The sequence below is a fragment of the Hypanus sabinus genome, chromosome 29 (assembly GCF_030144855.1).
Source record: "Hypanus sabinus isolate sHypSab1 chromosome 29, sHypSab1.hap1, whole genome shotgun sequence".
Lineage (NCBI taxonomy): Eukaryota > Metazoa > Chordata > Chondrichthyes > Myliobatiformes > Dasyatidae > Hypanus > Hypanus sabinus.
This window is the reverse complement of record NC_082734.1, coordinates 22,746,420-22,997,698: the sequence shown is the minus strand read 5'-3', so window position 1 is coordinate 22,997,698 and position 251,279 is coordinate 22,746,420. Positions and strand designations below refer to the sequence as shown.

The following is a 251,279-nucleotide window of genomic DNA, read 5'->3' as shown; positions in this document are numbered from 1 at the left end:
ATGAGGGACCTCGACACCTTCATTGCAAAATAAAGAGGACTTTCTACACTTACACAAATGGGCAAGTCAGAACTTGCCCTAATGCCACGTCCACAGAAGACAGCTCCGAGGATTTATCAGGTCCTCGGCACCGGGCATGGAAGAGCTGGAGCTGGCCGGCAGTCCATTGTAAAGTACTGCTGACCGAGGCATGCTGTCAACAACAAACTGAATTCTCCTCTTCAGTGGTATTTGTGAAATGATTTAGTGGGTCAGGGGTCTGTGCCTGTTGGTATTCCTGGCATTGCTGGGTGAGTGGCTTGTTCAGGCTTTGGCAAGGCGACAGTAACAACGATTCGAACTTTTCACCCCCCCCGCCCCACCTCAGCCAGCGATGGCGAGCCTCAAACATTCTGCATACGTCAGATGCCCGCCTTACTCCTTTGCATTGACAGCTTCAGCTCATAGAAATGAACGAGGGGCTGTGTCAGACTCTAAAATTATTCAGAAGAAGATACCTTCACGTCCCCCAAGGCACTATGACATCTTCCGTGAGCTCTGCACGACCGACCTGAAAAACATTAAGCAGGGCAACATGAACACACTTTGGAAAAGTCACAGCGAAAGCCTCCGACTTGTGTTCGGCACAGATCTCATGGGTCAGAGTACTTGTTTCCTTTGCATCCTTAGTCACATCGCAATGCCGTGGGACATAGGAACGCTGGCGTTGTTTGACAGCTTCTAGACCCAACCCGTATAGAAACTCTTTCCCGGTGGGCAGGTCTGTGGCCCCAGTAGGAAGAGGGTACAGGCAGGAGTCAGGCCTTCCGAAACCTGAAGAGGCCTGAATGGCTGTCGCACATTCTCCTAATGAGCCAGCTCCACAGTCCAGAGACATTCGAAATGCCAAGCCACCCACTGTGGAATAGAAATTAATATTGACTGCAATAGCTAGCTTTCATAGCGGTGCCCGTGAAATATCCAGAGCATCCGAAATCCTGGAATGGGTCACTGATGGCCGAGAGACAGAGAGAGAAGGAAACAGCAGAGAAAGAGAGGAGAGAAATGGGTAAATAAAAGAAAGAAACGTAATGGTTTTTAGATTCTGTGTTTTTTGCCGGGTCCTTTCCATTTTGTTGGGCAAGGGGAAAAGCTTTGGGGGGGGGGGTTGATGATCTTGTTGGGTTCTGTGCAGGGGGTCAAAGTTCAAGGTAAAATCTATTATCAGAGTACATACACGTCACCATATACAACCCTGAGGTTCTTTTCCCTGCGGGCAGACTCAGCAGATCTATGGAACCGTAACTGTAAACAGGATCGATGAACAACAAACTGTGCAAATGCCAATATAGATAAATAACGGGCATGGACTAACAAGATAAAGAGTCCTTAAAGTGAGATCATTGGTTGTTGGAACCCCAGAAATAGAATGAGAGTTGTTATCCCCTCTTGCTCAGGTTGAGGGGTAGTAACTGCTCTCGGACCTGGTGGTGTGAGGCTCTTGTACCTCGAGGGCAGCGGTGAGAAAGGAGCATGGCCTGGGTGGTGAGGATCTTTAATGAAGGCTGCTGCTCTCCTGCGACGGTGTTTCACATGGATGTGCTCAGCGGTTGCGAGGGCGTAACCCGTGATGTACTGGGACGAATCCACCACCTTTTGTAGGGATTTCCTTTCAAAGGCCGTGGTGTTCCCATTTCAGACTATAATGCAGCCAGTCATTACACTTACCACCGCACATCTGTAGAGGTTTATCGAGGTTTTTGATGACATGCCAGATCTCCACGGAGTCCTCAGTAAGTAGAGCCACTGTCGTGCTTTCTTTGCAATTACACGTATATGGTAGGTCAATGTTCTTGCTTCAAGGGGAGGGGAGTTTGGGGGTTGATGTTCTTGTTCTGTTTTGCACGGGGGAGGGGAGTTTGGAGGTTGATATTTTTATTTTGTATTGTACAGGGGAGGGGATTTGGTGTTCAATGTTCTTGTTCCGTTTTGTACAGGGGAGGGGGTTCCAGTGGGAGTTAATGTTCGGGAAACCATTTTTGTGCGGGGGTGAAAGAGTTTGATGTTTCTCTCTGAACTACTTTCATGCTCTTTCTTTGTTCCGTGGCTATCTGGAGAAGACGAATCTCAGAGTTGTATATTTTGTTAAGAAATGAACCTTTGAATCTTTGAAAAAAGAGAGAGAAAAAAGAGAAAGAAAGATTAGCATTATTTGTCATGCAAGTATATCAAAACAGTCAGAACTAGTTTTCAGCATAAAGACTGACCACAAGGTGAGATTTTTATAGTTTTTATTATTTTTACTTTGGAGATACAGCACAGTAACAGGCCCTTCCAGCCCGACGAGCCTGCACCGCACATTTACAGCCACGTGATCAATTAACCTACCAATCCGCAAGCCTTTAGAATGTGGGAGGAAACCAGAGCACCTGGAGGAAACCCACACGGTCTCAAGGAGAACGTACGAACTCCTTATAGACAGAGACAGGAACTGAACCCCAATCACTGATGCTACCCGCCACGCTACCACGACGCTCCAACGAAAGAAATGCTCTTTCTTTGTTCTTCACGGAGCAATAAAGTCATAGAGCATTACAGCAGAGAACCAGGCCCTGTGGCCCATTTACCCCATACTAGCCCAGTCCTTGCGCTCTCTCTCTCTCTCTCTCTCTTCTCCTTACTTACAGTATAGTGAGTTGATTACTGTTAGTTCCATGTTAAGAGTATCTAGTAAATTGCTGCAGCCGTAAGATTTGCATCTCATTCGTCTCATTCGTGTAAGCAGCAAGATGGTTAGCACAACGCTTTACCACAATAGCGACTGGGATTCAATTCAACCCACTGTCTCGCCATGAGCACGAGTTTCCATCTGCCGCTTCTGTTTCCTACTACACTCCAATGATGGACAGACTCTCGTAGAGATAACTTGCAAGAACAATGCCCGGTGAAAGAAAATAGGAACTGCAAATTCAAAGCAGTGACAAGTTATTGCAAAAATTAATCGTATCTAAAAATTATTTCTTTATTTAATTACAGTAAAAACAATTTTCGGGCATAGATTAATAGTCCAACTATTCACTACTTCATTGCTTTTCCATCTTTCGATGAGATGGATGGGCTTGGCAGGGTGAGATCTGCTTCTCAACATCAGGCTGAATATCACTCAGAAGGAGTCTCAGATCCCCACGTTCAGTAATTTGCCATCTGCTTTGTTGCTTTGAAAGAAGCTGGGAAACTGCACTGAAAACACCTTCCACTAAATATGATGCCGGAAGGCACTGAAGACCACCTTGACCTTTCCCCACAGTGTAGGATAGCATTCGGCGATCTCTTCCTGCAACCAGATGTCTTCATATCATTTTTGAATCTCAGCTTCAGCACAACGTCATTTTGGAGTGAGGTTAGTTCTTCCTCCATCCTTCCCATTAATTCCTCATTACCAGTGTTCAGTTATTACCCAATCTGGAATTTGGATCGAGAGAAGATCCTGAAATCTCTCTGGCACAGTATACATGAAGAATACTCTCTTTGAACCCAGAGAGGCTCGGAAACTGGAAAAGCCTGCACTTAAGTAGGGTAGCAGATAGAAATGTGGAGATGATTGATTTGGATTTGATAAGATTCATATCATTTCCTTACAATCGAAGATTGATTTAATTATATTTTGTGAATAATTCTAACAAATAAGCAATCTCGTGCCTAATATTGATTGTTGATTACAGAATGAAGCATTCAAGTCTTCAAGTATGTTATCATAGTTTCAAACAGCACATAAATGCATCTCACGCAGTTTCATTTTGAGAGCCATCTGACTTCAGTGTGCAACAGCAATTATTCAAACTGTTCATCATTCTCAAGACAAAGCTCTCAAAATACTTGAGAAATGAGAATATGGGTATTGATTTTATTTACCGCTGTGATAAAAGTATTTATGCAGCCAATCACTTGTTTTTTTGTGTGAAAAATTGTTGTCCGTGAATTACTCAGTGAATATGTTAGGAACAGCTTTTTGTTAAGAGAGTAATAACCCCACAGTGGTGTCCTGTCACTGATGCTGCCTCATCTCAGATTCCGATTCAGATTCAGTTTATTTGTCATTTAGAAACCACAAATGCAATGCAGTTAAAAATGAGACAACGTTCCCCCAGAATGTTATCACAAAAGCACATGACAAACAGACTACACCAGAAAATCCACATTACGTTTGGCAATCCCCGATCCAGAGTCCGGAGAGGCTGCTGCGGAAAGGAACTCCAATTCCACCAGACAAAACAAGACCAAAAACTAAAGCCACAAGACCTGCACAAAACCACATAATTAAAACATATAGTTACAACAGTGCAAACAATAGTATAATTGATAAAAAACAGACCATGGGCTCAGTAAAAATAGTCCAAAGATGATAAAAGACTATAAGTTTGAAAGAAACCACCACACAGTTTTCACAAGTTCTCAGGGTCCCAATAGTCTCATCATCCCACGCAGGCAGCAGAAAGGAATACCCCCGCTATGGACTTCCACGGTGCTGTCGGACTCAGCCTCGCAGACGCAGCACACAGTGAAAGCTCCATCAAACCCAGCCTTGCAGACACAGCACACAGTGAAAGCGTCCCGACCGCATCGGACTCCGAGACCGTCGAACCTCCGAGCCTCCGGTCATCCCCTCCGACACAGCTTCTCCGAACACCATCCTGTGCCGAGCGCACAACGACGCCCCTGCCGCCGGCCACCAGCAACGCGACCTCGAGGACTGGGGGCCTGTTGTTCTCAGCAGAGACCCGGACCTCACAGCAGCAGCAGCAATGAAGAGGGCCTTCCTGGAGATTTCCAGATTCTCCATCTGTTTCACAAGCAGAATGCTGGTGAGCAGAATGCCCTGCTCTTTAAAAAATTGATCAACAGCCCAAAGTATTGACTTCCATTTCATATCCGTTTCTAGTCCCCTTGCAAATAACAGCTCCTGAAGCAAACTAAACTAAGAAGCAAAGTTTTGTTGCCTGTTAAAGTTGGCTCATACAACTGCAGATCAAATTCTGTTGTACTAAGTACATTGAAAAATGGGTCTTCCACATTCTCAGACATTTTATCTATTCGTCTTTGAACAGAGTTGCCACTGAGCAGAATTGCATTAATGATTTACTCTGGTGACTTATACAAAACTGTACTCAGAACCCCCCCCCCCCCCCCTTACTACTGGCAGAAACAGTCGTTCTTCAATCATATGAGGCTTTCCAGATTTAGCAATGAGCAAGGAAATGTTGTATGAAGGACACAAACCATCACTGTTTTGTTGTGAAACGCTGGCAAACACGTTTTGAAGTGTTTCCTCTTTCTGAAAGAGTTCACAAAGTTACTACAAATAAGCCAAGTTCTTTAAAAACGCAAAATTCTGGCAGAACTCAGCAGGCCAGACAGCATCTATGGGAGGAGGTAGTGACTCTGGGTTAGCGTGTGGTCCAAAAGTTTCAGGGCCAAAGAAATAGTAGGTTGGGAGCAGAGAGAGAGGCTCTCGCTGAACTCCAGTTGGAGAAATGATCTGAACTTCTTCAGCGTAGCATCACTGGAAGCGGCTTCTCAGTAGTGAATTCAAAGGCGACACGAGTGAATCTGCAGATGCTAGAAATAACTACCTCCTTCCATAGATGCTGTCTGGCCTGCTGAGTTCTGCCAGCATTTTGTGTTTTTATTTATTCCCAGCACCTGCAGATTCACTCGTGAAGCCAAGTTCTTAGTTGCTTTATGAGAGTGTATTCTCTTCAAATGTTCAAGGAGCCTTCAAATACAGTCAGGACCATTCAAAAGAGCAGACCCACTAAATGCCATACCCTAATTGCATCACTGCGTGATTGGAGTATAGGAATCGTACTGGCTAACCATGTACTATGGCAGTGAATGGCAATAGTTCATGGGCCAGGCCCGGAAATACCACAACCTCCTCAGTTCAGATTTCTCATGATACTCCAAACAGAGAAGTGCCATGTTGCTTCTCAACAACTATGGTGCGCTTCGAGCAAAGTCTAAGAGAATGGTGGGTGATTATGTAATCATTGTAATCTACTATGGGGCACTGAAGATCAAATGCTTCTAATAAGTAATTCATTTCTTAAATTTCGCCTGTAATTCCTCTGCTGCCTCGCTATCAAGTGACTGCCCACCGCCCCCAGGGGGGTGATCTTGCCCACTTTGGGAACCACTGAGTCAGTAGGGTTAATTGGTCACATGGGTGTAATTGGGTGGTGCAGGTTCACTGGGCCGGATAGGCTTGTTACATAGAACACAGAACACCACGGCCCATGATGATGTGCCCGCTTTTTAACCTACTCTAAACAGCCTCAGACATAGCCCTCCATATTTCTATCATCCACCGAATACACTGATGAGGGAGAGTCCGTCATTGTGCCCGACGCCAGCCCCCTAGGCCTGAGTCGATGTCGTAGTAGAGGTATTGAAGAGTTTCTTAAATGTCCCCAATGTATCAGCCTGGCAGAGCGTGCTGTATCGCTGAAGAGGAAATGAAGAAGATTAACGCTCTCCCACTGTCCAGCGAGTCCGTGTCGATTACAGATTTGCAGCTGAGGGAAAGCTGCCATAACCAAGATGCTCAGAAGATAAAACAAGCCCACACAGGGTGAATGTAAGGACCCCAGACCTCCAACCTCCATCACAGCCGAGAGGCCCGCTGCAAGATCCAAGCTTGTTTGTTTCCGCTATTACTCTGCAGGTTAAAAAACACAATATACAAAGTTCAAATTAAAGTACGTATATGTAGCCGTATTCAATCCTGAAATTCACTTTCTTGCTGGCATTCTCAATAAATCCATAATAGAATAAGTGAAAGACTACGCTACCATTGGGCATTCAACAACAAACTGTGCGAGTGCAAAAAGAATGAAGTAATAAATCAATAAGCAATAAATATCGAGAACGTCAGATGAAGAGTCCTTGAAAGTGAGTCCATAGGTCGTGGGAATATTTCAGTTGATGGGCAAGTGAAGTTGAGTGAAGTTACCTACCTTGGTTCAGGAGCCTGATGGTTGAGGGGTAGTAACTGTTCCTGAACTGGTGCTGTGAGTCCTGAGGCTCCTGTACCTCCTCCCCGATGGCAGCAGCAAGAAGAGAGCATGTCCTGGGTGGTATGGGTCCCTGATGATTGACGCTGCTTTCCTGAGACAACGCTTCCTGTAAACGTGCTCAGTTGTGGGGAGGGCTTTAACCAGGAAGGACTAAGCCACATCCACTACCTCTTGTTCCAATCAACGGCACTGGTGTGTCCATCCCAGGCTGTGACGCAGCCAGTCAATTCAGTAAGAGCAATAAATTTAAATACATAAGATTAGCTTATATACATAGATTACCTGTGTACATGAAATGACACTAGGTACAGGAGTGTGTGTACATAAGGTGGCTGGCAGGAAATGATGACGTAGTGGTGGTGGGGAGCGTAGTGGCTGGAGACGTTGATCAGCCTAATGGCTTGAACAAAGTAACTGTTTCGAGTCTGGTGGTCCTGGCATGGATAGTGCATCGCCTCTTCCCTGATGGGAGCAGGACAAACAGTCCATAAGCAGTGTGGGTGGGATCCCTCATGATAGTGCTAGCCTTTTGCCAGCATCTTTCTGTATACACTGGTATATTCTTAATGGCCAGTACAATGATGTTGGTGATACCTTGAGCAGCTTTCATCACCTGTTGTAGGACCAATAGACAATGCCTCATTTACTGGCATTGTAAAGCATTTAACTGGACCCCATTAGCTTACAAGTTCATCCCAGTTACATTGTATGCCAGACACGACTGCAAAATGACAGTTATCACTTCCTAAATCATTGGATCAGTAAAGAAACACCCAGTGGTATTAGGGACCTCCTATACACTTGCTCGTTAGAATCAGAATCAGAACTCTGATCGGCCAATCACGTGGCAGAAACTCAATGCATAAAAGCATGAAGTCATGGTCAAGAGGTTCAGTTTTTGTTCAGACCAAACATCAGAATGGGGGGGAAATGTGATCTAAGTCACCTTGACTGTGGAATGCTTGTTGGTGCCAGACGGGGTGGTTTGAGTATCTCAGAAACTGCTGATCTCCTGGGATTTTCATGCACAACAGTCTCTAGAGTTTACAGAGAATGGAGCAAAAAAAAATGTCCGGTGAGTTACGTGAAAATGCCTTGTTAATGAGAGAGGCAAAAGAAGGACGGCCAGGCTGATTCAGGCCGACAGGAAGGTGACAGTAACTCAAGTAACCACACAGTACACCACTGAGGTGCAGAAGAGCATCTCTGTACACACAACATGTTGAACCTTGAGGTGGATGGGCTACAATACCACAAGACCACAAACATACACTCAGTGGCCACTTTATTAGGAACAGGCTGTACTTAATAAACTGGCCACTGAGTGCAGTTGCCGCATTGGGAATTGTCAACTAGATTTTACATTTTATAAATCAATCCTCATTTGTACCAGTCGCTTGTGCTTCTCCTATTTCTGCTTAGGTTGAGCTAAGGGTCAGAGGTTTGGCAGCAGACCCGTTTTAATCCACCATTTGCAGAAAACCCTTATTGGACCAGAAGAACATGTCAACTAATTAGTTTTGTGGCTATCTGCTCAGTTCACCCTGAGGCAGTGATCAAGCCCCAGACATACAGAGCAAGCAGAGGCAAACCAGTTCCTGACAGCTTAGGAGGCATTTTGTAATAAGTTAATGTATGATTGTCACTGTGTTCTCAGTGATGGAGCTCGTGTCTGTCGCAGAAACAGATTTGACCTCAGATCTTATGAGGTTGCTACTACCAACGGGCAGGAGGCACAGGAACTTCAGGACCCACAACACCAGGTTCAGGAATAGTTATTACCCTACAACCAGCATGAACTGACATGGGTAATTTATTCAGTTCAACTCCAAACTGATTCCAGAACTTACTGTTGACCGTTCGACAACGGAACTAGGTTAGGAAATTTGCTACACAATTCATAATTAATCGAAGTTAGCACTTTATTGTCTCTGTAACTACATTCACCCTGGTCAACAGCATAGAGCATGAATTCTACTGTTTCCTCGGTACCAATACTCACTTGTCCAGTTTATAACACCGAAATAGGGGATCTCCGCTGGCCAAATGACCGATCCTTTCTTCACCCAGTCCCTGGCATGGGGGTTCTTCCTTGCAATTGTGGGTCTCTTGAGAGAGTTATCGCTGATATCACACTCAAAGTGTCAACTTTTATACCTGTTCCTTACCAACTCAAATATTGCATTCCAGTATCATTGGCTGCAGGGCATCTGATTGCCCTTTAACATCTTTTTATTGGCTTTGCTCCAGGCCAGCATCCATTTTTTTCCTTCTTCCCAGCAAGTGTGTGGTGTGTGGTCAAGTGGTTAAGGCATTGGACTAGTGATCTGAAGGCCGTGAGTTCGAGCCCCAGCCGAGGCAGTGTTTTGTGTCCTTGAGCAAGGCACTTAACCACACACTGCTCCAGTCCACCCAGCTGAAAATGGGTACTGGCAAAATGCCGGGGGTTAACCTCGCGATTGACTGGCGTCCTATCTGGTGGGGAGTTTTGTACTCTCAGTCGCTTCACGCCATGGAAACCGACATAAGCGCCGGCCTGATGAGCCTATAAGGCTCAGGACAGACTTTAACTTAACTTTAATTTCCCGGCAAGTGACAGGTCTTTGTTCTCTTCAGCTCAAATCACTCCAGGGAGGCACCAACCCCAAATTTCACAAACCTGCATGTTAAATTATATCAAAGAACACCTCACAAATAACCTCTTATTTGGAACCGATCTCCAGTCGAGCAGTTGACCTGAAACATCATTGTGTCTCCTTTAAAATACTGCTGTTCCATAAAGTGGCAGCCTCCATCTTCAAGCATGTGGCAGGAACACAGACAACTGATCTGACGGCTTCCTCTGTTCTTGACCTGTTCGAGTTCAACGTCTTCCTTCATATTTTAAATCCACCATGGTCAACAGTACAGGCTCCCTTTCAAAGACACTTTGTACCTCATGTTTGTGGAGTTAAATTATTTTTTATTTGCAAAATTTCTCTTGCACGTTGGTTGTTTGTCTGTCTTTGTTTATGTTTTGGGTTTTTTTTTGTAAATTCTATTGTATTTCTTTTTTTTCCCTGCATATGCCTACAAGAAAATAATTCTCTAGGCGGTATATAGTGACATGTTCACACCTTGATAAAAGATTTGCTTTCAACTTTGAATAGTGAGACACAATGAAAAGCATTGCCCCAGGAAAGCAGCATCCATCATCAGGGACCCCCACCACCCAGGTCACGCTCTCTTCTCACTGCTGCCATCAGGAAGGAGGTACAGGAGCCTGATGCCCCTCGTCATCAAGTTCAGGAACAGTTATTACCCTACAACCATCAGGCTCCTGAACCAGCGTGGATAACTTCACTCAGCACAACACTGAACTGGTTCCACAATCTATAGATGCACTTTCAAGGGCTCTACAACTCATTTTCACGGGATTACTTATTTATTTTTTAAAATTAATTGCATGATTTGCCTTCTTCACAACGGTTGTTTTCTAGTTTTTCTTTATGTGTGTCTTTTTAATAGGCTCTATTCTTTGTTTTCCTGCAAAGAGCCTGGAAGAAAATTCATCTCATGGTAGCACATGGTGCCATATACTGAGTGGCTACTCAGTACACCTGCTTGTTCAAGTCAAGTCAAGTCACTTTTATTGTCATTTCGACCATAACTGCTGGTACAGTACATAGTAAAAACGAGACTATGTTTTTCAGGACCATGGTGTTACATGACACAGTACAAAAACTAGACTGAACTACTTAAAAAAAAAACACAGAGAAAGCTACACTAGACTACAGACGTACCCTGGACTGCATAAAGTGCACAAAACAGTACAGGCATTATGATAAATAATAAACAGGACAATAGGGCAGTAAGGTGTCAGTCCAGGCTCTGGGTATTGAGGAGTCTGATAGCTTGGGGGAAGAAACTGTTACATAGTCTGGTCGTGAGAGCCTGAATGCTTTGGTGCCTTTTCCCAGACGGCAGGAAGGAGAAGAGTTTGTATGAGGGGTGGGTGGTGTCCTTCATAATGCTTCTTGCTTTGCGGATGCAGCATATGGTGTAAATGTCCATGATGGTGGGAAGAGAGACCCCGATGATCTTCTCAGCTGACCTCGCTATCCGCTGCAGGGTCTTGCGATCCGAGATGGTGCAATTTCCAAACCAGGCAGTGATGCAGCTGCTCAGGATGCTGTCAATACAACCCCTGTAGGATGTGATGAGGATGGGGGGGGGGTGGTGGGAGATGGACTTTCCTCAGCCTTCGCAGAGAGTAGAGACGCTGCTGGGCTTTCTTTGCTGTGGAGCTGGTGTTAGTGCAATTAACTAATGTGGCAGCAACTCAATGCATAAAAGCATGCAGATATGGTCAAGAGGTTCAGTTGTTCAGACCAAACATCAGAATGGGGAAGAAATGTGACCTCAGTAACTTTGATCGTGGACTGATTGTTGGTGCCAGATTGGGTGGTTTGAGTATCTCAGAAACTGCTGAGATTCTCTTGCACAATAGTCTCTAGAATTTATAGGGAATGGTGCAAGAAACAAAAGAACATCCAGTGAGTGGCAGTTCTGTGGGCACAAATGCCTCGTTAATGAGAGAGGTCAGAGGAGAATGGTCACACTAGTTCAAGCTGACAGGAAGGCGACAGTAACTCAAATACTGACACATTACAACAATGGTGTGCAGAAGAGCATCTCTGAAAGCACAACACATTGAACCTCGAAGTGGACGGGCTACAGCTGTGGAAGTCCATGAACATACACACAGTTGCCACTTTATCAGGGACAAGAGTCACCCAGTAAAGTAGCCATGGAGTGCTTATGTATTTTGCTAATAAACCTTCTCTTGACTTTTGCCAGTTTAGCGGCTGAGGAGTAGAAGGAGATGGTAGCCTTGAGTGCTCTCAAGTTGCTCTTCACAATAACTTCAGCTGGAGGCAGAAGGCGCTGCAATTGCTGGAATCGGGAGCAAGATGCTGGAGGAACTCAGTAGGTCAGGCGGCATCTGTGGAGCAAAATGGACAGTCGATGATTCAGTTTGAAACCTCTCCGGTCTAGGTGAAAGGGTCGCAACCTGAAAAGTCAACTATTTCCCTCTGCAAATGCCATCTGACTAACTGAGTTCCTCTAGTAGTTTGTTTTCTGTTCTAACTTTGTAAACATAAATTTGCCGCGTCAAATAACGACAGCAGAAAAGATCATTACTTATCTTTTCACCAGTTTATTTCTTCGAGCTCAGCCGGCGACTGAACTTGGTCCTGAAATCAGGGGAGAAGCATCTCATCCCTCCGGAGGTTCAGTAAGTTGACTGTTTGCTTCCAGGACTATTGCAATTTATAAGGCCACCGATACAAAAGAACAATCAGTTTGAAAAACATTCCAGCCGTCAATGGATTATTGGTATAAAAGAACAATCTGTTTGATAGAAACTCCAGCCATTTTAATTTTAGGAAAAGGAATGCCCTACCTGATTTGTTGGAGCCAAAACTTAATTACAAAGATAAGAACATCCACCAATTTATGCTTTAATTAAGAAAGGGATGTCCTGTCTAATTTCCATCGGGTACCATCTTTTGTCGAAACCAAAAGGTGTGACGACATCTTATGTGGATCTGTGTGAACTTTAACCCCTATCTTGCTCCAAAGAAGCAGCTGTGAGATATTATTCAAACACACTGCAGTCACCCACAAAATACACAGACATAATTGGTACTTCAGATTCAGATTCAGTTTATTTGTCACTTAGAAACCACAAATGCAACGCAGTTAAGAAATGAGACAACGTTCCTCCAGAATGATATCACAAAAGCACATGACAAAACAGACTACACCAGAAAATCCACATAACGTTTGGCAATCCCCGATCCAGAGTCCGGAGAGGCTGCTGCGTATTAATATCGCGCTACCGTCTTAGTGCATTCCCCAAAAAAGGAGCTCCAAGACCACCAGACAAAACAAGACCAAAAACTAAAGCTACGAGACCTGCACAAAACCACATAATTACAACATATAGTTACAACAGTGCAAACAATAGTATAATTGATAAAAAATAAGACCATGGACACAGAAAAAATAGTCCAAAGATGTTAAAGGACTATAAGTTAAAAACTTAACCCATTATTTACAGGAACCTGAGAATCCCCCAATATCCTTAAACTTGATCACCTTCAGACACCTGCCATGACTCAGTCAAGTCCCTTCAAATGGAATGTCGAGAGTTCGATCCCCCCTCCAGACTGGAATCCCTAACCTAGACAGGCACCTTAATCCATTCCCGCTGGGATAGTGTTGTTAGATATGCTGGTCTACAGCCTAGAAACTAAATCGCTGGCAAGAGGTACAGAAGCCTGAAGACCCACAGTACCAAGTTCAGGAACAGCTAGTTCCTTTCAACCATTCGATTCTCAAAGCAACCTGCACAACCCTAGTCACTACATTTTAGCAACACTAAAATTGAGCTCTTCGATCACTTGGCCCTACAATGGATTTTGGGATTTTTCTAATTGTTTTCTTCCTTGTAAAATGCGGTATAATTTATGTTCTTCTCGTGAATGTTGTGTCTCTGGTGTTGTGCCTGAAATGCTCCTGCACTGCACCTGTGCAGGTGACAATAAACCCCTGGCTAGGTGCAAAGGAACCCGTGGTACGGCTTGAAAGCATCATTCCACATTGCGCCGTTGGATCAGATGGCGTTGATCAGATTTACACCTCGGACCCTTAGCATTAACGGAGCGGTCTGCGAACAGCAGGTTGGGAACCCCTGATACAGAGGCTTATCGGAAGTCGAGAATGAGGCATGAAAGTCGGTGGTTACGGCTGTTTTATTAAACGGCAGAAGATCAAGGAACAGACAAAGGTCTTAGAGGTTCCAGCATCTGTCGCCCTGGCGTCTCCAATGGTAAACGAAACACTAGAAGGAAGAACAAGTACAGGTGCCCCCCGCTTTACGAATGTTCACTTTATGCCACTTTGCTTTTACAAAAGACCTACATTAGTAAGCTGTTTTCGCATTACAAGAAGGATTTTCGCTTTTAAGAAACGTTTTCCCATATAAATTAATGGTTCTTCGCTATACCCCATTTCAGTTTTACCGAACGCTCTACCTTGGTAAGGGGGGGGGGGGTGACACCTGTACTAAGAGCACATAGAACATAGAATGTAGAAACATACACATATAGAAGCATAGTACAGGCCATTCGGCCCATAATACTGTGCTGACCTTTTAACCTACTCTTAAAATCGATTTCACCTTTCCCTCCTACATAACACTTTTCTTCCATCCATGTGCCTATTCAAGAGTCTCTTAAATATCCCTGATGTATCTGCCTCCACCACAATGTTTTGTGTCAGCAGTATAACATAAATTACAAAAGTAAATGGAGCAAATAAATCGACAAGATGGTTTTCATGGGTCCGTGGACCCTTCAGAAATCTGACAGCAGAGGGGAAGAAGCTGTTCCTGAATCGTTGAGTTCGAGTGTGTGTCCCCAGGCTCGTGTACCTCCTCCCTGACGGCAGAGGGGAAGAAGCTGTTCCTGAATCGTCGAGTGTGTGTCCCCAGGCTCGTGTACCTCCTCCCTGACGGCAGAGGGGAAGAAGCTGTTCCTGAATCGTTGAGTGTGTGTCCCCAGGCTCGTGTACCTCCTCCCTGATGGCAGAGGGGAAGAAGCTGTTCCTGAATCGTCGAGTTCGAGTGTGTGTCCCCAGGCTCGTGTACCTCCTCCCTGATGGTAGCAATGGGACAGCAGCATGCCCCGACTGGCGAGGGTTCTTAATGTTACATGCCACCTCCCTGAGGCTCCACCTGTTGAAGATGTTCTCGATAGCGGGGAGGACTGTGTCTGCAAGATGATTATTTGTCATATCTCAGCCCCTCTGTCAACATTAAGAATTTATTTGCAAAGCGCACAAAATGCTGGAGGAACTCAGCAGGATCTACGGAGCGGAATAAATAGTCAACATCTCGGGCCAAGGCCCTGCATTAGGATTCGAATTTCCAGCGTTTTCTGAATTTCTCGTGTTTAAGAAATTATTTGACCGTGTGATCATGAATCCTAATGATGGGCCTCGGCCCGAAACGTTGACTGTTTACACCCCTCCATAGATGCTGCCTGACCTGCCGAGTTTCTCCGGCGTTTAGTGTGTTTTGCCCTGGATTTGCAGCATGTCTCCTGTGTTTATTATTTGAACCTCGATGAGGGCTACATTGCTCCTGGGGCTTATTGGAGACCAGTGTCCTGCCTCACAGAGAGTACCAGAACAATACAGCAAAGAAATAGGCCCTTTGGCCCATTTGTGTTTTTTTTATATACGGTATTTCTGTTTTTGCACATTTTAATCTATTCAATATACATAATTGATTATTATGTTTTTTATCTTATTATTTTTTCTCTGCTAGATTACACATTGCACTGAACTGCTGCTGCTAAGTTAACAAATTTCACGTCGCATGCCGGTGATAATAAACCCGATTCTGATTCTGATTCAAACAGTTATTTTGCCTTCTTCCATCAACCTGCACCTCCATACCCCTCCCATCCTTGTACTTATCCAAACTTCTCTTAGATGTTGAAATTAACCCCCCCCCCAATCCACTACTTCCACTGGCGCTTGCTCACAACCCTCTGAGTGAAGAAGTTCCCTCTCACGTTCGCCTTAATCATTTCACCCTTGATCCTTGACCTCTAGACCTCGCCTCACCAAACCACAGTGGGGAAAGCCTGCTCATATTCACTCTTTCTCTACCCCAGGGCGCTATAGAAATGCAAACAGTTAGTAAGAGGGGGAGAGAGGCGCGGACTGCCTCATAATTAACAGGGCGCACCACCGAAGTGAATCTGAGACCATCGGCTGGGAAGGCCACTAAATGAGAAACATGGCAACTATTATATTTAGTTGCTCAAAAGCTAAATATCAAATCATTTTCCCACATCAATCATTTAGTCAACGAAATTAATCCACCCTAATTAAAACTTCACACAGAGGAGGTGAAGGTCGGGCATTAAGGGGGGCTGGATTCATTCGGGAATGTGCTTCATGTCTCTTCACTCACCGGAGGCAGCAGCTCAGAGTGGCGTCTTCTCTTCCCTGAACAGCAACGTGAACCACCCGCCCACGGCGTGAAGTCTGCCATCTTAAAAGTAGTAGCTACCTTTCAGTCAAAGAGGACGTAAGATCATCCCTAATCCTCTTAACTCTGGTGTTAAATCCCCCTGCTAGGAGGGCTGTTGGGAACGACAGGCTGCGCTGTCTCCTGATTCCTGTGTTTTTTTTTAAAATGTTTTATCTTTACAGCTACCACGCGGCGGCTGCGAAAGGAGCTTAAGGACGAGCCAATTAAATTCTGCACTGGAAATGTTACATGCTCAAGGTAGTAGCGAGTCCTGAACTTTCAGGAGCAGTTTGACGGTGTGAACTTGCCACCAGCCCTGTAAGTGCACCATTGTTATGGGAGTTCATAACTGTAATGGCGATATTTCACTGCAAATGCGTCGGATGTGTGAAATCGGCGAGACTACTTCGTCCAGCACCTTCGCTCCATCCGACACACCAGGCGGGATCTCGCCAGTCCCCCACTTTAATTCCATGAACAAGGGAAATTCTGCAGATGCTGGAAATCCACAGCGATACCACACCAATGCGGGGGGATCTCAGCAGGCCGCGCTAACATGCCTGTCCACAGCTTCCTCCAGTACCAGGCTGAAGCCAGATGCAGATTAGAGGAACAGCATCCTAAGACCATAAGACATGAAAACAGTATTACAGCCATTTGGCCCATCAAGTTTGTTCCGCCATTCGATCATAGCTGATCAACCCCATTCACCTGTCTTCTCCCCGTAACTTTTGACACTTTTACTAATCAAGAAACTATCAACTTTTGCTTAAATATACCCAATCATCTTTGCCTTAAATATAACCAGTGACTCAGCCTCAAATCCCACAAATTCATCTCTCTCTATCTAAAGAAATTCCTCAGCACCTCATATTCTGCCTTGATAATCTCCAACCCAGCAGCACAAGCATCATTTTCTCTAACTTCAGTAACCACTCTCCTCTGTGCCCTTTTTTCCCTTATCACACTGGTCCCACCACCCCACCTCCTTCCCTCACTCCCCCATCTTTCCATCACCCACACACTACTCCCTCCGGATCCCCTCCCCACTCTCCTCCCTTTCTTCCATGGCCCACCTTCCTCTCCTATCAGATTCCATCTTCTTCAGCCCTGTATCACTTCCACCAATCACCTGCCAGCTTCTGACGTCATTCCCACCCTTCCCTCTCCCTCACTTACCTATCACGCCCTCACCTGGATCCAGCTATCACCTGTAGGCTCCTGCTCCACACCTGCCCCCTCCCAACCTCTTTATACCAGCTATTTCCCCTCTAGGTTTCTGTTTCAGGTGATGATCAGCTTTTATTTGTAACACGTACAGTGAAATGCATTATTTGCATCAACGGCCAACATAGTTCGAGGATTGTGCTGGGGCATGTTTCCCATGGCAAGTGTCGCCATGTTTCCAGCATCAACATAGCACACGCACAATTTACGAACCCTAACTGGTGCATCTTAGGAATGTGGGCCACAGGGAAAATGTACAAATTCCTTACAGACAGCGGCAGGATTTGAACCCTGATTAGTGGCACTGCAAAGCATTATGCTAACCACTACACTACACTAATGGTTAGCATTACGCTAACCACTACACTCGCCCACAGGTTGAGTCCTGACTCGTTGACTGTCCATTTCCCTCCACGGATGCTGCCTGGCCCACTGAGTTCCTCCACTTCATTTATTGTGTGAAATTTTCTGTCGTAAAAATCTCAGCTGAGGGATAAGTCCCACGGAGCTGGGCTTTGATGCAATTTAGATTCAGGTTAATTTATTTATCACACGTGCTGTACACTGAAACATAGAGGGAAATTCAGTCACTTCCCTTAACAACCAACACAACCGAAGGCTGTACTGAGGGCAGCCTGCAAGGACTGCTGGGAATTTCCAGTCAAGATGGCGCTGAGCTGTGATATCTAGCGAGTTTGTGGCTCGGACTTAGTTGCTTTCTGGTTTTGAGGTCAGTGCAAGGAGCTGGGGTTTAGGTTAGGGTTTAGGGATAGGAATGAGGGGAGTTAAAGGTCAGGGGCAGCAGCCGGTGTTTCTGTCAAGATGGCACGAGCTGTGATGCCCACCATCGTCATGGCTCTGAGTTAGTTGTTTTTTGTGGGTTAGGGATGGTTTAAGGGGTATTGTAGGGAGTTAAGTGACAGGGATGAGGGATGTTAGGAGTTAGAGGCAGTATATGAAGATAATGCAGGTTGCAGTGCTCCGCAGTAGAAGTTCCAGTGATCCCTGTGGAAGTCCATGTGGGCAGGAGGCACAAGGCCCGAAATGTCAACAATTCCTTCCTTATCCCCCACAGAGGCCGTTCGACCCTCGGAATTCCTCCAGCAGATTGCTTTTTGCTTCAGATTCCAGAAAAAGTAAAGTTCAAAGTAAATTTATTATTGAAGTACATGTAATATCCTGGTTAAGGTTTCTACTGCGACGCTGTAGGTATTTCATTTTAGCAGTTTTCTGCAAAAGCAGTTTGTCCTGCTGGTGGAATGCTTTGGCTTCAGCTAAAGAAGAGAAGCCCTGCTGTTCAACTCGGGAATGTTGTGCCAGCCAGTCAGGATGGTGGGATCTGGAGAAAGTTCTAGAGAGAGTGGGGCACGAGGGAAGATGCTGCATAATGCCACCGTAAGGAGAGACCCCCGCTGCAAGAAGTGCTTTATGCAGATGAATAGCTTGAAGGAGGAAGGACAACACGGCTAAGCCGGTTTGCTCAAAGTGGTCTTCGAGAGGACTTTGAAAATGTGGCGGGTGTTCTCATGCAGACTGTGGGTCCAATGCATGAGTAAGAGATACACCCCCCTGAACACCCAGTTTCGGAAGAAATGAGCTCCAATGTTTATGAGCACATTGGACTGGTTTAACTGTAGCGGGCCCTTTTATTTTTTTTTATTCTCTTCTTTCTCTTAGCAACTGTTCGATAAAGCTGAAATTAGCAAATATACTTTCCATATAATTTTATGCGGTATACGATCTGCTATTTCTTGCCGACCAATAACTGTGCACGTGCAGTATTTGCATGGCATTCTCTCAAATCGCGGTTTCTTTAATCGGAACATCACAACTTTCCTGTTTGGTTGAGCCCCAAATCATACGGACCCTCGACGTATATTGTTTATGAAAGGTGGCCTTCTCACATGGCTTCAGCAGAGCCAGCCAATGAACCGAATTTATATATGAGCCAGGTGAGACGTAAATGCTCTTACGAAGGGTGATTGATAAGTTTGTGGCCTAAGGTAGAAGGAGTCAATTTTAGAAAACTTAGCACATTTATTTTTCAACATAGTCCCCTCCTACATTTACACACTTAGTCCAGCGGTCGTGGAGCATACGGATCTTGGACCTCAAGAAAGTGTCCACAGATGGGGTGATTGATAAGTTTGTGGCCTAAAGTAGAAGGAGATGAGTTATACAGCTCTCGTTACATGCACATGCAAGTCAACTCTTTGAGTGATTATGCAGAAAGTTTGAAGTTAACAACTCATCAGTTAATAAGGATTTATTTAACGTCAATTATTTACCTTTAATAGAACAGGTCAAACAATCGCTTACTAAATGATCCTCACTGTCTATATCACTGATTGGTCGAATTAATGCTATTAAGATTATTTTACCTAAACTTTTATATCTTTTCCAAGCAGTACCAATCTTTATTCCCAAATCCTTTTTTGATACTAAATTTCATCTTATATATGGCAGAATAAAAATCCTAGGTTAAGTAAAATATACTTGCAGAAATCCAAAAAGAACGGTGGCCTGGCACTGCCAAATTTAAGATTTTATTATTGGGCAATTAATATTTGATATTTAATATTTTGGACACAAGATGTGGATATTAATGTCAGTCCATAATGGGTTAACCTTGAATGTAATTCTGCACAAGGATTTTCATTGGTTTCCATCTTAGGGACTTCGTTTCCCCTTGTTCTTTCTAAACTGAATAAACAAATGGCTAATCCAATAATTAAACATACATTACGAATATGGTTTCAGTTTTGTAAATTTTTTGGCTCGAATAAACGTATTTTATCAAGTCCTACTATATCTCATTTTTTCTTTCAACCCTCTGTCATGGATCAAGCCTTTTTGGTTTGGAAAACGAAGGGTAAAATATGTTTTCGTGATTTATTTTTGGATAACTGTTTCATGTCTTCTGAACAGTTGTCTAACAAATATAATTTGCCCAGATCCCATTTTTTTTAGATATTTACAGATCAGAGATTCTTTGAATACACTGTTACTTACTTTTCCAATTTCATATCCAACTGCTATCACGGAAAAAAATTTTAAGCTTAAACCCTTATCAAAGGGTTTAATAGCAATCATTTATGATATGATTATGAAATTACAGTCAGATATCTCCAATAAAATTAAAAATGAATGGGAGAAGGAACCTCAACTTTCTCTACCTGTAGAGAAATGGGAGAAAATTTTTTCAATTAGTTAATTTTTCTTGTATTTGTGCTAAACATACGTTGATTCAATTTAAAGTGGTGCATAGGACTCATATGTCTAAAGATAAATTAGCTCGTTTTTACTCTCATATAAATCCGATCTGCAATAGATGTCATTCTGAGGTAGCCTCCTTGACTCATATCTTTCAGTCTTGCCTTCTTTTGGGAAAATATTGGAAAGATATTTTTGATACATTCTCTACAACCTCACCCTATCACCAATGATTGATCTGCCCTCTTCAGCTCAGCAGATGATTGCATTTGCTGCTTTAATGGCTAGAAGATTTATTTTATTGAATTGGAAACGGATGAATTCTCCAACTACTTCTCAATGGCTTTCCCAAACCATATCCTGTTTAAGCTTAGAAAAAATTAGAAGTGGTACCTTTGACCCCTCGGTTAAATTTGAAGAAACTTGGAGGCCACTTATCCAATACTTCCATAGAATGTAATCTGACCTTTCCCGATTCCTTTATATTATTTATTAATTTGAGTAGAGGAGCGGAGTTGATGACATTAATGATTTTATTCAATATAATAGAATAGCCCAGCATTGTTTGGTTTAATTCACCTTGCTTTTGTTTTTTCAATTTGGGGCTTTTTCCCCCATCTTTTTATTTCCTTGTATCTTGTCTATATTCAGAGTTTGGGAGGTCAATTATATTGGTGATACCTATAGTTTCTACTCACGTGAATTAATTGCCAACAATGTAATCCCACTCCCTTTGTACGATATGACCACTATGTATTTGTCTAGAAAAATTCAATAAAAAGATTGAAAATGAAAGAAAGAACTCATCAATCACCCCTCGTATTATATGCAACTAAACCAGAGGGTGGTGAATCTGGGGAATTGATTGCCACAGATGACTGTGGAGGCCAAGTTGTTGAGCATATTTAAAGTGGAGGTAGACAGGTTATTGATTAGTCAGGGTATCAAAGGTTACGGGGAGAAGGAAGGAGAATGGGGTTAAGAGGGATAATAAATCAGTCATGACTGAATGACAGAGCAGAGTCAAAGGGTCAAATGGCGTAAGTCTGGTCCCATGTATTATGCTTGTAAGTAGGAGAAAGACAGAAGGCAGGTAGGAAGTCTCCGCTGAACATCGACGACTCCTCGGTAGCGATCGCTAAGAGCACCAAATTTCTTGGTGTTCACCTGGCAGAGAATCTCACCTGGTCCCTCAACACCAGCTCCACGGTAAAGAAAGCCCAGCAGCGTCTCTACTTTCTGCGATGGCTGAGGAAAGTCCTCATCACATTCTACAGGGGTTGTACCGAGAGCATCCTGAGCAGCTGCATCACTGCCTGTTGTGGGAATTGCACCATCTCACATCGCAAGACCCTGCAGTGGATAGTGAGGTCAGCTGAGAAGATCATCGGGGTCTCTCTTACCACTGTTACAGAGATTTACAGAGATTTACACCACGCGTTGCATCCGCAAAGCAAATAGCGTTATGAAGGACCCCATGCACCCCTCATACAAACTCTTCTCCCTCCTGTCGTCTGGAAAAAGGCACCGAAGCATTCAGGCTCTTACAACCAGACTATGTAACAGTTTCTTCCCCCAAGCCATCAGACTCCTCAATACCCAGAGCCTGGACTGGCATCTTACTGCCCTATTGTCTTGTTTATTATTTATTGTAACACCTGCATTGTTTTGTGCACTTTATGCAGTCCTGGGTAGGTCTGTAGTCTAGTGTAGATTTTTTTCTGTGTTTTTTTTACGTAGTTCAGTCTAGTTTTTGTGCTGTGTCATGTGGCTCCATGGTCCTGAAAAATGTCTTGTTTTTACCGTGTACCGTACCAGCAGTTATGGTCGAAATGACAATAAAAAGTGACTTGACTTGAATGGTGAGTGCTGAGGCGAGGGTAGGGCCAACAACGGCGAGGCTAACAACTGGACAACAAGTGAGAACCAGAGTGGCTGTTCTGTGCGCTTGTGCACGTTTGCCAAGGAGGCCATTAGCGGAAGCAATTTGAGGTGGCAGAACCAGAAGCAGCGTCTAAGTGCAATTTGTCTCAAGGCAAACAGGGACTGTATAAGAAATAAACGTGGTGACAAGGCTTACTGTTCTCCAGCTGTCAGCTACAATCAAGCACGCCTCTTGACTTGCTAATCAGACAGACTAGCCAGTTTCATCACTCTCTCTTCATTAATCTAATGATGTGGCTCGGGTTCACACCAGCCCAGTCTCTGCTTTCCGCTCGCTGTATTATCGAACCCTCACAGGAGACTAATGGAGAGGGTTCAAAGGAGGTTCACAGGAATGAAAAGGTTAATGTGCTAGGAGCGTTTGACTGCTCTAGGCCTGCAATCACTGGACTTTAGAAGAATGGCGGGGTGGGGGAGGGATCTCACTGAAACCTATCGAATATCGGAAGACCAATTTCAAGTAAATGTGGAGAGGGGGTTCCCAACCACTTTTATGCCACGGAACCCTACCATTAACCATCAGTCTAAGATGGGGACTCCGCCTCAGAATACAAGGACAACCCTACAGAACAGAGATGAGAAGGAATTTCTCAGCCAAAAGATGGTGAATCTGCAGAATTTATTGCCACAGATGGCTGTGGGTGCCATGTATACTTGTGTAAAGTGGAGGTTAATGGGTTCTTGGTTAGAAAGGGAAGCAAGGGTTACGGGGAGAAAGCAGGAGGGGTACAGTTTGTCAGTCCTTGTGTGTGGTTTTTCATTGATCCTATTGCATTTCTTTGTTCTACTATGAATTCCTCCAAGGAAATGAATCTCAGAGTAGTATAGAGTGATGTATACTGTATGTACTTTAATAATAAATTTACATTGAACTTTGAACTTATATCAGCCATGATGGAATGGTGGAGCAGTATCAATTTCACCAACCTGCCTCCCAGCTCTTTACTTCATCCCTCCCCCTTTCATGTTTCACCTATCACCTTGTGCTTCTCTCTCTCTCCTCCTGGTAACTCTTCTCAGTTTTCTTTATTCCAGTCCTCCAAGGAGCCTCGGCCTGAAATGTCGACTGTTGATTCTTTCCCATGGACGCTGCCTGGCCTGCTGAGTTCCTCCAGCATTTTGTGTGTGTTGCCCGGATTTCCAGCATCTTCAGGTTTTCCCTTGTTTGTCAATGGACCCAATGGCCTACTTCTGCTCCTATCTTGTGGTCCAATAACACTTTGGCCCAAATCCAGCCAAAGTCCATTTCCAGGATCATAAAATCTGTAAACTATAGGCAATGTAAAAATGGAAACACCAGAAACACATTAAAATCAATGAAAGACTGCACCCGACAGGAGGGACAAACAATGTGCAAATATAAAAAGAAATAATAATAATAAATAAATAAGCAATAAATAGAAGATGAAGAGTCCTTGAAAGTGAGTCCATAAGTTGTGGAAATAGTTCAGCGATGGAGCCAGTGAAGTTGATTGAAGTTATCCTCTTTGGTTTAAGAGCCTGATGGTTAATAACTGTTCCTGAACATGTTCATATGGGTCCTGAGGCTCCTGAACCTTCTTCCTGATGGCAGCAGCGAGAAAACATGGTGTGGGTGGCAAGAGTCTTTGATAATGGATGCTGCTTTCCTGCGACAGAGCTCTGTAACTGTGATCAGTGGTGGGGTGAGCTTTACTTGTAGTGGACATGGCTGTGTTGCAGGTCTTTCCATACCAGACCAGAATGCAATCAGTCAATATACTCTCCACCACATATCCATAGGTTTGCCAAAGTTTTAGATGACATGCCAAGTCTTCAGACTTCAGACTTCCACGCCCGACTGGCCTGCTGGGGAACGTACAATCTCTGAAAAATAAAACTGAAGCCCTCAGAACAAGATTGCTGTGCCAGGAGGTCATCAGGAACTGCTGCGTACCTTGCTTCACAGAAACATGGCTATCCTGCACCATTTCGGACACAACGTTGCAGCCCAGTGGCTCCACCATTCTCGGCGAAAACAGAACAGACCGGTCTGTTCTGTTTTTAAGTAAAGGAGGTGGAGTATGCTTCATGGTCATCTTATCGTGGTGCACGAATGTGGTGGTCCTGTCTCAGTCCTGGTCGCCCGACCTGGAGCATCTAGCAGCCAAATCTCATCCATTTCATCTGCTGAGGGAGTTCTATGCCATCATCCTTGTAGCTATGTATATTCCACCTCAGTCCGGTGTCAGGCAGGCTCTGGAGGAACTCAGCAACATAATCAGCAGGAATGAAACAGCCTTCCCTCTCATTGTGGGAGGTTTCAACCAGGACAGCTTGAAGAAGTCTTGGATCACCTACATATCACCTGGGGAAACAGAGGAGCCAGCACACTTGGCCACTGTTCTATCACCATCAAAAACGCCTACCGTGCCACCCCATGCCCACGCTTTCGGAAGTCCGATCACCTGGCTGTACTACTCCCAGTGCATAGGCAGAGACTACAGACCACAGCACCAGTGGTGTGGCCAAAGGAGGCAGAAGAGGCTTACAGGACTGATTTGAGTCGGTGGACTGGACAACATTCAGGAACTCATCTCTGACTCTGAACAAATACACCACAGTTATCACCAACTTCACCAGAACCTCTGTGAATGAGTGTGTGCCTTCAGGAACATTCCACATACACCCAAATCAAAAGTCATAGATGAACCAGGAGAGTCTGCTGGCGTCCAAGACCGGTAATCCAGAACTGACACGAAGTCCAGTTATGGCCCAAGGAAGGCTAGCTGAAGGGTGAGAAAACACAGGATTGAAAAAAGCGGCAGAACATTGCAAACTCAACGGGCTCCATCATGGGCACTCGTCTCTCCAGCATCCAGGACACCATCAAAGGGCGAAGCCTCAAAAAAGGTGGCATCCAGCATCACCCAGGACATGCCCTCTTCTCACTGCTACCATCAAAATCAGTACAGGAGCCTGAAGGCCCCCACTCACCGTTTCAGGAACAACTTCTTCCCCTCCGCCATGAATGGACCCACAAACACTTCCTCAGCACTTACGTCCGTCTCCTGTTTCACTACTCATTTGATTTTTGGTAATATACATATTATTGTAATTCATATTTTTTATTACTATGTATTGCAAAGCACTGCTGCCACAAAACAAAAGATTTCACAACATACGCTGGTGATATTAAACCTGATTCTGATTCACACTAGCTTAAGAAGCCTTTATAATGGCCACTAATAAACCAGCAACTCACGTCATCTCAAACTACAGCATAGGAACAGGCCTCTGGTCACACAATGTTATGCTGAACCGAGGTCAGTGGCCACTTTATCAGGTATTAGAGTGTACCTAATGAAGTGGCCACAGGAGTGGAACCCGGTGTGGCCTTCTGCAGCTGTAACCCACCCGTCCTTCTGCACGCCACTGTTGTAATGCACGGTTACTGTCGCCCTCCTGTCAGCTTGATCCAGTCTGGCCGTTTCCCCCAACGCACCCCACCCACCCACCACCCTGACCCCTCTAAGAAGATCATCGGGGTCTCTCTTCCCGCCATCACGGACGTTTACACTACACGCTGCATCTGCAAAGCAAACAGCATTATGAAGGACCCCACGCACCCCTCATACAATCTCTTCTCCCTCCTGCCGTCTGGGAAAAGGCTCCGAAGCATTTGGGCTCTCACGACCAGACTGTGTAACAGTTTCTTCCCCCTAGCTATCAGACTCCTCAATACCCAGAGACTGGAGTGACACCAACTTACTGCCCTCTTGTCTTGTTTATTATTTATTGTAATGCCTGCACTATTTTGTGAACTTTATGCAGTCCTGGGTAGGTCTGTAGTCGAGTGTAGGTTTTTTCTGTGTTTTTTAATGTAGTTCAGTCTAGTTTCTGTCCTGAAAAATGTCATCTCATTTTTACTGTGTACTGTACCAGCAGCTATGGTCGAAATGACAATTAAAAAGTGACTTGATTAACAGGGTGTTTTCGCCACACTCTGCAAGGTTTTTGTTTCTCATGCCATTCACTGTAAACTCTACGGACTGTTATCCATAAAAATCTCAGGATATCAGCAGTTTCTGAGATACTCAAACCACCCCATCTGGCACCAACAACCAGTCAAAGTCACTTAGATCACATTTCTTCCCCCAACCTGATGTTTGGTCTGAACAACTGAACCTCTCACTAATGTCTGCATGCTTTTATGTAGCAAATTGCTGCCACATGATAGGTCGATCAGATATTTGCAGTAACAAGCAGGTGTGGAGATATGTCTAATAATGTGGCTACAGAGTGTAATTTAGCTATGACGCCTAATTAAAACTAATCCTTTCTGTCTGCACTTGGTCTAGATCCCTCCACTCGGCACATTTATGTGCCTATGTAACAGCCTTGTAAACACCTATTTTGTATCTGTTTCCACCAGCACCCCTGGCAACACACCGTGGGCTCTCACCACTCTGTGCCGCACACATCTCTTTTAAACTTCCTAATCACAAGAGGCTCAGCAGATGCTGGAAATCCAGAGCGACACACACAAGATGCCGGAGGAATGTCAGGGAACATCTAATAGCTGATGTTTCAGGCTGAAGCCTTTCATCAGGACTGGAAAGGAAAGGGGGAGAAGCCAGAATGAAAATGTGGGGGAGGGGGGGAAGGAATACAAGCTGGCAGGTGATAGGTGGGGGACAAAGCAAGCAGCTAAGAGGGGATAGGTGAAGCGCTGAAGAAGCGATGTGATAGGAGGGGAGAGCGGACGGTGGGAGATAGAAAAGGAGGAGGGACACCAGAGGGAAGGGATAGGCAGTTGAGGAGAAGAGGTAAGAGGAGAGCCAGAATGGGGAATGGTAAAAAAAAATGGGGAGGGGGAAATGATCAGGCGTTAGACAAATCGATGTTCATGCCATCAGGTTGAAGGCTACCCAGGTGGAAAATGACGTGCTGCTCCTCCAATCTAAAAGTTGTCTCATCCTAGCAGTAGAGGAGGCCATGGAATGGGAATGGGACCTGCCCCTCTCAGCTTAAATCTATGCCCTCTAGTCTTAGACTTTTCAAACCTGAGGAATCTCATTAGATTGTTGCAGAATCCGGCATGTGGGGAACCCCATATCCAACAGTATTCAGATTTTACCTCTATCCCTGGCCACCAAACCACCAGCACCATCTTTCCCCTGCTGAACCCCATTATAGTCACCTGCTTGGTGATCTGATATTGTTATCAACACATTTACGTAGAAACCCTCTCCCTCTCGCTCGCTGCTTCCAAAGGAAGGTGCAGGAATGTTGGGTCTTGGGCAAGGCTTGATTGGTGCGGTTTGTGGATTGGAATCATTTTTAGAAGACTCTGCAGTTCATGTTATACATGTTACTCCTTTTTTAAAATTGCCATTCTGCACCATTTTGACCGGGGTGGACTGGCTCTGTGGCTGCAGTTGATGATTGACACAGTGCTAAATTAAACTGAACCGAGCTGAGCATTCCTAGTCTGTTTCAAAGACTCTGCGGTTTGATGTTTAATATTCTGTGCGTTATTCACTCGTTTTTTGCTGATTGCACAATTTGTTCTGTTTTTTCGCGCTTTGGTTTTTTGATATTTTCTTTGAACGGGTTCCACGGTGTTTCTTTGTTTCATGGCCGTCTGTGGGAAGACGAATCTCAGGGCTGCATACTGATGATAAATGTATTTCAATCTTTGAAAAGCTTATCTTGTATACTGTTTATTTAGAAATTACAATTATAAATGCAGCATTTAGAATGAAGGGATGCATGCAGACTCTATAGGAGTTGTGACTTCTGGTTCTAATCACCTAACTTCCCAAGGCGGGGAAAAGGTTCACTGCTGGCCACAAACACAACAGCTGCACAGGTGTTCTATCTTTAATATCATATTGAATTTTAATTATATCTTTGCAGTATCATCTATCCACCGATTTAATCCATCCATCCATCCATCCATCCATCTATCCATCCATCCATCCATCCACCTAGCCATCCATCTATCCGTCCACACGTCCATCTATCTATCCATCCATCCATCCATCTATCCATCCATCCATCTATCCATCCATCCATCTATCTAATTCATCTATCCATTCATCTATCCATCCATCTATCCGTTCATCTATCCATCCATCCATCCATCCATCCATCTATCCATCCATCCATCCATCCATCTATCCATCCATCCATTTATCCATCCATCTATCTAATTCATCTATCCATTCATCTATCCATCCATCTATCCATTCATCTATCCATCCATCCATCCATCTATCCATCCATCCATTTATCCATCCATCTATCTAATTCATCTATCCATTCATCTATCCATCCATCTATCCATTCATCTTTCCATCCATCCATCCAACTATCCATCAATCCATCCATCCATCTATCTATTCATCCATCCATCTATCCATCCATCTACCTAATCTATCCATCCATCCATCCATCCATCCATCTATCTATTCATCCATCGTTCTATCCATCCATCTACCTAATCTATCCATCCATCTATCCATACATCCATCCATCCATCTATCCATCCATCCATCCATCCATCTAGCTATCCATCTATCCATCCATCCATCCATCCATCCATCCATTCATCTATCCATCCATCCATCTAATCATCCATCTATCCATCCATCTAACCATCCATTTATCTATCCATCCATCCTTCCATCTATCCACCCATCCATCCATCTAGCAATCCATCCATCTATCCATCCATCCATCCAACTATCCATCCATCTATCCATCCATCCATCTATCCATCCATTTATCCATCCATCTATCCATCCATCCATCCATCCATCCATCCATCCATCCATCCATTCATCTATCCATCCATCCATCCATTTATCTACCCATCTATCCATCCATCCATCTATCCATCTATCCATTTATCCATCCATTCCTATCCATCCATTTATCCATCCATCCATCTACCTATCCATCTATCCATCCATTTATCCATCCATCTATCCATTCATCCATCCATCTACCCATCCAGCTATCCATCCATCCATCTACCTAATCTATCCATCCATCCATCTATCCATTCATTCATCCATCTATCCATCCATCCATCTATCCATCCATCCATCCATCCATCCATCTATCTGCCCATCTATCCATCTACCTAATCTACCCATCTATTCATTGCAAAGTAGACCCTCCTGGTCCTTTGAGGTATGCTGCCCATGCAATCCCACAGCCCTGATTTTACCCTAACCTAACTCTGGGACAATTTACAATGACCAATGAACCTACCCTGTGCATCTTTGGACTAAGGGAGGAAACCAATGCATCCACAGAAAAACCCACCATTCAACAGGGAGGAGATACAGAGACCCCTAACAAAACGGCATCAGAATTGAACTCCAAACTCCAGAACACCCGGAGCTGTAACAGTGTCACACAAGTACTTCTTGCATCTCTTCAACCCTGAAAGTGTCTGAAATATTAGTCTTGTTCAATGTTGAAGAGATGTCCTTTTCAAAGAGATGCAAGAAATATCATGCCATTATTTCAAAGATCCAGGTGCTCTCAAATTGGCAAATACCTGTCCTTTAAATCACCATAACTGAAACAGATCACCTGGCATTATGGAACATAGTTGTGCCAGACTTATAACCTACTCTATCATCCATGAGTCTCTTAAATCTCCCCAGTATATCTGCCTCTACCACCAACCTACAACTCCATGTTAAAAAAAAACTTAATTCTTCCATCCCCCTATATCTTCCTCTCATCACCTTAAAATTATGGCCCTCTTACTAGCCCTGGGAAAAGGTCTCTGACTGTCCACTCGATCTATGTTTCACCAACTTGTACACCTTTATCAAATAATCTCTTAACCTCCTTCACGTCAAAGAGAGAAGTCCTACATAGCTCACTCAGCCTAACTTCATAAGAGACGTTCTCTAATCCAGGTAAATCTCTTATGCACCCTCTCTAAAGCTTCCACAATGAGACAACCAAATCAGAATACTATATTCCATCTCATTCCCATTTATTGCCACTATTCCTTAATTATAAAACATTTCAAAAACTCTTAATAAAAACACAAAATGCTGGCAGAACTCAGCAGGCCAGACAGGGGAGGAGGTAGTGATGATGTTTTGGGCCGAAACGTCGTCACTACCTCCTCCCATAGATGCTGTCTGGCCTGCTGAGTTCTGCCAGCATTTTGTGTTTTTATTTATTTCCAGCATCTGCAGATTCACTCGAGTTGCCTCAAAAACTCTTAAGACAGCTATTAAGAATGGCAACACAAGAGATTCAGCAGTTGCTGGAATCCAGAGCAACAAACAAAATGCTGGATGAGCCCAGCAGGTCAGGCAATATCTGTGGAGGGAAATGACGGTCAACGTTTTGGTTTGAGAACCATCACCTAGACTGAAAGATAGAATATTGGTAAAGTTCAGATGAAGGGTCTCAACCCGAAATGTTGATCGTCCATTCCACTTCATAGATGCTGGCTGAGTTCCTCCAGCGCTTTTGTTTGCTCCCAGCTGATGCAGAAAGTTGTCCTGAGATTGTGATTGCAACCCTTTCTTTCTTTCTTACAACTTCCCAATCACCTCTGCTCTTTTGTTCTAATACAGATGAACTTTCTCACACGTGCTGCGATAAACAAAACATGCTGTGAAATGCGTTGTTTGCGTCATCGACCAACATGGTCCGATGGTGGGCCGAGGGGCAGCCCACAAGTGGGCAACATTGCACGCCCACAACCTGCTATCTCTAACCCGGAAGTCTTTGGAACGCGGGAGGAGCCAGAGTATCCACGCCACCACGGGAAGAACTTACAGACACCGGCAGGAGTGAACCCTGACTGCTGATGCTGGAAAGCGCTGCTCTAACTGTTTCACTACCATGTGTCTGGGCAGTTAGAAAAGTCACCGAACAAGCCCAAAAGTGAGTCAACTCTGTTCTGGTCTCCACATTCAGAGTTCAAAGTAAATTTCATATGAAAGCATGTCGCCCCATTGACATTTTCTTGCAGGCATTTACAGGAAGAGCAAGAAATACAATAGAATTAATGGAAAACTACGCATGAGCAAAGACTGATAACAATCATGTGCAGAATACAAATTATGCAAATTAAAATAAATAAACAGACAGACAGATTAATTAATTAATTAAGCCCAGAGTAACCAGAGTTACAGGGTTGTGGGACACCATGATATAGTTAGCTCACTTTCTCCTCTGTACCACGCACTCAACTACTCAAAGCCCTGCACACAGCTCCACAGGGCCCACTTCCACAATCCCACCCCCCCCCCCACCACTACCACACATCCCTTCCCTCTCCCCCTCACCCTCCCGTTCCCTCTCCCTGTCTCTCTCTCTCTCTCTCCCTCTCCCCCTCACCCTCACCTTCCCGCGCCCCCTCTCCCTCTCTCTCCCCTTCCCTCCCTGTCTCTCTCTCTCTCTCTCTCTCCCCCTCTCCCCCTCACCCTCTCCCTCCCCTCCCCCCTGTCTTTCTCTCTGTCTGTATCTCTCTCTCCCTCTCCCCTCCCCTCCCTCTCCCTCTCCCCCCACCCTCACCCTCCCACTCCCTCTCCCCTCTCCCTCCCCTCGCCCTGTCTTTCTCTCTGTCTGTCTCTCTCTCCCTCTCCCCTCCTCCTTCCTCTCCCTCTCCCCCTCCCCGTTCCCTCTTCCTCCCCTTCCCTCTCCGTCTCTCTCTGTCTCTCTCTCCCTTTCCCTCTCCCCTCCTCCTCCCTCTCCCTTTCCCTCTCCCTGTCTCTCTCTCTCCCTCTCCCCCTCACCCACTCCCTCTCCTTCTCTCCCTCCCCTTCCCTCTCTCTGTCTCTCTCTCTCTCTGTCCGTCTCTCCCTGTCTCTCTCTCACTCTCTCTCACTGGCACACTATCTCCTGACAGAGCACATCTAAATATAGGAAACGTTTTGCTGAAACTTGAGGATTGATGTCGGACAGAAATCAGTCATTACATAATGGGATTACTATTGGAAAGCTGTGCTTAATGATGTTACAGCAGATTGCAGGGCAAATATAGTGTGTAAAATAATTTCAGATACCTGCAGAATCCATTGAAGTCTCAAAATAATTGAGCTTAAGGCCAAAGAGTTGCATTACTCCCAGTAACCTAGATAACCTGTCAAATCAAGTTGGTGTTAAATGCCACCAAGTCCTTTCCACTCATTAGCTGCCAGCCCTTCATGATATAAAAGGGACATCTGCAATTAGCCTCAAACTAGGATCCAGATACTGAATGATAAGTAGTTTTCTGTAAGCTAAGGACAAATCCAACCCTCATTACTCTCCTCCAGATACTCAGGGAATAATATACAAGCTTGGGTAGGTTAAGGGGGTAATATGATGGGAAAAGGGCACTGGCTGGTGATACCTGTTCTACACACCCTGGTATTAGTCCCATCTGAAGGGTTAAGGGCTCAAGACCCACCCAGACTTTACCGCGCACAATTCTAAGCTTACAACCATTAACAAGCAGTAGTTAACAGCAGTCAGTTAATTTTCCAGCACGACCCTGGGGTGTGACCATGTTGTCCACGTTGATGTCAGGGACAGAAAAGCTCACCAATGCCTCTAATTCCTCAGGAAGCTGAAGAAATTCAGTGTGAACCTGTTGACCCTTAACAAAAAAATATAAATATTGAGGTAGTCAGGTGAATTCGACATTGGGTTTGCAAGAGAAGCCAGAGAGTGATGGTAGGTGGTTGCCCTCTCTGACTAGACACCTGTGACTAATGGAGTGCCACAGGCATCGGTTCAGGGATCATCTATATCAATGATCTGGGTGAGAATGTGGTCAATCGGATCAGCAAATTTGCAGATGATGCCAAAACTGGGGGTGTAGCAAACAGCGAGGAAGGCTATCAAAAGGCTGCAGCAGGATCTCGACCAACTGGGAGAATGGCAGATGAAGTTTAATGCACAGAAGGGTGTGGTGTTGCACTTTGGATGGACAAACCAGGTTAGGGTTTACACGGGCACTGCGGAGTCTGGTAGATAAGAGGGATCCGGGAACACAGATCCATAATCCCTTAAAATCACAGGTATACATCACAGGTATACAGGGCTTTAAAGAGAGCTTCTGGCACATTGGCCTCCATAAAGCAGATATTGAGTACAGGAGTCAGGATGTCATGGTGAAGTTGTGTAAGACTCGAGGATTAATATGGAATATCATGCATAGTATTGGTCACTTACCTAGAGGAAAGATATCAATAAGATTGAAAGAGTACAGAAAAAAATAACAAGGATGTTGCCACAACTTCAGGACCTGAATTATAAGTAAAGGTTGAATAGGTTAGAACTTTACTCACTGGAGTAAAGGAGAATGAGGAAGTTTTGATGGAGGTGAACAAAACTATGAGGGGTAAGGTAAATGCAAACAGGCGTTTTCTACTGAGGTTTGGTGAGACTAGAACTAGAGGTTAAGGGCAAAAGGTGAAATGTTTAATGTTTCACTCAGATGGTGCTGCAAGTGTGGATCTAGCTGTGAGCGGAAGGGATAGATGCGGGTTCAATTGTAACATTTAAGAGAAGTACGTGGATCGGAGAGATATGGAGTGCTGTGGGCCGATGGAACTAGGCAGAATAGTTTGGCATGGACTAAATGGACAGAGGGGCCTGTTTCTCTGCTGTCGTCCTCTAAGACCCTATGTTATTCTAAAGGTATAGAAACCAGAACTTTATGCAGATCTCACCGTGCCTACTCTTGAGGCATTATGTAAAGGCACATCAAAACCTCCCCGATATATCTGCAATAAAAGGACAACAATCCAATAGCCCGCTTACTTGACGTACCTCCTTGCTAACCTTGTGTTTCATGTACCAGAGCTTCCAGATCTTCTCAAACTACAACATTGACACCATGATACTGCAGCTAGATACTTCAGTGATCCCAAAGGAAATTAGTGTCACAGTAACATTACAAGTGCACAGATATACAAATATTAGAAGAGAAGTAGAAAGAATAAAAATAAGTTATCTCAACCAGTCCAACAGGAGGGGTCATCACTTCCCTGGCTATAGGTTGACTCATTATAGAGCCTAATGGCCGAGGGTAAGAATGACCTCATTTCATGCTCTTTGGAGCAGTGCAGTCGTCTTAGTCTATTACTAAAAGTGCTCCTCTGTTCAACCAAGGGGGCATGCAGAAGGTGAGAAACATTGTCCAGAAATGCCAGGATTTTCCGTAGGGTCCTTTGTTCTACCGCAGCCTCCAGTGTGTCCAGTTAGACTCCTATACAGAGCCAGCCTTTCTCACCAGTTTATTGAGCCTGTTGGCATCACCCGTGTTGACACCACCGCAGAGAAGATTGTACTAACAACAGACTGATGAATATGTGGTCTCAGTCTCCTCAGGAAGTAGAGGTGACTCTGGCCCTTCTTGTACACAGCTTCCGTGTTGGTGCTCCACTCAAGTTTGTCATCCAGGTGCCCCCCCAGGCACTTGTTGGTCCTCACCACATCCACGTCCTCAGCATCAATAGTTACAGTTGTTAGCGCAACATTATTAGACCTTGGGGCATCCTGGTGTTTGAAGTTCGATTCACCCCAAAATGTGTGAGTTAGAGGTCTGAATCAAAGCCCGGCCGATCAAGGGTCCAGATCGAAGTCCGAAGGCCGATTGTAAGTCCAGAAACTGAGGCCCAATAAGACCAAGGAACTGATTATTCACTTCAGGAGGAGGAAACCAGAGGTCCATGAGCCAGTCCTTATCAGAGGATCAGAGGTGGAGAGGGTAGGTAACTTTAAATCCCTGTATTTCAGAGGACCTGTCCTGGGCCCAGCATGAAATTGCAATTACAAAGAAAGCACAACAGCACCTCTACTTCCTTAGGAGACTGTGAAGATTCGGTATGACATCTAAAATTTTGACAAACTTCTCTTCATGTGTGGTGGAGAGATGTTGACTGGTTGCATCAAGCCTGGTATGGAAACACCAATGCCCTTGAACGGAAAATCCTATGGAATGTAATGGATACAGTCCAGCCAGTCATGGTTTAAGCCCTCACCACCATTGAGCACAGTTACATGGAGCATTGTTTCAGGAAAGCAGTATCCATCATAAAGGACCCCCATCACCCAGGACAGGGGTGGGCAAACTTTTTGACTTGTGGGCCACAAAGGGTTCTAAAATTTGACAGGGGGGCTGGACCAGGAGCAGATGGATGGAGTGTTTTGGTAATACACCTCATAAGAGAAAATAAAATATCATGGGATATGTAGAAAACCTGTGCTTTAATTTCAATTGAAAATGAACAAATACATTACAACAAAATATCTGTCTTTGAAGTCCCATGGTATTTAGCTATTTATTGAAATGACTTTTAAAACACTGAAAATTAAATGAATAAAATACAGCTTTATTTAATAGTAACAGTTTTTATTTTAAAGCACTGAAAATTCTGTTATCCTTCAAGATATTATCATCATCACTCTCTTCCTGACTGTCTTTATTTCAAAAACGGTAGGAGATGCAGGTCTACTTGTCCTGCTCCTTCTTATTCAATTGTCCCCTGTGCCAAAACTCAACAACGACCAGCACAATGACAGAACAGTGGCAGCGCGCCAGTATGCGGAGCGCGTTATTTGATCTGGAGTGCATTTTTTATTTTGAGAACGTACGTGCACCTGCGCACTACTCATGTCCATCACTTAACAGAAATGACATGTAACATGTAAGGTTTATTGAGAAAAATATTTTCAAATGCATTTTTTACATAACACAACGAAGAAACTTATTTTTAATTTCAGTGGGAACAGTGTTGTTGGTCTCCCTTTTTAGCCAGCGCATCAAAGTCTGGGTTTAGTTTTGTTGTGGCGATTCTCAGGATGGATCTGAGGTGTTGATCAGTTACCTTGGATCTGTGGCTGGCTTTGTTGATGTTCATGACGCTGAACGCCTGTTCACACAAATAGGTCGAGCCGAACAAAGAGTAAAGCGCAAATGTGGAGTAATACGCTGCACCTCAACAAAGGTCAATGTGTAGCGGTGTGCTACATGCAGCGCTAAAATTACGACACGGAGTTGGTAACTGCAGTCGAAGAAAAAAACTTTATTCGAAATCCCCAGCCTCACTTTTAAGCCTCCCTCAACCTGCCCCCCGTGGCACAGAGGCTCCAAAGCTCTGTGCTCGCGAATCCCCGCAGGCTATCTTCCTTAGCCGGAACGCTGGCTAATTGTGAGCCGGTTCAGATGTGCCAGGAAATGGGTCGCCACAAATGTATATAGAGTGCGTCATCTATTGGGAAAACGCCAGAATTGCGGGGAAAAAAACGTTAACAAGGTTTATTAATATAATTTCATCAAGTTCTGCGGGCTGGATTAAAAAGCTTAACGGGCCGCATATGGCCCGTGGGCCGTAGTTTGCCCATGCCTGACCCAGGACATGCTCTCTTCTTGCTGCTGCCATCAGGAAGGTACAGGAGCCTCAGGACTTGCACCAGATTCAGGAACAGTTACTCAACCATCAGGCTCTTGAACCAAAGGGGATGACTTCACTCACTCCAACACTGAACTGTTCCCATAGCCCATGGACTCACTTTCAAAGACTCTTCATCTCATGTTCTCGACATTTAATACTTTCTGTTTATTGTTATTTTTCTGTTTGTATTTGTACATTTTGTTGTCTCTTAAACACTGTTTGAACTCACTAAATGTACTTTGATAATAAATTTATTTTGAATGTTGAACTCTACGGACTTGTGGTTCTACGTTCACAAGGAAAATGAAGACAAATTCAAATTTGCATCCAAATGCAAATTACCATCAACATAGTGTTCCTAAGCATAACAAATACAAGCAGCGGCCACTTAATATCTACTCCTGTACCTAATAAAGTGGCCACTGAGTGTATGTTTGTGGCCTCCAGCAGCTGTCGCCCATCCACTTCAAGGTTCGATGTGTTGTGCGTTCCAGCATGTTCTTCTGCACACCACCGTTGTAACCGTGGTTTTTTGAGTCGCTGTCACCTCCCTGTCAACCTGAACCAGTCTGGCCATTCTCCTCTGACCTCTCTCATTAACAAGTGCCCACAGAATGCAGCCCACTGGATGCTTTTTTCGTTTTCGAACCATTCTCTGTAGACTCGAGAGACTGTTACATGCGAAAATCCCAGGAGATTGGCAGCTTCTGAGACATTCAAACCACCCCAACTGGCACCAACAATCAATCCACGGTCAAAGCCACTTAGACCACATTTCTTCCCCATTCTGATGTTTGATCTGAACATCTGAACCTCTTGACCTTGTCTGCATGCTTTTACATGTGGAGTTGCTGCCAGATGATTGGTTGGTCAGATATCTACATTAACGAGCAGGTGTACAGAAGTGGGGTAACTTCATGGAGATAGTGATGAGTAAATGGAACAAGCTGCCAGATGAAGTGGTTGAAGCGGCTAAGAAGCACTTGGATGTATATGTGGATGGGAGGGATATGAACCAAATGCAGCAACTTGGATCCAACTGAGTGGGCAAGATGGTCACCATTGGCTGAATGGGCCAAAGGGCCTGTATCACTCTCTGACCCTAGTAATATTAGGTAACGTACTGTTTGCTGAGTTATGGGAGCCTGAAGACACACAAAACATGTTTTAGGAACAGCTTCTTCCCCTTTGCCATCAGGTTTCATGAACCCATTAATGCTACCTCACTCTTTGAGCTGCTGATTTATTTATTAGTCCTCTTATTGTAAATTACAGTAATTATTTATCTACCGCTGCCACAAAAGCACAAATTTCATGACACATGTCAGTGCTAATAAGATGCCAAGTCATTGGGTATATTTAAAGCGGAGGTTGATAGGTTCATAATTAGTAAAGACATCAAAGGTTACAGGGAGAAGGCAGGAGAATGGGGATGAGAGGCATAATAAATAATCTGCCCAGCTCATGAACTCTCTGTCCCACTCCCATCAGGGAGGAGGCTACACCAGGACCACTGTACTTTAAAACAGTTACTTCCCCCAAGCTGAAGGACTGATCAACACCTGCACCCTTTAACCTGCCACACTGCTCCCCAACACCACTACTTTATTATTTCCAGCCAGAATCACCGTATGTACAGATAATCCTGTAGCCAGCATCAGCTTATGTACATACAGTCTATGTATAAAAGCTAATCTTCTGTATTTATATTTGTGTTCCTTATGCTCATTGTGACATTTTTTCATGCTGCGTCGTGTACTGAATAGTGCCAAAAAATATATCTTCAATCTTGAAATCAGCCATGATGGAATGGCAGGAAAGATTCAATGGGCCGAATGGCCTAATTCTGCTTTATGTTGGCTTTCAAGGCTTGTGTACGTGCATACATGGGTCCCTTATAATTTCAACTTCAAACCTCCAACGTTTAACAATGACTAGTTTTTTTTGTGTTTATCACTGAGCTTTGCCTGGAGTCCCTGGCACTAAAGCTCAATTCCTGGTGCATCAACTGCTCTCCATCTACTCCCATGAAGATTCTGTGTCAAAAGAGTATGCACAAAGAGATAGGGGCAGAATTAGGCCATTTGGCCCATCGTCTGTTCTGCCATTCAATCATGATTTACTTGTCCTCTCATCCCCATTCTCCTGGCTTCTCCCTGTAACCTTCAACACCCTTACTCATTAAGAACCTATTAATCTCCATGTTAATTATTCTTAATGACTTGCCTCCACAATTAATTCCACAGATTCACCACCCCAGGCTAAAAAAAGACCTCCTTATCTCTGCTAATATGAAGAATTGATACTGAGGCATTGGGCCTACTTCAGGGAATCAGCTCTAAGGACTCAATATCATTTGGAGTGTTGTTGCTTGCTCCTATTGTTTGCATGATTTGTGTTTTTTTTCTCTTTTTCTGCACATTGGGGGTTGGTCTTTTTTTTTAATTGGGTTCTTTCGGGTTTCTTACTTTTGTGGCTGCCTGTAAGCGGACAAATCTCACGGTTGCATAATTTATACATTCTTTGAAAATAAATGTACCTTGAATCTTGAATCTTTGAATGTAAAGGGACATCCTTCTATTCTGAGGCTGTATCCTCTGTTCCTAGACTCCCCCACCATTGGAAACACCTCCACATCCCACTCTATCGAAGGCTTTCAATGTTCATTAGGTTTCAATGAGATCCTTCCTTACCCCCTAAACTCCAGCAGGTACAGGCCCCAAAACCATCAAATGCTCCTCATGCATTAAACCTTTCATTCCCAGGTCACAGTGATCTCTGTTCCCTTCTCAGCTGATGTTCATTGCCACAATATTCTGCAGGGATGACCAGATCTTCCCAATCAGTTTTAGGGTTGTGCAAATCCATTTTTCTTCACACACCCAACACCAGAACTGGTGCCAGGCCAACCGTACTGTCAGAGAGACACAGCTTCAAGTTGAACTCTGATCCCAGAATTTGGCAGAACAGCCATTCTTTCCTTATTGTACGCAGATTACTTTTCCACCAAATTTATTTTTCCAAAGAATGTCCAATTATTTTTTTGAAAGTTACTACTGAATATGTTCCCTTTTGGGTCTTGTTTTCCAAGCAAAATAGTTTGCTGTGCTAAAGGAAACTTCCTCTTCTCCTCTCAAGTTCTTTCCTAATTATCTTAAATCTGTCGCCTTCAGTTTTCACCCTTTCAGTAGAAACAGTTTATTCTTAGTTACTCAAGAGCCATTATAATATTAAACATCCCAAATGTTTCAACAATTCAATGCAACACACACACACACACACACACACACACACACACACACACACACACACACACACACACACACAATATGGGACAAACTCAACAGGTCGGTACCATCTATGGAGGGGAATAAACAGACCTTATTTCAAGCCGAGACCCTTCATCAGCATGAACATTGATTTTCCTTACTTGTTTTTAAAGCTCTTTAAGGTCTGGGACCAAGAGTACATCACAGAATTTGTTTCATTTTATAATCCTGAAAGAGCCCTCAGGTCTTCTCCTGCTGGTCTCTTAAATTTAAACAATCCCCTTCAAAAGATAACCGGCAGGTCAGCTTTTTTGAACTACACTCCTAAACTCTGCAATTCAGTGCCTAAAACTATAAATGGTGCACTCAGCTGATACTACTAAACTCCTCCTCAAAATCTATTTATTTAATCTTGCTTTTAACTGACATCGTTTTACTTTTATTTTCAAGTTTGCACTTCATTCCATTGTAAAGTGCTTTGAACTGCACGAAAAGTGCATCAAGCAGTCGTAAATCAAGGCAACTGGACTCGCTGTGTTGTCTAGAAGAGGTTTTGCCAATCTTCCGAAAGGCTTCTTCAGTCTTCCAGTTTTCCAGTTTATAAACTCCGTGAGTTGTTTGCAATCCTAACTTCTTGACCCTGGCAGCTCTACAACAGTTCACACCTCCATTCATGCAAAGATAAGATGAATGACGCTCTCATTGCTATACCTTTAAACAACTCTCAGAGTTTATAAACTGGAAAGCTATCCACTCAGCCTCTTGGATGAGTGGTGAAACGTTTTCTAGATAGCACAAGTCCAGTTGCCTTGATTTACTACTGCTTGATATGCAATGACCTGGATGACTGAGAACCTTCACAGATGTGTATGAAAAGTGCTCTATAAGTAAGTTATTACTATTAACATGGCCCTTCACCTTATTTATCCACCTGTACTGCATTTTTTCTATCATTGTAACGCTATCTGACATATAAAACATATAAGATTATTAAGGGATTGGACACGCTAGAGGCAGGAAACATGTTCCCGATGTTGGGGGAGTCCAGAACCAGAGGCCACAGTTTAAGAATAAGGGGTAGGCCATTTAGAACGGAATTTAGGAAAAACTTTTTCACCCAGAGAGTTGTGGATCTATGGAATGCTCTGCCTCAGAAGGCAGTGGAGGCCAATTCTCTGGATGCTTTCAAGAAAGAGTTAGATAGAGCTCTTAAAGATAGCAGGGTCAAGGGATACGGGGAGAGGGCAGGAACGGGATACTGATTGTGCATGATCAGCCATGATCACATTGAATGGCGGTGCTGGCTCGAAGGGCTGAATGGCCTACTCCTGCACCTATTGTCTATTATCTACTGGATTCTATTTCCCTTTTCCTATTTGATGTACTGATGTATGGAGTGATCTGTATACACAGCATGCAGACAAAAGCTTTTCACTGTATCTCGGCACATTTAGCAAAAAGACAACTACCGTCCTTTCCATTCCCGAAGATAATACACGGATAGTGATTAGCTTTGTAATCACATGTGCTGCAAAACATACAGTGAAGTGCGTCATTGGCGTCACAACAAACACAGACTTAGGATGTGCTGTGCGCAGCCCACAAGTGCCACCATGTTTCTGGAGCTAACGTGGCATATCTGCAACTCACTCACCCTAACCTGCACAACTTTGGAAACTGATAGGAAATCGGAGCGCCTGAAAGAAGCCCATGTGGTCACAGGGAGAGCGGGAATTGAAACTGTATTGCTGGTGCTGTAATAGCATTATGCTAGCTCACTAAGCTACTCCGTTGCCCCTTCATTTCATTTAAATCTACTATTGAATGTGCTGGTGTGTGGCCAAATGGTTAAGGTGTTCATCTAGTGATCTGAAGGTCGCTAGTTCGAGCCTTGGCTGAGGCTGCATGTGTGTCCTTGAGCAAAGCACTTAACCACACATTGCTCTGCGATGACACCGATGCCAAGCTGTATGGGTCCCAATGCCCTTCACTTGGACAACATCAGTGGCGTGGAGAGGGGAGACTTGCAGTTGGGCAACTGCCGGTCTCCCATAAAAAAAACTTCCACAAAACTTGCACAAAGACTTTCCAAGGTGCAAATCCATGGTCTATCAGACTAACTGAGGCCTACACACTACCCACTGTTGAATAAAAAGATCATCAACCTTTGAATTCTAGGGGAGAAATTAGTTAAACAGAGGCAGAGTCACCATTTTCAGGAATCCTTACAGGCTCAGTCTCACTGTGTGCTTCAGACACACAGCATCCTTCATATCTGACCTCAGTGGGAAAATCACAAAGGTCTCTCCTACTGGACCTCAGGGTTGGATAATTGTTGGGAGAAGAGGAGAAGGTAGAACGATGAATTTCACAACACATATGTCAGTAATAATAAACCTGACAGGTCTAGAATACAAAAGCAAGGATGTAATGCTGACACTCTTTTTAAAGCACTGGTGAGGCCTCACTTATGCACAGCTTTGGGCCCCTTATTTAAGGAGATGGTGACGTTGGAAAGGGTTTGGAGAAGGTTCACGAGAATGATTCTGGGAAAGTAAGGCTTATCTCATGAGGAACGATTGATGGCTCTGGGCCTTTACTTGCTGGAATTTAGAAGAACAAGGGGGATCTCAATGAAACTTAGATAAAGTGGATGTGGAGAAGAGGTTTCCTATGGTGGGGATGTCTAGGACCACAGGGCACAACCTCAGAATAGAGGGACATCCATTTAGAACAGAAATGAGGAGGAATTTCTTTAGCCAGAGGGTGGTGAATCTGTGAAATTTGTTGCCAGATCATCGGGTGTATTTAAGGCAGTTATTGATATGTTCTTGATTAGTTAGGGCTTGAAAGGTTATGGGAAGAAGGGAGGAGAATGAGATTGAGAGGGATCAGTCATGTGAAATGGCAGAGCAGGCTTGGCCTAATTCTGCTCCTATGTCTTGTGGTTTTGTGAATCATATTTTGGGATGAGGGGGAATGTGCATGGAAAATTTAGATTCAGACCCATTTATTTATCACCTGTACATGAAACATACAGTGAAACCCCTTGTTTGCATTCACAACCAACACAACCTAAGGATGTGCTGGGGGAACTGCAATGTTGCTACACACTCTGGTGCCAACACACCACACCCACCATGCTCAGCAGGAAGGTGGCCTCAGCTCTGATGCCAGTGGATACCGAGGACAGACAAGCTTGCTCAAACACAGCAACGTCCTGTGCTATACCACAGAGGTGCCCAGTTGCTGAGGAACAGGATCCTTAATACCTTTAAAAGATGATAAGTCATAGGGTAATACAGCACAGAAAGACCATTCAGCCCATTTGACCCATGCCGACCTTCTGCCTCATCCCATCAACCTGCATCCGGACCCTAGCCTTACCCACTCGCCTATCCATACTTCTCATAAGTGCTGCAATTGGAAGTGTCTCTACCACACTGGTTGTATTTCCAACCACAGTCTATCAGCACAAGGCATGATCAAGGTTACCAGCAGCTCAAAGGGAATCCTGTCAGCAAAGTCACTTCCTAAGGAAAATTAAAATTTACGTCAGCTCTCCAAATGGTACTTTCTTTAGATGGCGAATTCTCTCGACATCGGAGAACCATTCAGTCAAGTTCCAGCCAGATGGAAAGGATGAAAGCTTTTGTACTCCTAAAAGCAGGACACACGATCTGGCCAGTAATTGCTAAGTATTTAGATGTGAACATCACCAGCAACCTGCCCCGATCCAACGAAACAGATACTACAGCCAAGAAAGCTCACCAGGGGCCTCTACATCCTCAGAAGGCTAAATATTGAAAACTCACTTTATGCATCATTTGAACATCAAATCGTCGCAATATATAGTGGAATGTGTCATTTGTGTTGAAGGCCAACACAATTCAGAAACATGCTGGGCTACAGGTGTCGTCACACATCTGGTGCCAAAATAGCATGCCACAACTCACGAATCCTAAACCATAAGTCTTTGGAATGTGCTAAGGCAATTTAAGAACGGGCTAAGAAAATCCGGACGTCCCTGTAGGCCCTCAGTAATATTTATTATTGTGTGGTGGAGGGTATATTGACTGGCTGCATCAAGGCTTGATATAAAAACACCAATGCCCTTGAATGGAAAACCCTACAAAAGTAGTGGATATGGCCCAGTCCATCACGGGTAAAGCGCTCCCCTTTGTTGAGCACATGTTGTAGGAAAGCAGCATCCATCATCAGGGACCCCCAGAACTCAGGTCATGCTCTCTTCTCACTGCTGCCATCAGGAAGGTGGTACAGGAGCCCCAGGTGCCACACCTCCAGGTGCAGGAACAGTTATTACCCCTCCAACATCAGGCAGCTTCACTTGCCCCATCACTGAACTGTTCCCACAACCTACGGGCTCACTTTTAAGGACTCTTCATCTCATGTTTTGGATATTTATTGCTTATTTATTTATTTTTCCTTCCCTTTTTGTATTTGCATAGTTTGCTGTCTTTTGCACACTGGTTGTCTGCTCTGTTGGTGTGGTCTTTCATTGAGTCTACGATGGTTATTGGATTTATTGAGTATGCCCATAAGTAACTAAACTTGAGGGGTGTATGTGGTGACATATGTACTTTGATGATAAATTTACTTCAAACCTTGATACGTAAATAGAGCAGCGAGATCTTGGAGTCTGAGATCATAACTCACTACACAGGTTGACCAGGTGATTAAGAAGGCATATGGCATGCTTACCTTTATTCGTCAAGGCTCTGAGTTCTAGAGACTGGAAGTTGCGTTATAGCTTTATGAAACTCTAGTTGGGCCACATCTGAAGTATTACACACAGCTCTGGTCGTCCTATTATAGGAACGATGTTGAGGTTTAGCAGTATGTTGCCTGGATTGGGGGCATGGGCTATAATGACAGGTTGGACAAACTTGGTTTGTTTTCTCTAGAGTGACAATGGCTGAGGGGAGATGGAAAGAGGTGTATAAGATTATAAGAGGTATTTTTTGAGGATTTGACTAAATACGTTGATGATGGTAGAGCAGTAGATGTAGTGTATATGGATTTCAGCAAGGCATTTGACAAGGTACCCCGTGCAAGTCTTATTGAGAAAGTAAGAAGGCATGGGATCCAAGGGGACCTTGCTTTGTGGATCCAGAATTGGTTTGCCCACGGAAGGCAAAGAATGGTTGTAGACAGGTCATATTCTGCATGGAGGTTGGTGACCAGTGGTGTGCCTCAGGGATCTGTTCTGGGACCTCTACTCTTCTTGACTTTTATAAATGACCTGTATGAAGAAGTGGAGGGATGGGTTAGTAAATTTGCTGATGACACATAGGTTGGAGGTGTTGTGGACAGTGTGAAGGGCTGTCAGAGTTACAGCAGGACGTTGATAGGATGCAAAAATGGGCTGAGAAGTGGCAGATGGAGTTCAACCCAGATAAGTGAGAGGTGGTTCATATTGGTATGACAAATATGATGACAGAATATAGTATTAATGGTAAGACTCTTGGCAGCGTGGAGGATCAGAGGGATCTTGGGGTCTGAGTCCATAGAACTCTCAAGGCTGCTGAGCCGGTTGACTCTGCGATTAAGAAAGCAAACGATGCATTGGCCTTCATCAATTGTGGGATTGTTTAGGAGCCGAGTGCTAATGTTGTAGCTAAATAGGACCCTGGTCAGAACCCATTTGGGGTTCTGTGCTCAGTTCTGGTCGCCTCACTATAGGAAGGGTGTGAAAGCCATAGAAAGGGTGCAGAGGAGATCTACAAGGATGTTGCCTGGATTGGGGAGCATACCTTATGAGAACAGGTTGAGTGAACTCGGCCTATTTTCCTCGGAGCGACGGAGGATGAGGGGTGACTTGATAGAGGTGTGCAAGATGATGAGATGCATTGATCATGTGGATAGTCGCTTTTTTCCTAGGGCTGAAATGGCTGTCATGAGAGGGCTTAGTTTTAAGGTGCTTGGAAGTAGGTACAAAAACATACAGGGGTAAGTTTTTTTACACAGAGTGGTGAGTGCATGGAATGGGCTGCCGGCGACGGAAGTGGAGGCAGATATGATAGTGTCTTTTAAGAGAATCCTGGACAGGTACATGGAGCTCAGAAAAATAGAGGGCTAACCATAGGTAATTTCTCAGGAAAGGTAATGTTCGGCACAGCTATGTGGACCGAAGGGCCTGTATTGTGGGGTAAGTTTTCTATGTTTCTATGTATAGATAGAGTAGACAGACAGTATCATTTTCTCTGGATTGAAATATCTAATGCCAGAGGACATGCACTTAAGGTGAGAGGGGGTAATTTTAAAGATGTTAGAGGCACCTTTTTTTTAAATATACACAGTGGTGGGTGTGTGGAATGCGCTGGCTGGGGTTGTGGTAGAGGCAGATACATTAGGGATTTTTAAGAGATGTTTAGATAGGCAGATGAATGTGAGGAAAATGGAGGAATGTGGATATTGTGTAAGTACAAGGGATTAGTTTAGTTGTTCATTTATTTGGTTTGGCAGAACACTGTGGGCAGGAAGGCCTGTTCCTGTGCTGCACTGTTGCATGTTCTCTGAAAGCTGCCAACATAATCGAGCCCCATGCAGCCTAGACAACCTCCTTTCTTCACCCTTCTAAGGGACAGAAGATACAAAAGTGTGAAAACGGGCACCACCAGGATCAAGGACAGCTTCTACCCTCTGCTCTAAGACTCTTGAAGGGATGTCTTGGACAATAAAGATGAACTCTTGGGGTCACAGTTTACTTCATTAAGACATTGCACATTATTATCAACCTGCACAGTGCCTGTAACGCCATGTTCTGCATTTCTTCATTGCAGTTCCCTTGTACCCCCTTGATGCAAGCACAAGAGATGCTGGAAATCCAGAATAATTCCACACAAAATGCCAGAGGAACTCAGCAGGTCAGGTAACATCTGTGAAGAAAAATAAGGAGTCAATGTTTCAGGCTCAGACCATTCAGCATAAGTCCTGTTGAATGGTCTCAGACTGAAACATCAAATCTTTATTCCTTTCCATGGATGCTGTCTGAGCTGCTGAGTTCCTCTAAAATTGTGTGTGCATGTTACTACCTTGACATATTTATTGTTTGAAATGACCTGCATGGATGGCATGCAAAGCAAGGGTTTTCCACAGTATCTCAGTACAGGTGACGTTAACAAGTCAATTACCAAAGGCCAATGACATGAACTTCATACACTCTCACTGTCACCAGAGTCACAGTTGTGAATAGTTTAACTGATTTCTCCCCTTCCTATTCCAATTCACACCCACACCAGAGCTGGTATCTATATTCTGAAGATGTGGAAGGGTTTGAGTCCAATTCTGATAACCAGCTTGTTCATACACGTCTCCAAAGGAATCTCAGAGCTTTGAGCTCACCCTAGTTATCGTACATTGTTCATAACAGATAGAAGATCTGTCTTCTAGAGAGACTAACAATATACAAATGTTTGTAGATTAATAATCACATCCTGTCAGCAATAAAACTCTAAGTCACAGGAGCAGAATTAGGCCATTTGGCCCATCAAGGCTGTTCCACCATTCTATCATGGCTGATTTATTACCCCTCTCGACCCCATTCTCCAGCCTTCTCCCTGATGGGAACTACCTGATGACACCTGCTCCTGGCTGAAGGCTACGGTTACCTCATAAGATATCTGGAGGATGCACCCTAACAGGTGATGTAACAAGTAATCTCTGGTTTTTACCAGTGGCTTCCAGGAAAGGCTGGTATGGCAACCGAGGAAGGTCCATGACACTGGAGAGACAGCTGACCTCCAGGAGAGGCTGGCATGGGCTCACAACCTTGTGGGCAGCACTCTCAGGAGGGCACCACTCAAGCTACGATTGAACACGGAGAGCAATACCCCCCCCCCGGGGTCTCCTGAGAGGGGGGTAGGATGAGAGACTCAACGGGACAGACATACCGGCAACGGTCAGGACAGGAAACACGACTACAAGGAAGCTAAAGCAAACAACACTGACCGGAGAGGAATTCATAGCAAGGTGTCATTGCGGGAAAGTCTGCAAAAACATCAGCAGGCTCAAGGTACACCAGGGCAGGTCTAGGTGTGGATCGATGGTGACCCAAGTGCAGCGCACTGTCTTAGTATCTGGCGAGACGAAGGAGGATGTCAGCCACGGAGCTGAAGATCTCTCCGCACTTGAGTCGCCTCAGCACCAAACAACAGACCAAGTGAGTTCCCCCTCGGCTACCCCAATCCATTCATCAAGGAAAGACAGGATCAAATGGCCTACATCGTCAGACAACGTCGCCTGGACGCAGTTCAATGATGATATAGACGGCATCCTGGAAGTTGCCTTAGCAGGCCCAGTACTTGGCGGTAAAGTCAAGATCTGGCTGTATCAATATGGCCTTCTGCCCAGGCTTCTCTGGCTCTTCACACTTCCCCATGACTGCCGTAAAGGGCATCGAGAGGAAAACCAACAAGCACCTGGGGAGATGGTTAGGAGATCCCCCAAGCTTCTCTTCGGTGGGCCTCTATATTCGATCCGGGCAGCTGCAGCTTCCCCTGACATCTGTTGTGGAGGGATATAAGGTGGCTAAATGCAGATCCTTATTAAGCTTGAGAGATTGCAATGATGACCTGGTAAAGCATGCAGGCGTTACAACCAGATCTGGGCACAAGTGGGCAGCCAATGTAGCAGTACAGCAGGCTGTGTGTTCTCTGCAGCTGCGAGATATCATCGGCAGCCCCCGCGTCGGGCGGCAAGGCCTCGGCACAGTTCACTTCCAGCAGTGGGGAAACATGAGCATCAGGAACAGGCGAGACATGGTACAGGCAGGAGTACGGATCCGTGAGGAAGAGAAGCAGATGTCAAAGGCAGTGGGACAAGTGTCCCAGGGTGCCTGGACAAAATGGGACCTGACCAAGCACAAGATCTCATGGGCAGAGTTATGGAGACTGGAGTCCTTCCATATTTCCTTCCTCTTATGATCGGTGTTTGAAACCCTTCCTTTGCCATTACATCTGTACACATGGGGGATGAGAGAGGACCTGAACTGTAAGCTCTGTAGTCAAAAGGGAACACTGGCTCATATACTGTCCGGGTGTAAAACAGCTCTAATTCAAGGACGGTATAGGTGGCACCATGATAAGGTGCTGCTGGCTCTTGCTGACACACTAGAGCGAGAGAGATGCAAAAAGAGGACGGCAGGCACAGATTTGAGGAAGGCCATCGCCTTCATCAAAGAGGGAGCCAGGCCTTTCGTAACCAAACAACCAAAGCCAAATCTGCTGCTAACGACCAGGTCCTGGGAGATGAGGGTCGATGTGGGAAGGAGGCTGCAGTTCCCGGAGGTGGTGCACACAACCCCCTGCCCGGACATTGTATTGTAGTCAACTGAAGACCGGAAAATAATTCTGGTTGAGCTGACGGTGCCAGGGGGATGGGAAGAGGCCCACGAGAGAAAGGCCTTGAAGTACCAGCCCTTAGTGCAGGAGTGCAAAGACAAGGGATGTCAGGCATGGTTGTTCCCTGTGGAGATTGGCTGCAGAGTTTTCCCAGCCAAATCAGCATGGCAGTTGTTATCAGCTCTGGGCCTGGACGAAAGGAGCAACTTGAATCCTCCAAGCAGCTTGTAGGGTGGGGGAAGAGGCAGAACAAGCCTCTTGTTGGATTTGGAGTAGGCAAGAGGAGTGAAGCTGGAAGCCAGGAGCAGACGGGCAGTGATTTGGCCACCACTGCCGGCCCACCAAATGGACAGTGTTGTGGTTAAGGGTCGAAACACTTCTGTGAAGGTTGGGAATCACCTGATGCCATCTGCTCCCGGCTGAAGGCTACAGTTACCTCATGAGGTATTTGGAGAAGGCACCCTAACAGGTGTATGTAACAAGTAACCTTTATTAATCAAGAACCTATCAATCTCCACTTCAAATATACCCAATGACTTGGCTTCCACAGCCGCCTGTAGTAATGAATTCCACAGATTTACCACTCTCTGGCTCCAGAAATTTCTCCTCAGCTCTGTTCTAAAGGGAGGTATTTGTTTTCTGAGACTGATTTCCATTAGTTCAACACACCAATCATCAGAGTTCATTTTACAAATACCCATTACGTTTCAATAGTGACAATACTGGGATTTTACTCTTTATATCTGAGAATCAACACAAGTGAGGATAGAGGCTCACCTTGAACCCATTATCTTACCCTGACCTTGTTTAAACTATAGTACTCTGGTGGCAGCTAGTGGCTGGTCCAGAACTCTACAATAAAGGATCACAGATGAGTGGCAAGTCACTTTATTTTAAATCAACAACAGTGCAGCTCAGCTATTCATACTTCACTCTGTTGCCGTGAGTTTTGAGTTGTCCAGATCACGAGAACGTCCAGCAAATAATGTGTATTTACAACATGCCACACTCCTCTGGGAAAACTTCGAACTTCCGATGCTTCCTCTCGCCTGCATTTGTCACCGCCCGCCTCCACCGGAGCCACCACCACCGCTCCCTCCGTTAGGATCCTGCGCTCCCGACATCATCAGGAAGATTACAATTGGCACGATGTACATCCACTGTGAAAAGGAGAGACAGAAAGCAGGTCATTTTCAGGCTTACCAGATTATGAAGAGGCATCATCTCCTTTCAGTGAGTGTGAGGAAGATCAGATCACTGAGGTAAAATAATGAGCACAGATCTGTCCGGGATTAGACCTGCAGCTAGAGAGAAATGTTGTGCCGGGATGCAGAGCTGGGCCGAGAAGTTGAACCTGGATAAGCGTGAAGTGATTCACTTTGGAAGGTCAAATTTGACGCAGAATGCTGGGTTACTGGCAGGATTCTTAGCAGTGTGGTGGAACAGAGGGTTCTTAAGAGTCCATGCCCATAGAGCCCTCAAAGTTGCTGAACAACTTGATAGGGTTGTTAAGAAGCCGTATGATGCGTTCACCTTCATTAGTCAGGGGATTAAGTTCAGGTGCTGCAAGGTGATGTTGCAACTCTGTGAAACACTTGGAATGCTGCACTCAGATCTGGTCATTATAGGAAGGATATGGAAGCTTTACAGAGTATGCTGAGGAGATTTACAAGGATGCTGCCTGGATTAGAAAATGTCTTATGAGGATAGGTTGAGCAAGCTAGGGCTTTGTTCTTTGGAGCGAGGAAGAATGAGTGGTGACTTGATAGAGGTGTACAAAATTATAACAGGCATACATAGATCAAGTTGATAGTAGTTGCCTTTTTCCCCAGGGTGAAAATTGCTAATACAAGGAGCACAATTTCAGACATCCCACCTCTCCCGGAAGTCTCCTGCAAATTGATAGCAGCTCCCTGACGCCCGGAAATTATATACAATACCCCAGAAATCTATTTTTTTGAGAGGGAGAGGGAGAGAGAGCGGGAGTAATTCTTTCATTAGCATAGCTAGCGTGATTTAAACTAGCTGGCTAGCTGCTAAGGAGCTACTCTATTGCAGACTTCTCACCTCCCCTGGGAGTCTCCCGCAAACTGATGGTGTTACCTCCCTGAAATGAGTTTTTGCAGGGTGGGATGTCTGACATTTTCAAAGTAACATACAAAATGGGGCAGGAACACAGTAGGTCAGGCATCATCTATGGAAATCTCTCAAATGATATTTGATTTCCATAGGTGTTGTGTGTGTCTGTGTCTGGATTGAGTATCTGCAGAATATCCTTAAAATTTCAAGATGACTAAAGGGCATCAGAAGTAAGTTATTTTTTTAAAAAAAAAGAATGGAGGGTATGTGGAAGATGTTGCCGGGGTGCAGGGGTGGTGATGGTAACGGATACATTAAGGATTTTTAAGAGACTCTTGGATGTTAGAAAAATAGAGGGCTATGTGGGAGTGAAGAATTAGATTGATCTCAGAGTAGGTTAAAAGGTCAGCACAATATTATGGAGCAAGTAGCCTTTACTGTGCTGTAACGTTCTGAAACCATGGCAGGAGAGAAAGCATGCACATCGTCAAAGTCCAACCTCATGATTAAGGAATCTGTACATCCAAAAGGATGTGATTTTGGAAAGAATTTGCATCCCATGCCCCCACCCCTTGATAATTGTAGGCATGGTATTTACTTATGGCTTAACAGGAAAGTGCTGTAGCTCGCAGTTATAAATGATTTTAAAATGGCTTCCCACCCACTCTACATGCTAACATCATCGTCCTCCCATTTCACAAGGACCAACGAGAACCCCAGCCACCCTGAAGAAGGAAGCCAGGCACATGTCCAGTTTCCATTCACACCAAGGAAATCTTCAAGAGGCAGTTCCTCAAGAAGGCAGCATCCAAAATCAGAATCAGATTTATTATCACTTACATATGTGTTGAAATTTGTTTTGTAGCAGCAGTGCAGAGCAATACATTAAAAAAAATTACTTCAGGTTGCAAAAGAAATATAATATTAAAAATTCACCATTCAGGATCCTCACCACCTGGGATAGGACCTCTTCTCATTCCTCCATTGGGGTGGAGATATAGGAGCCTGGAGGCCCACACTCAGTGATCCAGGAACAGCTGCTTCCCCTCCACCGTTAGATTTCTCACTGGTCTATAAATCCATAAACACCACTGCATTATTCCTTAACTTTAGCACTGTTTGCTTCTGTAATTTATGGTAATTTTATGTCTATACTACAGCTGCAAGACAAATATCACGTCATAGGTCAGTGATAATCTGATTCTGATGTACACTGCAGTAAAAAGGGGGAAAAATCTGCGGAGAAGCTGACATCTCGGAAGGAAGACTAATCTGCTTCCTATCTGGCAATGATCCTTCCAGTACATCTGGAGGTACAAGAGACAACAGATGCTGAAAATCCAAAGCAACACACAAGAAGATTGAGTCAGAGAGCATCTGTGGAGAGAAACTGACAGTTGACATTTCAGGTAGAAATACTTCATCAGGACTGGAAAGAGGGGAGACATAGTATAAAAAAGCTGTTGGGAGAGGGAGAAAGGAACAGCTGGCAAGTGATAGGTGGATCCAGGTAAGTGGAGAGAGGAGTGATAAACAGGTGGGGGGGGAGTGGAAATGATGCAAGTAGCTGTGAGGTGACAGATGGAAATGACAAAGGGCTGGAGAAGATGAAGGATAAGAGGTGACTTAATAGGAGGTGTAAAAGATATGAGGTATAGATTGAGTGGACACTTTACTAGGGCCAAAATGAGATGACATATCTTAAAAGATATTTGGAGGAAAGTAGGGGGGATTTCACACAGAATAGTGGTACATGGAACATGCTGCCAGGCATTATAGAACACGCAGAAACACTAGAGTCTCAAGTCAGACACATGCATAAACGAAAAATTAAGGCCTCGGTGGGAAGGAAGGGTTACATTGATCTTGGAGTAGGTAAAGAGAGCCTATACTCTGCTGTAGTGTTCTATGTGCATCCTAGTACTTGAATGTTCCATATTCTACAGATCTAATAGAAGAGACAAGTGGACCATGGAATAAAGAGATGCGAGAAGGGGATCCAATGGGAGAGATGTCCGGATGATTGGCGAGTTTTCTTCTCAAAGCATCATAACCCAATATGGCCAGGCATAGGAGTGACAAAGAACTGTATCCCCTCATTCCCCACAGACATCAGAAGCCCAAATGCTTCCAGAGACTGTCCCAACAAAGTTTAACATTATCCTCACTAAGTTTTCTCTGAGCAGGAACCCAGATAATTTCCTTCTCCTTTCTCTCGTTGTGAGCAACTGAAGAACCATCACAGATAAGTACTTACAACACAGATCCAAACATGAGTTGGTGATAAGGAAGGAAGGCAAGGTCAATGTAATTCATTTCGAGAGGACTAGAATATAAAAGCAAGTATGTAATGCTGAGGCTTTAGAAGGGATTGATCAGACTGCACTTTTGAGCCCCTAGCGAAGAAATGAGGTACTGGCATTGGACAGCGACTAGAAGTGGTTCATGAGAATGATCCTAAGAATGAAAGGGTTAATGTATAAAGGGTCTGGGCCTGCATTCAATGCAGTTTAGAAAATTAAGCATGTATCTCATGGAAAACTATCAGATATTGAAATGCCCAGAAAGGGTGGACATGGGGAGGATGTTTCCTATAATGGAGGAGTCTAGACCAGGAGGCATAGTCTCAGAATAGAAGAATGTCCCTTAAGAACAGAGATAAAGAGGAATTCAAAGCCAGAAGTTTGTGTAGGGAATGTTTTGCATCCAGTGATCATAACACCAATAGTTTCAAAGTAATTGTGGAAAAGGATAGGTCTGATTCTCTGGTTGAAATTCTAAGTTGGAGAAAGGCCAATTTTGATGGTATCAGAAAGCATCTGGCAAGTCTGGATTGGTACAGGTTGTTTTCTGGCCAGGGTGCACTTGGTAAGCAGGAGGCCTTCAAAAACAAAATTTTGAGAGTACAGAGTTTGTATGTTCCTGTCAAATTAAAAGGTAAAGGTAACAGGCTTAAGGAACCTTGGTTTCCAAGAGATATTGAGGCTCTGGTTAAGAAAAAAAAAGGTACATAGTAAGTATTGGCAGGCAGAAACAAATAAGGTACTTGAGGAGTATAAATAATGCAAGTGAATGCTTGACGGAAATCAGGTGAGCTAAAAGACATGAGGTTGCTCCAGCAGACAAGGTGAAGGAGAATCCGAAGGGTTTCTACAGATATGTTAAAGCAAAAAGATTGTAAGTGAAAAACTGGTCCCCTGGAAGGTCAGAGGTCATCTATGGGTAGAGCTAAAAGAGGGGGAGATCTTAAATTGATTTTTTTTGCATCTGATTTATTTGGGAAATGGACACAGAGTCTATCGATGCAAGGCAGTGCAGCAATGAGGTCATGGACTTTTTACAGAGGACATGTTTGCAAATTAGAGTGGATGAATCCCTGGGGCCTGATAATGTGTCCCTAAATGATCCAGAGTTCATACAGTTCCAATTCCAACTCCTTAACAGGATCTGAAAGAAGCTTCCGCTGGATGCACTTCTTGCAGGTGTAGTTATCAGGGACACTGGCTGATTTATCATCTCTCTCCCTGCTTTCCCACATCCCCCAAGAGGAGCATTCTGCTATCCTGTCTGGCATCCTCACTGCTCTAAATGTGCAATAATGAATAAAGAAAATCTAAATAACAGAAAAATTCTACCTAATGCCTAGCCCCTAAATTAAATTTTATGATTTGTAAGGGTGTCATAAAGGTTATGGGGAAAAGGCAGGAGAATAGGGTTATAAGGGATAATAAATGGGCCATGATGGAATGGCAGAACAGACTCAATGGGCCAAATGGCCCAAATCTGCTCCTAAGTCTTATGGGTCCCTGGACTTTACAGCTCACCGCTGTGCACTTCCACCCGATATTTCCAACCTTCAGCATTACCACAAACCTAGCTGATTCCTTGCAACATCATGAAAGCGATTAGCCAAATTTATTACTGAGGTTGACAATGGTAATCAGCTGTTTTATATCAGAGATGACATAGTCAATGACCTGAGGATGATGTTTCAAGTGTCAGTGGGATAATAAATACAATCCAGCATTAGTCAGGCTCATTTACCAGTTTTACTGGAGAAAGATTTCAAACCAGTGGTTTCACAGAGGCATTCAGGAGTGAGAGTACCGTAACTCTTTGTCAGACTCAGTTTCTTTTTAAAAAGTGACTTGATGACAAAGGCCTTCAAACAATTCACCATCACAAGAAGCCATTTGATTTCCCTTATACTCCATTGCTAATTTATTAGGTACACCCGCTCATTAAGAAAGGGGAGGAGGGAAGAGAAGAGAGCGATAGTTTTAGGGGACTCTATAGTTAGTGGGGCAGATAGGAGATTTTGTGGGGCAGATCGGGAGTCTCGGATGGTATGTTGCCTCCCTGGTGCCAGGGTCCGGGACATCTCAGATCGGGTGCAGGCTATTCTTGAGAGTGAGGGCATGAACCCAGATGTAGTGGTCCATGTAGGGACCAATGATGTAGGTAAGGTGAGTGAGGGGGTCCTGCTTAGAGAGTTCAGGGAGTTAGGAGTGAAGCTGAAAGGCAGGATCTCCAGGGTGACAATCTCGGGATTGCTACCTGTGCCACGTGCGAGTGAGGCGAAGAATAGAATGATTATGCACATTAATACGAGGCTGAGAGCATGGTGCAGGAAGGAAGGGTTCAGGTTTTTGGATAATTGGTCTTTGTTCCAGGGACATTGGGATCTGTTTCGAAGGGATGGTCTACATCTGAACCGGAGGGGTACTAACATTCTTGCAGGAGTATTTGCCAGTGCTGCTCGGGGGGGTTTAAACTAGATGAGCAGGGGGCAGGGATCCAGATCCAGAGGGTTGGTCAGAAGGTGCATGGGGTTAAATGTGTACAAGGTTTGGGTGATCTTGAGAAGGTCATCAAAATTCAGGGTGCAATTTGCCCGATGGAAGTTCAAGGAACTGGGTTAAGTACAGTAGACAGTGTTTTAAGCAAAGAGAGGAGGAATGGGCTAAGAATTCTATACTTGAATGCGCGTAGTGTCAGAAATAAGACAGATGAGCTTGAAGCTCAGATGAAAATGGGGAACTACGATATTGTTGGGATAACGGAGACATGGCTGCAAGGGGATCAGGCCTGGGAATTGAGTGTACCAGGGTATACATGCTATCGTAGAGACAGAAATATGGGAAGAGGGGGTGGGGTGGCCCTGTTGGTGAGGAATGAGATTCAGTCCTTAGCAAGAGGTGACTTGGGAACAGGGGAAGTAGAGTCTGTGTGGATTGAGCTGAGGAACAGTAAGGGTAAAAAGACCCTAATGGGTGTTGTGTACAGGCCCCCAAACAGTAGCGTGGATATTGGGTACAAGTTGATTAATGAGTTAACATTGGCATGTGCTAAAGGTAATGCAGTCGTTATGGGAGATTTCAACATGCAGGTGGACTGGGAGAATCAGGTAGGTGCTGGACCCCAGGATAGGGAGCTTGTGGAGTGTCTAAGGGATGTATTTTTGGAACAACTTGTGCTTGAGCCAACCAGGAACGAGGCTATTTTGGACTTGGTGATGTGTAATGAACAGGAATTGCTAAGTGATCTTGAAGTAAAGGAGCCATTAGGAAGTAGTGATCATAACATGATAAGTTTTTATCTACAATTTGAGAGGGATAGGGGAAGATCAGAGGTGTCAGTGTTGCAATTAAATAAAGGAAACTACGGAGCCATGAGGGATGAGCTGGCCAAAGTTAAATGGGCGGATGCCCTGGCAGGAAAGACAGTGGATCAGCAGTGGCAGATATTCTTGGGCATAATACAAAAGATGCAAAAGCAGTTCATTCCAATGAGAAGGAAGGATTCAAAGAGGGGGAAGGGGCCACAGTGGTTGACAAAGGAAGTCAGAGATTGTATAGCATTAAAGAAAAAGAAGTATGACAGGGCTAAAATGAATGGGAATACAGATGATTGGGAAAGTTTTAAGGAACAGCAGATCTTAACTAAAAAAGCAATACGGAGAGAAAAAAATCAGGTATGAGCTCAGTCTAGCCAGGAATATAAAAGGGGATAGCAAAAGCTTTTTTAGCTATGTGAAGAGAAAGAAGATAGTTAAGAACAATGTTGGCCCCTTGAAGAATGAATTGGGAGAAATTGTTATGGGAAACAGGGAAATAGCAACAGAATTTAATGCATACTTTAGATCTGTCTTCACCAGGGAGGACACAAGCAATCTCCCAGATGTATGGATGGGCCAGGGTCATAAGATATCAGAGGAATTGAGACAGATTGACATTAGGAAAGAAACTGTGTTGAGTAGACTGGTAGGACTGAAGGCTAATAAATCCCCGGGTCCAGATGGTCTGCATCCGAGGGTTCTAAAAGAGGTGGCTCAGGAAATTGCGGATGCATTGGTAATCATTTTCCAATGTTCCTTAGATTCAGGATCAGTTCCTGAAGATTGGAGGGTGGCTAATGTTGTCCCACTTTTCAGGAAGGGAGGGAAGGAGAAAACGGAGAACTATCACCCTGTTAGCCTAACGTCAGTCGTGGGGAAGATGCTTGAGTCCATTATTAAGGACGAAATAGTGGCACATCTAGATGGCAGAAATAGGATTAGGCTGAGCCAGCATGGATTTACCAAGGGCAAATCATGCTTGACTAATCTGTTGGAGTTTTTTGAGGGTGTAACAAGGATGTTAGACGAGGGTAAGCCAGTAGATGTTGTGTACCTAGATTTTCAGAAGGCATTCGATAAGGTGCCACATAGGAGATTGGTGAGTAAAATCAGAGCTCATGGCATTGGGGGCAGGGTTTCAACATGGATAGAAAACTGGTTGGCAGATAGAAAGCAAAGGGTAGCAGTGAATGGGTGTTTCTCAGACTGGCTGGAGGTGACTAGTGGGGTACCACAGGGCTCTGTATTGGGACCACAGCTCTTTACGATTTATGTCAATGATTTAGATGAGGGCATTGAAAACAATATCAGCAAGTTTGCTGACGATACTAAACTGGGTGGCAGTGTGACATGCGAAGAGGACGTTAGGAGAATACAGGGAGACTTGGATAGGCTGAGTGAGTGGGCAGATACTTGGCAGATGTCATTCAATGTGAATAAATTTGAAGTTATCCACTTTGGAAGCAGGAACAAGAGGGCAGAATATTGTCTGAACGGTGTAGAGTTAGGTAAGGGAGAAATGCAAAGAGACCTAGGAGTCCTAGTTCACCAGTCAATGAAGGTGAATGAGCAAGTGCAACAGGCAGTGAAGAGGGCAAATGGAATGTTGGCCTTTGTTACAAGGGGAATTGAATACAAGAGCAAGGATGTTCTTTTGAATTTGTACAGGGCCCTAGTGAGACCACACCTGGAATATTGTGTACAGTTTTGGTCTCCAGGTTTAAGGAAGGACATTCTGGCAATTGAGGAAGTACAGCGTAGATTCACTAGGTTGATTCCTGGGATGGCAGGGCTGTCTTACGCAGAGAGATTGGAGAGATTGGGCTTGTACACGCTGGAATTGAGGAGATTGAGAGGGGATCTGATTGAAACGTTTAAGATAATTAAAGGATTTGATAGGATTGAGGCAGGAAATATGTTCCAGATGTTGGGAGAGTCCAGTACCAGAGGGCATGGATTGAGAATAAGAGGTCAGTTATTTAAAACAGAGTTGAGGAAGAGCTTCTTCTCCCAGAGAGTTGTGGAGGTGTGGAATGCACTGCCTCGGAAGACGGTAGAGGCCAATTCTCTGGATGCTTTCAAGAAGGAGCTGGATAGATATCTGATGGATAGGGGAATCAAGGGATATGGGGACAAGGCAGGGACTGGGTATTGATAGTGAATGATCAGCCATGATCTCAGAATGGCGGTGCAGACTGGAGGGGCCGAATGGTCTACTTCTGCACCTATTGTCTATTAATGCAAATAGAATCAGCTAATCACGTGGCAACAACTCAATGCATGAAAACGTGCCAACAACGGTCAGGAGGTTCAGTTTTTATTCAGACAAAACATCAGAAGAGGGAAGATATGTGATCTGAGTGACTTTTGACTGTGGAATGATTGTTGGTGCCAAACAGCATGGTTGGAGTATCTCAGAAACTGCAGATCTCCCGGGATTTTCATGCACAGTGGTCTCTAGAGATTATAAAGAATAGTGTGAGAAACAAGAAAACATCCAGTGAGCAATAGTTCTGTGGGCAAAAACACTTTGAAGAATGGCCAGACTAGTCCAGGTTGACAGGAAGGCGACAGTAACTCGAGTTACCAAGCATTGTAACAGTGGTGTGCAGAACAGCATCTCTGAATGTACAACATGTCGAGCCTTGAAGTGGATGGACTACAGCAGCAGATCATAAACATGTACTCAGTGGCCACTTTGTTAAGTACCCCGGTATATAATAAAGTGGCTACTAAGTGTATAGCATTGACACAATCACCATGTGCTAGTGGAAAACTGAGTTTTTAAATGTACACAAAGAACATTTAAAATTATTACGTGCAAGATAAAAATGTTAGTTTAAAAGCACAGGAACATCGGAAAGATCCTGGTCCTCCACAAGTTTATGTTCTCAGCTTCCTATTCTACTCCCTGTATACTTATGACCACCTGGCCAAATTCTGCCAGAACTCCAGTTATAAATTTGTAGATGACAAAGAGTTTAGTGACATGGTGTCATGACAAAAACCTTTCGCTCAATGTCAACAAAACAATCGAGCAGGTCACTCACTTCAGAAGGTGGGTTGGGTGGTCAGTGTACATCATCAGTGCTGAGGTTCACAGGGTTGAGAGCTTCAAGTTCCTAGACGTAGACATCCCCATCATCCAACCACGTTGATGTCACAGCCAAGAAAGTTCACCAGCACCTCTACTTCCTCAGGAAGCTGAAGAAATTGAGCATATGACTGTTGCCATACCAAGATTTATTATCTCTTGTATGATATGAAAGACTCTTGGCCTCACAATCCACCCCTATATGATCGTGCACTTTGTTTACCTGCACAGAACTCTTTCAGTTGCTCTTACACTTGTGTTGCTATGGTTGTACTTTATTCTAACTCCATGCAGTTACTTGATCTGGGTAAACAGTATGCAAGACAGGTTTTTCAACACATCTAGGTACACGTGACAATAAATCAATTTCAATAGCACAGCTTGGTACGGTGACTCCCCTGGCTAAGACCACAGGAAATTGCAGAGAGTTGTGAACACAGACCAGACCACCATGAAAGGAGCACACCCCCCCCCCACCAACTACAGACTCTGATACAATTCCCGCTTCCTTGGGAAAGCAGCCAGCATAATCAAGGATTATCTCTTCTGCCCACTTCCATCAGGCAAAAGACACAAAAGCTTGAGTGTGCATATTACCGGGCTCAAGGACTGTTTCTATCCTGCTGTTGTTAGATTCTTGAGTGAACCTCTTGTACAATAAGGATGAACTCTTCATCTCTCATTCTACCTTGAATGGACAAGCCACCTTATTTGTCTCCCCGTTTTACACTTTCTGTTACTGCACTGTTTCTTTCACTTTCTTTGACTACCTTGATATATTTGTGTTTGGAATCATCTGTCTGGATGGCAAGCAAACAAAACCTTTTTGCTGTACCCTGGTACATGGGACAATAATAAACCAATTACCAAGCTTTTAATGGCAATATTTAGAAAATGCAAACACATCAAGAACACAACACTAACCAGTCTCCCAGTTCAAGCTAGCGCACTAGTTATGATTCTTGTGGCTTTAAGAAGAAGATTAGCTTTATTTGTCACATGTACATTGAATTGAAGCATACAGTGAAATATGTCATTTGTATCAAATTTAATCAGTGAGGATGGTGCTGGGCAGCCCACAAGTTTTGACAACTTCCAGCACCAACATACGGTAATGTGCAAAAAGTCTTAGGCATGTACAGTATATAGCTAGGGTGCCTAAGACCACTCAGTCCCGACGAAGGATCTTGGCACGAAACACCAACAGTTTACTCTTTTCCACAGGTGCTGCCTGACCTGCTGAGTTCCTCCAGCAGTTCGTGTGCGTTGTTCTGGATTTTCATCATCTGCAGGTTTTCTCGTGTTTGTGCTCAAGACTTTTGCACAGTACTGCATATTATATCTTTCCAGTTACATACAACCAACATTCCAACATTTAATACCACTGAGCTAATACAAAGTACTTTCATTTCCGTTTCCCAATCACCTTACTATTTTAATCAATATACAGTACTGGGTAAAAGTCTTAAGCGTGTGCGTGCGTGTGTGTGTGTGTAAAAAAGACATATGGACAGTACCGTAGCATAACCACAACTCACTGTACATCTGTGAACTTACTTACACTGGAGCTGCCATTACGCTACCACGTAGCACCAACATGCATTTTAAAATCACAAATCACAATCCCCAGAATAAATGCTTTCTGGCACATCCATGACACTTCACAAACAACAGAGCCCATTCCAAATTCTTGGAGGACTGATGATCTTCCTCAGCTTTCAAATCCCATCACCTTTTTGGTAATTTGAGGGAATAAGAACTCAAGACCATTCCCCCCCCCACCCCACCCCCAGGTCAAGGTGACCTCTATCATTGTCTTCTAGATTCTTTCACCCATTTCCAAAATGCAGTCAGTCAAGTGCCCATTGAGCCCCTTTATTTACAGCATTTTGATATCAGTCAGTCGTCAGTCACCTCCGGGCAAGGTCGATCAGTCGGAGGTCATTCAGTAGTCAACTAGTCCACAGCAAGGCTGCCTCCTAACCCTGTTCATCATTCCCACAGAGAAATGATCCACTTGACATAACCCTCAAAGCTTCATAACCCAGAATGGCCCATAAAGCTCTATAACCAACAACAGTAAAAATGAAAGGAACACAAGGCTGTATTAATCAAAATATTTTCATTCATCATCTCTCCTGAAGTGCCTTGGTGAGCATTTACCACGAGTGTTGACACTCTAGACAGCATCCTTCATCGGCTCCTCCCTGTTTTTAATTAAAATCCATATGGTATCTTTCAGCAAATAGAAGCCAATCAGCAAAGCTTTGTTAAATCCGTCAGGAAGAACAAAGGGTTAAGGGGTTATTATGTCAGGCAGTGGAAGGGTGACATACAGATCAGAACTTACTTGTACATAAACAGTCTTCTACATGGATCTACAGTTTTCTGACCCGGGGTGGCAGATTGCTGACAATCTTCGCTGGGATCGTCTCTGCAATCAGTGTGAGCTTTCCTTCAGGGAGAGGTGTGGGCATGGGGACTGGCTGCTAAACACTACACCGTGCTTAGACTGAACACATTTAAATAGCATCAGTTGTGTGTGTTTGTATTCAAAAAGCAATGATTTTTGTCACTGATAGTTGGCGAGAAATAAGCAGGAAGACAATTCAGAATGGTTTTGCTCACTGCAGTTTCAAGCATTCAGGCTTGGAGATGCCAGAAGCAGCCGGGAATGAATATTTCACTACTTCAAGTTAGGAATTACGAAGGTATTGACAATCATCTTGAATGATACGTGGAATATAAAGATTTGGAGGATGCAACTGTCTGAAGCATAGTATGAAGACAGTCCATTATCTGCACTAGGTGTCTGTGCTGATTTTGTTCATTGAAAGTCAATCAAAAGAACACAACAGATGAATTTCTCTGTCAATAACTATTAAGAATACAGTTTTATAGTACCGTAGAAGTATTGGTAGCATTATAATTGTTATTTCATTTAAAAACATAAATTGTTACTCAGATAAACAGAAGTTTGTCTATTTTATACCTTTTAACTATTTCCATGAAACTTCAGAAATGGGCCAAAATGTACCGGCCCCAATAAGTCCCAAAGAAACAGAATCCACTGTATATGGTGACATATACATAACTTGATAATAAGTTTACTTTGAACTCCCTGGTGGCCACTTCGGTGTCCGGCCCAAGTGCTACGTCATGCTGAGGTTCAACTGTTCACAAAGTTGCTGAGAATGAACCTAGCCTTGTTGGATGTTGCCACACTACTTGTGGAAAAAGTCCTGCAAACTATCACCTTTGCTCACAAGTCACTGAGGCAATGGTTAGCCAAGAACATCCTAAAGATACAGTGGGAAGACACAATGGGCCTTAGCTTTCTGTCTTAATTATTTGTGACAACGCTTCTGCACCGGATTTTGGCAACAAGCACCAAGACCTATCTGGTAGGCGAGAAGCACCTACCTGCTCCACAACTCCTGCACAATTGTAAACTCATTTGCAATGCGTATTGCCCTGGAGACAGCTGCAGTGTAACTCGGGCAAATGTTCATAACTTTGTGGACTGTGGATCTACCAAAAAAACCTCAGGAAAAGAATGTAAGGATCCTTGTCGAGAAGCATCGTGTTGGATTAGGGTGTTAACTTCCTTGTAATTCCCAATGCTTGCTTATAATTTTTATATGAACACCTATATACACATAATTGTTCAGTAAACTTTCTAGTAATTGTAGTATAGCTGACACCGTATTTTCTAGAAACTTTTTAGTTTTTCTGCAGCAGGTGCCACACAACCTGAACCAGGCTATTTCCCAGGTTAATTATAATCACTAGAATGTTTTATCTCTAGTCTGAGTATGAGACACCATGACTTCTTTTTCTTTGCTTTCTTTCCTTAGTTCATTTATTTTTTTGTACTTGTAACACTTCATAAAACTGCTGTAATCACCTAGTTTTATGCGTCATTCTTGGCTTCCGAATAACTGCTAAATATTATAACCATGTCCAACAATTCCAAGCAGCAATATAACAGAGGATTCACTGACCGATATGCCGTTCAAAAGAGTACACTGCTGAAAGGCCATCAACACAGTGAAAATATGCTGGTCTTCCAGTGCAGTGAGATGGCTACAAGTGAACTGGTACCTTCAGGCTGTAGGAATGCATGCTGAGGATTGAACAGTTCAGTGCAGCCAGCACGTCATAGGGAAGGACAGTACTCCAAATTCCTGCTGCCACTGGGGACCTAGCGGTTGGGTCCTATCTAACAGACCCACAAATATCTTAAGGCTACACCTTTCAGAGGACTTTAGTGTCACTGCCATGACATGCACAGAATATAACAGAATGGACAACAGTACAAATGTAAAGAAAGCTATGCAGTTATTTATTTTTTGTGTTTTTAAGAATAAATTTTATCTTTGAAAAAAAAATCAAGGATATCTTCAAGAGATGGTGCCTCAAGAAGGTTGCATCCATCATGAGGACCCTGTGTACATGCTCCCCGTGACCTCTGATTCCTGCCACATTCCTAAGACGTACAGGTTCGGGTTAGTAAGCTACAGGCATGTTATGTTATGTTGATGCCGAAAGCACAGCAACACTTGTACATTCTCGGACTATGTTGGTTGTTAACACAAATGACAAATTTCACCGTATCTTTCGATGTTTCAATGTACATGTGACAAATAAAGCAAATTCTTCTGTCTCTTTATATAGATCAGTTATAATAAATCTGACTCTGGAAAAAGGAATAGCAGAAATTATAGCTGATCAGTTCTTCTCCATATCTTTGTCCAAAGGCAGAGAATCCGATTGGAACATCCAAATGCAGAAAAATATGGACCAGAAATCAAACATAGCACCTCCAGTCTCCATGACCTAACAATACCCTTGGCACACCCAACCAGAGCTTATTTAAGTGCTTTTAAATTAAATGTTGTCAGAATCATCAGATCAGAACCAGCTCAACTGAAATCCAGCAAGCCTTGTGATACCAGATATTATTTCTCCCCAGTTTTAGTTTTGAATACCACTGTCATTTAAAATGAGCATTAATATTTAAACCCTAACCCTCAGCTCAAAGTGGCAGGGTCCATTGACACAGAATTTCCAATAAAGAAATCAAGAAACAGAATCAGGTTTATTATCACCAGCATGAGCCATGGAATTTATTAAATTAGCAGTAGCAGTTCAATGCAATACCTAGTATACAAAAAGAAAATAATAATAAATCAATTACAGTATACATACCAAAAAGATTAAAAATCGTGCAAAAACAAAAATAATATTTAAAAAGTGAGGTAGTGTTCATGAGTTCAATGTCCATTTAGGAATTGGATGGCAGAGGGAAAGAAGTTGTTCCTGAATCACTGAGTGTGTGCCTTCTGGCTTCTGTACCTCCTACCTGATGGCAACAGTGAGAAAAGGGCATGCCCTGGGTGCTGGGGGTCCTTAATAATGGACACTGCCTTTCTGAGTCACAAGGGATCATTTTCCCAATGCCACATACTAATACCCTAATCCTCAGGTTAGTTCTTCTTTTGTATTTCTAAAGAATAACAACATTTACAAGATATTTGTCTAAGTACATGGACAGAAGGGGTTTTAAGGGATGTGGGCTGTAAGTGGACAAACAGGTTTAAGATGGTGAGCACCACAGCTGGGCTAAGGGGTCCATTTACATGCAGTATTGGTTTATGACTGTAACACTATTCACAGCCTGAGATAGATCGCCTTAAAGTTAAACATTACAAATATTTAATTTGTAAAAAGTCCACACAATTGCAATTGCTTTCAGGAAGTTATTTTTAAATCAGCTCATCCCCGTTCAAACACCCGATTCGTGCAGATATGCAAAGGTCCAGGTGGCAACCATATTTCTCTGTGTGCAGCTGAGACATAACCACCAGAAACATGCCAAGTCAACTCCTGGTCTGCGGTGAATCTTACTGACTCCAGCAGAGACAGTATGATTAACCTTAGCTCCTGTCAGTACAAGTTTGAAATTACCAGTCAGGGCTCTACACAATTTCAAGAGCATAAGAGTGGGCTCCCCTTCCACAGCTGGGTACAGTCTCAATCAATGCCAGGGTGTCAAACAGTGATTCTCAATATTTCTTAGAGCTAAGTATTAGCTTTATTTGACACATGTACATTACAACATCAAAACATAAAATGTGTCATTTTGCATCAAAAATCACAGTTCGAGGATGTTCTGGGGCAACCCACAAATGTCGCTACAATTCTAAAGCCAATATAGCATGTCCACAGCTCAGTAACCCATACATCTTTGGAAAGCTGGTGGAAACAGGAACATCCAGAGGAAACCCATACGGTTACAGGGAGACCATACAAACTCCTTACAGGCAGAGGTGAGAATTGAACCCAACACTCTGGCACTGTTCGGTGTTTACTAACTGTTGTGCTACTGTATCGAACTATTTGATCACCTAGCCATTTAGTTGCTGCTATGTGCACTTGTAAAGGAATGGGGTGATAAAAATAAAATGCTTGCTTATCACTGTAACAGGCAGGTAGGGTAAGTCACAGCTTGAAACTCAAAAGAACCTGTCAATTTCTTGATTGCTCACAACAGCTCAAGCTGGAGAATGTTATGGAACAGAGGGTCCGAGGATTACAAGTGCACAGTTCACTGAAAGCAGCTTCACAGGTACCAAGAAAGGAAGACTTAAAGATTAGCTTTATTTGTCACATGTAGATGGAAACATACAGTGGAATGCTTTATTTGCATCAACGACCGACACAGTCCAAGGACACGCTGGGAGCAGTCTGCAACTGTCGCCGTGCTTCCGATGCCAATCCTGGCATTCCCACAACGCAGTAACCCCTAATCTGTACAGTGTCTTTGGAATGTGAGAGGAAACTTCAGCACCCTGAGGAAACCCACACAGTCACAGGAAGAACATACAAACTCCATACTGCGCAGCCAGGTAATAGAGAGGTGAAGGAGGCACTTGGCACGCTGGGCTTCATCAGTCAGGGCACTGAGTGAAGTTAGGGAGTTGTTGAGGCCACACTTGTACTCTGTGCAAGACTCAGGGGCTCCCAACCTTTTTTTTTGCCATGAACCCTTACCATTCACCAAGGGTCCATGGACCCCAGGTTGGGAAAAACTGGGCAAGTCAATGTCAAGTTTATTATCACATGCATGAGCAGCTGTAGGTACAGATGCAATGAAAAACTTCCTTGCTGCAGCATTCACAAAAAAAAAACATTAAGAGGTTGTTGTCATCCTGGAAAGATGCCATTAAACTAGAAGGGTGTTGTTTGGACTGAGTCACTGGGAGAGGACTTTCTTCCTGGCATGTAGGAAATTGAGAAGTGACCTGATAGCAATGTATGAACCAGAACAGAGTGAAGGCCCATGGTCTCTTTCCCAGAGAGGGGATGCTAAGATCAAGAGAGTACAGGTTTAAGATTAGAGGGGCAGCAGGGGCAGCTTCTTCACACTGAGATGCTATGTTCATTTAGTTGAAATGTTATGCACAATTCCCTCAGTGAATGTAAAAGATTCCATGTCACTGTTTGAACAGCAAGTAGTTCTGGTGTCACTCAAATAAAACAACCACAAACTATTATGAGACCATAAGATATAGGAACAGAATGGTTATCTGGCGGTTTCGAACATTACAGCATGCGGGACAATTCTTGGTGTACTTTGATCGTTATTTTCCTACACTAGTGGTTGCATCAAATAAAATGACTGTAAATGCTGTATTAGCTGTGAAGTGCATTGGGATTCCCTGAGATCATAAAAAGTGTTATACAAATCCAAGTTCTTTCTCAATAAACACGCCACAGTTTGCCCTGCCTGTGAACAAGAACTATGCAAGTGCAAAGAATGCCAATGATTTTTTTTTAAAACACATGCTCCTTGACAACATTTTTTTCTTCTAAACACTGAAGTTCAAAATAATAATAAAGGTTTCAGCCTCAAGTCATCCATGCCTTTCTTCAAGAGAGTAATGATGCTCGAATACTCCTGGCAATGTCAGCCAAGATCAAACTTTACTGTAGTGTTGCTGCATGTCGTTAGTTTTTATTCAGACCACTTATTTTTGATAGCTATTTTTCCTTCTACCCCCCCAGTGGCACCAATTATTGTTGGAAGTACAAACCCCATTTCCAGAAAAGTTGGGATATTTTCCAAAATGCAATAAAAACAAAAATCTGTGTTATGTTAATTCACGTGAACCTTTATTTAACTGACAAAAAAGTACAAAGAAAAGATTTTCAATAGTTTTACTGACCAACTTAATTGTATTTTGTAAAAATACACAAATTTAGAATTTGATGGCTGCAACACACTCAACAAAAGTTGGGACAGAGTTAAAATAAGATTGAAAAGTGCACAGAATATTCAAGTAACACCGGTTTGGAAGACTCCACATTAAGCAGGCTAATTGGTAGCAGGTCAGGTATCATGACTGGGTATAAAAGTAGCGTTCATCAAAGGCTCAGTCTTTGCAAGCAAGGATGGGTCGTGGTTCACCCCTTTGTGCCAAAATTCGTGAGAGAATTGTTAGTCAGTTCAAAAGGAACATTTCTCAACGCAAGATTGCAGAGAATTTAGGTCTTTTAACATCTACAGTACATAATGTTGTGAAAAGATTCAGAGAATTCAGAGACAAAGGGCAAGGTCGGAAACCACTGTTGAATGCGCGTGATTTTCGAGCCCTCAGGTGGCACTGCCTAAGAAACCGTCATGCTACTGTGACAATTATAGCCACCTGGGCTCGGGAGTACTTCGGAAAACCATTGTCACTTAACACAGTCCATCGCTGCATCCAGAAATGCAACTTGAAACTGTTTTACGCAAGGAGGAAGCCATACATTAACTCTATGCAGAAACTCTGGTGAGTTCTCTGGGCCCGAGCTCATCTCAAATGGACCGAAAGACTGTGGAACCGTGTGCTGTGGTCAGATGAGTCCACATTTCAGCTAGTTTTTTGGAAAAAGACGGGCATCGATTTCTCCGTGCCAAAGATGAAAATGGCCATCAGCGAAAGGTGCAAAAGCCAGCATCTGTGATGGTGTGGGGGTGCATCAGTGCCCACAGCATGGATGAGTTGGATGTATGTGAAGGTAACATTGACTGAGGCATATATTAGGATTTTAGAGAGACATTAGTTGCCATCAAGGCGACGTCTCTTCCCGGGACGTCCTTGCTTATTTCAGCAGGACAATGCCAGACCACATTCTGCATGGGCTACAACAGCGTGGCTTTGTAGACACAGAGTGTGTGTGCTTGACTGACCTGCTGCCAGTCCAGATCTATCTCCTATTGAAAATGTATGGCACATTCATGAAGAGGAGAATCAGACAACGGAGACCATGAACTGTAGAGCAGCTGAAGTCTTATATCAAGCAAGAATGGACAAAATTTCCAATTGCAAATCTACTACAATTAGTATCCTCAGTTCCAAAACGATTAAAAAGTGTTATTAAAAGGAAAGGTGATGTAACACAATGGTAAACATGCCTCTGACCCAATTTTTGTTGAGTGTGCTGCAGCCATCAAATTCAAAATTTGCGTATATTTACAAAATACAATTAAGTTCAGAAAACTATTGAAAATCTTTTCTTTGTACTTTTGTCAGTTAAATAAAGGTTCACGTGAATTAACATATCACAAACTTTTGTTTTTATTGCATTTTGGAAAATATCCCAACTTTTCTGGAAATAGGGTTTGTATATACTTCACGAGGGGCAGCTGCCTTCTCCCAGCTCTGTTAGAAAGCTGTTTGTCACATCGAGGGCTGACTATTCCACCTGAGAAGGAACGCTAAATTCTCAAGGGTCAGAAGCAGCAATGGAATTTCTCATTTCCCCATCCTGAACCCAAAGGGTGCAAAGGCGTGCTGTAGCATTCCCAAACGCTGCCCCAGCCGAAGTCCTTTAACTCTGCAAAGACAAGGCAGGCATGGGAGCGCAGCAGTTAGAGAAACTCTATCACAGAGCCAGCAACCCGGATTCACTTCTGTTGCTGCTTGTAAAGAGTTTTACATTGTCCCCATGACCGCATGGTATTCCTCCAGGTGCTCCAGTTTCCTCCCACATTTCAAAGAGTTGGTTAACTGGAGGTCATTGGGCAGAGGCTCAGGGACCCTCCCACCAGGTTTAGCAACATTAATTATTATCCTACAACCTATCCAATGCTCCTGAACTGGCAGGAACAACTTCATACACACAACTCGGAACTGATTTCACAAACTACAGACTCACTTTCAAGGACTCTACAGCTTATGTTCTTGGTATTACTTATATTTTTATTTCCACAGGTTGTCTAATATTACACATTGGTTGGTTGTCAATCTTCAATTATGTATAGATTTTGATAAATTCAATTGTATTATTTTACTTTCATGTAAATGCCTGCAAAAATACAATTCTCAAGGGAGTATATGGTGAAAGATGTGAATTTTGATGATAAATTAGCTCTGACTTGGACAAAGGTGTAATTGAGTGGTATAGGCTCATTGGGTCAGAAGGGCTTGCTACCGTGCCGTATCTCTGAATAAAATTAATTCATAAAATCAAGCACTCTAGCCTGGAAGTTCCACTACTGTATCTAGCTCTGAGCTACACAAGCCAATCAGGCAGCTCTGCTTTTATTTCTGGCCTAAAATTTTTTTCTTTTGAAAAGGTAAATTATGTCCTTCCAAGGAGAAATTTTAACTCAAATATTCAACAGGAGAGAAACGAGAGGAAAAAAAAAACATCAGGTGCCCTGCAGCTCCATGCCTATGGAGTGTACTGTCAAAAGCTTCTTGGGAATAGGTTAGATAAGAATTCTTAATCTTCCTAAACACCAGCCGGGTGAGCAAAGCCACAGATCATTCACTCTGAAATTTAAATAAATGCATTACTTTCCCCCAAGCTTGTTGATATCTAACCAGCAGGGCAACTACTTTCTCTTATGACAAAGGACAAAAGATAAGGTTGTTCACAGATAATAGGTAATATTCTACTGAATTAAGGACCCTCAGCAGAGGACATGCCCTCTTCTCACCACTAACATAAGACCACAGAAGTAGAATTAAGCAATTCCGCCCATTGAGTTCCCTCCATCAGTCTATCATGGCTAGCTGATTTATTATCCTCCTCAACCTCATTCTCCTGCCTTCTCCCCATAACATTTGATGCCCTTACCAATCAATCTCCAATAACCTGGCCTCCACAGCCACCTATGGCAATGAATCCCACAGATTTGCCACACTCTGGCTAGAGAAATTCCTCTTCCTCTCTACCATCAGAGGGCCTGAAGATGCACACTCAATGTTTTGGATAAAGCTTCATCCCCTCTGCCATCAGATTTCTGAATGGTCTATGAACCAATAAACATGACCTCACAATTCCCCTTTGTCACCATTTATTTATTTCACTTTTTCCACTGTAGTAACTTGTTACATTTTGCACTGGACTGCTGCCACAAGACAACAAAGTTCTCAATATGTGTCAGTGATAATACAACTCATTCTGACTTGGAGTGGACATGGACAGGATGTTTCTAACAGCGGGAGAATCTGTTGGATTCACCAGAAAGTGGTGAATCTGTGGAATTCACTGCCGCAGATGCTGTGGAGGCCAACTCACTGGGTGTACAACAGATCACAGTTAATTGGACCATCAATTAATCTGGGCAGCCACTTAATTGAGACAACTCTTTAAAAAAAAACAAATCGAAAAAACAGCTGAAATTCCTTTCACTTATTTGGAATACTACGCTACTTATTTGGGATAGGAGACTGTTACTGAACGTTTTCTAACAAACATCAGACGCTATGCTGCCATCAGACGCTACGCTGTGCTTTGAGTGAGCAGTTTTCAAATAGCATAACTTGGTAAATGTGTTCAAAAAGCAATGATTTTTGTGACTGATAGATGGCAAAAAATAAGCAGTAAGACAATTCAGAAACACGAGGAAATCTGCAGATGCTGGAAATCCAAGGCAACACACACAAAATGCTGGGAGAACTCAGCAGGTCAGGCAGCATCTATGGAGAGGAATAACCAGCCTATGTTTTGGGCTGAGACCCTTCATCAGGACTGGAACTGTTTTGCTCACTGAGGTTTTCAAGCATTAATTCTGGGAGATGCCAGAAACGGCCGGGAGTGAAAATGAAATGATTTCAGTACTTCCAACAAGCTAGGACTTATGAAGAATTTGAAGGTATTGACAATCTTGAATGTTTCAATGAAAATGAAGATTGAGGATGCAATCATCAAAAGCATTGTTTGAAGGCAGTCCATTATCTACCCTGGGTGTCGGCACTGATTTTATTCATTTACAATCAAAAGAACACTCTCTGTCGATAATTATTAGGAATGAATACACAGTTTTAAAGTATTTTTAGTAGTGTTCTAATTTATTTTGTGAGGTATAAGGGGTATTCCAGGAGGGGCAGGGCCTCTGGTGAAGTGGGTTGTCATGCTCATTCTGGGGCAGCTCACTCACCTTTGGCTCCAAGTAGCTACTTGCATGCGACAGCAGCCGCATCATGGTACACTACTTCGGCAAGGGGGCTGAAACAGTTGAGGGTAGCTGGCAGCCTCATACCCCGGTGAGATAGGAACATACTGTTCTAGCACGCAAAGTCAGCTCGGGCGGACTGGGCAGATGAGATCTACAGTGAGATCCAACAGCCAGGAAGGTGGTTCTGCAACGCTGTGTGAAGATGGCATGATAAAGCACAGAAGATCCACTACATCCAAGGAAGACTGCAGTTTGTGACAGTTGTTCGCACCACTGCACCTGGACTTCTGAGGTTGAGAGAGTGGAAGTACCCCAGTGCAACACTTCTTTCACTTTAAAAACTCTCCTGCACAGGTTTCCAATCATCGTCAGACACAATGCACATTATCATCAATTTATTCTGCATTTCATTTAAATACACCATTTGTAATAAGACGGTAGTTTATCTTTTTTTTTGGCTAATTGGGGCAGCCACTTAAATAGGCCAAAATGTATTTGTCCCAATGTGTCCCAATTAACCAGAACCCAAGCAGAGGTTGATAGGTTCATGTTTAGTAAAGGTATCAAAGATTGAAGCGTGCAGGCAGGAGAAAGGGGCTGAGAGGGAAGAGTAAATCAGCCATGATGGAATGGCAGAGCAGAATCAATGGGCTGAATGGCCTAATCCTGCTGCTATGTCTTGTATTTTTTTTTAAGAATCTGGCATTCTCAAGCTGGTGAAATCATCAATGGACATCCCTAAACATTCAGCTTGATTAGAAAAACTTGAATATAAAGCTAGCCTCTTTAAAAGGTGCCCGTGAGCTTGTCAAGATAATTGAAAGAAACCAAACAATTCAATATGGAAGGAAACTTGATACAATCCACAACTGTCTAATAATGAACACCAAAATGGTCAACTCCCAGTAGTCTAGAAAAACACTCAGTTGTACCAAAGCACTAAACATCATTGTCAAGATGATCTATCCTTCATTGTCTATACTTCTTGATGTCTGTACAAGATGTCCATATTCCTCAGTAAAGCACCCACCTTGGATATACTCCCTTCCCCCCTCTCCTATCAAGCATCTGGCTCTGATGCTGTCAGAAAGGACAGCTTCTATCCCGCTGTTGAATGGTTCCCTAGTATGGTAAGATGAACTCTCAACCTCACAAATTACCTAGTGATCTTGCACATTACTGTTCACCTGAACTGTACTTTTTCTGTAGATGTTACACTTCATTCTTAATTCTTGTTTTAATTTATTGTTTTACCTTTCTACCTCAATGTACTGTCTAATGGTCTCATCTGTATGAACAGTATGCAAGGGAAACTTTTCACTGTATCTCAGTACATGTGACAATCATAAACCAATTTCAGCTTCAGAATAGGCAACATATGCTGTACACCATGTCTCATTTCTTGAAGGAGAGAGAAACTGAATATAAAACAAAAATGTATATAATAATTATAGTATAAAAGATGGCACTGACCAGAGTTTATACTGGCTCAATACACGATCAATCCCAGAGCCCCACACTCCTTCCCCCTTACCTAACCTTTCAAACCCTCTCCTTTCAGTTACTTATCCAGATTGCTTCTGAGTGCTACTGTTGCATCCACCTTCACAACTACCTCCAGCTCCTAACCACCCACGGCATTAAAATTTGTCTTGTCATTTTTGGATTTTTATATAATTACCTTCCTTCCTAGTTCTTAATCTCTCTGCCAACATTAACAGTTTCACTTTATCTCCTCTTGTCTAAACTCATTATATTTATGCCTTAAAACATCTCCTTGTAACTTTTTCTGGAGAATTACAAAATAACCCCAAATTTTCTAGTCCATCCATGCAACCCTCAAATAATTTAGGTAAATCTTTTCTGCACTCCATCCAAAGCCTTTACGGCCCTGAAATGTGGCACTGAAAATGAGACACAATACTTCATTAGTGATTGATGAGTGTTTTCCACAGATTACTACAAGGAGTAAACATCATCAGGTTGAAGACTTTAATGAGATTAAAAAATTAACATGTTACAGCAACATTATTTTATTTACATTGATTTTTTCACTACAATATTAACTGGAAAAGTACTTTGAATGAAAATCACTTAAATGTCAGTGGAATTAAAGTTGATTTCATGTCTTTAAGCAACAAATTTCAACTCAATTATAATAGTCAATGCATCAAGATCATTTCCCTGTTTTTTGACTCAAACTCACAAGATGTGTTTCCCCACTTTCCACTTTCTATCCTCTTCTGGTGCCTGGTACCCCTAATTTTGTTAAATAACCCCCTCTTGCCTCTCATTTCTAAAGGGACATTTTTATAATCTGAGGCTGTGTACTCGGTTTCTGACACTCTCCCATTATTCTCCCATCCTCTCCACGTCCACTCTATCTAGGGTTTTCAATATTCATTCAGTTTCAGTGAGATCCCCTCATTCCTTAAACTCAAGCAAGTACAGGCCCAGAGCCATCAAATACTCCTCATACATTAACACTTAAAGTCCCGCAATCATTCTTGTAAACCTCCTTTGGACATTCTCCTATGCCAGCACTTCCTTTCTTAAGATATGGGGCCCAAACTGCTCACAATATTTCAAATATGATCTGACTAATCCCTTGAAAAGCCTCAACAGATTTGTGCCAGCTGCTCTCCCACCTGCCCTGCAGTGGCAGACAATTGAACTACAACGAGTATTCGTAATGGACTAAATAATCAGGAACACCAGTTACCTTTAAGGATATCTGAATACTGTCATGGTTCATCCTAAATCCAACCAACTGAGTAATGTCACCTTGAGCCAATGAAGGAAGGTATGCAAAGTTCATGTATTGGGCTAGCGTGTGCCACACTAGATGCAATTTGAAAAAGAAACTCATGTAAGTGCGCTAGTGTCAAACAAATGATTTAAAGTCAAATGATACTTGGGATTTTAACATTTCTATCATATAAAGTACAGAAATTATTGGCAAAGCAGAAAAGGAAATCAGCCACATCATCTGATAGAGGCTATGGATCCGAATGATCTCGTCCATCAGAGAGAGGACACTGAACACCTCTTGAGCTGGTTGCTTTAGATCAGAGGTATATCGAAAAAATTACTTGGCAAGCCCCACACCAGAAACTGTATGCTAGATGGACCTTGAACACTTAAACATACAAAAATTTGGACTATTACTTTCAGAAGACTAACCTCTTCAGCCTTATGGTGCAGAAACAAGTTTCCATGATGCACAGTTTGAACTTGGGATAAAGATTCTTGATTAGTAAGGGCATTAAAGGTTATGGGAAGGTGGCATCCTGGAGTTTCCAGGAGTTTCCAGGGCGCAGGCCTGGGCAGGGTTGTATGGGAGACCGGCAGTTGCCCAAGCTGCAGGCCTTCCCCTCTCCACGCCACCAATGTTGGCACTAGGACCCATGCAGCTTGGCACCGGTGACATTGCAGAGCAATGAGTTGTTAAGTGCCTTGCACAAGGACATAAACACACTGCCTCAGCTGAGGCTCGAACCAGTGACCTTCAGGTTACTAGTCTGATGCCTTGCCCACTAGGCCACGCGCCAACTATGGGAAGAAGGCACAAGAATATAGTTGAAAGGGATAATAAATTAGCCATGATGGTGCAGACTCGATGGGCTGAACGGTCTAATTCTGCTCCTTTGTTTTAAGGTCTATCTGCCTACATACCCCAGCAAGTAAGAAGATTTCTTAATGACAGGAGCTGACAAACAGCCACTGACTACAGACTGCAAGTGAGTGTCTAGACAGAAGCTGCTTTACATGTCACCTTTCTAAAAATAAACTTTTCTAGCCCCCCAGCTAAAGATTGCCGAGAATCAAAAGACAAGGTCCCAACATTTGGTGTAAGGGGAAATGATCATTTGGCCGTCATAAAAACGTGAACAGCACCTTCACTTGCCACTGCACACAATCTCCTGAAGACAACTGGGAACCACCATTACTTTGCAGACGTCATGCTTGCACTCCTAGTTCTCGAGGTGCTTTGATGGAATTTGTAACCATGAGAAAGATGGCCCCGCCCAGAATTAAATGCCACTGCATGAAAGAAAACAGAGAGAAAGACCAGCTCATCAAATTCACAAATACAAATGGCACAAAAGATCAGGCAACAGTGAAGCAACATCAACGTGTTGGTTTACAATAAGCAGCTTTTACAGATGGTCTTCTTCCTTCTCCACCTGCAGTGTGTACAAACTCAAGAACGTTTCAAGCTACTCCATTGTACGCTTTGCAGATCGCAATATTTCCAGAAATGCAGAAGACCTGTGTAAAACCCACTGCAAAAGTTACCCACATCATTGCGTACAGGCCTGCCCATTCTTGACCTTTCCAATAATTTCTTTCTTTGAGTTGCTAAAAATGTACAATCGGATACCTTGCACACTTGGATGGACCTCGGCAATTGCTGTCGGTAGACTGACTTACTCCCAGATGCACAGTTCAACCCACGAGTACTGCCACTGGATTCATCAAACTGTATTCAGGTAGATTCTCTAACCCACAGAGTATTAAGTTACTAACTATTCATTCGTAGATGTTGTTTTAAGAAGCGACTCTGCAGCACTACAGGGTTCTGCACAATATGCACAAACTGCAAAAGCTCTCTTGTTCAGGTAGTGAAATAAATTCCATTATCACTTTGCAAGTCATGAGATTCAATCACGAGTTAGACGTCTATTGATAATGTGTCATCACGGCACTAAGATGGGAATATAGCCAAGCTCAACCCCCAAAACCAGCTATGATAACTACAATTTCATCCTCAAGATTAACATCCTGCTCCAAAGTAGCAAGACAGGAATTCAGTAGGGAGCATCTTAAATATTCACGTAGCATCACTAGCTGTAACTTTTATGCTGCAGTACCTTATGAAGATAAATATCAACCATCCATTCATTTCCATTGACGCTGCCTGACCTGCTGAATTTCTCCAGCACTTTGCGTGTGTTGCTCTGGATTTCTAGCTTCTGCAAAATTCTTGTGCTTATTAATTATCCACTTTCTTTCCATATTATTCATACCTTCCAAAATATTTGGCAAAGTTTACTTTTATGGCTATCCCTCTTTTCCAATTATTGAATCATTTCAAAATATTACTTTCCCACTTAAAATTACAGGCACTCAGAGACAAACCCAAGCCAAAACCAGAATCCCTAGGGGTTATTATTTCAGATGATCTGTACTAGACCCAGCATGTAAGTGCAATTACGAATAAAGCACAGCAGTACCTCTACTTCCTTAAGAGGTAGAAGTGATTGGGCATGACATGTAAAACTTTGACAAACTTTATAGATGTGTAGTGGAGAATATAATGACTGGTTGTATCATAGCATGGTATGAAACACCAATGAGCGTGAATAGAAAATCCTACAAAAAGTAGTGGATATGGTACTGTATATCATGGGTAAAGCCCTCCCAACCACTGATCACATATACATGAAACAGTCTCAAGAAAGCAGCAAACATCATCAGGGACCCCACCACCCAGGACGTGGTCTCTTTGGGCTGCTGCCATCAGGAAGAAGGTACAAGAGCCTCAGGACTCACACCACCAGGTTGAGGAACAGTTACTACCCCTCAACCATCAGGCTCTTGAACCAAAGGGGATAACTTCAGTCAACTTCACTTGCCCCATCTTTGAAATGTTCTCACAACCAATGGACTCACTCTCAAGGACTCTCATCTCATGTTCTCGAAATTTATTGTTTATTTAATATTATTGTTTTTTTTCCTTTTTGCACTTGCAGTTTGTTGTCTTCTGCACTCTGGTTGAACACCCTTGTTGGGTGGTCTTTCATCGATTCTCTTATAGTTATTTTTCTATAGATTTGTTGAGTACACCCACAAGAAATGAATCTCAGGGCTATATATGGTGACATATTTGTACTTTGATAATAAAGGGTACTTTGAATATTGACAATTCCTTCCTCACCACTGATACTACTCGATCCTCCCTAGTTCCTCCAGAAGGTTGTTTGTTGCTTCTGAAATTCGGTAATGTACAGGAATAAATTTGGTAGAACCAAGTGGAGTCAAATAAGTAAAGCAGGGTTTATTTAACAGAACTGACAGGAAGTGTTAGAACATTTTGCAGACTGCTGCAAAGAAGTTATCATTTCAATTGCTGCCACTTGGAGTGGTTCAATTCAAAGCACTGGGCCATTTGTTACCATAATACACGGGCTTGAAAAAAGCTGCACAGGGTATAGACTCAGCTAGCTCAATCATGGGCACTAGCCTCGCCACCATTGAGGATATGTTCAAGAGGTGATACCTCAAGAAGGAGGCATTCATCATTAAAGGACTCTCGCCTTCTATGACATGCTCTCTTTTCAATGCTTACAGTACTGTACAAAAGTCTTAGGCACATAGACTTTTGCACAGTACTGTTTTGTCAATGTGAAGCAGAGAGCAAGTTTGTATATATGGCAGAAACAAAGACTGTTGGGAATGACAAGGGTGGAGTGCCTCTGGAGGGGCATGGGACAGATGGCAGAGAAAGAGTACCAGGGTGGAGAGTGTGGGGGTGGTGCGGGAGCACACACACCCAGCCCTGAGACACCAGACAAGGGTTTATTGATCATTATAAAATGTCTCTCAGGTGCTTCCCACTCCCTCCTTCTCCCTTCCCCTTTTCCCAACCATGATTCCACTCTCCCTGCCCCTTTCCCACTCTCAGTCCACAATAGAGACCCACATCAGAATCAGGTTTATCATCACATGTCATGAAATTTGTTTCTTTATTGTGGCGGCTGTACACTGCAATATATAAAATTACTACAGTACTGTGCAAAGTCTTAGGCACCATATACACCCAAGACTTTTGCACAGAACTCTGCATCAAGGAGGTGGTTTAGGAGCCTGAAGATACACACAAGCTTTGGGAATAGTTTCTTCTCCTCTGCCACCAGATTTCTGAATGAGCCCTGTACCCATGAACACCACCTCACATTATGCTCTGTTTTTGTACTACTAAAATTTATATATATATTTCTTATTGTGACTTATGGTAATATTTTTGTGTATTGCATTGTACTGCTGCCGCAAAACAGCAAATTTCACGACGTATGTCAGTGATAATAAGCCTTATTCTGATTCTGAGATGCTTGAAATGGTTCTTATATTATTTCTGGAGTTAATTTGGAATCTGTGAATTGATAATACCAATTCTTTGACTGGTCTACCCTAATCCTAATGACTGAAGATTCAGATTTCTGAAGGAATGGGATATCTACAAAGACAAAATACAAGAACACAGTCTCTATTTGGGGATCAACTCAAATGTCTCAAAAAATTACATCACACTGGCTTCCACGAGTTGAGAAAGAAAAGTGTCTGTTTCTAAATTACCTACTTGAGGCTCAGTAGAATACATTGTGGTAAAAGATATCTCAATAAAATTTAATTTTAAACAAGAGGCAAAGCAAAAAAAGCTTTGAAGTGCAGCCTATGCACAGGCTGAAGGCGTTAGTAGTGCCAGAGGAGGGCTCCTGCCAGAGAGGGATGAGCCTACAGCAACTTTACCAGTGAGGATGTTGAATTTCACTCACACTTATTGGTATGTTGTAGTAGCGAACTGCCTACAATTTTTTACTCCCTGCCCTGGGATTGGAGGACAGAAGTAAAAATATAGCAAATGTTAAACACAACAGATTCTACAGATGTTGGAAATCCAGAGCAACACACACAAAATGCTGATGGAACTCAGTAGGACAGGCAGCATCTATGGAAGGGAACAAACAGTTATGGTCAAACCATAAGAGTAGGAACAGAATTAGGCCATTTGACCTATCAAGTCTACTCCACCATTCCATCATGACTCATTGATTTTCCCTCTCAACCCCATTCTTCTGCCTTCTCCCCGTAACCTTTTACACCCCTTTAAGACCCTTGATCAGGACAGAATACATCAGATTTAGTAAATGTGATCTTTCTTCAATCCATAATCAAATAACAATAAGCTTTATATTAGCAGTCCAAGAATAGGAATGACTGTTGACTGGGGTGATCAGGGCAAGGTTCCTAGACACTTTCCTATTGGTTAACAAATTTCAGCTTATTTCAACATCTAAGTAAACAAAAAGCTCAGAGGTTACCATTAAACTTTGGTTGAAACATTGACAGCACCCCCTCAGATACACCTTAGCTTTAAAAAGTCTCTACAGAACCAATCTTTTATCTCAAGTAAAAAAATTATTTTTCTCCCAGTTCAAAGAGTCTGCACCATTCTCCAAGGAATCAAAGCAAGGTTTCTGGGTCCAAATAGTCCAGAATACCCAGGAGAAGATAACAGTTAGCATTCAAGTGGAAGGAGTCAACTTGACAACCAGAATGGGGTGTCAATCTCAGTCTATGCTGTTCCTTAGCAAGGACTCTGAGAAGTTAAGTGCTAAATAATCTCATCACTCTTGGGTGGGAGGATAGAGAGAAAAAAAAATCAGCCAGAGTACCCCAGTCCAAACCATTAACATGTCAACCAGCAATGGAACAGCATGCCTGGATGTAGAGCTAATACTCACTCAGCAGGAGCAAATGCACAAATGGGGTGACAGTAACACAGCATGAACAGACACCTTTAGAAGTGAACGGACAAGCAAAAATCATTCTCTCGACATCTAATATTTAATCAGAAAGATGACTGAAGAAAGCCTCCAATACAAAAACTCCAAAAGACTAGAGATTAAAACTGAATGTTATAAAAGTAAATAAAGCATGACAATATGATCAGAACTACAACAGTCTGAGGAGAAAACGATTCCTAAAACTTAATGAACTTCGCCACTGTGCTTTAACATGCTATTCCTACTCTTAAATCTATTACAGCTTGGAACATATTCTCAGCTGCTGTTTGTGCTCCATTTAATCCCACCACCAAGTGAATACATTAGTTTCTGGTGAGCAGGTCAGGTCACTTTCACTGCAGTAGTCAGCAATTTGAAACAATTCTCAACTCAGGGTACAGTGAAATCAATTAGCTTTCCCTGTTAACAACTCTTTAAAGACATTCTGCCATGAATTTGTTTATTTGTGTTGAAGGATTGTATTCATACAGCCTCCTTGGAATCCTTCACCATAACATCAGGATTCTGTTTCCCCTCTTGCAAAGTCTGGCAAATAAATAAAGTTTACAAACCATGAAGACCTATGCTGAGTGACAGTCAATACTTAAGGCTACAAATGGGGCATATTACTGACCAGGGTCCCTGCTCCTGGCCAGAACCAAATTATTCCTGTGGGTAAACATGCACTCATGAAGTACGGAGATTTGAATAGCCTGCTGATAATATGAGGCAGAAACTATTATAGAGGTATTCCCCTGCTTTAGTGAAAGGAAAAGAAAGAAAAGGGAAAAATGGCTGTGATATATGCATGCTTACCTATGCCAGGAATCAGACAATAGTTTGTTAAACACACACCTTTCACTTGGGTATTAAGCAACATTTAAAGAGACACAATACTCACATTCAATTCAATCCCAACTACCTGTGACCAGTTCTGTCTGAGCTCAGCGATGCTGGTTTGCTACAATTCTGGTCAGCTGCTTACATCTACAGCAATTGCAAGTCACTAACCCATTTCATAAAGCAAAACTTTTCTTTTTTACCCTGCACTCTAATTGGCAAATATCTAACTCCTAACACTATCAGAGCATAGAACTGTACAGATCCCTCAGCCAACAATGTTGTGCCGACCTTCTAACCTACTCCAAGGTCAATCTAACCTTCCCTCCCACATCACCTCTATTTTCTTTTCATTCATATGCCTATCCAAGTCTCTTAGAAGTCCCTGTTATTTACAGCGCCTTGAAAAAGTTTTCAGCCCCCACAACTATTTTCACATTTTACTGTCTCATTTTCTAAATGTTGAAAATTTAGGGGCTTTTGAGCTAATCCACCAAGTATTGTCCATACCAAATCAAAAGAAAAATTCCAAAACCTGCCAACAATTTGCTAAAAATTAAAAACCAACACTGAGAGGCACAAAAAGTGTGCAATTATTATGCTAATTTTCCTTAGGTGCAACATATGCTGTTACTTTACCAACTCACCCAATTTTTGATGTAGGAAATTAGAGGATCATGTTTTCAATTAATTGATACCCCCTCTGCCTGTAAATTCCAACAGTACGGTAGATTTGCAACAGACCAAACCCAATGAAAACAAAAGAGCATTCCAGACAAGACAGGGAAATATATAAGCACAAATCTAGGGAAGACCATCTCAAAGGCACTGAACATCCCTCAGAGCTCAGTGCAGTCCATCCTGAAAAAGTGGAAACAGTAGGAAATCATAGCCACACAGGCTGCCCCTCTAAACTTTAGTCACTGAAGAAGCTACTGCCACACCAACAATCACTCTGAGTATGCTGCAGAAATCAGTGGCTGCAACAGGAAATGAGGTTTATGGCTCACAATCTCTAAAGCCTTGCACAAAAATGGGTATTTATGGAAGTGTGGCAAGGAAGAAGCCCTGGCTAATAAAAAAAAGTATTTCCTTGTCCTTAAAAACTTTGCAGAGCGTCACTTAGAAAATACTGTAGAAGATGTGGAAGGTCTTGTGATCAGATATACTTTGAATGTACTTTGACCAGTTCTGCCCAGTTTTCCAGGGCTCACCGTCTGAGCTCAGCGATACTGGTTTGCCTCAGTTCTGGTCAGCTGCTTGCATCTACAGCAATTGCAAGTCACTAACAAGTGGAAATTTTTGGGCTCAACACTAAGCAGTACATGCGGCATAAATCTAATACTGCGCATTAGCCAAGTAACAACACCTCTACTGTAAGGTATGGTGGAGGCAGCATCATGCTGTGGGGATGCTTTCAGCAGCAGGGACTGACAACTGGTCAGGACTGATGGGAAGATGAATACTGCTAAATACAGAGAGATCTGAGATTTAAAAAACTTGCCAGCTTCTGCCAGAAAGCTTAAACTGGAAAGTTCTTCTTTCAGCAGGACAACAACTCAAAGCACACTGCCAGAGCAACCATGGAGTGGCTTCAAATGAAGAAAACTGATGTCCTTGAGTGGCCCAGTCAGAGTCCTGACCTTCACCTGATCGAAGATTGCTGTCCACCGCAGCTCCCCAACCAACCTGGCAAAACTCGACTAATTTTGCAAGGAGGAATGCTCCATCACGCTTAGTAGACTTATCCAATAAGCTGAGAGAGGTAGTTCAGCTAAGTACTTCACAAGGGGGAAATGAATACTTTTGAACTGCTGACATTTCAGTTTTTGAATTTTTAGTATTTCATACTTTAAAAATTTCCCTAGAGTTTGTGCTCTACTGTGAAAAAAAGGATTTCCCCTTACAGCATCTCCTAGGTAATATGACAATAATGCACTCGCACTAAACAGCTGAGATCACCAATTCCTCAAATCAGAATTTATATATACATTAACATTGTGCCACTGGACTTGATAGAGGACAAATATTCTTATTGAACCTCAGTGTTCAGAAGATCACAAGCTTGGTTAAGAATGTGCCAAAATCATTAGCAATCAATGCACTTGGCACTTCATACAATTATTACTTGGATCATTGTACAGTTAGACATATGGAACTAAAAAAGTACTAGATACTGGAAATCTAAAAAAAACAGGAAATACTTAAAATGTTTAGCAATCAGGCAGCATCTGTGTAGAGATTAAAGTTTAAAGCATTAATGTTTCATGTTGAAGGCCCTTCAACAGAACTGTTCTTAAGCATTATTCCAAAACTAGGGATGTGCGTTTAAGGTGAGAAAGAAAAAAAAATTAAAAGGGACCCGAGGAGCAACTTTTCCACACAAAGGATGGTGAGAACCTGGATTGAGCTGCCAGATGGAGTGGATACAGAAGTATTACTTTAGCAATTGGATAGGTACATTGAAGGGTGGGGGGGGGGGGCTGAGGAATATGGGCCAAACTAAGAAAAATGGGACAAGCTGGGGAGACAAGTAGATAAGGATTATTGGGTCAAAGGGCCTCTCTCCATGTTGTACCACTCTGTGACTCTATTAATCATTACTCTCTCCCTACAGATGCTGCCTGATCTTCTGAGTTTCCAGCAGATCCTGCTGTTAGATTTCCATTTGGATAACATACAGAGCTCACAGATCTATGGTTATCTAGTGACAACTGATAACATATGCCGGTGGGTGGAAAGCAGAGGGAATTCAGAATCAGATTCAACAGTGGTACTTACAGTATGCATGCTCCCACTCCAATAATCATAATCATCAATTCACAATTTAAAAGATTTTTTAAAGATTAGCTTTATTTGTCACAAATACATCAAAACAAATAGTGAAATGCATCATTTGTGTCACATCAATTCAGCAATGGTTGTGCTGGGAGCAGCCTGCAAGGTCATCACATTTCCACCACTAGCATCGTTGGCCCACAACCCTAACATCTTTGGAATGTGGGAGGAGACCCACATAGTCACAGGGAGAGTGCCCATAACTCTTTACAGACAGCAGCAGAAACTGAACCCTGATCTTACAGCTGGTGCTGTAAAGCATTATGCTAACCGCTACAAAAACTTTGCAAACCTATTTTCTCCCACCATTCAAAATATATTTTTAATCAACAAGGATCACGGAAAATTATACTTGAAGAAAGACTACTTGGGCAATGCATTAGAGAAATGCTGAAATACACAGAACCGCACTCCAGCATTGAAGAATCAGTATCAAAGTGGAACACTTTACAAACCAGAGAAGATCTGCAGATGCTGGAAATCCGAGCAACACACACAAAATTCTGTAGGAACTCAGTAGGCCAGGCAGGATCTATGGAAAAGAGTACAGTCGACGGCCCAAAACAATGACTGTACTCCTTTCCATAGATGCTGCCTGGCCTGCTGAGTTCCTCCATCATTTTATGTGTGGAACATTTTTCTATATGTTTCGAGTTTATTTTGTTTTTTATTTAAGGATATAGTATAGTAACAGACCCTTCTGGCCCTATGAGCCCACGACACCCAATTATATATGTGAGCAATTAACCTACTAACTCATACGCCTTTGGAATGTCGGAAGAAACTGGAGCACCTGGAGAAAACCCAAGCGGTCACAGGGAGAACATACACACTCCTGACAGACAGCAGCAGGAATTGAACCCAGGTCACTGCTGCTCTAATAGTATTAAGCTAACTGCAATGTACATGTGATAAATAAATCTGAATCTGAGCTGTGAAACAAGGCAAATAGAAAATCAAGGATTAAGAATCTACAATTAATATAAAGAAGCAAACCGAGTAATTGAATTTTTAAGTGCTACTACTAAAACCTCATTAATTTCAGATATTATTATCCAAATGGGGTTGTGGTCACTTCAACAAGAGCACCAATCCAGGAATAGGTCCAATTGCTAAAAGCAGCCAAGAGAAGAACTCCAGGTGGAGACAGATTTCCATCAAGCTTCTAGTTTCAGCCACCTGGATAAATGCCAACTCCAAGAGTCAGAAGAGGTTTCCAGCAGTAATGATAGAAGACGGGCCTATCTATCTACATCTGACTACATTACCAAAGAACTTACTTAGGGTGATTTTCACCACAATCAGCACTAAGTCCTGAAGAGAGGACTCAGCAAAATAAAAACTATTCAGTTTTCAATATTCTCTCCCACTCACATTGAGTCCATTCAGATTGTTGGACTGGCCTTCCTATTTTTATTCATAATTTACTTTCTTCCTTTTCCAGTTATCTCCTATTTTATCTGCCTATTGGAATTAATTACCTTATCACAAATGGCAATAACACCTTAAGAGATGCCTCAGTCATCGGAAGTGTTGTAGCAGCCTTCACAAGTTATAGGTATATATTATTTATTTGAGAGTTGGGATCAATGTGGGTAAAAGCTACCCCCCCACACACTTTTTCCTTTGCTATTTCTCTTATTTTCTGACTGATGTGTGTCAATTGCCCTTGGTTATAAAGATGTTGATTGGCTTTATTTGTCACATGCACATTGAAACATACAGTGAAATGCATTGTTTGAGTCAACCAATGACCAATACAGTCCAAGGATTGTGCTGGGGGGGGGTAGCCTGCAAGTACCACCACACTTGTAGCACCGACTCACTAACCCTAACCATCGGTCTTTTAGAATGAAAGAGGAAAGCAGAACTCTCAGAAGAAGCCCGCACAAACCCCTTACAGACAGCAGCAGGAATTGAACCCTGATCAGTGATTGCCAGCGTTATAAAGCGTTGCGCTAACCACTATGCTACCATGCTGCTCTTGGTTAGACTGAGAAAACAGATAGAATGCAACAACCCAACACAATTATTAGAATATTTATTCCTCACGTACATTGTACAAGTATTCAACCTTTGTAACTATTTGACTATGAGTAGAACCATAACCAAGTCCTTGCAAGTCAACAGCGAAAATCCAAAGCCCCATCAAACCTCAGCAATTCGTACTATATATGATACACTATAAAGTTATACAACCAATCATGGGACCAAGAGAAATGTTACCTTTTTTGTTTAAATATGCAATTGTAGTGTGTTTCAATAAAGTACTATGGGGTATATTTAGGAAGGAAAAAAGATACTGGCTTTTATTTCACCACCAGTTCATAGACCAATTGCTTGATCTGTGCATATATGAATGGTATCACACTCAAACCTTGTTAGATAATAAATATCAAGCATGAATATGTGGTTCTGTATAGGATATTAATTTGTAATATCATGCTACAATTTTGTTATAGAGGAAAGGTACAATAATTCTGAAAAATTAATGTATTTCATTTCACCACTATCTCTCTCTCTCTCACTCACACACACACACACACACACAAGTTTAACTTTTCTCTCTAAAGGAACAACTTACATATTTGGCGATGAATGACTTCTGCTCCTGTGGGTTTTTGGCTTTCTGAGCCTGTTCGTGCTCCAGCCGCTCAATAAACGCTGCCGTCTCTGGCCTACGACAGAAGATTCAGGATTTAAGATTGCTTATTGTAATTCTTCAGTGCACAAAGTACTCCAGATCTGATGCAGCATAATGAAACATAAGCGTACAGGATTAAGAAACAAAATTAAAGGACAATAAATGTAAAAAGGAATCTTAGAAACACAGTGTACAAGTACCTATATATACACACTGACTAATTGTATGTACATAGAATGACACTAGGTGATTTGTACGAAGTGGAGGAGAGGCGTGTGATGGGGTGGCATAATGGGTAGAGATGTTTTTGAGTCTTGGTGTGGATGCTGTACAAGCTTGGCAGTAAAACAATCTGATCTATTCTAATACGGCACAGTAGCGAAGTGGGTAGCATGACACTTTATGCCAGCTGTAAGACTGGGGTTCAATTCTCATTGCTGTCTGTAAGGAGTTTGTATGCTCTCTCTGCGATTATGTGGGTCTTCTCCAGGTGCTCTGGTTTGGTCCCAGATTCCAAAGAAGTATGGTTAGAGTCAGTGAGCCGTGGGCATGCCACGTTGGCACCAGAAGTGAGAGGGTACTTGCAGGTAGCCCCTCCTCACTGATTTGATTTCACTGTATGCTTCAAATGTACACATGACAAATAAAATTAACCTGAAATCTTTAATAACTTAAAGACTATGAACGATGATCATTTGAAAATGTGGCTAACAAAAGAACATTGTCATGGTGTCAAAAGATCATGCAGGTAGGCAGAGGGGTGGCTCTGTTGGTTAAAAGAACAGAAATTAAATCCTTTAGAAAGAGGTGAAAGAGGATTGAAAGATGTAGAATTCTTGTGGGTAGAGCTAAGAAACTGCACAGGTAACAAGACGACAATGGAGTAATATGCAGGCCCCCAAACAGTAGCCAGAAGGTGAGGTACAAATTAAAACAGGAGATAGAAAAGATATGTGAAAAGGGCAATGCTACAATAGTCATGAGGGATTTTAATATGCACTAGATTGGGAAGATCAGGTTGGTGCTTGATCCCAAGGGAAGGAATTTATAGAATGCCTATGAAATGGCTTATTCAAGCAGCGTGTGTTTCAGCCCATTAGGGGAATGGCAATTCTGGATTGGGTGCCATGTACAGAAGCACATTTTATTTGGGAACTTAAGATAAAGGAACCCTTAGGAGACAGTGACCAGTGACCCTGTAGTTTGAAAAGGCGAAGATAAAGTCAGATGTATCAGTATCTCAGTGGAGTAAAGGGAATTACAAAAGTATGAGAGGAGCTGGTCAAAGTTGATGGGAAGGGGACACTGGCAGGGATGACGGCACAGCAGCAATGGGTGGAGTTCCTGGGAGCAATTTGGAAGGCACAGGATAGATACAGCACAAAAATGGAGAAGTATTCAAAAGGGAGGATGAACACAACCATGGTTGACAAGGGAAGTCAAAGACAAGACAGCATAAAATTAGTGGGAAGTTAGAGGATTAGAAAGCTCTAAAGAACCAACAGAAGGCAACTGAATAAGCCATAAGGGGGACAGATGAAATGTCAAGGTAAATTAGCCAATAATATAGAAGATACAAAAAGTTTTTTCAGATATACTATATTAAGTGTAAGAGAGGTGCGAGTAGATATTGGACTGCTGGGAAATGACGCTGGAGAGAGAGTAATGCAGACAAAGGAATGGTCGTCAAACTTAGTAAGTATTTTGCATCACTCTTCACTTTGGAAGACACTAGCTGTATGCCAGACGTTCTAGAGTGTCAGAGTGCAGTTGCTATCACTGAGGAGGTGCTTGGAAAGCAGAGAAAATTGGAAATGTCACTCCACTCTTTAAGAAGGGAGGGAAGCAGGAGAAAGGAAATAGACCAAGTCAGCCTGATCTCAGTGGTTGGGAAGATTTTGTACTCCTTTATTAAGGATAAGGTTTCACAGTACTTGGAAGCACATTATAAAATAAGCCAAAGTTAGCATGAATTTCTTAAGGGAATTCTTGCCCGAGAGATCCGATAGATTTCTTTTGAGGAAATAACAGGCAGGATAGACAAAGGGAAGTCAGTGGTTGTTGTTTAAATGAATTTTCAGAAGGCCTTTGACAAAGTGCTGCACATGAGGCTGCTTAACAAGAGCCCATGGTATGACAGGAAGGATACTAGCATGGATAGAAGATTCACTGACTGGCAGAAGGCAATGAGTAGAAATAAAGTGGGCCTTTCCTGGTTGGCTGCAGGTGAATAGCAGTGTTCCACAGGAGTCTGTGTTTGGACTACTTCTATTCACGTTATATTTAAATGTGTTGCATGACACAATTAATGGCTTTGTGGCTAAGTTTGCAGATAACACGATGATAAGCGGAGAGGTAGGTGGTGTTGAGGAAGCAGGGAGTCTGCAGATGGGACTTAGACAGATTGGGAGAATGGATGAAGAAGTGGCAGATGGAATTGAGTCAGGAAGTGTATGCTTGCTCACTTGGGTAGAAAATTCAAAAATCAGAGATGCGAGGGACTTAGCAGCCCTTGTGCAAGATTCCCTAAAAGTTAACTTACAAGTTGGGCCGGGTGGTAAGGGAGGTAGGTACAATGTTAGCATTCTTTTTGAGGGGGCTCAAATATAAAAGCAATGATGTAATGCTGATGGTTTATAAAACACCGGTCAGACTGCACTTTGAGTATTATGAGCAGTTTTGGGCCCCTCATCTAAGAAAAGATGCGCTGGATTGGAGAGCATTCAGGTTCACGAGAGTTATTCTATGAGTTATTCTCCTTCAACTTGTAGACTTTAGCAATTCAACAGCATAGCCAAATAATTTAGAAGAATGAGAGGAGATCTCATTGAAACCATTGAATATTGAATAAAGCCTGGACAGAATGCACATTGAGAGGATTTTTCCTATAGTTGGGGGAGTCTAGGACTAGAAGGCACAGCCTCAGAATAAAAGGATATCCCTTTAGAATAGAGATGAGAAAGAATTTCTTTAGCTAGAGGGTGGTGAATGAATGTTTGATGCTTCTGGGCCTGCACCCTGGCAAGTTTAGAAGGAGGAGGACAGAAATCATTGAAATCTACCAAACTTTGGAAGGCAAAATAGAGTGGAGGTGGAGAGGATGTTTCCAATAGCGAGAGAGTCTTGGACCAGGGGTCACAGTCTTGGAATAGAAGAATGCCCCTTTAGAATAGGGATGAGGAGGAATTTCTTTAGCCTGAGGGTGGTGTATGTGCCACAGAGATTCATTGCCACAGAGCCAAGTCATTTGAAGCAGAGGCTGATAGGTTCTTGATTAGTAAGGGTGTCAAGAGGTTATAGGGAGAAGGTAGAAGAATGAGATTGAGAGGGAAAATAAATCAGTCATGACGGAATCAGTTATGGTGGATCAGACGCAATGGGCTGATTCACCTAATTCTGTTTCTATGTCTTATAGTCAAATAGTTTTTAAAATTCAATCAAGATTTCTGTATCTATCACCCTGAGCTTTAAACCCAAACCCCAGAACAAAGTTTTGTCTTTTTCAGCTCTGTATTGCTTCAAGTAATTATTTTAAATCTATGTCCCTAGTCTATAGATGGCTTTGCTAAGGACAATGTCCTTGCCATCTACTCCAAGCCCCTTAATAAATGCTATCTGCCTCAATTAAATATTCCTTTAGCTTCTTCCAAATCAAAAGCTAAGAAACAATCCAACTACCCGATCTTCTTTGTTGCTAAGGTTCTCCAAACCAGTTTCTCCAAAACTTAAGTATCATATTTCCTGTGATGAAGCAATCAATCAGCACACTGAATCCAGTGAAATCCTATCAGTCCCATTCCACCAACTATTCCTGTCACTTTATCCACTCTGGGATTAACATAGGATTAACATAAATGAGTGGTGGTAGGCCAAAGGACTTACTTCTATTCTCTCTGTAAAGGTACTACTTCATTAGGAGTTTCAGGAGACTTGGTATGTCGCCAAAGACTCTTGCAAATTTCTAAGGTGGAGAGTATTGACTGGTTGCATCACCGCCTAGTATGGAGCCTCCAATCCACAGCATCACAGGCTGCTGCAGAGGAACTCAACCAGTTCCATCACCAACACAACCCTCCCCAATACTGAGGATATCTCCATTGAGGATTCAAAGGTATTGCTTCAGGAAGGCAACAAATATCATTAAGGACCTTCACCCTCCTGGACATGATCTCTTCTCGTCATTAGTACAGGTAACTGAAGACCCACACTCAACATTTCAGGAAGTTTCTTCCCCTCCACCATCGTATTTCTGAATGATCCGTGACCATTACTTTGATATTCCTTCGATATTTGTAACTGAAAGTAATTTTTACATCTTATGCTGTAATACTGCTACAAAACAACAAATTTCATGACAAGGTGATTGGACAAAAGTATAAGAAAGATGCCAGAGGTAAAGTTATTACGCAGAGAGTGATGGGTGTTAGAAACACCCTACCAGGAGCTATAGTAGAGGCAGGTACATTAGGGGCACTTAAGAAACTTGAAGATAGGAACATGTTTGATAGAATAATGGAAGGCTATATGGGAAGGAAGGTTTGGGTTAGAGTAGGTTAAAAGGTGGAACTATATTGTGGTCTAAGGACCTGAACTGTGCTGCAGAGTACCATGTCCTATACATCAGTGGTAGTACACCTGATTCTGATCCTGACCACCCCAATTCTCATATCTAAATGGTCTTAGGAGAGACATTTAACATACCAGCATGCCTTGGGGTGTGGAAGGAAACCTGAGCACCTCAGGAAACTCATGGGGTAAACCCCAGACAGCAGCCTAAGTGAAAACTGAAACCAGGCTGCTGAAACTGTGTAAATTAACTTATCCGCTGTGGCGTTATACTCTCTCTATATCCTCTCTCGGACTAAGATGGTTGACTTTGGAAAAAAAATTCCTACTGGAGTTTAAACTTGGGGATATCATCCTGATTTACATGCCCTCCCCAGTCCAATTCATCGACGCTTAGCATGAGTGACATAACTGCAAAGCAGTTAGCGTAATGCTTTATAGCACTCGCTGCAAGATCAGGGTTGAATTCCCCCAACTGCCTGTAAGCACATTGGGTTTCTTCTGGATACTCTGCCTGTGAGTGAGTGCTTGCGTTTCCTCTGGGTACTCTGGTTTCCTCCCATCGTTCAGATGTACAGATTAAGGTTAGTGAGTTGTGGGCATGCTATGTAAGCACCAGAACCATGACAACACTTGTGGGCTGCCCAAGGCACAATCCTCGGACCGTGCTGGTTGTTGACACAAACAACACATTTTACAGTTCATTTCTGTGTTCGTGACGAATGAAGCTAATCTTTCTTTATACCTACTCACAGCCTCTCAATCAATTCACTTTTCCAAGAATATCCAAAATGCAACAGGAAGGAATTGTATATTTTTCGGATTCACCCCATAACGTTTTATCTGTGTAAGCAAGTTTAACTTGCTAACCCTGATCACTCTTAACTTCCATACTTTCCACTTTTAACCGCCAGACAACTTAGATATGGCACGGAAGTGGCCCTTCTGGCCCAATGAGCCACACTACCCAGCAACCAGTCATGGGACAATTTACAATGATCAATTAATCTACTAACCGGTACGTTTTTGGATTGTGGGATGAAACCGGAGCACTGGAAGGAAATTCACACATTCATGGGAAGATTATACAAACTTTCTTAAAGCAGACACCAGAATTGAACTCTGAACTTCAACGCCCATGCTCTAAGTGTTGTGCTAACCGCTACGCTACTGTGGTGTCCCTTACGCACTGCCTCTCAATCAATACTCTTTTCCAAAAACATCAAAATTGTACTAGAAAGGATTTGCACTTTTTCCAAATTCACCCCATGACATTTAATGTGTGAGCGAGTTCAACTTGCTAACCCTGATTACTCTTAACTTCCATATTATCAACTGTTAATCATCAGACGACTGAAGAATCCACTTTTTCAAGCAATTGATTTTAATCGATACAAGGAAAATAAGCACAAGAAGGCAAAACAAACAAAAGAATACTCACGCAGACGCAGGAACGGGTTGCATGAGGTGTACAGTTGTGTTAAATACTTCTAAATCCACATCTTCCACCTCCGCTCCATTGCAGGACCCGGGGACAGTTACTATGGAAACACCGATTATATTGCCAGACACATCTGTGTTAACAGTGATCACATCAGAGAGGTGAGACTCAACCAGAGAGCACTAAAGAAAGAAAATTAAAATGAAGACGAAGCATAAGCAACTGTGTACTGGAATAACAAAAACATCATGAAATGGTTTGTACAGAACATAAATCTTCCACAAAAGCACCTTACATGCGTCACCATGAGGCTGTATATTTGAAGTAAGACATTCAAAGACCACCTTGGGTCTTTTCAATACCTTTTAATGCTCATTCTTCTTGCTTCCACCCTCACCATAGATTCACTACTCGTCGTTTCGAAGCTTTTTGTTACCTCTATAAACAAAATGGCTGATCTCTGCAGAAATCTACACAGATGTCCTTAGTATCCACACAGTCACATATCTATAGGAACCAGAAGCCTTGGCCTATTCTGTTTTATTTCCCATACTCAGGTTTCTACAGTCGAGACTAACATACTACCGACCAGACAATGAAAGCTGAACCTCCTGGTGCATATGCCTTAGATCTATACCTATTGCTATGTCACCAAAGACTCGAACAATTTCTACAAATGTACAGTGGAGAACATTCTGACTGGCTGCATCACCACCTGGCACGGAGGCGCCAATGTACTGGATTAGAAAATGCTGCAGAGGGTTGTAGACTCAGCTCCATCACAGGCCACTCGCCTCCTCACTATCGAGGACATCTTCAATAGTAGTAGGCAGCCATTGATCCCAGGGGTTCACAGGTTTACGCCTTTGGTGGACTGTATCCTCTCCAGGTGGGAAGATTTGAAGAACCGGCTATTGCCCATGCAGCGGGTTCCCCGTTTCCACATCCAAGGGAAGGGCAAGCACCATTACAGCTTGGCACCAGTGTCATCGCAGAGGTTGCCAGAGTGAAGTTGTAAATGACATCAAGCTGCCTTAGGGACCCTGGCTCCGGATTCCTTCCTTGGAGTTTACCCCCAAAGCCTTTCCCACGGGTGGGCATGGCCGCAAGGCAGCGTCATCACTTCTCGTTACTACCAATAGGGAGGAAGTACATGAGATTGAAGACTCACACTATTTTGAAAGCAGCTTCTTTCCCTCTGTCATCATATTTCTGAACACTACCTCTTTTCCACTTTTTTTTGTAACATAGTAAGTTTTATGCATTACATTGCACTGCTGCTACAAAATTTCACAAAGCATTTCAGGAATAATAAACCTGATTCTGGTTTGGCCCTGTGAATCCCACATTGTCATCTGGATGAGCTAATTTTATAGATTACTCCATAACAATCACTACCGGGGACGGATGTTCCAGGTATCTCCAGGACTAACAAATACTCAAACACAAGGTCTATTTTTATCAGCTAAAATATTCCAGCCTTACCTTCCACAGTAAAGTAGCATAAAATGGCAGCCGGCAAACCGAAACAGAATCTAACTTGACTATCAGTTAGTAGCTACAAGGAAACCTGGTGCATGCCACTTCAAATCAAAGAGAGCATTTTAAAAACACTATTAACTGTGCACGAGGATGATTTATAGTGCTCATGCAACCATAAAAGAGTGAACAGGTCTCCTTACAGATTGTCTAAGGATGCATCCCTCAAAATATTATGAGAGCCACTAATTAACAATGTTGGAATAAATTAAGGCCCGATATGCTTGGTAGAAATATTAATGATATGTGCTAGTTTACTTTCCTAGTCTTGTGATATTTGCACATGATGAAAGGCAGAACCACACTGGAAATCTGAAGCCGAATCTTTGCAGAATCAGTGGAAAGAGCAGACGAGTTAATGATGCAAACCATCACCTTTTGTTATGAAGGTTTTGTTACGAGGGCACAAAGGTTATGAAGGCTTCACACCTAAAATATTAATCTAATGAGTCTCCCACAGAAATTTTCAAGTCAACTAAGTATATAAATCATTTTCTTTATGTAGTGTGCTGTTCCACAAGATGAGAAAGATAAAGAGAATAAATCACAGTCCTGTTCTTGCACTGTTTATAAAACATACTTAAATCCAAATATCAATTTTTTATCTAATTCATAGTTTACTTTAAATTAGCAGGAACATGAGATAATGTGCACATATTAAATAAACAAAGTAAATTTATTATCAAAGTACATATATGTCATCATGTGCTACCCTGAGATTCACTTACTTGCATGCATTTACAGGAAAATAAAGAAACTCAAGAGAATTTACCAAAAACTATACATAAACAAATACTGACAAACAACTAATTTTCAAAAGACAATTTCTGCAAATAAATAAAAAAGATAGAGAATATGTGTTATAAAGAGTCCTTGAAAATGAGTCAGTAGGCTGTGGAATCAGTCCAGTGTCGAGGTGAGTGAAGTTATCCACACTGGTTCAGGAGCCTGATGAATTTAGGGTAATACCTGGTGACATGGGAACTAAGGCTTCTGTACCACCTACCCGGTGGTAATTGTGAGAAGGGAAGTGCTGGAAGTCCTTGATGATGGATGCTGCTTTCTTGTGACAGACTGCGAAAAGAGGATTTCTTCTATCATTCAACACATATTGTAACTGATGAATATTAGTGCAATAGAAGTCAGATGCTGGGCTTTCGAGCACTATTTCCATGGCTTTTGAAGAACACCACAGAAAGCACTCAGCTATCTGATGTCAGTTAAAATGAGGATATCTAATCATGACAGTCAAGAGCTTTACAGTTCCTCATTGCCCACACGCCAGAGCTTCAGCCACTTGGCCGAAGTGCAGGCTTCAAGTGTAAATTGCTTTAAAAGTTCAGTAGAAACCTTATCTTGCATATAGATCAATTTATTACACAGCGCACTGAGAGCTTCAGCAATGGCAAGCGGCTCTTCAGGCCCAACAAGCCCACACCACCCAATTACACCTATGTGACAATTCATCTACTAATCCATAGGTTTTTGGAACCTGGAGGAAACCCATGTAATCTTAAATTCTCACCGCTGTCTGTACAGAGAGCAGTGGGAATTTAACCCAGGTTGCTGATGCTGTTGTAGTGTTATGCTAAACACGACGCTACTACTAATAACAGAATGCAGAAGAAAGTGTTACAGTTACAGCGAAAGCAAACTGAATGTGAACTATAAGGTGCAAAGTCATCTTATCCAACCACCTTGGACATTTCCATCCAAGCCCAGAGTTCACAAACATAAATACTTATTTTCCTGTAAATGCCTGCAAGAAAATGAATCTCAAGATAGGTTGTGACAATATAGACATACTTTGATAATATATTTACTTCAGACTTCTGAACTTCAATCCTGCACTTCAACCTTGCTTTCCTGAATTTACCCCAGATCTCTAGATGTTTAAAAATCTATTAAGCATAATCTAATATACCATATGTCAAAATGTCAGCACTGCAGAAAAAGAAAAATGGCAGCGGACCAATTACAGAACCGATTCCAAGATGCGAGTTATGCCAGGGACATATTTTCTCAAGAAATTAAAAGACCAGCAATCTGATCTTTGACAGAGAAGGTGACCACATCAGAAAAAGGCATCCAGTAAGGACTGCAAGGACAGCTCCAATATCTGGATTCAATATACAGTCCAACGTCTTCACTACTAATATAGCAGTGTGGAAATGATATATAGAAAGAAAATCCAAGATGCAGTCTGTGAAACATGTGGTAAGCTAAATATATCTGGACAGTAAACAGAACGGCAATTACATCACCCTAGAGGGGCAAGGGAGACATGCTGCTCTAGTCAAATAACATCTTTGGAAATTATGCCCCTATATATCAGATTTCAGAAACAATTCAGCTCTCATTGTATCACTAGAGCTCACGTATCCTTCAAGACAGAGCCAAAGAACATGGAAACAGGCCACTTGGCCCACCACATCTATGCTGACCAATAACCATAATAATCACATCGCCTTTGCACTTGACCTGCAGACTTCTATAATGGCACACATAGAATGTTGGAGATGTCAGCAGGTCAGGCAACATCTATAGAGGGGAATAAACAGTTGACGTATCAGGCCGAGATCTTTTTCACACGGTGCATGTGACAAGATATACAAGCAACAACAGATTACTTTTCTACCTTGCACGTCAATAACAGTGAGACCTTTCTTCCTGAAAGGCTAAATACCTTCTGAATGTAATTTGACACAATGAATCATGTTCAAACTTAATCATCATTCAACCCTAGATCAATAACCATGAAAACAGAGCCAAACAGAACAGCGTTTGTCCAGGGAATCAAGGAAAGTCTCTCCCCCCCCCCCTCTGAGGAACAGGCACCCTGTCTGGCTGCAGCTAAGGTGAAGCTGATTCTAGCCACGCAAAGCTCCAGGGCCAGACAAAACACCCATACGGGCGCTGAAGGATCGTGCATCCAAGCTAACAGTGGTCTCAACAGTCATCTTTAACATCTCTTTTCAACAAGTCCACTGTCCCTGCAGACTTCAAGGCAGGCACCATCACTCTAGTGCCCAAAGGACCCACGGTAACTGGCCTAAACGATTACAACCTGAAACACACAAAATGCTGGAAGAAATTAGAAATTAGAAATGCTAAAAGAAATTAGCAGATCAGGCAGCAACTATGGAAATGGATAAACAGTCAATGTTTTGGGCCGAGACCTTCATCAGGACTGGAAAGAAGGGGGAAGGTGAGGCCAAGTGGGTAGGGGAGAGTAAGATGCTGGGAGGTTACAGGTGGAAAAAGCAAAGAGCTGAAGAAGGCATCTGATAGGAAAGGAGAGTTAAGCATGGGAGAAAGGGGAGGAGGGGCACCGGGGAGGTGATAGGCAGGTGGAACCAGAATAGAAAAACAGAAAAGGAGGCAGTTCAAAGCATATTTATTATCAAAGAACATATATGTCACTATATACAACCCCAAAATTTATTTATTTGCAGGCATACACAGTAAGTCAAAGAGACAATTGAATCAATGAAAGACTGCACCCAACAGGATGGTCAAACATAATGAGCAAAAGACAACACTGTGCAAATACAGTGAACAATAGAGAAAAAGGGGGATAAAAAGATAGCTAAACAAGCAATAAATATCGAGAACATGAGATGAAGAATCCTTGAAAGTGAGCTCATAGGTTGCGGGAACAGCTCAGTGATGGGGCAAGTGAAGTTAACCCCTTTGGTTCAAGAGCCCGATGGTTGAAGGGTAATAACTGCTCCTGAACCTGGTAGTGTGAGACCTGAGGCTCCTGTACCTTCCTGATGGCAGCAATGAGAAGAGAATGTGATCTGGGTGTTCGGGGTCCTTGATAATGGATGCTGTTAACACTCTGTGTAGACGTGCTCAATGGTGGAGAAGGAGAATGGTGGAGCTGGAGAGATAAATTTCCGGAAGTTAGACAAATCAATGTTCATTCCATTAGGTTAGAGGCTACCCAGGATAGACTATGAGGAGTTGCTCTTCCAGCCTGAGTTTGACCTCATCATGGCAATAGAGGGGTCCATGGACAAACAAGTCAGAAAGGAAATAGGAATATAGCCTTCTAAACCTAAGCGAATCAAGGGCTCACCTGGACACTTCTTAACTGCTGTCAATGGCTCTGCTTCCACCAGTGTCTGGTAATGTGTTCCAGATACTCATCTGTCTCTGGTGAAGGCTTGCCCCATTATATCCGCTCTATATCACGTCCCCCTTTCCCTGAATGCCTTTAATTCCCCCTGATATAAAGGAAGGTTTACTGCAGTCTACTTACCTATACTCTTCAATCATGTCCCCTCTTAACCTCCTCCACGCCAGGGAAAACAGACACAGCATCTGCAGTCTCTCCTCAGAACTGAAAAGCTCCACCCCAGCAGACCACTTGCAAGTGGAACAAGTGCTACAACTGTCCCTAACCTGCTCCCTTACTACCATTCAGGGCCTCAAACAGTCCTTCCAGATGAGGCAACACTTCACCTGAGCGTTTTTTGGAGTCATCAATTGCATCCGGTGCTCCCAATGTGACCTCCTGTACACCGATTAGACCCAACATAGATTGGGAGACCACTACACCAAACACTTACGCTCCATCCGCCAGATACAGCAGGATCTCCCGGTGGCCACCCATTTTAATTCCACTCCCCATTCTGACATGTCAGTCCATGGCCTCATCTACTGTTGCAATGAGGCCACACTCAGGTTGAAGGAGCAACACCTTATATTCTGCCTGGGTTGCCTCCAACTTGATGACATGAACATTGATTTCTCAAGCTTCTGGAAATGACCCCCCCCCCCCTCGCTCCCCTCCCTCCATTCCCCATCGCCTTTTCTCTCTCCTACCGCATCTCCTTGCTTGTAGTCTCTGGTGCTCCACCCCCTTTTCTTACCTTCTCTCCTATTAAGTTCCCCCTTCTCCAGCCCTGTCTCTCTTTCACCAATCTACTTCCCAGTTCTTTACTTCAGCCCTCCCCTGTCACGGTTTCATCGATCACATGTTTCGTCCTGCCCCCCCCCCCCCCACACCTCCTACTCTGACTCATCTTTTTTCCTCCAGTCCTGAGGAAGGGTCTCGACCCGAAACATTGACTGTACTCCTCTCCATTGATGCTGCCTGGCTTGCCGAGTTCCCAGCATTTTGTGTGTGCAGCTTGGATTTCCAGCATCTGCAGATTTTCTCTTGTCTATATTCTCCCTCACAACTTCCTATAATTTGTGGCAACCAGAACTGCACACGATGCTCTAGTTGAGATCTGACTAATACCTAATGCAGAAGACACTCCAATTATTCATTTTGGAACCTTCAACTCTTTTCTAGAATCCATCATGAGGCACAGATACAACTCTCCAGTGTCCCATCCAAACTACTGCTCCTTAAAGGAACTCAAACCAGTTGTCAGCAGCATAGTCTAAAAGTGATCCATCCCAACAGAGCCAAGATCCTATCAGTTGATGCCGGCATAATTGCACTTTCCACAAGCAACCACTAGATAGCGATCACGAGTAGCACTGGAGACAGCTCCGGCAGAGATCTTTCTACCGAGTGAAACATGAAGAGGCAACCTTTATTAGCTTTATTTGTCACACGTATAGCAAAACATATAGCCTAAAGCATCAATTGCATCAAATCAGCAAGGATTGTACGGGGCAGCTTTCAAGTGTCACCATGCTTCCAGCACCAACAAAGCATGCTCACAACTCAATGACCCTAATCCAGGAGCTCCCAATTTTTTAATGCCAAGGACTCCTACCATTAACTGTAAGTTTTTGAAAGGTGGGAGGAAATGGGAGCACCTAGAAGAATCCCACACAGTCACGGCTAGAACATTCAAACTCCTTACAAACAGCAACAGGAACTGAACCCTAACCACTGATGTTGTCAATCATTGCACCAACAGCTACTGCACCGCTCTGTGGAAGACACAAGTCATCTGACAAGCCCGATTTACATACGGCACAATAATAGCGTTATCCTAACCGCTCTGCAACCGTACCGCCATTGTTGAAACAAGAGATTATCTACCTGCCACTACGTTGCTGGTTTACGCTGGGGGAATGGAGAGGAACCCAGGTTACAGATTCAGAGCATAAACATACAAAACTCTAAATGAAAAAATGCTGAACAGAATATCTGCAGAACTGAGGCTACATGCTTTAAAAGGAACTCAAAATGTATTTCAAGGGAAAAATAAAGCTATTAATTCATCTCCATTTTTGGTGTAAAGGACTTGCTCCATCACATAGATGTGCTCAATGGTGGGGAAGGCTGTACCCGTGATGGTCTGGGCCGTATCCACTACTTCTTGTTGGATTTGCCATTTCCATACCAGGCTGCGATGCAGCCCAGTCAATACACTCTCCGGGGTGTATGGGGTGTCAGGGAGGGGACCATATCACATCCTTTTCAGGCGGTTTGTCCACCTATGGTCCCCACCTGGCACTCAGCTCTCACCTGTGGCTCCCTGTAGCTGTTTGCATGCGACAGCGGCCACACCCCGTGCAACGGCTTCGACAAGCCGGCTAAACCAGGTGAGGGTAGCCAACAGGTCTCAAACCCTCGGTGAGATAGGGAGCTGTCTATCCCAGCATGTGAAGACAGACTCTGGCAGACTGAGAGGATGAGACCAATGGAAGGTCCAACAGTCAAGAAGGCAGTCTCTGCAAGCATCGTGGAATGCGTAGAGCACGACAAGACACGGAAGATATCCTGGTCATCCACTGCACCTAGTCCCATCTCCAGCCATCTCGACTCTCGTCTTGCCACTGGATCCAGATGGGAATTGGGAACTACACAACTCTCCCTCACTTAAATCCAAATCAAAGTGCTAGTCTCGACATCATCATCACCCTCTCAATGGTGTTAAGGTCTTCATCAATGACGAACGTATAATATATTCTCCACAACCCACCTATAGAAGTTTGTCAAAGCTCACAAGCAACAGAGAAAAGTTACCATAGTCAGACACCACTCTTTACCTACCATCTCAGCCACCAACTGATTTAGCTAAGGTACTGTTGTTTGTCCATTAACCACTCTAACATCTATATTAAATGTTTTTTGTGTATGCAGACATAGTACAACCTGTCATTCAGTCATAAAATCAAAGAACACCACAGTATAGAAACAGGCCCTTCAGTCCATCTAGGTCATGCTGAACTATTAATCTGTCTAGTCCCATTGACTTGCACCCAGCCAATAGCCCTCCATACCCTTCCCACCTATGTAACTCTCCAAGCTTCTTTTAAATGATGCAATCAAACCCACATCCACCAACTCCCCTGGCAGCTTGTTCCACACTGTGAGTGAAGAAGCTCCCCCCTCATGTTACCCTTAAACATTTCACCTTTCACTCCTAACCCAAGGCCTCTCAACCTCAGTGGAAAATAGCTGCTGGTATTTGCCTCATCTATACCCCTAATGATTTTGCATACGTCTAATTTCACTTCCTTCTCCTATGCTCTGGAGAATAAAGTCCTAACCTATTTAAGCTTTCCCTCAAAGGACTAGAATGATTGTGGCTGCCTTGAAGTCTGCAGGGACAGTGGATGGTTGCAAAGATATTAAAGATGACTGTTACAACCTCTGTTACGTTGGTCCTCAAGTCCTGGCAACTTTGTTGTAAATTTTCTTTGCACCCTTTCAATCTTATCGCTATCTTTCCTGTAGGTACGTAATCTGAGCTGGACACAGTACTGCAAATTAGGCCTCACCAAGATTTTTGATTTCTGTTGCCTGACCCTCCACTTGAATTTACTCACAAAGCCATACAGGATGATATAGCAGGTGCAAGCAAAGCTGCTCATTATCATCTTGGCAATACTCTTCATTTGCATTGAATTTTGTAAATTAGACCTTTAAAAATATAATTGCAGTTGCCAATTTACAAAACTCACCAATGTTTTCGTCTAATAATGATTCAAAAGGATATTTGTCATTAATCTATACTTCAGCAGGGACGGGAGGATAATAACACACACTTCTGGGCAAATTCAGCAGCATCTACGGAGGGGAATAAACAGTCAACATTTTGGGTCGATACACTTCACCAGGACTGGAATGGAAGGGGACAGAAGCCAAAATAAGAAGGGGGAGGGAGGGCAGTGGGGGAACAGTATAAACTAGCAGGTGAGAAGGAAGGTGGGTGGATGGGTAGGGGTTGATAATAAGTAAGAAGTTAGGTGGTGATAGGTGGAAAAGGTAAAGCACAGAGGAAGGAGGAATCTGATTCGGCATGGGGATGGGAACCGAAGTGATAGGATTGAGGATGGGGCAGTTGGTACACAAACAAGTGCAGCACGTAGTGTGACTGTGAAGAAGGACAGGCAGATGATAGGGCAAAATTGCAAACAGTGGGATGAGTTGGAGTGCAATACGGAAGCAAAATTGAAAAAGGTGATGAAAACAGGACTGAAGGTGTTATATTTAAATGCAGGTAGTACACAGAATAAAGTAGATGATCTTACAGTGCAGTTTGTGATTGACACATTTGAAATAGTGGGCATCACAGAGTTGTGGCTGAAATAAGATCATAGTTGGGAGCTTAACATCCAAAGATCAAAAGGACAGACAGGTAGGCAGAGGGGACGGGGAGTATCAAAAGGACGGGCAGGTAGGCAGAGGGGACGGGCAGTATCAAAAGGACAGGCAGGTAGGCAGAGGGGACGGGCAGTTCTGCTGGTAAAATGAAATCAAATTCTTAAGAGAGAGAGGTGACATAGAGTTGAAAGATGTAAAATCCTTTTGGGTAGAGTTAAGAAACTGCAATGGTAAAAAGACACCGATGAGATTTATATACTAGCCCCCAAACAATAGTCAGGCGCAGGGGTACACATTACAATGGGAAATAGAAAAGGCATCTAAAAAGAGCAATGTTACAATAGTCATGGGGAACTCATACAGGCCGGTAAATTGGGAAAATCAGGTTGGAGATGGATCCCAAGAGAGAGGTTTTGTAGAATTCCAACTAGATGTTTTTTTAGACAACCTTGTGTTTGAACCCACGAGGGAAAGGCAATTCTAGATTGGGTATTGTGTAATGAAATAGATTTGACTAAGAAGTCTAAGTTACAGGGACCCTTAGGAGGCAGTGATCATAAGAAAGAATTCACCACGTATTGAGATGGAGAAGCTAATGACAGATGTATCAGTATTACAGTGGAGTAAAGGGAATTATAGAGGCATGTGAGAAAAGCTGGCCAAAGTTGATCAGAAGAAGACATAAGCAGGGATGACGGCAAAACAGCAATGGCTGGAGTTTCTGGAAGCAATTCAAACAGCACAAGATAGATACATCCCAAAGAAATATTCCAAAAGGAAGAAAAAGCAACCATGGTTGGCAAGAGAAGTCAAAGACATCAGAAAAGCAAAAGAGAGGGCATATAATATAGCAAAAATTAATGGGAAATGAGAGAATTGAGAAGCTTTTAAAAACCAATAGTAGAAGGCAATTAAAAAGCCATAAAGAAAAAAGATGAAATATCAAGGTAAGCCAGCCAATGAAAGAGGACACCAAAAGTGTTTTTCAAATATATGAAGAGTAAAAGAGAGACCTTAAACTTGTTAGACCACTAGAAAATGATGATGGAGTATTAGCAATGGTAGATGAACTTTTATGTAAGACTTCACTATGGAAGACATCAGCAGTATTCTAGATATTCAAGAGTTTTGGGGGCAGAAGTGAGTGGAACTCTGTTATTAAAGAAAAGTGCTTTTGCAAAGCTGAAGGGTCTGAAAGTGGATAAGTTACCTGGACCAGATGGACTACAGACTAGAGTTCTGAAAGAGGTAGCTGAAGAGATTACAGAGGCATTAGTAGTGATCTTTCAAAAATCTCTAATTTCTGGAATGGTTCTGCAGGAGTAAAACATTGTAAATATCACTCCACTCTTCAAGAAGGCAGAAGAAGGGAAATTATGAGCAAGTTCCTCAGCTTCAGTGGTTGGGAAGATGGTGGAGTCCATTATTAAGGATGAGATTTTGCGGTACTTGGAGGGATATGATAAAAATAGGCTAAAATCCTATTCTGAATGATGGAATTGATTTTCTGGCCAAGTTTGCAGACGATACAAAGATAACTGGAGGGGTAGGTAGTATTGAGGAAGCAGGTAGGCTGCAGCAGGACAGACACATTAGGAAAATGGGCAAAGAATGGGCAGGTGGAATACATTGTAGGGAAGAGTATGATCAGACACTTTTGTAGAAGGAATAAAGGAATAGACTATTTTCTAAATGGAGAAAATTCAAATATCTGAGGTGTAGAGTGATTTGGGAGTCCTCATACAGGTTTCTCTAAAGGTTAATTTCCAGGTGGAGTTGGTGGTGAGGAAGGCAAATGTAACGTTGCCATTCATTTTGAAAGACTACAATACAAAAGCAAGGATGTAATATTGAGGCTTTAAGGCATTGGTTAGACCACATGTGAACAGTTTTGGGCCCCTAATCTAAGAAAAGATGTACCATCATTGGAGAGGGTTCGAAAGAGGTTCATGAGAATAATTCCAGGAATGAAAGAGTTAATGTATGAAGAGCGTTTAATTGCTCTGGGCCCCTGTACTCGCTGGGGGTATCTCACTGAAACCTATCAAACATTGAAAGGCCTAGATAGAGTTGATAGGCAGATGATGTTTATATAGTGGGGGAGTCTAGGACCAGAAGGCACAACCTCAGAATACAAGGGCACCCTTTTAGAACAGTGATGGGGAGGAATTCCTTTAGCCAGAGTGGTGAATCTGTGAAATCCACAATGGCGGCCAAGTCATTGGATATATTTAAAGTGAAGGTTGATAGGTCCTTGATTAGTTGGGGCACAAAAGGATATGGGGAGAAGGCATGAGAATGGGTTTGAGAGGGATAATAAATCAGCCACAATGGAATGGCAGAGCAGACTCAAATGGCTGAAGTATATACCTAGTTATGCTCTCATGCCTTATGATCTAGTGTCTTATGGACCATGGGAGAAAGGGAAGGAGGGAAACCAGAGGCAAGTGATATGCAGGTGGGGATAAGGGGTAAGATGGGAGCCAGAATGGGGAACAAAAAAAAACAGAGAAAGGAAGAGGGAGATATTACCAGAAGCTAGAGAAACAGGTGAGAATAACATTTGAGTGGGTAAAGATTAAAAATTCCTTGCATTGTTCATAAGTGGCATTTTCAATATACCTGAATTTTATAATCGGGTACACAGGGAAAGGTAAAGCTATACCTGGGCCAGAGAGAAAGGGAGAGAAAAATCAGCCTGAAAACCAGTGAAAACAGCTGCCCAGAAAACCCAACTGGAGACATAAATACAGTATTTCGATACCATTCCTTCTCTACAGTATGAGCGACCCGCAGTACCAGTTCACAATATTCATTTAATTCCCAATATGAAACAAAGTAATAATTTACATAATTAAACATTTTGGGCACTGTTCAGCCACCATTAAATGTCTACAGCATGAGAATAACATGTTTAATTTATGTTTTCTTGCAAATGCTGCTTTTCTGATTTTGTGTGCCTGTGTTGCTCCTCCAAGTTAGTTTTACATCGCACCTGTGTGTTTGAAATAAACCTGACTTTAACTTATCTGTTTGACATATATATGAAGATAACAATGAAATGACTAATGTGAAAACATATATAAAAGCTCATATACATGAGACTAAAGTTTAAAGATAAAAGATTAACTTTTTTGGCATATGTACATAGAAACATTAAAACATACAGTGAAAGGCATTGCCCACATCAAAAGTCTAGCCATGCTTCTGGTACCAACATAGCGTGCCCACAACTTACTAATCCTAACCCAAAAGTCTTTGGAATGTGGGAGAAAGCCCACATGGTGACAGGAAGTACGAGCAAACTCATCAACAGCCACAGGAACTGAACTCCGATCATTGGCACTGTAAAGCGGTATGCTAACCACTAGCTTAAATATAGTAAGATATCCAATAAGTTGACTAATATATAACCATACAAACATAATAAATAAGCAAATTTCAAATACAAAGCTACAGATGTTATATTGTGTCCACCTACCGCATCTCCACAGACCATTTGCATTGCGTCTTTAGCCTTGCCATTATGTTCTTTAAATAACCACATTACCTATCAAATTATGGACCAACTTTTTATTATCAATTATTTTCTCATGATTCTTCTCTCCTTTTGACTGTCCCTGTGACCTTTTAACTGTAGATATGTGCCTTAATCTGGACTGAGAAATGCTGTTAGTGATACTGTACATTGTCAGCAGTGCATAGGAATAAGCATTTTTTTTAAAATAAGGCCATTAGACATGGGAACAAATTAGGCCATTCATCCCTTCAAGTATGCTCCACCATTCCATCATGGCTGATGTATAATCCTTCTCAACTCCATTCTCTTGCCTCCTCCCCATAACCTTTACACCTTTACTAATCAAGAACCTATCAGCCTCTGCTTTAAATTTACCCCCTCCATTGCCATCTGTGGCAATGAATTCCAGATTCACTCTAGCTAATGAAACCATTTGCGTTGCATAATAAAACAAGCTGTAGGGATAGACAGGAGACAGAATAAACCACTGATGACACTACAATTCTTGGCGCCAATGGATTTTTTTGAAGTTGCATATTTAACATTTCTGATGTGTATTTTATATGGCCATGACTGTTTTATTGTGGCGCGTGGCCAAGTGGTTAAGGCGTTGGACTAGCGATCTGAAGGTTGTGAGTTCGAGCCCCAGCCGCGGCAGCATGTTGTGTCCTTGAGCAAGGCACTTAACCACATATTGCTCCAGTCCACCCAGCTGAAAATGGGTACTGGCAAAATGCTTGGGGGTTAACCTCGCGATAGACTGGCATCCTATCCGGGGTGGGGGGAGTCTTGTACTCTCAGTTGCTTCACACCACGGAAATTGGCATAAGCTCTGGCCTGATAAGCCTATATATTTCGGGACAGACTTTAACTTTAATGACTGTTTTACCTATTGGTTCAACAGCAAATAAGTGCTGAATGAAATTGACATGTCTTACATTTCATCAACAATAATTAGCTGGATCCAAATCAACCTCTAAGCTGATGTAAAAATTCTGCAGTTTGTTGCATATAGTATTGAAAATCTTTTTATCATATTTGGAAACTCTTACCAACAATTTCACGGATAAAAACTATGTAAAGACCTGAGTGCTCGCCAAAGTCAAAGTCCCATCTTCAAATCACTCGCCACTAAGGTTTAGTCCTATCTGTGAACCTTTTCAGTACCTGCCCCAAATCTCCAAATATGTGGCATCAAAACTGAAGAAGAATTCATGATAATGGAACAATGATGCGTCCTACTGTAGATTAGTGTGGATAACTTCACTTACCTCAACTCTGAAATGATTCTACAATCTACAGACTCACTTTCAGGAACTCTGTAAGCTCATGTTCTCAGTATTATTTATGTTTTCCACACTATTTCTCTTCTTTTACACACTGGCTGCTTGTCAGTTTTTGTGCACAGACAGGGCTTCATCAATTCTATTGTATTTCTTATTTTCCTATAAATGCCTGCAAGAAAATGAATCTTAGGATAGTATCTAGTGACATATACGTAGTTTGATCATACATTTACTTTGATTTTATCTCTCAAGTGCCATACAAATTGACTTTGAAGCCACTGATTGTTTCCATCTTGAAAGCCGCAAATTCTTGCCGTTACCTATTTTAAGTTTTAAAAAAGTTTCTGTCATATTTTGCCTGAAAATTTAAATCTATGCCTTCCTCCCCCATCCAAAACCATCTGCTAATGGAAACATCCTTGCATTTATACCACCAAAATTCCGAACTCTTGTCAATTCTCCTGCCAAGCCTCTTGCTCCAAGGAGAACAACAGCTTGCCCAACGTAATCTTACAGCAGAAATGCCTCATTGCTCGTCTAATAGACCCCTCTGCAGTGCCAGAGCAAACACATCCTTCTTAAAGTGCAGTTACTAGAAATGGGCACTTTGCACATAACCGTTGCCTTGCTTGAACTTCGCGGCTTTTGTATTCCTGTCTCTACTCACCAATCCCAGCATCTCCTTTGCTTCACTAGATCAATAGAGGAATACAATTTCTAAGAAACAGCACTCAATCATTCACTCCCCATAGACATGATCAAGGCAGAGATTAATAAATTATATGTTTGTGACAGACCATAAACAGATTCTTCAATATAATGGAAATCAAGGCATATAGTATTTGCATGTGAAAGTGGAATTGAAGTATAAGATCAGTCGAGGGGCTGAATGATCTACTCCCACTAATTCCTATAGTCCCACTAATTTCAGTCCTGGTTACCTCATTATGATAATAATAACCTATCTATAGAGAACTTTTCATATAGAGGATGTAATTCAAAGTACTCTACAATGGGATAAAGCACAAACATGAAAATAAAAGATAAAAAGAAGTTAGTTAAAATCAAGCTTAAATAAATAAGTTTTGAGCTGGCTTATGAAAGTGTCAACTGAGTCTGCGTCCCTTATTGTTTTAGGTACTGAATCCCACAGTTTAATTCAAAAAAGCTAACCTGCTAATTATCTTTTGAGGGAGATTGTTTAGATTTAGGAGACTGGCAGAAGCAGTTCTGAGTGCTCAAACAGTATTATAAAATGAAAGGGATCCTGTGATGTACATATAGAGCTTTAAAAAAAACATGCAAGAAAATGTTAAAATTAATTCTAAAAGATATTAGAAGCCAATGCAAAGTAGCTAGTACTGGAGTGATACGCTCCCCTCATCCTAGTTTTAGTTAAAAGTCTAGCAACGGTGTTCTTATAGGAAGGATGAGGGGCTTTAGAGAGGACACAGGGGAGATTTACCAAGATGCTGCCTGTATAAGGATGGGTTGAGTGAGCTAGGGCTTTTCTCTTTGCAATGAAGGAGGATGACAGGTGATTTACTTGAGGAGTACAATATAATAACAGGTTTTGAGTGGATAGCCAGAGACTTTTTCCCCAGGGCGAGAATGAGGCGATGCAATTTTAAGGTGGTTGGAGGAAAGCAAAGAGTGGATGTCAGAGGCAAGTTTCTTTTTGTTACACTGAAAGTAGTGAGTGCAATGTTCTGCCAGGGGTGATGGTAGTGGCAGATACAATATGGGCATTTAAGAAATTCTTAGGTAGGCACATGGATGAAAAATGGAGGAGGAAAGGGTTGCACTGATCTTAGAGTAGGTTAAAAGGTTGGCACAACATTGTGAGCCAAAGACCTGTATTGCATTGTGCTCTTTTCACTGTCCATTAATTCTCCAATTAAAAGAGATGGACAGATTTACCAATATTCTCAAACAAGTTCCGCAGAATTGCAAGAGACACAAGAGAAGCAGATGCTATAATCGGGAGCAACAAAAAATCTGCTGAAGGAACGGAACAAGTTGAGCAGCATCAGTACGGGGCAGAGGTTTGAGAAATTGAGGAAGTTTCAGGTCATACTTAGCAGATTTAAACTTAAAAGATTTTTTTTAAAGAAATTGTTAGATACTGAGCCTACTTTAGAACAGAGCTGATGGGAAATTTATTCAACCACTGGGAACACAGTGGAATTCATTGCCACAGACGGCAGTGGAGGTCAACTCATTGGGTATATTTAAAGCAGAGGGTGATAGGTTCCTGATCAGTAAGGGTGTCAAAGGTTATAGGGAGAAAGAAGGAGAGTGGGTTTGAGAGGGATAATAAATCTGTCAAATACCTAATTCTGCTTCCATGTCTTACAGTTTTACTGATGTGGTGCAATAAAATTTCACCATTGTTAAGTCAAGGGTACTACTACCTTGAACACAGCTCGAGGAGTCCAACCAGAAACTCACCATGTAAATCACAGTTTTCTGTGACCACATCCCATCTTTCCACTCTCGACGTTCTCTTTTTATTCTACCACTTTCCACCCTGACCCACACCAACTAAAATAACTTGTCAAGGATTGACACAAGATGTACACAACAGAATGACAGTTAGTCGAGTTTCTCCTTGTATTACAGTGCTTAAAGCAATGGATGATGAGAGCTTCACTGAACTGAATATTCACTGATTGTTAACGCAAATGGTGCTATTCACTGTATGTTCCGATGTACACGTGATAAATAATCTTGAATACTGATCTTGAAACTACCATGTACAATGGAAGTTGCTTCTGAAGTAAGATTTAGATGCCAGATCACAATACAACTAGACCAAAAGGTTTATTACAATGTTCTGAAATATTCTGCAAACACTCTTTGGGTGAATTTGTGGCTCATGTAATTTTATGGATGCCTACCACTCGAACAAAGGATGACACATAATCCAAGGTGGGGCTATCACTGCCTGGCTTCCTTGGGATTCTAATTCGATACAACCCGTCTGTACTAGCCATATCCTGTGGAATGAAAGACACACAAATGTTAAAAGATAAGAAGATTAGCTTTATTGTCACATGTATATCGAAATATACCAAATGCATTGTTTTGCGTCAAAGACCAACACAGTCTGAGATGTGCTGAGAGTTGCCATGCTTCCTGCAACAGCATAGCAAGCCTATAATTACTAACCCTAACCCATACATTTTTGGAATATGGGAGAAAGTCAGAGCACCCAGAGGAGACTCACATGCCACGAGGAGAATGCACAAACTCCCTACAGACAACGGAATGAAGTGAACCCCAATTTTACAGCTGACACTATAAGGTGTTATGCTAACTGCTACGCTACTGTGTAATCATTGGCAAATGATATGCAAGTTAAAAACTTGATTAATGAAAATACATTTGGGCTTGTTAGGGGGTACTTCTTCCACTGTTCTTGTAGTATGTCCCAATGCAGAGCCTTCCTGTTCTCAATACATCCCAAGTGCTCTTCCTCCACTATGGGCAGATTCCTAGGGGACATCAGAATCGTCTTCATGGAAGCTCCGAGCACATTTTTGAACCATTCCGCTTGCCCACTAATCTCCTCCCACTACAAGGTTCAGAACAGATGAGACTACAGAAGCTGGAATCAGGAGCAACAATTAATCTCCTGGAGAAAGTCAGTGGGTTGAGCAGCATCTGCAGAAGGAAATGTCGACGTTTCAGGATAAAGCCCTGCATCAGGACTGAGACTGGCAAGGGGTATAAAATCACAGAGAGGTAGTGCTAAAGTAGGGCTGTCCTTTACTTTCACAAACTCAAGACTTCCACAGGCCAAACTCAAGACAAAGAAGCAACAGCTCATATTCCATCTGGATAACCTCCAACCTGATGGCATAAGGACCAACTTCTCTATCTTCTGATAATTTCTTCCTGCTCCCTCTTTTTTTATTTCCTCTCACCCCTTCTCCTCAGCTCCCACTAGTTCTGCTCCTTCTTCCCTTTCTCCCATAGTCCATTCTCCTGTCCTACCAGATTCCTTCTTCTTCAGCCTTTACCTCTTCCACCCATTCCCTCACAGTTTCTCACTTCATCACCCCCTCCACCAACCCACCTTCTCCCTCACCTGGTCTCACCTATCACCTTATACTCCATCCCTTCTCCCCATCTTTTTAATCTGGCTTGTTCTCCCATCCTTTCCCGTCTTTATGCAAGGTCGTGGCCTGAAACGTTGAAAGTTTACTCCTCTCCATGGATTCTGCCTGACTTGCTGAGTTCCTCCAATATTTTGTATGCGGTGCTAAAACAGGTGATCTGTATCAGGAGTCTGGCTTTGGGCATGCAAATAACATGGCCAAGACAATGAGTTTAACTAGGACCTCATCACTGGTAAAGGACAATATCAAGGTTCACATGATTCCAGTGAAGTTGAGGATACACTAACATTATGCAAAACTATAATATGCTTACGTTATTCACTTGATCAAACCATCAATACCAACATCAAACCTACAAACATCTGCAACTTTGTGAACCTTAACTTGGAAGACCAAACGTATAATTACTGAAAAGCATAAAGCTTTGTAAATGTAAACAAAGATCACCTAGCCCTCAAATAAAATTCTAGACTGAGTATATGGAGCAAACAATCAATAAAGCACATTTGTCACATCCAGAAACCATATTTTGTATAATATACCCACAAAATTATGACCAGAGATAGAGAAGTTAACATGGATAACAAATTTATTTTCCATGCATCTTTATTGCTCTTTAAGAAAACAACAGAGTTCAATTCTGGCATCGTCTATAAGGAGCTTGTTATGGTTTCCTCATGAACATTGTGGGTTTCCTCCAGGTGCTCCAGTTTCTCTTAACAGTCCAAAGATCTACCCATTGGTAATTTGTCCTGTGATTATTCTAGGGTTAAATGGGCAGCACAGCTTGTTGGGCAGGAAGAGCCTGTTCTAGATTGTATTTCCAAATAAACAGAAAGATGCATATAACTCAATGATAATTACTCGCCTAACAATTTCTGGGCTCAGTTATACTACTTAATGTGCATAGTCACAACATGTTAATTTACTAACTAAAGATTATAGTAATGCTCAACACTATGGTAGCAATAAAAAAGCATTTAAAAGCTAATCACTAACTTGTAGGGAAAATAAAGAAAAGTTAAAGCTAAAGAAAATAAAATGCATATTTGCTAATTTTAAGCTATTTCTCTTCAAGAATCCAAGAACTTGTTATTACTTACTCTGAGTTTGATCCTTTCATCCTCTGTCAGTTGCATCTGGTTTAGAGTGAGGGCATTTTCACGGCCTGGTCTCCATAACAATGAACCCCTTTTTTTATATTGCACGCTGTCATCTACAATGAAAAAATAATTTTTTATTGCTCTGTGATAATTTATAAACAAAGAGTGTCTGAATTTATTAAGCATGACTTCAAAATATTGCTCTTGGATTCTGAACAGCAATGATAAAAAAAGTTGGCTGAAACTTTCCCCGTCCAATGACTGCTCTCACAACAGAGGGCAGTTCCCTCATCATAAACCACTAATGCAATCACACACAGTAATAAGAGCCCACTTTGAGTATCGAGTCCAAAAAGCAATTGTTCTTTCAAAAGCAATTTTGAAAAAAATTGCTCTTTCAAAAAGCAATTGTTAGCACCACTGCCTGTTCTTCCCACATTCTGGCAAATTATTTCCCATTCAAAGATAGAGATTAGCTTTAGGTGTCACAAGAACATTGAAACATAGTGAATTGTCTTTTTGTCACTGACCTACGCAGTCCAAGGGTGCCTGCAAAGTGCCGCCATGCTTCCAACACCAATAGCATGCTCACAACTTACAAACCCAGACAAACACGTTGGAAAGTGGGAGGAAACTAGAGCAGCCAGAGGAAACCCACTCGAGCACAGGGTTAATGTACAAACTCCTTACAGACAGCAGCCGGAATGGAGCCATGATCACAATCACTCTCACTGTAAAGCATTGTGCTAACTGCTATATTACCCCTACTAATACACATATTAATGCATTTCTTATCATGGCAACTACTGAATCTCCTCTATTAGATACAGTAGTGCTAGAAAAGTTTGTGAACCCCGTAGAATTTTCTCTATTTCTGCATGTATCATCTAAAATGCAATCAGATCTTCACATAAGTCTTAAAACTAGATAAAGAGAACCCAATTAAATAAATAACACAAAAAACATTGTACTTGCTCATTTATTTATTAAGAAAAATGATCCAATATTACCTGTTTTCATTGGGAAAAGTATGTGAACCTTTGCTTTCAGTAACTGGTGTGACCCCCTTGCACAGCAATAACTTCAACCAAACATTTCCAGTGACTGTTGATCAGACCTGCACATTGGCTTGGAGGAATTTTAGGCCATTCCTCCTTACAAAACCACTTCAACTCTGGGATGTTGCTGGACTTCCTTGCATGAACTGCTTGCTTGGGGTCCTTCCGCAACACTTGTACAGGATTAAGGCCAGGACTTTGACTCGGCCATTCCAAAACACAAATTTTCTTCTTTTTAAACCATTCCACCCGTTGATGATTTACTTGTCTTTCAGATCATTGTCCTGTTGCATTATCCAACTTCACTTAAGCTTCAGGTGACAGTCTGCTATACCCGGCATTCTTGATACAATTTTGAATTTATTGTTCCTTTAACGATTGCAAGCTGTCCAGGCCCTGAGGCAGCAAAGCAGCCCCAATCCATGATGCTCCTTCCACCGTGCTTCACACTTGGAATGAGGTTTTGGTGTTGGTGTACAGTGCCCTTTTTCCTCCAAAGTTCAACTCTTGTCTCATCTGTCCACAAAACATTGTCCCAGAACTGTTGCAAGATAGCCAGGTGGTCTTTTGCAAACTTGAGATATGCAGCAATATAGTTTTTTTGGAGAGCACAGGTTTCCTCCGTGGTGTGCTTCCATCAACACCATTCGTGTTCAGTGTTTTTCTTATAGTGGACAGAGACTTTAGCACGTTCTAGAGATTTCTGCAGGAGTTGTGCTGTTACCCTTGGGTTTGTTTTCACCTCCTGCAGCTTTACACATTGTGCTCTTGGTGTGATCTTTTTAGGATGCCCACTCTTGGGGAGAGTAGCAACAGTACTGTTTCCTCCCTCTGTAAACAATTTCCCTTACTGTGGACTGATGAACACTCAGGCCTTTGGAAATACTTTTGTAGCCTTTTCCAGCTTCATGCAACTCTGCAATTCTTCTTCTAAGGTCCTCTGAAAGTTGACTTGATCGAGGCATAGTTCACATAAACAGATCTTTCTTGAGAAGAGCAGGCTTTGTCAGTAACCTGACTTGATGTGTCCTTTTTTTAGGGCAGGACACCTCTACAACCCACACCTCCAATCTCATCTCATTGATCAGAACTTCTGACTCCAAATAGCTTATGTAGAAGGCATTACCCCATAGGTTCTCATACTCTTTCTAACAAATACATGTAATATTAAATCATTTTTCTCCATAAAAAATGAACAGGTATAATGTTTTTGTGTTATTCATTTAATAGGGTTCCCTTTATCTAGTTTTAGGGCTTACATGAAGATCTGATCACATTTTATTTCATAGTTAAGCAGAAATATAGAAAATTCTACAGCATTCCCAAACTTTCTAGCACCACTGTAATACTGCCCAAAACTAACCAAATGCAGAATTAATTTCTATTCTTCAGGCTGTGCTTCTTTCTTTCATCAATAACTTTAAGTCTGTGTTCCTTGCTACGTTTTCAGTCAAAGGAATGTTTAATGCAGCAGCTTTTAGTGTATGAAGCTGCCAGGAGATAAGGATATTTATTGATAGTTGTTTGGTTTATTGTTTTCAAATATACCAAGATACAGATATACCAAGATCTTATCCTGCATACTGTTCACACAGATCAGAGCATTACACAGTGCAGAGCTAAAATAAGGTAAAACAGTAACAACACAAAGTAAAAACTATCAAAAAAGTGCAGTGTAGTTAAACAATAAAGTACAAGATCATAAGGAGGTAGATTGTGAGGTCAAGAGTCCCTTGCATCATTCAAGAAGTCCATTCAAGAGGCTGATGACAGTGGGATAGCAGCTGCCCTTGAGCATGGTGGTATGTGCTTTCAGGGTTTTGTATCCTCTGGCCAATGGAAGAGGGGAGAAGAGTAAATGTCTGGAGTGAGCAGGGCACTTGATTATGCTGCCCGCTTCACTGAGGCAGCAACAAGTTTAGATAGAGCCATAGAGGCGACACACGTTTCCGAGATGTGCTGACCTATGTCCACAGTTTCTTGCAGACATGTGCAGTACAGTTGCCATACCAACTTGTTATTGATCCAGACAGAATGCTTTCTATGGTGTATTGATAAAAACTGGTAAGAGTAAACAGGGACATGGCAAATTTCTTTAGCCTCCAAGGTAGTAGACATGTTGGTGATAAACACAAGAGAGTCTGCAGAGGCTGGAAATCCAAAGCAACACACACAAAAAGCCAGAGGAGCTCATCAGGTCAGGCAGCATCAATGGAAATGAATAAACAGTCGACGTTTGGGGCCGAGACCCTTCTTTGCGACTGAGGAGGAAGGGGGAAGATGCCAGGTGGGTGTTAAGAAGGTGGGTTAAAAAGGTGGGTGAATAAAAAGGTGGAGGGATGGGGGAAGGAGACTAGCTGGAAGGAGTTCGGTGAAGCCAGGTGAGTGGGAAAGGTCAAAGGCTGGAGCTGGAGAAGAAGTTGGTAAGCTTCCTTGGCTGCAAAATCAATATGGTTGGAGCAGGAAGGGCCATTGGAGATGTTCACACCTAGGAACATGATGCTCTCAACCTCAATAGCATTCCATAGTATCCACTGTAATGACCTTAACCAAAAAGTGTAACTACCGTGACCCCATATTCATTACTGAAGGTCAATTCTCACCTGCGTTATAAACTTACCAAATTCAAATGAGTGTTCAAGCAGTATAGACACTCCTGCAATTTCAGAATCTACAACATCTCCAGGCTGAAAGAGAAGGAAAATAAATTTGTATGTATGCACTGGTGCAGCATTGTACGAGAGATCATTCTCCCACTGTGTGTTCGGACATACCATCAGGAGCCGTCAGACAGGTCAGAGTCAAAGTGGCCAAACAACTCCAGAGCACAGCTCCTAAAAATCCATGCATGATAAATTAAATCTGAGTGAAAGCAAAGTTCTAAAAAGCGATAGATAAGTGCCAGCAGGCATCAAATGGGCATTAATCCTACATTTTAACATTATGGGTAAAAAAAAATCTGCTAAACTCTGGGCTTCTCGAAATTGATTCATTCTGTTCCAGTTTTTCTTCAAGCACTGAGAATAGATACGCAGTCAGATTTTTTTTTTGAAAAAGACTATAGAAAAATACATGCAATCCAAACTATTTCATGTATTAATTACTTATTTTTATTTGGAAGAAGCTGGAGACTATGAAACACTATTTTGAGATTATAAGCACAAAAGATTTTGCAGATTGGAAGTTTGGTTGATCACTGAGCTTGGGAAAATGTTTACAGACATTTCGGCTCCAATCGAGAAGCCATTGTCAGTGCGCAGTTGGACCATCAGCTACGCACTAATAATGGCTTCTCAATTGGAGCCAAAAATTCTGCAAACATTTTGCCAAGCTTGGCGATTAACTAAACTTCCAAAGAGCCAACCTGAGTTTTCCAGCTCTGCAGAAAATGGAAATTCAGAGCAACACGCACAAGAAGTTGGAGGAACTCAATAAGTCAGGTAGCATCTACGTAGGGGAATAAACTGTCCAAGTTTCTGGCCAAGACCCATCATCGGGGCTGAAATGGAAGGGAGAAGAAGCCTCTGCCTGACCTGCTGAGTTCCTCCAGCATATTGCACGTTTTGCATTAAGTTGAGATCTTTGTTGTTAAGGAGAGAGAAAAAAATGATTAACAAACGATGTCTTTACAGCTACTGGTTACCAGTTCCACTCAATACCCACATTCAGTTACACTAACTCCAATAAAATGATTTATAAATGTGATTCCAAAGGGTTCACGAATTACAGAAATTTATACAACAGTTGAGCATTTGGCCTATCTTACTGATGTCAGCCATAAGTGGAGCGAAGCAGGCTATCTCAACTTCACAGGACAAAACAATAAAGCTGTTCAAATACTTAAATACAGTGAGGATTTCTTATTCAACTATCCTTTCAGCCAGATGCAACTACAGATCAAGTAGAAAGCTTTTTTTCTTCATTCTACCCTAAGCCTTCTACGAATTAAATTAAATCTATATTCCCTAGTTACTGATCATTGTCATAGAGATTTACAGCACAGAAACAGGCCCCTCAGTCCATCTAGTCCACTACAAGCTGTAATTCTGCCTCATCCCATCGACCTGCACCTGGACCATACGCCTCTCCATCCATGCACTTATCCAAACAACTGAAATCTGAAATCACATCCATATCCATCATTTCCACACTTGTGCCACCCTTTGAATGAAAACATTTCCCTTCAGGTTCCCCTTAAATATTTCAACTTTCACCCATAACCTATGACTTTTAGTTCTAGCACCCAATCTCAGAGGAAAAAGCCTGCTTGTGTTTACCTATTTATACCCATCATAAGGAAACAAAGTCATAAAGCCCCATCTCAACCTCTCACAGCTTTATGCAGCTCAATGAAATTTACTCTCAAAATCTCCCTCATTCAATAGAAACCCCAAGCTTGTGAATTTTCCCTCAATCGTAATTCGCCAGTCCTAGCACTAACACATCATTCCCACTGGTGTCCTACATGGCTTTAACATTCAACTGAAGGCTGAGACATAGGCTGAGATAGGGCAAATGTTTCAGAAGCCTTTGCAAACACCTTTTCTATATGAACCACCACCTTCAATGAACACAGACTCCTGCAGTTTGGCTGCTCGTCCAGAGATCACTGAAGTGGGCCTTACAGTCCACCTTCACCATGCCAACCAAGATGGCCATCTACAGTAACCCTACTGACAGCAATAGACTCAGGCCCTTCTACACTTTTCCTATTTAAATACACAGGTCTCCTTTAAATTTCTCCTCTCTCACCTTAAACCTGTGCCCTCTAGTCCTAGGTTCTCCTACCCTGCTATAAAGATGCTGACAATCTATCCCCTTCACAATTTTATAACCTTAGCCTCATATATTCCAGTAAATATAAGACCAGCCTATGCAAACTCTTATAAACATAACCCTCCATTCCTCCATTCCATTCCATTCCTGATGTATCTCTTTTGCACTCTCTATATTACTACCTCAATGTGGCAACCAGAACTGCTTGCAACACTCCAAATGCATTCTAAACAATGCTTTGTACAGCTGCAACACAAAGCCCCAACTCTGATACTCAATTCCTCAGTTTATGACAACATGCCTTCTTCACCACCCCATTCACCTGTTCAGTATTTTCAAGGAGCTATTGATTTGTACTGCAAGATGTCTCTGTGCATCAATGTTCCCAAGCTCCTGCCATTTATTGTTTGCCCTACCAGAATTTGCCTTCCAAAGTGAACTGCTTCACACATTCCATATTCCACCAGTCCACCCAACTTTCCAGCTGATCTGTGTCCCACTGCATCCTTAAGAAACCTTCTTTACTATCTACAACTCCACCAGTTTCCATGTCATCTGAAATTTACTCACCATATCCCCTATCTCACCCAAGTCACTTACGCATAATTACAAACAATAAAAGGTCCCAGTACCAAACCCTGTGATGTATCATTTGTTTTAAGATCGGCTATCAGAAAAGCTGTTCCAAAGTTATTGACCACCACCCATCACCTCCTATTAACCAACCAACTTCAGTTCCGTTTTGGCAATACGCCTCGGATCCCTCGTACATTAACTTTCTGGACCCGTCTATGATGCAGCCCCTGACCAAATGCCTTACCATGCAAACCACATTTACTGCTCTACCTTCAATCTTCAAAGTTAACTCCTCAAAAACTCAGATTTGTGAGACCAGATCTCCTCTGCACAAAACCATGCCCAACTCCTCCCAATCAGTCCCTGCCTTTCCAAGCCAACATGAATTCTGTTCTTAATATCCTATCTTTAATATATATTCCTTGGCCTAGTTTGAAGACCAAGCTATTATTTTAAAACCTATCCCCTTAATTCATTCATTATTTACAAGTTCGCTTTCTACCCAATGATCAAGCACACTGTCAATTTTAATACAATTACCAAATATTTAACCTACACCTCAAAAAATCACACCGTCCAGCTCCACTATGTCTCCTATTTAGTATTACACATTATTCTCTATAACAGAGCCAAATTTAATCCAGCTTGCCATTTTCTGCTAGTTTTCACTTTCCTGATCAATCTACCATTTGTCAAATTCATGGATCAAAGATATTTCCCTCATCAATCACCCTTGCTACTTCACAAAAGTTCAATCAAGCTAGAATTTTCCTTTAATAGATCCACGTCAATTGCCCTTGAGCATTAATTTGTCCTGATAAAGGATCTCAGATCTCAGCCTGAAACATTTGACTCTTTATTCCCCTCCATAAATACTGCCTGACTTGCTGAGTTCCTCCAGTATTTTGAGTCTATGTTGCTCAAGATCTACAGAATTTCGTATATCTACAATGATCCTTGGTTTTGATTTCTGCTAGTCTCCGGAATTATTTCAATAATTTACCTTTTGTGAATGTCAGCTTGTAGTTACTCAGTCTACCCTTTATTGAAACCACTTCAGTGTTGCAACCCCCTAGCAACATACCCACAATCGCTACACACACAGTAGTAACAAAGATGACTCTCTCTCCCCCAGTATTTCAGTTCGGAGCAAGAAGGCTGCGAGTGAACGGCTAGTTTATCGCAGCGAAGGGAGTTTTTTTACTACTCGGGGTAAAAGAGAGGTGACACTGCGCAGGTGCGTGACATCAGCCAGTACAGCGCGAAAGGTTTAAAAAGAAGACTGCCATATCCAGCAGGCAGCAGAGTGAGAGGGCTTTGGCTAAACGGGCTTAGGCGGTAACGGGATGAGGCAAGGTAGGTCTACCTGTGTTAATTGCAGAAAGGAAGTAGTATGTGTGTGAGGACAGTTTTCTGTGCTCAGTGTCAGGTGTGGGAGGTCCTGGAGTTTTCCAGCCTCCCAGATAGCCATATCTGCACCCGGTAAGTTAAGCTACAGCTCTTAAGGGACCGAGTTAGGGAACTGGAGATGCAGCTCAATGACCTTCATCTGGTCAGGGAGAGCGAGGAGGTGACAGAAAGGAGTTACAGGCTAGTGGTCACACCGGGGCCACGGGAGACAGACAAGTAAGTCACAGTCAGGAGGAGGAAGGGGAAGAGTCAGGTACTTGAGTACCCCTGTGGCTGTACCCCTTGACAATCAGTACTCCTGTTTGAGTACTGTTGGGGGCGACAGCCTACCTGGGGGAAGCAACAGCAGCCGTGCCTCTGGCACAGAGTCTGGCCCTGTGGCTCAAAAGGGTAGGGAAGGGATGAGGAAGGCAGTAGTGATAGATAGGGGGTCAGACAGGCGATTCTTAAGACGCAGGAAAGAAACTCAGATGCTAGTTTGCCTCCCAGGTGCCAAGGTCCGAGATGTTTCAGATCGCATCCAAGATATCCTGCGACGGGAGGGAGAACAGCCAGAGGTTGTGGTACATATTGGCCAATGACATAGGTAGGAAAAGGGAAGAGGTCCTGAAAACAGACTACAGGGAGTTAGGAAGGAAGTTGAGAAGCAGGACCGCAAAGGTAGTAATCTCGGGGTTACTGCCTATGCCACATGACAGTGAGAATAGGAATAGGATGAGGTGGAAGTAAATGCATGGCTACAGGATTGGAGCAGGGAGCAGGGATTCAGATTTCTGGATCATTGGGACCTCTTTTGGGGCAGGTGTGACCTGTACAAAAAGGACAGGTTGCACTTGAATCCTAGGGGGACCAATATCCTGGTGGGGAGATTTGCTAAGGCTACTGGGGAGAGCTTAAAGTAGAATTGTTGGGGGGTGGGAACCAAACAAAAGAGATTGGGGAAGAGGAGGTTGGCTCACAAATACAGAAAGCTTGTTGACAGCGCGAGAGGGAGGATAGGCAGGTGATAGAAAAGGGATGCACTCAGACCGAAGGTTTGAGATGTGCCTATTTTAACACAAGGAGTGCTGTGAACAAAGCAGATGAGCTTAGAGCGTAGATCAGTACTTGGAGATGTGATGTGGTGGCCATTACAGAGACTTGGATGGCTCAGGGACAGGAATGGTTACTTCAAGTACCGGGTTTTGGATGTTTCAGAAAGGACAGAGAGGGAGGCAAAAGAGGTGGGAGCGTGGCACTGTTGATCAGAGATAGTGTTCTGTATAGGTACATTCCAATGAGAGAGGGAAGTTATGGTAGGGTACAGGAACCATGGTGTACAAAGGATAGTCAAGAAGAAAAGAAAAGCTTACAAAAGGTTCAGAGAGCTAGGTAATGTTAGAGATCTAGAAGATTATAAGGTTAATAGGAAGGAACTAAGAAAGAAATTAGGAGAGCCAGAAGGGGCCATGAGAAGGCCTTGGCAGGCAGGATTAAGGAAAACCCCAAGGCATTCTACAAGTATGTGAAAAGCAAGAGGATAAGACGTGAAAGAATAGGACCTGTCAAGTGTGACAGTGGGGATGTGTGCATGGAACCGGAGGAAATAGCAGAGGTACTTCATGAATACTTTACTTCAGTATTCACTACGGAAAATGATCTTGATGATTTTAGTGATGACTTGTAGTAGACTGAAAAGCTTGAGCATGTAGATATTAAGAAAGAGGATGTACTGGAGCTTTTGGAAAGCATCAAGTTGGATAAGTTGCCGGGACCGGATGAGATGTACCCCAGGCTACTGAGGGAGGTGAGGGAAGAGATTGCTGAGCCTCTGGAGATGATCTTTGCAACATCAATGGGGACAGGAGAGGTTCCAGAGAATTGGAGGATTGCAGATGTTATTCCCTTATTCAAGAAAGGGATTAGAGATAGCCCAGGAAATTATAGACCAGTGAGTCTTACCTCAGTGGTTAGTAAGTTGATGGAGAAGATCCTGAGAAGCAGGATTTATGAACATTTGGAGAGATATAATGATTAGGAGTAGTCAGCATGGCTTAGTCAAGGGCAGGTCGTGCCTTATGAGCCTGATTGAATTTTTTGGGGATGTGACTAAACACATTGATGAAGGAAGAGCAGTAGATGTAGTGTATGTAGATTTCAGCAAGCATTTGATAAGGTACCCCGTGCAAGGCTTATTGAGAAAGTAAGGAGGCATGGGATCCAAGGGGACATTGCGCTGTGGATCCAGAACTGGCTTGCCCACAGAAGGCAAAGAGTGGTTGTAGACGGGTCATATTCTGCATGGAGGTCGGTCACCAGTTGGGTGCCTCAGGGATCTGTTTCTGGGACCCTTACTCTTCGTGATTTTTATAAATGACCTGGATAAGGAAGTGGAGGGATGGGTTAGTAAGATTGCTGATGACACAAAGGTTGGAGGTGTTGTGGATACTGTGGAGGGCTGTCAGAGGTTACAGCGGGACATTGATAGGATGCAAAACTGGGCTGAGAAGTGGCAGATGGAGTTCAACCCAGGTAAGTATGAAGTGGTTCATTTTGGTAAGTCAAATATGATGGCAGAATATACTGTTAATGGTAAGACTCTTGGCAGTGTGGAGGATCAAAGGGATCTTGGGGTCCGAGTCCATAGGACACTCAAAGCAGCTGCGCGGGTTTAGAGTACTGTGCTCAGTTCTGGTCACCTCATTACAGGAAGGATGTGGAAGCCATAGAAAGGGTGCAGAGGAGATTTACAAGGATGTTGCCTGGATTGGGGAGCATACCTTATGAGAATAGGTTGAGTGAACTCGGCCTTTTCTCCTTGGAGTGACAGAGGATGAGGTGTATAAGATGATGAAAGACATTGATCGTGTGGATAGTCAAAGGCTTTTTCCCAGGGCTGAGGATGCAGTTTTAAGGTGCTGGGGAGTAGATACAGAGGAGATGTCAGGGGTAAGTTTTTTACTCAGAGAGTGGTGAGTGCATGGAATGGTCTGCCTGCAACGGTGGTGGAGGCGGATACGATAGGATCTTTTAAGAGACTTTTAGATAGGTACATGGAGCTTAGTAAAATAGAGGGCTATAGGTAAGCCTGGTAATTTCTAAGGTAGGGACATGTTTAGCACAACATTGTGGGCCAAAGGGCCTGTATTGTGCTGTTGGTTTTCTATGTTTCTAAGTAAAGGATGATCAAGGGCAGAATTGATAAAAACTCTCTTGCCACACTTGCACAGTAATAATAGATATACTTTTCTCCTCTGAACATGGAAACTCATTGATAAGAAAATTAGGAGAGATGATCCACAGTGCCATGGGAATTGGGCAAAGCTTCAAACCCAGTTCATATCTCATTGACAGAACATGTTAAGTCACAACTTCAGAACAGCCGTAAAAAAAGAATTACATCAATTAATTACTCAGGAAATACAGTTATCATGCAGAAAATGTGACATTAAACCTATGGACTGAACCCCACCAGCAGCAATAACCAAGTAATAAACCACAAGAGATTTTGCAGATGCTGGAAATCCAGCACAATACACGTAAAATGTTAAAGGAACTCAGCAGGTCAGGCAGCAACTATGGAGAGTTATAAACTATTGATGTTTCGGGCTGAGATCCTTCATCACAACTGGAAAGGAAGACCGTTCATCTGTCTCAGCCTAAAACGTCAACAGTTCATTCCTCTCCATAGAACGACCAAGTTAGTTTGGTATAGTGCTTCTGGTTGAGGGATAAACTTTCCTAGGGCACTGAGAAAAATTCTCCAGCTGCTTCTCAAAATAACGTTAATGGATCTTGAAATCCATTCAATACAGGAAACCTTCCCTCAGATAGTGCATCACTCTCATTCTGTCCTGAAGTATCCAACTAGACTTTACACACAAGTCTATGGAGTTGAGCTTGAATCCATGACGTCCAGGCATAGACTGAAAGCAGCTGTCACCGAGATAAACCCTTTGCTGAATAAAAGGATTTAAAGATGGATCTCTAGCCAGAAGACAAACTGTAATCATTAACGCTATCAGTGATGCAGGATGTTAAGCACAAATGCCGTAGATTAGCTTTATAAAGATAAGATTTGAAGGTTAGCCTTATTTGTCATGCGTACATCGAAACGTACATAGAAATGTATCATTCATTTTTGTATCGACAGCCAAAACAATCCAAAGATTGTGCTGAGAGCAGTCCACAAGTGTCACCATCACAGCATGCCCACAAGTCAACAACTCTAACCTGAAGGTCTTCGGAATGTGGGAGGAGACTGGGACGCCAGGATGAAACCCACACGGTCACAGGGAGTATGTACAAACTCCTTACTAACAGCAGTGGGAATCAAACTTCAACTGGTGATCACTGGCATTGTAAAGCAATTACACTAACAGCTACGCTACCATGTCACCCCATGAAATAGTTTGCAGGTATTCTTTCAATAAACGCATTTGATCTGCCACTCAACCAATAAAGCATGATGGGAGAAAGTTACAGTGATCAATTAAAAAGATTGTAGAGGATATAAATTCAGCACCAATATTAAAATATAAAGCCCATGAGAAATTACCCCTATGGTGATTTACCACCATGTTAAAGCAGCCTTGTACCAAAAATGATTGCTCATTGTGAATCAAACAGTTTGCTCTTTATATTCAAAGCTACCTTCACTTTGAGAAAAATGTTTTTGGAATGAAGCGAAATTGGAAAAATTCTGCCCATTTCAAGATAGACCCAAATCTCAACAGTGCAAAGCAGCACTCGCTCAGAGAGATTATATCTGTCACTAATGCAGATTTATTGGATGATAGTACGCAGTATATCACAGGATGACTGCACAAAGTATGCTAAGACAGAAATGTGCAGTTTTTCTGGAAGCAAATGTAATACTTAATTTTATTTATGCCTTATTCTTAAGCGCTTTTTGTAATCTGTGACAAAATCATTTCAGATGGTTCTAATTACGTATTCTGCCTCAAAAATCACCATGCCTTGGATTACGATAATGAGAAGAAGAAAAACTGACATTCTCAAGGACTTATGAGGTTCACATACGGTTATTTTTAAGAGAAGAATCCGATGATCATATTGAAAGGTCAAGCAATGATTTGGGCTGCCTCAGCTCAGTACAATTGTTTCGATTTATTCATTTCTCACATCGTGGGATTTGCTGGCAAAGCTGGCATGTATTGTTCATTTCTAATTACCCTGGGGAAACTAGCGGCAAGCTACTTTTTAAACCATTGTCGTTTTTTCTTCTGAAGACACTCTCACAATTTGACATTAATTTTCATTTCCCCCACATCCGAACAGCAGGAGGAGAAATAACTATAATATTCAATAGTGCAAGCAGCCAATGGTCTTGTGAGGCTGAGGTTCAAGTGGCTGGCAGAAGAGATTTTGAAGAGTTTCTCCACACCTAGCAATCAGCACATTACGGAATCCAGCCTCCCCTTCAAAAAATTAAAGATTAGCTTAACCGTATATTGAAACATACAGTGAAATGTGTCATCTGCGTCAATCACCAACACAGTCCAAGGATTGCTCTGAGAGCAACATACAAGGGAGTCAGTCTACTTCAGCTTAATCAAAGACCCTTCACAGTTCAGACCATCTCTCATTCCCCTCTACCCTTCATGTAAGAGATATAACAGCCTGAAAGCATCTATCACCAGAATCAAGGACAGCTTCCATCCTGCTCTTCTAGTCTCATTGAACCCAAGTATGACAAGACAGACTCTTGACCTCAGTTAACCTCATCGTGACCCTTGCACCTTATTACCCGCACTGTACTTTCTCTGTAACTACAAAACTTAATTCTGCATTCTATTATGCTTGTCCTTGTATTACCTCAACGCACTGTTGTAATGAAATGATCTGTATGGACGGTTTGCAAGACAAGTTTTTCACTGCACCTCAAAACATGTGAATAATAAAACAATCAGCTAATTCTATATATACTTCAAGATAACATTCAGACTTTGAGTGAATCATCTACAAGAATCTACAAGATGATTCAAGCTGTGCTGTGCCCTAAGCCACAAATTATTCCAACCCAATGCTAATTAATAAACCAGCTTTGATCATTTTCTAATACCTCTTGAAGATTAAAATGCTTGTGTGAATAAAATATTACTGGCAGAGATACAAAAATTAGAAGATATCTATGAAGACAATAGATAGCTTCGATGTCAAACCATCAAATAGATACAAAATCCAGAAACAGATTGAGTAGTGTCTAACAGGCATTTTTTAAGCTTCCATGATATCCAAAAATTAGCACTCCTCTTTGTACAGTCACAGAAGAATAGGCTCAACCAGTCCATGTCAACCATGGTTGCCAGAGGCTATTTGAGGCACACTCCACTGGGAGCATTTTATAGGTAGTGGGAGCTTATCCCCATTACCACGCCCAGCTATAAAAACCTTAAGGAATTATGTATTTAAATATATAACAATAAAGGTATCCGAAGCCTGGACTGACACCTTGCCCTACTGTCCTGTTTATTATTTATTGTAATGCCTGCACTGTTTTTGTGCACTTTATGCAGTCCAGTGTAGGTCTGTAGTCTAGTGTAGCTTTCTCTGTATTTTTTTAATTACGTAGCTCAGTCTAGTTTTTTGTACTGTGTCATGTAACACCAAGGTCCTGAAAAACGTCGTCTCATTTTTACTATGCACTGTACCAGCAGTTATGGTCAAAATGACAGTAAAAGTTGACTTGAATTGACTTGATTATGAGCATAATTAGGCCATTTGAACCCATCAAGTCTGCTCCACATTTCATGGCTGATCCATTTTCCCTCTCAGGCCCAATCTCCTGCCTTCTTCCCGTATCCCTTCATGCCCTGATCAATCAAGAATTTATCAACCGCTACCTTAAATATACCCAATGACTTGACCTCCATAGCTGCCTGTGGCAATGAATTCCACAGATTCACAACTCTCTGGCTAAAGAAATTCTTCCTCATCTCCATTCTGAAAAGATGACCCTCTATTCTGAGCCTGTGTCCTCTAGTCTTAAGATACCCCGACCATCATAAGTAACATTCTCTCCACTTCTACTCTATAGAGATCTTTCAACATTCGATGGATTTCAATGAGATCCTCACTCATTCTTCTGAATTCCACTGCATAGTGATTCAGAGCCATCAAATGCTCCTTATACGACAAGTCTTTCAATGCCGAAATTATTTTTGTGAACCTGCTTTGAACCTTTCCAATGTCAGGGCATCCTTCCTTACATAAGGCGCACAAAACAGCTCATAATACTCCAAATGAGGCCTCACCAGTGCTTTATAAATCTTCAACATTTCATCCTTGTTTTTTTATAATCTAGTCCACTTAAAATGAATGCTAACATTGCATTTGCCTTCCTTACCACAGACTCAACCTGCAAATTAACCTTTAGGGATTCCTGCATAATGACTCCCAAATCCCTTTGCACCTCAGATTTTTGAATTTTCACCATTTAGAAAATAGTCTACTCTTTTATTTCTTCTACCAAAGTGCATGACTGTACAATTCCTGACACTGTATTCCATCTGCCATTTCTTTGCCCATTCTCCTAATCTAAGTCCTTCTGTAGCCTCTCTACTTCTTCAAGACTACTTGCCCCGCCACTTAACTTTGTATTATCCGCAAACTTGACCACAAAGTCACCAATTCCGTCACCCAAATCATTGACATATAACATAAAAAGAAGTGGTCCCGACACAGACCACCACTAGTCACCAACAGTAAACCAGAAAAGGGTCCCTTTATTCCCACTCTTTGCCTCCTGCCAATCAAGCAATGCTCTAGTCATATCTTTCCTATAATATCACGGGCTCTTAACTTGTTAAGCAGCCACATGTGTAGCACCTTGTCAAAGGCCTTCAGAAAATCTAAGTGCACAACATCCACCAATTCTACTTTGTCTATCCTATTTGTTATTTCTTCAAAGAATTCCAAAAGATTTGTCAGGCAAGATTTCCCCATAAGGAAACCATGCTGACTAGGGCCTGTTTTATCATGTGCCCCAAAACCACACTTTTAACAATTGACTCCAACATCTTCCCAACCACTGAGGTCAGAGTAACTATAATTTCCTCTCTTCTGCCTCTCTCCCTTCTTGAAGAGTGGAGTGACATTTGCAAATTTCCAGTCTCCCCCCACCCCCCGGAACCATGCCAGAATCGATTCTTGAAAGATCATTACTAATGCCTCCACAATATCTTCAGCCACCTCCTTCCAAACCCTAGGGTGTACACCATCTGATCCAGATGACTTATCTACCTTCAGATCTTTCAGTTTCCCAAACACCTTCACACACTTCTGCCCGACTCTCAAAACTTCCAGCATAATGCTAGTGTCTTCCACTGTGAAGACTGATGCAAAATACTTACTCAGTTTGTCTGCCATTTCGTTGCTCCCCCATTACTACGGTTCCAGTATTGTTATCCACTTTTCCAATGCCCACTCTCCTTTACACTTTATATATCTGAAGAAACTTTTGGTATCCTCTTTTCTATTACTGGCTAGCTTTCCTTCATATTCTATCTTTTCCTTTCCAATGACTTTTTCGTTGCCTTCTGTTGGTTTGTGAAAGTTTCCCAATCTTCTAACTTCCCACTAATTTTGCTCTATTATACACTCACTCTTTGGTTTTTTTGTTGGCTTTGACTTCTCGTCAGCCACACATGTGTCATCCTACCTTCAGGAAACTACTTTGGGATGTATACATCCTGTACCTTACGAACTGCTTCCAGAAATTCCAGCCATTGTTGCTCTGCTGTCATTCATGCTAGTGTTCCTTTCCAATCAATTTTGGCCAGCTCCTCTCATGCTTCTGTAATTCCCTTCGCCCCACTGTAATACTGATACATCTGACTTTAGCTTCTCCTCCTCAAATTGCAGGGTTAATTCTAACATATAATAATTACTGGCCCCAAGAGTTTCTTTACCTTAAACTTTCTTATCAAGTTGGGTTCATTGCACAACACCCAATCTAGAATAGCTGATCCCCTAGTGGGCTCAACCACGAGCTGCTCTAAAAAGCCATCTCATAGGCATTCCAGAAATCCAGCACCAACCCGATTTTCCCAGACTAACTGCATATTGAAATCCTCCATGACTATCGTAACATTGCCCCTTTTGACATGCATTTTCTATCTCCCATTGTAATTTGTAGACCACATCTTTACTACCGATTAGGGGGTCTGTATGTAACATCTCGATCTAGCGGTGAGTCTAATAACTACTGTAATTTCAAAGTAGTGATGAGCAAATATAAACTATATTTTGAGATATCTGTAACAACTGTAAGGTGGGATGAAAATATTTGTGATGTATATTAGTGACAAAGTCACAGGTACCGCTAATATTACTGTGGTTTTTCGCCTACATTCATAATTGAAGGAAATTATATATTTTTTTCCCATCCAAGATTGTGGACCCCCTGGAATCTATCCACGGACCTCCAAGAGATCAGTAACCTCAGATAAAAAAGCAATCTTGTAGGACAGTGAACTGAGGAATTAGAAAGGGATCTGTATTTAAATTTAAATGAGTATGGAATTAATATACCATAGATAATCAAGATGGCAGCAAGTTGCAATTCCTTTTAAATTTATGGCTCACACTTAGTAATTTTTAAGTTTGCAGGGATGGTTTTGGGAACAGGGCAGGAGATAGGGGTCAAGTAAGAGTTTAGGGACAAGGATGTAAGGGGTCAAAGGTCAGATTAGAGTTTTGTGACGTGGATGGGTGACAAAGGACATCCATGGACATCAGGTTGTCCCAGGACAGGACTGGATGATGGTATGAGCAGGAGGCATGAGAGCCTAGAGTTCAAGGTCCCGTCATCGGCTTGTCCAGGTCGCTAACAAAGATTGGTCAATCTGAAGTCCAGAAGTCAAAGCCCAATGGCTGAAGCCTGAGACCGAGGACCTGCCCTGAGGTTGGAGGACTGTCCTCTCTCCCACACACTTGTAAAGGGTCTTGTTTTGCTTTTGTTTTGTTGCTTGTTGTGTTCTACCTTGTGTTCTGTTTTGTTGCGCCAAGCGCTGTAGACATCAGCGTATGGCAACACATGCGGGCTGTCCCCAACACATCCTTAAGTTGTGTTGGCTGTTGACGCAAATGACGCATTTCACTGAATGTTTCAATATCCATGTGATAAATAAATGAATCTGAATCTGATGAATGATGGTTGACATTAACATGGTGGGCCACAGGACACATTTCTATGCTCTTTAACCCCATGACTAATAACAGTTTTTCCTTTAAAATTAGGAAATGCTCTTAGACATGAGGCACCAGCATGAAGCGACAGTCACCATCATACTGCAAATTCAGATAACCAAAGTCAATTCCCTGCTTTGAATTTTTATTTCATTTTGGTTCAACCAAACTGCCGTTACTTCAATTCAACATAACACTTACAGTATGTCCCAATAGCATTAAATGTTGTTTTTCATCTTCTGACTAGCAAGTCAATGATATCTGCAAAGACGAATGGGCTTGCAACTTGGCCTGAGATGAGAAAGTTTGAGATCGACTGCTTGACATTTACAACTTAAGCAATTAAAGAGCCATTTAATCAAACAGAGGTACAAATCAAGACTACGTCATTTTTAATGAAAGCAAATATAAAATAGATATAAAATATGACAAATGTGGTAGAGTTTCAAAATTCCAGTTCCAGTGACATGAAAGCAATCAAGCAGCCACTTTAACCAATACTCAAATCCTCTTCTCCCACTCCTATCTACTCCTGTCTGTTATTGACACGCAATTCAGACTTAATAACCAAGCAACTAAATCAAAAATCCAAAGATCAATGTTAAAAAATAACATGATGTGCTGATATACCATGTAAGTTATTAACTTTTGAACACTAGGAAGACTGGGAGAGCTTTAGCTTCATGAATAATTCAAGTATACTTGAACTCCCAGTTCTACCTGTTACAAAATCCAATACTATAAAGATATAAAGATTTTTTTTTAAATTATCTTCAATTGACACAGGTACATCAAAACTTTGAAACATACAGCGAAATGCATCATTTTGCATCAATCGCCAATGTAATCCGAGGATGTGCTGGGGGCTGCCCGCAAATGTCACCATGCTTCTGATAATGTAAAAGAGTTAACACTTCATTAAACAATAGCAGCCTGTTTTTTCTCAGAGAAACTGCTGATGATCAACAGATGTGCTAATTTTGTTATTCAATAATGAGCAATATTTCTTCTTGAAGGTAGCCAGCTAGGGTTTCAGGATGCTTATCTCCTTGTGCACTCATGTGTAGAGATTGAACCACTCCAGCCTGTTTGTGTATGTTCTGTCCATTTTGCCTATTCTGTAATTTGTCTTTTAGTACTGTCAAGCAATAGGTAAATCTGACTCCAGCTTGGTATGTGTGGTGGGGTATGTGAACGACTCTATCTCTTCTGTGAGGGGAATTGTGAGTTACAGTCACAGACTGTTCCTGTTTGAGCAACTAACTGAGTAAGCCCTGGGTGCTTTGAATAAAGAGTTTGTACCTATACGGTCTCTGAGTGACTTTATCTGGATTCGACTTCCAAATTTCCAGTACCAACATAGCACGCCCACAACTTACTAACCCTAACCCGTATGCCTTTGGAATGAGGGAGGAAATCGGAGCACCCAGAGGAAACCGATGTGGTCACAGGGAGAACATACAACCTCCTTACAAGCAACGGCGGGAACTGAACCCCGAACGGTGATGGTTGGCGCTAAAAAGCATTGTAGCAACTGCCACACTACCATGCTGTATGCCCACGGAGCTTTATTTTACATTACCCAAGTTTAATTTTAGTAACTTTCACTCAGAGTACAGTCCATAAGAGGTGATTTAGGCAACAAGTATACTTTGACTACACACGGTGTGTGCAGCACTTGCTGCTCATTGGTGTTGCATAAAGATTCAGAGGACAGCAAATAGTTATGGCACTGCAATAAAAACAGAAAATGCTCAAAACACTAAGCAGATTAGGTACCATGCATAACAGTAAACTCCAATAAAACATCAAGTTGAAGGTTAACTCTGATCCTTGCTGCATTAATATCAACCGTATTTCCAGTGATTTGTGTTTTTCTTTCACATTTCCAGGATCTACAATGTTCTATACGCACACATGCTGTTTCTACATGTAAACCATAAAACCATTAGTCATAGTAGCAGAATTGGACCATTTGGCCTATCATGTCTGCCCTACCATTTAATCATAGGGAATTTTTTTTAACCTCTTAACCCCATTCTCCTCCCTTCTCCCCTTAACCCAGAGCCATCAAACATGCCTCACACGTTAACCCTTTCATTCCCGGAATCATTTGCATGGACCTCCTCTGGATCCTTTCCAATTCCAGCACACAGTTGCTCTGACAAGGGGGTCCAAACCCTCCTCTAATTCAGGCTACCTAACAGGATAAGAAAGTGAAGTCTTAAAAACCTGAAAAAAATGACTATTTTAGTTGAATTGAAAGATGTAATCCCCAACTATTTTAACTTAATGTCTCATTTTTCTTTTTTAAATGTCCCCATTAGAAAATAGATAAACTACTTAAATCAAGAGTATGATCTTGCTGCTATGACACACGAATAACACTTAATCATAATGTGGAAGTCCCTGAATGACGAGATGCACTGAGCAAGGTCATTCCAATAATCTACAATTCTCAGGAGCTACGCTGCATATGAAAATCAATTGATTAAACAGAATTAAAGAACAAAATGAAATAGGGGATCTCCAATCCGTATAGCCTGCTCATGTCTATTTTCTTTAAAACACCAGAATTCTTCTCCTTAAACAATCACATTTTGAAGGTTATTACTGAACATCCTTCCAGTTAACTCAAGGCAATAATGAGTACTGTAATAATAAAGCCATAGATGGCAGTGTGAAGAGAACTCATCTTGCCTCTAGTTCATTTTCCATTTACAATTATTTTTTATCAACGTCCACAGATCCTGATCATTCTGTAAATGGAAATAATTTGCACTTATTCACCCTCTCAAAATATTTCAGGTTTTGGAATGTGAAATCAGCCCTTCACCTTTTTTTTTGATTTAAGAACAAGCCACACTGTTCTAATATTGCTCTGCTTCTTTGATATAAAACCACAAGACATAGGAGCAGAATTAGTCTGCTCAGCCATTCCATCACAGCTGATTTATTATCCCTCTCAAACTCATTCACCTGCCTTCTTCCTGTAACCTTTGACATCCTGACTAAGGGAGAACCTATCAACCTTCATCTATATATACCGAACGACTCGACCTCTACAGCTGTCCACGACAAGGAATTCCACAGATTCACCACCCTCTGACTAAAAAAATTCCTCATCTCTGTTCTAAATGGATGACCATTATGGGGCTGTGCCCTCTAGTCCTAGACTCCCCCACCACAGGAAATATCCTCTTTACATACGAGGGGTGATTGATATGTTAGTGGCCTAAGGTAGAAGGAGTCAATTTTAAAAAACCTAGCAGATTTATTTTTCAACATAGTCCCCTCCTACATTTACACACTTAGTCCAGCAGTTGTGGAGCGTACGGATCTTGGACCTCCAGAAAGTGTCCACAGATGTGTGATTGATAATTTTGTGGCCTAAAGTAAAAGGAGATGGGTTATACAGCTGTCGTTACATGCACGTGCAGTTCAACACTTTGAGTGGTTATGCAGAAAGTTTGAAGTTAATAACTCATCTCCTTCTACCTTAGGCCACGAATTTATCAATCACCTCGATGAGTTGTTAACTGATGAGTTCACTTGAGTGAGTACTGGCCCAGAGCCATCAAATGCTCCTCATACATTAACCCTTTCGTTCCCAGAATTGTTCTTGTGCACTCTCTCCAATTCTAGCACATCTTTTCTTAGATAAGGACCCAAAACTGATCACATTACTCCAAGTGCAGTCTGACCAATGCCTTATAAGCCTCATCCTTGTTCTTATAGTCTGGATTTCACACAGTGAATGCTAACACTGCAGTTGCCTTCCTCACCACTGACTCAACCTGCAAGTTAATTACAGGGAATCCTGGAAAAGGCCTTCCAAGACCCTTTGCACCTCTGATTGTTTAATTTTCTCCCCGTTTACAAAATAGTCTATGCCTTTATTCCTACTACCAAAGTGCATAACCATACACTTCCCTACTATATTCCATTTGTTATTTTTTGCCCTTTCTCCCCAAGCCCTTCTGCAGACTCCCTGCTTCCTCAATACCAGCTGCCCCTCCACCTATCTTTATACTGTCAGCAAACCTGGCCAAAAAGCCATCAATTCCCAGATCCAAATCACTGACATGTAATGTGAAAAGAAGCGGTCTCAACACCAATCCTGTTTAACACCACTAGTCACCAGCAGCCAACCAGGATAGGCCCCCCATTATACCCACTCTTTGCCTCCTGCCAGTCAGCAAATCTTCTATCCACACTAATATCTTTCCAGTAATACTATGGACTCTTGTCTTGTTAAGTAGTCTCATAAGCAGCACCTTGCCATTCCAGAATCTAGTGATTCTTGAAAGATAATTACTGATGCTTCCACAATCTCTTCAGCCACCTCTTTCAGAACCCTGGGGTGTAGTCCATCTGGCCCAGATGACTTACCTACTTTCAGACTCCCAAGCACCTTCTCTGTAGTAATAGCAATTACATTCACTTCTGCCCAACACTCTCGAATTTCTAGCATACTGCTAGTGTCTTCCATAGTGAGGACTGAACCCAAATACTTATTAAGTCCATCGGTCATTTCTTTGTCCCCCATTACTACCTCTCCAACATCACTTTCTAGTGGTCCAATATTCACTCTCACCTCTCTTTTATTCTTTAGATAGTTTTAAAATACTTCTGGTATGCTTTTTCATATTATTGGCTAGCTTACCTTTGTACTTAATCTTTTCTCTCCTTATGGCTTCTTTACCTGCCTTCTGTTGTTTATTTTAATTGTTTATTTCTGTTTCCCAAACCTCTACCTTCCCACTAATTTTTCTGATATATATGCCCACTCTTTTGCTTCTTTGTCAGACATTAAGTTATCCTACTTCAACTTTGGGATGTGTCTGTCCTGAGCCTTCCAAATTGCTCCCAGAAACTCCAGCCATTGCTGTTCTGCCATCAGCCCTACTAATGTCCCTTCCAATCAACTGTGGGCAGATTCTCTCTCATGTCTCTGTAACTACATTTACTCCACTGTGATACTGTTGCATCTAACTTTATCTTCTCCCTTTCAAACTGCAGGGTGAATTATATTATGATCACTGTCTTCTAAGTGTTCCTTTACTTAAGCTCCCTAATCAAATCTAGTTCAGTACACAACACCCAATCTAGAACTGCCTTTTCCATAGTGGGCTCAACCATTCTGTAGGCATTCTACAAATTCTCTCTTGGGATCCAGCATCAACCTGATTTCCCCAATCTACCTGCATATTGAAATCACCCATTACTATTGTAACATTGCTCTTTTTAAACTTGCCTTTCCTACCTCCTGTTGTAACTTACATCCTATATCCTGGCTGCTGTGCAAGTGTCGGTATATAATTCCAATGAGGTGCACTTTACACCTTGTAGTTTCTTAACTCTACCCACAAGGACTCTATATATTTCAATCCCATGTCACCTCTTTATAAGATTTGATTTAATTGTTTTTCAACCAATAGAGCCCCCCACACCTCCTCTGCCTTTCCATACAATGTGTACCCTTGGATGTTGAGCTCCCAACTATGATCCAGTAAATAAATATATCATTCTAGAAACTGCCCTCTCTCTTGATATCTTCACAAAGAATGGTACACTTCAATGGAGTTTTTTTTAAATTTAGAGACACAATAAAATAACAGCCACTTCTCGCCCAATGTGTCTATACTGACAAATTAACTTACAGACGCATGCACCTTTCAAATTTGGGAGGGAACTCAAGCACACGGAGGAAATATACATAGTCACAGTGAGAACATAGAAATGCCTTACAGACAGAGACAGGTGTGAACCCAGGGAGCTAGCGCTGTAAAAGTGTTAAGCTAATCACTATACCACTGCGCTGCTCTGATCAGGGAAGAATATTACAGCGGCGCTTACAGAGGACATTGTGGAGGGCTCATCTGGCAATGCAATATGAGAGGTCAGGAACAAGGAGACACAATCACTACAATGGGACTGTACTACAAGCCTCCCAAAAGTCTGTAATGATGAGAAACAGAGATGCAAGCAGATTATGGAAAGATGTAAAAGCAATACGACAATCACTATTTGTAACCTTAATATCCCTAATGTTGACTAGGCCTCTCCAGATGTCAGAACTTTGTTTTAAAACACAGGGAATTGGTAGTGCCTGAAGTGGTAAAAGCTGATACATTAGGGGCATTTAAGAGAATCTTAAATACACTCAGTGAATATTTCATCAGCTACCTCCTGTAACTAATAAAATAGCCACTGAGTGCAAGTTTGTGATCTCCTGCTGCTGTAGCCCATCCAGTTCAAGATTGAAGTGTTGTGCATTCAGAGACGCTCATCTGCACACCACTGTTGTGACACATGGTTATCTGAGTTACTGTCACCTTCCTGTTAACTTGAACCAGTCTGGTCATTTGCCTTCAACCTCTCTCACTAACAAGAAGTAATCACCCACAGAACTACCACTCACTTCATTTTTTTTTCATTTTTTGCACCATTCTCTTTTTAGAGAATCTTTTAATTTTTAATTCTGTGAAAATTCCAGGAGATCAGCATTTTCTGAGATACTCAAACCTCCCCATCTGGCAGCAACAATTACTGCACAAAGTCACTTAGATCACTTTTCTTCCCCATTCTGATGTTTGGTCTGAACAACAACAGAATCTCCTGACCATGTCTGAATGCTTTTATGCATCAAGTAGCTGCCACATGATTGGCTAATGAGATATTTCCATTAATGAGGTGTACAGGTGTAACTAATAAAGTGGCCACTGTGTGTAGGTACACCAATAAAAGAAAAAAATGGAGGGTCGTGGGCTGTGTAGGAGGAAAGGGTTAGATTGATCATGGATAGGTTAAAAGGTTGTCATGTGTTGATCGGCTCTGGATGTACTGTATTATTCTTTGTTCTGTGTTATGTCTAATTAACCTGAATACATTTTTTTAATGACAAAGATGTCTGATTAGGTCAGGGCAGTGGAAGTCATATCCGTGGACTTAAGATTTCAAAAACTTTCCCTCATCATGGGCTGATCCAAAAGATTAAGACATATGGGATCCACAGAGATTTGGTACACTGGATTCATAACTGGCTTGGCTACAGCGGACAGCATAGGTGGAAGGGTGTTCTTCTAACTCGAGCTCCAAGACCAGTGATGTTGCTCAATGACCTGTGTTGTTGACATACACCATATATAATATTTTGAACAAAAATGCAAATGGCTGATTAGTAAGTTTGTAGAGGACACAGAAATTAGCAGTGTTGTGAATGGTGCAGAGGGCTATTAAAGGACTCTGCAAGATACAGACCTGCTGGGAAAGTGGGCAGAGGACAACGGCAAACGTAATTTAATCTGGACAGTGCGAGTTGTTTCTCTTTGGCAGGTCAAATGTGAAAGTAGGTTTGCCATTGTACATATGACAATGAACTTGTTTTGACCCCGCACTGTACCCGGGACAGGGGCAGCCCCGCGCCTTCATCTGTAGCCTCTGCCTCATCTCCCGGCTGTCCCACTCCGCCCCGGCCTCGGTCCCTGAGCCTCCGCTCTCCCCCACCCCGCCTCGGTGCCCCCACGACCGGACCCTCCTCACTCACCCGCCGGGTGTTGCAGAGCCCGGCGCCCAGCAGCGCCAACAGCAAGAGACCGCCCCGGACAACCATCCGCTCCATCACAGGGCAACTACAGTCCCGCGGCATCACGGGATTCTGGCAGAGGGCATGACGGGACGCAGGAGGACCTTCTCCATGGGAGGTGACGTGTTCCGGCTCCCTTGTTTGAAATTCTTCCTGTCACCCCCAACTCTTAAGTCATGGTTATTGTATGCACAGATGCAATGAAAAACTTGCAGCAGCAGCAGTAACAAGAAAAATATAAAAATAAATTATTCATATTTTTTCCAAGAAGAAACTATTAAAAGAGAAAAGTCCATTTTAATGCAGCGTACAATTCCTCAGCACAGATTCACCCACAAGGGTGTGTGTAAGTATATATAGCTCCCTGCTTTACTCACTTTATACCTATGATCGTGTGGCTAAGTACAATTCCAACGTTGTATTCGAGTTTACTGATGGCACCACTTGTCATGTACTGAAATGGTAAGGTCAGTTAATGCAGTTTGACACTTGTCAAGAACGGTGATATGTGGGAACAGTACAGCACGTGGCATGAGGGAGCATGGAGGCGAGAATGGGAAAGAAAGACAAGTTCAGAGCATTAAGTGTTGAGTCATGATATACGCACTAGCCAATTAAATACCAAAATAGGTTGCAAATACTCAACACCATTGTCGTTGGCCCAATCAAAGGTGGTAACGATTGGGTATGTAGAAGGCAGATTGAAATTCTGGTTTAGTGGTGCCACAAAACAACTTCTCATTCAACATCAGCAAAACCAAAGAGCTGCCTACCGACAGGAGGTCGTTGAGCCATTTGTCATTAGGGGATCAGAGGTGTAGAGGATCAGTGGCTAAAATTCTTTGCCATTACCATATCAGAGGATCCGTTCTGGGGCCAGTAAATAAGAGCCATCACAAAAGCACAACAGCACTCTACTTTCCTAGAAGTTTGCATCTATAACTTTGACAAACTTCTAATGATGTACAGTGGGGAGTTTCCTAACTTGTTGCATCAGAACCTAGGTATAGAAAAGTCTACAGAAAGTGATGGATACAGCCCAGACAATCACAGGAAAGGATCTCTCCACCACTGAGCACATTAGCATGGGAGTACTGCCACAAGAAACCAACTTCCATTATCAAAGACCCCTCACATCTAGGCTATGCTCTCTTCTTTCTACTCCCAGCAGGAAGTCCTTATGTGAGTGCAAGAATGAACCTTCTCACAGGGACTGAAACAAGAATGGTTAGAATCCTGACGAAGGGTCTCGGCCCAAAACGTCAACAGCGCTTCTCCCTGTAGATGCTGCCTGGCCTGTTGTATTCCACCAGCATTTTGTGTGTGTGTTGTTGTTTGAATTTCCAGCATCTGCAGATTTCTTCGTGTTTGATGGTTAGAATCAGTTATTTATAATGTTTTAACAAATTAATAAAACAAAAAGGCATATAAAATTAGACAGGATAACAAATTATTCATGGTGGATGTTCCAAACACTCATTTTCTTTGGAGATAATGAGTTCTAACACTCTTGGTTTTTGACACACTGATTTGACTCTTTTAGTGGCTGACCCAGGGCAAGATGAGGAATTGCTATGTACTTGTTCTTGTAGAAATGTGGATCCAGAACAACATCCATGCTCTATCAATCTTCAGGCTATGCCACTCAGGGAATTGTGCTAATAATTCTTTTGTAGACTGTATGTGCCATGGTCGGCTGGTGGCGCAGTGACATCAGCGGCGGACTCCGGAACGGCAGTTCCTGGGTTCAAATCCAGTCAGGCCGTTCCTGAGTACTCTTTCCATCCGTGCTGGGTTGAGTGTTAAGCTCGCAACTCGACCATGTAAAAAAAAGGAAAATACTGCGAAATGTCTGTGTGAGGGGTGGCACGCCACACCGTCTTTCATTCTGTGCCTTGTAAGGCATGAAAATGCCTGACGCTGGCCTCTCAGGCCTGAGTCAATGTCATCATCGTATGTATGTATGCATGTGTGTGACCGTATATACTATGTTTTGCACCTTGGTCCCAGAGGAATATTTTTTTTTTAGCTGTATACATGTATAAGGTTGAACGACAATTGAACTAGAACTATAAGAATCAGTGTGTGGCACACAGGAGATTCAGCTTCTCACTGAACATCCTTACAAACTTCTACAGATGTACTGTTCAAAGTGCCCTGAATGGATACTTTTAATTATACATCTGATCTGGTATGGCAACTCAAAAGTAAGAAGCTGCAGAGAATGGTGGACCCAGCCCAGTACGTCACAGCCACCATCCGAGGCGGGGTGCGGGAGAGTGGAGGCTCAGGAACCAAGGCCGGGACGGAATGGGACAGCTGGGAGATGAGGCAGAGGCTACAGATGAAGGTGCGGGGCTGCCTCTGACCCGGGTACAGTCACAGTAGCATCTAGGTGAGGCAGCGATTCAGGAAGACAACATCTATCATTTCCGAGCCAGAGAATCAGCTTCCATTCCCATCACTGTCCGTAGGAAGTTTGTACCTATTCCCTGTGACTGCCTGGATTTCCTCCGGGTGCCCCAGTTTCCTCCCACATTCCAAAGGCGCCCAGGTTAGTTGGTCACATTGGGTGGCACTGTGTTACTGGGCTGGGAAGGCCCGTTACTGTGCTGTATCTCTAAATGAATAAATAAGATGCCCATTGTCCTGGCCGTGCCATCCTCCAACAATCAACTTAAAATTATGCCCCCCTTATATTAGTCATTCCCACCCAACTGAGCAGTCAGCTCATTCCAACAAAAATAAGAAAACAGTTCCGACCGGTACAATAGTATCCTTTAAGAAGCATTTGGATAGGAAACCTGGGAAGGGCAGAGCTTGAAGGGATGTGGGCCAAATGCAGGAAAATGGTATCCATGGTTGGCAAGGACTAGTCGGGCCGTGCTGCTCTGTGATAAGATGAGAAGGTGATAGGAGATATCAGTCATTTCCCAGGACAGAAATAGCTAATATCAGGGAGCAAAAATTTTAAGGTGTCGAGATGAAAGTATCCACCAAGAAGACCACAACCTTGTCCTCGGGTTTGGAGGCTTACATGCCTCAGTGACCCAGACAGCCATGTTGGCTGGAGTCGGGGCTTTGTGCTTTAGCTCTTGGTAGGGTCACCCACGCCAAACAGGTCAAAGGGCAGAGGCCAGACTAAGAGTGGCCCACTGGTCCTCCAGGTTTGGGGGTTCAGCTCAGGGCTAACAACCCTGACCAGTAAAACAAAATTGTTATGGAAACAGCAATGAAGAATCCTGCTACATCTGAGTGTGACGGTACTCCGGGGTCTCCACCCAGGGATTGCATGGCTGACAGTAGTGAAAACTGACACGATGAAGGAAGCCCTGAGCACCACCAGAGATGGAGGACCTTCATTGCTGCCTGAAACGCCAGCGGCATAACGGCCAGTAAATAAGGATGAAAGTACACAGGGAATGTCAGAGGCACTTTTTTATATATATACACAGAGAGTGGTGAGTGTGTGGAGGGTTGGTGGTACAGTCAGATACATTCAGAGCATTTAAGAAACTCTTAGAAGATAGAAAAATGGAGCACTATGTAGGAGAGAATGGTTAGAATGACCTTGGAGTTGTTTAAAAAGTCAGCACAACATTGTGGGCTGAAAGGCCTGTACTGTGCTGTTTCTACGGCCCTCTGACATTAATAGAATTGCTTCGCCACCGACCAGGTAAGATACGTGCTCAGAGACTGTATTTTCCAAAGACAGAAATAACCAAAAATGCCAGTGTGTAATTGTTTTATTTTCCCTGAAAATATATATGGGTGACATGAAACAGCGTTGTACGTTCATCGTTACACAGCTGAGAGTCGGCACATCCATCTCAAGGGGAAAAGGTTGCCGTCACTCCCACAATCCTTTGCTGTCACAAGAAGACCGTTGCCATGCATTGGAAAACTGAACTGAAGCTACCTGTGGGTCATAAGGTGAGAAGTCAGATCAGGTCAACTTGACAGAACACTGTAATTGTTAAGAACTGGAATGTAGTAGAATGAGGGAAGATTTGATAGGGTAAATGCAAGCAGACTTTTTCCACTGAGGTTGGTTGGGACTAAACTAGAGGTCATAGGTTAAGAGTGAAAAGTGAACTATTTAAGGGGAACATATGGGGGAACTTCTTCACTCAGAGGGTGGTAAGATTGTGGAACAAGCTGCCAATGGAAGTGGGTTAGATTTAAGAGAAGTTTGGAGAGGTACATAGATGGGAGGGGTATGGAGGGCTATGGTCCAGGTGCGAGTCAATGGGACTAGGCAGAACAACAGTTCAGTACAGGTTAGATGGGGTGGATGGAGAAATTTGATAGGAGAGGAGAGAGGACCATGGGAGAAAGGGAATGAGGAAGGACGCAAGAGAGAGGTAATGGGCAGGTCCAGAGAAGCAAAGGGGAAAGAAGGGAGCCAGGATAGGAAATAAAAAAATGCAGTTATATAGGACCCTTACCATTGTAAAAATCCCGAAGTGCTTGATAGACAATTAATCAGATAAAAGTAGCCATCGATTCAAAGACGGAAATATTAGGACAATTGACAAGAAAGTGGATATCAAGGAATGCTTTGGAAGAAGAAATGGACGGCTGGAGGCATTTTAGGAGGGAATACCAGATCTTAGAGCTTGGATGGGTGAAGGGGCGGTGGGCAACAGTGAGACAAAGGGGGTCTGTGCATTAGCATAACAATCTACAGCGCCAGCTTTAAGTCAGGGGTTCAATTCACACCACTGTCTGTAAGGGGTTTGTATACTCTCCCCATGACTGCGTGGGTTTCCTACTGATGCTCCACATTCCAAAGACATACAGGTTAGGTGCGGTCGTGCTACGTTGATACCGGAAGCGTGGAGACACTTGCAGGCTGCCCCCAGCACATCCTCAACCCAGTTGGCACGTTCCACTCTACGTTTTCACGTACGTGTGACAAATAATGCTGATTGTTCTTTAAATATGGGTAGGTAAATGGGACTGGTTTAGAGAGGCATCTTGGTCAGAATGGATGAGTTGGGCCAAAGTGTTGTATGACTCCTACTGCCCTATATCACAAAAAAGAGTAAGGAAAATGTGATTGGGTGAACAAGGGACGGTTCATAAAATCTTCACTTACCAAGCCATTGCAATGCATAGAAAGCACCTTACTGGGGAGCTGTAAGAGAATTAGAATAGAAAACACCAATATTAGAAGTGTTTTTGGTCATTGTGAACCTCTTCTGTCCTATTCCAAGAGCACAGTACAGCCATTATCAAATTGTTACCCATTCAAACATGTAGCCAACCAGAGATTATCAACAGACTCGGTCATCGTCAAGTCAAGTCGCTTCTGGTCCTTCAAAGATATCACTTAGACTAGGGCTTTATCAAAGAGCAACTTTATTCACCATACCCATTTACATGTGTTAGGAATTTGCTGTGGTGTACTGATCAGAGCAGGACATGCAACAAAAAGCAACATTTAACAATAACAATAAATAATAATAAAACAAAAAATAACAATTTATTTTCATATAAAATAAATTTAGAGGTTAAAGTATAGATATGGAATAAAATGTGCATAAATACATAAACATCATGAACTTACAATGTAAACAGCATTATAAAGAATGGTTTAAAATGTTTACAGAGCAGTGACAGGGTAATAGAAAGAGGGGGTTAACTAGAATAAATGATCACATTTATTGCCTGGGGGAAGTGCCTGGCAGTTTGTGGGGCAGATATTCCCTGGAACGTCAGAGACAGAGTGGGGCAACCTGATGAGATCATGTGGGGCACAGACAGGGTAAAAGCACAGAGCCTTTCTCCCTGGGAGGAGGTGCTAAACACAAGAGGGCATAAGTTTAAGATCAGAGGCCAGAGTTTAAAAGCGGAAGCTTCTTCACTGCCGGAAGTAGTGGTTGAGGTGGGCACATCGGCAACATGTAAACACCATCTAGATAGACAGGAGAGGCTTAGAGGGCTCTAGCCAAACGCGGGCACATGGGACAAGTTTAGATGGGAGATGTTCAGATCATTCAGCATGGACAGGCTGGGACAAAGTACTTGTTTCCAAGTTGTGTGCCTCTATGACTCTTAAGTTCAAAGATTCAAAGTTTCAAGCTACGTTTGTAATAGAAATACGCGTACAGCGTGCAACTTTGAGGTCCGTCTTCCCGCTGGCAGCCATAAAACAAGGAAAAACCATGGAACCCGTTCAAGAAAACATCAAGTATCCAATGCACGAAAAAAGAAGAAATTAATCAAATGGCAAAAAGTGAGCAAACATTAAACGTCAAACCAGGAGTCCAGGAGCATTCAGTTTTCTTCAGTTCAGTGCTGTGCTGCTAGCCGGCTGCAGGACGCGGGGCAAAGCGTTCTTCGCTGAAGTGCCTCACACCACATCAATCACCCCGATCAAACCCCTCAATAGCAGCGAGGAAAAAAAAGAGGAACCAGAATCCAGGACCACAAGCGACATAAACCCCAAATTCCCCCCAAACAAGTACACGGCCTCTCTGATCAATCCACGTAATATGGATCCCAAGACTCCTGCACTTTCCGCGGACAGCAGCTAACGAGAGGGAAAGGAAGGCAGGCAGGGGCGAACATCCTCAAAAACTTCAACCTTGCTTGACGCCTCAATTGAAGAAAAGCAGTGGAGTCGATCGTGGGCTCGCACCCTCGGTCAGAGCGAAGCAATGGAGTTGATCGTGATTCCCGTTGCCAGACTGCGCACTCCACTCCAAACCTCACCGTTCTCCCTCGGAGACAGCAAAGTGCCAGATCGCCCAATCAGCCCAAAGACACACCATCAGATTATAAACCACAGGTTCCAATCGCACACAGCTTTGTCACAGAATCGCAAAGAAGAAGTAAAAGATAAATTTTGTAAACTATCTGCAGGGCATTGGTTGCATTGTTCGTGGCACCAGCTTGAACATGAATAGTTTATTTTGAAAGTTGAGTTTATTGTCACTACATACTGTACGTACACTGAGGTACAGGTACTTAAAGTAGCACTACAGACAAGAACAAGGTCTTAATCCAAAAATAAAACCTACTATCAGAGAAGCTTCCATGGTCGTGCAAGAAGTGGCCCATAATGTCCTGTTGCTGAGGTATCGTTAAGGTTGTGCAGGTCGGTTCAAGAACCTGATGGTTTAAGGAAAGTAGCTGTTCCTGAACCTGGTGTGGTAGAACTTCAGGTTTCTCTACTTCCCGCCTGATGGTAGCAGTGAGAAGAAGGCACGAGCCAGAGGAGGACAGGTGCCATATTCTTAATATGGTGGCTTGTGTAGATGTTGTCAGTGAGACCATCCTATCTGAACCCCACTGATACCAGATCACTGCCTTAATCCCCACAGGACTGGTGTGGAATGGCTTGGCCTGGTATGGAAACCCCAATGCCCAAAAGCAGAAAAGCCTATAAAAATAGTGGATGCAGCCCAAACCGTCACCTTTGAGCCCATTCACGAGGAGGACTGCCGCAAGAGAGCGACATCCATCATCAAGGGCCCTCACCATCAGCCCATGCTCCCTTCCTCCTATTGGCATCAGGAGGTTGAGTAACACTTATTATCCTGAACATTCATTACCCTTCAACTACCAGACTCCTGAACCAGCATGGATAACGAATGATTTAGAGATACAACACAGAACAGGCCCCTCCGGGCCTCGAACCACTCCGCCCAACAACCTACAATTTCACCCTAAGCCCAAGCACAGGACAATTTATGATGACCAATTAACTTACGTCTTTGGACTGTGGGAGGAAACCAAAGCACCCGGAGGAAACCCATGCACACACAGGAAGGAATGTAGAAGCTTGCTTACAGAAGATGCCAGAACTGAACCCCAAACTTCAACAGCCTGAGTTGTAATAGCGCTGCACTAACCACTACGCGCACTCACCACAACTCTGAACCATTTCAGCCATGGCTCTTCAACTCAATTCCTTTGTATTATTTATTATTACAAGTTGAGCACCCCTCATCCAAAAGCCTCTGAAGTCCAAAATTTTTTCGAGCGCTAACATGACATTACACATGGAAAATTCCACAAGGTGCTGGGAAGGTTCGCAGGCACCAGGCATGTCTCTGAACAGCACAAGCAGCTCTGAGAAGTGAGCACACATAACCTGAATGGGGCCCTGTTGGCGACAGTCTGTTTTCAGCAGTCATCTGAGCCAGACCTTCGTGCATCAATCGCAGTGATTACCATGTGTTTTCTGCTTGTTCTCTGCTCAGTGCTGTGAAGATATTGCTGAGGATGTCACAAAAGCTTGCAGTTACCCCTACGGGTAATAGTGAAAAGAAGAGGAAACATTTCGTCGTGATGTTTATCTAAAACACAGAAAGTCAAGTTGTTGGACAAACTTGACAGCAGTGTAAGTGTGAAGCCCCAGACAGAGGAGCATGATGTTGGAATAAACACCAGCTAGAACCTGAAGAAACAGAAGAACAAACCGTTGAAGTTCAATGCTGAAAGTAATGAACAGAAGTTAATGAAAAATAGGAAAACACAGCATAAAGCAAAAAATGAAGATCTTGATTGTGTATTGAAAGAGTGGATTCGTCAGCATCAGAGTGAACATGCTGCTTAACAGTACGCTGATCACGAAACAAGCAAAGATCTATTATGACGAACTGAAAATTGAAGGCAATTTTGAATATTCAGCAAGCTGGTTGCTGAAATTTAAGAAAAAGCACCCATTAAGTTTTTAAAGATTTCTAGTTACAAAGCATCTGCTGATCACAAAGCAGCGGGGAAATTGAAGGTCTGGAGCAGCAAGCATTCATAACAGAACAAAAAAAATGTCAGTTTATAAAATCAAAGAAAGATCGCTATGACAAAAACCCTGGTTAATGAGGCAGATGACACTGGAAGAAACATTTTAAAATGTCACCCAGCGCAGTGCCTCCTCATCCCCACAGCATCCACTGCCAAGTCCCTCAACCACTTCTGATATTCCTCCTCACAATGACGTACCCGCTCCATCAAGTTTCTCAGAACTGATGTACTCGCAGTGTTTGGAGCTGCACTTCCCTTCTTTTGTAAGCGACGATCACCACGGGTTTTTTTTTTGGCACTTACAAAACATATTATTTTTGCGTGAAATCTGAATTTCATCTCCACCTAAAATCCAATGTTTGAGTGCAACATGACCAGCATCATTACTGTGTTAAAAATAAAATGTTGGCTTTTTTCACAGTTTGCATGACATTTACTTATAATTAAATTTAATATTTTGTTTTTATACCTTACATAAAACCTAGGAAAATGCAAATACAGTGTACTGTAAACTTTTAATCAAAACACAACATCGTCGGTGGAGACTGAAAGCCTGCTGGCTCCCGATGCTGTTTTGCTGCTTTTGTTATCCTAGTGCACCCATTATACTCAAGGCTTGTAATAATTTTTACTGTACACATATGTATTGAATAAGTGTAAGGCAAAGACTGCTTTCCAGTAGCATATAAATTCAGAGTTGGGAATGATGGCGATGCCAAACGGCCGCTAACTGTCCACCTGGGCGGCTGAAGTAGTGATAGCTTTTCTTCCTGATGATTCAATGTGCACGTTATTGTTTCATGCACAAATTTATTACATAAAAATACCTTCAGGCCAAATGTGAAAGCTGGATACTTAATGTAATGGATTTTGCATTCAGACTTAGGTCCCATCTCCAAGTTATCTCATTACACAGATGCTATTATTCCAAAATCCAAACACGAAATATTTCCAGTACTAAGCATTTTGGATAAGGGATGCTCAACCTGTATTGTTATTAATATTAATATTATAATTTATTTGCACAGTTGCCTCCTTTTGCATATTAGTTCTTTGTCAGTCTTTCTCACTGATTCCACTGTATTTCTTTGTTCTACTGTGAATTCCTGTAAGAAAATCAATCTTAAGATACTATATCGTGACATATACTGTGGATTCTAGTTAATTAAGCCATCAGATAATCAGGATAGCTGCTTATTTGGAATAATTCTTAAAAGAACAAAAACTAGTTGAGAAAATAATAGGGATTCCATACATTTATTTGGGACAGTATGCTGCTGAATTGGGGCATGAGGTTGCTGCCGAAGTTTCTAACCAGCATCGATCGTGTGCAATTGTGTGGCCGCTAGACCCTACACCATGCTTAGAACAAACAGTTTTTAAATAGCATCAGTTACGTGTGTGTTCAAAAAGCAAAGATTTTGTCACCCAGAGTTGGTGAGAAATAAGCCATAAGACAATTCAGAACTGTTTTGCTCACTGCAGCATCAAATATTCAGGCTTCAAGATGCTAGATATGGCTGTGAGTGGAAATCAGATGTTTTCACTACCTCAACACGTGGGGAGCTATGAGAAATTTGAAGATATCAACAGTTACCTTGAATGTTACAATGAAAATGAAGATTTGGAAGATGCAATGGTTGAAAGTTTTGTATGAAGACAGTCCATTATCAGCACTGGGTGTCTATGCTGAATTTGTTCATTTACTCATTTTTTATACTTGTTTTAACAATTTCCATGAAACTTCAGCTAATTGGCGTTTAATTGGGCCAAAATGTGCTGAAATGTCCAAATTAAAATTCACTATATACACTTTCATAATTAAATTTCCTTTTAACTTTAAACTGTATTTACCCAACGGAGATAATAGAGAACAGCAACGAGGGAAACTGTTCGTACCTCTCACTTCCAGTTTGCATTCCACTTCATCTTCCCCCAGTTCGTTGACGGCCTTGCAAGTGTAGCTTCCGCCATCGAAGGAACTGGGTTTGCGGATTTGCAGTGTCAGGACACCTTGGTTGTGTTTCATCAGGAATTTGGGGTCATCTCCAATCACCATCTTGTTCTTCATCCAGATAATCTTTGGCTGCATTGGGGGAAAGTGAGTTGTGAAGATGGATCTAACAAAGTGAAGGGGGTAGGCAGCAAGGCAGGATGGGAAGGAGGAACCACGGCAACCAGCCAGCCAGGTCCCTTTCATAGCCGCAGCACCACCCAAACAAATCCCTGCTGGTCCTGCATCATTTCTCCCATTGGCCCAGTATATACTCAGTGGCCACTTTACTGGGTGCGGGACGTGCTGGGAGGCTAGTGCCCATGACGGAGCTTTGCAACTGTCCCGTGCTGCGTGGCCCTTTACCAGATGGTGATGCAACCAGTTTGAATGCTCTCCATGGTACATCTGCAGAAACTTGCTGACACACCAAGTCTCCTCAAACTCTTAATGAAGTACAGCCACTGTCACGCCTTCTTTGTAATTGTATCGATAAGCTGGACCCAGGGTAGATCTTCACAGGTGTTGACACCCAGGAAGTTGAACCTGCTCACCCTTTCCACTGCCGATCCTTTGATCAGAGACTGGTGTGTGCTTCCTCAATTTCTTCTACCCGAGGTCCACAATCAGCACCTCTGCCCTCTCATTAACAAGGCGTTTTCGTCCACAGAACTGCCACTCACTGAATGTTGCACCATTCTCTGTAAACTCCAGAGACCGTTCTGTGTGAAAAGCCCAGGAGGTCAGCAGCTTCTGAGATACTCAAACCACCCCATCTGGCACCAACAATTAGCCAACAGTCAAGGTCACTTAGATCACATTTCTTCCCCGTTCTGATGTTTGGTCTGAACAACAACTGAACCTCTTGACCTTGTCTGCATGCTTTTTATGCGTTGAGTTGCTGCCACGGGATTGGCTGATTAGATTGGCGTTAACGAGCTGGAGTACTGGTGTTCCTAATAAAGTGGTGACTGAGTGTAGTATCCTCAGTTAATATCCCAAATGCAACAGCCCCATTGACCAGCACCTGGACCACAGCCCTCCATAACTCTCCCATCCATTTACTTATACAAATTTCTCTTACATGTTGCAATCAAACACCATATCCACCACTTCCACCGGCACTCCATCCCACACTCGTGCCACCCTCCTCGTGAAGAAGTTCTCCCTCAGGTTCCCCTAAAGTATTCCATTTTTCACCCTTAGCCTTTGACCTCCAGTTCTAGTCTTGCCCCAACCTCAGTGGATAAAGTCTGCTTGCATTTACCCTAGCTATACCCCTCAGACAAGGGGGCATAGTTTCATGATAAGGGGCCGAATAAAGTAGTTTTCTTTCTGTAGAATATTGAATCTCTGGAACTCTCCACTCCAGAGAGGGATGGAAACAATATGATCAGAAATAGTTAAAGAGAAGGTAGACTCATTTTCAGAAATTGGAGAATTGAGGACTACAGGGACCTGACACAGAGATGGTTCAGCCATGATTGTATTGGAATGATGGGTGGGGGGTCCTAAGGGGCCAAGAGGACTACTCCTGCTCCTACTGAATTGTGTTCTGGTGAAAATACAGGGAGGAATTTAATACAAATGACTCTGCACCATAGGAATATGCAGAAACATGCTTAAACCATCACTAAGACTCTCTTTACATGGGGCTCTTGGTCCATTAAACATGTCTTTTGGACTATTGCAGAGGTGGTATTGCTAGAACAAATGAGATACTCACTTTGGGAAAGCCTCGGACAGAGCAGCTGAGCTTCGTCGTGTAACCCGCCACAACCGAGCGATTCAACAGAGGCTGGGTGAACTTGGGTGCATGGCTAAAGTCATGCTCCTTGTACTCCAGCTTTGTGTAGTTCTTGGCTGTGTCGCAAAATAGGAGCAAGTTAGATTCCAACCTGGTATGTTTTTTTTTCCATGCTCTCCAGTACTTGAACATCACCGGGTGCTTGCCGCAGGCCTGGATGCGGATGCGAACTCACCCCGCTAGGGTGTCGCAGTAGCGTACCAGTTAGCATAATGCTATTACAGCCCCAGTGATCGGGGTTCAATTCCTGCCACTGTCTGAATTGAACAGAATAGAAAAGAACTTCGTTGTCTTTGCTCAAAACAATGAGATTATGGTGCTACTCTGCAAAGCAGATATTTACAATACATGCAGGACGGCTTAATTTAAAAAACAACTCTTGGAACAAGAGTGATTGCCAAGCCAGGGTCTAGCATTATTCAGCTGCACAGCAGCCCCTGGGTAGAAGCTGTTTTTAAGCCTTACTATCTTGACTAATATGTTACTGTATCTCCAACCAGATGGCAGGAGATCGAACAGACAGCTCTGGGATGGGATGGGTCTTTAATGGTGCACCGTAGGCATCGAGAGTTGTAAATTGTCTCCAGGTCCAGTAGTTCAATCCCATCGATGAACTGAGCTGTGCTAATCACCCGTCCGTAAGGAGTTTGTACATTCTCCCCATGACCCAGGTACCCTGGTTTCCCCCCACATTCCAAAGATGTATGGTAGTGTTTTAATTTTAATATTTCAGTAATATTTGAGTAATCATATGTATATATTGTTTGTTTAAGCATTATTGTTCATTTAAATAATTCATTATGGACTCTGTAAAAGACAGGAAATGTATACGTCACAATGCTACCATATGATATGTGGGCACCTCGCTTAAAGTAAACCCAAGGTTTTACTCACATTTCGGACTCCCGCGTCGTCCTTTGTTTACAAAACAGAGCAGGTCTGGGTTAGTAAGTTGTGGGCATGCTGCGTTGGTGCCGTTGGCATGGCAACACTTGCAGGCTGCCCCCCCCCCCCCGTACATCCTCGGACTGTGTTGGTCGTTGTTGTAAAACAATGCATTTCACTGTACGTTTCGAAGTACAAGTGACAAGTAAAGCCAATCTTTGTATCTTTAAATCCATGCAATCCATCAGCTACCGCAGGGACAACCGTGACACTTACATTCTTTCTGGATGAAGGCCGTGTCCTTCGAGACGCGTGGACTATCGCTCAGGCCACAGATGTTCTCACTGAAGACGCGGAAGTAATACTCATTACCCATGATGAGATCGGAGATGGTGCAGCTGGTTTTACGATTGTGCTCGTACACCGTGAACCATTCCTAAACGCAAAGGGTGGAAATATTTTTACTGTTTGTTCAAACCATCAGACCTGAAAAGCAGTTCAGCGTTCAATCCAGGTAAAGTTCACTCAAGGTTTCCCCTCGACTGATTCACCTGCGATCTCCTTCTTGAACAGATCTTGTGGACATTAAAGATAAGCTTTTGATCTCTCGGTATACCTCGCCATGCCCTTTACCCTTTCCTATCTACCTGCACTGAACTCTCTCTGTTACTGTAACATCCATACTTTTATACATTGAATTGCCACCACATGATTGGCTGATTAGGTATTTGCATTAAAGAGCAGGAGCACCTAATAAAGTGACCGCTCTGTGTACATTCTGCACTCTGCAACTGTTTTCGGTCTTGTACTAACTGATGTAATTGCAGCTCAGCACATTGCAGAGGGCAGCCACCCTTCTAACACTTCTTGCTACCCCAGTGAAGCAGCCAGATTAATCAAAAACCCCAGACACTCTCTCTTCTCCCCTTTCCAATCGGGCAGAAGACACAAAAGCTTGAAAGCACAGCCCAACAGGCTATAGGACAGCTTCTAACCCACTGTTATAACACAATAGAACAGTCCCCTAGCTTGATAAGATGGATGCTTAACTTCACAATTTACTTTGTCATGGGCTTGCACCTTAATGTCTGCCAGCACTGCACTTGCTCTGTAAGTGTCCCTCACACAAACTCTTCTCCCTCCTGCCGTCAGGCAAAAGGCACCGAGGCATTCGGGCTCTCCCGACCAGAATGTGCACAGTTTCTTTCCCCGAGCTATCAGACTCCTCAATACCCAGAGTCTAGACTGACATCTACATCATTTATTATTATATTGAAATTTGTCCTCTACTGTGTCTGGTGTCTCATTTATTATTTATTTATTAATTATTGTACTGCCCTGCACTGTTTTGTGCACTTTATGTAGTCCCGTGTAGGTCTGTAGTCAAGTGTAGTTTATGTGTTGGTTTGCGTAGTCTTGTGTAGCCTTGAGATGTCTCACATAGTCTAGTGTGGTTTTGTGTCATTTCATGTGGCACCATGGTCCTGGTGGAACTTGTTTCATTTTTACTGTGTACTGTACCAGTAGTTTATGGTCAAAATGACAATAAAAAGTGACTTGACTTGACTCGACTTGAAGTACAATGGTTTATTCTGCATTCTTTCATTGTTTTCACTTGTGCTACCTTGATGAAATGATCTATCTAGAATCCAAGCAAAGCTAAATTCTCCACCATACCCTGGTACACTTAACAATTACAAACCAGTTTCCCAATTAGACCCATGGGGTTATACAGCACGGACACAGACCCCACAGCCAGACTGGCCCCTGCCATAGAGCAACACACACTAAAAAAGCTAAAGGAACTCAGCAGGTCAGTCAGCATCTACGGAGAGAATAAGCAGTTGACATTTTGGGCCAAGATCCTTGTCCTGTGCCTTACTCTGATTGTCGAAAGCCGCTTCTGTTGTGATGGGTTAGTTTAGAAGCTCCAGCTGCTTTTCCCATTGGATAGGTGCCTTGCGTCCAGTTTCAAACATCCTGGGGACATAAAACTGCACGTGGAAGGGGCTCTCTCTTTTCCTTTGTTTAAGGCAAGACGACTGGGAGGTATGCACTGTGCGCACTTTCAACCAAGTACGTTTGTTGCATATTAAGCTTTGTAGTGTCTGTAGCTCGGGGAACATGAATGTTTGGTTGAATTTATACTGCTTGTAAATAAATGGTTAATGTATCTATTTGAAGTCAGTGCATTTGCTGTCTCACTTGCCTAGGCCTGCGGATCTGATTCAACATTACAACCCTTCATTGGGACATCTTAGTATCACTGTGTCTTTGTGCAGACAAGTGTCTGTGTCCTTGGGATTGTGTGTCTGACTGTACAAGTGTGTGCACATGTACGTATTACGTGACTGTTTATTCTTCTCCATAGATGCCGCCTGACCTGCTGAGTTTCTCCAGCATTTTGTGTGTGTTGCTCTGGATTTCTGGCATCTGTCGATTCTCTTGTGTTTATGCCACAATATATGGCCATTCCCAACATGCCACACTCACCATGGTTTTCTTGTCAGCTTTCTGAATGGTGTAGCCAATGATTTCAGAGTTGCCGTCATCCTTTGGTGGTTTCCACTCTATGCCGGCATTGAATCCCCAGACATCGGTGATCTTTAGGGACTCCGGAGGTCCCGGCTTCTCTGAAATGATTTATGCAAAAGGGAATTCAAGGAAAAATTGCAGACTGCTTCCAGGAATTAAACCTAAATTTCAAAGTGAAATTATCATCAAAGTACGTACAGTATGTGTCACCGTGAGGTTCATTTTCTTGCAGGCATTTGCAAGAAGATAAAGAAACACAACACAATTTATGAAAAACTATACATAAACAAAGCCTGGCAAACAGCCAATGTGCAAAAGAAGACAAATTATTTATTGTGCAGGTAATAAAAAAGTGAATAAATAATAATGAGAACATGCCCTGTTATCAAAAACTATTGGAGGGGGATACACAATGCCCTACAAGACATCTTTAAATGTGAAATACCCTTAGAGAGTAAGACCACATATTTTGGGTATATACCTCAAGAATGGTTGAAAAGAGATAAATATTTAATGAATATACTGTTGGTGGCTGGTAAAAAGACTCTTACTAGGAAATGGTTATCACAGGAGAGCCCAACTTTAAATACATGGATGGAAATTACAATGGACATTTACAAAATGGAGAAGATAACAGCATCTGTTAATCATAAGCTGGAACAATTTGATTCATACTGGGAAAAATGGTTTAACTACATAATGCCTCATAGGCCTGATTTTATTCTCACAGATCAATGAATCTGTTGTAAAAAAAAATCACTCCCTACTTGTACATAGTTCTTTCCTTTTGCCTGTTTTTTCTTTCCACTCTTTTCTATAAGTGTATACCTCAGATAAATACTATGTGGAGATTTGTGATATATATGATATATATGTACAATATCTGAAATACATCTTATGGAAATGTTTGTTTGACGAACTTCAATAAAAAAATAAATTACAAAAGACAACATGAGCTGGTGAGTCCCTTGAGAGTGAGTGTGTAGGTTGTGGAATCAGTTCAGAGTTGTGGTCTGTGAAGTTACCCACACCAGCTCAGCAACCTTACAGTTGTAGGGTAAGGACTGTTCCTGAAACCGGTGGTTCATTGATGAATTAAAGCTGGCAAGCACAGTGATCATCATTTGGCCATTAGTGAGAAATTCCTCTACTTTTTAACCGTAACTCCTTTCATTGCATGACTGACAAGAGTATGAAAAGCCAAAGGTCATGGGAAAAAAAAACAGGTTGATGGGGTTAAAGAGGCCAAGTTTGGAGTATTGTGTGCAATTTTAATCACCCACCTACAGAAAAGTATTCATAAGATTCAAAGAGTACAGATAAAGTTTACAGGGATCTTGCCAGGACTCGAGGCCCTGAGTTCTAGGGAAAGGTTGACTGGGTTAGGAATGGACTCCCTGGAGCTCAGGAGAACGAGTAGAGATTTGATAGAGGTATATAAAATTATGAGTGGGATAGAGAGGTTTTTACACTAAGGGTGGGTGAGACTAGAGCCAGAAGTCATGGGTTGACAGTGAAAAGTAAAATATCTGATGGGACCTGAGGGGGAACTTCTTCATTCGGAGGATGGTGTGAGTGTGGAATGAGTTGCAAGTGGCTGTAATGGATGTGGGTTCATTTTCAACTGGAAGGGAAGTTTGGGCAAAATGAGAGGTGTATGGACGGCTATGGTCCAGTGGTTAATGGGACGAGGAACAATGCATTCTTGAGGTACCTCCTTCCCTCTGCTAGCCTGCAGGTCACCCTGGGCAACGCGCAGCACTAGACCAGGTGGTGGATGGTCGTTTGAGCAGATGGTGCACATCACAAGTCCTGGTTCTGCGACCACTGACACCAGGCTGACGATCTCTGAAGAGTATTGATAATGGCTGGGGTGACCTGTCTTGTGAAGACACTCCCCGGAAGGTGGCAGTGGCAAACCGCTTCATGGAAAGTCCATGATTGCCCATGTCGTATGACATGGCACATAACAAAGACATGAACCAATCAGACCATACACTTTTCTCATCACTTACATTGGGGGGGACCATAGAGGAGGCTGAAGACTCATGTTCAATTATTCAAAATGAACTTGTTCCCTACCACCATGGTATTTCTGAACGGTCCATGAACACTACCTCACTATTCCGCTTATGCATTATTTATTAATTTTTGTAATTTATAATTTTTATGTCTTGCACTCTCCTGCTGCCACAAAACAATAAATCTCACAACATATGTCAGTTGTTGATTCGGATTCTGAGTCTGAGACGGTTTGGACAGTCCGCTTCGGGAACCACTCTAAAGGACCCACCATGTCCTTTTCCTACCAGGCCTGCAGGACGTCCCCTGCTGACCACTGCACAAAGGACGTGGCCAGAAGGGTTTCTCTGCAGGAACTTTTCTGCGAGTAACTTCCAACGAGGCCACGTCCGTCCTTCGCAACACCAGGGGCAGAGAGAGCCTCAGACTGTTGTTTGGTTCTATGTAAAGCCTGACGCAGAAGGGGCCACCAGGAAGAGGATGACCTTGGGTACACCTTTTCCTCTGATCTCCAGAGATCCGTGCATTGCAACCTGGGGGATGCGCTCCACTCCAGATTCCCCAGAGGAAGCGGAAATTGGTTTGGGTGTCTAAAACAGTGGGAAAGCAGGGTACAGACCACAGCCGCCACATGGAGAAGCCCTTGCCCTCCATTGAGTGGAGCCCACATTTCATACTTCTCTTGGCCCCTGATGCTACAGCCAGGTTTTGTCAACTGCTCCAACTCCTCTGTTCCCTTCATATCATCAGAGCCGAAGGCAAAGGAAAACAGCAGAGGCCATGCCACTTATGAAAGAACATGGCCGCATTCTTCCTGCTGATGGCTATGGCCTCCAAGGCCAGTTGAGACTTGTTACAGAAGATGGTCTTATCATCTATGTACAGGAAGACATTCATCTACTTTTTTCTTAGCCATTGGGTGATACATCTGTAGGATTCATTGTCACAGACAGCTGTGGAGAGCAAGTCTTTGGGTATATTTAAAGTGGAGGTTGATAGGTTCTTAGTTAGTCAGGACATCAAAAGGTAATGGAGACAGGAGAATAACCATATAACAATTACAGCACAGAAACAGGCCACCTCAGCCCTTCTAGTCCATGCCGAATGCTTACTCTCACCTAGTCCCACCGACCTGCACTCAGCCCATAACCCTTCATTCCTTTCCTGTCCATATACCTGTCCAATTTTTTTTTTAATGATAATATCACACCTGCCTTTACCACTTCTACTGGAAGCTCGTTCCACACAGCTACCACTCTCTGTGTAAAGAAATTCCCCCTCATGTTACCCCTAAACTTTTGCCCCCTAGCTCTCAACTCATGTCCTCTTGTTTGAATCTCCCCTGCTCTCAATGGAAAAAGCCTATCCACGTCAACTCTATCTATCCCCCTCATAATTTTAAATACCTCTATCAAATCCCCCCTCAACCTTCTACGCTCCAAAGAATAAAGACCTAACTTGTTCAACCTTTCTCTGTAACTTAGATGCCGAAACCCAGGTAACATTCTAGTAAATCTCCTCTGTACTCTCTTTATTTTTTTGATATCGTTCCTATAATTCGGTGACCAGAACTGTACACAATACTCCAAATTTGGCCTCGCCAATGCCTTATACAATTTTAACATGACATCCCAACTCCTAAACTCAATAGGATTGAGAGGGATAATAAATCAGCCGTGATGAATTGGGAGAAAGGATTTGATGGGTTGAATGTCCTAATTTTTCCCCTACGCCTGTCTGAGTGGCCCCACTGCCAGGTCATCATCACTCATGTCTGCATCATTCCTGATGGATTCGGCCAAATGCTCGACACAACCCCCATACAAGACGGGGGAGAGAGGACAACCTTTCATGACTCCTGTTCTTGCCAGGAAACTCAGCATCCAACAACAACACCTGCTGGAGAGGGAGGAGCAAATTCCCAAATGACAAGTAACTGTAAAACAACCAGTCACCTGATCCATCGTCCTCATCTGCTGTGCCAGTAAATCATCCTCTGGCCTTTTACAAACTTGACCTTTGGTGTTTAGATATCCTATAGGTCACATTTTACAGGGGTTATTGGAAATTGGGATTTGTCCTTTAAAGACCTTTGAATTACTCTGAAATATCCTCGTAGGGAAAAGGAGGAGGTTCCTTTAAATGAAGATGTCACATCCCAGGCATTCTCTCCTCTCCCCCCGATACAAAAGCCTGAAAGCACGTACCACCAGGTCTTCCACTGGTGTTGTTGAGCTGAATTTTACATGTTGGGCTCAGTGCACAGGGAGGGGATGGAGTTACTGACAAATTTCTGTAATGTTATCTTGACAGAAAGAACATCAGAAGCCTGGCGTCAGCCACATTCTCTCGCGGGAAACAACGTGCTTACTGGAGACAGGGATTGTACAAGTTTAACAGATGTGTGAATCAAAGAGTTTCTGCTCCGGAGACAAAATCTTATCTCGGATTTTAAGTAACAAGTCGTTATAGATCAAAGAAACATTCTGATCCTTGAGATCTTTCGCTTCCAAGTTTAAAGATTAAAGATTAGCTTTATTTGTCACACGTACATTGAAACATACCGGGAAATGCATCATAGGCGTCAAATCAAATCAACGGGGATTGTGCTTGGCAGACTGCAAGTGATGCCAGGCTTCCAAGTGCCAACATAGCATGCCTGTAACGCTAATCCATACATCTCTGAAATTTGTGAGGAAACCGGAGCACCCTGATGAAACACAAGTGTGTCTTCGAAGAGGAGTTCGAGAGCTGGAGAGATGCAGGGAGGAATTTCAGAGCTGAGAGCTTGGACAGCTTAAGTGTCCATGGGGTAACGTACAAACTCCTTACAGTCAGTGGAGGTAACTGAACTCCAATCTTATAGCTGACACTGTAAAGCACTGCACTGGCCGCTACCCTACCAAGCCATTCCACTTTATACCACGAGATTGTAGGATACAGGAGCAGAATTAGACTACTCGGCCCATCGAATCTGCTCCACCATTTCATCATAACTGGTCCATTTTCCCTCTCAGCCTCAATCTCCTGCCTTCTCTCTGTGTCCCTTCATGCCCTGACCAATCAAGAATCTATCAACCTTTGCCTGAAGTATACATAAAGACTTGGCCACCATAGCCGCATGTGGCAACAAATTCCACAGATTCACCACTCTCTGGCTAAAGAAATTCCTCCTCATCTTCATTCAAAAAAGACACCACTCTACTCTGAGGCTGTGCCCTCTGGTCCTAGACTCTCCCATCACAGGAAACATCCTCTCTACATCCACTCTATTGATGCCTTTCAATATTCAATAGGTTTCAATTATGTCACCCTTCATTCTTCAGTGAATAGAGGTTCAGTGCCATCAAATGCTCTTCATATGGCATTCCGTTCAATCCTGGAATCATTTTCGTGAACCTCCTTTGAGCTCGCTCCAGTGTCAGCATTTCATTTTGTAGAGGAGGAGCTCACAATACTCCAATACCGTTGTCCAACCCATCTTCAGCTGTCCAAGCTCTCTCTGAAATCTCTCCCTGTATCTCCCATCTCCTCTTCCAAGTCACTCGGAGCCTTGTAAGTAGTTTTGGGTCCTATATTTAAGAAAGGTTGTGCTGGCACCGAGAGTCTCGAGTAGGATCACAAGAAGGACCGTGGGCACAAAAAACATTTGAGAAATGTTTGATGGCTCTGGGCCTGTACTTGCTGAAGTTTAGAAGAATGAGGGAGGACCTCATTGAAACCTATTAAATATTGAAAGATCTAGATAGAGTGGATGTGGAGAGGATTAGTATTGAGGAGTCTAGGATCAGAGGGCACAGCCTCGAAATACAAGGACATCCCTTCTGAACAGAGGTGAGGAGGAATTTCTTTAGCTAGAGAGTAGTGAATCTGTGGCCAAGTCACTGGGTGTATTTAAAGCAGAGGTTGATAGGTTCTTGATTAGTCAGGGTGTCAAAGTTATAGGAAAAAGGCAGGTGCATCCTTTTGGAATGGAGATGAGGAAGAATTTCTTTAGCCAGAGAGTGGCAAATCTGTGGAATTTGTAGCCAGAGATAGCTGTGGTGGCTAAGTCTTTCTATATATTTAAGGCAGTGATCGATAGATCTTGATTGGCCAGGGCATGAAGGGATACAGAGAGAAGGCAGGAGATTGGGTCTGAGAGGAAATGGCAGAGCGGACTCAATGGACCAAATGGCCTAATTCTGCTCCTATATCTTATGGTCTTACGGAAAGTGCGGTTGAGAGGGATAATAAATCAGCCATGATAGAACGGTAGTGCAGACTCATTGGGCCGAAAGGCCTAATTCTGCTTCTATGCCTTACACTCCTTAAAAGCTTCCTTCTGGTCAAGTGTACCTATATTCCCATTTTCGAATCGGTGTCTAATTTTATCTGATGAACTGGCTCTCTAGCATCTTGGGGTGTTGACTAAGACGAGGGGCCTGTGTAAATACAAGTGGTTATTATTATTCCACGAGGGATGCAAAGGTGTCCTTGACAAGTGTAGTGTGCAGGAGCTTTAGCAGATATTGGCATGCAGAAATTATGTCGACTTTACACAAGCCACGGGTTTAGTGGCCTTGGGCAGTAAGTGTGTTGTCAGACACTGAAATAGCTCCAATTTTACCTAATCAAAATTCCGCACATTTGATCCCTCCCTTTGGGTCTGGCTGTCCTTAAATCAATCCAGAGTTTTACATTCAATTACTTCATGTAAACAAATCCCTCCTGGCACCAGTGTTCTGTCTTTGCTCTTTCAATTAAAGAGTCCTTGTGTCCTTAATAGAAGGTTAAGTTTCCTCAAGTACCAGACATGCCCTTACATTTACCACAGTTTTATTCCTTTCCAGAATATTTCACTTTTCTCGGAACAGATCCAAGCCCAGTATTGTCAGTGAATGGGGTTCATTTCCCACTGCTGTCTACAAGGAGTTCGTATGTTCTGTCCGTGATCTTGTGGACTTTCTCAGGTGCTCTGGGTCCTATCCATATTCCAAAGACATAAGAGTTCAGGTTAGTAAGTTGTGGGCATGCTATGTTGACACCAGAAGCAATTGCAGGCTGCCCACAGCACATCCTCAGACTGCGTTGATAGTTGACACAAAAATGTCTGGATGTTTTAACGTTCACGTGACAAATCTTTCATCTTTTTTTTAAAACAAAAGGTCCTCTTATAAAAAAAACTCAGCTCAAACATTTGATCTAGAGATTCTCTAATGCATCAAGTTCCTGTCTCAGCCACAACAAATCAGAGAGGTTGACACCATGAGGGGTAACTGAGGCTTCCCCAAGTAGGAGGGAGGGTCATCCCAGAACACCCGAATCTGTTCTTCATGTGGTTCCACACCTCTCCCTCCTCAAAGCACCTCTCCATCCTCACCAAACTTCCACTCGATCCCAGACAGGGATCATTGGCTCCCAGATGGGGAACACTGCCGTGTCAGCTCTTAGGCCCCTCGACAGCCACATTCTTCATCATCTTCACATTCCCTGCTAATCTCTGATCTTCATCACTTCAGGTTTGAAAGCAGATATGACAGTGGTGTATAAGAGGCATTTAGTCAGATAAATGAACATGCAGGGACTAGAGGGGTATGATTCATGTACAGGCAGTTACTGTAGATTCAGTTTAATTGGGCTGGCACATATACCCGAATTGGCACCGACACTGTGCTGTACTCTTCAATGTTTTCATATTGCTCTGAATGGCCTAATTCTGCTCCTATATTTTACGTCTTAAGGAACTGAAATTAATTAATCAATTAAAATGAATTAATAATATAATAAGAAAATTAATTCTCTGTATGGGGTAGAGAGTCATGAAGTTTCAACCACTCTGGTTTGCTGGTGGACTCACACAGATCTGTCAGTCCATCCCGTTACTTATACGGGTTCAAAACCCAGCTAGGTGACAGGTCTCCAGTTGCCAGTACTCCCACCATTGAACCTGGAAGATCCCCCCACTGCACTCCACAACAGAACACCTTGCCCAGTCGGAAGTACTCACCAACAACCCGGATTTTGATATTCGCCTTGTCGACGAAGCCTTCAATCTGGACGCTGAGCTCATAGCTGCCGGAGTGGGCACGCTCTGCGTGCCGGATGAAGAGGATGGTGTCCACTTCGCTGTTGCGGATGCTGATCTGGCTGGTGTCCAGCGGCTGCCCTTCCTTCAACCATGTGACCAGAGGTCGTGGCTTCCCCTGAGGAGGTTCAAGGTTCAAAGGTTAATGGAACTCAGGCAGTGAAGATGCTGGAATTCAGAAGAGTGAGGGGGATCTCATTGAAACCAATGAATATTGAAAAGCCTAGACAGAGTGGATGTGTCCTGTAGTTGGGAGTCGAGGAATTCATTAGACTAGAATGCTCCTTTAGAACCAACATGAGGAGGAATTCTTTAACCAGAGGGTGGTGGATCTGTGGAATTCATTGCCACAGACGGCAGCGGAGGACAAGCCTCTGGGTGTATTTAAAGCAGAGGTTTTTGCCTAGTAAGGGTGTCAAAAGTTACAAAAAGAAAGCAGGAGAATGGGCTTGAGGGAGAAAATATGGAGCAGAATGTGGAGAAGACTCGATGGGCTGAATGGCCTAATTCTGCTCCTTTAGCTTATGATCTTATGAATGGGTTCAGCTAACGAGGAACTATTTTGCTCCCGTAACCCAGTCCATCAGGAAAAACAGTCGCCTCTCCACTGACATGGCCTCAGGAAAGCAGCCAGCACAATCAAGGGCCTCTCCTACCCCCAACGTCCACCACGAATGTTTAGAAGTTTATTGTCAGCTACTACAGGGTCCAATAAAATTCCTTGCTCATACAAAGCTCACAGAGTAAACAGTGAACATGGTGATAAAAATACAAACAACAGTTTTGCAGGCTGCACCAGGGAGATCATCCAACCCCATCATTGCTTGGTCTGGTAAAAGACCACAAGAAATTTCAGAGAGCTGTGGACAGAGGTCAGTTCATCACAGAGAGCAGCCTCTCCCTCAAGTGTCTCTGCCTACTCTTTGAGCAGCTACATAATCAAGAATCCCAGATATTCTCTCTTCTTCTCCTCTCCTGTCGGGCAGAAGATGAAAAACCTTGAGAATATGTACCAGCAAGCTCAAAGGACAGCTTCTACCCCGTTTTGATCGGACCCTTGCATGATAAAAATGAACTCTCAATCTCCCAATCTACCTCCCTGTAGCCCTTGCACCTCAATTGTCTGCCTGCACTGCACCTTCCACAGTACCTGGACCAAATTACAAGAACAAGGACAGTTAGGCTAGAGAACAGCTTCTTCCCCCAGGCTATGAGGCTTCTAAACACCCCGCTACCACCCAGTACTCAATATTTATGACAGTGCCAGTAGCAGTAAAACTGTTGTTCATTTAACTTTATGACACGTGCAGTTATGTACATCTACAGAAAAACTTCACTATCTGTTAATATTATTTTATGTGTTGTATGTGGTATATGTTCTGTGTTTTACACCTTGATCCTGCAGGAACACTGCTTTCATCTGTACAGTTGAATGACAATAAACTTGAACTTGAACAATAGCTTCATTAATCAAACTATATTTTCTTCAGCCCCCATTGTCCCACGGTAGAGTTACACCCAGACAGGTGTGGCACATTTAACTACACATTTAACTCTATCTGCTACACATTTAACTCTATGCCCAAATGTACACCTGCAGAATATTTTGATTTTCTTTTTTTTATTTTATTTAGAAAAGCTATTATTGTCATGTTAATATTACACTATTTAATGTCTTCTTCGTTTCCTTACGCCCATCTCCCCTATTGGGGCACAGGCTGCCAACAGCAGCTCATCAGAGGCCCCTGCCCTGGGCCACTCTTTCAAGGTGTAGCCCATTGAAGGTCCTGCCTCTCCCTGGGGTGAGGTTTTTGGAGCTTCGGTTGGTGTTTTCATGGGGGGGGGGGGGGGTTGCTAGCTCTATGCCTAAGCCTCCTCCTTTCCAGCTGGGCTAGAGAGCCATTCATGATGGTGGAATATTTAATGTGCTGTATGTGGAATATGTTCTGTGTTTAGCACCTTGGTCCCATAGGATCGTTGTTTCATTTAGCTATATACATCTGTACAGTTGAATGACAATCAACTTGAATGTTCTCTGTAACTGGAACACTATATTGCATTCTGCTTTCTTTTTACTACACTTTTGCTTATTTATTTATTTACTTATTAATATTTCTTTATTTCTATATTTGCAGTTTGTGCCTTTTGCATACTGGTTGAACGCCCAAGCTGATGCAGCCTTTCATTGATTGGCTCCTGTTCTATTATGCATTTATTGAGTATGCCCACAAGAAAATGAACCTCAGGGTTGTATATGGTGACATATATGTACTTTGATAATAAATTTCCTTTGAACTTTGATATACTGATGTATGGAATGATCTGTATGGACGGTACACAACGTTTTTCATTGGTGATAATAGTAGCAATTACTACTCAGTTTTCTTGCTCTGATCCAGGCGGGGTTAAGCTGGCATTGTTAAATCCAACCTCTCATGCGACTGACATAACGTAAGAGCTTAAGCAACTGGAGCTGGAGGAGGCAACTTGGCTCCCGTGGACTTCTCCAATACAGGACGAGGACATGGTCGATCTTCTACAAAACTGTCGTTTACCATCCCTCTGCCCATCTCCTTAATGTCCAATGCCAATCTCACTTTTTCCACCACTGACTACTGACTGATATTTTTGGGTTGACCATCAACCTCCGTAACACACTACCGTGAGGTGTTCCAAAGATTCGTCAGCTTCTGCATGAAGAAACCCCTCCCCAGTTCAAGCTTAAAGGGCCCACCCCTCATTTTGAAACTGTGACTCTCCAGAGGTGATGTCTTTCTGAGAAGGTGTGAAGAGTTCACCAGGACGATGTCTGGATTAGAGAGGGCGTGCTCTCAGGAGAAGTTGGGAGTACCGTGGGTTGTTTTCTCTGCAGCAGTAGAAAGCTTTTAAGAATATGAGAGGCACAAGTAGAATAGACAGCTATCTTTTTCACAGGGTTAAAATATCTAATGTCAGAGGAACACACACAAAATGCTGGAAGAACTCTGCAGGCCAGGCAGCATCCATAGAAAACATTCGACAGTCAATGTTTCAGGGCAAGACCCTTTATTACGACTGGGAAAAAAAAGATGAGAAGTTAGAGCAGGGATTCCAAATTTTTTTTATGTCATGGGCCAATGCCATTAAGCAAGGGGTCTGTGGATCCCAGGTTGGGAACCCCTGAGGTAGAGCAAGAAGGTGGGGGGTAGGGGAAGAAGAAGTACAAGGTGGTAGGCGACAGGTGAAACCGGGAGAGGGGAAGGGGTGAAGTAAAGAGCTGGGAAGTTGATTGGTAAAAGAGGTAAAAGGCTGGGAAGGGGGAATTGGATAGGAGAGGGTAGAAAGGGAAGGGGGAGGAGCATCAGAGGGAAGTGATGGGCAGGTAAGGAGATAAGGTGAGAGACGGAAACGGAAATGGGAATGGTGAAGGGCAATTACTGCAAGGTCATGCCATCAGGTTGGAGGGTGCCCATAAATTTTTCATAGCTGCTGCCTGGCCTGCTGAGCTCCTCCAGCATTTTGTGTGTGTTACTTGGATTTCCAGCATCTGCAGATTTTCTCATCTGAATATTAGAGGATCTGCATTTATGAAGAGAGGGGATAAATTTGAAAGAAAAGGATGGGACAAGTTCTTTACACGAAGAGGGTGAGTGTCTGGAATGCGCTGCTGAGGTGTTGGTGAATACAATAGAGATGCTTAAGAGGTTCTTAGACAGATGCATGGATGTGCGGAGAATGGAGGGACATGGACACTGTGTAGGTAGAAGGAATAAGTTTAATTAGCTCGACACAACATTGTGGGTTGAAGGGCCTTTTCCCGTGCTGTACTGTTCTATGTTCTAATACATTCCCAGGATCATTTCCAGCAAAGTCGTCTTGCTCTGGAGGGTGACCATTCTTTGCTGTGAGCCTACCCTCCTTCTGACAGCATTTCAGAGGCAAGGGACCTCCACACCCTACAGCCCGGTCACCATCTAGGCCTCGGTACCCCACACGAGGATACGGACAGTGGATGAGATCTGACCTGGGCGAGTCTGGGCTGTGATGGGCCTGAGCCAGCACCATCAGTCCAAAGTGATCACTGGTCTTCGCATCAGCAAGGTCTTCGCCAGCTTCAGTGATGTACAGGTGTTTATGATGGTAGACCATTCTCTCACTCACACACACACACACAGGTGCACAAAAACACAGACACAGACGCGCACACACACACGTGCACAAACACACAGTTTGTCATCTCTTGAACAATGGTTATTTGTCAGTCCTTTTGGGTGCAGTCTTTCACTGATTCTAGTGAGTTTTGGGGATTTACTGTGTATGCCTGCAAGAAAACGAACCTCAGGGATGTATGTGGTGACAAGTGTGCACCTCGATATTAAAGTTACTTTGAATTTTGAACATAGACGCACACACAAACACACAAGCTCACACACAGATTTACCCACCTGGAATGGGATCATAATATTGATTTGCTCACCAACTTTCTTAATGTACGTCTGCCTCAGTTTCCGCGGCAGCCAAATCTTTGGATGCTCTACAGAGTAAAACAAAAACAAATGAGGAGGGGGTCAGTGACTCTTGAGCAACAGCAGCTCAGTCCAGCTGACAACACCATGGGTGATCAGACAGAGCTCAAGCTTAAGCAAAATCCCTACCCTCCACTGCCCAGCAGAGTCTCTCTGACACCACTCCCTTCTCATCACTTGGTTTTCATTTTGCCTCCTGCAACTATCCTGCCACTTCTAATATTCGTTATTGACACTGCCAGTTCAGTGGGCGAGCGCTCTCTCAGAAAATGCTGAGTTCGCACCCCACTCCCAGTGCAATATTGAGGAGCGCCACTCCAGCTGAAGCTCCAGCCTTCAGATTAGACATTGGACCAGGGGTTCCCAACCTGGAGTGTGAGATGGAATTTCAGGGGGTGCGACAAAGAGTGGTTTGTGTGCTAGAGTGACAGGTCATGAATCATCACTCAGCCAGCTGCCAGTGTGCCTTGAGAAGTGGTAGTAACGTTTGCCCCAAGCACACTCCAGTCTCCCGCTGCCCGAGTCAGCGTTGAGGATTCTCATCGGTGTTACTTGGGAAGTTACACCTCAGAGTTGAGGAGTCTCATCAATTTACTGTTTACAATTTTTTCTGAATAAATTAGAATCTAATTGCTCAATTTATATTCGCATTTTATGAGCTGAGCTTATTTAAAGCTTATTTTTTTAAGTTCAATTTGTTCTCCCGCAGTATTGTATGTGGTTCAAAAATTAGAAAATAGACTTCTTTGTCTTCAAATGTGATATTACTTTTGTAGGGGCTGCGAACGTTAATCAAACATTTCCTAGGGGTGGTTGGGAACCACTGATTTAGAGTGAGACCTCTCTAGCTGTAAGACCATAAGATATTGGAGCAGAATTATATCATTCGGCCCATCGAGTCTGCTCGGCCATTTGATTATAGCTGACCCATTTCCCTCTCAGCCCAATCCCCAAACTTCTCGCCGTAACCTTTCACGGCCTGACTTATCAGGAATCTACCAACCTCCACTTTCAATACACTCAATGACTTGGCCTCCACAGCCGCCGGTAGCAACAAATTCCACAGATTTGCCACCCTCTGGCTACAGAAATTCCTTCCCACCTGATGTGTCTCATCTGTTCTGAGGTTGTGCCCTCTGGTCCTAGACCGCTCCACTATAGGAAACATTGTCTCCACATCCACTCTACCTAGGCCTTTCAATATTCGATAGGTTTCAATGAGATCCCCCTTCATTCTCCTAAATTCCAGTGAGTACAGGCCCAGAACCGTCAAACGTTCCTCATATGACGAGCCTTTCAATCCCAGAATCATTCTCATGAATCTCCTCTGAACCCTCTCTAACGTCAGCACATTCTTTCTTAGACAAGGGGTCCAAAACTGCTCACCATTCTCCAGGTGAGGCCCCTCGACTAGAACGGGGGTAATGCTGAGGCTTTGTGAGTGATCGGTCAGACCATGCTTGGAGTATTGTGAGCAGTTCTGGACCCCATGTCGGATGTGACAGTATTGGAGAGGGTCCAGGGGAGCTTTATGAGAATGATCCGAGAATGAAAGGAGCATTTGATGGCACTGGTGCCTGCACTCACCGGAGCTCAGAAGATGGAACAGAATCAGAATCAAGTTTAATATCACCAGCATATTTCGTGAAATATATGCTGTGAAATGAGGAGGGAACTCATTGAAACCTACCAAAAATTGAAAGGCTTAAATGGAGATGATGTGGAGAGGATGTTTCCAATAGTCTTCACCACTATTGGAAACATCCTCTCCACATCATCTCCATTTAAGCCTTTCAATTTTTGGCTGAATGGGCAAAGTAGTGGCAGATGGAATACAGTGTCGGAAAGTCTATGGACATGCACTTTGGCAGAAGGAATGAAGGCGTAGACTATTTTTAAAAGGGGGAGCAAATTCAAAATTCAGGGGGTGCAAAGGGACTTAGGAGTCCTAGCGCAGGATTCCTTAAAGGTTAACTTGTGACTGTGCCGGGGGTGAGGAAGACAAATGCAGTGTTAGCATCCGTTTCTAGAGGGTTAGACCCTTCAGAGTTCTCTATCCAGAAAGGCAGAGATGTAAGGACGAAGAGTCTCAACCCAACACATCAGCTCTTTATTCCTTCTCCATTGATGCTGCCTGATTTGCTGAGTCCCTCCACATTTAGCGCGCCTCTCAGACACCAAGGTAATTGGCAAGTCCCCAATAACAGATTCTTTAGATTTTTTTTCAGTGATTCCACCAGCATACATTCAAGGCAGAAGCATGGGAGTACGTTATGGACCATGGAGCAGGACTGAGGGGCTTTCTAGACAGCAGCACTTGCAGTAAAAGAGAGAGAGACGGAGATGTGTGGGACAAGGTTTTTTTTTGCTCAGTGAGGAGTGAGTGCCTGAAACGGGCTGCCAAGGGAGAGTGGTGGAGGCTGATGTGATCTTCGTGTCGAAGAGACTGTTAGACACATGATTAGATGGGGAATAGAGGTGACTTTTATGAGGCATTTGGACAGGAAGATCAACAGGGACTGAAGAGATTATAAACCACATACAGACAGAAAGGATTAATCGGATTGGCATCAAGGTCGGAACTGGCATAGTGGGCCAAAGGCCCTGTTCCTGTGCGGTAGTATTCCATGATCTTATCAGCTTATGCCTCTGTGTAAGCCACACAAACGTAACCTTGCCAATATTGTAAAAGTCAACAACAGGTTTTTTTTTCAGATATAACTATAAATATAAAAATATATCTATCAGTGTTGGCATCGGAGAAGGTCCAGAGGAGGTTCACAAGAATGAACGGGGTTGGCAGGAATAATAAATCAGCCATAATGGAATGGTGAAGCAAACTCGATGGGCTGAATGGCCTCGTTCTGCTCCTTTGCCAAATGGTCATACAGTCCCCTCACACAGCCGCCCTGTGTACCAACTACGATCGACTGAGGACACTCCCACCGCAGCTCCCACGTTGCCACCCCTGCCAACCCGCAGGGCGAGAGCCACACGTGCATGGACTGTGGTGCAACCCACGAGCTCCGGCCCAGGGCACACGCCCTCTTGGTTTTGGATGGGCCCCTGGCTCCAGGAGATGGAGGTGCCCTGCCCAGCTGTTTCACTTGCAAACGCCACTTACGGACAATCTCGCGGATGGTCACCGGCTGAGACAGCATAGCCGGTGGACTCTTCCCAGCAATGTTCACGGCCCGCACGCGGAAGAAAAGCTTCTCCCCTGTAGGAAGGTCCTTGACCGTGAAACTCAGGCGCTGCACCAACTCCGTGTTGCCGGCGATCCACACGTCAGCTGCACAGAAGCACAAGGTCCAAGGTGAAAAGTTTACCAGTTACTGTCAGGTGCACCAGGGTGCAATGAAATTCCTTGCTTAGAGTGAATGATATAAGACATTGGTATAAGATGGGTTAAGACATAGGAGCAGAATTAGGCCATTTGACCCATTGGGTGCTCCACTATTCCATCATAACTGATTTACTTTCTCTCTCAGCATTCTCCAGCCTTCCCTCTGAACATTTGGCTTTCTTACTAATCAAGAACCCATCAAGCTCTGCCTCAAACATACCAAATATTGGTGATAAAAAACTACAAAAATTTTACAGATGCATCATAGAGAACATCCTATCTGGGTGCGTAATTTTAATTTATTCATTTACAGGATATAGGCATCGCCAGCTAAGCCAGCATTTATTACCCATCCCTAGTTGCCCTTGAGGAGGTGGTGATGAGCTGCCTCCTTGAACCGCTGCGGTCCCACAGGTACACCCACGGTGCCGTCAGGGAGGGAATTCCATGCTCTTGACCCAGCGACAGTGAAGGAACGGCGTTATGTTTCCGAGTCAGGATGGTGAGTGACTTGGGGGGGGATTTCCAAGTGGTGGTGTTCCCAGGTATCTGCTGTTCTCACCATTCTAGATGGTGGTGGTCGTGGGTCTGGAAGGTGCTGCCTTAGGAACTTTGGTGTGTTGTCACAGTGCATCTTGTAGACAGTACACACTGCTGCAACTGTCTGTCGATGGTGGAGGGATTAGGTGCTTGTGGAAGGGGTACCAATCAAGTGGGCTGCCTTGTACTGGATGGTGTCAAGCTTCTTGAGTGTCGATGGAGCTGCACTCATCCAGGTGAGTGGCGAGTATTCCATTACACTCCTGACCTGAGCCTTGTCGATGGTGGACAGGTTTTGGGGAGTCAGGAGGTGAGTTACACACCGCAGGATTCTGAGCCTTTGACCTGCTCTGGTAGCCATGGTGTTTACATGGCTAGACCAGTTCGGTTTGCTGTCAATGGTAACCCCCAGGATATTGGATTATATTGTAAAATTATTTTTTTTTTTCAGTTTAGCTTTCCTATGCTTGCTTGTATTTTTATATAATTATAGAGTAAATTTTTCATGAGACCATGATCGCCTACATCATAGGACACAATGATTTGGAGTGGAGATACATCTCTACCAAAGGAGGAGCAAGACACTCCTTCCCTCCGCTAGCCTGCAGGTCACCCTTGGGCAAGGAGTAGCACCTGCTTAGCCCCCAATCAGGGTCACTTGAAACCATGGGAGCAGGTGGTGAATGGTCATATGAGCAGCCAGTGCATGTCACAAGTCCGAGTTATGCTACTACTGATGCCAGGCAGACAATCTCCGAAGAGTATTGTTAATGGCTGGAGTCACCCGTCCTGTGGACACTGTTCAGAAGAGGCAATGGGATGACAAACCACTTCTGTGGAAAAATTTGCCAAGACCAATCGCCCACGTCATACAACATGGCACATAATGATGATGATACATGCAATTGTTCAGTGAAAATTTCAGTAACTATGGTATATTTTTCTAGAAACTTCTTACTTTTCCTGCAGCACGTGTTTTTCCTCATGAAGTTGGCTATTTAATAGGTTAACTGATGTCACTGGAATGCTGTTATCTTTTCAGCCTTTCCCAGCATTTTTTTTGTAGGAGACTACAGAGATTTCTTTAGTAAACACAAAGTACACTGCAGATGCTGTGGTCAAATCAACACGTACAAACAAGCTGGATGAACTCAGCAGATCGGGCAGTATCCGTTGCTGCCCGACCTGCTGAGTTCATCCAGCTTGTTTGTATGTGTCAAGATTTCTTTGCTCCCTGAACTTCTCTTTGTTTTTGTAGCACTTAATAAAATAGTCATAACTACCTAGTTTTGTACCTCAGCTTTGACTTCTGAACTATCAGATCGCAAAAACACCAGGAACCAACAATATCTTTGTACGGTAACTCCTCTGCAGCAAGACCACAAGAAACTGCAGAGGGTTGTGGACATGGCTCAGCCCATTTGGAAAATCAGCTTCTCCTTCTGCGACTCCCCGCTGCTTCAGGGTCGCAACCAACAAAATCAAGAGGCATTCTCTCTTCTCACCCCTTCCATCAGGCAGAAGATACAGAAGTGAGAGAACACGCAAGAATGACACCTCTCCGGCTGTTATGAGACTCTTGAACGGACCTTTTATATGTGATAAAGATGAGCTCTTGGTTTCCCCGTCTACCTCATCATGACCCTAATGCGCACATTATTATCTACCTGCACTGAAATTCCTCTGTAAATATAGCACCATCTTCTGCTTTTTCCTCCAAGAGGTCCTCAACCTTGTCATTGGATTTAGAGGTTTGCGTCCCTCAATGACTCAGAGAGCTATGTTTGCTGGAGACGGGGCTTTATGCTTTGCTTCCTGGTAGGGTCACCCTTGCCAAACAGGTCAAAGGGTGAGGCCAGACTAAGTGTGGTCCACCAGTTCTCAGAGGATTCACCTCAGCGCTGACAACCCTGGCTGGTGAAACAGCAATGAAGGCTCCTTCTCCGTCTGAGTGGGACGGTATTCCTGAGTCTCCACCCGGGACTCGCACGACTGACAGCTGTGAAAACCGAGAAGAAGCTTCTGACATGATGAAGGAAGCCCTGAACACCGCCTGAGATGAAGGATCTTCATTGCTGTCCTAAATGGTATAGCAGACAGTAAGTAATTCTGCTTTTGTTAGTAACACATACAAAATGCTAGTGGAACTCAGCAGATCAGGCAGTATCTATGGAAACGAATAAAGAGTCGATGTTTTGGGCCAGGACTCTCAGAATCTCTCGAATATGTTCTGCATTCTGTTGTGGTACCTCAATGTACTGATGTTGTCATGCAAAACAGTTTTTTTTTACTATGTCTTAGAATATATAACAATAAAAAGTACAATAAATACAGCAACAAGTACAAAACAATTAAATGGTTCCCAGGTGACCAGGAGGAGATGCATCTCAACCAAAGAAGGTGTAAAGTGCTCCTTCCCTTCACTCGCCTGCAGGTCACCCTTGGGCAAGGTATAGCTCCTGCTTAACCCCCTCGATCAGGGTCACGTGAAGCCATGGGAGCAGGTGGTGGACGGTCGTATGAGCAACTGGTGCAGATCACAAGTCCTGGCTATGTGACCACTGAAGCCAGGCAGACAATCTCTGAAGAGTATTGTTAATGGCTCGGGGTCACCCGTCTTGTAAAACCACTGCCCAGAAGGCAAACAGCAAAATCACTTCTGTGGAAAAATTTGCCAAGAACAATCCTGGTCAAAGACCAGGTCCACCCACGGCTCATTTTGATGATGTTCAGAGATTGTAGTGCCAATGAAACAGTGCAATTAGAAAATCTAATGCAATGATAATGGAAGAGATTGGATTGGGGGTCCAGGAACATGGCAACACCACGAGAAGGAGATGTGAAAGAGGTGACTGGTCCAGGATTCCATCAGCAGCGGGATAGAAGTGCGCTGGAGCCTGGTGGTGTGTGCGCTCAAGATTTTGTACCTTCTCCCGAATGAAAGTGGGGAGAAGTATGTCTGGGATTGGTAATGATATTGGCTGCTTTTCAGAAGCAGTGGGAAGTTTAGAGAGGTTGCCGAGGAGATTTACCAGAATGCTGCCTGGATTAGACAGCATGTCTTATGGGGACAGGCTGAGCGAGCTAGGGCTTTTCTCTAGGAGGCTGACAGGCAACTTGGTCAAGGTGGTACAAAATGATACGAGGCATGAGTGGACAGTAAACAGAGTGACCAGCATCTAATATGCAAAAGAATATCAAAAATACAAATATAAATATATAGATAAATAGATACCTAAGCACATCAGTTGCAGAGGCCTCGAAATTGGATCAGTAAGTTGCAGAGTAACACACAGAAAATGCCGGAGGAACTCTGCAGGTCAGGCAGCATCTACGGAGAGAAATAAGCAGTCGATCCCCTCAGCCCGAACTGTTGACTGTTCATTCCTCTCTGTAGCTGCTGCCTGGCTTGCTGAGTTCCTCCAGCACTTTGTCCGTGTTACTCTGGATTTCCAGCATCTGCAGAATCTCTTGCTTTCCCATAGGTTGCAGAATCAGTTCGGAGTTGAGGCGAGTGAAGCTTTCCACGCTGGTTCAGGAGCCTGATGGTTTGAAGGGTAATAACTGGTTCTGTGGGACCTTCTAAGCAGTGTTATAATTACAGGAAAAATGCAGCATAGATAGATAACAATATGCAAGGACCACAACGAGGTAGACTGGGGGGGATTAAGAGTTCATCTTCTAGCATATCAGAGTCTGATAACAGGGAGATTGAAGCTGTCCTTGAACTTGGTGGTTTGTGTTTTCAAGGATGAAGTAATCTCAAGAGCTCGGCTCTGATTTAATGGAACCAGTCAGTAGTCTGGTACTTACAGCCTTCCTTTGCGTATTCAATCAGGTATCCGTCCAGCCCCCCGGGACCGACCTTCTCCGGCATTCTCCACTTTAGCGTGGTGGTGGTGTCCGTCACATCGTCGACCACCAAGTGCGTTGGCTCACTGGTGGGGCCTTGAGACAGGGAACAGACACTTAGCGCCCGATTCAGTGTGATCATTTGCCATGGGCATCAAGCCATGAGACATATATTCATATTACATAGAACACAGAACAGTACAGGCCCTTCAGCCCACAATGTTCTGCCAACCTATTCCACTATCAATCTAGCCCTTCTCTATACAGCCCATCAACCATCAATTTTTCTACCATCCGTGTGCCTAGCTATGAGTCCCGAAAGGCCCCTAATACATTTGCCCCCACCACCATCTCTAGCACTCTCTCCTTAAAAAAAACCTACTTCTGACATCCCCCATTATACTTTTCTCCATTCAGCTTAAAAGAATGTCCTCTGGTCTGAGCAATATTGTACAATACAGGCCCTTCAGCCCATAGTGATAACCTAGCTCATCCCAATTTTCTGCATTCAGCCCTTAAACCTCATGTGCCTGTCCAAGTGTTTCTTAAATGTTGCTATTGTACCTGCCTCAACCATTTCCTCTGCTAGCTTATCCCACATATTCACCACCTTCTGCCTCTCAGGTCTCTTCTAAACCTTCCCCCTCTCACTCTAACCTAATGCCCCCTAATATTGGACTCCCCTATCCAGGGGAAGACTGCGACCAAGCACCTTATCAATGCCTCTCATATTCTGAAATATTTCTAAAAGATCGCGCCCACGTTTCAGGGAATAAAGAGTGAGCCTGGCCAACCTCTAACTCAGGCCCTCCCGTCCTGGTGACATTCTTGTGAATCCCTCCGCCCCCTTTCCAGATTGACCGCACCATTCCTGCATCGGGGTGACCAGACCCCAAGTGTGGCCGCTCTATCCTAATCCAGGACGACCGGAACCCTTCGCGGCACTCCAAAAGAGCGTCCTCACAAGTGACCTGTGCAGCTGCCACGCTGCTGTACTCACTTGGTGCCAACAGTGGCCCAAACCCACAACGCACGAGCTCCACCAGGATGAAAATCCTTCCTGGGCCACACAAGTCCCACTTCATCACCAAATGCAGACACAGAGAGACTGCAGATGCAGGAATCTAGAGATGCAGACACGTCCTGATACGGAGTTCCATAGGACATACAACAGTACCGCACTGTACAGGTCCTTCAGCCCACTGGCCTTTTAACCTGCGCTCACATCAATCTAGCCCATCACTCCCACATAGCCTTCCAGTTTTCTTTCATCAACATGCCTATTCAAAGTCCTTAATGTCTCTACCACCTCCCCAGGTTAAGTGCCTCTTAAATGTCCCTAATGTCTCTGTCTCTACCACCTCTCCTGAATAAGAGCCTCTTAAAAGTCTCTAATGTATCTGCCTCTACCAGCCCCCAGGCAGGGTGTTCCACCCCTCTCTGTGTATAAATCGTATCTCTGTCATCTCCCCTATACTCTCCTCCAATCACCTTAAAATTATGCCCTTTTGTATTAGCCACTTCTGCCCTGTGGGAAGGGTGCTGGCTGTCCACTCATGTTATACACCTCTATCAAGTTACCTCTCATCCTCCTTAGCTCCACAGAGAAAAGACCTAGTTCACTCAACCGTTCCTCACAAATCATGCTCTCTATTCTGGGCAGCACCCTGGCATTGTCCCCTGCACCCTCTCTACATCTTTCCTGTAGTGAGGCAACAGAACTGAGCACAATATTCCTACTGTCATCTGACCAGGGTTGTTTTTTTTTTAGAGCTGCAACATTACGTCATGGCTCTTAAACACAGTCCCCTGAATAATGAAGGCCAACACACCATATGCCTTTTTAACCACCTATCAACTTGTGCGGTTACCTTGAGGGATCTGTGGAGGTGGGCCTCAAGACCAATCTGTTCCTGCACACTGCTAAGAATCCCGCCATTAACCCTGCACTCTTCCTTTAAGTTCAACTTCACAAAGCTTCTCACTTCATGCTTTTCTCGATTCAGTTACATCTACCGCTTCCGATAAGACAGTTGCTTGCCCCGCCAGCTGCCGCCGAGATTCCAGCCCTTCACTCACCGATGGGCATGAACGGCCTTGAAGAAACACTTGGAGGGGAGATACCAATCCCATTCACGGCGAAGACTCGCATCTCATACAGACAGCCCTCAATCATCCGCGTGGCCGTGAAGGTTAGCTCTTTCAAGGGGTCAAAGTTTAACTTCATCCACCTCATGCTGGTCTTCTTCTTTCTTTCCAGTAAGTAGCCTGCAGGGGGAGAAAAGGAATTAAAAACGTCCCTTTGAGGCTGGGGAGGATTTATGTCACGATGCCTCTCTCTTGCCCTCCCTGTAAAGCAGTAAGATGGACAACTTGCTGTGAAAACGGGAGACGACCTCCCTTACAAAATGGAGAGACTCCTATATACCCATAAAACTCATGTGGATCTTACTTTGACCAGTAAAGGCAAAGATAGAGAGATAAAGATTGGCTTTATTTGTCGCACGTTCAAAGTACATTTATTATCCATAAGGGATAGGAGCAGAATTAGGCCATTTGGCCCATCGAGTCTGCTCCGCAAAGTATGTATACTATATACAACCTTCAGATTCCTCTTCTTACAGACAGCCATGAAACAAAGAAACGCACAGAATCCATTAAAAAGACCACCAAGCATCCAAAAGTAAAAAGTAAGCAAGTAGCATTCAGAACTAAAGTTATATGCACCACCCTGTGTGTGAAAAAGGTGCTCCTCTGGTCCCTTTTAGATCTTTCCCCTTTCACCCCAAATACCTGCCACTTCTTTTAGACTCCCCTACCCTGGGCAAAAGAACCATCCACTTAAAGTAACCATCCACTTCCTCTGTGCCTCTCATAATTTTAGACACTTCTATATAACCACACAAGGCTGTTCAACCTTTAGTGGACAGGATAGTTTACTGGTCATCCACCTGCACTGCCCCACCATCAGACCCGGTTACTGGTTAGAAAACTAATCACTAATCAATATCTTCAGCTATTTTTTTCCAGTGCTGGGAGACATCCCAAGAGCTTGCTCATCAAAGTGTACAAAGGTGGTTGCTCGCAACTTACAACCACTGAAAGAAGGCAATCACTAGCAACTTCCCATTTCTTCAATTCAGTGGCAGGAACCTGGGCCACATCCGTACCTGTAATGGGCTGACCGCCATCAAACTTTGGAACGTCCCATACTGCCGTGCACCAGTCGTCTCCAATGCCAGTGATCTTGACGTTTTCAGGAGGATCAGGGATATCTGCAAAACAAAGGTATAATGGAGGAGGCCACATACACACACACACACACACACACCAGCGGAAGATCATAAAAAGTTAAAGATCAGCTTTGTTTGACACAGGTGCATCAGAACATACAGTGAAATGCCGACGTCAATGATTAACACGGGTCCAAGGATGTGCTGGAGGTAGCCCACAAATCTCGCCACACTTCTGGTGCCAGTACAGCGTGCCCACAACTTACTAACCCTAAACGTTCACCTTTGAAATGTGGAAGGGAACTGCAGAATCCGGAAGAAACCTACGTGGTCATGGGAAGAAGAACATACAAACTCCTTACAGACGGTGGCGGGAATTGAACCCTGATCTCATAGCCGTGTCTGTAAAGCATTATGCTAAATGCTACTCGACAGTGCTGCCCTCGGAGCCCCGAATCACAACTGAGTAGAAGATATAGTACTGTGCAAAAGTCTTAGGCACATATATATAGTTAGGTTGCTTAAGACTTTTGCACAGTATTGTAGTAATTTTATGTATTGCACGCAAAGAAAAAATAAATTTCATGACCTGTGAGTGACAATAAACCGATTCTGATATGGGTCTCTGTTGTGGATTGAGAATGGGAAGGGGGTAGGGAGAGGGAAGGAAGCAGAAAGCACCAGAAAGACATTCTGTGATGATCAATAAACCAATTGTTTGGGATCAAAATGGCCTTGCCTGGTGTCTCGGTGCTGGGTGTGTCTGTACCTGGCACCTCCCCTCTGCCACCTGTCCTACACCCCTCCCACCATTCCCAACATCATTTGCTCCCGGCAGATTTACAAACTCGCTCTCCGCTCCACATTGACCATCAGTACTGTGCAAAAGTCTTAGGCATCCTAGCTATACATATGTGCCTAAAACTTTTACAAGGTAATGCAGGTTGGCACAGATTATTTTATCCTTATTTAGAGACACAGCGCAGTAACAAGCTCTTCTGGACCAATGAGCTGCCCCAATTACACCCATGTGACCAACTAACCCATCCGTCTTTGTAATGTGAGAGGTAACCAGAGCACCCAGAGGAAATCTACATGGTCACGGGGAAAGTGTACAAACTGCTTCCAGAAAGTGGTAGGAATTGATCCGGGGTCACTGGCACTGTAATAGGGGGTACAGAAATCGCTATCCTATGGTGCTGCCCCTGATCATTATCCTTACTGGAATAGATTTCAAAGCCCTGTTAACAACCACACCCATGAGTCATTATTGAGTTCTTGGGTTAAAGATAGTTACCGATTCATTTTAACAATCGCACACAAGCCAGGCATAGGACAAGATGTAGAGGTGGGTTAGCTCATGGTTTAAACTTGGAGATTGCCAATTAAACAAATTTGTCAACAGTGGCAGTACTTAATAACTCCTTATGAGAGATAAACTCTCAATATCCATTCCAAAATTATACTCCCGCTCCCCAAAGAACAAGCAAGAAATGGTTTGATTTGCTGCTCAATTTCACCCGTTTCCCTACCAGTCATCGCGGCTTTTTGCCAAACCGACCCCCACCCCCTCACGGTTGACAAGACATACCAACAACTTTGACGAAGAGGACAGCTTTATCTTCGCCTGCTGGGTTCTTGACCACAATGTTGTACTTCCCCTCGTCCTCCCTCATGGCTCCTTCCAAGATAAAACTGCTGTGGTTCTCCTTGGTCTCAATACGGCAGCGTCCCTCTGTCTGTGTGAATTCCTGGGTGGAGATGAGAGAGAGGTCTGCTTCAAATTCAGAATCTCGCAAACAGGTTTATCACCACTGTCTAATATGGAGCTATAGGAACAAGGAGTCACAGTCTTGGAGAGTCATAGAACATAGATATGGTCTTATGTTATACCTACTTCAGCCCACGATATTGTGCTGATCTTTTAATTTATTCTAAGATCAGTCTAACCCTTCTCTTCTACTACCCCCCCCCCATCATTTTTCCATCATCCATGTGCCTACCTAAGAGTTATTTATATGCTCCCCATGTATCTGCCCTCACCACCACCCCTGGCAGGGTCTATAGAGTAATACAACACAGAATGAGGCCCTTCAACCCAACTGGTGTATGCTGACCACTGCTCTCTGCTGGTCGCGGTTGCCTGTGTTTGGCACATAACCAAGCCCCTCCCCTCCATGTACCTATCCAAATGCCACTTAAATGTTGTAATTCTACATGAAGCAAACTTTGCCACAAAGGGCAAAGTTATTGTCGATTACAAAATGAATAACCGAATAGTTCCCTCAATAGCGTAGTGGTTAGCGCAATGCATGCATTTACAGGTTGGCCTCCAAGAGGACCACGACCTTGTCGCAGTGTTTGGAGGCCTGAGTGCTTCAGTGACCCAGAGTGCCACACCGGCTGGAGTCGAGGCCTTGCACTTGGTCACCCATGCCAACAGTCAAAGGGTAGAGGTCAGACTAAGAGTGGTCCACTGGTCCTCCAGGTTTGAGGGTTCAGCTCAAGGATAACTACCCTGACTGGTAAAATAAAATTCTTACAGAAACGGCAACAGAGAATCTTTCTATTCTGAGTGCGATGCTGTTCCTGAGTTTCCATCTGAGAAATTTCAGTACTTCACAGGACTGAAATATCAGCAGAGTTTTGATCCGAAACTCAACTGTTTACTCTCTTCCATAGACGCTGCCTGGCCTGCTGAGTTCCTCCAGCATTTTGTGTGTGCTGCTTGGATTTCCAGCATCTGCAGATTCTCTCTTGTTTGAGATTGAGTTTGGTTAGAACCTGGAGTTAGAGGTTAAAGGTGAATGGTAAATTATTTAAGGAAACCTTTGGGAGAACATTTTCACTCAGAGGCTGGTGCGAGGGTGGAATAAGGGTTTAATTTCAACACTTAAGAGAAATTTGGACAAGTGCTTGGATGGGAAGGGTATGGAGGACTGTGGTCCAAGTGCGGGTCAAGGAATCTAGGAAAATGAACAGTTTAGCATGGATTAGATGGGCCAAAGGGCCCATTTGTGCTCTAGCTCTCAATGAATACAGGTACTATTTGTGGAGATATTATATTCAGTTTCAATCGTTTAACTGAGTTAAGGTGGCAGACCAAAACGTTCAAAAGTCTTGTTGGAAATGGCCAACAGTTTATTCAGACATGGCTACAAAATGACCATTGGTTGGCCAGCTCAGATTTCTTTCTCTTCCCCTTGATGCACATTATAAACTTCAAGGGAAGTTCCACTTGCATTGCAGACCTGGAGATTTCCCCGATCAGCCGGATGCAGCCACAATGGTCAGTCGGGAGAATCCCCAGGGTAATTCCTGGAGCACTGCAATCTTGACTGGTTAGCCTTCAACTTTGCGGTGCCTGTGGCTGGGCTTCAAATCCCATCGCTGCCTGTAAGAAGTTTGTACATCCTCCCTGAAACCATGCAGGTTTTCCTCCCACATTCCAAAGACATACGGGTTAGGCCGAGTAAATTGGGGGGCCCGCAATGTCAGAGCTGGAAGTGTGGCATCACTTGCAGGCTGCCCCCAGTGACTGTGCTGAAGCCACAGATTTCACTGTATGTTTCGATGTACCTGTGATAAATAATGCTAATCTTTAGATCTTTCATCTTTGAAAATTGGTCCTTCAGTTGTGCCAAGCCAGGCCATCCTGAGGCCTACGAGTGGTATGGACAGAGGCCCACTCTGGACAAGCTGATTCATTGGTAGCAACTCCAGCTCCATGTTACCAGCTCTCAGATCTGGGTCCCTCTTTAGAGTCCTGAGCAGAGATGGTGGTTTATTGGGAAGAATGTGATTAAGCAAGATGGGCAGCTTCTACATTTTAAATAGTCAACGTTTTGAGCCAAGACCCTTCATCAGTTATGAAAAGAAAGGGGTCAGAAGCCAGAATAAGAAAATGAGGGAAGGGACAGAGAACAAGCTGGCAGGTGATAGTGAGTCCAGGTGAGGGGGAAGTTGGGTCACCGGGGAAGAAACTGGGACGAGATAGGTGGAAGAGGTAAAGGCTGCAGGAGAAGGAATCTGATATGAAAGAAGAGTGGGCCATGAGAGAAAGGGAACAGAGGTGGGGCACCAGAGGGAGATGATGGGTGGGTGAGAAGAGAAGAGGTAGAGGGAGAGTCATAACGGGGAATGGAAAAGGAGAGAAGGAAGAAGGGAGAGAAATTAGTGGAGGTTAGAGAAATGAATCCCCCACCCTAATGAGCTTTTTTTGTTCTCCCTCCCAGCTCGGATGAAGGGTCTCTGATCTGTAACGCTGACTCTCTTCCCACTGATGCCACCAGACCTGCTGAGCATTTCCAGCATTCTCGGTTTTAAACACAAGAGATCCTGCTGATGCTGGAAATCCAGAGCACCACACACAAAACGCTGGAGGAACTCGGCAGGTCAGACAGCACCTACAGAGGAAAACAAACAGTCGGCATTTCGGGCCGAGACCCTTCATCCCAACATCACCAGGACTTTGAACCGAGACCCTTCATCAGGGCATCTGGACGTTAAGACCTTTCACCTGGACATCATCAGGACTTTGGGCAAAGACCCTTCATCAGGACATCTGGACAATAAGACCTTTCATCAGAGCAGACTACCTACCTGGTCAGACTTGAACCAGGTAACCACTGGACGAGGTTCACCACTGGCATCAACGTCCAGCCTCAGCTTGTTGCCTGCTACCACGACGATGGTGTTCTGCGAAACCACGCTGCCCGTGCAGTCAAGGTGGATCTTAGGGGGCTCTGGTTTGGGCAGGAAATAAATTTAGAACCACCAGAAAGAGAGGAAGTGAGAGAGAAGAGGGGCAACCACTCGGTGAGAGGGGGGGAGATCAGGTGGAAGGGAGAGTGAAAGAAAGCAAGGAGGAGACAGAGGAGTAGGAGAAGGAAAGGGGGAGGGAGAAAGAGGCAGGTGTGAGAGTGGGGTGTGAGAGAGAGGAAAAGGGGAGTTAGTGAGTGAGAGAGAGAGAGGAGGAGAGAGAGTGAGGGTGGAAGCAGAGAGTGAGTGAGAAAGAGAGTGATTGGAGGAGGAGATAGACAGAGTGAGCGAGAGTGAAGAGGCAGAAATAGAGGGGTGGAGAGACAGTTGAGAGAAAGAGAAAAGAGAGGAGAGAGTGAGTGAGATGGATGAGAGGAGAAGGATATAGAGGGAAGGAGAGTGAGTGAGAGGGAGGAGGGAGGGGAAGGGGATAGAGAAGAGGGGAGTGATTGAGAGAGAGGGAGTAAGAGAGTGAGTGAGTAAGCTTGAGGGGAGGAGGGGGAGAAGGTGAGAGGGAGAGAGCAAAGAGAAGGAAAGAGAGGAAGAGATATAATGAAGAGAGAGGAAGTGGAAGACCGAGAAAAGGTCAGCACAGACACACTGGGCCAATGCCTGTTTCCGTACTGTACGTCTCTTCAATAAACCGCTGAAAAGTAAAGGGAAGAGAGAAGGGTGAAAGTGAAAGAAACCATGATTCTCCTGTGTAATAACAGGATAGAGAGAAGAGAAAGAGATGGGAGAAGGAGGAAGGGACGTCAAAGGAGATGCACACGAGGGGACGGACATCATGAGGAGAGGCATCAGCAGGCAACCAGCAGGAACACATCTACAAGTAACTGATAAGCAGAATAGAGGTCTTGTCACACCAGATAGAACAATTCGCATCTTTTTCAAATTAAAACTGCAAACCCAAAATTTAATACAAAGGATTTCAGCACCAGATTTAAAAATATTCAAACCTTACCTTGCCGGGGGACGTAGTCAATTTTAATCTCTGGAAAAGAGGAATGAAAACAAAATGGTCAGCTAGTGGAAGGAACAGGGATTATTACAAGGAATGTTAGGAGAAAGATGAGGCCATTCTGTCCACTAAGCCTGTTCTATCACTGAATGAGATTGCTGACATGGGGCATGACTTGGTGAACAAATATCATCAATCCCAATTTCAAAATGGGCCAGGGCCTTGTGACTGCAATGGGATGATGTTCCACACCAACCAGCTTTTGCACAAAGTGGTTTTCCAAAAGACCGGGTTTTATTGTAACATTACATCCCATTGCGTTGGACTTCTACAATAACTGGACTTCTCTCTAAACCTTACCTAACAATTCTTTTCTCTCTGTAACCTTACCTATCAGTTCTTCTCTCTCTATAATCTTACATATCAGTTCTTTTCAAACACCTACTAAAGTAAAATGTTGCCACTTGACCTTCCATACCAGAGTCATTTTGAGCTGGTTGAACCTGATTAAGTAAGCATTTGTTGTCCTTGGACAGAGAGGCTAGCTGGGCCATTTCAATTCAATGTCAACTACACCACTATGCACCTGAAGCCATAACTAAACATAGAAAAAAATAGGTGCAGGAGTAGGCCATTCAGCCCTTCGAGCCTGCACCGCCATTCAGTATGATCATGGCTGATCATCCAACTCAAAACCCTGTACCTGCTTTCTCTCCATACCCCCTGATTCCTTTAGCCACAAGGGCCATATCTAACTTCCTCTTAAATATAGCCATTGAACCGGCCTCAACTGTTTCCTGTGGCAGAGAATTCCACAGATTCACCACTCTCTGTGTGAAGAAGTTTCTCCTCATCGCGGTCCTAAAAGGCTTCCCCTTTATCCTTAAACTGTGACCCCTCATTCTGGACTTCCCCAACATCAAAAACAATCTTCCTGCATCTAGCCTGTCCAACCCCTTTAGAATTTTATACGTTTCAATAAGATCCCCCCTCAATCTTCTAAATTCCAGTGTGTATAAGCCTAGTCGATCCAGTCTTTCTTCATATGAAAGTCCTGCCATCCCAGGAATCAATCTGGTGAACCTTCTTTGTACTCCCTCTATGGCAAGAATGTCTTTCCTCAGATTAGGGGACCAAAACTGCACACAATACTCTAGGTGCGGTCTCACCAAGGCCTTGTACAACTGCAGTAGAACCTCCTTGCTCCTGTACTCAAATCCTTTTGCTATGAATGCCAACATACCATTTGCCTTTTTCACCGCCTGCTGTACCTGCATGCCCACCTTCAATGACTGGTGTACAATGACACCCAGGTCTCATTGCACCTCCCCTTTTCCTAATCGGCCACCGTTCAGATAGTAATCTGTTTTCCTGTTCTTGCAACCAAAGTGGATAACCTCACATTTATCCACATTAAATTGCATCTGCCATGAATTTGCCCACTCACCTAACCTATCCAAGTCACCCTGCATCCTCTTAGCATCCTCCTCACAGTTAACACCGCCGTCCAGCTTCATGTCATCCGCAAACTTGGAGATGCTGCATTTAATTCCCTCATCTGAATCATTAATATATATTGTAAACAATTGGGGTCCCAGCACTGAGCCTTGCAGTACCCCACTAGTCACTGCCTGCCATTCTGAAAAGGTCCCGTTTACTCCCACTCTTTGCTTCCTGTCTGCCAACCAATTCTCTATCCACATCAATGCCATACCCCCAATACCGTGTGCTTTAAGTTTGCACACTAATCTCTTATGTGGGACCTTGTCAAAAGCCTTTTGAAAATCTAAATATACCACATCCACTGGCTCTCCCCTATCCACTCTACTATATCTTCAAAAAATTCTATAAGATTCATCAGACATGATTTTCCATTCACAAATCCATGCTGACTTTGTCCGATGATTTCACCCCTTTCCAAATGTGCTGTTATCACATCTTTGATAACCGACTCAAGCATTTTCCCCACCACCGATGTCAGACTAACCGGTCTATAATTCCTCGGTTTCTCTCTCCCTCCTTTTTTAAAAAGTGGGGTTACATTAGCCACCCTCCAATCCTCAGGAACTAATCCAGAATCTAAGGAGTTTTGAAAAATTATCACTAATGCATCCATTATTTCTTGGTGGAAACTAAGCCACATCAGGAGATTGAAAGGACAATATTTCTGACTTGACTACTTTGACTTAGTCAGCCTGTTATATTCTGTGACTAATAAACCGTAATACTGAACATTCTACACATATCTAATTAAGAATCCCGTACGATCTTCATGCATTATTATATTCTTGTTATAGTATTTATCACATTATTAATAATTTTATTAATATACTATGTATTGCATAATGTCTTGTATGTATTAATATATTGTATACATAAAAGTATATTATGTTGTACATTATATATCTATAATATTACATATTTATCATGCATCAATCCAGTAGTGGAAGTATTAGATATTCACAATTACAATCCCATAAAGACAACATGAATTAATGTGGACAATGAAAATTACATATACCAATTACATATACCCATTGTGTTGGCGTGTGGTTAAGGCGTCGGTCTGGTGATCTGAAGGTCGCTAGTTCGAGCCTTGGCTGAGGCTGCGTGTGTGTCCTTGTAGCAAGGCACTTAACCACACATTGCTCTGCGACGACACCGGTGCCAAGCTGTATGGGGCCTAATGCCCTTCCCTTGGACAACATCGGTGGCGCGGAGAGGGGAGACTTGCAGTTTGGGCAACTGCCGGTCTTCCATTAAAAAAAACCTTCCCCAGGCTCGCGCCCTGGAAACTTTCCAAGGTGCAAATCCATGGTCTATGAAGACTAATGGAGGCCTACACTACACATATACCCATTACATATACCAATTACAACCCTTATGTAGACTACGTGAGTGAATGTGGACAAAGGAAATTATGAGAGTGATCCACCTACCCAAGAAGTTGAGCTTGGCAGAAATAGAGAGCGCGTAGCCATCTGGAATAAAGGTGTAATCGCCTTCATCTTCTGGAGTGACATTGTCAATGACCAATTTATGGATTCTGGAGATGGGAAAAATCAGAGGCAGAGGGAATAATGCGGTCCCTGAGATCAAGTGGTGAAAGAGAAGTCACGTAGAGGCGCTAATCCACAAACACACAGCACCGACTTCCCCACGCATGCTTGACAAATCCACCTGTCCCCTTGGACTTGCCCAGTATGTGAGCTCTCTGCCTGGCTAGTAGGTGTCACAGAAGGGTAGTCAGTCCAAGCTTACAACAGTCACCAACGGAGACAGGCACAGCCACTGCTCTGCCCAAGACCACAAGAAATTGCAGAGACCTACAGACGCAGCTCAGTCCATCACAAAAAAATACAGGATGCCAACTATGCTTCCCACTGCCTAGAACAGGGGTGGGCAAACTTTTTGACTTGAGGGCCACAAAGGGTTCTAAAATTTGACAGGGGGGTCGGACCAGGAGCAGATGGACGGAGTGTTTTGATAATACACCTCATAAGAGAAAATAAAATATCATGGGATATGTAGAAAACCTGTGCTTTAATTTCAATTGAAAATGAACAAATGCATTACAACAAAATATCTGTCTTTGAAGTCCCATGGTATTTAGCTATTTATTGAAATGACTTTTAAAACACTGAAAATTAAATGAATAAAATACAGCTTTTTTTAATAGTAACAGTTATTATTTTAAAGCACTGAAAATTCTGTTATCCTTCAAGATATTATCATCATCACTCTCCTCCTGACTGTCTTTATTTCAAAAACGGTAGGAGATGCAGGTCTACTTGTCCTGCTCCTTCTTATTCAATTGTCCCCTGTGCCAAAACTCAACAACGACCCGCACAATGACAGAACAGTGAGAGCGCGCCAGTATGCGGAGCACGTTATTTGATCTGGAGCGCATTTTTTATTTTGAGAACGTACATGCACCTGCGCACTACTCATGTCCATCACTTAACAGAAATGACATGTAACATGTAAGGCTTATTGAAAAAAAATATTTTCGAATGCATTTTTTTACATAACACAACGAAGAAACTTATTTTTAATTTCAGTGGGAACAGTGTTGTTGGTCTCCCTTTTTAGCCAGCGCACCAAAGTCTGGATTTAGTTTTGTTGTGGCGATTCTCAGGGTGGATCTGAGGTGTTGGTCAGTTAACTTGGATCTGTGGCTGGCTTTGTTGATGTTCATGACGCTGAACGCCTGTTCACACAAATAGGTCGAGCCGAACAAAGAGTAAACCGCAAATGTGGAGTAATACGCTGCACCTCAACAAAGGTCAATGTGTAGCGGTGTGCTACATGCAGCGCTAAAATTATGACACGGTAACTGCAGTCGAAGAAAAAAACTTTATTCGAAATCTCCAGCCTCACTTTTAAGCCTCCCTCAACCTGCCCCCCGTGGCGCAGAGGCTCCAAAGCTCTGTGCTCGCAAATCCCCGCAGGCTATCTTCCTTAGCCGGAACGCTGGCTAATTGTGAGCCGGTTCGGATGTGCCAGGAAATGGGTCGCCACAAATGTATATAGAGTGCGTCATCTATTGGGAAAACACCAGAATTGCGGGGAAAAAAAACGTTAACAAGGTTTATATTCATCAATTTCTGCGGGCTGGATTAAAAAGCTTAACGGGCAGCATATGGCCCGCAGTTTGCCCATGCCTGGCCTAGAATCAAAGACCCACCCCAACCCAGTGAGTCTCTCTTCTCCCCCTCTCCTGTCTGGCACAGAGACAAAAAGCCTAACAACACGTACCACAAGTTTTCGGACTCTGTCCATTCTTCTCACTGCCTCAGTAAAGCAGCCAAACATGAGGAACGACCCCCATCCCACCCACCATGGGATTTCTCTCTTCTCGCTCCCATCAGGCAGAAGATACAAAAGCTTGAGAGCTCACACCACCAGGCTCGAGGACAGAGTCTATCCACCGTTATAAGACTCTTGAATGGACCTCTGAACAAAATAAGAGCTCTTGATCTCTCAACCTACCTTGCTGGTGGCTCTTGTATCTTACTGTCTGCACTGTTATTTATTTACTTAGTGAGATACCGCATAGGATGGCCCTTCTGGCCCTTCGAGCTGCACCGCCAAGCAACCCCGTGAATTAACCCTCACCTAATCACAGGACAACTTACCGTGACCAACTAACCTACCGACCCACACGTCTTAGGACTATGGGAGGAAACCCATGCAGTCACAGGGAGAACGTACAGGCAGTAGCGGGAATTGAACCCGGGTTGCCAGGATGGTAAAGCGTTGTGCTAACCACTACACCACTGTGCCGCTGTAACGTAATACTTTCCCTGTAACCATAACACTTCATTCTGCGTTCTTCAAACTACTTCAATATGCTGCTGTGATGAAATGACCTGCGAGGACAACATGCAAAACTATTTTTTTTACTGTATCTCAGTACATGAGGCACCAATAAAACAACTTACCAATATATATACTACAGAAATATCCCTTTGGCCCACTGCGTCAAACATGATGGCGAATTAAACTAAATTACTTCTACCTGTGTATGATCCCTCTCTCTCCATTCCCCATATATTCATGTGTCTCTCTAACAACTTCTTAATCATCATGATTGTATCTGCTTCCATTTATCTGTTGTTACAATTTGAATTTTTAGAAGCACCAACCCCCCCCCCCCCCCAGCGACCTCAGTGGGATTCAAACCCTTAACGTCAGATATTAAGGCACAGCAATGCTTTCCCGAACTTTTAACCTGCTCTAAGAGCAACCTAACCCTTCCCTCCCACATAACCCTCCATTTTTCTATCACACGCGTGCCAATCTAAGAGCTTCATAAATCTGTCTGCCTCTACCATCACCTCTGGCAGCGTCTTCCACACACCCACCACTCTCTGTGTGAAACAAAATTCCAGCAAGAATGCAGGTATTGCCACTGGCGGCAGACTTACCTGCCTACGTGACTGATGCGGATGCGTCTGCTGGGAATTACCTCCACTCCGTTCTTCAGCCACTTCCCTGTCACCTTCTCATCAGACACCTCACACACGAAGACAGCCTGCTCCTGGGCTTTCAGTGTGAGGTCGGCAAAACTCTGCAGGACCTCCAGGACCTTGTCTAAAGGTTAAAGAATGATGACACGAGTGAATCTGCAGGTGCTGGAAATAAATAAAAACACAAAATGCTGGCAGAACTCAGCAGGCCAGACAGCATCTATGGGAGGAGGTAGTGACGACGTTTCAGCCCAAAACATCATCACTACCTCCTCCCCTGTCTGGCCTGCTGAGTTCTGCCAGCATTTTGTGTTCTTAAAGAAAGATTACCTTCATTTGTCACACACAGTCATGGGGAGAGCGTATAAGCTCCTTACAGACAGCGAGGGGAAGTGAACCCAGATCGCTGGTGCAGTAAAGTGGTAAGCTAGCCTCTATTCTACAATGCAACCAGACAAAAATACACAGGCTCGCTCTACCTACAGCCCCCTATAGAGAAAAAGCATTTCCTTTTACTCATCCTGTCGAGGGGTATGAGAGAGGCTGTAAAGAGATACAGTATAGAAACAGGCCCTTCAGCCCATTGAGTCAATCACAGAAATTTTTAAAGATAATGGAACTAAGACATCCGACCATTCTGAAATTAATAACGTATTTAAAGACTTTTACCTTAAGTTGTATCAGTCTGACTCTTCTTCAGATCATACCTATATGAACGCTTTTTTCAGTAATATCAACATTCCTACATTGTCTGCTGATAGTCTAACACAGTTTGATCAGTCTATTTCCAATGAAGAAGTGGCTGAGGCTATACGTGCTTTACATTCTGGTAAGACCCCAGGACCTGATGGCTTTCCTGGGGAGTTTTATAAAACTTTCACTATGTTACTTACACATTATTTATCCTCTGTTTTATCAGAGTCCTTTAAATCAGGTAAACTCCCTTAATCTTTTTATGAAGCTTTTATTTCTCTTATTCTTAAAAAAAATAAAAATCATACAGACCGATTTCTTTATTAAATGTTGATGGAAAAATTTTAGCCAAAATCTTAGCTCGAAGACTTGAAAATATTCTACCATCTATTATATCACGTGACCAGACAGGATTTATTAAAAATCGTTACTCACATTTTAATATATGTCGGTTATTGAATGTGATATATTCACCATCCAAAAAAATATCAGAGTGTATATTATCCTTAGATGCAGAAAAAGCTTTTGATAGGATTGAGTGGAATTACCTTTTTAAGACCTTAGAAAAGTTTAATTTTGGGCCTAATTTTATTCGTTGGGTTAAATTAATCTACTTGTCTCCTACTGCTCAGGTTACTACTAACTCCCAAATTTCTAAGCCCTTTAAATTACAGCGGGGAACTAGACAAGGATGTCCTCTTAGTCCTTTACTTTTTGCTTTAGCTATAGAACCCTTAGCAATAGCACTTCAAGAAGCTAAGGACATTTCTGGTATACTAAGGGAAGGTATGCTTCATAAAATTTCATTATACGCTGATGATAGTTTACTTTTTATCTCTAACACTGAAACTTCTTTACCTTTGGTTCTTTCTTTAATCTCCCAGTTTAGTTCTTGTTCAGGTTATAAGCTGAACCTACATAAAAGTGAGCTATTTCCTTTAAATGACCTAATGTCATCACATGCCAAATTTCCATTCAAAGTTGTTACAAGTCAATTTACATATTTAGGTGTAACAATTACTAAAAACTTCAAGAATTTATTCAAAGAAAACTTAAACCCCCTTATTGAATTATGTGAAAAAGACGCTTTCTAAATGGTCCCCTCTTTCTTTATCCCTAATTGGCTGAATTAATTCGATTAAAATGAAGATTCTTCCTAAATTTTTATATCTTTTTCAGGCCTTACCTATTTTTATTCCGAAGACGTATTTTGATTCCTTAGATTCAATTTTAACCTCTTATATTTGGAATAATAAACAAGCTCGTTTAAGTAAAGTTTACTTACAAAGAAATAAAGAGATGGGTGGACTAGCCCTACCCAATTTTAGGTTTTACTATTGGGCTGCCAATATAAGGAATATTTCTTTCTGGTCCTATTGTATTTATCGTAAAGATTGCCCATCAGAAGTTAATTCTGTAAAAAAATCCTCTATTGCCTCTCTTCTTGGATCATACTCTTCTTTTTCAGCAAATAAAACAACAGATTATTTAAAAACAACAGAAAATTTTTTGTTTTAGCGAATTTTTCATTATCCTCTCCCATTCTCCTTAATTATTTTTTTATCCCTTCCATGACTGATAAAGTCTTTAAAGATTGGGATGAACTAGGTATTAAGTGTTTTTGGGATCTGTTTTTCTCAGGACCTCTTGCTTCTTTTGACCAATTGTCAAATAAATTTGCACTCCCAAAATCACATTTTTACAGATACCTTCAAATTAGAGATTTTCTACATTTCCAATTAGCTACTTTTCCTATAGGTCCTGATAAAAACTTACTGGACAATCTTTTATATTTCAAACCTTTTGTTAATGGTTCTATTACCGGTATCTACAACTTGTTGATTGATTCTAGACTTTTTAGATAAAATAAAATAAGCTTGGGAGGATGACCTAAATTGTCAGAACTCTGATGATAGATGGAATAAAGTTCTTAAACGGGTTAATAAATCATCTTTCTGTGCTCATCATTCTCTTCTACAATTTAAAGTGGTTCATAGAGCTTACATTTTTAAACAGAAGCTCTCCAGTTTTTACCCGAATGTTTCTCCACTTTGTAATAAATGCAACTCTGCTGATGCCTCTTTAATTCATGGGTTTTGGTTTTGCCCTAAAATTGAAAAGTTTTGGCGGGAAGTATTTCATACCTTCTCTCAACTTTTTAGGGTCCAATTTGACCCAAATCCCCTTATTGCCTTGTTTGGTATTATTGCAAATGAAGATATAGCTTTAAGTACTCCTAACCTACAGGTTTTAGTTTTTACCTCTCTTTTAGCAAGAAGAGCAATCTTGCTTAAATGGAAGGGGTCTACCCCTCCTACATATCTTCAATGGCTACGTGATATTATGTCGTATTTAAATTTAGAAAAGATCCGCTGCTCAGTCTTAAATTCGAAACAATCTTTTTATGATATTTGGGGACCTTTCCTAAATTACTTTTCCAATTTATAAAGTTTAACAGTGCACAGACTTTTATGTATATTTTTATCTTCTCTTCTTAAGTGAATATGTTTTTTTTTCTAATTATCCATTGTCATCCATCAGCTTTTTTCTTTGGTAGTTGGTAGGGGGTTGACTTTTTTTATATATAAAAAAAATTCTTTTATGATGTATGACCTATCTTTAAATTTTTGATTACAGAGTGGTATACCTTTATGTGTTATGCTATAACATTTTGATCAATTTTATTACAATATATGAATGTACACAAGTTATGTTGAGATGTATCTATGTGTTGCACTCTGTAAATCTTTTTTTTCTTCTGAAAGAAAATATTGTAAAAAGAAAGCCCATTGAGTCCAGACTATCACTCATTGACATTCATTCTACACTCATTCCATTTTATTCTGCCCAGAATCTACATACCAATTAACCCACAAACCTGCACGCCTTTGGGATGTGGGAAGAAATCCACACAGGAAGAGCGTGCAAGCTCCACAGGGACAGCACCCAAGACCAGGATCGAACCGTGATCTCTGGAGATGTGAAGCAGCGGCAGCCACCCGTTGCCCTGGCCACCAGACCCACTCAGTCAGCCCACAGATGAGATTATGCCTTTTCTCACTGCTGTGGTCTGACTTGGTGGAAGCAAGTTATTATCAAGGGAGTTACATAAGACCATAAGATCTAGGAGCAGAAGTAGGTCATTCGGCCCATCGAATCTGCTCCCATTCAATCATGGGCTGATCCAATTCTTCCACTCATCCCCACTCCCCTGCCTTCTCCCCCAAACCCTTTGATGCCCCGGCTAATCAAGAACCTATTTACCTCTGCCTTAAATGCACCCAATGACTTAGCCTCCACAGCCATTCGTGGCAACAAATTCTACAGATTTACCACCCTCTGACTAAAGTAATTTCTCCGCATCTCTGTTCTAAATGGACGTCCTTCAATCCTGAAGTCGTGCCCTCTTGTCCTGGACTCCCCGAGCATGGGAAATATCTTCGCCATATCTAATCGGAGTACTCATCGGGAGTTCGTTATATTCAGAAGATCAGATCCTCGGACACAGATAGTCCACAATCTAAATTAGAGTTAGGTTTTGGTCGTGCTTAAACATATGCCATGGTAGCGTGGCGGTTAGCACAACACTATTACAGCTCGGGGTGTCAAAGTTCAGAGTTCGATTCCGTCGTCCTCTGCAAAGAGTGTCTGTACGTCCTCTGGGTGAACATGTGGGTTAATTGTGGGAGCACTCTGGTTTCCTCCCACAGTCAAAAGACGTTGCAGTTAGTAGGTTAATTATTCATTGTAAATTGTCCTGTGATTGAGGCTAGGGTTGCTGAGTGGCGGGGGCGGAAGGATTCGTTCCACACTTTACCTCAAGATAATATAAAATGATACCTGGGAGGGAATTACAAGCTTGAATCAATCCACGGGAATGAGTTACAGGCGAGAATCTGATCCAGGGTTCGGATGGTTAATACTAAAGGGTTAATACTGAGAACAAATGTTTGGGAGTGAGTTACACTCTTGCAGTCTAACCAAGGGGTTCAGATGGTTGATATTAATAACAAGGGCTTGGAAGTTAGTTACAGCCCAGGATCTGTCCACATGGTTGCAATGATTTAAACTACCACCGAGTGCTTGGGAGTGAGTTACAGGAGGATTTCAGGTGGTTAATACGACAAACAAGTACCTGAGAATATGTTACAAGCTGGGATCTAATCAAGGCTCTCGGGTTATTTATATGTAGACCATATGCAGTAGAGTTATGGATAGGGCCATATTAGCACTGGTCTGCGTGCTCTGAGAAAGGAGTAGAATTAGATAGTTTGGCCCCTCGAGTCTGTTCCCCCTTACCACCATGGCTGAGTTACTATCCCTCTCAACCCCATTCTCCTGCCTTCTCCCCATAACCTTTGACACCCTTACTAATCAAGGACCTACCAACCTCCGCTTTAATCACTTCCAATGACTTGGCCTCCACAGTCACCTGTGGCAATCAATTCCACAGTCTCACCATCCTCTGGATAAAGAAATTCCTCCTCCTCTCTGTTCTAAAGGGACATACGTCTATTCTGAGGCTGTGCCCTCTGGTCCTAGGTTCTCCCGCTAATGGACACATCCTCTCCATGTCCACTCTATCTAGGCCTTTCAGTACTTGATAGGTTTCAATGAGATCCCCCCCTCCATTCTTCTAAACTCCATTGAGAACAGACCCAGAGCAATTAAACACTTCTCATATACAAACACACTCATTCTCATGAACCTCCTCTGAACCCTCTCCATTGACAGAATCCCTCTCCATACATCTCCTCTTCCTTAGACGAGGGGCCAAAACTGCTGACAATACTCTAAGCACAGTCTGATCAATGTTTCTTATTAATAATTTGTGGTACCAATAGAAACCACCTTCCCAAAATGTCCTCGTAATTTTGAACCTTCTATAAATCCCCAATTCACCAGCCTGAACAGAAAAGTGTTTTTGAGTGTGTGATCTATGATTTGTTGAATGAAGGAACCAGCGGGAATGAACCAAGTAAATGAGGTGAACGACTCTCCCCTCCTGTGGTCCAGACCCCTGGCTGTCCAATGTTTCATTATCCCATACCTTCCACAATCAGATCAGCCTCAGATTCGCCCCCATTGGTCTTGATCTTGTAGCGGCCACAATGCTCTTTGGTGGCCTCGTTGATGATCAGGAAGTGCTTTTTCCCATCCTTCTTCATGCGATATTTCGTGGCATCGTCTCGAGTCACATCAACTCCGTCCTTCGACCTACAAAAAGCAAGGAAAGAGGAGAGTTAAGGGCTTTGGATAGGCTATGCACCCCTTTTTCACCACATCCTCGACTGGGAGCTCCCAAGCTGCTTCCCGCTCCCTTTGACCAATATGTCGCACTTGTCCCGGTGTAACCTGGTTCCAAATTGGTTTATTAGTGTCACATGTACCGCGATCCAGTGAAAAAGTTTCATAACCACAAAACTACACTCTGTGGCCACTTTATGAGGTACTGGAGTGAAACTCAGTGTGGGCTTTTGCTGCTGTAGCTCATCCACTTCAAGGTTCAAAATGGTGAGTGTTCAGAGATGCTCTTCTGCACACTGCCATTGTAACGCATGGTCATTGAGTTACTGTCACCTTCCTGCCCAGCTTGAACCCATCTGGCCATTCTCCTCTGACCTTGCTCATTAAACAAGGCATTCTCACCCACCGGGTTTTGTTTGTTTTCCACGCCATTCTCTGCAAATTCGACAGGCTGCAGGGCATACAAATCACAGGGGGTCAGCAGTTCCTGAGATACTGAAACCACCCTGACTAACAACGCTTTACAGTACCAGTGATCCGGGTTCAATTCCTGCGCTGCCTGTAAGGAGTTTGTTGGTTCTCCCCGTGACCGCCTGGGTTTCCTCCAGAAGCTCCGGTTTCCTCCCACAGTCCAAAGACGTACCGGTTGGTTGGTAACTTGGTCATTGTAAACTGTCCCGTGATTCGGCCGGGATTAAGTAGGGGGATTGCTGGGGGCACAGCTCAAAGGGCCGGAAGGGCCTATTCTTCACTGTACGTCAATAAACTCCAATAATGATTCCAAGGTCAAAGTCAATTAGATCACATTTCTTCCCTGTCCTGACGTTTGGTCTCAGCGACAACTGAACCTCTTGACCATTTCTGCATGCTTTTGATTGGCTGATTAGATGTCTGCATTACTGAGCAGGTGTACAAGTGTATTTCATGAGGTGACCACTAAGTGGATAGAGCCATAGAACATTACAGCACAGCATAATAATAACTTAGTCATTAATAATTTTGGTGTAATGTATGTTCTTTCCTTGTGAATGCTGCTTATCTAACACTTTGTGCCTGTGATGCTGCTGTAAGTAAGCTTTTCATTGTATCTTTGCACACATGGACTGTATACAGTACTGTACACTTGGGCACATATATAGACAGGGTGCCTAGGACTTCTGCATAGTACTGGACTAATTGTACGAGGGGTGGTAGATATGTTCATGGCCTAAAGTAGAAGGAGTCAATTTTAGAAAACCTAGCGCATTAATTTTTCAACATAGTCCCCTCCTACATTTACACACTTAGTCCAGCGGTCGTGGAGCATGCGGATCTTGGACCTCAAGAAAGTGTCCACAGATGGGTGATTGATAAGTTCATGGCCTAAGGTAGAAGGAGATGAGTTATACAGCTCTCATTACATGCACACGTAGATCAACTCTTTGAGTGATTAAGCACAAAGTTTGAAGTTAATAACTCTCTCTTTCTACCTTGGGCCACGAACTTATCAATCACACATCTGTGGACACTTTCTGGAGGTCCAAGATCCGTATGCTCCACGACCGCTGGGCTAAGTGTGTAAATGTAGGAGGGGACTATGTTGAAAAATAAATGTGCTAGGCTTTCTAAAATTGACTCCTTCTACCTTGGGCCACACACTTATCAATCACCGCCTCGTATGTACTGCACTGTAATGCTACCACAGAAAAATAAACAAATTTCATGACCTAAGCGAGTGATGATAAACCTAATTCTGATTTGGGTCTCTATTGTGGACTGAGAGTGGGAAGGGGGCAGGGAGAGGGGAATCATGGTTGGGAAAAGGGGACGGGAGAGCAAAGCACTAGAGAGACATTCTGTAATGATCAATAAACCAGTTGTTTGGAATCAAATGACCTTGCTTAGTATCTCAGGGCTTGATGTGTCTGCACGTGCACCACCCCCACCCTCCCTGGGTACCCCTTCTCTGCCACCTGTCCTTCTGTGGCGCTCCACTCTCACCATTCCCAACACGGGCAGGGCGAAAAGCATTAGCAAGGATGCATCTCACCCTAACCCATGGACTTTTTAACTCTCCTCCCATCCGGTAGGCACCACAGGAGCCTCCGCTCCCGCACCAGCAGGCACAGGAAGAGCTTCTTCCCTGAGGCTGTGACCCTGCTGAACCTCACATCACAGCACTAAGCAGTATTTCACCCATATTGGACTGTCTCAGTACCTTCATATTTGTGTGCTGTAGCACCTACTTTTTATTCACAGTTATTTTGTAAATAACACTATTCTTTGCATTTCTGGTTAGATGCTAACTGCATTTCATTGGCTTTGTATCTGTGCTTGGCACAATGACAATAAAGTTGAATCTAATCTGATTCTTTGCTCCCGCTAGATTTACAAACTCACTATCCACTCCACACTGACAAATATAGTACTATACAAAAGTCTTAGGCACCCTAATTATACAGTATGTATCATGTTCCATAGTCTTTCACTTTTAATTCACCATTTTATTGATTCCTGTATGTTGTGTGTGTTTGAAATGGCTTTATCTATCAACTAATTTGCTCTTGCTTCTTTATGATGTAGTATATATCCAAACAGTTCTTATGGATCGTCCTGTCTGTAATTATGGATCGGTCATAATATATTTTGTAGGGCTTTGACTCCAAGACCGGATCAGGCCTGCATTATGGTAAGGAATGGTGCCTTTTTTACGATTGTGTCTTAAAGCAGGATTTTGGTGAATGATGTTTGCATCTTGACTGTGCCTGTATAAGTAATCAGATTGAGTTAAACTGATACAGGATTATGTAATGTTATAATTAAAAATCAATACTATCATTTAGTTTCTCTGCACTAAATTTGTGTCTCTGTGGTTACTGTTCCTCCAACTCAGATGGAAACTTTCCCTTCATTATGACACAAAACCGGTCTACACTTCTTGTTGCCTCAGTTAATAGTCAGCAGGGTCAAAGTCCCTTCCCACTCCAGACACTTTCTCTTCTCTCCCCTCTCACTAGGCAGAAAATAGGATGCCTGACGGGACACACACCAGCCTCAGGGACAGTTTCTACCCCACTAAAACAAGTCACAGTCCCCTACTACAATAAACTTGGCTCGACTCACAACCTATGTTGTTTTGAGCCTGCTCTTTATCATTCACCTGCTCTGCACTTTCTCTGTAGCTGTTAATTTATTCTGCATTGCTATTGTTTTACCTTGTCACGGCTCAATGCGCTGTGCTAATCACCTTATCTGTATGAACAGTATACAAGTCAAGCTTTTCTCGGTATCTCGGTACGTATCTCGGTACGTGTCCATAGTAAACCAATATCAACATCTCTACTCAATTGCCCATGACTTTCTCCGTGCAGTCCTGGTCCCTCTTGTGTGCAGTCACAGATGATGCTGCAAACCCTGACACCATGACCCCTGCGCCCCCCTCCCACCAACCCACCGTCCCAGGACAGCAAGCAGAGAGAGAGAGAAAGCTCTCTTACCAGACAACCACGGCTCCCTCTTCTGACACCTCGCAGTCAAACTCAACCCGGTCATCCACGTACACGTGCTGGTCATCCAGAGGTACGATGATGGTGACAGGAGGTTCTGAGAGAGAAACAATGTTTACAGAGGGCTCTGGGGCCTCAGCTTCTGTCTCCGGGAACCAAAGAACCAAGCAAAGCAGCAAGGGAAAGGCACTTAACGTTTCTTTTAAACATCTTCAAGAGGCAGCACCCTAAGGATCCTCACTATCTGAGGCCAATGTCAAGGTGGAGGAGCAACTTCTCATATTCTGTCTGACTAGCCTCCAACCTGCTGGCACGAACACCAACATCTCAAACTTCCAGTAAACTCTCCCCCCTCCTTCCTTCTCTCTTTTTTTTATTCGCCAATCTTGTTCCCCTCTCACCCCCTCCCTTCTCCTCAGCTGCCCTCGTCCTCCCACTGGTGCCCTTCCTTCCTTTTCTTTCTTGGTCTACTCTCCCCTCCAATCAAATTTGTTCTTCTTCAGACCTTTACCTCTTCCACCTATCACATCCCAGTTTCTGACTTCATCCCCTTCCCCCACCCATCCACCTTCAACCCCCCCCCAAAACCTGGTCTCACCTATCACCCACCAGCTTGTACTTCTCCTCCTCCCCCCAATTTCATATTCTGGCTTCCGCCCCATTTCTTTCCTGTCTCTGAAGGGTCTCGACCTGAAACAGCAACTATTTATACCCCTCCATAGATGCTGCTTGACCTGCTGTGTGTTGCCTGCCATGGCCGACCGTTCAATTCACTCTCCACAATCCTCAATTCCTTAAGCATTACATCTTCTTCCTGACTTCCTCAGCTGAGATCCACTGCCTCCATCCCATTTTTAATCAACAATCTGCGATTCTAGGACCAGAGGGCACAGCCTCAGAATAAAAGGATGCCCCTTTACAACAGAGGTGAGGGGGAATTTCTTTACCCAGGGGGTGGCGAATCTGTGGAATTCATTGCACGGGCATCCGTAGAGGCCAAGTCACTGGGTATATTTAATGCGGAGGTTGATAGGCTCTTGATTAGTAAGGGTGTCAAAAGTTATGGGAAAAGGCAGGAGAGTGGGGTTGAAAGGGATAATAAATCAGCCATGGTGGAGCGGCAGGGCAGACTCAATAGGCCGAATGGCCTAATTCTGCACCTATGTCTTATGGCCACCCCGTTTCCTTTTCCCATTTTGCCCATCTCTTCCAATAGCTAATTTCCAGACCTTGTCACTTTGCACACCTCTCTATAACACCCATTTGATCGTGACTTTTGCCTCATTCCAAAGCTTGTGTGCATTCTCAGAAGGAGTCCTCAGTTTTTTTCTTTCACCATTTATTCCTGCCGTGTCACAATCCGGGGTACACCGGCTCAATTGTGTGCACTTTCCCTTACTGACACACTCACTACCCACATCATGACTGGTCTGACTGTCTGTTCCTCAGCTTCCCACAAAGGAGACAGAGCGTGGCCACTTGTTTCGATCTGCTCTCAGCAGATCCATTCGTCATGAGGTCGACTGACAGTGACTTATTGAATAGACCTGGTCAACCAAAGCCAAATCTTTCTCTGAAGTCTCATCCCAGTCAAGCATTCCAGTAAGAAGCACAGCAGTGTGCTGGCCTTCATTAGTCAAGGGACTGGGCTGAAGAACTGCAAGGTAATGTCGCAGCTCTAGAAAACTGGAATATCGTGTTCGGTTCTGGTCACCTCATTGTAGGAAGGATGTGGAAAATCTAGAGAGAGTGCAGAGGAGATTTACAAGGATCCTGCCTGGATTAAAGAGCATACCCAATCAGGATAGTTCGAGTGAGCTTGGGCTTTTTCTTGAGAGGTGAATTCACAGAAGTGTGCAAGATGACAAGAGGCACAGATCAAGTGGATATCCAGAGACCTTTTCCCCGGGGCGGAAATAGCTATACAAGGGGGCGTTATTTTAAGGTGACTGAAGGGAAGTATAAGGGCAGGAGGGGGAACATCAGTAGATTTTTTTTTACATGGAGATTTTATAGGCGCCTGGAAAGTGCTGCCAGCGCGGTGGTGGTAGAGGCAGATACATGAGGGACATTTAAGAGACTCCTGGATAGGACAATAGAACAATGGAGGGCTATGTGGGAGAGAAGAGTTAGATAGATGTTAGAATAGGTTAAAAAGTCTGCACACCATCATGGGCTGAATGGTCTGTACTGGGCTGTAATGTCCTTCATTCCTCCTTTTAATTATAATCATTCTATTCTTAGATCTCAGTTCTACCACTACTGACAATATTCTCCTAAATTGGTTTACAGGTCTAGCCATCTTCTAACAACCTGAAGGGACCAATCTCCATCACGAAACCCAACCTTCCCTCCGCTGGCTTGGGGAAGCAGCCAACCTACTCCTGTCCCTCACCGGCCATCCTCTCTCCTCTCCCCTGCTATTGGGAAGAAGACATAAAAGCTTGAGAATATGTACCACCAGACTCAAGGACAACTTCTACCCGCTCTTGGAAGACTCTTGAATGGATCTTTTATAGGCTAAAGGACCATCTCTTGATCTCCCAGCTTGCTTCATCATGACACTGACCCCTTTCTGTCCATCTGCACTTTCTGTGTAACTGCAACACTACAACCTACATCCACTTACTGTCTTCCCAACTCCCAACTCAATCAATTACGAAGTGCTTCCCCAAAACCTGTCAGTCCAAGCCCTACTGCAGGGCACTCATTTAAAATGAGGGGGGTAAGTCTAAAGATGAGCAGGGCAATTTTTTTTTTTTTTTTTAAACACAGGTATCTGGAATGTGCTGGCAGGATTGATGGAACACAGAACATAGAACAGTACCACACAGTACACGGCCCACCATGTTGTACTGGTCAATATAAACCTACTCCACAATCAGTCTTCTACACAATCCACCATCATCATCATCAATATGTGCCATGTCATATGACATCATCATTATGTGCCGTGTCATATGACCATAAGACGTGGAAGCAGAATTAGGCCATTTGGCCCATCGAGTTTGCTCTGCCATTCCATCATGGCTGATTTATTACCCCTCTCAACCCCCTTCTTCTGCCTTCTCCCCGTAACTTTTGACATCTTTACTAATCAAGAAGCCATCAACCTCCACTTTAACCTTCCCCAAAGACTGAGCCTCCGCAGCCGTCTGTGACAATGATTTCCACAGATTCTGGTTTAATTAGTTCAGCTCAGCTCTACGGGCTGATCAGCCTGTCCCTGCGCTGTAGAGTTCTACGTCTGGAAGACTGCTCGCGTTCTCAGGCTCTGATCATTATGTGAAGAACTGATGCAATGTAAAGGTGACAGTTCTACCTGCCCACCGCTCCCAAAGCCATCCCACCCCTCCCCTTCCCTGGCTACTGAAGGTTACGAGGAGGCGCACTAACCCCTTACAAAAAGGTCAGCAGTACACTTGTCGTCTCCGATGATGCACTCGTATTCTGCGTCGTCAGCCAGGGTGCAGTTCTTGATGGTCAGAACTCTCTTCAGCCCAATAATCTCAAAGATGAACCTGGCGATGGCGGGAAGAGAGCAGGTGAGAAAATGCATGAAGAATCAGAATTAGAGACATGTTGTAGGTCATGAAATTTGTTGGTTTTTGGCAGCAGTACATTAACATTATGATAAATTTAGAGTTTTAGATCTCTATGACTTTAAATTATAATGAAAATTAATAAAAATACATATAAATATATAAAAATAAAATGTTAAAATATCTATAATCTGTATACAGTACTGAGCAAATTTCTTAGGCACATACAGTACACTGTCTATAGCTAGAGCGCCCTAAGACTTTTGCACAGTACTGTAGTAACTTTACGTTTTGCACTGTACTGCTGCCACAAAAAGAAAAAAATTCATCGCATATGTGAGTGATGACAAACCTGATTCTGATATGAGTCTCTGTTGTGGACTGAGAGTGGAAATGGGGCAGGGAGAGGGGAATCATGGTTGGGAATGGGGGAAGGGAGAGGGGAGGGAGCGGGAAGCACCAGAGAGACATTCGGTAATGGTCAGCGAACTAATTGCTTGGAATCAGATGACCTCACCTGGTGTCTCGGGGCTGGGTGTGTCTGCACCCGTGCCCCCCACCCCTGGCACTCCTTCTCTGCCACCTGTCCCACACCCCTCCCATTGTGCTCCAGCCTCGCCATTCCCAACATTTAATTCCCTCAAATTTACAAACTTGGTCTCCACTCCACGAGGACAAATACAGTTCAGTGCAAAGGTCTTGGGCACCCTAGTTATATATATATGCCTAAGACTTTTGCACAGGACTATTTATATATATCCTAATAAAATCAGTGAATTATATGTATATAGTGCAAAAAGACAGCAAATTAACCATATAACATATAACAATTACAGCACGGAAACAGGCCACCTCGGCCCTTCTAGTCCATGCCGAATGCTTACTCTCACCTAGTCCCACTGATCTGCACTCATGGTGAGACCTGGGTGGGAGTAAGGAGTTCAGTAGTCTCGTGGTGTCACAACCACGGATTCCGCAGCGCAGTAGATAAGACAATTGTGCTTGTGAATTTGCACGTGTCAGCTAATTATTATTTAATCGTGATAGTGTTTAACTCCATACTTGTCGTCGTAGTGCTTTTCGAGACTTGGACAGAGCACAGCAATGCTTCGCTGCCTGTTTGCTTTCAGCCCTCCTTGAGAAATTGGACTTTCGACAGTATTCATTTAATGTTTAGATTTTCTTTCCAGCCACAGTGGAGGTTTCGTTTACCATTTGAGAGTTTTAGTCAACAGCCCTGTTTCAACTAGCGTTTATTGTTTGTTTTCCTTTAACACCATTCACATTAAAGTTTGTGAACAATCAACCTGCTTCAGTGTCTCTCACTTCGCACTTGGGCCATCTCCGAACCTGCTAACACAGAGTCTGGGAGAAGAAGCTGTTTCCCATCCTAACAGTCCTTATCCTAATGCTATCGTACCTCCTGCCTGATGGTAAGAGATCTAAGAGTTTGCTGGGCGGATGAGAGGGATCCTTGAGAAGGCTAACACAGCGCTCTTGGTAATTATCCAAGATGGGTGGAAAACAGATGACCCCCACCCCCCCCCGACTATCTCAGCAGTCCTCACAGTCCTTTGTAGGTTCTTGCAGTAATCTGCAGTATCTTGTACCCCACATGCAGGAGGGAGTTGGGTTACAGATTGGATTCTGAAACTGGAATTTGTGACTGCCATGACTGCCTTCACAATGAAGGTAGAACCATTCCTGCTGAATCTTAATAATCAGGTCAAAACTTCAGAATCTCAAGCAAAAATCAAAAGTAGGTACAAGTAAGGATTCAAGAAGCTGTAGACACTGGAATCTGGATTAACAAACTTACCACTGGAGGAACTCAGCTCAACAGACAGCATCTACGGAAGGAAATGGACAGTCAAAACGTTTCTAGATGAAGGGTCATAGCCAGAAACGTTGACTATCCGTTTCCCACCACAGGTGCTGCCTGACCTGCTGAGCTCCTCTTGGATTTTGCCTGTTGAAACAATGTGTTGGACCTTAAGAAGGGCATTATTTCACCACCTGGTGGTAGAGGTCTGCCAATGCAGTGACAGGCAAATGCTGACATAGGGTTTCCCATTATAGAGTGATTGAGCATAAAAACAGATCCTTTGGCCCATCTAGTTCATGCCAAACTGTTATTCTGTCTAGTCCCATTGACTTGCACCTGGACCATAGTGTTTCGCACCCCTTTCATCCATTTATTTATCCAAATTACTGTTAAATGTTGAAATCAAACCCACATCCACCACTTCCTCTCGCAGCTCATTCCACACTCTCACCACCGTCGGAGCAGAGTAGTTCCCACCTACCATGAAATCCCAACACGAAAGTCTAACAGAGTTAGAATTTTAACAGGGCACTGACGAGGATCTGGGCTATTGCATCAGATAACCATCTCAAGAGCGTAGCCATGCCAACGTACCTGCCACTTGGCCGGATTTCCTTTCCGTTCTTCAACCACTTCACCTCTAAGTTGGGCCCTGCCATCTCCACCATCATTCGGATCTTGCTGCCTTTGTCTACCTGGTACGCACTGTCCAACCTCTTGGCAAAAGCTGGACAGCGTCAACGAAAAGAAAAGAAACAACAGAAATTAAATAACTTAACAGATAATCCGTCCGTAAACTGGGCACAGAAAGGCGAAGTACAAGGTTAATGGCAGGATTAATAGGAACGGAGGAACGTTGCGGAGTCCACATCCATAGATCCCTTGTTGCCAAGCAACCTGGTTGTTAAGAAGGTGTATGGTGCTTTGGCCTCCATTAGTAGGGGGATTGGGTTCAAGAGCAGCGAGGTAATTTAGAGAAACAACGCAGAATTGGCTCTTCTAACCCAATGAACTGCTCTGCCCAGCTATTTAACACTAGCCTGATAACAGGACAGTATACAACGACTGATTCATCTGCTAACTGGTGTGCCTTTGGACTGTGGAAGGAAACCAGAGGACCTAGAGATCACTCACGGAGAACATACAAACTCCACGCGTATGGCGCCAGAATGGAACTAAACTCTGAAACGCCCCAAGTCGTGATAGCATCGTGCTAACTGCTATGCTACCATGGCCCCCCCCTCCCATCCTGCAGCTCCGTAAAACCCGGTTAGACCACACTTGGAGTATTGCATTCAGTTCTGGTCGCCTCATTATAGAAATGAGGTGGAAGCGTTAAAGAAGGTGCAGAGATGATATTTTGTTTCATCCAGTGTAGTGTGTATAGGCCTCCATCAGTCTCGATAGATCATGGATTTGCACCTTGGAAAGCTTCCAGGGCGCAGGCCTGGGCCAGGTTTTTTTTTGTGGGGGACCGGCAGTTGCCCAAGCTGCAAATCTCCCCTCTCCATGCCACTGATGTTGCCAAGGGAAGGGCATTAGTTCATCCAGTATCATGCACTCAGAGTTACAGAGCAATACAACACAGAAAACAAGCCCTTCAGCCCAACTTGTCCATGCTGGCCCATTTACCAGTGTTTGGCCTATATTCCTCCAAAACCTTTTCTACTTAATTAGTTATGCAAATATCTTTTAAATGTTGTTGTACCTCCCCCAAAACCGATTCCTCTGGCAGCTCATTCCATATATTCAGCACCCTCTGAGTGAAGACTTGCCCCTCATATTTTTGTTAAATCTTTCCCCTCTCACTTTAACCCTGTGCCCTCTAGATCTTAGTTCCCTTCCAGGAGAGGGGGGGAGAGGGAGGGGGGGAGAGGGAGAGTGTGAGAGTGTGTGTGTGAGTGAGTGAGTGTGCACACATGTACGTACAGAGTGTACACATGCAACTGTGTTCGCTCCCAAGGAATGCAGCACCCCCTGCCCTCAAACGATGTCACCCTCCTCTGCCCCGAGCAATACAGCCCCACTCTGCCACCAAATGATGCAGCCTCCAGGGGTGAAGGTTCACTCACCGTCACTCTTCTTCACCGGCTTCTTCTTCTTCTTCAGTCTCTTCAACATGCCCCGCAGGTCAGTGATACCGTACTGGAAGGCGATTTTCTCAAAGTCACACGGCTTGGCGTTCTTCAGGATTTCCCAAACATCGACTTCTTCTGTTGGAGGAGCCTCAGTTTTGACCTCTCTGGTTTAAAAGTGACAAAAGCTGGTGAGGTAAATCAGTCCCTCTCTAGCCCTCTCTCTCTCCTTCCCTCTTTTCTTCCTTCGCTCTATCTCTCTCTCTCTCCCCCATCCCTTCCCTCCTTCTCTCTCTCATCACAAAAGGCTGCAGGCACTGGAATTTGGATCAACGAAAAACAAGATGATGTCCTTAGTGGGTCATGTGGAAGGAAATTCATTTTTCAGTCAGTTGAGTTGAAGGACGTCAACCCAAAACATAGACTGTCCTTTTTCCAGTCATTTTAAGAGAGAATGTCCAGTTACCAGCTGTTTCTCCTTAAACCCCTCTTGCCCCAGAGTTGGGTCGCCTGGGCCAATATCTCTTTATCTGGCTCAGCATCGAAGTGCATACAAGAGTTAGATCACAGCATAGAGCCGAGCCCCTCGGCCCACAATGTCTAAGCACACGGTAACGTCACGCTTTACAGCACCAGCAATCAGTAAAAGAACCCCAAGGGGAAAGTATTCATAATATGGTCACATTCACCCTGAATGGGGGCTGTGGCGGGTCAGTGGGTGGAGGTGCTGATCAGCCTTACCACTTGGAGAAAGCGCCTGTGTTTGTGCCTACCTACCACCCACCTTTTCTTCAGCAGTCCACTGAAATCCAGCTCGCCTGCATCCTCTCCGGCCTCCCCCCTGCAAGGGAAAGGAGCAACGTTTCAGACATCGTCCCTGACACAACGGAATCTGGAAATCTGGAGCAATGCGCACAAAAACGCGGGCGGAACTCAGCGGGTCAGGCAGAATCAGAATCAGGTCGACTAGCACTGGCATGTGTCATGGAATTTGCTGTTTTGCAACAGCAGTATAGGTAATAGGACCATCAGATATAGGAGCAGAAGTAGGTCATTCGGCCCATCAAGTCTGCTCCGCAATGTATAGAACAATTGCTACAAGTTACAATAAGAAATATAAACAAAATACATAAGTAGTACAGGAAGTGCATTAATGTTCACGGGTTCACGAACCGTTGGGAAAACTGATGGTTGAGGGGAAGAAACTGTTCCTAAAATGTGAGACTCCTGTACCTCTCCACTGCTGGTAGCAATGAGAAGAGGGTCCTCAGTGATGGATGTTGCCTTCTTAAGGCATTGCCTTTTGAAAATGTCCTCAGGTCTATGGAGACTAGTGCCCATGATGGAGCTGGCAGAATCTAGAGTCCTCTGCAGCTTTCCCGATCCTGTGCAGTGCCCCCACCCCAGCAAAGCCAGATGGCAATGCAACCAGTCTCCACGATACATCCGTAGAGATTTTCTAGAATCTTCAGTGACATACCAAATCTCCTCAATCTCCAAATTAAATCTGTGCAGCATCTATGGAGGGAAAGGGACAGTGGTCGTTTCAGTCCTGAAGAAGTGTCTTGGCTTGAAACGCCGACCTCATTTACCTCCACAGATGCCACCTGTCTTCCTTGGTCACCTCACCAGCTCTGCCTTCCCTCGAAAGTTCTCCATCTTAATCCTTTCTTACCTTGAAGCAATGAAAAACACAGAGCCAGAGGCAGGCCATTCAGCCCCACTGAATGCTACACTCCTGGGCCTTAATCTAGAGGCCCACCTGAGCGCATTCCCTCTGCCTCCAAAGATCTCCTGATCTCAGCTTCAGACATACTCAGATCAAAGTCCTGTCCCGAGCCTTTGTGGCTCATCGGGCCGGTGCTTATGTGGGTTTCCGTGGCGTGAAGCGACTGAGAGTACGAGACTTTCCCCCCGCCCCCCCCACTGGATAGGACGCCAGTCTATCGCAAGGTTGACCCCCTAGCATTTTATTGCAGCTGGGTAGACTGGAGCATTGTGTGGTTAAGTGCCTTGCTCAAGGACACACACACTGCCCCAGCTGGGTTCCAACCCACGACCTTCAGGTTGCTAGTCAAACACCCTAACACACTCATGAATATTCACAGAGTTTAACGACTTACAGAGAATGAGGTGAGAATTTTAAAAATGGGGTGATGGTAGGACTGGTGCAGAGGAGTAGCAGATGGTCAGCACAGATTCAATGGGTCGAAGGGCCTCTTTCAGACCTGTGCTTCTCTACGGCGGAAGGAATTTGAACGTTCTTGAGGCAGAGATCAGTAGGTGGCTAAGCGCAGGGGTAGGTGTTTACCAGGGGCTGACACAGACACACCCCTCCCCACCGCTGAGAGCATCAAGAGGGGAGCATCTGTCACCACCCTCCGGGTCATGCCATCTTTTTGCTGCTACCATCGGACAGAGAGTACAGAAGCCTGAAGTACCACAAGACCCGGCTCGGGGAAGCACACAACTTTAACCCTGCCTTAGCAACAGAACACCACAGACACCTCTTGCACTACCATAGACTTGTCCCTGAAGGTCTGCTTTTGCACTAATGCATTGTCATACACACCTTTTATCACTATCTTGTGTAATTTATGTCCAGTTTGTATGTCTAAATTGTGTAGTTTATGTCTGTACCCACATGGCTGCGAAATAGGTGTTTCATTGGCCCCAAACTTCACCGTACATGCGCGCGTGACTAGGAACGCGACTTGAATCTGATCAGCCACAATTTTATTAGGCGGTTTAGCGGGTTAAGGGGTAGAGATAAGGCTCCGCTGTGTGATGAACTGAGGTTGAGGCTGTGGGCCTGCCGCAGGCTTTGTGTCTGTGGACTCACTTCCGTTCCGAATGCTGTTTGCTTGCTTCTATTGTTTGCACAGTCTGTGCCTTTTTCCTCTCTCTCTCTGTGCATTGGGTGTTTGTTGGTTTGTTTTTAAATGGGTTCTTGCTTTGGGGCTGCCTGTAAGCGGACAAATCTCAAGGCTGTATAACTTACACATTCTTCCGATAATAAATGCTCTTCGAACTTTGAACTTCAAACATTAAGTGCATCACTCCTAGTTCATACGTGGGCACCTGGTATCCGCGGGCGGCATGGTAGCATGGCAGCTATCGTAACGTTTTACGGCACCAGCGGCCCAGGTTCAATTCCCTCCACTGTCTGTGAGGAGTTTGTACATTCTCCCGCGACCACGAGGGTTTCCGCCCACATTACACAGGGTTAGGGTTAGTAAACTGTGGGCATGATATGTTGGCACTAGCAAGGCGACAGTTGTGGGCTGTCCCCCTCCTCTCCCTGCACACCCTCGGGCTGTGTTGGTCATTGACGCAATGGCCCATCTCTGTACGTTTTACATAAGAACGTAAGAGATAGGAGCAGGAGTGGGCCAATCGGCCCCTCAAGCCTGCTGCTCCGCCATTCAACAAGATCATGGCTGATCCAATCTTAACTCTAGTTATCACCGAATCCCACAAGGCAACAGTGCCAACCAACAGGGCACCATGCCGCCCATTTTATTTTATTATTCATCCCGCCCAAACCCATGTGATCACCCGGGGAAAAAAAAATCGATTTGCCAATTGAGGAGAAAAAATCTGGAAAATTCCTCTCCGACCCATCCAGGCTATCGAAAACTGGCCCAGGAGATCACATGGCTGATCTAAACCCAGCCTCTTGTCCACTTACCTGCTCGCTCACCATATCCCCTAATGCCTGATGTTTCAACGTCATCATCATCATCATCATCATGTGTCGTATGACGTAAGTGATCATGGTCTATCCATGGCCATGATTGTTCTGGGCAAATTTATTTACAGAAGTGGTTTGCCATTGCCTTCTTCTGGTCAGTGTCTTTGCAAGACGGGTACTCTTTACAACTCTGATACTCTTCAGAGTTTGTCTGCCCAACTTCAATGGTTACATAACCAGGACTTGTGATGTGCACCAGCTGCTCATACGACCATCTACCACCTACCTCTATGGCTTCACAAGACTCTGAACAGGGGGCTAAGAAGGTGTGAAGGATGTCCTGCGGGCTAGAGAAGGGAAGGTGTGCCTCACACCTCCTTTGGGAGAGACGTACCTCCTCCCCGTCACCCGTGTGACAAATAAAGCTAACCCAATTTTGAAAAGGGCAGGAGACAGCGAAATTGCCAAGGTCATCTAACTTGTGCCTTTTAGGGGGAGGGCAGCCACCTACCGAACCAGACGCAGGTTGAGGACTGGGAAAACACAGACAGCGCAGAGGTACTCACGTCCGCTTGAACGCTGTCAGGAGAGTGCCAGCCTCTTCTGCAACTGTGGAGAGATTAGAGACGGCTCAGAGAAACAGCAGGTCAGGGACAAGCAGCATGCACTTATAAAGGGTGGATTTGAAATTAATTGAATCTAGGCAGAAAGCGCGGAGGGCAGTGGCTATGGATGGGTCTGAGAAGGAGCTTGAAACAGATTCACTGCTAACAAAATGCTTCAGAGATCCAAGTGAAGAGGGAAACAGCTCTTACTCTGGAGATTAAAGATCAAGGATCAACTTTTCTCACCATGTACATGTGTTAGGAATTTGCTGTGGTGTGTTGGCACAACAAGAAAGAAAAACAACATTTAACAATTATAAAGAATAGAGAATCATATAAAAATAGAGTTAGAGGTTAAAGTACAGATATGGAATAAAATGTGCATAATACATAAATACCACCGTGTATTTACAAAGATAAACAGCTTTATAAAGTCTTTACATTGCAGTGACTGAAACTATGTCAGAGAGGAAGGGTCAGCCAACATCAATGGGCTGAAAGGCCTGTAGTGCTCTGGAATGTTCTACGTTCTATGAAGGGGTTAAATAAAAAAACAGTGAATTGAACAAGCAAATCCAATTGCTGCTTTAATTTACACTGCAGGATTAGGTCAGCGTATAAGTGACTGAAAAGTCATTTGAGATTTGAGGGTGTAAATTGTGCAAAGGAGGGTCAGAAACAGACCCTGTCGAGGAACAGAGAAGAGTGTTTCAGGAAGAGAGGGAAGGTTTCTCTCGGGGCTGGCAATGATTTCAAAGGGGCCGAAGGGCGTCTTCAACAACTATCTGTAAACTTCGAGATTGGGGATGGGGGTTCCTCGTCGATCAGGGAGAAGGTCTGACTGGGCACAAACTCGTCCCGGAGGCACAAAGGACAGCAGATGGTGGAATTTGAGGCAACACACAAAATGGTGGAGGAACCCAGCGAGTCAGGGAGTATCTGTGGGAAGGACATGGACAGTCTGCCTATCAGGTTGGGACCCTGCATCTGGATTCACCTCTTAGATGAGAGAGAGAGAGAGAAAATCTGTGCATGTACGTATGTATGTGTGTTTTAGCATCTGTACAGTAGCTGTCGAGACAACAGTTGGGTCAGATAAAGAGATAATTATAACCACTGGGGCTGGAGTCCTGGAAATACCTACTGAGACACAAGATATTCTGCAGATGCTGGGAACAAACCACACAAAATGCAAGAGGAACTCTGCAAGTCAGGCACTTTTCGTAGATGTTGCCCAGGTATTTCCTGCTGGGTGACCCAGGGACCAAAGGAACCAGAGTGCATCATCCACGGTAACGTTCTTACCTTCAACGTTCAGGTCGAACGCCACACTGTCAAACTGTTCTTTTGAGGTCACCTCACACCTGTAGCTACCTGCACATGTCTTGTCAGTTTTCGTGATTTTCATCTCGTAGGTGTAGATCTGCGGAGAGGGAGCTGTTACTTGTACTAGTCCCGGCTGCACGCCCTCCTATCAGGTCACCTCCCATCCTCTGTCACTCCAAGGAGAAAACCCAACCCAGGCAAACTGCCTAGCTTGTGCATGTGATAAATAAAGCTAGTCTTCCTTTCTTCTTTCCTTTTCTTTGTAGCACCTGTGATCACCGGCGCCAGCTGAGCCGCCATCAATGACATATATAGAGAAAGGTGCCAGAGGAGGGCCAGTAACATCATGAAGGATCTCGCCCACCCTGCTCATGGACGGTTTGTCCCACTCCCATCAGGGAGGAGTCTACGCAGAATCCACACCAGGACTACCAGACTCAGAAACATCTACTTTCCCCAAGCAGTAAGGCTGATCAATACCTCTACCCACTAACTCCACCGCTACTTTAGTATTTCCCATCAGTCACCTTATGTACGGCCTGGCATCACTTTATGGACATACAATCAATCTACCTGGATGGGCTATCTTATGTATTTATTTATTGTTGTTTTTTTTATTAATATTGTGGAGTTGTTTATCTTTTGCTTGTGTTGGTGAATGGCCAAGTGGTTAAGGCTTCCATCTAGTGATCTGCAGGCTGTTAGTTCGAGCCTCGGCTGAGGCTGCATGTTGTATCCTTGAGCAAGGCACTTAACCACACATTGCTCTGCAACAACACCGGTGCCAAGATCCTAATGCCCTTCCCTTGGGCAACATCGGTGGCGTGGAGAGGGGAGACTTGCAGCTTGGGCAACTGCCGGTCTCCCATAAAAAAAACTTGCCCAGGCTTACGTCCTGGAAACTTTCCAAGGTGCAAATCCATGGTCTATCAAGACTAACGGAGGCCTACTATCTTTTGTGTGTTTTTGTGCTGAATCGGATCTGGAGTAACAATTATTTTGTTCTTATAGGCAATGACTCTAAACAATCTGGAATCGCGAATTATTGAGCTGGGTTCAATTCCAGCACTATCTGTAAGGAGTTTGTATATTCTCCCCGCGAACTGCACGGGTTTCCTCCGGGTGCTCCGGTTTCCTCAGCTACCTCCACCTCTCCAACACAAGGAGAAAGTACTTCAGACCCATGTGCTCAATCCTTCTCAGAACTTCCATCTCTCAGAAGCATTTGTTCTCATTCGTCTGTCCTCCACAAACAGCAAGGCCAACACCTGTCAGGAGAGAGGGGTGCCGACACAAAGGGACAAAGCACCCCTCCATGTGATGCGACTTCAACACATCAGCACACGGCCTCAGGCGAGGTCATTCTGTGCAGAGACCCCAGACTCACGTTTGCTTTTTTGTCAAATTACTCGCTGAACTGGTTGAGCGTCCCAGACTTTCTTAAACGTTTGGCCCATATCCCTCTAAATCCATCCCAAGGATCAGTGCAACTCTCTTTCAAATGTTGCTATGGAATCATGGAGCACTACAGCACAGAAACAGGCTCTTTGGGCAAGCTAGGCCACCACCTGCTGCTATTCTGTTTAATCTCATCTACTGCAACTGGATCAGAGCCCTCAAAAACCCTCCCATCCCTTGTATATCCAAACATCTCTTCAACATTGCAATCAAACCCACATCCACCATTTCCGCTGGTAGCTCGTTCCACACTCACACCATCCTCCGGGTGAAGAAGCTCCCCATCACCCCCCCCCCCACCCCAGATTCTCCGCAGAGGCCCCAGCCTCACCTTCCCCTTGCTGTCAAATTCCTCCCTGAACTGGTAGACCATCCCAGCTTTGCTCTTCAGATCCAACCACTTGCCCTTAAACCACTTGATGGCTGGCTTCTTCACGAGGCTAGAGGAGTCCACCTTGGCCACAAAAGAGACGGCTTCACCTGTCAACCAAAAGACAAGAGTTGCCTCAGTCCACATCACTGTTATTGCCACTGCTTGGGATAGAGGGCAAGGGGGAAGAAGTTCAGAAGAGATAATAGGAGGACCTTCTTCACCCAGAGCAGTGAGTACCCAGAATGCACTGCTATAGAGACCAGACCAGACTATGTAACAGTTTCTTCCCCCAAGCTATCAGACTCCTCAATACCCAGAGCCTGGACTGACACCTTACTGCCCTATTGTCCTGTTTATTATTTATTGTAATGCCTGCACTGTTTTTGTGCACTTTATGCAGTCCTGGGTAGGTCTGTAGTCCAGTGTCATTTTTTTTCTGTGTTTTTTTTTTCACATAGTTCAGTCTAGTTTTCGTACTGTGACATGTAACACCAGGGTCCTGGAGGAACATTGTCTCATTTTTACTGTGTACTGTGCCAGCAGTAATGGCCGAAATGACAATAAAGGTGACTTGACTTAGAGAGCGGTGGAAACAGAGTTGCTGTCAGCAATTATCTACACGGGGCATTTGAATCATCCAGGCACATAACTCTGGAGATTTCAGCATTGCATTTGGGAATACAGATCCATAATTCCTTGGAAGTGGCGTCACAGGTAAATAGGGTCATAAAGAGGGCTTTTGGCACACTGGCCTTCATACAGGAGATGGGATGTTATGTTGAAGTTGTATATGACATTGGTGAGGCCTAATTTGGAATATCATGTACAGTTCCGGTAACCACCTACAGGAAAGATGCAAATAAACTTGGAAGAGTGCAGCGAAAACTTACAATAACGTTGCCAGGGCCTGAGTTATAGGGAAAGGCTGAATAGGTTAGGATTTTATTCCCTGAAGTGAAGGATGTGGGGAGATTTGATAGAGGTTAAACAAAATTGTAAGGGGGTATAGATGGATAATTACAAGCAGGCTTTTCCCAATGATGTTGAGTGAGACTAGAACTGGAGGTCACAGGATAAAGGTGTAAGCCGAAATACTTAAAGGGAACTTGAGGGGAAACTCCTTCACTCAAAGGGGGTGAGAACGTGGAACAAGCTGCCAGTACAAGTAGTGGATGTGGATTCAGTTTCAGCACTGAAGAGAAGTTTGGACAAGTACATGAATGGGAGGGGTACAGTCCAGGTTCATGTGGACGGGACGAGGCAGAATCGCAGTGCAGCTTGGACAATGTAGGCCAAAGGGCCTGTATCTGTGCTGAAGTGCTCCATGTCTCTATAGGGTTAATGCAGATAGATATCCTTGGTATGGCATCCAAATGGCCTATTCCTATGTTGTACCAGTCCTCTTGCACTATGCACCGTCTAAATTTGGTTGTGAATGAGTGGAGTTCGAGGGTGGTCTTTCTCCATCATCAAAGCTTTCCTAAAACCCACCCCTCTATCTCCACTGCCTGCTCTAGAACAATGTCCTCATCCACACCTCTTCACCTCCAAGTTTCTCTGCTCCAACCTCCATCCCGTCTTCCGTGCGGCGGCCATAGGGTTTAGTCAAACCTTGTGAATGGTGCATTCAGCCCTCGGGTTCACATGCTGCACAAATATGTCGCCAGGGTGCCTAAGACTTTTGCACAGTATCGTACTTTTGTCAACGTGGAGCGGAGAGCGAGTTCGTAAATCTGACGAGAGCAGAGGATGTTGGGAATGGCGAGGGTGCCGCGGCAGGGGTGTGGGACAGGTGGTGGGGTGCAGACACACCCAGCCCTGAGACGCCAGGCGTGGTCATTCGATTCCAAACGACTGGTTTATTGATCATTACAGTATACCTCTCTGGTGCTTCCCGCTCCCTTCCCCTTTTCCCAACCATGATTCCCCTCTCCCTGCCCCCTTCCCACTCTCAGTCCACAATAGAGAACCATATCAGAATCAGGTTTATCATCACTCACACACGTCATGATTTTTGTTTTGCGGGAGCAGTACAGTGCAATACATAAAATTATTACAGCACTGTCCTAGCTAGACTTTTGCACAATACTTCATAGGAGTGGTTATTGTCTGTGAACATCAAGCAAGTACAAGCTAGCAACCTGACAGAGGAGATGTGAAAAGATGCCTACTCTGCAGTCAATCCTGCTGGTTCTCGAGGCCTCATTAGCATGTTGGGCTGTTTCCGTGGTAACCAGAGCCTTTGGCTCAGGAGGGGAGTCAGATCCATGTAGGAGGTACTCCTCTCGAGCTGGTGATGTCAGAAGTCACCAATCAGCTGCTGCTCCTCACCTGATTGGCTCACCTGATTGGGCAAGAGGCTCGGCATTGGTGAAAGAGTAACCAGAAAACTTTGATGTAGCACGCAGCAGTTCAGCAGGAGCGGGGGGGAGATGGCCAAGATGGCCCAGATATCATAGAACAATACAGTACAGGCCATTCAGCCCACAATGTTGTACTAATCTCTTATCTCTAAGATTATTCTCACCCTTCCCTGCCACATTTTCTTTCAACTATCTGCCTGTTAAATATCCCTAAAGCATCTGCCTCTACCATCATCCCACAGCTTGTTTCATGCACCAACCACTCCCTGTGTTAAAAAAAAACCTCTGACATCCCCCTACTTTCCTCCAATGACCTTCAAATTATACCCTTTTATATTAGCCATTTCCACCTGGGAAAAAGGTCTCTAGCTGCCAACTCTATCTATGCCTCTTAGCATCTTGTACACCTCCAACAAGTCATCTCTCATCCGCCTTTGCTCCAAAGAGGAAAGTCCTAACTCGCTCAACCTATCCTCATAGGACATGCTCTCGAATCCAGGCAGCATCCTGGTAAATCCCTTCTGCCCCCTCTCTAAAGCCTCCGCATCCCTCATGTATTGGGGCACGATACCACAGTCAGGAGAGTTGCTACTCTCACGATCTCCAATAAGACATGCTCTCTCTAATCCAGGCAGCATCCTGGTAAACCTCCTCTGAACCCTCTCTAAGGCTTCCACATCCTTCCTATAATGAATGCAATATTCCAAGGATGGTCTAACCAAAGGGAAAAGCCCAAGCTCACCCAGACTATTTTTGTGGAAAACACTGGCAGAACAAAAAGGAGGGAGGTGGGTTCTGGAGACAAGATTTAACCTCTACTGCAGGTGTTCCCAGCCTGGGGTCCACAGACCCCTCAGTTCATGGTAGGGTGCATGCCATAAAAAAGTCAGGAACCCCTGCTCTGCTGGGACTTAGGGCAACACAAGAAGGCAGGCCCAACGCTCGCTAGGAGAACCCTTGGATCTGAAGATCACTGGACTGACCACACAAGGTCTGATCAAGCAGCACGCTGTTCAAACAGCGAGTGATTGTCGTTCTTCTTCAGCGTTAGCATTTCAAATAAAGCTCCAGTGAGGCAACTCAAAATCCTGGGAAGGGAATGGACACTCGATGTTGGAGGCCGAGACCATTCATCTGATCTCACCTCTATGTTGAAGACCTCACTGGGCCAGATGAAGGGTCTCATCCCTTTAGAAGAGAGATAAGAGGGACTTATTTAGCTGGAGGGTGGTGAATCTGTGGAATTCATTGCCACAGACGGTTGTGGAGGCCAAGTCACTGGGTGTATTTAAAGCAAAGGTTGGCAGGTTCTTGATTACTAACAGTGTCGAAGGCAGGAGAAGGGATTGAAAGGAAAAATAAATCTGCCATGATTGAATGGTGGAGCAGACGATGGGCCAAGTGGCCTAATTCTACTCCAATTCCTTGAAACAAAGCTAAGACGAGGCCACAGAAAACACTGGGGGGTCAGGCAGCATCTGTGGAGGGATGTTTCAGGTCAAGGACCTTCATCTGGACTGATGAATTCCTCATCTAAGAGGTTTGTCCAGATGAAGGGTCTCAGCCCAAAATATCATCCTCTATAGATACTGCCTGACCTGCTGAGGGCCCACCATCCTGTTGGTTGCTCCAAAGCTAAGACATAAATCTTTCACCAACTGACACTGGTGTGTCTCAATTACTCACACCACCTCTTCCAGAACCAGCACTCGCTGATCAACACTGTCCTCTCTCACTTGCTCATATTCATTCCATTTCGTCCTGTCTCCTAATCCCTCCAAATTCCTGCTCTTCCTTCTGAAATAACCACAAAGACGCCGAGCTTCCAATCCCTCTTCTTTGCTATGGCCATGAAGGAATTACAACATGGAAGAAAACACCTAACTAGAATAAGCCAGGGGAAGCGGAAGTAGGCACGTCGAGCGCCTTTGTCCTTGCCACATGCGGGTGGCCATTTTGTGAAACTGCTTTGCAGCCTCCATTTGGTGGGCTGCCTTGCGAACAAGTTTTGCGCAAGAATGGCTGGATCAAAGTGGACACATCTGACAATCGCAGCTGTCTATGGTCCCTACTGATAAACTGCTGAACTGGAGATAATTTCCAAACAAAAGAGGCTGTATGAAAGATGTTCTTTGGTAAGAGGGAATATACAGGTTTATGAATAGGACAGTCTGTGTCTGACCTGAGTTACCCAACCCTAGCAACTGGTTGGTCTGACCTGACTCAGAACAAAGAGATCATTAGTTACAGGTTGTTACTTGCAAGAAGGGCAATAAAATGGCAACTGCCTTGCACCAGGACCAATGGAAAGCTGACACACATTAGCTAGATAGGCCAGAGCCAACTAGATTGAAACACAGCATCTTGAACTGATAAGGAAAGAAAATTAGAACGAAGGGGCTTCAAATCCAAGGCAGCAAGAACTCCAGAGACTAACACTGGGGCTCTTTCTTGTGATAGTCACTCTCTAAAGAAGGATCAATTGTTTAGCCAACAGGAGATCCCCTATCTCAAAGAAAATTCAACGGTTCAATTTAATATCAGAGAATGTATACAGTATGCAACCTGAAATTCTTACTCTCCACAGACATCCACGGAATGGAAGAAAACCCCAAAGGATGAATGACAGGGGAAAAAATGTCAGAACCCCAAAGACCCCCACCCTCCCAAGCATGAGCATCTAGATCTCCCCCCATCACCTACCAAGCAAGCCACAGCAAAGCCCCACAAAGAGCCCCTGATCTGCAGTCCAGCTACAGTTCATACCCTAGCATTATAAATTCAGTGCTATAAATTGGAGAAGTGGTTTGAGTGAGTATTGGTGCATAGAGCGCAATGGAATTCATGGTTTGTTGGCCTGGAGTCAATACAGTTACACTGATATTTCTGCAGAGACAATAAAATTCAGGCTTTGAATTTATTAAGAGTTGCGTAGTGAATTGTCTAATCTAGATCAGATGGAGGGGGTGTTAGATCTTGTTTTTACATAACAATCAATGGTTACCATATAGATTTTGACATTTAAAAATCTCAATTTAATTCATTTCCCAATTATTTCAGTAGGATTTCTGCTCGTATCTCTGAATCAATGATCAACCTAATCTAATAACTTAACCACACCATCTTTACCCACCTTAAACTCTCAACTATTAAGACAAATATATTTCTGTGCAAGAGTCTTAGGTGTTTTTATATATATATATATATATATATACATACACACACACACACACCTAGAGTGCCTAAGACCTTTGCACAATACTGTATTTGTCAATGTGGAGCAGGGAGGGAATTTGTAAATCCGGTGGGAGCAAAAGATGTTGGGAATGGCGAGTGCGGGACAGGTGTCGGAGGAGAAGTACCAGGGGTGGGGTGCGGGTGCAGACACACCCAGCCCTGAGACACCAAGCAATGTCATTTGAGTTCAGACAATTGGTTTATTGATCATTTACTGAATGTTTCTCCGGTGCTTCCCACTCCTTCCACTCTCCCTTCCCCTTTCCCCAACCATGATTACCCTCTCCCTTCCCCTTTTCCCAACCATGATTCCCCTCTCCCTTCCCCTTTTCACAACCATGATTTCCTCCCTCCCTGCCCCCTTCCCACTCTCAGTCCACAATACAGACCCATATCAGAATCAGGTTTATCATCACTCACATACGTCATGAAATTTATGTTTTTTGTTGTGGCAGCAGTACAATGCAAAACATAAAATTATTACAGTGCTGTGCAAAAGTTGTAGGCACTCTATCTATTTATATGTGCACAGTAGTGTACATCAATCATACCTTGTCCCTTAGCGTGCACTATTTTCAGGAACAGAGATCAACATTAAGTTCTTCTTGACTTTCAAAAAACATAGAATACTACAGCCTACAATGTCGTGTCAAACTTTAAACCTGCTCTAAGAATAATCAAAGCCTCCTTTCCTACAGAGCCCTCCTGAATGATCTGGCCGTAAGTTTAGGACACATTACTGTGGATTTCCAGTGGAAGGCACGGCACCCTACACCCTCCTCCGAAGCCCCTGCATAAGCTAACCTCTAACCTCTAACCCCCATGAGGCGATCGGCTTCCGCGGCAGACTTACCAACACACACATTCTTTGTTTCGGGCTTTAAAATGAAGAGACCAGTGAGTTCGTGATGGGCCTCCTCGGGGGTTGTATCTGTAAAGAACAAAATGGTGCAGGCGCTTTAGAATTAAGTCTGGGAATAATATAAAATAATAATATAATTAAGTCATAATATACAGTTTACAAAAGAAAACCAGAAGGGTATCAATAAATATTGTCAGCAAGTTCGTTCTCTTGCTTTTGGTCAAGCCACAGATCAGGAAGGTCAAAGGTAGGGGTTAGCGCCATCTGAGGTGCACACAGGTCCTGAAGAAGGGTCTCGGCCTGAAATGTTGACTATCTCTTCCAGGAAATGCTGCCTGACCTGCTGAGTTAACCAGCATTGCGTGTGCTGATTAGGATGATAGGATAGGCTTGGAATCAAGGACCAACTTCATTCGCCACATACATTTACAGGTATAAACGCGTGTCTGGTTCTACTGAAGGCCCACGAAGATGCCCTGTCTTGGGGTTAGAGGATTGTGTGTGTACGTAGGTGGGAGGGAGGGGAGGGAGGAGGGACGGCACTTGTTTTGCCTCTGTTGTTTTGGTGCTTGTGATCTGCGTTGTTCTGTCGAGCGCAGTGGGCATGCAGTGCTGGCACCAGAATGTGTGCTGACACCAGCAGGCCATCCCCAGCTCAGGTGTGTTGGACGTTAGCGTGAACAACGCACTTCACTGTATATTGTGGAGTATGCATAATAAATAAATTTTAACTTTGATTCTTGAATCTTGAGCGTACTAGGAATTTGCTGTGGTTTGTTGGTCAGGGTGCAAGATTGAGAAATGGCTGATCAGGTTAACAGACTGGGGGAAGAAACCCTTTAAGTTCAGCTAGATAATAGAGCTAAGGTTTAGGTGTAGGTTAAGTTTAGTTTTAGATAATTGTACAAGGTAAGCTCTCTGAGTTTTTGTGATCAACAATCTATTCAACAACGGGCGATGATAAAATGGTAATCGAGTTAAATGTCAAATACCAAAAGGCATGGCTGTAGAGCCACTGCCTCACAGACTAGAGAAGCAGGTTCGATCCTGACCTTTGGCGCTGTCTATGTTCACGTTCTCCCTGCAGCCCCCATGTTTCCACCGGATACTCCAGAATCCTCCCACATCCCAATGAAGTACCAGCTGATGGGTAAATTGGCCGCAGTAAATTACCTCAGGAGCAGAGGATACTTGGTGGGAACATAGGGAAAATGAGGTGGGATATTTATATTCAATTCCAAATATCTAAAAGCCCAGATAGAGTGGACGTGGAGAGGATGCTTCCTATAGTGGGAGGATTTAGGACCAGAGGGCACAGCCTCAGAATACAAGGACATCCCCTTAGAACAGAGATGAGGAGGAATTTCTTTACCTAAAGGATGGTGAATCTGAGAAACTCATTGCCACAGACTGTTGTGAAGGTCAAGTCATTGGGTATATTTAAAGCAGCGGGTGATAGGTTCTTGATTAGTAAGGATGTCAAAGGTCACAGGGAGAAGGCAGGAAAACAGAGTTAGGAGGGAAAGTCAGTCTGCCTGTGATGGAATGGCAGAGCAGACTCAATGGGCTGAATGGCCTTATTATTATGGATCATTGTTAGATCAGTGCAAAATCTTAACAGGAACTTGATGAGCTAAAAAATGCATATAGGGTTTGGGAAATACCTGGCTAAGTCATTATTATTAAAAATGTTTTTGTTCACTTAAATAAATTTAGAAGTTTTTAGACAAGTTTGTAGAAGAAAAGTACCTGTTGTTAATATGCCAATGTTGGAGACCACTGGCCAAACATGAGGCTTAGCAGTTAGCGTAACATTCTATAGCACCAGGGTTAAGTTCACACCATCGTCCGTAAGGGGTTTGTACGCTCTCCCCGTGACCGCTGAGTGCTCTGGTTTCCTCCCACAGTCCAGAGATGTACGGTTAGGGTTAGTAAGTTATGGGCGTGCCATGTTGTCGCAACTCATGAGCTGCACCCAGCGCCTTATTAAGACTTTACTCCCCGAGATGTGGAATGAGAGGGTGACCTAGTGGAGATGCATAAAATCGGGGGAACATACACAGGTTGAATGCTCATAGTCTTTTTTCCCCAGGGAAAGGGATTTGAAAACCAGGGGGCCTAGATCTAAGAAGGACCCAAGAAGCAACTTCTTCACACAGAGGGTGCACCGTATATGGAATAAACTGCTAGAGGAACATACAATAGCAACATTTAAAAAAACACTTGGACGGGTACATGGATCGGAAAGGTTTAGAGCAGGGGTTCCCAGCCCTCTTAATGCCATAGACCCCTACCATTAACCGAGGCGACCCCAAGCCAGGAAGCCCCGGTTTAGGGGGATTTTGGACCAAAAGCAAGCGAATCAAACTAACTCAGATGGGCAAACACGAGGAAATCTGCAGATGCTGGAAATTCGAGCAACACACACTGTGGTGAGGACATGGCAGTCGAGCAAACCTAAGTGCTGAACGCGGAGGTCGAGTATGGAGACATTGCCGTCGTAGCAAGTGTGGGAAGGGTTCCAAGGTGGGCTTTACCTGGAATCTTGGTAGATAATTCAGGAATAATTCTAGACTTAGAACTGATAGTCCGAAACACCATGGAGTGAGGTAACTCACACAGAAGTCGACCAATGAACTAGCACCTTCTAATTGTGGTCACAGGATTCTTAATCTGCCTTGGTTGATGGAATGCAGGTGCTGATAGTTATTGGAACCTGGGAATGATTGGGAACTAAACAAGGTGGTTAAGGCCCAATTCCTGAGGAAGATAGCCAGGTGCCAGAAGGGACCATGACACACACAAAATGCTGGTTTACGCAGCAGGCCGGGCAGCGTCTATACTAAGAAGTACAGTCGACGTTTCGGGCCGAGACCCTTCGTCAGGACTTTGATGGGCTTCTTGGTTGGGGTGGATGAGTCTGTGAGCCGACCACGGTATAAAGGTGAGCAGCACTGTAGCGTCTCGGTTAACCTAGCGCTTTACAGTGCCGGCTGTAAGATCGGGGTTCAATTCCCGCCACTGCCTGCACGGATTTTTTACGTTTTCCCCGTGACTGTGTAGGTTTCCTCCAGATGCTCCGGTTTTTGCGGAGCAGGCTTGAGGGGCCGATTGGCCTACTCCTGCTCCTATCTCCTATGTTCCTCCCCCATTCCAAAGGCGTACGGGTAAGGGTGAGCAGTAGCAGTGCGATCACTGGAGTCGAGTACGATGTTTCCCTATCAGGGGTTGTCTACCCGTGGGCCTTCAGGTCATTCTGGCGCAGCACGGGCAAGAGTCAGTGATGCCCGTGATTAGAGGCTGTTCAGAAGCGTCTGTGGGTTGTGGGCACACTACGTCGGCGCCGGGCTGCCCTGCCGATCTGACTTGGCGCAGGCAACGCATCCCACTGCACATGGCGGCGTACGTGTGGGAAATAATCTGATCTGTCTGAGCCCTCTCTCACCCATTTCACACTGCGTGGAGAGCTTCACACAGGCCCACTCGCCACGTAGCTGATGAAGACCATTTAAATATAGATGGGAAGATTATGCAAATCCCTTCCCTCCTGTATGAACTGGGAATGAGCAGTAAATAACAATGTCACTGTGCTGAAATGCACTCCCCCATATTATATGGTGAAACTCAAGTGTAACCAGTCTCCTGCTCAAATCCATTCGGATTCTCCGTTACGCTGGGAAGCAGCCCGAAAACAGAGTAATTGAAGCTGTATGAGAGATCTGAACACTTGGGTCATATTTTAAATACCTCTCTCTACGCCTTAGTTCACGGCAAAGTCTATTCAGCAGGCTTTGCGGAGTTTGCCTCGGTGTTGCCCTTGCAAAGAGGTAAATGATTCCAGGGTAATGACTGCAAGGCGCTGGGTAAAGTAAAACAGGATAACCTTTGGCAGTCAGAAAGAAAATCTAATCCTCTCACCCACTTGAGTTTAAAGTTACTTATCATCAACCCCCCCCCCCCGCCCTCGCAGCTCCCATCGGGCAGGAGGTACAGACGCCCGAGGTCCCGCGTCGCCAGGCTCAAGAACAGCGACCTCCCTTCGGCCACTGGGTTCTGCAAATGTGAAGCGGGCTTCGCTTTCCTCTCTTGTGAAAGCTGCGCGCTTAGAAATGTTCCGCATCCCCTGTAAACGTCGCCCATCTGACGCTCTCTGCCTGTCGAGCTGCTACAGGCTTTTTTATTGCACCCACACAGACACATACTTGTGCACGTGACAATAAATTCAGCTTTAAGACCTATTCTCAAGCCGACCAGAAAAATCCCCAAACGCCATCTCCGACGAGCAAACAATGGGCTGGAGGAAGGCGGCAGCCGAGACCGTCTCAGACAAGCCGAGCAGAAGGTCTCCCAGGAGCAAAAGGCTCCTTTTAACAAGGGGGAACTGCAGAACAGTAGAACAGCACAGCACAGGGACAGGCCTTTCGGCCCACAATGACAATCTAGGGCTAGTCAGGCAGTATTGATGAATGGGAATAAACCATCCATGTTTCAGGCAGCAGCTCAGAATCAGAATCAGGTTTAATATCACTGGCATATATCACGAAATGTGTTGCTTTGCAGCAGCTGTGCATTGCATTAGTTTAAAAAAACACTTTAAATTACACTAAATTTAAATGTGTATGTAAATGAAATTCAATTATTTAACCCGATGAGTTCAGAATCAGGTTTAATATCACTGATATGTCATGAATTATGGTGTTTTGCAGTAATAATACATAAAAACTATAAATTACAATGTATACATATTTAAAAATTCAGTTAAGTTGTGCAAAAAGAGTGAGGCATTGTTAATTCAGAAATCTGACGGGGGGGGTGAGGGGAAGAAGATTCTCCTGAAATGTCGAGTGAGAGTCTTCGGGCTCCTGTACCTCCTCCTTGATGGTAGCAATGAGAAGAGGGCACATCCTGGGTGATGGGGGTCCTTAATGACTGACACTGCCTTTTTGAGGCATCGCCTTTTGAAGGTGTTCTCGGTGCTGGGGAGGCCGTGACAGAGCTGGCTGAGTTTGTAACTCTCTGTGCAGTGGCCCTTCCACGCCAGACGGTGATGCAACCAGTCTGAGTGTTTGTCGCGCAGGATCTCCAGCATCCGCAGACTCTCTTACGTTTACCGGTAACATGTGCATCGGTGTAAATGGTGGGTGATTTGGTGAGACCTAACTGTGGTGCTTAAAGCCAGACAGGACTGTCTGACTGGGTGCTGGTTATGAGCTCCAACCAGCACATCACTGGAACAGGCAGAAACCATGTTCTGGGCAGGACTGAGTACTTGGAGACGTGCGTGGACTGAGAAAGCCAAAGTTACCTAACAGTAAAAAGACCGCAAAGGGTTTCATTCGGGGATTGCGCTGTATTATGGCGTGAGATCAACGACTTACATTTCCCAGTGTCCCATAGACAAAGTGGGACAGGAAGCCAAACGTGTTCTGGGCAAGCAAGATGTGTAATCACAATGGTGGTGTGGAAGGACAATCCCTGAAGGAGTTATCATTAAGCTCCAGACAGTGGTTGAGACTCTTTGACCACAAACCACAAGATTCAAGATTGTTTAATGTCATTTCCTGTACACAAGCATAAAGAGGTAAGGAGAGTGAGGAGGTAATAATATTGCAGACGTACAGTACTGTGCAAACGTCTTAAGACACATATATATTAGCTCCGGTGCCTAAGACTTTTGCATGGTACTGTATTTGTCAATGTGGAGCAGGAGCAAACTTGTAAATCTGGCGGGAGGATAGGCTGTTAGGAATGGCGAGGGTGGGGTGCTGTGGGATGGGTACGGGGCAAGGGCCAGGGGCGGGAGGGGGTGGCATGGGTGCAGACACACCAGGCAAGATCACTTGATTCCAATCAATTGGTTTATTGATCGTTACAGAATGGTGCTTCCCACTCCCTCCTCTCTCCCTTCCCCTTTTCCCAACCATGATTCCCCTCTCCCTGCCCCCTTCCCACTCTCAGTCCACAATAGAGACCCAGATCAGAATCAGGTTTATTATCACTCACGTGTGTCACAGAATTTGGTTTTTTGTGGCAGCAGTACAGTGCAATACATAAAATTACTACAGTACTGTGCAAAGTCTTAGGCACACCTGCTAAAATATATATATGTGTCTAAGATTCTTGCCAGCTACTATATATATCTCTAAGACTTTTACACAGTACTGTGGGAACAGAATTAGGCCATTTGGCCCATCATGTCTATGCCACCATTCTATCATGGTTGATTTATTATCCCTCTTAACACCATTCTTGCCTTCTCCCTGTATATACATAACGTGACATATAACGTGAAAAGAAATTATCCCAACAAGCCCCGCAAAACACCACTAGTTACTGGCAACCAATCAGGAAAGGCCCCCTTTATTCCCAGTCTTTACCTCCTGCCAGTTAGCCAGTCTTCTATCCAAACTAGTATCTGCCCTGTACTACCAGAGGCTCTTAACTTGATTCGCAGCCTCATTTGCGTCATCTCGTCAAAGGCCCTTTACAGGAAGAAGTGGTGTGACTGAGCCTGAGGGTGGACACAAACTGTCCACCGCTGTTTGGGGAGAAGGGTGGACACCCTTCTCAAGTTGGTGGACCGCCACCAAGTATGGACTGAGATAAAATGTGTAGGGTCACATACCACCACCAAATGCACGGGGTCGTATAACACCCAAAACGCACGGGGGTCACATTCCACCGCCAATCGCACGGGGTCACATACCACCACCAATCGGACTCTGGAAAACTTCAGGTCCTGAGGATAGTGCATCAAAAAAATGGTCTGCAATTTCAGCCGTTTCAATTGGAACAGTTTCATAATTAAATGGAATCACCTGGTCCTTCATATCCCCTCATCGCCAGGTCTCATAAATGATGGACTCCAGATCAAACCTTACAAACAATGTCCTCATGACCTTCTGAGCCACAGCTCGAAATCTCACTCCACTACTGGGTACACTAGTTAAGCGACTTTCTCTCCAATAAAATTTCTACAGGTGTAGCGTGTGAAGATTCTGACTGGTTACGTCACCAATGCACAGGACTGAATAAAAAACTTCAAAGGATTGTAGATATTTTGAAAAGATTGTGCCCCAAGAAGGTAGCATCCATCACTGAAGACCCTCGACATTTGGGACAGGCCCTCGTCTCATTACTACCATCAGGGAGGAGGTACAGAAGCTCAAGGACACACACTGAACATTTTAGGAACATTTCTCACCCTTCCACCACCATACTTCTGAGTGGGCAATGAAACCATGAACACGTCCTCACTACTTCATCTCTTTTCGCATTATATTATTTTATTTTTAATTTTTTATTAAATATTTCTCATTTTAACATAAATATATTATTTATGTATTGCATGCGTTGCTGCTGCAGAACAACAAATTTCACAACATGTCAGTGATAATAAACCTGATTCTGATTGCCTTTTAAAGGTGAATGCACTATACATTAATTAGTGTGATTTTGGTCCATATTGGTGGTGTTGATAGTGTAGAAGGCAAGTATTAGAGAGCATGCCTCAGTGAGGAAAAGCTGAGCGAGCTACAGTTTTTCCCTCTGGAGTGACGGAAGACAAGAAGAGACTTGATGGAGGTGTACAAGATGGTAAGGAGACATAGAAAAGTCAGCTAGCACCTTCTCCCCCAGCCCCGCCACCACCCCCCCCCCCCCGACAACCCCGGGTGGCATGGCCAATATGAGAGGGTGTAATTTTACCGTGATTGGAGGAAAGTACAGGGGGGATGTCGGAGCTTTCTGTTTAACACAGAGAGTGGCGGGTTCGTGGACTGGTGGTCGTAGAAGCAGGGACATTGGGGACACTTAAGAAGCCCTTCAGTACATACACGGTTGATGGAAAAGTGGAGGGCTATGTAGGAGAAAAGAGTTAAATTGATCTTGGAATGAGTTAAAAAATCAGCACAACATTATGGGCCAAATGGTCTGCACTGTGCTGTAGTGTTCCACGTTCTATGAAACACTGCATCACGACATGTTTGGTGCTCTGGATTCCAGTGTATGTAGTCGCTATATTTTATGTTCCATTTCATGTTTCACTGCACACCTGTCTGCTGTCCGAAAGGTCTTTAATGAAATATCCACCCCTTTCAGATCTCTCCAATGTTCTCTGTACACCGTATGAACTGAAAGCTCACGAAAGGTACAGACCCGACAGCTGGTAGCCATGGGGTTAACTCTGACTTGGGGTGAACGCGTTGGATCAGACTGCTGGTGCTCCTCGCTCCTGATAGACAACCTTGGCAATGAAATTAATGGCATAGGAAAGATCTAGTTCAGGAAGACCTGAAGAGAATGCAGAAGCGGTTTACCAGGATTAGACGGGATTCGCTTTATTCTATTATTTAGTACTGTAACAGGCCCTTCTGGCCCAATGAGCCAAGGCCGCCCATCACACCCATGTGACCAATTAACCGGTACATCCTTGGAACGTGGGAGGAAACCAGAGCACTTGGAGGAATTCCATGCAGTCACATGGAGAACACACAAACTCCTTAGAGACAACGGCAGGAATTAAACCCAGGCCACTGATTGCTGGCTGACGCTGCAGTAACGCATTACAATGATCACTAAGCTTTCCAGAGCACTGGCTGGATTAGAGGACAAGGGGCTCTAACAAGTGGCTGGCCAAACTTTGGCTGTTTTCGGTGGAGCAATGGAGACTGACCTCCAGGAGGACCACAACTTTGTCTTCAGGTTTGGAGGCTTGCGTGCCTCAATGACCCGGGGAGCTATGTTGGCCGGAGTCGGGGCTTTACGCTTCGGCTCTTGGTAGGGTCACCCATGCCAAACAGGTCAAAGGGTCGAGGCCAGACTAGAGGTGGTCCACCAGTCCTCCAGGTTCAGGGGTTCAGCTCAGGGCTAACAACCCTGACTGGTAAAACAAAATTGTTACGGAGACAATGATGAAGAATCCTTCTACATCTGAGTGGGACGGTATTCCTGAATTTCCACCCGGGACTCGCATGACTGACAGCAGTGAAAACCGAGAGGAAGCTACAGTCGTGATGAAGGAAGCCCTGAACACCGCCAGAGATGGAGGACCTTCACTGCTGTCCTAAACACCAGCGGAATTACGAGCATTAGTTAAGTAAGTAACTGAGACTGAGAAGAGACATGATATAAGTTTGTAGGATTGAGAAGTACGTACCAGACAGCCAGCAACTTTTCCCCAGGGTCAACTGTCTAATCTTACAGGGCACACACTTAAAGTGAGAGGGGGCAAGTTCAAAGGAGATGTGCAGGGTAAAGAGTGGTCAGAGCCTGGAATGTGCTGCCAGAGGTGGTGACAGAGACAAGTATGAGAGAGGCCCTTAACAGGCTCTCAGAGGGGCATGGAGGAATATGGATCATGCGCAGGCAGAAGCGATGAGGGTAACTGGACTTCATTAGGGTCATTACTTTGACATTTGGTAGGCTGAAAGGCCTATTCGCGGATGTACCAATTCTAAACCCACTTCTTTTGTTAACACCAAGCACAAACTAGCAATCACCCAACACTTGGACTCACCTCTGGCATGACCACTGTAGAGAAATCACATTGTCCAGTGACAAAACAGAGTGGACAGTACGTTGCATTGGTCCAAAAACAAATGTTTTCACCAATATATTGAAAAAGTAGTAGAGAGAGAGCTTGTATTCAGCAGTTTAGAAGACTTTCTAATTGCACTCAATATAAAAATCCATCATGGGAACCTTGGAAATGTAGCTATGTGGTCAACCCAAGTCAGACCCAAATCTAGTCCAACAAGCCCTTCCCACCCCTGTTCCCTCAATATTCGGGTTTCATCAGAGAATCGTGCAGCAGTGGTGAAGACCACTTCAAAGTAAAATCAGCAGGAACTTCCAAAGGTCAATTGGTTAGATATCTGTAATGGATTAACTGCAGAGGAAAGTGGAGATGGAAATGATGGGCAGACTGGCCCCCAACCCCCGCTGCACAATTCTCTAGTCTTGTAATCAATGGAGAAAAGTGAATCCAAATGCTTACCATCTTCGGGGAGTTCAGCACACTGTTCTGCAGCTTTAAAACAAAGGAAAGTGTTAAATACAATCAATAATTAATGAACATTCAAGAAATATCAAAGACAATTTCTTCCATCTGGAAAGGGAAAAGGTTTCATCTGTTGAACTTAGAAAGGGAAATTAAGGGAATTATAAAGTATCTTTGTAGCAACTAGTTCAGCAATATTCTATTTTCCTTATATTCACCGACTACCCAGTCACAATCCAGAAGCATCCCAAGAAAGCATTCACCTTTGCTCCATCCACAACAGGCAGGATTTCCCAGGAGCCAACCATTTTAATTCCAATCCCCATTCCCATTCCGACATGCTGGTCCATTGCCACGATGAGGCCTTCCTCAGGTTGGAGGAGCAACATCCCATATCCAACCTGATGGCGTGAACGTCGATTTCTCTAACTTCCGATAAATGCTCCCCCTTCACTCTTCTCTCTTTTCCTCCATCACCCATCACCTCCTTCTGGTGCCCCACCTCCTTCCCCTTCTCCCAATGTCCACTCTCCCCTCCAATCAGATTCTTCCTTCTTCAGCCCTTCACCTCTTCCACCAATCAGCTCCCAGCTTCCTATTACATCACCCTTCCCCAACACCTGTCAGCTCTCCCCCCACCCCCACACACCTTTTTTATTCTGACTTCTGTCCACCTTCCTTTCCAGTCCTGATGAAGGGTACTGGTCTGAAACATCGGTTCCTCACTCACTTCAATAGATGTTGCCTGACCTGCTGAGTTCCTGCGGCATTTTTTAATCCAAAAGTCAGGAGTGTAACTGTTGGCTGGCTGTCAACTCTGAACAGTGGTGCATTCATGACAATTGCTGCCGTTACACAATGTCCCACCTCTCTAGCCTCTCCCCCCTCCCCCACAATACACCCCAGTGATCGATTGGGAGGGGACAGCATTCATATGGAGACCACGCTCCAGTCACCTTGCCTGGATTGACACAAGATACGTTCAATTGTCAAGCCTTCAGGACTCAAACTGTTGTCGTAGTCTTCCATTCCAAAAAAACCTGGCGAATATTTCTAGAGAGAAATTCCAAAGGGGAGAGGGGGAGAGGAGAGGAGAGGAGAGGAGAGGAGAGAGAGAGAGACTACTTCCATGTTATGGTCAGTCTGATGCATTGCTTTTTACTTCCAGTTCCCCAACTCAAGAATCGGCGGATTGATTACAGAGTGCAGAGCCCTCCCACAGCCACTCTCGCTGTCTTCGATGCCCTGGCTCCCGCTGCGCTTCAGTACGCGACACCAGCGAGAATTCGTGTCCACAGCAAGCCCCAAAGATGCCAGACTTCAGGTCGAACCAGGACATGGCAAAATGCAACCGATCAGGTTCAAGGACAGCTTCTATTCCACTGATATAAGACTATCGAACAGTTCCCTAGTACAATAAAATACTCTTGATCTTACAATCTACCTTGTCTACCTACAAGAACTTTCTCTGTAACTAAAACTTTATTCTGCATTATTGTTTTCTCTTGTACGTCCTCAATGCATCGTTATAATGAAATGGTCTGTATAAGATGCCATTTAATACCGTTTTCTCCATACCTCGGTACGTGACAATAATAGACCAATTAAAGTCCCATTACTTTTGCCATTTTCTTTTTTATTAAGCAATGTTAAGGTCAAACTGTTCCCGAATAATCCTAGGATGCCTTTGGGTCAGCTTTCCTTGTGGGATTCTATTAGCTGATCGAACAATCAATAACCCTGTTGAACACAGTTGTGCTTCAGAAGACCAACTCCACTCTGGTGTCACCTTTTGCACGGCAGAGACAGAGACTTTGGGAATTCTGAAGGATCCTTCCTGGTGGTGTCCTATTTGCATAAGAACGTAGGCAATTATGTGCAGGTAATATCTCATCATCATGCTCTGCCATTGAATGAGATCTTGGCTATCTTCTACCCACTGGCCAGAACATTCCACCATGTCACCATGACCAATGTTGTGGCCTCACCAACACTGAACATACACAATGACCAAGTAATCAGAGGCACAGATCGCCTAAGATTTAGCATCATCTGCAAAACACTTCCCACTGCCTCGACAAAGCAGCCAACATAATCAAGGACCTGTCACCTCTATTGGGTGAAGGACATAAAAGCTTGTGAACACGTGCCACCTGGCTCAAATAAGCTTCTTTCTACTGCTTATCTGTCTCTTGAATGGATCTCTCACACGCTAAAAGATAAAATCTTGATTTCCCAATCTACCTCTATTTGTCTAGAGCTGGGGTTCGCAACCTAGTGTCACGGACCCCTTGCTAAATGGTGTTGATCCATGGCATTAAAAAGTTGGGAACCCATGATAGCAACCTCCCTGTTTGCTGGAGAAATCGTGGAAATCAAAATGCAAATCATTATCATATTTTTTTGGACTGCCCTGTTATCAAAAACTATTGGAGGGGGACACACAGTGCCCTACAATTTGAATATATACCTCAAGAATGGTTGAAACGAGATAAATATTTAATGAATACGCTGTTGGTGGCTGGTAAAAAGACTCTTACTAGAAAATGGTTATCACAGGAGAGCCCAACTTTAAATGCATGGATAGAAATTACAATGGACATTTACAAAATGGAGAAGATAACAGCATCTGTTAATCATAAGCTGGAACAATTTAATTCATACTGGGGAAAATGGTTTAACTACATAATGCCTCATAGGCCTGATTTTATTCTCACAAATCAATGAATATTTTGTAAAAAAGATCACTCCCTACTTGTACATAGTTTTTTTCCTTTTGCTTGTTTTTTCTTTCCACTCTTTTCTATAAGTATAAATAAATACTTTGATAAATACTTTGTGGAGACTTGTGATATATATGATATATATGTACAATGTCTGAAATACATCTTACGGAAATGTTTGTTTGATGATGAACTTCAATAAAAAATAAATTACAAAAAAAAAAGTTGGGGACCCCAGTTCTAGAGTAACACATGCAAAATACTGGTCAGGCAGCATCTATGAAGAGGAACAAACAGTCAATGATTCAAGCCAAGACCGTTCATCAGGACAATTGTGTTTACTTGTCTGCCTGCTCAGCACTTCCTCTGTAACAATATATTCTGTTGTCCTTTCTACTGTCTCGATGTACTAAGGACTGATCTAACAGGATGGTGCACAAACAAATCTCTTCACTATATCTCAGTACATGTCACAATAGTAAACCAATTCCAACTTGTTTCTAACTATTCCCAAAGATGAGAATCAACTAGTCTGGTATCCAAAGCTTTCTCAAAATCACCGCCTCAAGAATGACCAGTTATGAACTGCTGTGTTTCAATAGGAAAAGAAAGGCAAGTGGAACAAAGATCTTACCAGGGGCTGCTGCAGGCTCGGCCTTCTCTGCAATTGAAAAACATGATTAATGAACAGATAATACTTTCCTCTGGTCAATCCAAGGCAGAGGGTCAAACCAGGATGTTTACAAACCAGGTTCCTTCACTTGCAGCTCAAACTTCTCCTTGGCGTTGCCCAACACCGCCATGTAGACCGAGTCATCCTGTTTGTTAAGGTCGTTGATGATCAGCATGTGCTTCTTGCCCTCGACCTTGATGGTGTACTTGGGGCCAGCTACGAGGTCCTTCCCGCCCTTCTGCCATTTCACCTTCACGTTGGGCCTGTCCACCTCGACCACGAACTCTGCGTTCCCTCCGGGCTTCCCTGTCTGGCTCTGGGGCTTCTTAGTGAAGCCAGCTGGTTGGAGGGAGAAGGAGAAGTCAAGAGTCACCGGTGTGGGAAGCGACAGAGAGGAGGCGTGAGCAGGAAGAGAGCAAAGCAAGACAGCAGCATCATACACTAAAGGCGAACCCTTGATCTCGCAATCTAGCTACACTTCAAAGGTAACACCACACTCAGTGGCCACCTAATGAGGTACAGGAGTGGAATCCGGCTGGTGGCGCAGTGACATCAGCGCCGGACTCCAAAACGGAGGTTCCTGGGTTTGAATCCCTTCCGTGCCAGGTTGAGTGTTGAACTCTCAACTCGACCTCGTGAAATACTGCGAAATGTCTGTGTGAGGAGTGGCGCGTCACACAGTCTTTGTAAGGCATGAAAATGCCCGACCCTGGCCTCTCAGGCCTGAGTCAACATCATTATCATCATCAGTGGAATCCAGTGTGGTCCTTTGGTGCTGTAGCCCATCCACTGCAAGCTTCAACATGTTATGCATTCAGAGATGCTCTTCTGCACACCGCAGTTGTAACAGGGTTACTGTCATCTTCCTGACAGCTTGAACCAGTCTGGCCACCCTACTCTGACCTCTCGAATGTTTTTACGTTTATCGCACCATTCTCTGTAAACCCTAGAGACTGTTGTGCATGAAAATCCCAGGAGATCAGCAGTTTCTGAGATACTCAAACCACCCCATCTGGCACCAACAATCATTCCACAGTCAAAGTCACTTAGACTAAACTTCTTCCCCACTTTAATGGTTGGTCTGAGCAACAACTGAACCTCTTGACCATGTCTGCATGCTTTAATGCATTGAGTTTTCCTACATGATTAGCCAATTAGATACTTGCATTAATGATCAGACATACAGATGTATCTAATAAGGTGAGTGAGTGTGCATTCTCTATATCTTTCCAATGATCTGCTTTGGTGAACTGACTAATGGAATGATCTGCCTTGGTGACAGATGAACTAAAGCTTTTCACTGCATCTTGGTGTAAGTGACATTGTAAACTAACTCCAATTCTAATTCCACATCTTTTCTATCTAATCCCAGGGAATGATACCCGCAGTCAGGTGGAGGGGCACTACTGGGGAAGCAGGGAGTCAGCAGAAGGATTTGGTCAGATTTGGAGAATGCAGTCTCACCCCTCACTCTCGTCTCCCTACCCTCCTTTGCCTCCCTATCCCTTTGCTCTCCACACCCTCTCTCTCCTCCACATTCTCTCTCCCCTCTTCCCACCCTCCTCCTCTCCCCCTCTGTCTCCTTTCCCTACCCTTTCACCATCTCCCTTACCTCTCACCACCCACTCCCTCTCCTCCACTTCCTCCACTCTCTCACATCCTCTCCCCACACCTTCTCCCGGCACTTCCTCTCTCCTCCATCCTCACTCTCCCCATTTCCTTCTCACTCCCTCTCCCCACCCTCCCTTTCTCCTCCCCTCACCTCTCAATTTCACCCCCTCCACACCTTCCCTCTCTCCTCTATTCTCACTCTCACCCTACTTCCTCGTTCTCCCCCTCACTCTCTCTCTTCTCCCCATCCTTCTCCCTCACTCTTCCCTCTCTCATCCACCCTCCTCCCTCCCCTTTTACTCTCTTCCTCTCCTCTCCCCATCCTCCCTCTCCTTCCCCAGTCCTCTTCTCATAATGTCACACTCTCCCTCTCCCACCTTCTTTCTTACATTCCCCTTTAATTCTCTCCCTCCCCACCCTCCTCCTCTTCTCCTCACTCTCTCCCTTTCTCTTCCTCTGCTCTCTCCACCCCCTCATTCTCCCTCTCGAGTCACCTCGTGCCCCGGTCAGTTTCAGCCATCACTGAGGATATATTGCTGTGACCCAGACGAGGAGCAGAAATGGAGTCCGGCTGTCAACTGTGAGCCTTCGAGGACCGAGAACCTGTGATTTATGTTCACTGGTGAACACTATCTGCAAACTACATCCTGATGGACACGGATCTCCGTCAACCAATGGGCAGAGCCAAGTAAAGAACAGATGGCAGCAATCTGGGTACGTGACTGTTTTTCATTCTGTCTACTCAGAGGACGGGACAGCAGCAGGGACTTGTTAGTGGCTAACGGCTCTCCACCCTGGCCAGTGTTCCCCGCTAACAGTACCTTTCGGGATAAATGCTGTCTCAAGCAGAGAGGGGTTTGAGTCCCAAACATAAAATACCCCGAAGTTCTGTCTCGCTCTGACCCAAGCCAAACAGAATCAATAAACACAACTCATTCTGCGGGTGCCGGAAATCTGGAGGAACACAAACAAAATGCTGGGAGGACTCGACAGGTCAGGCAGCATCCATGGAGAGAAATGAACAGTTGTCGTTTTGGGCTGAGACCCTTCATCAGGATTGGCCTCGGCTCGAAATGTCTGATGTCTATTCCCCCACCCCCCATGGATACTGCCTGAGTGCTGCATTGCTCCTGCAGTTTTTGGGCGATGCTCTAGATTTTCTGTGTGTGCACAATCTCTCGTGTTAAACCTGTGCCCTCTAGTTTTAGACACCTCTACCCTGGGGAACGACTGTGAGCATTCACCCTTGTGAGTTTATAACCAGTCACCCCTCACAGTTCTTTGTTTCAGGGAAAACTGACCCTTCCAAGTCAAATTGACTTCTAAAGATTCCTGGAGTAAATGGGTCATATAGCTCAGACTAAGGCCGCTCAGCCCATTGAATCTGTGCTGACCATCAGACACCCATTTACACTAATCCATTTCATTCTCCCCCATTCCTATCAAATCACCCCAAATCCACCATGGACTAGGGGCAGCTTACCGACTGGTATCAGATTAGTTTCATTTGTCACATGCACGTCGAACATACAGTGAAAAGCAATGTTTGCATCAAATTAAATCAGCGAGGATGGTGCTGGGCCACGTTTCAACATAACATGCCTGAAAGCTTACGAACCTGAGGGGTGCATCTTTGGAACGTGGGAAGAAACAGGAGCTTTGGGGGAAACCCATGCAGGCGCAGGGGGAGTGTGCGAACACCTCACGGGCAGCACCTGAGCTCAGGATCAAATCCAGGTCTTTGAATCTGCAAGGGAGCTGCTCTGCCACCTTGTGGCGGTGGTTCAGATGTTCAGACGCTGGGCTGGTGACTCTGAGCCTGTCCAAACAATCCAGCAACCAAAGTTCACATTGCAACACGGCCGATTTGCTATTTCGTTTTTTTTTCAAATCTAACAAACCAGTCATCAAAAATGCCAAGTAGGCTTTGGTGTAAAAACCCACCCCATTCCCTCACGATCTTCGATGGAGAGATCTGCTATTCTCCCCCTGTGGTCCCAGCCTTTCCAAGTGGGTCAGCCCATCCAGCAACATGAGCTTGTATCACACCACAGCTGATTCAGTATTTAATATTTTCTTTAACAAACCAGCCATCAAATGGATGACCCTAATGTTTTTGGGATAGGTGCATCCCTAGGGAAGCACACGCAGTCACAGTGAGAGTATGCAAACTCCACACAGACAGCGCCTGAGGTCAGGATCGAACCAGGGTCCCTGGAGATTTGAGGCAGTGGCTTTACCCACAATGCACCACTGATCCCAGTTCTCCCCCTGGCAGCCCATCCTAGAAACTCTTTGCCTCCTGTACAGCACATCTCCAGGCCTGGCAGTCTGCCCCACGATCTGCAATGAGTTATTAAAAACCTTCAACAGCAAATTAGTTAAGTTGCAGAAAGGAAGTGTGGAAGTGCAAGGCCATTTGGAACAAGACATCTCCCGGTGTCTAGTTAACATTCTGGAAATTTCTAATCCAGATGGCAATGTGATTGAAGCAAACGATAGCCCTGTGGCCCATAAGGCTTTAATTATAGAACAAAGGAATGCAAAGTGCCTTATTAGTGGTCAAGGACCTTCCATGTACTCCATAATTAGGATTCCATCTGGGAATCACAAAGATCACAAAATAGAAGGGGATCTTATAAAAGAAAGGAAATTTTTCCTAAACGTTTTTGGAATGAACATACTGGGTTCCAGAAATCTTGCCACGAAAGACAGACCTGTACAAGCCCCAATTTCAACCATCGCGTTTGAACCCATCACTTGGATTACCTCCCACAGTCATGGGGACGAAAACAGGTCCTTCAGCCCAACTGATCTACGTCAGCCAAAAGCCCCATCCAAACTGGACCCACGTGCCAGTGCTTGGCCCATAACCTTCTAAACCCTTCCGATCCGTACACCTGTCCAGTGGTTAGTGTACCTGCCTTAACCACTTCAATCTGGTGGCTTTTTCCCCCATAGGTACCACCCTCTGTGTGAAAAAGTTGTCCCTCAAGTTCCTCTTGAGGAGCAACAAGTGGCAGATCAAAAGAAAACTGTTCAACCCCTTTAACCTATATTAAAATTGAATTTTAAAAAATGGTGATTCATGAACTAAATCTACTTCTACCTGTCTTTTCTACATATCCCTTAATATCACCCAATGTGAGACACATAGCAGCTAATTATATAATACTGGGAATGGATTGGCTCTGGTTGGATGTATACTGCAGTGATCCCATGCTTAGTACTTTATTGGGGTGAGGAACAGATCAAAAACATGATTAAAATTGTTATCTTTACAGCAGAGGGCAAGTGCAGGTCCTCAGGCTCAGATCTGCTGTAATTGGCCATTATTGGGTGAGAGTGGATTGGGATTGGCCGTAAATGGGTGAAAATAGGTTGGGATTGGCCGTGGCTAAATTTGATTGAGTTGGGATTGGCCTTGCTTGGGTTAGATTGGATTGGGATTGGCCATGGTTGAGTTGGATTGGGTTGGGACTGGTCATGATTTAATTGGATTGGCTGTTATCAGGGTTGGGTTGGGTTGGGTTGGGTTAAATTAGATTGGCTACAGATTGGTCAATATCAGGACTGAGTTGGATGCAGTTTGGCCAAGTTTCCAGTCAGAACTTATTTCAAGTGGGCCTCTATCCCTTAATACCTCCATCAACATTGGGTTCACAATTAACTGTTGACCATTTGTGGAAGAGAGTTCTTAACTTCTACCAGCTTGTACATAGACAAGTGGTTTCCATCTGCATTCCTGAAGGACTGGCTCTAGTTATAAGATTTTTTTATTTATTTATCTTTCCGTCAATCTATCTAACTACCTATTTATTTGTTGAGATATAGCATGGAATAAGCCCTTCCAGCCCTTTGAACCATCCCATCCCCCAACAATCCCCCATAATTCTAGCATAATCACAGGACAATTTACAATTAACCTACCAACCAGTACACCTTTGGAATATGGGAGGAAACCAGAGCACCTGGAGGAAACCCATGCGATCACAGGGAGAATGTACAAAACTCCTTGCAGGCAGTGGCAGGAAAAAGAACGCTGGTCACCCGGACCATAAGGCATTGTGTTAACCACAATGTTACCATGCCATAATTTCTAGGTCAGGCTCAATAACCAGTGGAAATTGCTTCTCTCTGTCTATCTTATCAGCTCTACTTCATAGCCTGAGGGCTTCAAACAGATTTCATGGATAGGAGAGGTTTAGAGGAATATTAAAAAATGAAAGAAAAATGGAGGGCTATGTGGGAGGGAAGGTTTAGATTGATCTTAGAGTAGGTCAAAAGGTAGGGCAACATCACGGGCCAATGGGTGTACACTGTTTTATGATGTTCTACGTTCTACATTACAAATGCAGTCAAGTGGGACGAGCTCAAGAAGGCAGCTGGTTGGCATGGACAAGAAGTGTTGCAGGGTCCAGCTGTATCCCTGCTATATAACTCCCTGGCAAATCATTCCTTATCCACCAGACTCCAGGGAATGCTATCCCCGTTTGTTAAAGTTCCTGAAGTATAAATTTGGGATCAAGGTATCACTTCTGGGAAAAAAAAGTGAACTACTCTGTCTGGAATCGAAGTATCCACACCAAATGCAGTCTAGGCAAGGCTTCTAAATCTGTGGTTGAGCCCCAGATTCAGAAACAGGTCTGTTACCACTGACGTATGTCATGAAATTTATTACTTTGCTTCAACAGTACATTTAAAAATCTATAAATTACAGTAAAATATATTTTTTTAAAGTAAGTAGTGCAAAAAGAGAGCAAAAGTAATGAGGTCGTGTTCATTAGTTGGTTCATTATCCATTCAGAAATCTGACGGGAGGGGAAGAAGCTGTTCCTGAAATGTTGAGTGCGTGGCTTCAGGCTGCTGTACCTCCTCCCTGATGGTAGTAATGAGAAGAGGGCAAGTCCTGGGTCCTTAAATATGGTTGCAAAGTTAGATTTATTCACCACACACAATACTGTGCAAATGTCTTTAGCACACACATATATATAGGTGGGGAGCCCAAGACTTTTGCACAGTACTGTAGTAATTTTATGTATTGCACTGTGCTGCTGCCACAAAAAAAACAAATTTCATGACATATGTGAGTGATGATAAACCTGATTCTGATAAGGGGTCTCTGTTGTGGACCAACAGTGGGAAAGGGGCAGGGAGAGGGGAATTATGGTTGGGAAAAGGGGAAGGGAGAGGGGAGGGAGCGAGAAGCACCAGAGAGACACTGCAATGATCAATAAACCAATTGTTTGGAATCGAATAACCTTGCCTGGTGTCTCAGGGCTGCCACACCCCACTCCTGGAACTCTTCTCTGCCACCTGTCCCACACCCTTCCCATGATGCTCCACTCTTGCCACACCCAGTATCCTTTGCTCCCACCAGATTTACAAGCTCACTCTCTGCTCCACGTTTACAAATACAGAGCTGTGTGAAGGTCTTAGGGACATAAGCTAGGGCGCCTAAGACTTTTGCACAGTACTGTATCTATCGAAACACGCATTGAAATGGCTCCAGCCATAGTTTGGTGAGAGTTATTGAGGAAGACTTGGAAAATGCTATGAAGCCTTTTGATTGAGTATCTAACCTTTCTTTCTGTATTTCACATCCAGAGCAACCCATGGAAAGTAAGGACACTTCAGAGGATGTTGAAATGTTGACCACTCTGGCAGGGCTGGTACCACATCCTGGCCACACCAGGGAGGGACGGTAGATCTCCTCATCTGAAGATCGTAGGAAAATGGGGTGGGGTTTTACAAAGAAACCTACTTGGTGTTGAGGTCACTGTTTTTGATGACGGTTTTGTCCGAGATTAAAAAAAGTTAAATGTATTAGACATTGTGGGGCGCGAACTTACATCACTGGATTGTTTGGGCTAGTTCAGAGTCTCTCGCCCAGCAACTTATCGTCTGCTCTGCCACCACACCACAGCCTGAGCAACTTCCTCAAAGGTCCAGTGACTCAGCTTCAACCCTAACCTTAAGCGCTGTCTGTGTGGAGTTTGCATGCTCTTGCCAAAACTCCATGTGCTTCCCTGGACTCCGTTTCCTTCCATGGACTGGTAGGTTAATCAACCACTGTGCATAGGTGGTGCATATAATCTGGGGGCAGGAGACGAGAACTGGGGGGGGGGAGTGAATAAAATGGGATTAGTGTAGGGCTCAGAGGTTTGAAGGTAGGGGCAAGCAGAGGAGGTGGAGAGAGTGGCAGATAGACAGAAGGGGAGAGAAAATAAGAGGCAGAGATGAAAAGGGAAATATTAGGCAGCAGGGAGGTGGGCACAGAAACGGAGACCGAGAGTAAGGGGTCGGCAGAAAGATGAGCAGAAAGTTTACTCTCACAGGGAGAGACAAGGAAAGCCTTGCTTGAGACTGTCAGAGGAACGTGGACAGGGGCGTCAAAAAGTGTGACTTGTAGCTAAGGTCACAGCAAGGCAGGTGTTGAGGGAGAGAGTTGTGTGCTCGATCTGTCCATGTAAAGGAGAAAGGCAAAACAGATGGGAATTCAGATGCTCGATGTGCTAATCGCAGTGCGGAGTTTTATCCTGAATCTTGTTCGTTGGTTTATTGGCAGATTGTGGTCACCACTGTAGGTCTGCTGGGTGAAGTACACCAGGTGGTCTGCCAGGTAGTCTCTCCTTTTAGGGAAAGGCAAAGCCTGCTTGCACTCCCCTCCCCACCCCCCTCGCTGGGCTCAAGCCTGCTCAAGAAGATGAAATGACACCCTGCAGAAATCTGCAACCACCCCTCAGCCAGGAAACCTAACACGCCGGCACACGGGTTTCGAAATAGTTGGTAGGCTGTTTTAAGACACCTTCCACACCAGGCGTTATTTTCAGCCAGCTCCTTCTGATATCTTGCTGCCCATGTTAACCCCTTGGTGGGGAGGCTGGGGGAGAGGGGAGTGGGGTTTGGGATCCCCAGACTAAAGTTGCTGAACCGAGGTACTTCCATCCAACTCAGGGCTGATCGGTTTTCTCTGATACTCGGCGTACAGGAGTGGATCATAAAGTCACAGACCATTCAGCCCATCTAGCTTGTGCTGAGCTATTAATTTGCCCAGGCTAGGGTTAATAAAAAAAAAGGGGAGAATCTGCTGAACTATGCATCAGAAATATGTGCATTTTTCCCTCTCCCTCCCCTCTTCTTCTATTCTCTGGCCTCTTGCCTCTTCTCACCTAACACCTCCCCCTGGATCCCTCCTCCTTTCCTTTCTCCTATGGTCCACTCTCCTCTCCTATCTGATTCCTTCCCCTCCAGACCTTTACTTTCCCAACCCACCTGGCTTCACCCGTCAATCTTCCAGCAATCCTCCTTCCCTTCCCCCAATCTTTTTATTCTGTCGTCTTCCTTCTTCCTTTCTAGTCCTGGAGATGTTTTGGTCTCGGGCCAAAACATTGACTGTTTATTCAGTTCCCCACAGATGCTTCCTGACCTGCTGAGGACCTCCAGCGTTTCATGTGTGCCTCTGACCCTCTACCCTATCTGTGTCTCCTGTCATTTTAGCAGGAGAACCTCCATCAGGTCTCCTATCAGCCCACCAACCCACCCCACCCCACACTCCAGGGAATACAGCCCAATTTTCTCCAACCGATCCTTGTAGCACATGCTCTCTCAACCAGGCAGAGCCCTGGTGAACCCCTGCTGCACCTTCTCCACAGCACCCCCCCCCCCAACATCCTTCCTGTAACGGGCGACCAGAATTGCATCTAACTACTGAAACACAGGGAAACGCCGCAGCCGATTTGTACACAGCGAAGTATGAGCACGCACTGGGCCAGTGATACTGTGAATACTGGCAAGGACCCCAAGGTTACCCTGTTCACCTATGTCGTGTCATGGGATCAGTATGTGAGACTGAGAAAGCTATCGGGAGGATTGAAAGGTCACGCCGTAAAAGGTAAAAGCTCAACAAGAAGTGGGAAGATGAAATAACTTTTTATAGCCAGTTACTTAGATGTGGCAGGTTAGATTCCACGTGGCTGGTGAAATGATATTGGGCATATGTGACCAAAAATTTCCTTCTACAGTAAGAGGCAAACTCAAAGACATCCAGCTCTGTGGTCGGGATAATGACAGCAAAGGTCAAAGGTAAGCCTGAAAGCAAGGTGCACCATGACGACTGCAAAAAGGCGCTAACCCACATCTAAATTCAAAGTGATTCTGTTATCAGCCCATGCATATGTCACCATATACCACCCTGAGATTCATTCAAGGCATTGACAGTAGAACAGGGAAGTACAATAGAATCAGTGAAAGACTGCGCACAAAGACAGACAAACAACCGATGTGCAAGGGAAATCAAATTGTGCCAATGGAAAAAAAGAAACATAAATAGATAGATAGGTTGCTAGGTAGGTAGTGAGACAGGCAGATGTATATTCAGATAAGGATAGATAGGCAGACAGATAATACTGAGAACATGAGAAGCAAAGTCCTTGAAAGTGAGTCCATAGATCGGGAGCATCCTCGGCTCCAGAAACTCCCTGGTGATGTTGCTCACTGGCACAAGTTTCCTAGTGAGTTTGCAAAAGCTTTTCTGCTGCATTGTTGACACGGTTCGGTTGGAACGTACCTCGCAGGGGAGCAGGGAGGTCATATCAGGGAACCACCTGGTGGTGGGGATGCAGGACTCCAGTTACTGTGTCGCATATACATCGAAACAGACGGTAAAATGTGTCACTTGCATTAACAACCAACACAACCATGCTGTTGGGGGCAGCCTGCATTTGTCACTACACCTTCTGGGGCTCGTGTGGCAAGCAGTCCTGTGATCTACAAAGAGGGTCGACCGGGTCCCAATTATTTATTGTACAGGACCATGGATCACGACAGTGGTCACCTCTCCAAAAGCAGCCTACTAGTGGCGAAGGTCTTTGAGTCCGAGGTTACGGAAAATCTGTGGTACTCGAGGATGGGTTCGATTCATGGAAGTGCTGAAGTTATCTTTCCCCTTTTTAGAACCTCTGGACACCATCACATCACTCTGCAGCCCCATTTGAGCACCTCCATCCCTTATAGAAGGAGAAGCAGTCAATGGCCAAGGCGGATACCAAATACCTCAACCCAACAGTTGTGCCTCATCAGCAATCCAAAGGCAACTGGGGCCAGGAATAAACTGCGTAAACTTTAACTTTAAAAAGAAAAGTTTACTCTGCACAATCCTCACAACATTCTCTCTTGAGTTCTGGAATGGCTCCCTAGTACAACGAGGTGGAATGTTGTCCTCACAAAATGCCTCACTGTAACCTTGCCCCTTGTTGTTTGTCCGCACTGCACTTTCTGCGTTGTTATTCTTTGACCTTGTACAACCTCAATGCAACCTTTGTAATGAATTGATCTGTATGGATAGTAATGAATATCTCCACTCAGTGATCTCTTTAATATGTGCCTCCTGTTCCACTGAGTGTATGTTCATGGTCTTCTGCTGCTGTAGGCCATCCACTTCAAGATTCAACGTGTGCATTCAGAGACGCTCTGCTGCACGCCACTGTTACTGCTTGGCCTTCCTCCTCCAGCCTCTCTCATCACAAAACTGCTTCTCAATGGATCTTTTTGCTGTTTTTCACACCACTCTCTGTCAACTCTAGGGACTGCAGTGGGTGAAAATCCCAGGAGATCAGCAGTTTCTGAGATACTCAAACCGCCCCGTCTGGCACCGACAATCATTCCACGGTCAAAGTGTTTGGTCTGAACAACAACTGAACCTCTTGACCATGTCTGCATGCTTTAATGTACCGAGTTGCTGCCACGTGATTGGTTAATTAGGTTTTTGCATTAGCGGGCAGGTGTACAGGTGTAAGTGGCCGCTGGGTGTGTATGGATGGTACAAGACAAGTTTTCTACTGTCCCTTGGTATATGTGACAACAACAAACCAACTTAATCATCAGATTAATACAAAAAAAATCTGAAATTATATTCTTACTTAGAGATCTTCCTAACTTGCTGATGAAGGGTTTCAACCCAAAATGTCAACTGTTTATTCTCTCCATAGATGCTGGTTGTCTTGTCAATTTCCTCCAGCATTTTGTGTTTGTTGCTCAAGATTTCCAGCACCTGAAGAATCCCTTGATTTCTTCTTACACAGGACAGACCAGCAGCGAGTCTGTGCTAATGCAACACAGAAATAATCTTGCAGCCCGGTTTATGAGATGGGCAGTGCAAAGGAGCAACTGCGTGAAAATCAAGGCACTTGCAGATGCTGGAGACTCGAAATAAAATCAGGTAATGTTGGAACCACTCAGCAGATCAGGCAGCATATGTGGAGAAATTCAACTGTTAGGGCTGAAAACCATATTTTAGGGCTGGGCACAAGAGAGAATTGTTCCTTTCTCTCACAGTTCTGATCGGGAACGTGAACTAACTAACTAACTAACACTCTCTCTCTCTCTCTCTCTCTCTCTCTCCCTCTCCCTCTCTCCCTCTCTCCCTCTCTCCCTCTCTCCCTCTCTCCCTCCCTCTCTCTCTCCCTCTCCCTCTCCCTCTCCCTCTCCCTCTCCCTCTCCCCCTCCCTCCCTCCCTCTCTCCCTCCCTCTCCCTCTCTCCCCAGAGCACTTTCAAGAGAACGGCTTTCCCAAACAGTGCCGATTCTGCTGGGTCACCTCCACCACCCACCAATACCCAGCGGATCTCCTTCCAGTCAGAAAGGCGGGCAAAATGCGCCCAGTGTTCCCGCCACCCATTCGTGCGCCAAGTGCAGTCCACAGCCTCACCCCTCGCTTCTCCGCTGGAAACTAAGTGCTTTGAGTTTAAAACGAGTGAACTCGAGGAAATCTGCAGATGCTGGAAATTCTCGAGTAATTTTGTTTTCCCCGCTGCAAAAAAAAAACGAACTTGCACCGCGCAAAACAAATGTTTAATTTGTGAGTGTAAATCGGAATTCACGGGACCTTTGGTCTGCGAGCCCCGGCGGGAACGGGTCCTACCTGGTTTCTTCGGCTCCGGCATCGCTCGCTCCCGAGTCTCCCACTGCGCGGTGGACCCAGGCTCAGGCGCCGGGAGATAAGGTGCTCCCTCCCCGCCAGAGAGAGGCTCCCGGACACTTGATACCTCGGCAGGGGGCAGCGAGACCGGGACTGGGACTGGGACAGGGACAAGGTCAGGGAGCGAGCTGAGTCAGCGATTTGGGAGGAACGGGAAAGGAGTAGAGAGAGGGGGGATATGAGAAAGAGGGATGGAGGGAGAGAGCGGGGTGGAGGACGAGGGAGGGGCGGATGGAGGAAATTTGGGAGTTCAGACAACGGGGAGAAAGAGGGAAGGAGAAGGGGGTGAGAGAGGAGAAGGGGTAGGGGAGAGGGGAGGAAAGAGGGAGGGGTGGGAGAGAGAAAGGGGTAAATGAGAGAGGGGAAGGAAGGAAAGAAGTGAGAGAGAGTAAAGTAAGGAGAGAAGAGAGAGTAGGAAGGAAAGAGATGAAGGAAGGGAAAGTGAAGGATAAAGAGGGAGGGGAAGGCTTAGGAGGGAGGAAAGGGTGAGGGAGGGAGGATGAGAGTGAGAGAAGATAGCAGTAGAGAGTTATAGAGGGAAAGTTGTGAGGGGAAGAGAGAGCGCGGGTGGGAGGAAGAATGAAAGGGTGGAGAAGAGGGGATGAGTGAAAATAGAAAATTTGGAATGAAATGTGAAGATAAAAAAGGGGAAGGAGGGCAGGGAAAAAGAGGAGGGAGGGGCAGGGAAAAAGAGGAGGGAGGGGCAGGGAAAAAGAGGAGGGAGGGGCAGGGAAAAAGAGGAGGGAGGGGCAGAGAAGTGTCAGAGCACTGGGACAGTGGATGTGGAAAGGATGTTTCCTATCACAGGAGAACACAACCTAAAATCAAGGGTGTCCTTTTAGAACAGATCCATGGAATTCATTACCACAGGCTGCTGTGGAGGCCTAATTCTACTCCTATATCTTATGTTCTTATGGGGTAAATTGTGATGGGGGAGGTGATCAAGGGAAGTGAGAGTTTGCTAGATGGATGGAAATACAGAGAATAACAACATATTCTGCATTGTCCTTGTACTTCCTCAATGTAGTGATTATCTACCTGGATGGTATACAAACCAAAATTACTCTGTGTACATGTGACAATAATAAACCATTTGCCACTTATGAGGGTAGGAATCACTTACTCCAACTACAAGGGGCCTTGAAGAGATCAAGAGGTTCAATTTAATGTCAGAGAAATGTATACAATATATATCCTGAAATTCTTTTTCTTCGCAAACATCCACGAAAACTAAGGACTGCCCCCAAAGAATGGATGATGGTTAAACGTTAGAACCTGTTTGAAATGCAGTGCACCATCAGTAGTTGCATCTCCATCCTGGTGCCACTGCACAAGATTGGAAAAAGCTGCAGAGGCTTCTAAACTCAGCCAGCTCCACCACGGACTCTAGCCTCCCCACCCTGAGGACATCTGCAACAGATGGTCCCTCAAGAAGGCAGCATCCATCATTAAGGGTCCTGGCATGAGCCCTGCACACCTCTGTGATGAGCCAGAGAGTGTTGGGCTTCTCAGTTTCTCAAGCATCTGCATTTACTAATTGCTCTCTTAACTAGAGTTGTTAAGCCCTTGCGCTCTCTGTTTAAGCTTGTCAAGTTTATCGTGACTGGCACAGGTTTTCCGCATTCTGTGATTACTTAAAGCAGCCTACCTACTAGTGCTCATGCGGGACCCTCATGTGGAGATTGATTTGTCTCGCGGTGTCGCTCAGCTGTGCCGCCGATGTTTTGTATAAACTCTTGTTTACGTCTCTATGTGGGAGTCTGCCGTTCCTCCGCACCTGGGTTCAGTTGTTGCCACTCGCCAAGACGGAAGGACCCCCATGATCAATGGACCCAGTGCAGCTCGTTCCTCGTTTGCACCACCTTATGAGTGCAGATGTTCCCCCCGGAGATTCCCCTTAAATATTTCCCCTTCCACCCTCAGCTCTAGCTTCCTTCTCACCCAGCCTACGGGGAGGTGGTTAGTGCAACGCTCTTACAGCCCAAGCAACCTGGGTTCGATTCCCGCCTCTGCCTGTATGGAGTTCGTGTGTTCTCCCTGTGACCACATGGGTTTCCTTCAGGTGCTCTGTTTTCCTCCCACGTTCCAAATGTGTACGGGTTAGTAGGTTAATTGGTCACATGGGTGTAATTGGACGACGTAGGCTTGCTGGACCACAAGGGCCTGTAACTGTGCTGTATCTCTAAATAAAATGACATGTTGCAGTTCATTTTTTACCCTATTGGAAGCCTACGCCTTTTGCCCAATGCATTTGTCATCCATCTTCCCATCTCCACGTGTCTCTATTTATTTTTGACCATAAGACTCAGGCCATTCAGCCCAAATAATCCCTCCACCATTCTATCATGGCTGATTTATTGTTCCTCTCAACCCCTTTCTCCTGCCTTTTCCCTGTAACCTTTGACATCCTGTCCATCAGAGGACTGACTTTAAAATACTACTACTGGTTTATAAAGCACTGAATGGTCTCGGGCCAAACTCCATCTCTGATCTCTTGCTGCTTCATGAACCTTCCCGAGCTCTCAGGTCATCTGAGGCGAGTCTGCTTACCGTCCCCAGGGTCAAAACTAAACATGGTGAAGCAGCTTTTAGTTACTCTGCTCCACATACCTGGAATAACCTTCCAGAGGATATGAAGTCCGTCCCAACTTTAAGCTCTTTTAAGTCAAGGCTTAAAACTTTACTTTCCGCTGTAGCTTTTAATTAGAATCTCCTGCACTGCAACTTCAATTTCTTTATTTTTATGTTTGATTTCACTCTCTTTATATTGTCTGAAATTTGATGTTTGAATTTTATATCTTGTCTTATGTGAAGTAGTGATCTGCCTTATGTTTGAGAAGTGCTATACAAATCAGCTTGCCCTTACTAATCAGGAACCTATCAATTCCCACTTCAAATGCACTCAAAGACTTGGCCTCCACAGCCGTGTGTTGCAATGAATTCCACAGACTAAAGAAATTTGAAGAAAGAATGGATCGACTAGGCTTATACTCACTGAAATTTAGAAGATTGAGGGGAGATCTTATTGAAACGTATAAAATTCTAAAGGGATTGGACAGGCTAGATGCAGGAAGATTGTTTCCAATGTTGGGGAAGTCCAGAACGAGGGGTCACAGTTTAAGGATAAAGGGGAAGCCTTTTAGGACTGAGATGAGGAAAAACTTCTTCACACAGAGAGTGATGAATCTGTGGAATTCTCTGCCACTGGAAACAGTTGAGGCTGGTTCGTTGGCTATATTTAAGAGGAAGTTAGATATGGCCCTTGTGGCTAAAGGGATCAGGGGGTATGGAGAGAAAGCAGGTACAGGGTTCTGAGTTGAATGATCAGCCATGATCATACTGAATGGTGGTGCAAGCTCGAAGGGCCAAATGGCCTACTCCTGCACCTATTTTCTTTGCTTCTAAATTCCTCCTCATCTCTGTTCTAAATGAACGTCCATCTGTTCTAATGTTGTACCCTCTGGTCCTAGACTCCCCCATTATAGGAAATATCCGTTCCACGTCCATTCTATCACATCATCATCATTATGTGCCGTGTCCTATGACATCATCAGTATGCGCCGTGTCATCTGAAATGGGCGATCATGGTCTGTCCATGACCATGATTGTTTACTACAGAAGTGGTTTGCCATTGCCTTCTTCTGGACAGTGTCTTTACAAGACAGGTGACTCCAGCCATTATCAATACTCTTTGGAGACTGTTTGCTTGGTGTCAGTTGTGGCTTAACCAGGACTTGTGAGAGGCACTAGCTGCTCATACGACCATCCATCACCCACTCCCATGGCTTCTTGTGACCCTGATGAAAAGCCCAAGGGTGCCCTGCAGGCTGGCGGATGGAAGGAGCGCTATACATCTCTCTATCTAGGCCTTTCAAT

At 43.9% G+C, this 251,279-nt stretch overlaps 2 protein-coding genes across 6 annotated transcripts; both read right to left on the bottom strand.

The window, feature by feature from the left end:
- Positions 1 to 50,426: 50,426 nt before the first annotated feature.
- emc10 (ER membrane protein complex subunit 10) lies at positions 50,427 to 139,514 on the bottom strand. 5 transcript variants are annotated; one of them, XR_009508551.1, is made up of 8 exons: positions 139,360 to 139,513; positions 117,478 to 117,544; positions 113,800 to 113,912; positions 111,473 to 111,571; positions 93,701 to 93,882; positions 87,634 to 87,727; positions 76,699 to 76,845; positions 50,427 to 50,714 (listed from the first exon to the last, which is right to left on the bottom strand). XR_009508551.1 is itself a non-coding variant. In XM_059953957.1 (8 exons), exons 1-7 carry the CDS (start codon positions 139,459 to 139,461, stop codon positions 52,582 to 52,584), a joined length of 780 nt encoding a protein of 259 aa, XP_059809940.1. In that variant the 5' UTR covers positions 139,462 to 139,513; the 3' UTR covers positions 50,427 to 50,714; positions 52,570 to 52,581. The 5 variants fall into 5 exon arrangements, 4 of the variants coding, with proteins under 4 accessions (XP_059809940.1, XP_059809938.1, XP_059809942.1 ...); XM_059953957.1 differs by lacking the exon at positions 76,699 to 76,845 and adding an exon at positions 52,570 to 52,704; XM_059953955.1 differs by lacking the exon at positions 76,699 to 76,845 and adding an exon at positions 52,586 to 52,704.
- A 3,620-nt stretch (positions 139,515 to 143,134) lies between these two features.
- LOC132383130 (myosin-binding protein C, fast-type-like) lies at positions 143,135 to 247,652 on the bottom strand. The gene is made up of 31 exons (XM_059953954.1): positions 247,347 to 247,652; positions 234,891 to 235,154; positions 234,777 to 234,803; positions 231,417 to 231,449; positions 221,411 to 221,488; positions 214,916 to 215,064; positions 213,106 to 213,223; positions 211,762 to 211,804; positions 208,286 to 208,342; positions 207,499 to 207,668; positions 206,021 to 206,153; positions 203,456 to 203,580; positions 200,051 to 200,156; positions 196,378 to 196,544; positions 190,593 to 190,758; positions 187,602 to 187,708; positions 184,666 to 184,695; positions 183,543 to 183,685; positions 180,532 to 180,691; positions 178,878 to 178,982; positions 177,787 to 177,975; positions 175,669 to 175,803; positions 171,094 to 171,261; positions 167,889 to 167,977; positions 163,387 to 163,582; positions 155,334 to 155,473; positions 153,117 to 153,276; positions 151,875 to 152,011; positions 150,055 to 150,241; positions 144,500 to 144,538; positions 143,135 to 143,317 (listed from the first exon to the last, which is right to left on the bottom strand). The coding sequence occupies exons 1-30, from the start codon at positions 247,366 to 247,368 to the stop codon at positions 144,528 to 144,530; spliced, it is 3,615 nt and encodes a 1,204-aa protein (XP_059809937.1). The 5' UTR covers positions 247,369 to 247,652; the 3' UTR covers positions 143,135 to 143,317; positions 144,500 to 144,527.
- Between the last annotated feature and the right edge of the window lie 3,627 nt (positions 247,653 to 251,279).

Excerpts from the sequence above, each read along its gene's own strand:
- LOC132383130 (XM_059953954.1), bottom strand. The coding sequence starts at position 247,368 with ATGCCGGAGCCGAAGAAACCAG. Across the intron at positions 211,805-213,105 it reads GTTCGACCTGAACGTTGAAG|TTGCAGAAGAGGCTGGCACT; the intron begins GTAAGAACGTTA and ends ATCTCTCCACAG. Across the intron at positions 153,277-155,333 it reads AAGCTGACAAGAAAACCATG|GAATGGTTCACGGTGTACGA; the intron begins GTGAGTGTGGCA and ends CTTTGCGTTTAG.
- emc10 (XM_059953955.1), bottom strand. The coding sequence starts at position 139,461 with ATGCCGCGGGACTGTAGTTGCCCTGTGATGGAGCGGATGGTTGTCCGG. Across the intron at positions 117,545-139,359 it reads GGCTCTGCAACACCCGGCGG|CCTGGAGATGTTGTAGATTC; the intron begins GTGAGTGAGGAG and ends CTTCTCTTTCAG. Across the intron at positions 93,883-111,472 it reads TGTCATCCTTTGTTCGAGTG|TGCTCTCTGGTTGAGTCTCA; the intron begins GTAGGCATCCAT and ends TTCTTTCTTTAG.